The following is a 237,784-nucleotide window of genomic DNA, read 5'->3' as shown; positions in this document are numbered from 1 at the left end:
CATTCAGTCTTCAACTGGCTTTGGATAATTGCCTAAACCAAACAGACTCAGAATTGTGAATTAACCCTTTTCATCCTTGCTGCACAGCTAAAAAGAAATATTTACCACTGAGACGTTGGTTTTTGAATTAAATGTAATGAAAGGATGTCAAGATGCATATATCGTGAGGTTCAATTGGCTTCGAGGGCTATCCTGTGGATTATGTACAGGGTTTTCATTACAGCTGACCACTTGGAAGCTTTGGAGACTGCTTCTAACCACATATAACTCAAGGCAAAACAACTTTACTGTAAGATGACAGAGTCCTCATACTGGCTACAGAGTTGGAATACCTGATGAGTCAGTGGATTTATAAAAAGGAGTCACCACACCTTCAGCCTCTCTCTTCCTTTTTGGCTAGGAATTATGTCAGGACCGTTTTAAGTGTCTTCCAAAGCAGTGGGGGAAGCGGGTAGATAAAAAGAGGTAGCTTGCCCTCCTCCATTCTATATGCAGCTATGCATATATGGCATCTAAAGCACATGCCCAGGCTAGACAAGTCTCAACTTTGCTACAGTTCGTTTGTTCCTTCCTTTTGTTAAGTGAAGGAGCATCAAGATATATATAAAAAATACATAGCCAGTCAGGGAGGTCCCCTTGTGAGTTTCAGAGGTCCAAAGATCTCATTAGGTTGGATCTAAATTGCTAAAGGAGTCCCCAGCAACAGCTCCAGATCACTTAAAGAAGATGGCTACCCAAAGACTTGGAAATTGAGGGGATGTCCATCAATCAGGGAATGGCTGAACGAGTTGTGGTATATGAATGTAACGGAATACTATTGTGCTATAAGAAATGATGAGCAAGCAGACTTCAGAAAATCCTGGAAAGACTTATATGAACTGATGCTGAGTGAAGTGAGCAGAACCAGGAGAACATTGTACACAGTAACAGCCACATTCAGTGATGACTGACTTTGATAAACTAAATTCTTCTCAATAATGCAAGGATCTAAGACAACTCTAAAAGACTCATGATGGAAAATGCTATACACACACAGAGAAAGAACTTGTAGTCTGAATGCTGATAGAAGCATACTGTTTGCTCTCCTTTTGTTTTCCTGTTTTGCTTTATTACTCTTTTTCTCGTGGTTCCTCCCATGACCAATGCGAAAATGTGAAAATATGTTTAATATTAATGCGTAAATAGAGTTTATATTAGATTGTACTCTGTCTTGGGGAGGTGGGAGGGGAGGGAGGGAAGAAAATTTGAAACTCAAAAGCTTATGGAAGTGAATGTTGAAAACTAAAAATTAATTTTTAAAAAAACAAAGAAGAAGAAGATGGCCACCCACAAGAAGATTGGCCCAAGCCTGGCTGTTTTACAAACTGAAGTGTACCAGAAGTATTTAGACTGTGCAAAATTGAGATAGAATGTAAAATAACCAATTAGCAGTCCTGGAAATTGCTTTATATTCTGATGAGGTTCATTTTTGAAATTTATTTTTGTAAATATTTATAATCACCTCTTCTCACTATCTCCTCCAACCGAAATAAGAGATAGTGGGAATCAGCCAAGTCTGTGGTTAGGGAGGGCAAGATGGGTGATAAGATAAAGGGGCAAGGGACTTGAGAGAGATTGCACGCTCATCAAATTTTCAGATGATCCTAAGCTGGGGAAGAAAGATAAGAAAATGAAAAGTTATAATAAATATGTATAATTCAACAAAATATTCACAAATCCAAAAATGAATATCTCATTCTGCATTTTAAGTTCATTACCTCTCTGGCGGGAGGTGGATGACATTTTTCATCTTCCATTCTCTGAACTTGTGGTTCACCATTGCACTGATCAGAGTTCTAAGGTATTTCAAAGTTGTTTTTCTTTGTAATATTGTTGTTACTGTGCAAATTGTTCTCCTAGTGCCGCTCATTTTCCTCTGTTCAAAGAGGTCTTTCCAGTTTCTTATAAAACCATCCATTGCATCATTTCTTTTGACATGATAATATTCCATCACATTCAGAGACCATAACTTGTTTAGCCATTCCCCAATACATGGGCTTAGTTTATGGTTATTGACTAGTATGAAAAAAGCTTCCATAAATATTTTTCTTTTTCTTCTTTCTTGATCTCTTTGAAGTATAGGCCTAGTAGTGGTATTAGCTGGGTCAAAGGATATCTACATCCATGGTTTAGTAACTTTGGGGGCAGATTCCAAATTACTGTTTTCATTTCTTTCTAGACTGCATTCTCAATTTTCCAAACTTTATCTACCATGCCATAGAACTCTCTACACCCTGTCAGTTTATTTGCCTTTGAACTGCCTACAGTGGAAGTACCTTTCAACCCTCCATCCTTTTCCTCTGATTGGCTGCTTCCTTCCAGAACCTCCATTTTAAGGAGAACACTCAGCCTCTTCCTGTGATCACCTGCATCTTCTCAAAACCTCCATTTTAGAAGGATGCCCAGGCTAGTATGTTTTATTTTTCTCTAGGCTGCACACCCTGACTCTCCAAACTCTCTCTATCATGTCCTTGGATGGGTGGGTACTCCATTGTCCTTCCTCACCATCCCCTCTTCAACTTCCTTTTAGGTGCTGTCTTCTCCCATTAGAATATAATCTCCTTGAGGACAGGAGTCCTTTTTCTTTCTGCTTATATTTGTATTTCCAGCGATAAACAATGTGCCTGATACACAATAAGTGCTTAATAAATGTTTGTTGAATTGAGTTGACATGCTATCTAGAATGACTGGACCCATTTATAGCTCTGCCAACAACATAGGGTTTCTGTTTTCATGTAGCCTCTCCAGTATTTGCCATTTTCTTCTTTTGTCATCTTTGAAAATTTAATAGATGTGACACGGAATCTGTGAGTTTCTTTAATTTGGATTTCTCTAAGTATGAGTGATTTAGAACATTGTCACTTACCTGATAATAGCTTGAATGTTTTCCTTCAAAAAATGTCATTCATTTCCAGAGAGAGACCCAATGAACTCTGAGTGCAGACTGAAACATACTTTTTTCTTGCTTTCTATTGTGTATTTATTTTTTGCGAGATGGCTAATATGGAAATATGTTTTGTATGACTTCAAGTGTATAATTAATATCATATTACTTGACTTCTCAATGAGTAGGGGAGGGTTGGGAAAGAGGGGTAGAATTTGGATCTCAACATTTTTTAAATGGATGTTAAAAATAAGTTTTAAATTTTAAAAATTATTTCTGCTTTGCAGTGGTAAGAGACTCCTTTCTTTCTCTTTTTTTTTCATTTGGTTGCCCTCCCTGAACACTCTCCAGCAATGTCCTACTTAAATTGTGATATTCATAACATTTTGTCAGCTCTGGCAAGGCAGAGTAGGGAGAGATTATCATCTCTTTAGTCCTAGAAGCTATTCCTCTCAATGCAGCCCAAGAACACATGTTTTTGAAAGCTGTTGCATCACTCAGTTGACTCATATTGAGTTTGCATTGTAATCAAACCCCCAGATGTTTTTTTAGACAAACTTCTATGTAATCACGCCTTCCCTCTCCTGGAAATGTGAAGTTGAATTTTGGAACCCAAGTTTAAGACTTTAAGATTATTCTTATAGAATTATATCCTATTAGATCCAGTCCAGTGTTTTTGGATTCTGGATGTATTGTCCATTGTGTTAGCAAGTTTCCCCAGCTTAGGATCATCTGAAAATTTGATGAGCATGCAGTCTCTCTCAAGTCCCTTTCCCCTTTATCTTATCACCCATCTTGCCCTCCCTAACCACAGCCTTGACTGATTCCCACTATCTCTGCCTTTGCTCCTCCTTACGCGCTGCTGAATAAAACTGGAGAAAATCATGTAACTGTGAGACTGGGTCCACCAAGAGCTTATCTCAACTGGGCCCTTTTAACTATGAGGACAGTTAAAAGTGATAATTTAAAGAAATTAAATTTATGTCAAGAAGAATGTTAAGTCAGAGAAATAGGAGTATAGGTGGTATATTTTGCTTACTAACATGTCATTATAAGAAACAATTTTGCTCAGAAGAAAATGAAAACTCTAAAATGATAGAATATCAAGAGATAGAAAAACACAGGCCAATCCTTTTACACTTCCCTAATCAATTCACCATCCCCCTTACCATGCTGGCTTTCCCATTAGACTGTGAGCTCCCTGAGAACAAGAACTGTTTATGTTTTGCCTTTCTTTGTTTCCCTGTAGCACATTTTTAGCATAGTGCCTTGCACATATTGTAAGGACCTAACGAATGTTAGTTGACTAATTGATTGACCATATCCAAGTGGAACAGCAGGTATTTAAACAGGCTGCCACAATGAGATACTTTTGCCTCAACATGAGCAAGCACTGGCCCCTTTACAGTTACCACAACTAGAGCGATCCCTTCTGGGTAGTCTTAGAAGTCCCTTTAAAGGGGGCACTGCTTGATGAGATTCCTTACATTTTACTTCCAGTAAACAACCTTGGCCAAACTGATTGTCACATGATAGATGAAACCTATGTGTCTATTGTAGAAGGCCAAGAGAAAGTGAGAAACAGAAGATGATGGAGAAACAAATTGTAACAGGGGTTACTCCTGACAGGCGAGTTAGTGCGGGATGTTTCAGATAATCATAATCATACAAATACAAATCAGGTCATGTTTTTTGCTCATAGGCCCAGCAGGAACCAAAAATCAATTGCAAAGAGATAAATTGGAACAAAATAGTAAAGTAAATAACAAAATCTAGGAACAGAATTATTCAAAGTCTTCCCCTCCCGTTCCTCCTCTACCCCTCACTCCCTGCATCCTACCCCACCTCCACACACACAGCCTCCCACAGACTTCCTCACTGGTGAGAAAAAGGAAGCAATTCTCTACAAATGCATGCTCTATGAATTGGAAGGGTTGCACTGTATTTGGAACACCTCTCACAGGGTTGGCAACCAACTTTGGCTCAGTTCAGGCCCGTTCCATCTGTAGTTATTACTTGCTTCCTCCCCTAAACTGCCATCTGTTGAAGTGGTTAGTTGCTACTATCACTCCTGTTTCTTTCTCAGGATGGTATTACTGCTATTTTGTAAGACTGTCCCAGGCCAACATGTTTTGGGGGAGGCAGTGTGGTGCAAAGAGTCCTAAAATTAGAGTTATAGGACCTGCTTTCAAAGGCCTACATCTCCCACTTAATACTTATGTGATCTTAGCCAAGTTACTTAACCTACTTGGACCTCAGTTCCTCAACTCTCCTCAATATGAAGGGATTGGACCAGATGACCTTTAACAGTTATTCTAGTTCTAAATTTATGATTTTATTAACCTAATCAACACATTTTTCAGCTTTTTTGTTAGTTACCTCTATAATAAACCTGGACGTACGAAAGGGTCTCTCAGATAGTTGTTAAAATCTTACTACACCCCTCGGAGAAAGGCCCTCAATCTTCACTGTATCTGGGTGGAAAAATTCCTTTCACCCCTTCCCTATTGGCTATGTCTCCCTTTTCATCACCCATCCTGATAATAGATCTAATATCTCCTACTGAGTTTTTCTAACTCTGAGGAACAGTGTAAACATGACTTTTCATTTCTCTTTTTAAATGCACCTGTGCCCTAAAGGCCATGAAAATCACCTTGGAGTGTAGATAGGGCTCAAGGAGGCACTAAAGTATGATGGGAGTGGGAAGACCAAGGTAATAATCTTTACTCAGCATTTCTGCCTCCACAACAAAACATTCCTAGCCTACCAACAGGAATTTTCTTCTAAAATACCAATACATCAAAAATATCTTACTTTTGAAAAGAGAACACGGATACTTTACTGTGAAGGCAGAAATGCTGAGCAAAAGTTATCACTATATATTTCAGGTGAAGTGCAGACTGGAGAAATACCCTCGGTGTCACCATAGGGCAACATTTCCAGAATTAGAGAAAGATGTGTGTGTATAATATACATGCATACACCCACTATCAGAGTTTCATTTTCATTTTGTCTCATGATTTTTTTTGTTACACAGAGATTTTAGAAAAAAGAATTAGAACCATAGGCAAATACTGCAGTTGCACTAATGTGACTATCTTATTTTGAGGCTGCTAGAATGTAATTTCTTTTTTAAGGCTCAACAAGTTTAGACAAAATAAAATAACTGGTATTACTCCTAAATTTTCTGCAGATTAATCAAGATCTCCTCCACTAAAGATAGCCTTCTCAGATGTTCTCATTATGTCCCAGAGGACTACAGGGAAATATGTGATTAGACAGCTGTTTTTCTGAAAAACAGATATGAATATTTGTTCAATATAATTCAGCAGTATAATGTAGCCACCAAAAAATCACAATAAAAAAATAAACAGATAGATAGTGCAATCTTGGGCTGAATTAAGAGAAATATAGCTTCAGGAATAAGGAGGAGATAGTGTGTTGGTAATTTGTGCTGGTCAGATCTCCTCTGGAATATTATGTTCAGTTCTGGGCATCACAGTTTAAGAAGGACATTAATAAGCTGCAGATGTCCAGAGGAGAGTGACTAGGGTGGTGAAGGTCCTTGAGTCCATTTCATTTGAGGATAGGTTGAGGAAACCAGGGATATTTAGCCTAAAGGCTAAATTAAGAAAAGAAGACTCAGGGAGAAAAATGATAGTTGTCTTTAAGTATTTGGAGGGGTGAAAAAAATCTGTTAGTTTGGCCAGAGAGGGCAGGACCAGTAACGATGGGTTTAAGTTGCAAAGAAGCAAATTTAGATGATGGATTTTAGGAAAAATTTCCTAACAATTAGAGCTTTCCTGAGGTAGACTGAGCTGCCTCAGGAGGTCATAGGACAACCAGGATCACAGCTCTAGAACTAGAAGGAGTCTCAAAGTAGGCTCTCCCTCCTTCGAGGTCTTCGAGCAAAGCCTGGATGACCACTTGCTCAGTATGTTGGGGTGGGAATTCCTTTTGGCTATGCATTGGACTAGGTGGCTGCTGAGGTCCCTTCCACTTTTCAAATTTTGTGATTTTTAATTTTTTTTAAATTATTATTTAATATTTTTAGTTTTCAACATTGATTTTGTGATTTTTAAAGGATCCAGCCAGTAGCACATGAGCTTTCTCAGGTCCTGCCAAGTTAGAAAGCCTTTGTGTATAGGCCCAGGTATAGATGTTTTTCTGTCACCTCAGGTCAGGTAATTTTGGAGAGATTTATTTACAGGTATAAAACATGATGATGAAGTTTTAAATCATAACAAACCTTGAAGACAATCTGTTGAAGTGTAAAAGAGGTTGAGATCTGCATCAGTGGAAGGAGTGCTCACCTGAACAAAAGCACAGTACTGAAGTATAGTTGTGATGTTTAGGGCTTGAACTGTTAATAGAAGAACACTACAAAATACCACCTTCTGTCAAAAAGATAACAAGAATATCTAGCAAGAATAGTTATAACTAAAAAGGAATTCAAGCAAAGAGCATATTATTGTTAGATAATTATTAAACATTTGGAGTGTTGCAAATATGATTCTTTAAAAATACAGTAGCCAAAAAAGCAAATAAACTAACCATATCACTAGAGTGTTACAGAGTTTGACTTCAACTCAAAAGTTCTAGGTTTTTCTATTTACTAATCATGTGACTTCTGGCTAATCACAACCCCTTTGAGCTTCAGTTCCTTATCTCCAAGTAGCATATTCTATTCTCAAAATCTTTACCATTTATTATCAAAACACCTGAACCAAATTAATGTAGCTTGCCATTTTAAAAGGTTGTTTCGTTTGTTCCCTACTATACCTGAAGGACTATGACATGCCCTTTCCTCCCCCTACCCCATGATGCTCAAGTAATTAAATCCACGTTCCATCTGGGAGCAGGCACAGGATTGGGGAAAGGAGCACATATCTCATCCCTCCGCCTCCCTCATGAGTAGTGTAGAGACAGAATGAACTACTTACTGCATAGGAGAGTTGAAGTATGAGAATGAGACTGAAGCTATCTCTTCTTTTAACTGATACTGCTCTTTACTCCTCTGCACTAACACAGGGCAGGGGTAGAAGCAAGGGAAATACAGGATTTGCCACATCATACCAAAAGACCAAATCTTTTTAGACCCCAGTAGTAGTATACTGGAGATAGCTCATATAGCTTTCAAGAGCCAATTGTTGGTGGGGTGGAGCCAAGATGGTGGCTAGAAAGTAGGGGCTTGCCTAAATCTCCCCCAGGACCCTCCAAACACCTATAAAAATGGCTCTGAACAAATTCTAGAACTGCAGAACCCACAAAATAGCAGAGGGAAGAAGGGCTCCAGCCCAGGACAGCCTGGATGGTCGCTGTGTAAGGTCTATTGGCAGATCAGAGCAGGAGTATAGAGCCACCTTAGATTTGAGTCACTGTTCACTGTTTGGGTTGGTGGTTCTTGATGGAGGAGGAGAGCTGGTGTGGCAGAGCTTGCTGTGTAAAAATAGCTCTGAAAACAACAGCACAGCCCCTCAAGCTTGGGACAAAGTACTCTCTACTCTACAAGCAGTCATACCCCGACAAAAAGCTCAAGGGTCAAGTAGTTGGCTGGGAATATGAACAGGCAGCGAAAACAGACTCAGATTCAGAATCAGACTTTGGAATCTTTCTTTGGTGACAAAGAAGACCAAAACATACAGCCAGAAGAAGTCAACACAGTCAAAGAGCCTATATCAAAAGCCTCCAAGAAAAACATGAACTGGTCTCAGGCCATGGAAGAACTCAAAAAGGATTTTGAAAAGCAAGTTAGAGAAGTAGAGGAAAAATTGGGAAGAGAAATGAGAAGGATGCAAGAAAACCATGAAAAACAAGTCAATGACTTGCTAAAGGAGACCCCCCAAAATACTGAAGAAAATAACATTTTAAAAAATAGACTAACTCAAATGACAAAAGAGCTCCAAAAAGCCAGAGGAGAAGAATGCCTTGGAAGGCAGAATTAGCCAAATGGAAAAGGAGGTCCAAAAGACCACTCAAGAAAATACTACCTTAAAAATTAGACTGGAGCAAGTGGAAGCTAGTGACTTGATTAGAAATCAAGATATTATAAAACAAAACCAAAGGAATGAAAAAGTGGAAGACAATGTGAAATATCTCACTGGAAAAACCACTGACCTGGAAAATAGATCCAGGAGAGATAAATTTAAAATTATTGGACTACCTGAGAGCCATGAGCAAAAAAGAGCCTAGATATCATCTTTCAAGAAATTACCAAGAAGAACTGCCCTGATATTCTAGAGCCAGAGGGTAAAATAGAAATTGTAAGAATCCACGGATCACCTCCTGAAAAAGATGCCAAAAAGAAAACTCCTAGGAACATTGTTGCCAAATTCCAGAGTTCCCAGATCAAGGAGAAAATACTGCAAGCAGCCAGAAAGAAACAATTTGAGTATTGTGGAAACACAATCAGAATAACACAAGATCTAGCAGCTTCTACATTAAGGGATCAAAGGGCTTAGAATACGATATTCTGGAGGTCAATGGAGCTAGGATTAAAACCAAGAATCACTTACCTAACAAAACTGAGTATCATGCTCCAAGGCAAAATATGGATTTTCAATAAAATAGAGGACTTTCAAGCTTTCTCAATGAAAAGACCAGAGCTGAATAGAAAATTTGACTTTCAAACACAAGAATCATGAGAAGCATGAAAAGGTAAACAAGAAAGAGAAATCATAAGTGACTTACTAAAGAGTTGAACTGTTTTGTTTACATTCCTACATGGAAAGATGATGTGAGTAATTCATGAGACCTCAGTATTAGGGTAGCTGAAGGGAATACACACACACACACACATACACATTCATATATATATATATATATAGACACATGTAGACAGAGGGCACAGGGTGAGTTGAATATGAAGGGATGATAGCTAAAAAAATAAAATCAAATTAAGGGATGAGAAAGGAATATATTGAGAGAGGGAGAAAGGGAGAGATAGAATGGGGTAAATTATCTCACATAAAAGTGGCAAGAAAAAGCAGTTCTGTTGGAAGGGAAGAGGAGGCAGGTGAGGGGGAATAAGTGAATCTTGCTCTCATTGGATTTGAGTTGAGGAGGGAATAACATACATACTCAATTGGGTATTTTACCCCATGGGAAAGAAGGAGGAAGGGTATAAAAAAGGGAAGGCAGATAGGGGGAGGAGATAATCAAAAACAAACACTTTTGAAAAGAAACAGGTTCAAGGGAGAAAACTGGATAAAGGGGGATAGGATGGGAAGGAGCAAAATATAGTTAGTCTTTCACAACATGAGTATTGTGGAAGGGTTTTGCATAATGATACACATGTGGCCTATGTTGAATTGCTTGCCTTCTTAGGGAGGGTGGGTGGGGAGGGAAGAGGGGAGAGAATTTGGAATTCAAAGTTTTAAAAGCAGATGGTCAAAAAAAAGTTTTTATATGCAACTAGGAAATAAGACATACAGGCAATGGGGCATAGAAATCTATCTTGCCCTACAAGAAAGTAAGGGAAAATGGGATTGGGGGCAGTGGGGTTACAGATGGGAGGGCTGACTGGGGAGGGGGGCAATCAGAATATATGCCATCTTGGAGTAGGGGGAGGGTAGAAATGGCGAGAAAATTTGTAATTCAAACTCTTGTGGAAATCAATGCTGAAAACTCAAAATATTAAATAAATAAATCATAAAAAAGAGCCAATTGTTAAATTCTCAGTATGAGCATTTATATCTGAGAAACACTATGAACACTACAAATCAAGGTTGATTTATTGTTTTGTTGATTCTCGCCATCACTTAAAGTAATGGAGAAAATGTTAATAATGCCGATTAAATATAAAACTGTCTCAAGTCTACTTTTTGGGGGCAGGGGGCAGAGCTAGTTGTTAAACATTAACCAGCACATCTGGATCACTGCAAGTTTGGAAGCAGATAGAGAATTCATTTCCAAAATAACTAAATTCTGAGTCACACATGTGGTCATCTAGATGTAGAGAAGAAATGTCTGGGCATTCTCTTTACAAGCCACATTACAAAAGTAATTACAGAGGGCTATATGAAGGACCACTTCATCTAACCACACCCAGGCCAGCTGTGCAATTGACCTGGATAGGCCTGTGTGCTCAAACTTTGGCTTGACTCTATTGTGGTTTTGATTCTGTCCCCTTGTGACAACGATCCAGTCTTTTCCTCACCTCAACTCCTTAAAGGAGAGAGCAGGAGTCCTGAATTCACCTAGCCTGTCCATGGAGAAATCAGAAAAATAGGAGAAGTGTATCAGTACAAAGCCAACTGGGACAAAAGAGCCTTTCACAAGGAAGAGGGAAAGCATAAACCTAGCTATGGGTGTCTCCACATGGAGTCTCTGTGAAGCGGGAATACAGTGAGATTTGCTCTCCGTGTGACCACCATTTCTCAAAGGTAGGCATTGAAGACTTCCAGACCGAGTGGTCACAATAGATGAAAAGCAGTGTCAGTGGATGGTGGCATAGGACAAACAGTGATGGGGCCTGATACCTGGAAAAGAAGAAAAAGGGTAGAAGGCAAGAATGCTAGAAGAAGAGGATGGGTAGATGCCATACTCCCAAGAATATAAAACAAGAGTGCGAAAGGAAAAATGGAAAAATGAACTGACAATCTAATATAATGTCCTAAAGGATAAAGATCTGAAAACCACCAGTGGGGTGGGGGTGGGGAAGCAAGACAATAAAGTCTTGGGAAGGAGCATTTTCTTTAAAATTTTCTAGAAGCCCTCCAGGGCCAACTGTTAAATGTCACACACAGCACAGAAATAGCATAGAGCTCGTATATAAGAAAATCTAAACAATAAACACATTGTTCTAGTTTCTTCCACAGATACTATAATTTCTTGTTAGGGTCTTTAAACTATTCCTTCAATTTGAGAGCATCTGTTATTCTGCTTGAATAAACAAATGAATGGAAACATCATCCATCTTTCTCATCAAAAAGAATCCCAGTGGAATGGTAGAAGCACAATGGAGATATAATGAAGAAATAAAATATTGTAGGACTTGGAGTTATTGGGGGATAATCCTTTAGACTGTAGGGGTTTGTTTGTTTCATTTTTTAAAACAGAAGTAGGATTCTCTCCCTTTTAGGGAAAAAGGGGTGCTGCCAAGAGCAGAATTCCAACAAATGCTCAGGAATAAGAAATAGCCAGCTTTCATATTTATTTCTTGCTCAGATTGTCAAATACATAGTGTTCTTAAATCAACAAGTACTACCCAGAACTATCTTTCAAATTTTATTCATATTTTATGAGTATTATAATCCTTCTGCCACTGTCTTTCTCATATTATGAAGTGAGCTATTTTCATACATCCTGGTTCACTTCCTTTCTCCTCTAAATTCTGTAGATGGCTGCAAAGTTCAATGGAAAATACCAATGCTTTAGAATCAGAGAATATAGGTTCAAACACTGGCTTTATTATTTACTTCTGTGTTGCCCTAGGTAAGTCATTTAAGTCTTCTGAAACTCAGTTTTCTTAGTTAAAAAAGGTAGAGCCTGTAACACCAGGTGATTTCTAACTCTACATCCTATGATTTCTGGAGGAATATGCTGATGAGTCATGAATAGGTGCACATTAGCAAAGACATTCTTAGCTTTCAAGTACTGGCCTTTGTGCATCTTGGTACACACAGCATTTCTTAAGGTGATTCCATGAAGATTCTATCTCTTTTGATTTTATGTTAATATAGTATTGCAGTTGAGTAAGTAATTTCATCTGATATCATCCAAAATACATATTCCCAATTCAGAGTAAGTCACTGTTTCCCAACTCTTTCTATATGCACTCCTAAGAACTAGATTCCTTATTTTGTGTTCCCTCTTTATTGTGTAATAGTGGTAGCTTTAAATCCTTACCCATCTTATAATCCATCTTCCAAATATCCTCTCACTGTCAGCTCTGGTCATTTGGCATCTTGCTTTATTTTCTTATCAACAGTAATTAATATTTATGCCTTAAAATTTGTGTACTTTTGTGCTGTTACATGATTGGTTTAGTGTGGGGCAGGGCGGGGACAGGGAACCTATAGCCTCAGGGCCACATGTGGCCTTTGAGGTCCTTGGGTGTAGCCTTTTTACTGAGTCCAAGTTTTTTTTTCAATTTTTTTTTGGAGGGAGGAAGGCAAGGCAATTGGGGTTAAGTGACTTGCCCAAGGTCACACAGCTAGTTAGTGTGTCAAGTGTCTGAGGTCACATTTGAACTCAGGTCCTCCTGACTCCAGGGCCAGTGCTCTACTCACTGCACCACCTAGCTGCCCCCTGAGTCCAAGTTTTACAGAGCAAATCCTTTTACTAAAGGCATTTGTTCTGTGAACTTTGGATTCGGTCAAAGGGCTGCACTTGAGGACCTAGAGGGCCACGTGGGGCCTCAAGGCCACAGATTCCCCACCCCCAGTTTAGTCTAAAGGTAATAGGTTTGTGTTATGGAGATGGCAGGAGCCACTTAGCCCCCACCTGAGAGCTTACTATCTCTAGCTTTTGGAGTCAGCAAAACCCCTAGAGCAAGAGAAATAGCGATCCATATATCTGGTTACTGACTTCCAAAGAGCACTCCTTTTAAGAATAGTGTGGGGGCAGCTAGGTGGCACAGTGGATAGAGCGCTGGCCCTGGAGTCAGGAGGATCTAAGTTCAAATCTGGTCTCAGACTTTGTGACCCTAGGTAAGTCACTCAAGCCCAATTCCCTCCAGAAAAAAAAGTAATAGTGTAAGCTCTTTGGTTGAAGGGCCTGGGTAATCTTTCTTCTTTGTATACTCTCATGCCTAGCATAGTTCCTCGCACTTAATAGACAATTATTTCTTGAACTGAATTGATTCTCTCACATTTCTGCCCCTCCCATGAAATTGCTTAGCATTTGATTTTGGTCCTATTCCTAACTGCCCACTCAGGAGCTTCAGCCTAGCTACGGCCTTCGTATCATTTCTGTTTCTGTCTGATCATTTTTGACTATGCTTCTGGTTCTATCATAGTCCCCTCTTGGCACCCTAAGAAAACTAGTCAAGTGCTACAAGTTTGAATAGGCCCCACCCCTTTCACATACAGCTGCTGCTCTGGTTGGATATTAACCACTTCCCATCACTTATCATCCTGATAAGGATATTGACATCAGAGATCCATATAGGTCAGTCACCAGCTCAGCCCATTGTCAACCTTGTCACTTGCTTGTCCTGCAACTGTTCATTAGGACCATGCCCTGTATCAGCAAAGTCCCAGGACTGGGTCCTTCTCTTGATATTTCCTCTGTGCTGAAGTCCTTCTTATGTTAACCTGTGCCTATATTCTACTTCTTCTTTTGCCATTCTTTCCAGAGACTTAAGGAACCTTGGACCCCCAAACACACACCCAACAGCTGGATCCCTGTTATTTGCTGCCAGCTCCATCAATACAGATGGGTTGACTATATTTTTTCCTGAGGCCAAACGCTACATTACCTAGACACCGTGCCCCATGCAGCTATTGGGACACGACTCTTCCTCCAGAAGACTTTCCTTGATATTACAAATCTACTTGCTTGGACCTCTGCCTCTGGCTGAGCCACAGAACCCCCTAACATGTACTTTCATCTGAATGTCCACTACTAGACTCCATGGATATTGACCTCCTGGTTGTCTGGCTCTCTCCTGGTCATTACTGCAAAACTATGCTGACAGAACAGCTTCCTGTACCGGCTTCCTATTAGTGTCCATGGCTGAAAGTTTCCTGGATCAACTGCCCTGCTATGGCCTAGCCTATCACCACCCAAACTTGGGAAATGTTAATAACAGTAATCCCATGAATGGCCTACTCACTTGTACTCTATATACAGAAATATATCATAAAATAATAGTGCAGATAAGCTTAAATTGTATTCATCAAGAAACTCCTTATAATCAAGGTTAAAACAAAATAGCCTTCTTAGTATTAATAGTGTATATCCTTTCTAACCCCAAATTTCTAACAACTGTTTATAAATGAGGAACCAATTTGGTTCAATGAAAAGGGCGCTGGACGAGAACTGGGAGGGACTTAGGTAAGAATAAACACTTCCCACTGACATAACTTAGAGAAGTCACTAATTCTCTCCCAGCATCAACTTCTTCATTTGTGAAAATGAGAATAATAATATTTGCCAAACATCACAGGATTGTTGTGAACAAAGCACATTTGGATATTGTAAAGGGCTATTTAAACGAAAGTTGCTATTAGTGTTACTAAATTGTTTCTAATATTTCTTGTTAACTAATGTGTTCAGGCCCTACTTTTTATCAGGTAGGAAGTCAGGTGCAAGTTTATCCTCTGTTGTCCTTTTTTTTTTTTTAATGCAATTTATTTATTTAACATATTTGGTTTTCAGCATTGATTTTCACAACATTTTGAATTACAAATTTTCTCCCCATTTCTACCTTCCCCCCCACTCCAAGATGGCTTATATTCTGGTTGCCCTGTTCCCCAGTCAGCCCTCCCCTCTATCACCCCCTCCCCTCTCATCCCCTTTTCCCTTCCTTTCTTGTAGGGCAAGATAAATTTCTATGCCCCATTGCCTGTGTATCTTATTTTTTAGTTGCATACAAAAACTTTTTTTGTTTTTGAACATCTGATTTTAAAACTTTGAGTTCCAAATTCCCTTCCCTCTTCCCTTCCCACCCACCCTCCCTAAGAAGTTGAGCAATTTAACCTAGGCCACACATGTATCATTATGTATAACCCTTCCACAATACTCATGTTGTGAAAGGCTAACTACATTTTGCTCCTTCCCAACCCATCCCGCTTTATTGAATTTTCTCCCTTGACCCTGTTCCCCTTCCAAAGTATTTGTTTTGATTACCTCCACCCCCATGTGCCCTCCCCTCCATCATCCTCCCCCTTTTTATCTTCTTCCCTCTTCTTTCCTGTGGGGTAAGATACCCAACTGAGTATGTATGGTATTCCCCCTCAGGCCAAATCTGATGAGAGCAAGGTTCACTCATTCCCCCCTCACCTGCCCTCTCCCCTCCTCCCATAGAACTGCTTCCTCTTGCCACCTTTATGCGAGATAATCCACCTCATTCTATCTCTCCCTATCTCCCTCTCTCAGTATGTTACTCTCTCATCCCTTAATTTCATTTTATTTCTTTTAGCTATCTTCCCTTCATCCTCAACTCACCCTGTGTCTGCTCTCTCTCTTTTACATATATATATATATATATATATATATATATATATATATATATATATATATATATATATATATATATATATATAAACACATATATATATACACATACATACACACACATACATATACACATAGATATATACATACATACCCATTCACTTATATATATACATAAACATATATATATATATACATATATATATATATATATATGTATATATATATGCATATTCAACTACCCTAATACTGAGGTCTCAAGAATCATACTCATCATCTTTCCATGTAGGAATGTAAACAAAACAGTTCAACTTTAGTAAGTCCCTTGCAATTTCCGTTTCTTGATTACCTTTTCATGCTTCTCTTGATTCTTGTGTTTGAAAGTCAAATTTTCTATTCAGTTCTGGTCTTTTCACTGAGAAAGCTTGAAAGTCCTCTATTTTATTGAAACTCCATATTTTGCCTTGGAACATGATACTCAGTTTTGCTGGGTAGGTGATTCTAGGTTTTAATCCTAGCTCCATTGACCTCCGGAATATCGCATTCCAAGCCCTTCGATCACTTAATGTAGAAGCTGCTAGATCTTGGATTATTCTGATTGGGTTTCCACAATACTCAAATTGTTTCTTTCTGGCTGCTTGCAGTATTTTCTCCTTGATCTGGGAGCTCTGGAATTTGGCAACAATATTCCTAGGAGATTTCTTTTTGGGATCTATTTGAGGAGGTGATCGATGGATTCTTTCAATTTCTATTTTGCCCTGTGGCTCTAGAATATAAGGGCAGTTCTCCTTGATAATTTCCTGAAAGATGGTATCTAGGCTCTTTTTTTGATCATGGCTTTCAGGTAGTCCAATAATTTTTAAATTATCTCTCCTGGATCTATTTTCCAGGTCAGTGGTTTTTCCAAGGAGATATTGCACATTGTCTTCCATTTTTTCATTCCTTTGGTTCTGTTTTATAATATCCTGATTTCTCATAAAGTCACTAGCTTCCACTTGCTCCAATCTAATTTTTAAAGTAGTATTTTCTTCAGTGGTCTTTTGGACCTCCTTTTCCATTTGGCTAATTCTGCCTTTCAAGGCATTCTTCTCCTCATTGGCTTTTTGGAGCTCTTTTGCCATTTGAGTTAGTCTATTTTTTAAGGTGTTGTTTTCTTCAGTGTATTTTTCAGTATTTTTTTGGGTCTCCTTTAGCAAGTCATTGATTTGTTTTTCATGGTTTTCTCGCATCCTTCTCATTTCTCTTCCCAATTTTTCCTCTACTTCTCTAACTTGCTTTTCCAAATCCTTTTTGAGTTCTTCTATGGCCTGGGGCCAGTTCGTGTTTTTCTTGGAGGCTTTTGTTGTAGGCTCTATGACTTTGTTGTCTTCTTTAGGCTGTATGTTTTGGTCTTCTTTGTCACCAAAGAAAGAATCCAAAGTCTGAGACTGAATCTGGGCACGTTTTCGCTGCCTGGCCATATTCCCAACCAACTAACTTGACCCTTGAGTTTTTCAGTGGGGTATGACTGCTTGTAGACTAACGAGTTCTATGTTCTACGTTTGGGGGGGAGGTGCCAGCTCTGTCAGAGCCGCACTCCTCCTTCCCCAAGGACCCCCAGTCCAGACTGGGCTTAGATCTTCAGCAGGCTATTGCACTCCTGCTCTGATCCGCCACTTAATTCCTCCCACCAGGTGGGCCTGGAGCCAGAAGTAACAACAGCTGTAGCTGCCCCACCTCCGCTGCCCCCGGGGCTGGAAGCCGAACCGCAAACTCCTTCCACTCCCACAGCTTTTCCCACTAACCTTCTCAGCAGTCTTTGGTGTTTGTGGGTCGAGGGGTCTGGTAACTGCCGCAGCTCACATATTCAGGGCGCTAGGGCCCCCTCCGCCCGGTTTCTGGTCTGGATCGTCCACGCCACTCAGGCTGGGCTCTGCTCTACTCCGTTCCCAGCTCCCAGCTCCGTGTGGAATAGACCTCACCCAGAGACCATCCAGGCTGTCCTGGGCTGGAGCCCTGCTTCCCTCTGCTGTTCTGTGGGTTCTGCCGTTCTAGAATTGGTTCAGAGCCATTTTTATAGGTTTTTGGAGGGACTCGGGTATGGAGCTCACTCTAGTCTGTGCTTACCAGCCGCCATCTTGGCTCCGCCCCCCTCTGTTGTCCTTTAAGAAGTAAATGCTAATTACTGAGTCAGCCTTTCTTAGTCTTAAGGCCTCTAATAGATATTAAGATCAACTGAAGTTCTTTTTCTTCAAGGCACTTTCAGCTTAAACCTCTTCAGGAGCTCAAAAATATAAGTAAATTTTCTTTGTTCCTCTAAATCCACTACAATCACCATCCTTACAGCCCCTTGTTAGGTGAAAATAATATAATTCTCTGGTAATTTTTTCCCATTTCCCTGTTGCTTTTTAAAGGGTTTGGACTCTTTTACTTCCTAAATCAGTAAGCAAACATATGTTTTAAACAAACATAAACATCTTTATCGACAGTATCAATGTATTTTAGAAGAGAAAAAAATAGAAGACAATCTAGAGTTTATGAAATCTATACCCATATGGAAATAACCTAATTTTCCAGTGTATATTTTATATTTCCTTTAAGCATCTTTTCTTATTCAAGTTTCACTCTCAATGGGAAGTGATGAAAATATTGCAAAAAGAATTCATGGATGTGAATGTGTTATTGCTTAGACAGCTGTGATCAAATTCCCAACATCTGAGGTTTGCTTTTTACCATGAATCCAGTACAATATTAAATTGGACACAACAGCCAAGCTACAAATCATGCTTTTCAAAATTGTAGAAAAGGCAAGGAGCCTCTCATGTCAAAAGCACAAGCATGGAAATAAGTAATTTTGTTTTATTCTCCCTGCTAACTCCTTACACAAGCCAAACTTTTCAGTTTCTAAGCCTTGCCCTATATTAAGCTGGGATAACTACACCAGTCTGTCTAGAAGCATTTTAAGATATTGCTCATTAATTGTCACAGTGTCTTGTCACAAAATTTTACAAAGTGTGTCTTTAAAACCACCAGTTACTTGGGAAAAGAGCTATCCTGTTATGAATAAAAATGAAGTGTTTCAAGGAAACGGAAAATCAGTGACATAACTTTCAAGGTTATAAAACGGTACGATAGCAATCTAATTTTTAAAAAGTACATTTATCTTCAAAGTGGGTACAAACTAATATCCAGCTGATTAGATTAGGCTCTTTGGCACTGTAATTGCTGGATAATAGACATATTATATTTTACCTTAGTATTTTTTAAATAAATTTGTTCCTTCTCAACCACTGATTTTGTATTTCAAAAAGGTACTTGTTACATTATATCCAATTCTTCATGACCCCATTTGGGGTTTTCTTGTCAAAGACATTGGAGTGGTTTGCCATTTCCTTCTCCGGTTCATTTTACAGAGGAGGAAACTGAGGCAAACAGGGTTAAGCAACAAAGCCAGTGTGTGTCAGAGTCTGGATTTGAACTCAGAAAGATGAGTCTTCCAGATTCCAAGCCTTGTGCTTGACCCACTGCACCACCTAGCTGTCTCTCAGAGAGGTAGAGATAGAATCTCTGAATTCAAAGGGACTTCAGAGCCCGTCCATGTAAACATGGATATACGTAAGCATCCTTTCTGCAACATCCTTGATAAGTGGTCCATGTGTGTCCCCTGGAGTACCTGCAGTAATGAAGACACAACTTAGAAAGCCTATGGAGAGGCAGCAAGTTACAGTGGATAGAGCACTGAACTTAGAACCAGGAAAATCTGGGTTCAAATCATGCCTCTCACCCTTGATGGTCCTATATGACCAAAGGCAAGTCATTTATCCTCCTAAGCATCAGTTTCCTATCTGTAAAATAGAAATTAAAACTGTAGTAACAATTTTACATGGTTGTTGTAAAGCACAAAACTTTAAAGCACTGTATAAATAAATAATTATTTCCACCAAAAATGGTCCATTCCACTTTTGGGTAGCACTAACTACTAGGAAGTTTTTCCTTAGAGTTATCTGAAGTCTAGCTCTGCAACTTCTATCTATTCATTCTAGCTTTTTGCTCTGGGACTCAGAAAAACAAGACTGATATTGTTAAATAAATGTGTGGGTATACTTCATGGACCTCTTGAACCTTCTACTGCCTTCTGAACAAGGTGCAGAATGCCCTGAACTAGACAAGCTCCTAGAAAGGTGTGAATTCTCCCTTTTTCTGGGTCCTTGTTGTCCCACTGTTCTGCCCTTTTCAATCACTTTGAAAGCAAAGGTGTTGCAACCTCCATGAAAATCATTGAGTTAATACCACCTGAATGAAGTTCACACATTTGAGTTGATTCTTTAAAAGGAGACAGATAATAATTGACTAGACGCAGAAATATTTGGAGAAGAGAGAATGGCAGAGAAAGCAGAGCAATAGACATAGAACTAGAAATAGATAGGAAGAATGAGGGCATCATGCCTCATGTAGAGAGGCCTATATGTCCATGTGGTCCCTCAGGAAAAAAAGGAGTCAAGGCTTTAAGGAACAACCCGGAAAGTATCCTTTCACTAGGCTTGTGAGTCATATGGACTATGGGGGGTCCTGAGGTAGGTGGAACCACTAAAGGATAAGAAATAGACTAAAGTGTGATTTTTTTCTGTGTTTTCTGTTGGCTTAAATAAAACCTTTCTTATAGTTGATGCCTTGTTAGCTTTGCTACTTGCATTGGAGCGGAACACTTCTCATTCTTGACAGGGAATTAAACAGGAGCCAAATCCAAATTCTGAAATTCCTAGAGGAAATCCTGAGTGGGCCATAAGCCATAGAAATAATTATTGAGAAGTATTCAAGATAGAATCCAACGAATGGTGAGTCCAGAGCTGCAGTCCTAAGCCACAGGTTAAGAATAGAACATGTTTTCAAATGGGTTTTGAATCCCTAACCCCAGTCCAATCACTCTACAATTATCCTCCAGTTTGTCAATATCCTGCCCTAAAAGGTCTTACCAAGGACTGAACATAGCATTCCAGACCTGGTCTGAGCAGAACAAAATTGTGGAACTGTAATCTCCCTTTTTCTGGGCAATCTATTTATATTAATGCAACCTAAAGTTGCCTCATTGCTTTTGGCTCCCATTGTCAGTTTACATTGAGATTGTAATTTATTAAAACCCCTCACTCTTCCACAAGAAAAGTTTTAGCTTCAAATAAGGGAAATATTTATTAACATTTATTGTTTAGTAGACTAGTCATGACCCCATTTGGGGTTTTCTTGGCAAAGATACTGGAGCAGTATGCGATTTCCTTCTCCAGTTCATTTTATAAATGAGGAAACTGAGGCAAAGAGGGTTAAGTGACTTGCTTAATGTTACACAGCTAGTAAGTATCTGAGGTCAGATTTGAACTCATGAAGATGAGTTTTCCTGACTCCAGGCCTGGCACTCTATCCACTGCACTACCTCACTACTTTATATACCTTTAGAACTAGCTCTAAAGTGGAACTGTGGAACTGGTAACCTAGAGAGGTAGTGAGTTCCTTCTCACTGGAGATCTTTAAGCAAAGGCTACCTGTTGGGTTTGTGGTAGAGGGAATTATTTTTCAAATATAGAATGGGCACTGAGATCTCTTCCAACTAATCTAATGATTGTATAAATCTTGGCAATGTCAACAATAAACATTTGTTATATACCTACTATGAGCCAGATAGCATATGCTATAGCATTGGATGGGAGGGGATAAAGACTAATGTAAAACAGTCCTTGCCCAAAAGAAACTTAAATTCTATCAAGGAAAACATATACAACATACACATAACATACATACAACATAGATATAAATTCTATCAAGAAAAACATATGCAAAACTGTATGTATGTAAGTAAATATAAATATATATGCATATATATATATATATATATTAATTTTTGCAGCTGAAGGCATCATGAAAGGCTTGTAGGAGGTAGTGTTTGAGCTCACCTTTGAAGTGAGTTAGGTGTTCCAAGATGCAGAGGAGAAGAAGGAAGTGCAGGAGTAAAATCATGGAAACAAGAAAGGGAATGTTGTAGTATATGCAAAGAGCAGAGAGAAGAATAATTAGGGCACAGGGTACATGATGGGAAATAATATATGGTAAGCCTTGCAAAGGTAATCTGGAGTCAGATCACCAAAGGTGATCACCAAACACCAGAACACCAAACAGAAAAATTTGTGTTTTGTACCAGAGTCAATAGGGATCCACTGAAGGTTTTGAGGGGGGGAAGTGACAGGTCAGATCTAACCTTTAAAAATACCACTTTGGGAGGTGGAGCCAATCAAGATGGTAGAGTAAAGGCAGGGACTCACCTGAACTCTCCCCAAACCCCTCCAAATACCTTTAAAGAATGACTTTAAACAAATCTAGAGCAGCAGAACCCACAAAAAGACAAATGAAACAAATTTCCAGGCCAAGAAAACTTGGAAGGGCAGCATCAGTGGAGCGAAGTCCAGCACAGGCCAGTCCAGCAAACAAGGAGCAGGCCCTGAGAGTGACTGAATCAGCAGCAGCAGCAGCAGTGCTGGTGGCAGTGGCCATGGTGTGGCTGCTTCCAGAGCTTCCAGACAATAAGGAGGTTGAATAACTGATCAGAAGGAGATTACAGGGGTCATTTTGCTAGCACTGAGGCAGAACTCTGTTGCTTTGCTCATACTCCGATCTGAGTGGCAGTCCTGGGTGGCTATCCCAGGGTGAGAACAAGCACCAGCACAGCAGAGCTGGCAGCCACAGCAAAGGGGGAGCTGTCCTCACACTTCCAGGGCAGAAAAGGAGTGCTTGTGGTTGCTCAAAGACCAGAGCACAGGCCAGGAGAATAGTGAACAACTCTCCTTAGATCATACTACCTTGGAAGAACTGAAAACTTACAGGTCACTAGAAGTATCTCTGAAAATAGCTGCACAAAACCCCTAAGGCTTGGGCCAGTATGCCCTCCACCATGGAAGCAGAGCCCAACTTGTGCAAAGAGTTAAAAGTCAACCAATAGGCTGTGAAAATGAGCAAACAACAACAAACTCTGGCAACTGAAAATTACTATAGTGACAAGGAAGATCAAAACACACACTCAGAAGACAACAAAGTCAAAGCTCCTATATCCACAGCATCCAAGAAAAATATGAATTGGTCTCAGGCCATAGAAGAACTCAAAAAGGGTTTTGAAAATCAAGTAATAGAGGCAGAGGAAAAATTGTGAAAAGAAATGAGTGATGCAAGAAAATCATGAAAAATAGTTAACAGCTTGGTAAAGGAGACACACAAAAAATACTGAAGAAAATAACATCTTAAAAACTGACTAAATCAAATTGTAAAAGAAGTCTAAAAAGGCGATGAGGAGAAGAATGCCTTGAAAAGCTGAATTGGCCAAGTGGAAAAGAGGGTACAAAGGCTCACTGGAGAAAATAATTCCTTAAAAATTAGAATGGAGCAAGTAGAAGCTAATGACTTTATGAGAAATCAAGAAACAATAAAATAAAACCAAAAGAATGAAAAAATAGAAGACAATGTGAAATATCTCGTTGGAAAAACAACTGACCTGGAAAATAGATTCAGGAGAGATAATTTAAAATTATTGGATTTTCTGAAAGCCATGACAAAAAAGGAGCCTAGACATCATCTTTCAAGAAATTATCAAGGAAAACCACCCTGATATTCTAGAACCAGAGGGTAAAATAGAAATTGAAAGAATCTACCAATCACCTCCTGAGAGATCCCAACATGAAAATTCCCAGGAATATTATAGCCAAATTCCAGGTCAAAGAGAAAATATTCAAGCAGTCAGAAAGAAACAACTCAAGTATCATAGAGTCACAATCTGGTTAGCACAAGATTTAGCAGCTTCTACATTAAAGGATCAGAGGGCTTGAAATATATTTCAGAGAGCAAGGGAGCTAGGAACCAAGAATCACCTACCCAGCAAAACTGAGTGTAATCCTTCAAGGGAAAGAATAGACATTCAGTAAGACAGAGGACTTTCAAGGATTCTTTTGAAAATACCAGGGATGAATAGAAAATCTGACTTTCCAATAAAGACTCAAGAGAAGCATTAAGAGGTAAATAGGAAATGTAAATCATAAAGGACTTAATAAGGTTAAACACAGGTTTACAATCTTACTTTATTAAACATACATATATCATTCACTTAGTTCAAGGCAAAAAGTCGGCACCCTGAACTTCAGAGCAAATACAAATAGCAATTGCAAACAGAGACAATATAAACAGATCAACAGACAGGTTTCTATCTGACTATAGCATACATAGTTATCAGAGAGAGAGAAGCACTAAAATCTGGGTTTTCAAAGCCGGGGGCTCCTTAACAATGGCTACCCAGAGTCTTATCTGGTCAAATCACATGACACTTTTCCAGTGAGTGAGAGCCCTAAGCAAAATGCTAACCTCAAGGTACATATATGCTTCTTCAGGGTCAGAAGGTATCACAACCATGCGACTCAAACCCATACGACCTAAGCCTTCCTGTGACTTAAGCAGGTCATCAAAGACTCTCATTCAATCAAAGATTCTTGATTGCCTTAGTGCTGAGAAGCACTCCAAAACAAAAGACAACAAAAAAGTCCCACCCTGCTTACCATTACAAGTAGTCAGAAGCAAAACAAATTTAAGGAGGGACAGGGTGAAAGGAGAGAGAGAATAGAATAAATAGGAAGAAATACAGTTAGCAATAGTAACTGAAAAAAAATTTTGAAGCAAGTTTCTCTGATAAAGGCCTCATTTCTCAAACATATAGAGAACTAAGTCAAATTTACAAAAGTAAGAGCCATTACCCAATTGATAAATAATCAAAAGAGACGATCAATTTTCCAGTGAAGTCATCAATGCTATCTGGAGCCATATAAAAAATATTCCAACTCATTATTTATTGGAGAAATGCAAATTAAAACAATTTTTACCTCATACCTATAAGATACTACCTCATACTTATTAGATTGGCTAACAGAGCAGAAAAGGTAAATGACAAATATTGGAGGGGATGTAGGAAAAATGAGACTTTAATGCATTGTTGATGGAGTTGTGAATGGATTCAATCATTCTGTAGAACTATTTGGAACTATGCCCAAAGGGCTATAAAACCATGCATGCCCTTTGGCCCAGCAATACCACTACTACTTCTGTATCCCCAAAGAGATAAAAACCAAAAAGGAAAAGGATCTATACGTACAAAAACATTTATAGCAGCTCTTTTCTGGGGCTAAAGAATGAGAAGTTGAGGGGAAGACCTTCAATTGGGGAATGGCTGAGCAAGTTGTCGTATGTGATTATGGTGGAATAATACTATGGTTCTATAAGAAACGATGAGCAGGATGCTCTCAGAAAAAACCTGGAAAGACTTGCATGGGCTGATGCACAGTGAAATGTACTCTGTACAAAGTAATAGCAATATTATAAGATGATCAGCTGTGAATGACTTACTTATTCATAGCAATACAAAGATCCAAGACAACTCTGAAGGACTTATTATGAAAAATGCTGTCCATCCCCAGAGAAAGAACTGATGGTGTCTGAATACTGATTGAAGCATACTTTTTACCTTTTTTATTTTTCTTGAGGTTTTTTTTGTCTATATTTCTTTCAGAACATGACAGTTGTGGATATGTCTTGCATGACTACACATATATAACCTATATTGAATTTCTTACCTTCTCAAGGCAGAGAATTTGGAAATTAAAGTTTTAAAAATGAATGTTAAAAATTGTTTTTGTGTGTAACCAGGGAAAAATAAAATATAAATAAAAGCTAAAAAAAAATACCATTTTGGCAACTCTGTGCAAGATAGATTGTATTTGGGTTGGACAAGGGGTAGGGAGGCTAATTAGGAAGCTATTGAACAAATCCAAGTAAAAGATAATGAGCCTCTGAATTAGGGTAGCCATATGCACAGAGAAAAGGGGACAGAAGAAAGATGTTGGGAAGATAGAATTGACAATATCTGATGACTGATTGAATATGGTGGGGTGATGGAGAGGAAAGATTTGAGGATGATGCTGAGGTTGCAAGCATAGGTGACAGGAAGGACATCATTAGTGCCCATGACTGAAATAGGGAAACTCATTAGTCGATTTGGGATAAAGAGTAAAGGAGGAGCATGAGTTCTAATATATGCATCTAAAGTTTGAGATGGTTATGGGACATCCAGTTGCAAATACCCACGTTGTTAGTGATATAGACCTGAAGCCTCAGGAGAAAGATGAAAGCTGGATACATAAATTGGTAGTCATCTGCAGACCCATGATAATAAACCTATTAATTCTGATGTCAACAGGAAAGTGTAGATAGAGAGAATAGACAGCATATTTTGGTTCACCCACAGTTATTGGAAGTGGGCTGCATGAAAATCCAGCAGAGACAAATAAGGATCTGCTAGGCAAATAGGATCAGAACCAAGAGTGTTCAGTGTCACAAAAACCCAGAAAGGAGAGGGACAGGTGCTTCAAGAAGAAGGAGAACTGAAAAAAATGTCATGATTTTCAACAAAGAAGTCATCGGTAATTTAGATGAAAGCATTTTCAGTTAGGTGATTAGGTCAGAAGCCAGATTGCAAAGGATTAAGAAATTATTGAGAGTAGAAGTAGGAGTTACAAGTATAAATAGCTATTCCTAGAGGTTTGGCTGTGAAAGGGAGACATAAGATGATTACTGAAGAGGCAGTGGAATCAAGTGAAGGTGTTTTGAAGATAAGGAAAGCTGTTGCACCTCAGCTATCAGATTGACAAAGATGACAAAAAAGGAAAAGTGGCAATTACTGGAGGGGCTCTAGAAAATGAATATACTGTGGTGGAATTGGGAATTGGAAAGACATTATGGAAAACAACTTGGAACTCTGCTTCCAAAGTCTCTAAATTATGCATTTCTTCCGACTCAGTAATACCACTAAAGGCTTATAGCCCAAAGTGATGAAAAAACTAGGAAAAGGAGATATACAAAAATATCTATAGCAGCTCTTTTTGTTATAAGAAAGAATTAGAAATGAAGGTGTTCATTAACTGAAGAATGGCTGAAAAATCATAGTATGTAAATACAAATGAATATTACTGCAAAGCAAGAAATGACAAAGAGGTTGGTTTCTGAGAAACTTGGAAAGACTTGAATGAATTAATGCACTGCGAAGCAAGTAAAATCAGAATAACTTATATAATAACATTATAAAGGAAAACACCTTTGAAAGATTTAATTTAATAAACATGATAGTTGACTATGACTCCAGATGATTGATGATGAAATGAAGAATAAAAAATATTTTCAGACTTTGTGGTTGTTGTTTAGCCATTTTCAGTCGTGTCCTACTCTTTCTGACTCCTTTTTGGGTTTTCTTGGCAAAGACACTGGAATAGTTTGCTATTTCCTTCTCCAGCTCATTTTACAGATGAGAAAACTGAGGCAAACAGGGTTAAGTGATTTGCCCAGGATCACATACCTAGTGTCTGAGAATGCTTTAAATTCATTTCTCTTGACTCCAGGACCAATACTCTATCCACTTCACCACCTAACTACCCCTTTTCTGACGTTACCAATGTGAGAATTTTACTTTCTTGACTAGGTATATTTGTTACAAAGTTTTATTCTTTTATTTTTTTTAATAGGGGAGAGAAAGATTTGGAAAGGAGGAAGGTAAAAATTATTGGGTTAATAATAAGAGTGACTGATGCTTTTAAGAAAGAGAGAGAGAGAGACAGAGAGACAGAGAGACAGAGAGACAGACAGATAAAGAAAAAACATTTAAGTACTTACTACACTACTAGGTGCTAGAGTTAGAGAAAGGAAAACATCACTGTCCCTACTCTAATAATAGCTAGCATTTATGTTTAAGATTTTGAAAAGTAATTTTCAGGTATCTCATTTGATTCTCACGCAAGCCCTGAGAGGCAGGTGCTATTATTATCCCTACTTTTTTTTGCTTTTGCAGCTGAAGAAATTGAGGCTGATAGTTAAGTGACTTGCTCAGAGTCACATAGCTAGCATATGAGGCAGGATTATACACTCAAATCTTTCTAATTCCTGGTCCACTGCTGTACTCATTGCATCACCTAGCTGCCTAATAGCAGAAGACAATACATTGTGCAAGACTTGCGTGTGGTTTCTCCTTCCTTCTCAAAGAGGACCATGACATCAGGAAGATTGAGCCATGACTTTCAAGGGAACTGAATTTAAGTGAGGGAGAGCTGTGCAAAGTCACCAGCCTCACTTTCTATTCCCAGCGCAAGGCTAAACATAAAGGGCTGAGTTTACTGAGGTCAAGGTTGTTGTGGAGGAGGTAGTCCAAGGAGTGAGCTGAGTTGGGAGTCAAGAAAATATGACTAGGGTACATCATGAAATCATGATCCCAGACAAGAACTCACAAGTAAAGAGAACAGGCTTCAGGGCAGAGTCATCTTAAAGTGGACAAGTCTGCTTTCCCAGGAGATGGAGGTCTAGAGAGTGAGTTGAGCTGAGGGAAAGTGATATGTTGAAGTTATTACATATTTTAGAAGAAAATCTCCAGGTAGCCATCAGCTATTTCCCACCCTTAATCCCATTCCTGGAGTCTGATCTCTAGTCACCCCAGTCCCATCAAGATCCTCCTTAGACTCCTCAAGTCCCTCCCTAGACTCCTCCTCCCATCACCCCACGACCACCCCTAGATCCCTCCCACATTCTTTCTGTATATAGGTCTCATCTTGTCTCTGTGAAGGTGCTCAGATTCAATCTAGCTTGGCTTAGATTCAATCTGGCCTGCTGGCATTAGCTGCACAAATGCTCAGGTTCCCTAGGTCTACCCAATATGGAAAATCTTTAATAAACTTTGGTTTTCTTTGGCTGTTAGAAGGCTTGGGTGGAATTCATTAGGCAGGACCCAGTATGTTGGTATTTTGGGATCCCAAGCACCCCTAAAATCTCAACATATGGTTCCCTGACTTCAACATCAGCACCCTTAAACCTCAACAATAGCACTTATATTCTTAGAAAGCTGTCTAAAGCCAATTTAAGTCAACAATCTTATGTGCCCAGTTTGTGCCAGGCACTGTGCTAAGGGATAAAAGATAGAAAGGGAAAATATAGTTTTTGCTCTCAGGGAGCTCAGTTGAATGGGAAAACAATATGCAAGCAACCCTGTACAAGCAAGCTATATGCAGGGTAAGTTGGAGATGGTCTTAAAAGACAGGCACCAGAATTAAAGGGGATTGAGAAAGGCTTGTTAAGTAAGGTCAAATTTTTAGCTCAGACCTAAAGAAAGCCAGGGAAACCAGGAGATGGGAGATGAGGAATGAGAGAATTCCAGGCATGGTGTGCAGCTACTGAAAATGTAGAGGAGATGAAGTATCTTGGTCAAGGAGTGTCAAGCAGGTTAGTGTCACTATACTCTGGTACAGTGAAGGAAACAGGGAGAGGGCAGAGGGGAAGTAAAAGACTTTAAAAACCAAATAGGGAACTTAATATTTGATCCTGGAGGTAACAGAGAGTCACTGGGTTTGAATAAGGATGTGGTAGGGTCAGACCTCCACTTTATGGTGATCAATTTGATAGCTGGCAAGAAAGCAGACTTGAAGCAGGGAAACACAAACAGCAGGGTTATTGGAAAAGTCTCGTTCTGAGGTGATACAGGCCCGCACCAGGGACGGGGCAGTGCCAGGATACACAAAAGCAGGTGAATATGAGAGTTGTTACTAAGGTACAATCAGCAGGATTTGGATAGTTTGGAATGAGAGTTGAAAATGACATCTAGGTTGTGAGCCCGGGTGGCTGGGAGGATGGTGGTAACCTCTACAGTAATGAAAAAGCTAGGAAAAGGGGATGGTTTGGGGTGTTGGGGGATAATGAGTTCAGTTTTAGACATATTGTTTAGATGCCTACAGAACATCCAATTAAAGATGCCCAATAGGAAGTTGGAGAAGCAAGACTAAAGGTCTGAAAAGAGGCCTGAAGTACTCAAAGTTTAAGTGACTTGTCCACGTCACACAGCCAAAGTTTAAGATGTGATGAAGGCATGCTTCTGGATGTCTCAGTGATATGAGATTATGGCCTGGGAAGGTCAGGCTCATACACATTATTCTGTTGGGAGGGGCTAATAGCAACTCCTCACTTTCTCCCCCAAAATATCCAATCAGTTGTCAAGTCCTGTTGCAACATCTCATACTCTCTCCCTGTAGGACTTTCCTCTGATGCCGCCATTACCCTATCCAACCAACTTAGCTCCATAGTTATCTGTTGGTTACAGGTGGTACCTACATGTGGTATTTCTCTTTTACTTTAATTTCACTTCCTCTGATTTGGAGGTTTAGATAATATTCCAATTCTATAGTTTGCTTCTTTTAGTGAATTTCCTGTATTGCTGAATACATTTAATGTGCCTAGGCAAAATTTTACTTTTTTCTGAATTTTAAGATGTTTTATAATTTCTTCTTTTATAGCTTTAAAGTTTTAAGTTAGCTCAACACTGACTCATTCTGAGGAAGATCTTGTGAATTTTCTTTGAACTTTGTACTTTCCTAATTTTTTTTTCAACAAGCAATTTCCTCTTTAAGTACACTTTTATTTGTCATATTTTCTTTTCTTTCTACTTTCACAGATTGTATTTGAATCTTGCATTCTATTTTCTTAATTTTGTTAATTTCTTTGCATTTTGTTTTTAACCTTGCATGATTGTTACCACAATCCCAAATCTATGCTGTTATACTGCATACGAACATTACTTGTTATGTGATAGTGCCAGAGAAGCTGCTCTTACATAATTGCTTGTTGATATGCAAGTAGAATTACATTGTTATTATAGCCATTTTTTGACATCTTGCTGGTAATTTGGTGATAAATGATATATTTACTGTTACTGATGTTGTTATTGGAGTTTGACTAAATTATTTTAGTGAATTGCTCTTCAGTGGTCAGTAAAACATTGGCATTGTGGATTAATTTTGTGAAGATAGGAGTATTGGTGGCCTGAAATCAGGGAGACTCATCTTCCTGAGTTCAAATCTGGCCTCAGACACTTACTAGCTGCGTGACCCTAGCCAAGTCACTAAACCCTGTTTGCCTCAGTTTCCTCATCTGTAAAATGAGCTGAAGAAGCAAATGACAAACCACTCTAGGATTTCTGCCAAGAAAAGCCCAAATGGGGTCACGAAGAGTTGGATAGGACTGAGCAACAGCCCTAGTCCTCTGCTGCATCATATAGACATCATATAGTCTTAAATGACACACACTGGTAACCAATCTGGCCTGTAGAAAGATAGTCAATTTAACTTTCTGTGAAGCTGCCTGATGATCATCATGTCCAGTGCTTTCTAACACTCTCAACTAGTCATTTTTCTGGTTTAGAAGATACTGTCAAGTTCTTCATAGAATTTTACTACTTATTCTTCTCCTACAGAAGACGCTGGGTACACAAACTACAATTTCTCTTCGTGGTTGTCTGTTTGCTCATTACACGGGGCATAGTGTGAAATGTCTGTATATTCCCAAAGTCCTATGGCATGTTTCACTCGCTCAGAAACAGTCTTGGTCCTCAAGGAACTCATTTTTGATATGGTCAGGGGGTAGGAGGACAACAAAGATAAATTAAAAATAAATATACACACATATACACTAAATAAGAATAAATCTAATTTTTAGAGGCCCTGGCAACTGGGGAAGGGTGAGGGTAGGGAGGAGGAGGAGGCAGGGAGGTCAAGATAGGCCTCACTTAGGACACGGCATCTGATTTGAGCTCTGAAGGAAACCAGACATTTGACAAGGCAGAGATGAGAAGGGAGTGAATTCCTGGAAAGGAGGACAGCACTTGCTGCCTTTGGGAATATGATGAAGTCAGTTCTGCCAAGATATTAATCACCTCTCCAGAGACTTGTCAGCTCTCTTGGTGGCAGCTTCTTTATGGTTCTGCTTTCATTTCATTGCTGGAGGAACCAAACCAGATTTCTTTTGACATTCTCACCATAAATGAAAACCTAACACACAGAGGAATTGAAGATACAATTTCAGTCAATTTTGTATGCTTTTTTGTTTTTCTACTAGTAAAGGGGAGAAGAGAAGAAAAGAAAAAGAAAATACAGAAAAAAGAATCGTTCAAAGAACAATTCCTGTATTTTAATAAAGGAATGTCAGCTTTTGAAGATGTAGAAATTTAGTTTGATTCATTAATTTTAGGTGAAAGTTTTGGGTAAATGAAATGGCAATCCTGACTCCAGAGGAATGATGAAACATTTCCTCTCTTTATATTAGTAGTTATTAATGCAGAATGCTGAATCTTGTTACATACTTATTGCTTATTTTGTTAAACTATTTTTCTTTATTATGAAGAGTTAATGAGGGTAGGATTTACTGGGAAATGGCAGTAAAATATAAAAGTCATCAATAAAATACCTTTTAAAAAATAAAATGCATGTAATTCCCTCTAGGCATTAAAAAGAACTAACGCTAGAAAACAAGTCAAATTTTACATTCGTCATAGTTTTCAAAATGGATTAAAAACCACCTATTATCATTCTACTTAAAAGAAACATACTTAATACAAAAATATACATATGCTACAATGGAAATGGTCTAGAATGTATCAAGCAAATGAAAAGAGGTTTTTTTGTTCCTCCAGTGAAAGCTTGTGTGATCAACAAGAACTCTCAATTTAAATAAAGTCTTGTATTTTATTACGTGATATGTTTACAAATGTTTCCTAAAATAGACATCTACTGTTCTTCATTATGTCTGATGACATTTCTTTTTGACTTTATTATCCCAGAAAACATACTTTTTTCTATGGAGCTGAACATGGAACTCTGGGTTAATCCTGGAGTAAGTGGAATAGGACTTTATGAGCAGACAAATGGTGTTGTATGTCTAGCTTTAAATCAGTCAAGAAAATCAGCAGATCCCTTTGAGTCTGTCATGGTGCAAGCACACATAATTTTGCCCTAAGAATATACCAGATGAAGACAAAAGTTAAAATGAATAGTTCTAACCAGTTGCTTCCAAGGAGACCCTAGAGAATGGGATAAAGGTTATGAATTTAGGCAACAGACACTTATGAACTATAATATTCATTCTTTAATAGATTGACATCAGAAGTCATATTTTCAAAGCACTTAGTTTGGTATCTTAAATATTGTTCTCAAATTCAGTGTGATCGAATGAAATATTCATTGTCTCACTACCTTTTTATTATTACAGGGTAACAGTATTTCCATTAAAAACTGTACCAGGTTGCAGCATCAAACATATTTGTAGTATTCCAGGCAATGATGTAGTACTAAAAAGTGAGGTTTGCTTCATATAAGACCAATTTTAGAGCATGACATATCTAAACCACCCAAAATAATTACTAAAAACTACAAAAAGAAATTATATATTTGCATAAAAACTTAAGACAATAAAACAATTAACAGCATAGACAACAAAACCATAGCACATGTTCTCAAAACAATTTCTTCCCCAGCCTTTTTAAGTGAAGACAATATCCTGCAATACATATCATTAAAAACCAGTAATCAAGAAGATATTTATTTTTAAAAAACAGATACACTTTTGTGCCACACTTTCCATTTTTAAAGGGGTTGATCACATGCTTGAACTGACAAGACGTGCCAAAAGTCACACACTTGTATAGAAACAAAGTATTAGCCTGAGAAAATTTTTCCACTTCTATTAAAAAGTAAATTGTTACAGCCACCTAAAAGCAAAGGCTACATTCATACTTTCAGACCAAAAAATATAAAGGTGGATATTTACAATTATTAACTCACAATCATGACTTTTCAATAAGTGAATTATTTTTCTCCTGTTAAAATAAGAGATTGACAATTATAAAGTAAAAATAAGATATGTGCATATAAAAATAAAAGCCTTCACTTTGAAGGGCAAGTTTACCAATTTAGGTCAAGGAAAGGAAAGGAAAGATGGTCAGGTGACAGGATGATGTTAAGATGAAAACAATAAAAAACATAACTATTTCCATTTGCTCAAAATCAATGCCTATGTAATTCATATGTAGCCACCACTTATCCCAAGGCTTTCAAGAAATGAGATTTTTAAAAAAAAATGTATATGGAACATATTTAGTACAAACCCAACAGAATGAAGTGAACATAAAACACTAAGTAAAATTGTTTTCTATGCTTATCAGATTTTTACTATGAATTTAATAAAATCAAAAGAATTTAAGGAAGGAAGCCAGGCTTAGAAGCAAAATGCCAATATGAAGGCCTGACAACTTTTCTCCTGAGATAAATCTAATAAACAATTAAGCTCCCATAAACCTAATTATATAATTTTGGTTATGATAAATATTTCCTATTGCTCCTCACTTCTCAAGTTATAATTATTACAAAGGGCTGACCTTATCCAACAGCCAATTTCTGCTTCAAAAAAAAATTAATATCCTGAGTGAGGTGGATGTCCTTATTTTTTAAGCCAACCCTTATCAAGATGAATAGACCTTGTAAGATTTAGATTTGTTCTATCACATATAACTATTTCTGTATTGTATATTGCAGTATTGTTTCATAAACATGAATTATGTACTATATAGAAACTGGCCCCTACTTTTTTTAAGACTGTATTAGCCACATATTCAACTTGGATAAAAATAAAACATAAAAATGTGTTACCAAAGGAAGCATAGAACCACTCCTTACTTCTGACAATCTATTTGGGGTGGGCATGGGGTGGGAATAGGTACTCCAGGGATAAACACCATGAAAAATGCAATGCCCACAAACCCCCAAATTGGTACAAGAGCACATGTTAAAAAACAACAGAAAAGCAACTAAATTACCATGCTAATAATGTAAATTTGAGTAATGAAAAGAACCTAAACTTCACACTAAAAAAAAAGATTAGCTTGATTACTTCTATGTACATTTATACATACCGAATTAAAAATATTTGATATTTTAAAAATCCATGTAATCTCCTGTACAATGAATGCATATTTTAGCTAAAATTTATATTAAATTTTCTCAATGTAAATGGATTTTCTCAGGGGTTCAACTTCTCTTTGCTTAGTATTTTTTCAAATTACAGATATAACTTGCTAATTGCTCCTTACTTTTTATTTGGTGTCCAAATGGTTAAAAAATTTATACCCTCAAGTGAGATACCTCTTCTTGATATTTAAGAAAAAATCAGCCTTATGTATTACAATGATTTTTAGCTATAAGTGATATTAGGGCTCTTCAACAATGATTTGTTTCAAACATAAAATAAGCCATTTTAAGTCTGCCTTTCAAGTGGCAACTTGTGTTATTCAAGTTCATGCTGCCAGTATAGAAATGAGCAATGCCTAAGTCAAAAAAAGGTAAAAAGAACAAGGCAAGAAACAGTCTCAAATGAATAAAACAGAATTATAATCCATATTATCTTGGGAAAACTTTGTTACAATAAGTAATTTTAACAATCTTAAAAGGAAATTATCTGGGGAAACAACAAAAATTCAAGGCTGTGGTTCATTACTGAGCAAAGGTAAAACTCAAAGTCATCATTTTTTTTTAACTAATTAGGAATCAGAGATAGCTGGTACAGTAGAAAATAACCAAAATGAACAGTACGATTACTGAGGGTACATTTCACCAAGCCGTATCAGCTGGGAAGATCATCAAGGTGATTAAAAGGGACAATATTAGTCATTTACATATTTCTGTCTATTCAGTGTGGATGTAATTGGCATTACGCAATAGATATGTTCCTTAAAAGTCTGAAGTAAATCTAATTTTCTTAAATCAAATAACTGAAAATACATTAGTAAACTTGCTATTTAAAGGAGCCCTGAAATAAATAATTTTAAAGTGAATAACACTTTATTGTGTAAATAATCACCCTAATAAGTCTTTTCAAGGTGTTATTTTTGTGCATCTGGTCTTCTTATATTGTGAGCCACACATATTGTGCATCAGTACCATGTATTGCCTGTCGGTACTATCTACAATCACTGGTGGATCTAGGCAGTGTCTAGCTTAAATTAATGAGGTTTAAGCAGCTAATGGGAAGATCATATTGCCTGATACCTGTATAACACGTCTGAAATTTTATTACATGAAATAATTACAGTAAATTATAGCTTAAATTAATCTTGCCATACTTTAGCTCTGAAAATGATTAAAATCTGGTTTGTTCCCTAACATAGACAGTACCTTTTATTCTCGGCTCATCTCTATAATAAAAGTAACCAATGATGGTTAAAATTCCTAAAACTCAAATAAGGATTGTCTGAAGTCGAAATACTAATAAATATTAATAAGCCTAATCTTTCTCCTTCCAGGCTCTCAAGAAGCAAATATAATACCTTTCTATACTAAGTAGGGGAGAAAATACTCCATCTATTAAGGGAAAACTGAATTATCCCAGCCTAGTAGTAGTATCCCAGACATCTATGCCATCAGAAAAACAGGGTATCAGCCAAATCAATAATAAATACAATGAATAATGACGAAGAAATATCATTACCCCCACATGTAAAATATACTAAAACAGAAATCAATTAAATTAGCTTGAAAATATAATGAATATTCTTCTAAAGAACCTAATAAAATCTGAACTAAAACCATTCATTCTGGTTGCCACCTAGTGGACATTTTTTGATTACAAACTTCTATTTCAGAGATCTTTTCTACTACTGTTTATTTAAAGACCTGCAATCGGCAGTTTTTTGTGAGGGCTTAACTCTGAAAACTGAGAGAAAGAAATGTCTGTAGTATCCTTTGAGTCTCCCTCCTACGTGTCAGTTACATGGTTACTTAAATTTACCTAGTGGGCCTGCAATATAATAAGCTTATACTCTAGTCAAGGTGGAGGTGGATTTTTCCCCAAAAAGTAAATGTAAAAATTCAATGTAGTGTCCAAACTAAAATGATCTCTTTCACTATTAGTGAATATGTAAATAGAGAAACACTGCTTGTAAAAGCTGAGGAAAATGACAGCAGTAAATACTTCTCTCAAAAAACGGGTCAGAATTAAACATCCTTTAGATAGTAACACTAAAATACAATTAGTTACACAAAAGAAAACCAAAATACAGCAACACAGTATTCCAATTAAAGGACTCTGGAAATGCAGTGATACGACCATTTCCTATGACCCAAACGTTTTCATGGTTCACAGGACATGTTACAAAGATTGATCTTAAAACAATATAAAAATAATATGAAGTGGAAGGAAAAAAAATCCTCTTAGAGGATTTGAAAGGTGAGAATTCAAAATACAACTCTGTCTTCCTGCGTTCTTTCCCACCAAAGAGTGCTGTTTAAAGTTCCACAACTGTTATCTTCTTCCTCCTGTTCTTTTGTGAGTTCTACAAAAACCTGATGGGAGAAAAAAATCAAGTCCAATACATGTGGTGTTAAAGAAGATAAAAGAAATCTGTTAAATTACTAAAGTTTGGTTCTAAGTTTTGATTCCAAGTAGCAAAATGGATTTCCTGACACTAAAAATACAAAGAGTGAAATAGCAGCCTCTGTAAGTTAAGAGCAAAGAATGATTTTGTGCCATGGCTTTCTCAAATAATTTCACTGAACCCAACTGGCACACTCACATGGCACTGTCAGTCATCAATGGTACTAAATTAGATTAAAGAGAAAGTCAGTAAAGCAATATAACTAGAGAATAGTCACACATGATCTTTGAATCCACTGCTAGTAAGAACATTTGACATTTTTACACAATTTCTGTGTAAGTATGATACTGAAATTAGTCAGAAAAATGTGAGAGTCCCACAACCAACATCAGCCAGAGACCTAGAACCTCTAATACAGATGCTTTGACATAATAGTCTCACAGGAGTAAGTTGTCTCTGTAACATATTCATCATTCCCAAACCCTTCTGTACATCCATGACCTCAAGCAACTTGTAGCATGGGTCAGCATGCAAGATGCTGCCAGGCAGACACTGCATATTAGGAAACAAAGAGCAATGTGGGGAAAGCCATGCAGGAATGACAAACTCGTGAAGCTGCACTGCTTTACCACAAAGTGATCATACTTGGATGATTCCCTTTCCCTTAAGAAAATCAAACTGATTCTAATTCCACTTTGTAACTGATTCTATTCTGTATCACCTCCAATATGTTGGAAAATTGCCTGTGTTTGTCTCCGAGTTAAGTTCAAAAGCTCAGCTTTCCTGTCTGAGCTAAATTGTCCCACAAATCACCTTAATTCAAAGAAATATACTGTCTCTACACATCTTACTGCCCACGCACAATTAAGGGAGATCTATTACCTTACTAACAAGCCTTGCAAGATGCAGGTGGGTGTCAGGAAGTCTGTTATCTCTGCAATTCTGGCTGTCCTTCAAGAAAGTCTGGACTGTTACCATTGTGACTCTGACTAGTCATGCAGATGGACATTACCAATGAGCTTTCCACAGCAACAAGATGGAAGGAAAGGTTGTTGCTAGCCCTTCATTCCCAACTTCCATCTAATCAGATTGTTTTCCATCATCTATGAGACTTTGAAACCAATCATATTGTCTTGAGCTTCCTATTCCTTATTCTCTTATACTTCATGAAGGCCGGTAAGCCTGACTGACTAAGGAGATGAAAGATCTTTTTATTGGTAACAGCTAGGCTTTCCAATAAGTTGAATGTGCTCAGAACTTTGTGCCTCAGTTTACTTTAATTTCAATCACAACACCCCTCCTCCAAAAGTATGAAGGATGCAAGAGGAATTGGAATTGGCCAGTCTCAGAAATACTAGCCGAGAAATTTCTTTCTGCTTTGATCTGCCACCCATGGGCTATATGGATGCCATCTGTTACCTGCTCCACTGCTCAGCTGCCCCCTACTTCCTTACCAAGGTTAACACGAATAGCACTTACGTCTTTAAGAGGGGGCAGCTAGGTGGCGCAGTGAGTAGAGCACTGGCCCTGGAGTCAGGAGGACCTGAGTTCAAATCCAGCCTCAGACACTTGACACACTTACTAGCTGTGTGACCTTGGGCAAGTCACTTAACCCCAATTGCCCTGCCTTCCCCACTCCAAAAAAAAAAATAAAAACTTAAAAAAAGTCTTTAAGAGACAGATCTGTACAATCATCATTTGTGTATGTTCTACAATATTAAGATAAAATTATTTGACTTTACTATACCTGTTCCAGTGTTGCTTGAGAAAAGTTGTATTCCTCAATACTAAAAGTATGTTTAGCTATTAAAATGACATGAAAAGAATGGTTTACTCATCAACATTTTCAAACAATAGAAGAGGTATGTGTTTAACAGTATTAATTTTTTTGGTCAAAATTAGGTTAGTCAGAATCCATTGATATAAACTTTAATCAAGAGCATATCACACCATACCTTCTACTGTGGCTGAGACAAATGGCAGCTGTCTGGGCCAAAGCCATTTTTAACTGGCATGAAAGACTATCTCAAGCTCAGATTCTTTTGATCAATTCTTTCCATGAATTAAGGCAGAAAGATAAAATGATGAGTGGCTGAGCTAATGAAGCACACCTAGAACTAGCCTAGCAAGAAAAGTTAGCTAGGTCTTCAGAGAGGTACAGAATTACTGAGTGCTAACACTGAATCATCTAGTATAAACCAGTAAGTGCAAAAACACTTACACATGATTCTATTAGCAGTAGTTATTTGAATTCTGAGTTCCAAACAACAAAATCACAAATGGTCTTGTGGAATACACTTCATTTATAAAATTGGGGACTACCTTGTAGGTGCTTCGGAAATATTTCATACCTTCTTCCAGCTTAGAGAAAGACTGTGCAAGAGACTGTACATCTTCTTTAGGAATTTTAAAAGCCAAAATAGAAGAAAAACTGAAAAATATAATGAAGCATAAATTACAAAAATTATAAAGTGACAGTTTCTACATTATATCAACCAATAAAAATAATGAATTATCTATTCCTGTGTTCTGAAGGTAAAATCAAAATTATGATAAAAATGCTAATTTTAGCATATATGAATAAAATTTATTTTCAAAATACAAAGTTGCAATCTCATTGAAATAGGTATTCATTTTATTAGCACATATCAAAATCCCTCTTATGCGTGCTCATCCTCTGTAATACTCCAAAGATAATCTAATCAATATACTGGAGACTGTCCTCAAGGTCTTTTTACATTTCAAGAATACCAAAGGAGCATCCATTTGCTGTCTTTTGGCCACAGAATATTAACTTGCACACTTCCTTTTTTGGATCATACATTCCTCAATGATATCGCTAACACCACTTCTTGAAAGTATACTACCACTGGAAATACACTAGAACTTAACCTCACCCACCATGTAATTCATCTCTGCCCTTTGAGTTACTTCCAAATTTTCCTTGGAGACTGTGATATTCCAGATTTGCAATTATACAGAATCATCAAGAAAACACTTACATTGCAAGCATGAATCACTGAGTAGGGAACAGCTGGGGATCTTTAAAAACAATATGCAATTTTCCAAATACTATCCTCCTTCTATTATACCTATTCAAATTCTGGATCCAACTCATGGCTCATTTGCAGTGACTACCCCAAACATATGTGCTGACATATTAACTCAAAGCTATAATTTGGACAAGAGATATATTTATTCCACTTAGTTTTTCTCATATAGACTGTTAGGCTAATTTCATTAGAAAAATAGATTTTAATGCCAAAAAGAGGAGTTTATATTTGATCCTGGAGGTATGAGGAAGCTGCTGAAGTTTACTGAACAGAGGGGGAGACCTATGTTTCAGGAAATCACTTTGGCGGCTCAATGGAAGATGGGTAGGAGTAGGAAGATATTACTTTTTGTTTTCTAATTAATTTTTCAAGAGACTATCAATACAGATGTGGTTTTGTTCTTCTAACTGGCTAGATTGGGTCTCAGAAAGCAGGTCTCAAATGTTGCCAAAACTACACTGAATTCAAGCTTATACACCGATGGCATATTTTTTAAGAACTCATGGCCATAACACAATGAGGCTTCAAGGTAAGAATCTATCTTGACATATAAAATGTTCTGAACCACAATATTCCACTTTTAAAAAATGTTTTGATTGCACAAAAAGTCATTTTTCTTAAAGAACTTATAAATCAGAATACAAAAATTATCAAGTCAACAGCAGAACTAAAATCAGTTATACTATTAAGACTATACTATCATTTCTGATATTTTAATTAGGCATATACTCCCCAGTAAATGAAAAGTCTTAAATCTTCCTATAGGAATAGATTTTCTATAATTGTGATATTAAGAAATACTACTGAAGTTATTAATCTTTACCTTTCCTGACGAACTGCATTTGGAAAAATATGGTGAATTTGTCTTTGAAGCTGTTCCACTTCCAGATTTTCCATCCAGTCCTTTAATTTCATTTCCAAAAAGTAGCCTCTGCCAAATTTACTCTTTAGGTGTTGTACAGTACCAATACACCTGCAGAAGTTTTAGAAGAAAAAAAAAAAGGAACCCTAAGCCATGTAAACACAAAATTATACATTTTAATGGAAGGTATCATATTTAAATCCCAAAATACTATTTTCAAAATGTTACCCAATACCATGACTAAAAATTTATATTCACTGTATGCATCAATCAGTTCTAAGTGAGGTAACTACCCATATTTGGACCTAAATTATATCCTCAAATTGATTCATACTTAAGGACTGCCTCCTAAATTAAAGGAGAAAAAAAAATATAGACCAGCAGTATATTTATTACATGTCTTTGAAATTATATTTGAGATATTATGCTTACAGGCTCCTACCTTAACTGTCCAGATACCAAAATAGCCACTCGATCACAGACTGCCTCTGCCTCTTCCATATAATGTGTAGTCAAGATGGCTGCTCGCCTTTTATTTTTAAATGCAGCTCGAATTGCTCTCCTACAAGAAATCCAAAGGAAGGTTTTTGTAATATTTTATATTTCTATGTCTCACTATAGATACAATAGGTCTAAGCTGTTCAGTCTTAAGTTAAATATTTGACTTGCAACAATGTGTCAAATATTATTGTCACTATTTCATCCCATGTTATTTCAATTGTTTTATCTTATTTCTAGTTTTATTCCAAAGTTTTACAAAGAAGAAGAAACTGTTCGTGTTTTTTTAATTGTATTTAGGTTAAAATGGTAATTTCGTAGCAAGTTTTAAAATGACAAATATTAAAACTAAGTTAATGTGCTAGGTAGCACATTGGATAGAACACTGGACCAGGAAACAAGAAGATCTGAGTTCAAATCCAGCATTAGCCACATTAGTTGTGTGACCCTGTGCAAGTCATGTAACTTCTGTATTTCTTAGATTCTTTAGCGATAAAATGATGACAATAATAGCACCTCCCTCCCAGAACTTTTGTGAGGGTAAAATGAAATAATATTTGTAAAGTGCTTTGAAAATCTTCAAGTGCTACAAAATTGCTAGTTATTGTTATTATGCAAGATAAAAGAAATGCGAGATTATCTCTTCCACATGCCTCATTTCACATATGAAAGGAGGACAAGAGAGCTACTTAAAATTCCCAATTTCTTGAAAGACCACTACTTTTATACAAATTGAAGAACTAAGAAGTATTATATATATATGTAATGTATACGTGTAAATATGCATTATAAAAATGATAAATGCTTAGAAATAATGAACTTCAAAATGTTTTTGAATTATGTATCTTTTTTCTAATTATACATACAATAATTTTATGATACGTATAAAAATAAACCCATATTTTAAGAAAAATTATAAACAAGGCATATAACATTTTTTTTATTTTAGACTCAAGGGCCAGAACACAATGTGGAACAGAGAAAAGAAACAAAACATATCATAAACTTAAATATTGAAACTTAAATGCAAAGTAAGAAAGGAAAAAGCATGTTGTGTGCATAGTAGAATATAAGAGAGGATTCAAAATATATAACAATAAATTTTCATTTCAAGAAAGCCTGCATGAAAAATAATACACGTTGTATTGAAAACTGTCCATCTTTTCTTTGCTTCCTTGTGAGCTTTCTTTTGTTCTCTTCTGTGCACTTTTTTACTTTGTTCTTTTTTCCCTCCCCTAACCCCCCTGAAGGCTATAATTGAGTTTAGATATGTTTCTCTATAGCTATAGATACATACATACATACACATATACATATATACATACATACATACACACTTAAACTTTCCCAAACATACTGTACTCCTGATCTTTGTTTTTATGTTTATGCATAACTCTTGTTTCCTATCCCTCCTGCCTCCTCTACTTTACTTCTACCCACTACCTTGCTCTCCTATTGCTTGCCTAAAGGATACACCCCCCATCCTCCCATTCCCATCAATTTAAACTCCCTTCTATGCCCTCCCTTTTTATGGATTCCCTCATTTTCCCCTCTAAAGGTCCCTCCCTTGTCCTCTCTCACCCTCTCTATGCCCCTACCATTTTACTTCTTCTAAATTTAGAAGACTTTTATACTCTTCTAAATATGTATGTATTGGTCCCTCATTCCCGACGAAAGTATGTTACAAGAACTACCAGCCCTCCTCCCCCATCTAATTTCCCTGTATCCTTTCTTCCTCTTGCACCTCATTTGTATAAAATAATCACTTTTTTTGATTTAGTTTTCAGCATTGATTTTCACAAGAGTTTGAATTACAAATTTTCTCCCCATTTCCACCCTCCCTCCCACTCCAAGATGGTGTATATTCTCCTTACCCTGTTCCCCAGTCAGCCCTCCCCTCTGTTACCCCACTCCCCTCCCATCCCCTTTTTCCTTCCTTTCTTGTAGGGCAAGATAAATTTCTATGCCCCATTGCCTATCTTATTTTCTAGTTGCATACAAAAACTTTTTTCTGTTATTTTTGAACATCTGTTTTTAAAACTTTGAGTTCCAAATTCTCTCCCCTCTTCCCTTCCCACTCACCCTCCCTAAGAAGTCAAGCAATTCAACATAGGCCACATGTGTATCATTATGTATAACCCTTCCACAGTACTCATGTTGTGAAAGACTAACTATATTTTGCTCCTTCCTAACCTATCCCCCTTTATTGAATTTTCTACCTTGGCCCTTTCCCCTTTCGAAAGTGTTTGTTTTTGATTACCTCCACCCCCATCTGCCCTCCGTTCTATCATCCCCCCTTTTTTTTAATCTTCTTCCTCCTTTTTTCCTCTGGGGTAAGATACCCAAATGAGTATGTATGGTATTCCCTCCTCAGGTCAAATTTGATGAGAGCAAGATTCACTCATTCCCCCTCATCTGCCTTCTCTTCTCTTCCTACAGAACTGCTTTTTCTTGCCACTTTTATGTGAGATAATTTACCCCATTCTATCTCTCCCTATCTCCCTCTCTCAATATATTCCTCTCTCATCCCTTAATTAGATTTTATTTCTTTTAGATATCTTCCCTTTATCTTCAACTCACCCTGCGCCCTCGCTCTCTCTCTCTCTCTCTCTCTCTCTCCACATACATATATACATACATACACACTCACATATACATATATATACATAAACATATATATACATATATATATGTATATCTATATATTCATATTCCCTTCAGCTACCCTAATACTGAGCTCTCATGAATCATACGCATCATCTTTCCATGTAGGAATGTAAACAAAACAGTTCACCTTTAGTAAGTCCCTTGAGAATTCTTTTTCTTGTTCTTTTTCTTGATTACTTTTTCATGTTTCTCTTGATTCTTGTGTTTGAAAGTCAAATTTTCTATTCAGCTCTGGTCTTTTCACTGAGAAAGTTTGAAAGTTCTCTATTTTATTGAAAATCCATATTTTGCCTTGGAGCATGATACTCAGTTTTGCTGGGTAAGTGATTCTTGGTTTTAATCCTAGCTCCACTGACCTCCAGAATATCGTATTCCAAGCCCTTCGATCTCTTAATGCAGAAGCTGCTAGATCTTGTATTATTCTGATTGTGTTTCCACAATACTCAAATTGTTTCTTTCTGGCTGCTTGCAGTATTTTCTCCTTGATCTGGGAGCTCTGGAATTTGGCAACAATATTCCTAGGAGATTTCTTTTTGGGATCTATTTGAGGAGGTGATTGGTGGATTCTTTCAATTTCTATTTTGCCCTGGGGCTCTAGAATATCTAGAATATCTCCTTGATAATTTCTTGAAAGATGATATGTAGGCTCTTTTTTTGATCATGGCTTTCAGGTAGTCCAATAATTTTTAAATTATCTCTCCTGGATCTATTTTCCAGGTCAGTGGTTTTTCCAATGAGATATTTCACAATGTCTTCCATTTTTCATTCCTTTGGTTCTGTTTGATAATATCTTGATTTCTCATCAAGTCACAAGCTTCCACTTGCTCCAATCTAATTTTTAAGGTAATATTTTCTTCAGTGGTCTTTTGGACCTCCTTTTCCATTTGGCTAATTCTGCCTTTCAAGGCATTCTTCTCCTCATTGGCTTTTTTGGAGCTCTTTTGCCATTTGAGTTAGTCTATTTTTTAAGGTGTTGTTTTCTTCAGTGTATTTTTCAGCATTTTTTGGGTCTCCTTTAGCAAGTCATTGACTTGTTTTTCATGGTTTTCTCGCATCACTCTCATTTCTCTTCCCAATTTTTCCTCTACTTGTCTAACTTGATTTTCCAAATCCTTTTTGAGCTCTTCCATGGCCTGAGACCAGTTCATGTTTTTCTTGGAGGCTTTTGTTGTAGGCTCTTTGACTTTGTTGACTTCTTCTGGCTGTATGTTTTGGTCTTCTTTGTCACCAAAGTAAGATTCCAGAGTCCGAGACTGCTGCCTGGCCATATTCCCAGTCAACTAACTCGACCCTTGAGTTTTTCAGTGGGGTATGACTGCTTGTAGAGTTAAAAGAACTATGTCCCAAGCCTGGGGGGATGCGCCAGCTGTGCCACACCAGCACTCTTCCTTCCCCAAGAACCCCAACCGGACTGGACTTAGATCTTCAGCAGGCTCTTCACTCCTGCTCTGATCTGCCACTTAATTCCTCCCACCAGGTGGGCCTGAGGCTGGAAGCAACTGCAGCTGTAGTTCTGTAGCTGCCCCACCTCCTCTGCCCCCTGGGGCGGTGGCCTAACTGCAAACTCCTTCTTAAACTCTGTCCCCAGCAGCTTTTCCCACTAACCTTCTCTGTTGTCTTTGGTGTTTGTGGGTTGATTAGTCTGGTAACTGCTGCAGCTCACTGATTCAGGGCGCTAGGGTCCACTCTGCCCGGCTCCTGGTCTGGTTGTTCCATGCTGCCCACACTGGGCTTTGCTCTGCTCTGCTCTGCTCCGCTCCCAGCTCCATGCAGGATAGACCTCACCCAGAGACCATCCAGGCTGTCCTGGGCTGAAGCCCTGCTTCCTTCTGCTATTTTGTGGGTTCTGCACTTCTAGAATTGGTTCAGAGCCATTTTTTATAGGTTTTTAGAGGGGCTCGGCGGGAGTTCCTGCTTTCCAGCTGCCATCTTGGCTCCGCCCCCTGTCTGATCAATAATTACTCTTTTTATCTCTTCCTAAATGGTTTTACTTTTTAAATTCATATCATAGTCAGGTGGACCCTAATCTTTTTTAATGAGCTCGCCAATTATTAATAAGAATCTTAGACATACATTTGACATGGTATAAAAGGTAAAGACTGAACATTGTTGGGGGTAGAGCCAAGATGGTGGCTGGAAAGCAGGGACTTGTCTAAAGCTCTCCCCTAGTACCTCCCAAACACCTATAAAAAATGGCTCTGAACAAATTCTAGAACTGCAGAACCCACAAAATAGCAGAGGGAGCAGGGCTCCAGCCCAGGACAGCCTGGATGGTCGCTGTGTAAGGTCTATTGCACCGTGCTGGGAGTGGAGCAGAGCAGAGCACAGCCCAGCGTGGGCTGCGCCCAGACTAACCAGACCTGGAGCCAAGCAGAACAGGCCCTAGCACTCTGAATCAGTGAGCTGTGGCAGTTATCAGACTTCTCAACCCAGAAACACCAAAGACAACAGAGAAGGTTAGTGGGAAAAACCGTGGAGACAGAGTGAAAGGAGTTCAGGTTGGCCACCACCCTGGGGAGGCAGAGGTGGTGCAGCTCTGAAGCTGCTTACAGAGCTACAGCTGCAGTTGCTGCCAGCCCCAGGCCCACCTGCTGGGAGGAATTAAGTAGCAAATCAGAGCAGGAGTGCAGAGCCAGCTTAGATCTGAGCCCCTGTTTGGGTTGGTGGTTCTTGGGGGAGGAGGAGCACTGGTGTGGCAGAGCTTGCTGTGTAGAAACCTCTGAAAACAGCAGCACAGCCCCTCAAACTTAGGACAAAGTACTCTCTACTCTAAAGCAGTCATACCCCGACAAAAAGCTCAAGGGTCAAGTAGTTGGATGGGAACATGAAGAGGCAGCAAAAATGGACCCAGATTCAGAATCAGACTTTGGAAACATTTTGGTGACAAAGAAGACCAAAACATACAGCCAGAAGAAGTCAACAAAGTCAAAGACCCTATATCAAAAGCCTCCAAGAAAAACATGAACTGGTCTCAGGCCATGGAAGAGCTCAAAAAGGATTTGGAAAAGCAAGTTAGAGAAGTAGAAGAAAAATTGGGAAGAGAAATGAGAGTGATGCAAGAAAACCATGAAAAACAAGTCAATGACTTGCTAAAGGAGACCCAAAAAATATACTGAAGAAAATAACACTTTAAAAAATAGACTAACTCAAATGGCAAAAGAGCTCCAAAAAGCCAGAGTAGAAGAATGCCTTGGAAGGCAGAATTAGCCAAACGGAAAAGGAGGTCCAAAAGACCACTGAAGAAAATACTACCTTAAAAATTAGATTGGAGCAAGTGGAAGCTAGTGATTTGATGAGAAATCAAGATATTATCAAACAGAACCAAAGGAATGAAAAAGTGGAAGACTATGTGAAACATCTCATTGGAAAAACCACTGACCTGGAAAATAGATCCAGGAGAGATAATTTAAAAATTATTGGACCACCTGAAAGCCATGATCAAAAAAAGAGCCTACATATCATCTTTCAAGAAATTATCAAGGAGAACTGCCCTGATATTCTAGAGCCAGAGGGTAAAATAGAAATTGAAAGAATCCACTGATCACCTCCTGAAAAAGATCCCCAAAAGAAAACTCCTAGGAATATTGTTTCCAAATTCCAGAGCTCCCAGATCAAGGAGAAAATATGACTTTCAAAAACAAGAATGAAAAGGAGCATGAAAAGTTAAACAAGAAAGAGAAATCATAAGGGACTTACTAAAGTTGAAATGTTTTGTTTACATTCCTACATGGAAAGATGATGTGTATGATTCATGAGACCTCAGTATTAGGGTAGCTGAAAGGAATATACATATATATAGACAGAGGGCACAGGGTGAGTTGAATATGAAGGAATGATATCTAAACAAATAAAATCAAATTAAGGGATGAGAGAGAAACATGTTGAGAGACGGAGAAAGGGAGAGATAGAATGGGTTAAATTATCTCACATAAAAGTGGCAAGAAAAAGCAGTTCATTGGAAGGGAAGAGGGGGAAGGTGAGGGAGAATGAGTGAATCTTGCTCTCATCGGAATTGACCTGAGGAGGGAACATACACACTCAATTGGGTATGTTACCCCACAGGAAAGAAGGAGGAAGGAGATAAAAAAGGGGGGATGATAGAAGGAAGGGCCGATATGGGGAGGAGGTAATCAAAAGCAAACACTTTCGAAAAGGGACAGGGTCAAGGGAGAAAACTGAATACAGGGGGATAGGATAGGAAGGAGCAAAATATAGTTAGTCTTTCACAACATGAGTATTGTGGAAGGGTTTTGCATAATGATACACATGTGGCCTATGTTGAATTGCTTTCCTTCTTAGGGAGGGAGGGTGGGTGGGGAGGGAAGAGGGGAGAGAATTTGGAACTCAAAGTTTTAAAAGCAGATGTTCAAAAAAAAAAGTTTTTACATGGAACTAGGAAATAAGATATACAGGCAATGTGGCATAGAAATCCATCTTGCCCTACAAGAAAGTAAGGGAAATGGGGATGGGGGGAGGAGTGTGGTGACAGAAGGGAGGGCTGAGTGAGGAACTGGGCAATCAGAATATATGCCATCTTGGAGTTGGGGGGAGGGTAGAAATGGGGAGAAAATTTGTAATTCAAACTCTTGTGGAAATCAATTCTGAAAACTAAAAATATTAAATAAATAAATAATGATTAAAAAAGTAAAAGGTAAACAGTCGGTCCTTACGAATCCCTTATAGTCAGTCTTCGCTATGTACCTTATGTTTCTCTTGGTTCTTGTATGTTGAATCTTCTATTAAGTTCAGGATTTTTTTTAACGAAGCCTTGAAAGTCTGAGGGTTTGTCAATGTCTATTTTTTTTTCATTCAAGATAACACTTAACTTTGCAGGGTATATCTTCAGCCGGAGCCCCAGGTCTTTTGCTCTTTCACATACTGTGTTCCAAGACATGCGGTCCTGCAATGTCTCTGCTGCTGGGTCTTGCATAATTCTGATTGTGGCACCCGCATATTTCAATTGTTTTAATCTTGATGCTTTTAATATTTTATCCTTAAGCTGAGGGTTTTCTATGATATTCCTATGAGTGTTCCTCACAGGATCTCTTTGAAGTGGTGATCGATGGATTTTTTCTATTTCTACTTTCCTGCCTTATTCTAATGCTTCAGGGCAATTTTCTTTAATTATTTCTTGTATTATTGTATCAAGACTCTTTTTTTGATCAGAACTTTCAGTTAGCCTGATTATTTTTATATTTTCTCTTCTTGATCTATTCTCCAAATTTGTTGCTTTTCTTATAAGGTGTTTCACTTTCTCTTCTATTTTTCATTGTTCATATTTTGTTTAATTATTTCTTGATCTCTTATAATTTCACTGGTTTCACTTTGCCCAATTCTAATTTTCAAGGTGTCATTTTCCTCCTTAAGATTCTGGATCTCCTTTTCTAATTGGTTGACTTTCCTTTCAAACCTTATTTTTCTTGGATTTTTTTTTTTTTATAGTTTTTCCTCCATCTCTGTCATTTGATTTTTAAAGTCTTTTTGTAAGGTCTTCTATAAATTCTTTTTGGGCATGTAACCATTTGACGTTACTCTTTGGGGGTTTCTTTACTTCAACATCCTCCTCTGAAGATGAACCCTGGTCATCTCTATTCCTGTAATAGCTTTCTGTGGTTGGATTCTTTCTCCTTTGCCTGTGCATTTTTTGTGGTAATAGCTTGATTTTTGTAATCACCTCTAGCCTTGGGGTAGGGGAAATGGTGCTTCTTGCCCCAGATCTTCAGTTCTCACCTCTAGCCTAGAACCAAAGCCAAATCTCCAACCTTCTGTAAGTGCCCACAGCCAGGGGCTTTCTGCCCCACTGCTTCTGCACTTACCCGCCTGTGCTGGTTTCTTCTCGCCCCCACTGCTCTTTGCAGCACAGCTGCTTCTGGCGTTCCTCATCAGCAGAGTTTGCCTCAATCTTCCCAGGCTCAAACACCCAACTCCTTTCACTATCCCAGGGTGAAAAGTTCCTGTGGTTGAGGTCAAGACAGCCTCTCAAACCAACTAACCCCAGGACTTGCCGCTTGCTGTTTAAGTGGCTTGTCACTTGTTGTTAAAAGGGAAACAAGCCTGGAGGTGTTTATTCTTCCCAAAACTGCATCCTGGGATTTTTCTTCAAATCTCAAATTGTCCCAGGAAGACCCCAGTTGTGTCCCTATTCTTCTTTGTCTCCACCCACACTTTGTTCACCCTAAGGTGCTTTTTTAACTCTTGTGGGGGAAAATCTTGAGAGCTTGGAATTTTCTGAGCTACTCCACCATCTTCCCAGAATACTCTCCAACTTTTCAATTTAATAAACCAAAATTATGGTTTCAGCATCTTCTTCCTATGCCATCACAGAATATAAGAGCTGTGAAGAACTTAAAGGTCAACTAGTCTAACATCTTTATTTTGTGGATGTGTAAATTAGGTTCAAAGAGATGAAATGGCTACCCTTAGGAAACACAGCCAGTTAGCAGCCATGGCACTGGAATTCAGGTGTCCTATTTCCCCATCCACTACTCCTTCCAATTGAGACCTACCTACAATTCAAAGGTAAGACTACAACTCTCTTAAGTCAAATAATTTTGATACTCTAAACGCTTTGGTCAGAATATAATAAAATTTAACATTCTTTGTTTCTCTTGTGTCATGCATACTCACCACATATGCTGCTTGGCTTTAGGATCCATACCAGTAGATGGCTCATCTAACAAAGTAACCTGGGGAGTTCCAAGCATGCTTAGTGCAAAACACAACTAGAAACAAAGAAATCAAAATAACTAATTAAGTATGAGGTTCCATGACAACAACGCAAAGTACTATGAGAGCAATAAAACATACATATATTCATTTTCTAACAGAAGTACCTTTCGCTTTATTCCAGCAGGCAATTTCTTTGTAGTTTTCTGGAGATGTTCTTTTAAATCGAGTACACTTGTGATTCTGAAAACGGACAACATAAATATAGTATACCTTTTAGTATAAGTATCCATATAAAAGCTTCTCAGTTATATACATGCCAGTCATTTTAGGAAGGAAATAAACTTATAGCCATTATTCATAAGTAAAAACAAAACTATCTCAGTTTCTCATTCTGCTAAGAATATGGTTTCATAATTAAAATGATAATGATAATAATCTTTAAAATATAAACTTATAACAAGCAGAAGTATAGGATGTCTTTTTAAAAAGTTATTAACACTTTTTAATCATCTCCACAAATAAATTACTCAGTTATATAAGTATACAAATGAAAATACAGATTGCAAAGAAAATTGTTACCTTTTTATGACTTCTTTCACATCACTTCTATTCATTCCCTTCACAGCCCCATATATTTCAAAGTGCTCTTGCAATGTAATATCTGGCCAAAGTGGATTTGTTTGAGGACAATATCCTATGTACTTAATGGAATCATCATCTTTAGTAGCCAGTTCTGAGGAGTAATCTCCCAGAAGTACCTATTTAAATATAAATTCATCTTTACTAAATATTGGTGCATTAAGTACTATTAATTTAATTCATAAAGATAATTGTTTAACTGAATATTTGATCATGATCTGGGTCAAGAGCTAATCAGAATTATATTACTTTTGGCTTAATGCTATTACAAAAGGTAATATCTAAACCAAAGGTCAGCAATCATAACACACAAGATGATTCTAAACAGTCATAAGCAGAAGCTTCTTTTTGATCTTAGGACCTTCTCAACCTCCATAAACCTGCCTCACCTTTCCCCCACTGCAACCAAGTTAGGGGGTTCAACCCAAAGAACTTCATCTGAAGGCTCATTTCATTGTTTCTAGTCCCCCAATTCTCTGGCCCTTCTGTCCCCATCACTACAATCTATTTGGAAGGCTATACAAAGAAGATACCATAAGCAAAGGCCCCTTCACATTAATGTACTGACTGGGGCCAATTTATTCTAAAGGTTGTTTGCTATTGGTACTGAATACTGACCACTGTCAATAAATTTTTAACTCCAGCTTTACTAACCCCTGTGATTTAGAAGAGTCTTCTGACTAGACAAAAAATGCCTTTACCTTTCTTTACCTGCCAACTTTTTGCATATTCTTATAGAACAATATGTCTAAGTTCCACTTGTACCCACCTCAACCTTTACCGTCCCATTCCAAGCTTCCCTTCTAGAACTCTGTTTTCATTGTTTAAACAACAACAAACATCCTTCTACATCCTAAATCTCTTCCTCTTACATTTTTTTTTTTCAGAATTGAAGGTCCTTGAGAGCAAAGACTATTTTTTCTTTGTTTCTTCACACAGGGCCTTTGCGCATTTTAGGCATTCAGTAAATTTGTTTGTTAAACTGATTGCATTGATTTAATTTATAAATCTTCTGGCTCATGGAAATCTGGCTTTGTCCTGAAAATATCTCATCGCTTACCACTATCTCTAATATCCTCCTGTTTTTCTAAGTTGCAGTCAATAAAATCACACTAACATTTCTTAAGCACCTATTATGTACTAGGCCCTGTGCTAGTTGCTAGGGATACGAGGACAAAATGAAACAGACCCTGCCCTCAAAGATCTGACATTCCATCACAGTAAATAACATGTATACATAAGTACAGTATTCCTCTGGGGCTACCTCCCCAACTAGACACTCACAGGATAGAAATTCCATGGGGTAACTACTAGGCCAGGTTTAAGGTACTCTGTGGGTTTTTACTCCTAAAACTATAGTTCACAAGCCCTCATTGGTATACTTATATTTAATTGTTAGACAGTAGACACAAAAAAAACATAGAAGAAAAAGCAAAAAGAAATTTAGAGGGCAGAGACATGAAGAGCACTATTGGTATTATAATATTAAAACTGATACATATGATTCAGAGTCTCCTATGCAACCTTTTTTTCTTTCCTTCATATATGCAAATGTTAATAATTGTTGATAACCATCAAATTCTTAATAAAAACTGTTTAAAAAACAGAAACAACATAAGGGAGCAAATATTACTCAAGTAGTGGATACTCTGAAAGACAAAATGGAGCAAACAGAATACAACAAAATTCAATGATATGACAAGAAATATTAAAACAAAATGAAAACAATGAAAAGTTTAAAAATTTGAGTTATATTAGTAAAAAACTTATGACAACAGAATAAATGAGAAATAGTTTAAGACCCATCTAACTCCCCGAAAGTATGACCAAATAAGAAATCGGGATATTCTATTTCAAGAAATCATAAAAGAAAACGTCCCAAAACTATTAAAAGACAGTGAGAACAGATAAAAATCCACAAGTCAGCACCTAAACCCCAACTTTAACTTACCCTCAAATGCTACAGCCAAAATTCTGAGCTACCAGGAGAAAGAAAAAATACTGCATGCAACCAACAAAAAAGAGATCAAATACTAAGAAGTGACTACCAGATTACACACAAGATTATGTAACAACTATTTTAAAATAAAAGAGAGCCTAGAACATGATATCCTCACAAAAGGCAAAATAGTAATCCTGCAAAAATGAAGTATAATTGGTTAGTTTTTTTAATGGATATTTGATGGAACAGATTTTTTTTTCATGCATTTCATACTCAGTAAACCAGAGTTGGGTGGAATTTTTGAAACATAATCACAAGAGACAGGAAAACAATATATAAAATAGAGATGAAGGAGTAATGACAGGCAATCTCAAAAACTTCATTATTATGTGACTTGAGCAAAGGAAAGATGAATATACACACAGAGTTTAGTCAAGAAATACATCAAAATAAACAGTGAATAGGTGGAACACAAAAAGAGAAAAGGGAAGTTTAAGAGACAGGGTTGTGAAGGCAACAGTCACAAGCAAAACAAACTTCAACTACAGAGGCCTGATTATAAAGGTAGGCTTAAAAAGAAAGAAAAAAGGTAAGACCCAGTAAACTGAATCTGGATTGGTGAAGAAAAGGACAGCAGAAAAGTAGTATCAGACCACTCTAAACAGAGATGACTAGTGATGTTCTGATTCCATTTCTTTTCCCTTTTGTCTTTGTAAAAAGAAACTGGAGGGGAAAGCAAGATAATCTTATAATAAATTATGATCAAGGAAAAAACAGAAAAAATAAGCCTAACTGTAAATGTGAATGGAATAAACTCACACATAAAATAGGAGAGACAAATAAATAATGAGCAAGATTCACAGAATTAAAAGGAGGGGTGGGAGCACCACCTTTTATGCCTCAGGTGAATCCAGAAGCACAGAGGCAGCAATTATGATCTCAGAATAGGCAACAGTAAAAATAGATAACATTAAAAGATAGAAACAGGGAAATTGCCTTGCGAGTAAAGACACCATACATAACAAAACATTATCAATACTAAATCATCATCATCTTTTCCTCCTCCTCCCCCTCTTCTTCTGAAATTTCTTGAAATATAGATCTCCAAAAATAGGCTTGAAAAGAAGCCCATTGTGTTTTAAGTAGAGGTATTTGACTACCCTATAAACCTCTGGCTTTCATTAAATGGTCAATAATAGCCCCAGCCCAAGCCTCTGTGGCTCACAGATGGCTTAGAATGAGTGTAAATAGCAACTGTTTTGCCAGAAACTGAAAGTCTTTCCCCTCCCAGACCAATAACTTTGTGATGATAAATTGGGCCATCTTTTGTTACAATTCTCACCAAGCCCTTAAGTCACTTAATTGATGTGGCTTCAGACAGAGACCTGGGGAAGAGCTTAATTTAGAAAAACCAAGGTCACCCAATGCATCCTGGGCCACCTATCTTGACCTCTGTCTTGCCAGTGGACTCCATGACTGTGGGAGAGGGTGAGGCTGATGATTTTGCACAGCTCTGCTTCACTCAAATCCAATTCAAAGACATCAATCACCCTCATGATGTCATTGGTCCTCTTCCAGAACAAAGGACAAGCAACAACCATCCACTTGAATTGTCCAAAAAAGAAAAATCTCCAACTTATATTTGTAAAACATATCTCTAGCTAACAAAATAACTGGTTTTACTTAGATACTTGTTAACTTCCACATTTACTTTAAAACTATCTGTTTATATTGCTTGATGTTTCTACTAATTAAATTGAGTGACTTTTCCAAAGTTACACAGCTTGTCAGTGATAAAAAGCAAAGTCTATATATATCCCAAGTGTTTGCACATTATTACAAATCTTTCACTAAATCTTATGGACAAATTATCCATTTTCAATAATGATTTTAAAAAGAAAATTATGAATGAACTCAAATGTTTTTATTGATAAGAAAATAGACAGTGATTTGTCTATTGCTATTCTGTAAATGAATGCTAGAACAAAATCTGAAATTAATGAAAAGTCAACATCTTAACTTGTCAGTATGAAAATTACTTCAGTAAAAATTTAATTCATATCTATCCTATAATTAAAAACGCATACTATACCTGACCCGAAGTTGGTTCAATATCCCCAACCAGCATATTAATAAGAGTGCTTTTCCCCGCACCATTTGGTCCCAACAATCCTAATATCTCCCCTAAAAAAGAAAAATAAAAATTTCTCATACATGAAATTAAGTAAAAATTGGAAGCCATTTTTCTAGGAGACATAATTAATTTAATACCAACCTTTCTTCACACACAGAGAGACATATTTAGTTGCCACTTTCTTTCTTTTTCTTGTAAGGAGAAAATCTTTCTTCTCATCATATTCTTTATGCAAATTGCTAACCAAAATAGCTGGTTTCTAAAAGAAATATTATAATAAGAATGGGGTAAGAATCAGCTCTCTACCATAAAACATGACACTGACTGAATAAGCCCCATGTATATTCTGTTTTTATGGAATCATAGAATACCATACTCCCTAAGGAAATCATATAGGCAATGAAGAGATATCCTATGAGTGGTTAATAGGCTAGAGCACATTGCTAGAAATGAACTGACAAAAAGCAATGTACAGATAGCATCAAAAAGATGTATAACCAGAGAAGCATGAGACCTTACTATAGAGAAAGAATAAAAGCTAACAGATTGCTGTATTTAAACCTATGTAATCAATGCAGTATTTATCAAAAGTCTAAAGTATGCCAGCCATTGTACAAGGTGTTAGACATATGTGTATGTGTGTGTGTGTGTGTGTATATGTACGTATATATATATGTATGTATATATGTGTACATATATATATACACACACACACACACATATATATAATGAACAAAATAATACTTATTCACGAACAGTCTGCATTCTAACAGGAAAGACAACATAAGTATAAGACTTAAATTTTTTATATTTGTCCTTTTATTAAGGGGATTTGTTCCATGTGGTTTAGATTCAGTCAAAGGGCCACTACTTGAGGACCTAAAGGTCCACGATGTGGCCTCACACAGTACAAGTTAACATAGAGAATAAACACAGAGTAATGAACAAGCTGGTCTGAAAAAAGTTTCAGGAGACCAGGAAAAGTTTTGTGTAGAAGGTGGTCCTGAAGAAAGAGAAAGAATCTATAAGGCTGAGATGAGGAGGGAGTGGATTCTAGGGATGGGGAACAGCTAGTACAAAGGCACAGAAGATGGAATTGGAAGATTAAGAGCTGTTTGTTAGTAACAGATGGAAAGCTTGTCTGGCTATACTGCATAGTAACAGAGGGCAGCAATGTTTGAGGCTGGAAAGACAGGGAGGAGAAAGGTTGTGAAAGAATTTAAAAACTAAACAGGGTTTACATTTGATCCTGGAGGTAACTGGAACTCACTAGGTTTCCTCTTTAATTTGGAAACCATACTTAGTTTTATTTAAGAGAGATGATACTAGACTTAATGCTAGACAGAAACATAATAAATGAATATGAGGATATGGAAAGAATTTATTAAGTACCAAGCCAAGCTCCATGCTAGGTACTGGGAAGAAAAAACAGAAAAAGGTAGATAGTCCTCTTTCTCAAGAAGCTCATAATCTAATTGGGGGAAAGAACATGTCATAAAAAGTTCAGCTGTAGACTGGGAAAATCTTAAGGGTACAGCAGTGGAGTAGATGGCAATACTGAGCAAATGTCTGGAGTGTGCAGGGCGTAAAAGCAGGGCAAATAGTAAGGCCTGGACAAACTTGGAGGCAGGAGTAAGGCATGTCATGAGGCCTGTTGGTCCTCTATCTGACAAAAACAATAAAGTTGGTGATTCCCAACTCTCTAAGCCAGGTGAGCATTCAAGAAGTCATGATGGATTCTGAGCAGCCCGTGGCAAGGGGGAGGAAGAGGATAAAGGGAAGAAAAAAGCAAGGAGAAAAGGATGCTGTGGTGGTGGTGGGTTTTCCCACTACCTGGCCACCTAGATGGATTCTGTTAAACTGAAAAATGCCATTTTTTTATCTTATTCTTGACATTATGGTACTGGTGATGTGTTTTAAAGACAACACTTTTTGCATGATCTAATGCAGAGTAAAGTAAATAGAGTAAAGAATAAAGTTTACACAATGAGAACAGTATAAGGGGAAACAACTCAGACTCTGGAATTCTGATCAATGTAGTGGCCAATCCTGGCTCCAGGGCGCTGACGGTGAAGCATGCTTCCTACCTCTTGGCTGAGAGATGGACTAGAGGAGCAGAATGGGACACACGTTTTCAGACATGGCAAATGAGTTCATTTGTTTTGCCTGACTCTACTTATGTGTTACAAGGGAGACGTTCAGAGTGAGGGGCAGGAATGTAATGGATGACTGAATTTGGTTTCCTCAGAAATCATATGAAACGTGATTTGAAGCCATATGAGAGATAACACTGCCTGTAGAAGGTGGCCATCTGATAATAAGCATTTCTAGGAGTAGATGCCTTTTCTTTGTTCTGAGAAGGCCTTTTCCTGTATATCAAAAGAATTGCCAGGCCAGGTGTCACGAAGGATGAAGTCCGTTAACCCAGAAGGTGGTCTTAGATAATGGGACTTGTTTCCACGGATATCCCGGTTCGAATCTTCAAACTCACAGCTTTCGTCAATTCTCTTAGCAACTGAGAAAATTCCTTTCTCATGCTATCTCATGCAGACAAACTTGGAGGAAACTTAAAAAAGTGTTTAATTAACTAAAGTATAAAGAAAATGAAAACGAAAGGGGCGGGGAATTGAAATGTGAAAATGAGGGATATAATCAGGGGATGGGGTTTAGGTGTTCAGACAGCCTGTGAACTCTGAAATGCTGACCAATGAGATGTGGGGCAGGAAATTTGAATTAGTATGATTATAAAAGAGTTTTGTAATTGTCCTGAGGTATGCATGCACCTATGAAGTAACCCTTTTTCACAAAGGGTTAAAGGCCAAGTTGCCCATCAGAAATGATGCAAAATAAAAATATTTTTTTTCTAAATTCACTCATGACTAGGTGGAATGCTCGGTAAGATGATTATTTCTCACAGGAGTTAAGAAATAACACCAATAAAACATTGAAAAAGCCTACACAGAAAAGAAAAGAAGGAAGTTGATAAGGGGATGCAGACAAACAGAAGAATGTTGGTGCTAACCATGTTTAATATACATATACACATACGCACATATATCATGTATATATATTTAAAAAGCAAACTGTATATAAGTTCACAATTTCATCTTTTCTGTTTATATATTAAAATATATATTTTAAGCATTTAATTAAAAAAAATCCAATATTACTCAACTTCTGAGAAAGGGGGGAGAGAGAGGGGCGGGAAACACTTTTGCCCAAGGATATACAATACTCCAGTTGTGCTTACTATATATATGCTTCGGTTTATTTTATATATTTGTACTACATGAATTAGCCACAAGCATGAAATTGAGTAAAGATTTTGCAATAATCGATAAATTTTGATGGTACTTTGGAGCAGCTTGTTCTATAATTTCAGGATCAATAAAAAAAAAAGTTCTTCTTTAAAAGCCTCGGATATGTTGGCACACCCTTTTCGTACCTCAGTCAAAATACTGCTATCTCATAAATGTTTACTGATTTTAGCAATATAAGCTGTAAATGTTTTGTATAAAGCCCATAAACATAAATATATTTGGAAAAGTCATTGGTATTCACATCTTTTGAGAGCAGATATGTGATGCTTTCTGTTAAGAAAAGGGAGATCAAGGTCGTATCTGAGAAGAAGTGGGTAAAGTGCTCTGCTAATAACTCATGTGCCACTGTGAAGTGTTTGGGCTAATAATCAACTATCCTGTCCATCCCTGAAGACTTCCTGCTTTGGAGAAGACCTAGAGCTTTAGTCACCTTCCTCACTCACCACGAGGCCATTCTTCATATGAACAAAGTTGTTTTTCATTTTATCTCATTTGCATTTTTTGTAATGTCAGACTTCTTATGACCATGGAGAAAATCAGAAATTTTCCACGCATTACCTCATGAGTTCTCCTTTTTTCTTATTTTCTTGCTTCTCAAGTCTCTACATTAAAGTTTTTGGTTGGAGTTGAATTGGTTTTGTTCTTTGTCTCTTCGTATCATTAATTTTTTAATTTGATTTTTGCTTTCAATCACCAATTAAAGGAATCAAGAATTTCTGATAAACTTTTATTTTCCAGATTCTATTCTATCTCTTTTTCTACTGAATGAATCAGTGAAAAGGCATTTATTAAGTGGCTAAAATGTGCCAAGCACTGCACTAAGACCTTCAGATATACAGAGAAAAGACAGCCCCTGCTCTTAAGAAACTTCCACTCTAATAGGGGAGGAGTCATGTACGAAAGAATTCCAGCTGCAAGTCAGACAGAAAGGTTTAGTGGTCCTCAGGGTGCTGGCAATGCATCTTGTCTCAAGTAATTATCACTGATAAAATTCTCATCTCTTAATCTGACAGCGACAAAGACCTGCTGCTGAGAACTTTGTTTTCTTAGTCTTCAGTAGCTACTGAGGAGGAAGGGACTGAAATACCACAGGGAAAGCAGAGAGGCTGAATCTCTACAAGGGTTGCTCTCCTGGATGATGGCTATGGAGGCCAGCATGGTAACTAAATTGGTGTGTGTAAGGGGTGGGTGGGGGTGGGTTAAGCAGGGAAGAGTGTGAGGGAGTACTGCTCTTCCTGGTCTTTTGGTCTTACCTGCTTATTACTGATCTGGCATTTGGTCAATGTTGTTGTTGGTGGGGCAGGGACAGGCTGGAGGGCCCCTTTACATAAGTATTGTTCTTTCTGGTGATGGCTATGGGGGCTGGAGGTCGGAGAGCACTAAAATTCCCAGAACTCTCGAATTCTGGATTCTGGAGCCATTTCCACAGTGGTCCAAGGGAAGATGACTGTCAAGTGACAGCAATATTTTAACACTTTATTATATGTCCTTACAAAGGTCTGTTTCATAGGATCATAGATGTGGATAAGAAACCATGTAGTCCAATCTTTTAATTATATAAATGAGGAAACTTAGGACCAGAGAGTTTAAATGGCTGGCCTAAGGCCACTTAGGACCTGCCCAAAGTAAGAAGTATGAGAGGCGGTATTTGACATGAGATCCTCTGAAGTGCAAGAAATGTATCATTGGTGGCATGATACTCATTTATCAACTGCATCCCCCAAATGAGCAAAGATATTTTTGTTGAAATCTAACAAATTTTCATCTTTCCAAATATCAACCAGTTATTCTTAAACAAATCAGAAGATGTTGCATTTTTACAAAATTGTATATGAAATTACATTTAAATTTCTAACGTACATTATATGAGTTTTAAGAGATGATACACATATAGTTTTCAGAGAAAAAAAGGTTGGCTTTTTAAATGTTTTGCTTATTGTGATGGTTTCATATTATCACTAGGTACTAATCTCAAAAAAACAGCATAGTAGAAAAAGATTCTGGCTTGGGAGCTAAGAAGACCTGAGTTCAAGTCCCACCTCTGACACGTACTAACTGTACAATCCTGGCAAGTCACTAACTTCTCGATGCTCTAGGTCACTCTGTAAGTGTTCATGTTCCAGAAAAGGTACTGACTTGCATTGAAGAAAGGAGTTACCTAACCCAGGAATTCCCTTTTGTCAATAAAATCAAAGGTCTAGTCTAGTCTTTCTCCTTAATCTCGAGGCAAAGTATAGCTTGAGAGGGGAATGGAAAGGAGAAGAATAAGGGAACAAGCATTTATTAACCTCCTACCATGTGCCAGACACTAAGCACTCTAAACATATTATCCCATTTGATCTTCACAGCAGCCCTGGGAGCCAGATGTTATTATTATCCTCATTTTACAGTTGGAGCAGCTGAAGTGGACACATTTGTGAAGTGATATGTCCAGAGTCACAGAGTAAGTTGTCTGGGGTTACATTTGAACTCAAATCTTCCTGATTCCAAGCCTAGCAATCTATTCACAACCTACTTAGGGTGAGGTTAATTTTTCTGTTAACAATAGTGGATATAAATCTGCATCTTAAATAATTTTTTGACAATTTTGAACTTTTTTGGCCAATTTCTTGTTAGATCTGATCAGAATGTCATTTTTACTTCACAAACTCCTACCTCTTTGGCTGATAAAGAGCTTCCCACTAGAGGTAAAAGAAGGGCCAATTCTGCTATTTTCTTGTTGTTTATATGTATCTGCAATATTGATATCATCTTCAACCCATGGTTTCTTTGTAGGAATTTTTTAAAGCCATTTGTGTACTTTGAAAGGATAACCTTATTAAAACTAGATGATATAAACTGTAAGTCCACTTAACAAGGTATATGTAAGTTGTAATATTTTGAAATTCATTGAAACAAACAAATGATCACAGGTATCACTGTCAACTCCTTTGCATTGTGGAACACTCATATCTCCTTCACAATATTTTATATACTATACATCAGAGCTGTCAAACACATGGCCAAAGGTCCATAATACTCTCAAATGCAGCCCAAACCAAATTAAAATGTAACTGGGAAATATATGACAAAATAAAAATACAATAAAACATAGGTAATGCTAATTTGTGGTTTTCTAAATCACTATGCAGCGTTCAAGAATTCTTATATATGGTTTAATGGACCCTGTTTCTAAAAATAGCATTTGCTGCCCTTGTACTTCCCTGATGGTCAATCCATAAAAATCTTATTAAGCTATTATTTATCTGAAAAGTTTGGCCACCACAAATAGCTATTTTTATCATTATAACTATACTTCATATTTCTAGCACTTTGCAGTTTACAAAATACTTTAGTTGTAATAACTCTTTGACGTAAGCAGCATACGTACTAGTATACCTGCTTTACAGATGAGACAATTAAGGCTCAGAGAGTCAAGTTATTTGCCTGAATCACAAAGGATGTATGTAAGTAAATGAACTGGGACCTGAATGGTGGGTGTCTAATGTAACACACTGCTTAGTTTCCAACTACGGCATGGTGTAACCCCACTGTCCAATCTATATGTGCTTGGATAATGAAAACTTTTTTTTATGTATATGTTGTTTACCTACTCAAAATCTCCTCTCTTCTCTCCTCTCCTCTCCTCCCAACACAACCAGTAGAATATCCTTAGGCAGGAACTGTTAGATATTTGTGTGTGTGTGGTGTGTGTGTGTGGTGTGTGTGGTGTGTGTGGTGTGTGTGGTGTGTGTGGTGTGTGTGGTGTGTGTGGTGTGTATGTGTGTGTGTGTGTGTGTGTGTGTGTGTGTGTGTGTGTGTGTGTAATTCCCAGTGCCTAGTACAATGCTTGGCAGCTAATATGTGCTTAATAAATTTTGGTAATTATTATTCTAACTACACAAACTTAATATGGATTATTTCTAATGTCCTTGGAAATGAGCATTTCTCCAGCCAGTAAACTTAGAAGGACAAGGTTACCTCTTCACAGCATTGGCAAGTTATCATCTCTTTAACTTTTAGTCTTTCGGCTTTAACGTCATCATCTTCATCTTCATTGTTTGGCACTTCCAGAAACTTCCTATTTTTGAGTTTAGCTGTAAAGGTTCTACATGTATATAAAGGAACAATGTGAGATTTCAAGTCATTAATATATTAGGAAATTTATACTCCCAAGTTAAGTACCAGTAATTTCTCTTATAATTAGTTGATTCTTTAAACTTGAACTGACCTGAAAAATGGATCTTTTCTTACTGATCTGCCTCCATATTTCTTCTCAAAATATTGCAATAAGAAAATCCACAGCACACACTGTAAATAAGGCTAAAACAAACAAATTCTAAAAATTCATTATTAAACTGTTTAGCATTTTCATGTACTATGAAATAAAAATAAGTCTGGTTTCTTCTCAAGTCAAAGAACTATTCACACAACACTTTGGGAATCCCATACGATTAAAAAAATTGAAGTAATACTAATTCAAAAGGAACTAAGTAATTTACAATATGCAGTACTTCATATTTTCTCAGAATTGCTGAGAATGAAATTTTCCTGAGAAAATGTGAAGTACTTCTTGTTGTAAATTTCATGAGAAATGTTTATTTCATTGTATGTAACTGTGTATGCAATAATTATTCATATAAACAATTCAATTAACTGAAATAAAACTAAACAAGCCAAGTCTTCTTTTAGCCTGTAAGTAATCACAGGTTGTTGTCAAAAGGCATTAATGATAGTATTACCTAAAATGACGACATCGTGAATAAGCAAACAGCATCAAGACGCAAAATCATCTTTCTCAGGATTAATTAGCATTCTTGGGTTTCTTTTCTTGAGACCAAAAATTTAACAAAAAAGCTTTTTCTTAATGAAATATATGTGGGAAATTAAAGTATCACTATTCAGAAAGCTTGACCTCAATCTGGTAAGCAGATACTTAAGTAGTCTAACTATCAAACTGCCACATTTCATAGACACTCATTTATTTGGGAATGAAGGAATCAGATAATATTTTAAAAGATGCGGTTATAAGGCAAAAGTGTGCTAAAATAACATAAAACTGCAAAGAACTGAATGGATTCTTACCGATAAAACAGCTATTAAAAGCCTGTCCCATGGATTATAACTGCTTTCATTTTTTTGTACATTCTTCCATGAAATCTAACATAAAAATTAAATCATTAAATGTGTTCCACAGGAGAAAATCAAATTATGATCAAAATTAAATAATAAAAATAACTAATAATAATAATAAACATTCCTTTTCTAGCACCAAGTCAGTTCTTATGATTTCATTTATACACATATATGATTTCCTACTGTACTTCTGCAAAGCCTTTTTTAGAGTGATCTAAATTCATGCAGTGCTTCCCAAAACATTTTTGTCAATTAAAGACAGGGACAACACTAATTAGATGTAGAACTGCTAAGTGATTTGTATGTAGCTAATCAGTGGCCCCACCTGCTAAGACTGAATCTAATTCTAATCAAGTGACCCAGTTTTTTTGGTACTCATTCTTCAGATGGATTAATAAATTTCCCTCTTTTTTAAAAAAATTTTTTATTTATTTAAAATTATTTCAGTTTTAGTTTTCAATACTCATTTCCACAAGATTTTGAGTTCCAAAATTTTTCCCCATCTCTACCCTCCCCTCCACCCCAAGATGGCATGCATTCTGATTATCCCTTCCGCCAGGCTGCCCTCCCTTCTATCACACCTCTCCCCAACTCTTATCCCCTTCCCTTCTATCTTTCTGCAGGGCAAGATAGATTTCTACACCCCACTTCCTGTATACCTTATTTCCCAGGTGCATGTAAAAACAATTTTTAACATTTGTTTTTAAAACTTTGAGTTCCAATTTCTCTCCCTTCTTCCCTCCCCACCCACCCTCATTGAGAAGGCAAGCAATGCAATATAGGTTCTACATGTGTAGTTATGCAAAACACTTCCATAATATATGTTGTGAGACTAACAGTATTTCCTTCCATCCTATCCTGCCCCCTCATTTATTCTATTTTCTCCTTTGACCCTGTCCGTTTTCAAAAGCGTTTGCTTCTGACCACTCCCACCCCCAATCTGCCCTCCCTTCTATCATTCCCCAGCTTATCCCCTTCCTCCCTACTTTCCTGTAGAGTAAGATACCCAGTTGAGTGTGTATGTTATTTCCTCCGTAAGTCAAATCCAATGAGAGTAAGGTTCACTCATTCCCTTTCACCCTCTTCTTCCCTCCTACTATAAAAGCTTTTTCTTGCCTCTTTTATGTGAGATAATTTACCTCATTCTATCTCTCCCTTTCTCCTTCTCCCAATATATTCCTTTCTCACCTCTTAATTTTACTTTTTTTAAGATATCATCCCTTCATATTCAACTCACTCTGTCTGTCTTTCTGTCTCTCTCTCTCTCTCTCTCTCTCTCTCTCTCTCTCTATATATATATATATATATATATATATATATATGTATAAACAGTTCAACTTTAAAAAGTCCCTTATGATCTCTCTTTCCTAATTTCCCTCTTTTGTAAAACCCCCTTAGGCTTTATTTCCTCCCACTCTAATTTTGAATATTCTAACATTTAGACCTGATTTCATATTTTTAAAAAATCTTTAAAATGATGTTCCTTCCTCCTTGTGACAATATTTACTTACCTACAATATGCTAAGCATGACAGAACATAAAAAACATGCTCCTTCTCATTAAAGAGTTTCCATTTTAAAGGGGAACTTGTAAAAATATTGCCAGAGTTATTAACTGGCTATTTTACTAATGTCTAGCCAAAGAAGAGAAAGAACTCCCAATACTGATTAAAGAATCAAATTCCAAGATTTTTCTGGTTTTCATTATATATATATATATATATATGTATATACTAATAATAAACTCACCTTTATAAAACTGATCAGGCACCCTAAGAGTGGGTAGATTGGATTGATTATGCAGAGGGTATAATGAAGGACAGCTGTCACTGTGTAGTATCTCATAAAGAAAGTTATTTCAGTGACTGCAATGGAAACCAAGGCCATCTAAAAAATTGAGAAAATAAATAGAAATATCCTTAGACGTTTCAACTACACTCAATTAACTATACTTTCTTCCCATTCTTGATAAAATTGCTGATAAACAGATGTGACAAATGACACAAAAAGGGATGCTACCACAGCACATATTTTGCTCTTATGAAGATTTGAATGCATTAAATGACTTTTAGGACTAGAAACATGAGATAACTAAGAATTAACAGATTTTTGTAAAACAAAGTAAAATATATACTTACCACTGAGTAGATAAATGCCCAGAACTCTTTAGTATTTAAAACTTTTCTGACGGTGAAAGATGCAACATAGGTAAAAAGAATAACAGATGGTACATAACCAATAAGGCAAAAAACCTGAAGGAAAAAGAGAAGAGCAAGCTTTATGTAAAAAATATCAACAGCCAGAAAAATTTATGTGCCACAGAGAATGCCACAGTCATATTTTAAGAGAGCAAAAATATCTACATTTTACACTTACCAAGAAACAGGAACACAAACTTGATAATTTAAGATGAAATCTTGTCCCCTTTCTCCTCATCTATTATGGAGAGTACTAGGCTATCACGTTCTTTGCTGATCACTATCATTAGTGTACTTTTCCTTTACCCTGTGAAGTCTGTAGCTTCTCAATAGGACTCTTAAACTAAGAGACAATTTACTTCCACCTGAGGGAAAATCTAAACCAGTAATTTTATGCTTATGCTAGGTTAGTGCTTTGCAGTTGTCTGAGATTGTCATCACGGAGAGCAGGGACTTGGGGGCTAGTCTTTGCTGTGTAATCTCATTACTGTTGCGGAGAATTATGACTTCCTAAAATAAACCTATATTCAAATGAAATACAAAAGTATATTCCATAGATATATGTAAATGCATTTTCCATTAGCCTCATGACTAATACATTTTCACTAACTTAGATAACTGAGAGATAAGTGAATTTATCTGCTTACCATAGGATTATCGGATCTAGAGCTGGAAGACAGTTAAGAGGTCAACTAGTTCAACTCCCCTTATTTTACAGTTGAAGAAACTGAGGCCTGGATGGTAAGTAGCTGAGCCATGATTTTTTAACCAAGTCCAATGTGCTTTCTCCTACACCAGGGGTGGGGAACCTTCAGCAGTGAGGCCATATGTGGCCTTCTACGTCCTCCGGTATGGCCCTTTTGATTGAGTCCAAGTTTTGCTGGACAAATCTTTTTATTAAGGGCATTTGTTCTGTGAAGTTTGGATTCAGTCTAAGGGCTGCACTTGAGAACCTAGAAGGCCATATGTGGCCTCCAGGCTGCAGGTTCCCCACCCCTGTCCTACACCAAATGCACATAGATGCATTAATCAAAGTTAGCGGAAAACAAAGCACAAAGTCAGTAAGAAAAACAAAAAGTCTTTGGTAACCTCCAAAAGAAAATAAGACTTCCAATGCAAGTCTGTGATACTGAATAAGTCGTGCGACTACTTTCATTTCCTCCTCCATAATATAATATAATGTAAAATTTACTTTATCAGTACATTAATTGTTGATGTCAAATTCATCTTTAAAAAACTTGGAATTTTATTTGCAGTTTGGAGTAAATTACTTAAGTGTTCCTCCTGCTCCTCCATGAAAATCTAGCCTTAGGCAAAACTACCAAACAGTTCAAGTTTGTTTTTAATCCTCCTGCCTTCCTTTCATAAGTCCTTTTCTTTCAACATTCCTCTCATATAAGTCTTTTCACACCTGTGCATATCAGACAACTGTACCCTTTTGTTCTATTTCCTATATTATTTTTCCTTCCACTATAAAAAAATTCATATAGTAGTTGACATTTGTAGGGCCATTATCTTTTGGGCAGGACCTATGACTTCATTCTCCCAGTGAGGAAACCTATTCTCCCAATACAGGTTAGAAGTTACTCTGCTCGAGTTGTCTGGGACTAGAGAGATTAAATGACTTGCCCAGAGTCTCCCAGCCAATAAGTAAACCCAGGGCTTGAATGCTAGTCTTCTGGACTGTTAGGCCTCTGTCCACTATACTGTACTGCTTCTCATATAGTCGAGGTTTGAAAATAACTTTATATACATTAGCTCTCAACAGAGAGGCAGCATGGCAGGGTAGAGAGCCAGCCTTGGAGCCAGGGAGACCTACATTCAAGTCTCGCTTCTGACACAGACTAACTATGTGCCAGCAAAGTCACATAACTGGTCAGGGCTCTAGGAAATTCTCTAAGACTACAAAGCTGCAGGGAAAGTGCTGAATTGCAGTGGTAGAGGGAATTTCCTCATCTGAGAGTTCCCAAAACAATAAAATCACAGTCTAATCCTAACCCTGCCCCTCTAAAGTAGGCAATACAGATATTAGTTTCCATGAGCTACAAACAAGGACACAGGGAGCCAAGCCTATATGGCTAGTCAGAGCTGGAGCTGAATGTGAACCCAGCTCCCTCCTGACTCAAAGTCCAGCACTCTTTCCTCTAAACTTCAGTGTCTAATTTTTTCAAACATTAGTGTAAATTTAAATCATCTGAATACTTTGCATTTTAAACCTTATTTTATTATGAAATGATGGGCTTTGCAGCAGGTGTGACACATTTCAAAAAGCAGGAGAAGGGATACAGGAAACCACTCACCCCTATAATCATAAAGTGTAAGTTAACTACTATATGAAAAGGTGACCTTGTCCTTGATAATCATTTTGTAGTACTATAAAATATGACCATTTCTTAAATAGCGTACATTACTACCTAATTGTATATAGTGGTATGCTAGGCACTATGTAAGAAGAACTACATAGCCCTACCTCCCTCTTGCTTGCGCTCAAGAAATTTACAATGATGATGATTATTTCAACTCCTCAAAATCTCAATACCCCAATACTGGCTCTGCTAACTGATAATGGCCAGGATATTTTATAGATTTGGTTATTAAAAGAGAATAATTTTAAATCCTCCACTGAAGTCCACCTACTAGTGACCTTGTGCTTTCAAAGGAACATAATTTTAGTAAGATTTGCCAAGCTATGCTGCTCAGCCACAGATTGAGTACCTGCTGTCTGCAGGCCACCTTGGCTAAATGCAATTCATTTTTCTAGTAGAAGTTGGGGAAAAGAAGGAGGAAAAGAGAAAGTGAAGATTAAATGATCTATGCTGGTGAATAACATTTTAAAAAACTATAGAACTTTCCAAGTATTGTTTTGAATTATACGAATACAAACTGAAATATAAAAGACATTAACTTACCACAGAAAGGAACTTCAGAGCATAAAAATAAACTCCATAGTGAAATGCAAATAAGCTTCCTAGCATCAAAACAAGAACAACAAAAAATAAGGGAAAGTCAATTAGAGCTTGTCCAGTCCAATAGGCAGATGGAAAAAGACCTGAGATCTTCAGCTGGGTATAAGATTTGATCTATAAGAAAGGGGAGAAAAACCAAATAAATTATCCTGAATACAATTAAAATTATATATACATACATACATACACATATATAAAATGGTGAATTACTGAAGTAATCTAAACATGACATAAAAAATACAAAATCATTTGACTATCTACCTCTCCAACTCTATCTCCTCATATCCAAGCTAAGGAAAATTTCTACCATCACTACCAAAACCAAAAAATGTACAATTTACATTAAGCAACCAACTTGGCTTAATATTTCTCATCTTTAAGAATTTCAACAAGTCTCCAAGAACAGAAAGACTATTAAAATCACAGTATGCTAGGCCAAAATGAAATTGAAAATAGCAAATCGTCAGGTAATTTGAGGATAATCTACACAGAGAATGCATGTAAGACCGAACTAAGATCATCAGTTTTCTCAAACTCAAATTTTATGTTTTTAAACATAAAAATATATTTATATGTGCATATACATATATCTATATATACACATATACATGTGTGTGTGCACCTATACATATATGCATATGTGTGTATATAGATAGAAAGATAGACAGATGGACAGATGGACAGACAGAGATAGATAGATAGATAGATAGATAGATATAGATATATATCTGACATTTGTGTTTCTGTTCCAGGGAGGTTTTGAGAGAAGATAAACCCTGAACCAGTGAGAAACCAGCATGTTTTAGGAAAAAAAAGGTGAAGAGGAAAGTTCAGTAAGGAAAAATGAACAACTTTCCAACTCACAAAGTTAATATTTCACATGACCCTTCACTATTTTATGTGAAAATTACAAATTTCAAAATACTTATGTTCAAATGAAGGTATAAAAAGACATCATAAAGCCAAATAAAAAATAATTTGTAATTTTGCACAGTATCTGGCACAGCGTCTGGTGCTTAATGTTTACTGACTATCTGTACTTATTTCCAATGAATAATTTAATTTACTATATTGTTATTCATAAAAAGGCTTAAGAGGAACAGCGGGAGATTGAGAATTGTTGGGGGAGAGGGAGAATATCCCTATCTCTAATCTCTTACAACTATCCCAAACAATCTATTAGCCCCCAAGTCTAGCACCAGCTTGATTATTGCCACCAAAACTGCCACTACTAAAACAAAGGGAAAGTAAGAAAAGAAAATTGAAAAAAACAGTAATAGGCCAGGTATGATCTTGCAATGCTTTTAGTCTAGGAAAAGGGTGCTGAATATATTTAGCTCCCCTCCCCATGCTATAACTGATGCCAAACGTATCTCAACTCATCTCTTTTCCCTAACCATTTAATTAAGGGACAAAAACTCTGAGTCCTTAAATTCCCTGATTTTAGCAATTACTTAATTCAACTTATACAATTTATGAATGGAATGGCCCTTTATGTCAAATCTCATTCTTAATTCCATAATTAGCTCTGTACCTAAGCTGGAAGGCCCAAATAAGCTCAATCCACAACATTTATTAAGCACTTACTATGCACAGGCACTGTCCTAAACACTCAGGATAAAAAAGCAAAACACAAAGGAACTTCCTTACCAACTGAGGAGACCAAATATAAATAAATAGGTACATACATGATACATACAGAGAAGAAGGAAAGTGATATTAAGAGGAGAGGGCTCAAGTGACTAAGGGCATGGCAAAGTATTGCAGAAGGTGTCATTCAAGCTGAATCTTGAAAGAAGTTGGAGATGTCAAGAGGCACAGGTAGGGAGAGTTTTGTGGAAAGGAGTAAACGGTGAGAAAACTGAAAAGGTAGGAAGGGGCCAGGTGGTAAAGAGTCTTAAATACCAAAGGAAGGATTTATATTTGATCCTTGAAGTAGCAGAAAGCCATTGGTGTTTATTAAGAAGAGGTATGGAGATTAGGTGACATGATCAGAACTGCCTATTAGGAAAATCAGCTTGACAGAAGTGTGAGAAAAGACTGGAGTTGAGAGAGACATGAGGCAGGAAGACCATTAAGAAGGTTGTTGCATAAGACCTGAACTATGCTGACTAGGGTGGGGGGGTAGGGCGGGGTGAATGAGCAGAGGTGTTATAAAGGAAGAAATGATAAGATCTAGTAACCGGTTGGCTATGAAGTAATACTGAAGTTGAGAGTTGAGAGTTTAGAGTCAAGGGGGATGCTGAGGTTGTAAATTGTTGCCAGATTTAATAAGGGAGTACAAGAACAGTGGATTTCAAGAGAAAGTTAATGAATTTTGTTCAAAATGTCCAGCAAGCAGTAGATGTGGAATTACAGTTCAGAAGAGAGACCTGGGCATGTCAGACAGATCTGGGACTCATGATAGAAATGATAATTGAACTGATAAGATCATTGAGAGACAGTTCCGAGAAAAAAGAGAAAAGGGCCCCATGATACAGCTCTGGGATTGTGTTGGTAAGCAAAATGGGCTCTTAGCACTCAGTTGGCCTTTGTTTCCTTTGAGTAATTCAGTGTGCTTCATTGAGATTTACTAGGTGCTAAGCCCCAGGCCCAAACCCCTATTAGGTGTAAAACCTATGTGGGTGTGGATTGGTAACTAAGGTGGGGCCCAAGGTGGGGCTAACTAAGGGGAGGTGCTAACTCAAGAGCCAATCATAGCAGCCTAAGTTCTGGTCATTCAGATGATGTTTGATGACATCTGAAAACCTATAAGAAGAGGAGACAGAGCCATTTGCACAGGGCTCTCGCTGGTGGTGGTGCTGAGGTGGAGACTCCGGGCAGCTGTAGCTAGGAGCCCTCCAGCTTGTAACCTGGATGCTGAGACTTTGTTAAACTCTGGTAACTATGTATTAGGATTTGAATCAGACAAGGTCTGTCTGTCGATGTTTATAATTTATTTGCAATTTGTTCTGAAGTTTAGGGTGCTGGCTCTTTTCCCCTGAACTAAGTGAATGATATTTGTATGCTGAATTAAAGTAAGTTTGTCAACCCCTTAACCTTGCTTTCCTTATTAAAGCAGATCAAAAGAACCTGTGCTTTTGCAGCATGTTGGCAGCATGCTTGTTGTTGGCGTTGTGTTGGTCTTACACCCCCACAACAGCTGCTAGCTGGATTGTTGAAACAGGGATATACCCACAGTTAGGAGGCAGGATAAGCATGAAGATTTAACAAATGAAACTGAGATACACTGGTCAAGGGAGGTAGGAAGAGAACCAGGAAAAAGCAGTGTCAGGAAAACCTAGAGAAGCATGTATCCAAGAGCAGATAGTGATCAATGGTATCAAATGCTACAGAGTCGAAGAAGGATGAGACTGAGTAAAGGCCATTAGAGGCACAAGTGAACAGAAAGAAAGTAGTTTCAGTTGAAAGAGGAGATTGGAAGTCAGACTACAGTGGCTTTAGAAGAGACTGAGAACAGAGGAAGTGGAGGCTCCAAGCATAGGCAATTTTTTCAAAGAGCTTAGCAGCTAGGGAAGACGATAGGATAAAGTGAATGTTTTTTGAGGATGAGAGAGACATGGAGGTATTTGTAGGCATCAGGGAAAGAACTAGCAAACGGAGATACTGAAAAGTAGAGAGAAAAATGGACCTAGGTTAGAAAGGGTTTTTAAGGCCAAATAGAAGAGTTTGTATTATTCCTAGAAGAAACAAGGAGCTACTACCGAATTATCAAGTAAAGAAGTGATGTGGCCAGACTTGTGTTTTAGGAATATCACTGTGGAAGCTGTAAGGAATGTACATTGGTGAGGGGAATGACTTAAGACAGAGAAACCAGCTAGAAAGTTATAACAACAGTGCAGGCAAAAGATGATGAGAGCCAGAAAGATATGAGACTGTGGAGGGACAAGATTTGGCAACTGATTGGCTATGTGGGCCAAATCTAGGTAAATGGAAAGATGGTAGTGCCCTTGACAGAAATAAGAAAGTATGGAAGGAGGGGTGGAGGTGGATGTGAGTTTAAAGTGAAATTTAATGAGTTATTTTGGCAATGTTAACTTTAAGATCCTTAAAGGACACAGAGTTCTTTATGTCCAGTGAGCTACTGGAGATAAAGGACTAGAGCTCAGGCAAGAGATCAAGGCTCAATATGTAGCTAGTAGTCACCTGAATAGGGAAAATAATTTAATTCATGGGAGCTGATGAGGTTTCACGTAAAAAGAAAAGAGGAGGACCGTAGTGTATACCCACAGCTACGGGGCTAGATATAGATGATGATACAGCAAAGGATGCTGAGGAGTAGTAGTCATAGAGATAGGAGATGAATAAAAGAGAATAACTTCAGGAAAACTTTGGCAGGAGAAAGTATGCAGGAGAGGGTGATCAAGTGTTCAAATGGTGCAACACAATCCCTGAGGCTAAGGGAAAGGAGAGTGAGCAGCTACAGGAGAGGTTGTAACAGTTCTATATCAGTCAGAATAAAAGCTAGAGGAGAATGATACAAGAAAAACATGAGATGAGCACAAGTCAGGCCAAAACTGCTGAAAAAACAAAACCACAAGCAAACAAAATAATCTGCAAGTGCAGAACTACGAGCATTTCAATAAATACTGCCTTTGAATTTAATTTTTCATCTGGCTTTGGTCAAGATTCCTGTGTTGGTAAGCAAAATAGGCTCTTAGCACTTAGTTCAACCAAGTGCCCTTGGGTGTCCCTGGTGCCTCCTTGCCTGGGGGTGGGAGGGGGAAGGCCTAGTTTACACATGAATTTGAATGACATGTCTGGGATAGCAGAGGCCTCTTTGTGATGATTCTAGGTCACGTGGGTGTGACTCACCCCTGACCCTTTTTGAAAAAGATATAAAACCAGGGGTTGGATTTCTCTTCTTTGGAGCTCTTACCCACAGCAGTGGTGCCGCGCGTGACTCTGGGTCAGCCCTTGTTATGAGCTCCTGGGCTGAACCTAGATGTTGGTAACTATGAATCTGTATTTGGTCTGTCTGTCGATGTTGGTAATTTGTTTGTATTTGCTCCGAAGTTCAGGGTGCTGGCTTTTTCGCCTGAACTAAGTGAATGGTATTTGTATGCCGAATTAAAGTAAACTTGTCAACCCCTTAACATTGCTTTCCTTACTAAAGCAGATCAAAAGAACCTGTGCTTTTGCAGCATGCTGGTAGCGTTCCTGTTGTTGGGCTTGTATTGGTCTTTCACCCCCACAACAGCAGCTAGCCAGACTGTTGAAAAAATTCCAAGTCAAGCAAAATGAAGATTAAGAAAAGATCATAGGTCTTACAATTAACAGATCATTGGTAACTCCTTATCTGACTGATAAAGTCAGAAGCTAGATTTCAAGTTGGGAAATGAGTGAGAAGGAAAAATGGAGGGAGGCAACAAGTGAGACAGCTTATTCTAAGAGTTTGGTTGTGAAAGGAAAGAGAAGTATAGGATGATAATTTGAAAACAGTAGGGTCAAGTGAGAGTTTTTTTTTTTTAGGAATACTGCTAAGTTCAGTTTTGGACATGATGAATTTAAAGTATTAAGATTATATTTCCTATAGAAAATGCTGGGCTAAAGATTGGACAAATTTTTGGATAGAATAAGGATTTCCTTGGCACAGAAGTTATTTCTAAGAAAATGATGATAACAGCTCAAACCTATATTATATGGCACTTTAAGGTTTCAAAGCATGTGTCTCGTAACAACCCTCTAAGGCATATAGTTAAAGTATCATTATTATCTCTATTTTATAGATGAGGAAACTGGGGTTTTCAGAGTTGGAGGAGCTTGCCAAATAGCTAGTGAGTCTCTCAGGCTGGATTTCAGCACAAATCTCACTTTATATCTAGCATTGTTCCCACTGTCCTTTCCTGCCTCTCACACCAGACCCCAAGCCTAGGTCTGAGATTCAGATAACTACAAGGTTTGCAATAGGAAAAAATATACATGGATTGCCTGAGATATTCCCATTTACAAAAGCTTAATAATAAGCATCACAGATGGATAATACTCTCTGAAAGCCATAACTGCAAATAAATTACACTGTATGGTAACAGTATGGGGAACTAGGTCTAAGTGGAGAGTGCTTTGGTCAAGGGAATAAAGGAAAATTATGATCATGTAAGATATAATGGAGTAGAAGGCAAGGACAAAAGATTTTAGTAAAGTGGGGAAGGGACGAACATATGATAGAACCACATGTTACTGACTGATTACCATGTAAGAAGCACTAAGGTCATCATGATCTTGGAAATGTGCTTGAATGCGCTCAAGCATGATAGTTAATATTATATAAGAATAAGTAACATTAAAGATGAACAAAATTGAGTTGGCTTTGGGTAACTGGTATTAACCCTCCCACAATCAGTGAATCACAGAGAGTTGCAAATATAGCTGTATTAAATGTTTACAACATAAAGTCTTCAACTTGCTCCTTATCTCCATGGATAAAACTGGGGGAAAGTAGAAATGCCAGCTAAAAGAGATTCATTCTTTCAATAAACTTATACTCATTAACACCTACTATGTGAAACACAAAAGGCAACATGGCAGAGTGGAAAGAAAGCTGGTGTCAAAGCTAGGAAAGCCTGGGTTCAAATCTTGCCTCTGATATTTTCTAGATGGATGATCCTGGTTAAGTGACTTAAGCCCTTACTATTCGAGGAAACTCTCTAAGGTTAGAAGCTGCAGGAAAAGTGGCCATAATGCACTGGTAGAAGGAATTTCCACACCTATTAGTTCTCTATACCAATGAAATCACAGTTCCAATTCCTATCACTATGTGACAGGCACTGAGAGATACAAAAATTTTTATTACATAATACTTTAAAAGTCAAATTACTCCTGCAGCCACATATGCTGCCCCTCCTTGGAGGTCTTCAAACAGAAATTGGATGACCACATATCCAGTACGTTACAGTGAGGATTTCTTTCTTGTGTAGGTTAGACTACATGACAACTGAAATTCCTTCCAACTCTCAAATTCTATGATTATATGATTTATGTAAGAAGGTCATGGTATTATTGTTTCCAAATGAATGGTTTTCGAGAATCATTAGCACATGGCTTTGTACTTCTATTTTCATATTTTTTTCCAGATTGGATTTGTGATGCCATTGCTACAGGGAACTTCCTCAATCAATAGAGATAAGACACCTGCTCTCTGAAATTTACAGTCTGCTATATGGCACAGTGGATAGAGTGCATAGCCTGGTGTAAGCAAGACCTGAGTTTAAACATGGCCTCAGACATTAACTAGCTGACACAGGGCAAGTCACTTAACCTTTGTGTGCCTCAGTTTCCTCATCAATTAAAAAAGCACCTGTAAAAGCACTCCCATGGTTGTTGTGAGGATCAAATATGATAACTGTGAAGTGCTTAGCATAGTGCCTGGCATATAGTTATATAAATGATATAAATGTCATTATTACTAACATTGTTATTACACTGAAAACTGGCCTTGTGATTACGTAGAGCTAATGTCAAGCCCTGTCTCTGAAACATCATGGCTATGACCAAGCCCAGACAACTTTCTGTAACACAAATACATGACAAATTTAGCAAACAAATTTAGAATTTCCAAAAATTACATATATATTTTGGCTAATGCAACACATAGGTTCTTGAAAAGTTATGGATAAAACAATCTCTATTGAACATGTACTAAAGATTTGAGTATGAGCTCTGGCTCTCAAGCCCTAGTTTGGGCCCTGACTGGCTCAGAATGAATGTAAATAGCAACTGCTTCTGTTTCTCAGAAACCCTGAAGGTCTTTGTAGTAGTAATCAGGGGGGCCTTTTTGCTGTTCTGTTAAGTGCCTTTAATGATTCTGGCCTTTGTTTGAATGGGGCAGATAAAATGGGATCTTTTTGTCTTGAGGTGCTTCTCAGCACTAAAACAATGTAATGGTGATCATGACAGGACTTTTTATTGTCTTCTCCTTTGGAATGCTGAGGTAATTAAGTACATTTGATGAGTCTTGCCTTTCAAATGTAACAGCCAACAAAATGGGACTTTTCACTATTCTTTGTTTGAGTGCTTCTCAGCATTGAGGTAATCAAGCGCCCCAGGGCCCAGAGAGGGTATAGAAGATCTGAGATTGGTGTTGTCCCTTGGGGGTCACTCATGTAAAGAGTGTTGAGACTCTGGGCAAGTGGTTCTAACTGCCCCCGGCTTTGCTAACCCAGACTCATTGGTGTTCCCTTTTTGGTAACTAGGTATGTGATGTCTTGATTAGACAAAGCCTGTCTGTTGAATATTGTTATTTGATCTGTTGATATTTTCTGCTTGTAATTTCTATTTGTATTTGCTCTGAAGTTCAGGGTGCTGGCTTTTCCCCCTGAACTAAGCGAATGATGTACGTATGTTTGATTAAAGTGAGACTGTTAACCCCTTAAAGTTACTTTCCTTAGTAAAGAAGATCAAAGAACCTGTGCTGGCAGCTCTTACTGCCAGTCTTGCTGGGTCTTACAGCCCTATAGCACCTGCTAGCCAAACTGTTATTACAGTATTCCCTTCGAAGATCTTTTTTTTTTTTTTTTGATTAGGTAGAGGCAATTCTCTGACTCATTTCTTATTAAGCTTTAATCACTGAATGGGCATTGCCTCAGTCAAACTAAGACCTATTAAAGACCTTAGCTTGAAAAGGCCAAGGTCCCCCATTGCTTCCTGGGCCACCTCCAGTTGTCCTGATCTATATCTGGCCACTGGACCCAGATGGCTCTGGAGGAGAAAGTGAGCCTGGTGACTTTGCACAGCCCTCCCTCAGTCAATTCCAATTCATTTTCATGTCATGGCATCACCTCCCTGATGTTGCGGTCCTCTTCGAGAAACAGCAACTAAAGACTTGAATATTAAAAGAAAACTTACAGTACAAAATTTTTGGTCAAAGAAATTTTATGATGCAAAAGTTGTTCCCATATCTATTTTTATAAATTCGACTTCTGTATGTTGTACATAAGCAATATGAATACACAATTCATTTTTTAAAAAGTATTTACATTACCTTATGATTTTCTGCATTTTCCATGGCAAAGTGGGGTGGCATTGCAGTCACAATGATTCCAAGCAAAGCTGCTTGAAAATACAGCTCAATCCTAAAGACTATGTCAGTAATTTCCTAAAAAACAAAAAACAAAAAACTACAGTATTCAAAGTAACTTTAAACCATCCCAGTACTTCTTCTTTTAAAGTATTAAAAGGACTAATACATAAAAATATATACATTAATAATAGGATTTAGAAGAAAGAAAATTAGGAGGCTGATTAGGAAACCTAGACCCAAGTCAAAATTGATCCAATGATTGGCTATGTGACCTTGGGTAAATCACTTTGTTTCTATTTCAGTGAGTGTGGAATAGAGACAAGAAATTAAATCTGTTAAACCTACTTCACTCCATTATTGTGAAAGATAAAATATGCTTCACTTAGAGTGAGTTAACACGCACATTCTGAGAGGAGGACCACATGGCCATTGGGCCAGAGAGGTGGAGGGTGAGCAGCTGCAGGAAATGCTGAAATATAAAAGGCTAAACAAATATTGGAGGAAACAGATAATAATAATAGTATGGTATGAATACAAGCCAGGTGGAACCTAACAGAACAAATGAACAAGAAACCACAAAAGTGCAAGAATATAGGAATTCAGATATATGTAGCCCTTTAATTTAATGTTCCCTTTGTCTTTGGCCATAAAAAAAAATGTGAACTTTAGCTGTAAAAAAAGAAATTAAAATTCTGAAAAAATGCACTGATCTGAGGGGTGGAGTTAAGATGGTATAACAGACAAGGCACAATAGTTGAGCTCTTCCAAAAATTCCCCTCCAAGTAACTTTTTTTAAAATGTATTTATTTTTAGTTTTCAACATTCACTTCCATTAACTATTTTCTCCCACTCCCTCCCCTCCCCCCTCCCCAAGATGGCATGCAATCTGATATAGGCTCCACATACACATTCATACTAAACATATTTTCACATGAATCACGTTGTAAAGAAGAATTAGAATCAATGGAAGGAACCACAAGAAAGAAGAAACAAAACAACCAAAAAAAAAAAAAGAGAGAGAGAGAGCAAATAGTATGCTGCAATCTGCATTCAGACTCCATAATTCTTTCTCTAGATACAGACCAAATGATTTTAAAATAACACTTCAAATCAAATTCTGGAGTAATAGACCCAACAAAAGGTCCAGGTGAGTCATTCTTCCACCCAAAGACAATGTAGGAGGTCTCAAGGAGAGATCTTTGACTTGGGAATAGAAAATGACCCAGAGCCCACATGGATACAATGCCCAGTGGTAGCACTTGGTGATGGTGACAGCAGTAGCTTTGGAAGTAAGGGGTCAAGACAATTGGCCAGAAAGAGATGGGATCCTTGTCTACCACTAGGCATAGTTTGGCAATTCCACTGCCTATACCCACTTTCAGATCAGGCTTAAAGGCAGAGAAGACCACTTTCAGTCAGGAGGAAGCAAGGGCCCTGAGCAGCAATATCACTTCTGGTACCAAGGGATCACGAACCCTGAGGGGCAGTATCAATAGAAATCCACAGGGATCAGAGGCCTTTTCTAGATAAGAACCAGAGCACAGATCTGGAAAGCATAGACTGTACCTCTCCCTGGATCATATGATCTTGGAACCACCAAAAACTTCCAAAGCCTCCAAACTAGCTCTGAAAACAACAGTATAACAGTTCTCCGCCCCTCACCCTGGACCCACCTTTCAGGGAACAGAGACCAACTTTAACATAACAAAATCAAGAAACAGGCTAGAAAAAATGAGCAAAAAACAAAAAGAACCTGACCATTAAAAAGCTATTCCAGCGACAAGAAAAGATCAAGACAAATTCAGAAGAGGATGAGGATGTCAAAATGGCTATAAGAAAAATCTCAAAGAAAAAATTTGAGTTGGATATAAGACTAATAAGAATTCCTGGAATAGCTAAAAATGAATTTTAAAAATCAAGTAAGGGTGGTAAATGAAAAATTAGGGAAAGAAAAAATAAGCAAGAGAAAAAAATTATGAAAAGACAACTAAGAGCTTGGTAAAAGAAGTTTATACATATATATGTGTATATATATATATATATATATATATATATATATATATATATATATATATATATATATATACACACACACACACACATATACACACACATATATAAACAAAAAAAAACAACATCTTAAAAACAGGACTGACCTAATCATAAAAGAGGCACAAAAATTCACTGAAGAAAAGAACTCTTAAAAAGTAGAATTGGCTCAATGGTTAAAAAAAAAAAAAAAGGGACAAAAGGTCACTGAACAAAATAATTCCCTAACAATTAGAATTGAGTAAAATGGAAGCTAATGACTCCATGAGACATCAAGAAACAATAAAACAGGGGCACCTAGGTGGTGCAGTGAGTAGAGCATTGGCCCTGGAGTCAGGAGAACCTGAGTTCAAATCTGACCTTAGACACTTGACACATTTACCAGCTGTGTGACCTTGGGCAAGTCACTTAACCCCAATTGCCCTGCCTTCACACAACTGAAATACAGAGAATTAAAACAAGAGGCTGGAGCAAAATCTGTTATGCCTCAGCTGAAGTAAAAAAGGCAGGGGTAAAGATCATGATCTCAGACAAAGCAAAGCGGAAAAAAAAAACAAAAAACCTTAAGAGATAACCAGGGAAACTACATCTTGCTGAAAGGCACCAGACAGTAATATTAAACATATATGCATCAAATGGTACAGCAACCAAATTCTTAAAGGAAAAGTTAAAGGAGTTACAAGAAGAAACAGATAATAAAACTATACTGGTAGGGGACCTCAATTTTCTCCTCTGAGAGCTAGATACATCTAAACATAAAATAAACAAGAATGAAATCAAGGAGTTGAATAGAATTTTAGAAAAGTTAGATATGACAGACCTCTGGAGAAAATACAATTGGAATAGAAAGGAGCATACCTTTTCTTCAGCTGCACATGGCACCTTTACAAAAACTGACCATGTAGTAGGGCATAAAAACCTCACAAATGCAGAAAAGTAGAAATATTAACTGCATCCTTGTCACACCATAATACAATAAAAAATACATTCAATAAAGGGCTGTGGAAGCATAGATTAAAAATTAATCAGAAACTAAATAATCTAATCCTAAGGAATGAGTGGTTCATCAAAGAACAAATCACAGAAACAATAATTTCATTAAAGAGAATGAAAACAGTGGGACAACATACCAAAATTTGTGGGATGCAGCAAAAGCAGTATTTAGGGAAATATTTATATCTTTAAATACATACATCAATAAAAAGGAGAAAGAACAGATCAATGAATCAAGCATGCGACTAAAAAAACACACAAAACTAGAAGAATAAATGTTAAACCCCCAATTAAACACCAAAATGAAAATCCTGAAAATCAAAAGAGAGATTAATAAAACTGAAAGTAAAAAATCCACTGAACTAACAAATAAAACTAGGAGCTGCTTTTATGAAAAAAATCAATAACACAGATTAGTTAATTTGATTAAAAAAAGAAGAAAAAAAGCGAAGAGGGTGAATTTAGCATCAATGAAGATGAAATTAAAGCAATTATTAGGAGCTAATTTGCCTAATTATATACCAATAAATCTGACAATCTAAGTAAATATTTACAAAAATATAAATTTACCAGATTAAAATAAGAAATACGATACTAACCCTATCTTAGAAAAATAAATTGAATAAGTCATAAATGTAGGCTTTTAAGAAAACTATTACCAGAACCAGATAGATTTGCAAGTGAATTCTACCAATCATTTAAGGAACAATTAATTCAAATACTGTATAAACTATTTGAAAACATAGTTAAGGAGTCCTACCAAATTCCTTTGATGACACAAATATGGTTTTGAAGGAAGAGAAAAAACAGAGAAAGAAAGCCATAGCCCAATTTCCCTAATGAATATCAATGCAAAATTTTTAAATAAAATACTAGAAAGGAGATTACAGCAATACATCAGAAAGATCATATACAGGTGGGATTCATACTAGGAATACAGGACTGGTTCAACACAGGAGGGCTATCAGCATAATTAACCTTAATAATAATAAAAGTAACAAAAATCATATGATTATATCAATAGATGCAGAAAAAGCCTCTGATAAAATACAACACCCATTCCTATTTAAAACGCTAAAAAGCTTAGGAATCAATTCAGCCTTTCTGAAAATAATAAGAAGTATCTATCTAAAATCAAAAACCAAGAGCAAACATTATCTATAATGCCTTCCCAATAGATCAAGGGTAGTGAAACAAGAATGTCTATTGTCACCATTATTTTTTCAGTATGGTGTTAGAAATGCTAGCTATAGCAATAAGACCAAAAAATAAAAAGAACCTGAAGGAATAAAAACAGGCGACAAGGAAACAAAGCTATCACCCTTTGCAGATGACATAATGGTATACTTGGGAAATCCTGGAGAAGTGAGCAGTCATGAAAATAACTGACAGAATAACAAAAACATTTTAAGACAAACAACTCTGAAAGACTTACAAAATCTGATCATCGTAGTGATTACCCACAATTACAGTAAGACCAATCATGAAGCATGCTACTCACCTCCTAACAAAGAAGTGATAAACTCAAGATGAAGAATGAGACATATTTTTAGATACGGCTAATGCAGGAATTTGTTTTGCTTGACTATGCATATTTGTTACATGGGTTTTGTTTTTATTTTGGTTCCTTGTCCTCCATGCCCAATTTGGGAGGGGAGAAGTAAAAGTAGATTTTTATTAATTAAAACATTAGTTTAAAAATAAAGTCATTATTGCAAAAACATTTCAGAATTTCTTCAATTTTTCCAAGAGCTTTCCTGAATCCTTTGATATTAAAATAATTCTTTTTTGAAGAACATACTGACAATTAGATAGAAACTGACAATTAGGGAAGAGATGGACCAAAAGAAAATGACCAGCAAAGACATTACCATGATGTGTAGGAATTGACGGCAGTGTTAAGGAAGAAATGTTTAAATGGTGCCTAATTTTATAAATAGTCATACAACTATTTTAAGTATATGTATTTTTAATTATTTTTATTTTTTGATACATTTTTCTTCCTGCAACCTTGTAGAGAGGCAACATGACACAATGGAAAAAGATGGCCACAGAGTCAAAAACCTGAGTTCAAGTCCAGCCTCTGACACCTACCAGTTGTTTGACCTTGGACAAATCACTTAACCTCTCAGTGTTCCAAGGAAGTCTCTAAGATATACAAGACTTATTGATCTGCCAGGGTAGAAGGCTTTTTCCTCACCATAAATTCCATATATCAGTGAAAGAACAAAACCAAAAAACTGTAAAACAAAGTAGAACCTTATAATTGTGGGAACGTGGGACACTGACTATTCAGTTAACAGGAACCCCTGCACTAAGAGATATTAGAATGGAGAATCAAATCATTTTGTAGAGTATCTTTTCCAAATATTTTTCAGTCAATTCTGATGGCTTAAACACTTACAGTCTTTTTTTTTACTTATAGTCTTTACTACATGGACCTTACAATACTAGGATTCTAGATATAAAATATGACATTCACCTTCAAATAAACTTTTATGAAATTTCCTGTAATAATTATCATCAAAGATATTTAAGCTTATATGTGAAATTTCAGGAAGCAGCACAGTGTAGAAGGTAGAGAGGCTGGCCTTGGAGTCAGGAAAACCTGGGTTCAAGTGGTCTCTGATGCCTAGTGGTCAGAAAATATGGGCAAGTCACTTAAATGGTCAGTGCCCCAGGCAACCCTCTAAGACTTACAGACTACTTGCTGATAGATATGGGTGGAATGGGTTTCCACACCTAGAGTTTCCCACATTGATGAAATCACAGGTCCAGACCAAAAAAAAGGAGGTGGGGGGGAAGGACATCTTATTATCAGAGTAGCACTACTTTCTTTGATTCTATTGTCAACTTATATTGAGAATTATTTCTAAGACCAGAAGTTATAGAACGCCACCAGAGTAGGGCATCACTACACACACAAGCTGAGAGAGACATTTTGGTAAAACATTGTAAATTTACTGGTAACTGTAGACTAGGACTTTCAATCACTGTCACTGATATTAAACATATTTTTCCCTATTTTCTTCTACTTTGACATCCATTCTGTGATTTCTAATGTGGGTAACTAAGTCCATAATATTAGTTTGGAATCTGTAGTCAACTTACTTGAAAAAATGGTGTGTTCCAGATCTGGATATTTTCTGTCTCATTTAAATGATAAAGAATTGAGTTGCTAATAACATTCATCAATACTGGTAGAGAATAAATCATAGTACTATTGAAAACAGTTACAAACATGTAGTCCTACAACAAAAGAGAAAAATAATTACTAGAGTGCAACTGATTTAGTATTTTACTATGACTGATACTAGAGAATGAATCATAGTACTAATGAAAAGTTATAAACATGTCTTAAAACAAAAAAGAAAAATAACTGCTACGGTGCATTTGATTTTGCATTTTACTGTTACTGATACGCTACTTTGTAACTATTGTTATATTCCACATATCTTTCGACTCTCCAAATGTTTCTTAAGATAGTTTGATAGCTCCTGGCCTTGGTACTTACAATTTCCTGACTGACACTAAAAATAGTGTAACTTTGAAGAGGGAACCTTGAGCCATGAACTTGAAAGCTTGTCTAAGAGATCTATATATAGTTAGCAAACATAAAATGGAAACTGAAAGACAGTTGAAGCCCTTTACTGTGTCTAGTCTATTGGTCAAACTTTAACAAGAGATATACACAGCTTAATATTTGTACATTCTCAAAAGTAAAATTCAGTTTTTAACAACCACATTCAATTGGCTACTGACTAGTTTTAACATAATTCTGGTCTTTTATCACTCCATGGAAATATATTAATTTAGTTTTAGTTTTCAACATTCACTTCCACAAGATTTTGAGTTCCAAATTTTCTTCCCATCTCTTCGCTCCACCCACCCCAAGACGGCATGCATTCTGATTACCCCTTCCCCAAATCTGCCCTCCTTTCTGTCACCACCACCACCCCCTTCTCCTATATTCCATGGAAACATACATCAGATAAGCTGAGCTTTACCAACAAAAATTAATATGATACACATAGATACAGATACACATGCCACATACACATACGCGCACACACACACAAACACATTTTATCTACTTGTTTCTCTTACCTTCCCCGAATGCATTACATTTAAAGCTGCACTGTGAGGAGCAGCAGATACATAGTCACTGACATTTAACAAATCCACCAAGATGTTCTGACTCGTGAAGAAACTTAGGAGGTCATCAATATCAGTGTCTGGCATAAAGAAATAAGAAGCTGTCAATGAATTAATTACTTTAGATGAAAAAATAATTACACCACCACAATCAAAAATGACTTTTTTTTAAACAGAAAATTTCAACCATTTTATCTTTTCGTCATTCTACACACTCCCCTATGGTTTTAATGATCAGCTCCATCTATATAGAAGATTCAAATCTAATATGTTCACCCCTCAAATTTCCACTGTACTTTATTCCCAAAATTCCAAATATCTATTTATCATCTCCACCTTGCTGTTCAATTGTCACCTCAAAATTTAAGTCACCACTTTTTCCATGTTCAAAACTTAGCTTACCACCTTTTCCATGAAAACTTTTCCCTATTCTATCTTTCCCATTTCTCTCAATAATATTCCCAGTCACCCAGGTTCTTGACCTTGTTGTCACTTCTATCTCTTCCCCCTCCCTAAGCCCATAATTCTCTAACCTATATGTATTCTATAATTTCCTAAACCATAATTCTATCTAAATCTACATTCAGTTATTTACCAAGTCTGTTGATCTTAGGATCAGTGGATTATAAATTTAGAGCTATAAGGGATCTCAGAAGTTATCTAGTACAACCTTCCCTCTCCTTTCCCCCATTTTATTGACGAGGAAACTGAAGAGGAGAAGGGGTGACATGCCCAAAAGCACAGAGCAGGTAAGCGGCAAGATGAGATTTGAAACCAAGTCCTCTTTCCACAATATTGCCTCTCATACTATCAACACACTAGTTCAGATCTTCCTAACTTGAACTATTCTGTCTCTGGTCTCCTCACTCCAATTCATCCTTTATACTGCAGCCAAAATGATCTTCCTAATACACTTCTGACTATCACTTCCTTGCTCAAAAAAACTCTACTGGTTCTCCTGGCTTCCCATCACTTACTGGACACACACAGCCCAACAGTACTTTAGAATGGCATTCAAACCCTGCAGTCTGATTCAAACCTATCTTTCTGGCCTTATTTCATACTTCAAACACTCTATATTCCATACAAAATGAACCGCTTGCCATCCATCTCTCAGTCTCATCCGGCCTTTCCCTGCCTTTGTGTTTTCACTTACGTTATTCTCTTGGCTAAAATATACTCATCCTCCTCATGTCTATGTGGTTAAATTTTTTCTTCTTTCAAGACTACACACATGGTACCTTTTTTGTGAAACCTACTATGATTCCCTAGGTTCAATATTCCTCTTATAATCTGGAAGCTTTCCTTCATTCTTACCATATTCTAGCTTTTCTTATAATTATTTGTGTACATGCCTCATCCTCACTCTTAATACTGTTAGCTCCTAAACAGTAGTGACTAAGTTATTTTTCATCTCTGTATCCTGAAAACAGTGAACATAATAGGTAATACATAAATATTTGCTCAGCTGTATTAAGTAAGTTAAATTTCTTCTGCCAATTAGCATCAGAAGCATAATAATTTACTCACAAAATCTAGATTTTCTTAAAATTAAAATTCATATGAAGAAAGAAACATGTTTGATATGTGTAGTCTTCATCACCATAGATGATCTAAATATAAACGTGTTTTCCAAGTACCAGGGTTAAAGGGTTAAGGTCAATGCTCAAGCTATCAAATGACAATGGTGAAAAGTGCAACAGTTAGAAAGAAGGGAAGAAAACAGTTCCAAATTTTTTGGAGCTCTTCCTAGTACAGGATAATCTTTGACAATTACAGTATTAACTATGCCACTTGCTGGTCACCAGAAGCCAGACAGAAAAACTGCACTATTAAACATACTACAATAAAGTCTTGATAAATAATATCTGTTTGAAACTCTAATTTGTTCCATGTCACTCCTTTGCTTAAGAAATTTCCTACAGCCTCCAAAATAAAATTCTGACTCCTCTCTCTGACATTTAAAACCCTTCACAATCTAACAATTCCACCAACTCTTCACAATTCCAAGCAATCTTTCCAGATTACTGTCTCTCACACACTCTAGGAACTAACAAAATTGGTCTACTTGTGTTTCTGATACTCCTGCCTCTTTGCCTTTGTATGAGCTGTCACTCATACCTAGAATGCTCTCCCTTCTCATCTCTACCTCTTGAAATTTCTAGCTCCACTCAAGGTTGATCTCAAACTCAACCTTAATAACATAAGGCTTATCATGATTCCCCTGAGTACTAGTGCCTATTGCCCAAAATTATCTTTAAAAAAAAAAAAAATATATATATATATATATGTGTGTGTGTGTGTGTGTGTGTGTGTGTATTTAAATATACACACACACACACACACTCGATTGCACACATGTTGCCTCCCCTGACAGAATGCAAGGCCTTTCAAGGCACGCACAGTTTTCTTTTTGCCTTTATAGCACCAACACTTCACCTGGCACACAGTAGCTCACTTAGTAAAAGCTTTTTGAATTTAACCAACAATATCTTTACTAGGATAGTACCATTTTGGGAATGAAAAAGACGAATTGAGAAATGAAGAATTCTTACATATTATAATAAACTACATAGTCTACTCTCTGGTATCCATTTGAGCTATTAAATTTTGTGCATACCATTATCTACTCTGCTCTATTTTGTACTTTATAACTACAAATGGAATTTCTCTTCATTCTAATCTAGCTGGTGCTGACAATTAAGATTTTTTAAAACAAGTAAAAATGCTTCTTTTTAATAGAAATGAATAAACAAGTTTATTGTTATCAGTACTGTTATCAGTTCTGCTTTAGGAAGATCATGCACTTGACTGAGAGGTATTACTTAGCATTCCTCATGCATTCAATGGGAGAGAGGAAGCACAAATATAGGAAGCACACTGTTGGGCAATCAGACTTTTACGGAATTTTCATAATTTTTTAAATGAAGAATAGTAATACCTTAGTTCTATGAAGGCTCCAAAACTATAATGGTACTGAATCAAAAATTTATATAAGAAAGTTACCAAACAAATGGATAGACAGAGAAGTACATTTCTCTAACAGTGTAAAAAAAAATCTCTATGCACTGAGCAACAACCGGAATAGCTGAGAATAACTGAAGATCAGAAGACCCAAAGATTACACCAAACAAAATGTAATTCCTTTGTTTGCTAAAAATAGGAAAAGGGGGACAACTAGGTGGCCCAGTGAGTAGAGCACCAGCCCTGGAGTCAGGAGGACCTGAGTTCAAATCTGACCTCAGGCACTTGACACATGTACTAGCCTGTGTGACCTTGGGCAAGTCACTTAACCCCAACTGCCCTGCCAAAAAAAAACCCAAAAAAAAAATTAATAAAAAATAAAAAATAGGAAAAGGAATGCCTTCATTATTTGGTGGGAGGCAATGTTAATGTTTAAACAATGAAATGAATAATTTATGGTCTTCCCCACTAGGGAAAAAAAATTCCAAAAAACTGAAAATGATAACTGTCTTCTACCTTGTGTTTCACCCCTCTAGCCATCCAGGTTAAAAAAAAATTAAATAAACAAAAGAGAAAACTGGTAGAAGAAACAAGAAATTTTTAGAAGGAAAAAAACGTAGAAAAAAGAAGGAAACATCAAAATTAGCAGCAGAGTTAACCAGTCAGCACAGGCTTTGACAACAGAGAAAATATAAAAATAAATAATTTAAAAATACTTAGCCGCCTCTCAAGTCATTACTGTGGCACAGATGCATGTCAATTATGTTACAAGAGAAAGCAACAGCACACACTCCAATATACGTATTACAACCCAATCCAGTATTTAGACGTATCAATGATGGCCCTGAGTCGGTTAGAAAGCTTTAAACTATCTATATTCATTATATTCTGTTTTAAAAAATAAAGTACTTAACATATTGTATAAAAACTTCCATAAAGAGTTAACTCCAAAGATTTTATGCCTAAAGACTAAAATATCAATGAAAATTTGGGCTTTATTAAAAAATTAGATAATACAAGTATTACTGTATTGTGAAGGCAAATTTATTATAACTATAAGAATATATTGGAATATTACATAATTATAATCTTATTATCATAAATGTTATTGAAATATTAAATAATTATAAGTGTTTACATAAGATAAACTGTCATGTCTATATTTATATTACTCTTCATTAATAACAAGATTAACTTTGTTTTAAATTATTTAGATTTTATGTTCAGTTTGAAATTTCACCTCAGAATATTTCAAGAATCTACCTGAACCCCAAATCTTACCAGTTGAGTTTTGAAGAAGAAGGCTTGTTTTGTATTTGTGAGTTTTCTCTCCAGGTTTCAAAAAATATAAGTCTGGAGTAAGTTTGATGGGAGCAACAGTATTCTTAAAATAATGATGAACCAAAAACATGAAAACCTGAACAGCAAGAAATAGTAAAAGCAGGAACAACCTTTAAAAAAAAAAAGGCTTATTAATTTAAAAGTCTTGTAAGTCATGGCATTTTTTTCTAAGTTACTAAAAAATGTTTTAAACAAATTCTTATTCACATGATAGGTATGAAGTCTCTAAAAAGGAAACACATTGAGGCACTGGCAGAAAGACTAAAAAAAAGCATACAGTATTCAGTTCTGTGGAAAAATTAATTCTTACAATTTTAGCTCCAAGTATAAAAACTGAGTAACTGATACTGAAATTAAGCAATAGTAAAAAGGAGATTTCTGAGTCAAGTTAACGCTACACAGTCACATCACGTAAAACTAAACTGTTATATACACACATACACACATACTTTGGATTAGACAGTATATCACTCTTGATTTGAGAAATCCCAGACTGATTAGTAGAATCACTATGATGATTACAAATTTCTTCATGATGTGAAAGCAGAGAGAGGAGAGTCCTGGATTTGCCCTATCTTACTTAAACATGAGCTGCTTTTTCAGTATAAATTAGGCAAGTCATGTCCACTGCCCATTATTTAAGTTTTTCCTTGACACTCAGTCTCTTTTGTAAGAGATTTCAATGTCATGTTCTTGTCTTCAGCAGATTACCCCTCATCCTTGTGATGAACAAGGTTATAAGATAATCACAAACCCACACCTCAGAACTGTGTACTTAGTGACAATTTGGAGTTCAGCCTAACAGATCCTGCTTCCTCACATTTATTTCATATATTATGAGCTATTAACATATAAAATAGATATTTATATGTATGAGAAAAAACCTCCTAAGTACACCATCTGTACTTATCTCTAAACATTAAATTGAATTTCTACTATTAATTGTTTTTTATAAAGAAACCATAGAAATACAATTTGTATGAAGATTCTTAATAAATTTTATTTCATGAAGGCAATGTTTGTAAAGAGGACACCTTATAGACATTTGGTTGATGAACAGTGTAACACGAATACAATTATACAGTGGTTTATGGTTTAGAAAGTGTTTTCCTCATGACAGTCCTGTGAATTAGCAGCATCTTACTCATAAGGCAACTGAGGCTCAAGAGGTGAAGTGACTTATGCCCAGGTGAATAGCTATTAAGTGTCAGAGATGTAATATGAATCCATATCCCCTGACTCAAAGTATAGTCTTTTCCCACTATTCCACCTTGTTTTCTAACTAAGAGAATACATTGAGAATTCTGAGAACTACATTGGAGATCTGGCTCCAAACATACATGCTTGATGAAATCTCTCAACTTCTCTGCATTTCCACTACTCATCTATCAGACAGGAATAATAATAATTTCTTTATTTAACACACAGGATTGTTGTGAAGAAATAAGATAAAAAGTATGCAAACACTTTGAAAAAGGTGAAGGAGCTATACAAATACAAGTTATGACAATGAAGAAGATCATAGACTATTTAAGCACAGAATTTTGAGTTGAAGGTACCTTAGAGTGGGATCCCCTCATTTTACAGATGAGTGAAATGATCAAGATTACTAGTAGTCAATTAACTTAAGTAACTGTAAGCATAGCCGTATTTTTGTTCATCTCTGGTAATACGTACTAGTAGCTATCTTAGGCTTTCAAAATTATATGAATCATTTTCTACATTTAAAAAGTGTGAAGATAAGCTCAGTATATACCTCTTAGGAGAAAACTCAATTTAGGCAGAAGGGATGATTATACTTACACAGATCTCAGTGATCTACCTTCACGTTTCAAAGTAAGAAAATGAAGCTTTGTTATCATACACACTTGCTGCTTCCAAAGGGCCATGGTGCTCAATGTGGAAGTTTCGGTTTCAGAGAGTATTAGTAGACTCTGCTCCATTTCATCAAAAGATTTTGAATCTATTTCTTCCTCTGATTGCTGCTGGCTAAATATACTATAATCTATACATCAAAAAGAAAAATTTATTAATGTTAAATGGCATACTTCTCCCAAAAGTAAAAAGGTTCCTGTAATAGACACCTTAATGTGCACTGAGAACAATAAATTTACTTCCAATATCTATTTATCTTCAGCTGGCCCAAAACCAAGAACATTAATGTCAAATCTTTTAAACAATGAAGAATATGAAATTACGCAATGTTTAAAATACGTATTTCTAAAATGATTACGAGTGCTTCAGGTAAAAAGTAAAATCATCAAACTATCTTTTAACCATCTACAGATTAAACTGAACAACAAAGTGGAGAGGTTTTTAAACCAAAGACTAATATATTACCATTTTATTATGAAATACAACCTTAAAGTTTTAAGATATGAGTACATAATCACTCTTACCACTATCTTCTCACTAAATAAACAAAAGTCTCTAGAGGACACTTGAGTTATTTTCCCTCCAATAATTCTAATCATAGAAGAAAAGGCTTTACATATTATAAAGTCCAACTTCTCACCCCAGAAATTCATTTTATAGCATGCCTAGCAAATAAAAACACAGACTGAGCTTCAATACTACTAGAATATAAAAGTATCATTTAATATACTAAATAAAATTATGCCTTGTCAAGACTTTAAGGGCTTTATTAATGTTCTCTGCAGTGTTTTAGAGGTTTTTCACCTGTATAACCAGGCTGTCTTCTTTAACATTTCCCTACATTTTCTCACCTAGACAACCCAGACACTAACAGCAAATACAGAGAACACAGGAGTGAAATCCTAGGCATAAATGGACAGATGCCCCGGGCACAGTCTTCCTAAAGAAGCAGAGGTATAGGGAGTGGCTCAAGCAAACATCCTATATCCTCCACTATCTTATATCTATCAAACTATAAAATGGTAAAATCACATTTCTATCAACATCATGATATTCGTGTAGCACTACTATCACCTCACCTCCACTTCTCAGAATCCTTAACCTAACTTTTCTGATCCCCCCCGTTGTTAGTACTCTCTCCCTCCCACAATTACTTTGTATTTACTTATCTGTGCACATGCTGTATCCCTCCAGCAGAATGCCAGCTGAGGGCAGGTATTGTTTCATTTTGCCTTTGTATCCCCTGTGCTTAGCACAATACCTCGCACATAGTAGGTGCTTAATGTCTGTTAAACGGAATTGAATTTCTGGTTCTGTGTTGTCAGAGAAAGTAAGGTTTTTACCAGCTTGATCAATTTCTGCTTCAACTTCCAGCTTTAGGAACACATCTTCCAATGTTGTCATGGAAACTCCGTAAGAAATAACTCCCAAATTAGAATGGGTCTCTAGGTCAGAAAACAAGCCTAAAAGCAGAAATAAAAAAAATACTTGTTTACTTAAGTACACTAATGTCCCATTCTCTACAAATTTCTCTCAGGGGAAATACGATACAGCAGTGAGAACCTTAACCTGAGAATCTAAAAACTGCTCTAGGGTCTTCCAGTGACCACATGTGTGACCTTGGGCACATTTCTTAACCTCTCTGAATTCCAATTTTCTCATCTCTCAAACAAGAGAACTGGATTAAATGATCTTTAAGATCCTTTCTAAAACCAAAATTTGTTTATAAAGCAGCATGTAATCAAATACTTTGTGAAAGCAAAATAAATATGTAGGACATGTTATTTCTGCTAATGGAAAGCAGAGGGGGGAAATGGCCGATTAAAGCCCAGTCCTCAGAGAGGCACTCTTGAAAACATTAAGGGCTTTATTAATGTTTTCTCCACTGTTTTAGAAATTTTTCACCTGTATAACCAGGCTGTCTTCTTTAACATTTCCCTGCATTTTCTCACCTAGACAACCCAGACAGGAACAGCAAATATAGAGAACGCAGGAGTGAAATGCCTAGAACTCAAAACCTAAAGAGAATGGACAAAAGGCTGTTAATTGTAGTGCTAAGCAGCGCATTTTGAACCAAGGGAGTATAGTACATCTATTCATTAGGACACCAGGAAAGACACACAAATGGAGATTACTTGGACAGGCTACAACATGCTGGATAGGGATTGATCTGTTACTGATAAAGGAATTCCTCACTTCTCTCATAGGGCTTCAAGGTCAGGGGGCATAGCCATCACAAGAAAAGACACCAGAAAGATACCAGCAAGACCAGCCACAGAAAAAGCTAGAGGCTGCACAGAAGGTACCAAAGAGAAATTCCATGGTGGGTACTGCTGGAAAAACACTAAGACAGTAAGTCTTTTGATGACTTGCTTATTGAACCAGGGAGGATGCTAGAAGATGGATTTCTCACCCTTGACTACTGATGGTATGCTTCTAAAAGGTCATTTGGATTTGCCAGGAATAGCCAACACAAGACTGAGAAGTAGGAGTTTTTCAGCTCTTTACCAGAACAACGAATTTTCCATGAGTTTTATTACTGTATTTTTAAAATTCTGATTTCATTCAATAAATGTATTCTACTCTATGATACCAGTGTATTTTCCTTTCCATCATAAAAAGTTACCATGGAGATGAGAATAATTTGGGGAAACCGGAAGCATAAGTCAATTTTGATAAATTTATAAAATTTCATATAAGGGATCTTTACATTTTAAACTCTAGATCAATCCAAGAAAACAAAGGTACCCAAACGAGCACTGGGAGGTTGGGGCTTAGGGATCCTGGCAAGCACTCCTATCTTTGCACAGCATGAAAGAGGCTTAAGGCTATCAGCCTACCTCAGAACACCACACCTGGTACTGAGACTTTTACTGAGCAGCTATTCCAGACTGGAAAACTACCTATATCAGCATCAACAACTTCCTTTACATATATAACAACGGTCTATGATTTTTTTCCCCCATTCCTTGGGCATCTTCTCCTTGAACTATATTATGACAAGCCCTTAATGCTTTCGAGATAATGTAGCCAACTGTAGTCTCAAATTTCTTCTGTATGTACTTAGTCTGATGAATCATGTTCCTGAATTTTGTCTTCTTATGTGCCATTTCAATTTCTTTGTATAACATAACAGGCACTGTAATGTTATGGTCTAAATGCGGTGGCTCTTTTATTACTAAGGACTAAGAAATCTGTTACATTTTCCACCAATTTGTTGTTCTCTTGTCATGTTCATCTCTGAATGCTTAGGATAATGTGGCTCAGTTGGATCTGACACTAAGCTTTTTCCAGACTAGTTTTTACTTCTAGTCCTTTTCTCTTTGTTTTACAAGGCCTTTTAACTTATAATCTACCGAGCTGCTTTACAGTACCTTAGAAATGAATTGCCAGAACATACTAACCAGAATTAACGTCAACATTCATAAAATCTAGTTTTAGTCTGGTGGGTCTATGATGTAATTTCTTTTTGGTTCATTCCCCAACCAGGATTTCCCCTTGGAATATGAGAATTTGGCTTGCTTTTCTCCTTGGAAACATCAGATTGTGGTTTATATTGCATGTAGGTCTCAAAAAAGAAAAGCAGCTCTAATGCAAGCAATTAGTTCTAAAAGACATCAAATAAAGAAACTACTTTATATCACATGACATAAAACAGAAAAAAGGACTTGCATTCAAGATCATAAACAATTAAGACAACTCTCTTCTCTCCAGCAGGCTTCCATCTCTTCCAGGGATTGAGAGTTCTTTAGATCTATAGTATTTCAAATTTCTGACAAATATAGTGACATGAAAGTTAAAGTCAATTCCCTTCAGAATCATTTCAGGAAATATTTAAAAGGGCAACTGATCATCTAAAAATACAATAAAATCAAAGGGAAACACTAGTAAGCTCTTCCACCTAGTCTAGAAGTTTAAAAGAAGATGGGCTGTAAGCCTGTGGGGACTCTGATCAAGAGTACAAGCTGGGGGCCTGAAACCAATGTGATCTCCAGTAAAAAGATCCTGAAGCCAGGTCAGTCCCAAAATGTCAGAATCAGAGCAGCAAAGTCAGCTCCCTACAGGTGACTATGTAAGGAAATGTAAATGGAAGAGAGATGCTTAGGTTGTCCATGCCATGGCTCTCTAGGAGGCACACTCTCTGATATCCTGTTGTGGTAGCAGTGGGGAGTTGCCAACATACAGTCAATGATTTAGTTCAAGGAGATGGGGTTTGGGCCCCTAGGCTAAAGAGGCAGAAACCAGGGAATGAGGCAGAGAATGGGATCTGGTCCAAGTTCTGGGTCTATTCTCCCAATGCAGACTTGGGTGAAAGAAAAAGATGGGAAGGCATCCCGGAAGCCAGAAACTCTATCATGAATTGTTTCAAGCCACAAGCGGTAGCATCCAGATTGTAGAGAAGATACAACCAAGACCTGACACCCCATTCACGAGATGGTGGGAGGGGCAGAGTCTAGCCCTGTCCCAATCAAGGAAATGAGCCTGGAGATCTGAGTAAACTGAAAAAAACTAACAATACTGAGAAGTGGTAAATCCAAGAGAGTAATTCCATAATGTGTATAAGAAAAGAAATAGAAAAAAGAATGTCTAGGCCAAAATCCTCCCAAAGTAGATGAAAAGAATGAAGCAAGAGATAAAAGTTAAACTGGAGTTATAGGGTGGAGCCTTTTCTCTCCCTTCCCTCTTCAAGAAGAAAAGCACTTAGGGTTTCTAGGGAGTTGAACAACTGTACCCTCCAATGGGCCTCACCTACTGAAGAGAACTATACAATCCTCCAGACTTAATAGTGCTATCCTGGGGTTGCAATCTCCCATTGATGTGGAAAGAACCTAGGATCACTAGAGAGTCAACTTGATCCCTTTCCTCTTACCTGCACAGTCCAGATAACATACTGCACTGCTAAAGAGGGTTTTTGGCTCTTCACTGTGGTTCCATATCTTCCTCCAGCTTTTTCTCTATCTAGGAACTCCTCTACTGGTTCCAAGAGTCAGAATCCATGAACACTTTCAAAACCACTCCATCATTACCCCTCTCTTTAGCCCTGTGGCTGAAGTAAACACCCAGTAGATACCTCCCAGAAGCACAGGATTTTTCTACAGGGAATAAGAGTTTGTGTCTGTGTATGAAATACCTCTTCTAAAAGAATATCACACTCCTGTCTCTACTTTCTCTTTTAAAGATGCAATTTAGAGGACTGCATAGGTCCCTGGGAAGTAAGGCTCATCGGAGAGCTTGGTTGCTTAGCATATAACAATAAAATCCCAAATCCTTTCCTCTTTTAGGGGGTGGAGACCCACTTAGCCTAAAACCATTATATCTAGAAGGTGATGGTGCTTGGTGAAGTGATCCTTGAAGAAATTCACTGAAGGGGAGGGCTGCTTGACTCTTAGCTACTTCTTTGAGAAGTCAGTGTTCTGTCCAAAGTAGTATTATAAGACTAGAGCACTGGGGGATGTGCAAGGGTGACTCTCTAGCAAAGCCAAGTATCTGTAGGGAAGGGGAAAGGAAAGGAAAGGAAACCCAGGGTAGTTTTATATGTTAAAAGGAGTTTCTAGGAAGGAAGGCAACATTCAAGACGGAAGAGAAAGTTGTTTATACTGTTTAGGAGCTCAGGTGTGAGTTCCTTTAGTTGTTTTATTGTTTTGGCCTTTTTTCAAGTTAAAGTCTTCACTATATTTGATAGTTTGTAACCCTGTGTGGTAACTAAAGCTACTTTACCTTTTCTGTAAAGAAAAGGTCAAATTTCAACACTTCCAAAGGAAATTCAGAATGGAGGTATTAATCAAATGAGAGATGGTAGGCAATACAAGACTGGATCTAGTTCTATCTGGGCACTGTTTCCTCACTGTCAACCCAGTGTCACCCTTTGCTTCCATAACACTTTGCTTAGCAAGAACAAGTTGTTGGGATTGTTTGGACTCCTTGTTGTAGCAGCTGTTACATATCTGTTAAACTTTTGTAGGAAAGTTACAATCAGGGTGGTTTTTAAGTTTCCATTTTTTATCATTAACAGCACATTTAAATATGTCAGGTTGAAGCTGTTGCAGTTGTTTTGAAATGTCTTCTAATCATTATCCTTTCTTCTAATTTGCTGGTAATTCGGATCTTGATCTAACTACTGAACAGTCTGACTACAGTCGATACAGTACTTGTCAGCAAACAGTCATTTCTTGCATGTTAAGATGTTGTCAACACTATTGTTTCTGCTGCTGTTCAGTGCTCATCATATCTAGCACTTCCCAAATCTCTTCTAGACATATTTATGATATATAAACATTAGGCTTCTGAGTAGGCTATATAAACTCGTGGCCTCTTCTATATCCTCAAACCTGAGCCATATTTTCCAACAAACTTTTCTCTGTCTTATCCTACCCTATACTTTCCCATCAAAGTCACCAAGTGCAAAAATGTACACTGATTTGAATTAGAACATTTTTAAAAGTTCTTTATAGGTTTTCTCTTCATTCTCTACATTAGATATTGATACATAAGTTGCTATTATCTTCATGGTGAACCTCTTTGCTTATGGTTTATCATGAGCACTTCAATATAAGACGGCCAATATGTATCTCATGAAATTATATTTCTTAATGCCTTTGGGAAAGTGATGAAACCAAGTTGGTCAATTTGTGTATTTACATCCCTAAGGAGACAATCTTTCTATTTAATTACAACTTTTTATTTCATTTATTGTAAAAGTTATCAATACTGTTCTGATTCCATTCTTGAAATATTACATCCATTCACTAATCAATGGATGACCAAACGTTTAAAGTATCTACTGTTAAGTTATCGTATACAGATTACATAAAAATTATGTGATTCTTAGCTCCATCCCACCATTAACCTCTTTTCTGCCACTCTACCACTACTATAATAGAACCTAAAAAGGGCTGCAAGCGACCAAGTGCTATTTTTTATTTTATTTCATGCAATGCTATGGGGTAAAGAATACATTACCTAGTGGACACAACCTACTGGTGACTTGTCTCTTTATTACTCTGGTCCTCAGAAAACATTATGGAGTCTATTGCTGGGCTGCTACTAGAAGCATTTCTAGCATGGCAGAATCTCCCAGAACCTACCCTCAGTTGCCACAGCCTTTGAGAATTCAGGCATCTCTATGTCAGGATGATGTAGTAGAATAAGGCTTTGTGGAATATTTCCAAATAAATTCAAAAAACCAGTAAAATGTAATATTTATCTTCATAAAATATATGCAAATGGCTTAACTATAATAAAGAAAACTTCACTATCTTCTTCTTTATCATTACACTTGAGGTTTTAATCAATCATTAATATCACAACCCTGAAGCTGGAAGAAAATTTAAAAATCCATATCAAGCGCATTTCTCCCAAGTAGGGCTACAACCAAACTCAGAGCACCCTGTTTCCTTCGAATATTTTTCTTATCCTTTACAAGCTCTTCATTAAATTCAGTAAGACTCACTGAGAAGACAAAGGGGAAGGATATTATTCAGAAATGAAACTAATATAAAATAACATACAAGTAAAATGTTCTTAGAAAATGAAACACACCTCTCACCTCCTCTCCCCAAATACAGTTAATAAGACTTCTTTCATCCAGATGGGAAATAGCCACTCCCCGACAATCTTCCGCCATGATGTAAATTAGAAATGTTATCACTTTCACCTGTAAAACCCTGAGTCTCAGTGAGGTGACACACCCTGCTCTGATCTTGTAATATGTTGATATTATTTACTGGATATTTTAATTATTGTGAAAACAATGAATTCACAAATCCACTCTAAAGGAGTGAGGCCTGAGAAATTTATTCCATGGGCAGAGCCTCAAATTCAGGGTATAGAAGAAAAGAAGAAATGTAAGCAGGATTCTAGAATTCAGACCAGGAAGACACCTTAGAAAGTATATGTTGCTTCTTGCTCCTGTCAAAAGTAAAACAGAAGAAAGCAGCCTTCTCTTTAATTAGAAAAAAAAAATTATAGTATATTACTTGCCACAACTACTAAATAGCATGGAGGAAAGTAATTAGGGAGAAAACTTGTTTGTGTTAGTCCTGAATCTCAACTCAATATCAATAGATGGGACTAATCAGTCAGGAATTTGTAAAAATAAGTAAATACCTGAAAATTTGTCCATGTCTTTAAAAGGCAAGCTAAAGACAAGTTGCTGGTCATTCTGCTGTAATAAGTTAGCTCCAGGCACATGCTGTTTAACCAGTGATGAAAGAGATTCTGTGATGCAATGCTTGTCTATGTACATGCTGAAGAAAACCCAGAAATCATAATGATGTTTATTACAGAATAAACTAGGAAAACAGTTCATTTTAAACTATGATTGCTTTGAATTGACACAAACAATTCAGCTACATTGAGAGTGCCAAATGGGAAGCAAATGTTTAAAATAATACCTCAGTCGGTAGCCAATTCCCCATTTGCTTTTGAGAAACAAAGAAGAACCAACACATTTCAGCATTCCTTGTGATATCACAGCTTTCCTATCTGTAAAGAAATTTACAATTTAAGAAATTCCACTTTCAAAACAGCTATACTTTGGTACTGGTTATTTTGTTTTCATAATTACATATTCAAAAACCAATTTTAATTATTAAACTTTAACAGAGAAAATACTGATGAATAGATTAGTGACCTCCCAGATATAAATTAATTTCAGAGATTACAGAATTTAATTTCCACCTCCTAATCTATTAAAAAAAACTATTTGTGCTATTAAATCTGAACTACAAAAAAAAAAAAAGGTTGCTTGTGTAAAATAAAGGTTTCTCACCTTTTTTGTCATAGACCCCTTTGGCAGTCTTTTGAAGCCTACAGGACCTTTCTCAGAATATTTTGTTGTCTATATTAAACGCTAAATTTCAATTAGAGGTTAGTGAAAATAAAAATGTAATTTTTATCACACAAATTTAAGAACTTTGGCCTAGAGTAAATGCTCTCAGGTAATATTTTTAATCTTTAAGCTACCTTAGCCATTCCTCAAAATGCAACACCTCATGCTGATTTCCTTAGCACCCACAACCCACACCAACTTTTTCTTTAAGACAAATAAAATCTCACCAGCAAGAATATCAGCTTCATCCATAAAATGAGTACTAAGTACTATTACTCGATTACTTTTTCTGTATTTCAAGAGATTCCAAACAATATGACGTGAGCAAGGATCCATTCCAGCAGTTGGTTCATCTAGTAGTAATACCTGCATTAAAAGAAAATATTAAAAATTCATAGGAAAACATATATAGGGAGATTTAGAAATCTAGCACCCAGAATTCCTGAACACATCCAAAGGCTTCCTTTTGTAAAATGAAATTTTAAACCAGAAGTAGATTTTTAAAATTTTATTAGTTTTTCTACATGAAATTTTTAATTGCTAACAGAATAATTAACAGAAAATTGATTACTGATGTCTCCAATTTGGCTAGAAGAAATCATTTGGGATGCATGTATGAGTGTATCTTTAGTACTGAAATTTTTTAGAAACTAAATTCTGCACTCCTATTTGGCAATAAAATGTTTTGTAAACAAAGTGGAAATAAAGAGATAAATAAGGTGGAAAGGAGAACATAATACAAAAATTTCTGATCCACGTAAAAATCGATCAAAGTGTTTTACTACAGTACAACGCAAATCATGCCAAGACAATTATTCAATGAGCTTAAAACAGAGATATCCAAAAGGTCCCTATTTAAGTCTATCTGCAATTCAATACACATTTATTAGGCCCTTATTATGTATAAGGCCCTGTGCTAGGCAATGGGGATATCACATGCAAAAGGCTAAGTAAATTCATGATTACCTGAGGAGGGATGAGGCACTAACAACTAAGGGAATCAAGAAATGTGTCATATAGAAAATGCTAAAAAAAAAAAAAAAAAAAAAAAAGAAAGAAAAGAAAAAGAAAATGCTACCTAAACTGTAATTTAAAGGATACAAAGGATTCTAAGATGTAGAGGTAAGAAGGAAATGTATTCTAGACACATGGGACAGTTTACCCAAAGCAGGAGATGGACTATCAAGTTTGATAAACATCAAGTAAGTCTTGGAACAGAGAGTACATCAAGTGGAATACTGGGAAGCAAATCTGGAAAGACGGGATGGTCTGAGCTAGGGCTATATGAGGAAGGAGGAGAAATGGGAAAATGGGAGCCTGTGATCAAGAGAGAAATGTCATAGCTCTGATACATGGATAAGGACTAGGGTTATCTGTGAAATAAAGCTATTTCTGAGAAGACCTTCTGGGTATGCCTTCATCCCTGGCATATTGGGTGGCCTTCTACTCTAGGGGTGGATTATGATTTCAATCTAGTAGCCAGGAAACTCAATTACTACCTTATCCTTTACTCACCACAGACATCTCAGAACAGTAAGAGATCTCTTGGATTTCCTACTTATGTGTGACAATTCCTTCTCAGCTCCCACTGATAAATAATCATATTCCTCCCACATACTGTGGGTACCCCAACCCCCAAGGCTCTGTACTGGGCCCTCTTTCTTTTTTCAATACAATCTCCTAGTGATTTCATCAGCTATCATCTCCCATGGGTTTAATTATCATCTCTATGCAGGCAAATTCTGGTTCTATGTATCAAGACTGCAATTTCTCTTTTGAGTCCAGTCACTTTTGAGTTCCAAACAATATATCCCAAAGTGAACTCTTTCCCCTTTCCCAAAATGCACTGCTTCCGGCGAAGGAAATACCCTCCTTCTGATGCGGTTTGGGGTGGGAGGGCGGTTCAGGCACCCTTCAAGGACCTGAGAATTGGATAGGGTCATCTGGAATGAATTCATGGATTCAAGCATTCTTTAAGTCAAGGTAATAAAGGTTTATTGTTATGCTTTTCAGCAGGCAAGAGTACTTAGGGAACCTGTGATCTTAGAGGGGTACAGTTAAAAGTTTATATGGGATAAGCTATAGTAAAACATGTGCCAAATATGCTAACTAGGTGATTCAGGGAGGATTAGGGAGTGGTTAAGGAATGGTCAGTTCTTAAAGGAACATGCACTTTTTGTATCTACTGCTCAGGCATTTTACCCAGAGTTCACTGGGAAAAACCCAAAGGGGTGCTACAGGGAGTGTGATTTTTAGGCCTGCAACATCACTAAGTCAACTAGCCATCAGGGCTGACTGAGGAATGCCCAGTCTGTCACCCATCAATGTCTTGTTTCACAAGCTAGATGTAAAGAGTATACATATGTCTAAAGCCGAAGGAGGAGTCCAGAACGTATGTAACAAGGCTGGGAGTTAGTCTACATAATCCAGTGGAATTCTTACTGGTGCAGTTTGTTACTGTACCAGGGATTAAAATAAGTATTTGGCTGGGGCCCACTCTTGAGTAACTGCTAGACATAGTGTCCTTGGGCTGGGGAGAAACTGCCAGGGACAGTGTTTTGAGGCTACGGAAAAACGTGATCTTGGAATTGGGGTCCGAGCACAGGCACCCAAGCACCCCATCACTTCCAGGTTCCCAGGTTCCTAATCTTATCATTAACCTTGACTCCTCAACTCTCCCTCATCTCACATATCCAATTAGTTTTTAACTTTGTCATTTCTACCTCTACATCTCTCCAATCCAACCCCTTCTTTCCACTCACACAGCTAACACCTTAGTTCAGGCCCTTATTACCTCTCACCTAACTTATTGTAACAGCCTCCTAATGAGTCTCCATGTGTCAGATCTCTCACCATCCCATCTATCCTACATACTTGCTGTCAATATAATCTTCCTTAAGCATAGATCTATATACACGATAGACTGGAAATAATCAACAGGAAGGCACTAGAATCAAGAGGGATCAGTAAAAGTTTCCTGCAGAATGTGAGATTTTAACCAGAACTTGAAGGAAGGCAGTGTGTAGAAATGAGGAGGGAGAACATTTCAGACATGGGAGACAGCCAGTGAAAATGCTCAGTTAGAGGAGATGGAATGTCCTGTTCAAGGAACAACAAGGTGTCTAGTACCACTATGCTGGAAGAACATGCAGAAGGGAGGTGATAAAAGGTGTAAGAAGACAGGAAAGGTACTTCAATACTTTCACAGATCTGTGACCTCATTAATGTGGGCATTGCCTCGATTATGAAGTAAAAGGTAACGTAGAAATAATCATTTCTAAGAAATCAATGTGCAAATTTACCATTAGCCCAAACCAAAGTAAGCCTCATTATAGTATTTCCATTGTACCTATTCAGATTTATTGATTAGTGAATATTGATTAGTTTTAGTTTAAAAGGACAATAAGACAGGCAAAAATATTGTAAAGAGCAAGAAAAAATGTTTCTAATTGTATTCAGCTAAGAGGTTGGAGCCACCATACTGAGTAATCAAATCTCTTTGGGCTTTGAGCAAATTATAAGACACACAATTACGTAAACTGCTTAACACTAAGGTTTTTCCGTTTAAGGTTCAATCATTTTGGTTACATACTATAAATGTCTTCACAAAAGTCATTTCTCAGGGGGTTACTACATCTGGTAATCAAACAGCAAGTACAGGCTAAGCAACTTGGTAAAACTGGTTTGGCTTTCTCAACAGGCTGGGTATTGTTCAACAGAAACATTAAGTATCTCAAGCACCTCTATATCACTTTATTTTCCAATCTGCAGAATATGTTGTAGTTGCCCTATAGATAACAGTTTAGATACTTTAGTACTGTACAATATTTACCTTGGGATCTCCAAGAACAGCAATACCCAATGATAACTTTCGTTTCTGACCTCCACTTAATTTTTTTGCTTGGTTATCTTTGATGGCTTGCATATCCAAATCTAGTAAAACTTTCTGCACCTTCATAAGAAAAAGGGAGAAATTACTAAGAATAATATTGTGCCAAAAAATGATGAAATGGACTTTCAGAGGAAACAGGAAAGACCACAGTGAACTACTCATAAAAGTAAACAGAACTATCAGAAGAATTTATACAATGACAATAAACATTATAAAGAAAAAAATAACACTGATGAATTAAATGATAAACCACTTCTCCAGAAATCTAAAGATGAAACTTGCCCCTTACTTCCTGTTAGTGAGGTGAGTTTAAGATGCAGAGGGAGACATACATTTTGGGGCAAGGCCAATATTAGAATTTATTTTACTGGATTATTTATGTTCATGATGAAGGGTGTCTTTTTTTTCCTTTTGTTATTGCTGTTGTTCAGTGGAGAGAGAGGGTGGCCAATAAAAGGGATGGATTATTAATCCAGATAAAATAAGCTTATTTTTTTCCAAATATAGGTATGTACACATGTGTGTATATATATATATATATATATATATATATATATATATATACATACACATATATATTTACATGTACATATTTGTAGGTATATGTATAGCAGCAAAAACAATTTGCTTAATTGTAAATATTGTTTTTTAAATGCTTGCTTTTAAGGTATGAAGGTTTTGACATATATTTACCAAAAAAAAAAATTGAAAAAAAAAATTAACTATGCCCAGCACACTGCTGAAATAGCATCTTCCACATTATGAATAACACTTTTTGAATGTGGTAAGAACAAAAAATTGCAAAAGTTCATCTTAATGTTCTGTACCGTCTTTTTAGCTATTTTTTTAAACAAACATAAGCTTTTCAATTGACATGAGGCAGATTTGCCTTCAGGGTTTCAGACTTATTATCACATTTAGTAAATGTATGGCAAGTAAAGGTATGATTTTCTATTTGAACAGCATACCTCTTGTATTACACTGTTGGCTGGAATCCCTTTGATAGAGGCCAAAATTGACAAATTCTCTTCGACTGTCAGCACATCAAAATTTATATCTAACTGTGGGCAAATTCCAATCATTTTTCTTGCTTCAAACATTTCATCAATTTCTGAGACTCTATGTCCATAAATAGATGCGAGTCCTAAAAGCATAAGCATAAAAATTACTTTATATATAAAACCTTGACTCTTAATATGATAGACTATATTACTGATAGAACTATCATGTGATTAATGACACAAATCTATTTTTAAAATAGTACCCATTAGTTTCAATTTCTATCAGAAAATATCCTTTCATTTGTAAATTGAATTCTTTAATTATTCTAAACTGAGGAATAAGAATAAAATAAAACAATTAAAAATTAAGGCAACTTTTTACAGATGAAAATACCAGACAATAAAATGTGAATGCTTTACTTTTCAAATATAAAATATTGTACTGTTTTATGTAACTGATATATAGATATATATAAGGCACTTGAAGGTTTACAAAGCACTCCGTGTACTATAAATCATCTCATTTGAGCCTCAAAACAATGCCAATGAGACAAAGACTACATGCATTATTATTTTCATTTTACAGACTGAAGCTCAGAGAAGTTAAAGGACATGGCTCCAAAGCTAGTAAGTGGCAGGGGTGGGTTTGAATCCAAGCCCTCCTGACTATGAAGGTCCAACACCCTACCTACTAGACTATATTACCTCTCAGTTATTCCTTTAGTTTACAAGGAAAATTTAGAATCGCCATTTTATAGGCAACGTCTTTTCCTGCTTAGAAGCAGGGAAAGGTCAAAAGAATATTCTTCACATGTAAAACCTTAGTTCTTTTGGCCTATCCTCTTTATTAGCATCATACACCTTAGAGGCTTACAAATATTTCCTTAAATGTGTAATTTTCTGTGGGTTTCACTAATCTTGAACTAAAATTGATGATATGTCTTGAAAAATATTCTGAATAAAAATATATAAATCATATATAATGACTGACTGATAGCCATCTAATATATAAAATTTAATCAATATTATATCGATGTTTCATAAAGTTTAAGGAGGTCTTTAGTTTTCATTTTTAAGTGCTCTGATTAGCACTATCCAAACTACTCTGAATTGATACTGAATTTATAAAATTATGAAATGAGGCAGATGTGCACCAAGAAAGGCTATAATAGCAATGGGAAATGAGGGTGCAATTACACTGTAATAAGGCACAGAGAGTATGAGGGCAAACGGCACAGAAAGAATAGAGACAAGCAGCAAAAAGTAGACAATGTGGGGATGGGGGATAGGGTGGTGAAGGAAGGCAGGAAGTGTGGGGAGGAAGAGAAACACAGATAATCATTCACGTGACCCTGGATTAGGCCATGGAATTAGGTTACACAGTGGCATGGACCCAGATGGAGATGGAAGAGTACTTGGGTGGGACTGAGAGGGAAAAAGTTTGAGGTCTCATTTTTATAGGGCCTTTTAGTGGAATAGACTCTTATTTGTACTACCTTGGGGTTAGTTCATTAACATATTGAAATCATCTAAAACTTGTCAGTAAAGCTTTAGAGTTAACATATTCACATCAACTCAAAGTTATCAGAACTATTTGGTGTTCTGTGGGTCTTATGGAATATTTCTGAGATTTACATATAATAGGATCAAAAATCCCTGAGAGCAGGGCCTAGATGGCTTCCCCTGATTCAGCACATATTACCAGGCTGTGATATGATACAATTTTAAAATTATACTCCTTTGATCTTTAGGACAGTTTGTATGTGACTTCTAGGTTCCCCTTTCCCCTCTGAAATCTTACTTCCCAATACTGTTACTTTATACCAGCTATTTATAAACTTACTACACTGATTAGAAGACTAGGGGTGGGAGGGGGATGGGGAGAGGTTTGGGGAGATTAAAACATAATGAATTTTAACACACACATTCAATGTGTTCAAAAGGGGAAAATGTCATATCAAACCATTAACAATCTGGATAGTTTTTATAAGGTCAAATCAAATAAGAGCACACTAAACCAGTGGTCTTCCAAGCTGGGGGTTATTTCCCTGGGGATCTATGTTCTCAAGGGGGACTCATGGAATGCACTTGGAATTAAGAGGTATGAGATTAACCAAAGAGAGGCTGCAAAGCTAGTTAACATCCCACTCTTCCACAAACAGTGAATCATGGGGCTTTGTCTCAAAGACAACCACACCTACCCTTCATCCATTATAACCCAAATCACCCATTCTATCTCCTCCTTCTACTGTGCCACCTTCCAACTTTCCCCCTTCAGAGGCAAGTTATAACCTACAACAGTATCTGCAAAAGAGTCATTGAAAAAAATACTTATGCCTCTTTCCTCACCACTAGCATTACTCTGTTGGGAAAAGAAAAATTAATGATAGCAGTACACTATGAAAAAAGTTTGAAGACCACTAGCATAAATTGATACTTTTACAGAATAAAAGACATCAAAGTGAGAGAACCTTTTAAATTGCTCAAAAGACAGAAGACATAAACTCTTACCATCTGATGGTGGGCAGAGTCCACAAAGAATGTTCATTAATGTGCTTTTTCCTGTTCCACTATGGCCAAGTAATGCTGTAATCTGACCCTCATATATGTCAAAAGATAAATCTAATTAAAGAAAGAAGTAAAGGAGAAAGCCTTGAACATAGTGACAGTACAGATGATAAAATTAATAATGATTAACGAATTTACAACACAGCAACTTTTAGTTATTATGGCAAAGTAAAAAATAAATTTAAAATGTCACCATATTCTGAAACAAAAATAAATGACATTATTCTAAATGGGTAAGAACTACTATGAGAACTAAAGAGTAAATGAAACCTTAGCTTTACTTGCTATACTTCGAAATATAATGGTATGAAAACTACTAGGGGTATAGCATTTCTTCTGGATATGAGTTGGTATATCACACTACTGAAGTATGTTGTACTGCAGGAGAAGGGGGAAATGGAATTATAAGAAAAACAGCCCAATAAAAGAGTCAGGAGAATCTGAAATTCCTTCATTTAACCCTAAATTAAACCCAGAATCATAGCACATTATGTGATTTTACAGAAATTTTCTGTACGTGGCGACCCAAAGAATATCAGGGAGAGAAGGTCCAAAGCCTAAAAGTCCAATTCAAAAAATGGAAAATGAATATTGAGATTATTAAAACCACATGATTTGACACAATAATCAGTGTAACTGTGAATTAGTCTAACCACGCTGGATTTCATTTGGGAATTACAAAATAAAGATGATTAAACTGTTCATTCCCTTCAATCTAGTGATCCCATTACTGGGCACATAACCTAAGGAGGTCAAAAAAAGAAATAAAGGTCAAATATAGCCTTACATATTTATTATCCAATACATCTAAAGGAATACTTTGTTACGCCACCAAAGAACTTGAAACAAAGTGGGTACATATTGATTAGTGAGAGGCTTAAACTGTGGTGTATGAGTCCAACAATATTATTGTGCAACGAGAAATCACAATTATGAGGAACTCAAAGAAGCTTGAGGCAAGTGGAACAGTGGATAGAGCACTGGAGCTTCAGTTAGAAGACCTAAACTGAAATCCAGTTTGTCACATATTAGCTGTAAATCACTGGGCACATCAATTATCTCTGACTGCCTCAGTTTCCTCGACTGTAAAATGGAGTACTTACCTCCCAGAGTTGTTGTGAGGATCAAATGAGATATTTGGAAAGCTCTCTGTGAACCTTAAAGCACTATATAAGTACTATCATAATGATGATAATAATCTGATACAGAACTAAGCAGGACCAGAACAATATACACAATGACTACAGCACATAAATTAAAAGATCACTAAAATAAAGCCAATTCCTGAGCAATATAAAACCTAATAATGGTTTTAGCGAGCAGATAGTGGAACATATCTTATGCCCCTCAGAAGAGGCAGGAGATTACAAGGGCAGAATCTGATAGATAACATCTGACAGAGTCAATGGGTGTTGGTAACAAAGGAGGATTTAATTTGGGGAATGGGTAGAAGAGGAAGAAGAGTATTTTCAGAAATGATCATGATATAAAAACTAAAGGTATCAGTAAAAGTTTATTTTAAAAACATTCACAATAGTTTTGTACTCCTTTTCTTTAAAACTTTTTTCTTAAATTTAATATAAATTAAACTAGAAAATTACATACTTCTTAGTGCCTCCACAGTTTCATTTTTCTTTCTGAATGTTTTCTGAATGCCACTGATTCTGGAAGATATATTTTAGTAAAAAGAGAACTGAAATTAAGAAAACACAATAACATACTACCATTTTGCATCAAACATTGATGAATACCTTAACAAATTAATTTAATAAATGACCAAAAGTTGAGTTCTTTTTAAAAACTATACAGGAAAGACATTTTCTTCTCTTCCATCCTCAGAGCCTGAAGATGTTCTCTGTGAAACTCTAAAAGCGGCATACTTCTCATCAATAATGCATTGTTATTTTTAAAAATATATGAGCAACTAGTCATTCTGCTTCAGTTTCAACCATCTCAAGAAAAATTAAAAGACTTAATACTCAATTCAAATAGCTAATATCAGTTTTTAAAAACCCCACAGGGTCGGAATCAGACTATCTTAATCATATTTTCTTCTTCATAAAACTTTTTTTTCAGCAAGAACACCTCCATGTTTATGATTCAAAAAATTATTCATCACGACCAAAAGATAATAGTGTAAGTCAGAAGCCTGTACTATTGTATGTTCAGTTTTTTTGGGAGGGGTTTAGTTTAATATGTTTAATTTCAGTAACCTGAGGCTCAGAAGAGAAGGACAATAAAGAACTTAGCTGCATTCAATTAATTCAAGTTCAGACTCACATGAATTACTGAAAGAATGGAGATGTCACTGCTAAAGCACTGTTTATAATCTTTTTTTAAAAAATCACTATGAACAGAATAAGGAATATCTATATAAATTGTGTTATCTGAATATAATAGACTATAATTGTGCCATAGAGACGATGACTGAATAATTTAGGAACATGGGAAGGCTTAGATGAAGTTAGACAGACAACCAAAAAGCAGAACTAAGAAAATAATATACATAGTGACTACAACAATACAAGTTTAAAAAGCCATTAAAAGAGAAAAAATTCAATAATGCATGATTATAATGACCAACTTTGGCTCTAGAGATGAGTTGAGAAAATACAACTCCATCCAACCTCCTTCTTTGCAGGAGATGGAAGATATGGAATGTTGCTTATGTTATCAGACTAAGATTACCTGAACTCTTTTTTTCCCCTTTTTTTTATTATTTGTTACCATAGATGACTTACTAGTTAGGCGTGGGAAACCTGTGGCCTTGAGGCCACATGTGGCTCTGTAGATCCTCAAGTGTAGCCCTCTGACTGAATCCAAACTTCACAGAACAAATCCCCTTAATTAAGAGATTTCTTCTATAAAACTTGGACTCAGTCAGAAGGCCACATCCAAGGACCTAGAAAGGCATATGTGGCCTCAAGGCTGCAGGTTCCCCACCCCTAGGTAACGGAATGGCAAGGAAGAGGAATCTAACCAGAAATGAAAGCTATTTTAAAACAAAATAAAGTAGTAACATTAAAAAAAATCACGTAGAATCAGGGGTTCCATATAGCTAGAGATGGGAAAATATGGTCCAATTTTGAAATGAGAGAAGAAGAAAAACTACAGACTAGTGAACTTGATATTTTATTTCTGGAAAAATTCTAAAATATATTACTAAAGGCATGGTTTGGGAGTCCTTAGAATGGAAACAGTGAGAACCAAGAATACGGAAAAGCTTATTCGAGTTCCCAGTAACTCCCTGCTGATACATTTCACAAATTCAAGACACTCTAATACATGAAGTACTGAACACAAAAGTCCTGAGTGAATGTTAATCTTTAACTATACCCTTAGTATGCTTTTAGGGTCCAGAAACTGGTTTAGGAGAGTTAAGTCATAATTCAGGCCATGAACCAACTTAATGACGCTTTATTTCTTGTTTTGCCATAAAGCTCCTTATGAATTAATGACTACATGTCTATTATTTTTGTTTGTTCTGCTTTGGGGAAAGTGTTGGGGAAATTTACAGATAAATGTTTTTGTGAAGTTCATCCAATGTCACGAGAAGCATGTCCCTATCTCAACGAGAACAAACCCAAAGTCAGCCATAGGGTAAGCCAGACTTTCTTCTTGTTTATTTTTCTCTCTACTTCACCCACTCAACCAATTACAATTCTTGAAGATCCCAAAACACAGATCTGAGTGGGAGTAGAGCTAACAATACTCTGTCCATAATCACTACCTTAAACACTTAGGAAAGAAGAAAAATGATAAAATGCCACTGCTACACGTCTGAAATAAAAAGAAAGCTGGGAAGTAATTTTCAATGCTGCCCCTCCATGAGCTGATATAACACTGCAAGTAGGCACCAAAAAAGAGTGGAGGACCATCATGAGGTGAAAACCTGGAAACTTGCAGCATCCTTCCATTTCCAGTCATCCTGAGGTCTCAATTGGCTCAGTTTCAATAAATCTCCTTTGGATGCATAAGTACCTTATGTATGGGCTCTCTTTTCCTTAGCACAGATGTTGATTTCCCATTCATTTAGAGTCATCTGCTATGCAATACACGAAGTCAGTAAGTCTTTATAATAAACTTTTATTTATCATCTACTATGTGCCAGTCATTGTGCTAAGCTCTGGGGATGCAAAAAAAGGTAAAAGTTCCCTGCTCTCAAGCTCACAATCAAATGGGGGAGAGAACATATAAACACCATGTACAAACAAGCTACATACAGGATAAATTGGAAATAATCAACAAAGAGAAAGCACTAGAATTAAGAGGCACTGCAAAAGGCTTCCTATAGAAAGTGGGATTATGGCTAGGACTTGAAGAAAGCCATGGAAACTAAGAGGCAGAAATGAGGAGGGAGAGCATTCCAGGCATAGGAGACAGCCAGTAAAAATGTCCAAAGCTGAGAGAAAGAATGTCTTGTTCAAGGAACAGGTAGGAGACCAATACCACTGAATGGGGAGAAGAGGTGGGGAAGAGGAGCTATACGGTATTAAGAAAACAGGAGTGATAGGTGAGACTAAGTTATGAACGGTCATGAATGAAGGCTTCATATTTTATTCCAGAGATAAAAAAAGGGCTTCTAGAGTTTACTGAATAGGGTAGGTGACATGGTCAGATGTATGCTTTAGGAAAATCACTTCTGCAGTTCAGTGGAGGATGTACTAAAAGTGGGGAGAGACTTGTGGTAGGCAGACAATATAGTAGGCTACTGCAAAAGTTCAAGCATGAGGTGAAGAAGGCCTGTACTGGAGTGGTGACTATCAGAGGATAAAAGCGGGTATAACCAAGAAATGTTACAAAGGTGAAATTGACAGATCTTGGCAAAATATTGGGTATGGGGAGGTGAGATATGGTGAAGAGTTGAGGATGATATCTAGGTTGTGAGACTGGGATATTTATTGGTATGATGGTGGTACCCTCTACTGTAATATGGAAGTTTGGAAGGAGGGAAGTTTTGGGGAAAAAGATAGTAAGTTCTGTTCTGGACATGGCTGACAAACAGCTGAAGATTTGAGACTGGAGGTAAGCAGAGAGGTTAGGGATGGAAAAGTAGATATGAGAATCATTGGCAAAAAGATGATAATTGAATCCATGGATAAAAAAGAAAGTAAAATTAATAGAACTTGATTTCAACTTCCTTCTCCATGGACAGAGAAAATAAAACTTAATCCAAAGAGTCAATATGAGTTCATCACAATGCATAATATATGCTAGGATAACAGTTTCCCCTTGCCCCTCTTCTTTCTGTTGACATGACTACCAGACTAGTAGATTGGGACAATGTTAAAAATGTACTACTCTTGAATTTCAGCAAAGCCAGTTTGATTCAGTCAAATGCCATACTTTATCCTTATGGACAAGAGAGTGAATTATAAACTGGACTAATATAATAGTACAGATAAATGGGTCTGACTTCAAAGAGAAGTTAACAGACTAATTTCAATCTGAATGGAGGTATTTGGTGGAATTTCTAAGTGCAAGGCACTGGGGATACAAAGATAGATTCCCTTGCAATCTAATGAGAGGAAATGCAAGTAAACATAAATAACTGACAAAAGAGGGGATGAAATAGGAAGGGAGAGTTTACTTTCACTAGGCATTCCAGAGATAGAAGCTACAGAGTAGGGATGAATCAGGAAATTGTCATAAAGTAAGTGGCATCTGAACTGGGCCTTGAAGGAAAGGAGGGGGATGTCAACTAAGATGTAAAGTATCCAGTACAAGCATGGGAAGATAGCATGAGTAAAGGTTGATAGAAGGATTGGTTGAAGTGGAAACATGATAAGTGTCTTTAAGTAAAACCTGCCGCGTACAAGAGGAACTGGATCATTTTTACCTGTTCCTCAATAGCAGAAATAGAAACAAATAATTCAAGTCATTAAATCCAAGTGAACTCAGAAACTGCAGAGATTTCAGTTCATTCTAAGGAAATTTCCAAGCAATTTGAGTTGCCAAAAAATGGAATGGACTACTTCATTAGATAGCCTCCCATAAGAGGAGTTAGTCAAATAGATGCTAGATGACTCCTTATTAAGGATCTTTATTTTGTTATTGTTTAGTCATTTTCAGTCGCGTCAGACTCTTTGTGACCCCATGTGGGGTTTTCTTGGCAAAGATACCAGAGTGGTTTGTCATTTCCTTCTCCAGCTCATTTTACAGATGAGCAACTGAGGCAAGCAGGGTTAAGTGACTTGCCCAGGGTGACATAACTACTAAGTACCTGAGGCCACATTTGAACTCAGGAAGATGTAGTAGTTGGCCATCACTTCTTGACTTCAGACCTGACATTCTATCCACTGTGCCACATAGCTCTCCCAGGGTTATTTATAGGGGGATCCTACTCACATATAGTTTGGTCTAAGTAACCTCTTAGGTCCCTTAGGTCCTTTCCTAGTTTAAATTTTTATCTTACTCTGTTACCAAAGCCTAAATGGCTGTCATTCATTAGTCCTGGGGTGTATCTATTATTAAAATCCTACCAATGAAGTAAGAGCAGCTGGAGGTAGGAAAAAGGCCATGAGAAAGTATTTATTCTCAACAGAAAGGAGGCCCATTCTGAAAATGGTCTCCATAGAGCCAAGCTCTCCAGGTTGGAGGTGAAACAAGTTGAGGGGCTAAAGTTGGAAAGTATCTCCAGGGAGAGACCAAAAAGTAAATATGCCAATTTTACAATAAAAACAGTAGCAAATGTGTAAGTTGGCCATTACTTCAAACCAACCGGAACAGAAAAGACTGATCAAGGTTAAAGCATCCTAAAGGTATTCAAAATCTCCAATGAAAGGGGTAAGAAAACACCTCTTCCTACTTAGGATAGACTTTTTAAAGTCCAAAGGAAGAATATTTAAGAAATACAAATGTGGAAGGATATTTTTTATAAAAGAAGTCAGACCCAAATATGTGGCCAGACAATGAAGAAGGTTCTCACATGAGGAAATCACAGTAAGGTGGATTTCTCTGGCTAAATGGAGAACTACCTATGTAGTTCAGGCAAAAGCCAAGTTCATTCTGACAAGATTTAAAGGGCTGAGTCATACGGGAAAGAGTGAAAAATTAAAAGAAATAAGTCTAGTTCCCTGTAAGTATGTACAGAAGAGGACTGACTGAAAAAAAATGCAGTTGTGTAATTTCTCTTTTGAGAAATTGTTATTGTAAGCTCCCCTTTATGTTTTCCTGTCCTATTTAAGTACCTAAAAGGAAAGGAATATACTATCTCTAGGGAACTGGGGCAAAGAAAGATGTATGCCTTCTTCGATATACCAAGAAAAGCCAGCTAAAAAGGAATGATACTTGAAGTAGACAGGTCAGACAATATACTCACAGTATTACAGAGAAATTATTTTACAATAAAATCCTAACTTGAGACTCTGAACTTTCCATGGTCCTTAAAATTACATAGTTCACTTGAATTTCAGGGACGGAATAAGACTTTCTCTCCACTTCCTGTCCCCAGGGCCTTTTTTTTTTGGCTGACAATTTAAAGGCAAGTAAAATTTACAAGTGCAGTTGATTTGGTTTAAAAAAATGTTCAAAAATATGTTCACTAAGATTTTAATTTTATTAATATGTTCTCAAGTCCCATGATAAAATGTAGGACAATTTTAGATGTTATGTAGAGAAAAATAGGAATGAATGAAATCATAAAAGTAGTGTTTATTCTATTTGTTCTTTTCAGTTCTACAAAATGAAGTTTATCCTTACTTTCTGCTCATCTCTACCTACACAGCTTAGAAAAGCTATACTGAGTGAACCTGCAGGCCATTTCTTATGCTAAAATATCTGATTAGTTTTCTGTGATGTAAACCAAAGAAAAATGGATCAATGAAGAAAACTGACAAGCAAAAGTATTTTTTTGTTTAAAATGAATGGTCGAAATGCTAGAGATTTGAAAAAAACATTCAAGCTCACTAATAAATCAAAGAAATGTGATTTTTTTAAACTGTGAGGTTTTTACACATCAATAATTGCTTGTTGACTTGGCTAAAACAAATTAAGCCAATAAAACTCTGTAGTATCAAGGCTGTGGCAAAACAAGCACACTCATACATGTGATAAAAATGCAAACTGTTTTAATCTTTTTGGATCTGACAGTGTATACAAATGCAAGCAATTACAAAAATGATCTGTCCTTCAATACAGAAATCTGTTTTAGCTTTACTTTTACTATTAATATTTAATTTTACTACTAATATAAATGTTTATCCTTAAATATATAAAAAACTTGAATTATTCTACCTTTTTAATGTTCCAGTTCTGCAATATAAACAGTATCTTCACAAAATCACTGAATGTCAGAAGCAGAATGGAATTCATAGCCCATTTGGAACAGCCTGTACAGGATCATGAATTCCCTCTTCAACAAACACAAATGGTAAACTAGCCTTTGCTTAAAGATTTCCAGTGAGGTAGAACCCAATACCTCCTTGAAGCTGTCCATACAACTTTGGGTAGCTCTAATTATTGGCAAATTTTCCTTATATCACGCCTAAAGTTAACTCTTTTACATCTTCCACCAAATCTTTCCTGGCTTTACCTCATCACCTGGCAAGAATACATCAGCCTTGGTATTTAGACCTCATCAGTACTCTCTGAATGGGAGACAGAGAAACTCCTCTCAAAGCCTTCAGTAAAGGCAGCTCAGGCCAGCCATCTCTTCCTTTTCAACCTTTGCACTTCATCATCATGCACGGTATCTCATTAGATTCAGTCCAATATTCCATTCCTACAGACCCTTCTTGAATCCTGACTGTTATCGCTATTATTAGCCACCCTTCCCCATTTTGTATCATCTGGAAATCTGTCCCTTTATCCCAGTCATTGATAAAATGGTAAATATCACAGGGTCAAGCATAGATTCCCAGGACATTCAACTGAAGATTTACTTCCAGTAGACATCATATCACTGATGATTACTCTTTGGGTCTAGCTATTCAACCACTTCCAAATCTACATAGCTAAACTATCATCTAACTCCCATCATTCCATCTTGCATCACAGAATCCAAGATTATTACATATTTTGCTGAAATCTAGATGAGCTATCTATGGCATTTCACTGATATAACTCTGGAGAAAAAAAGTAAAGAAGGCCAGTCTGGCACGACCAGTCCTTGACAAAGTCATTAGTGATCACTCGTCTTTTCTCAATATCCATTAACCATCGTGTTATTAATACATCCTAGAATGTTGCCAGGGATTCTACATAAGTTCACTGGCCTGTATTTCTAAGACTATTCCTTTTCTTTTTTGTGAAAAATGGTGCAACTTTTTCTCTTCCCTGAGTATTGTAGTATCTCTCTCATTTTCCAAAAATGTTTCAGAAATTACTGACAATGGCCCAACAGTCACAACTTCAATCAATCAACAAGCACTTGTCAAGCTACTGTGCTAGTCACTGGGGTTATAAAAATAAAGAATGAGAAATGAGTCTTACTCTCAAAGAATTTATCTTGTAATGTATACATATAAGTATATACTAAATAAATACAAAATAAATACAAGGTAGTTAAGGAAGGAGGTACTAGCAGTTGGGAAGATAATGTAAGCCTTCATAATAAAAAGCGGTGTTTAAGGTGCATATTTAAGGAAGAGAGGGATTCTATGTGGCAGGTGAGGACGGCATTTTTCCAGGCATGTGAAATGGCCGGTACAAAGATAGGAAGCTGGGAGATGGGAGTGTCATGTGAGAGAAATAGAGAGATGACCACTATGGCTGAACCACTGAAAAGTGCCTAAAGGTGAATAATGTCCATTGAGGCTGGAAAGAGAGACTGGAGTGAGATTCATCCTCCACACAGCTGCCAAAGGGTTAAGATCTGACTATGTAACTTCCCTATTTAACCAATTTCAGTATCCTCCTATTGCCTCTACAATAAAACATAAGCTCTTTTGATTGGTGTTTTTAAAGCCCATCGCAATTAGAGCAGAGAAAAACCTGAAGCAGGGAGACCAATTAGGAAACCAATGTAATATTCTAGGCAAGTATAATGAGGTTCTGACCTACTGTGATAGCTGTGTGAGTAAAGAGAAGGAGTTAGATATGAAAGATGTGCTGGTAGAAATGAAGAGATCTGACAACAAACTGAATATACAAGGTGAGGAAGAATAAGAAGATAAGGATATATAAAAATTTATGAACTTGAAAGACTGAAAGAATGGTGATGCCTTTCACAGAAATAGGCAAGTCTGGAAGAGGGTAGAGTTGAGGAAAAAATAATGTGTTCTGTTTTAGATACTCTGAGTTGAATATGTCTCAGAGATATCCAGTTTAAACTATCTAACAGGAAGCTAATGACATGAAACTTAAATTCAGGGGAGAGACTAGGCTTAGTGATTTCAACTTATCAAGGGCAGATCAGTGCTGCTTAACTATCTCTTTATTCATCTTGGACTTCAGCTCCCTACCAGTTAGTTTTGTCCTGTCCTTTACAAGCCAAAAATGAATTTTCTTGGCAGAAAAAAAACAAGTAAAATAAGACTAAATCAGCTCTGCCTTCTCTCTGTCATCAGTTAACATTATCCCATCTACCCAGAGCAGTAATTGTATCCCATTTTCGATCCTTCTCTTATCTATCCCCAACGTAAATTTTAAAATATCTTTTGTCTTTCCTAACTTTCCTCGCCAATATCAACTCATTCTCTCTTGCAGCACTTCTGATTTCTGCCTAAATCATAAATAAGTGCTAATCATTCATACCTGATGGCTTCTTTTCCTACAAATTCTGAAGAAACAGGTTCAATAATCTCATTAAAACCAGGATTTCCATTAACATTGCCCTCAGACAGCTCTTTGTATCTTTTGCTCTTTGACCAATATGAGGGCTTCATAAAATATAAAGATGGTCTTCGTAGTCCAAATTCACCTGAAAAGAAAGAAAACCTTATTTTTCTAAAAACATATTACAATTACTGTTAGCTAGTGTCTGAATCACAAATAATGGCTACCATGTGAAACTTAGAAACTAAATCCATAAATGGAATTCTAAAATTCAAAGTAAAGATAAAATATTTCTTCACTGGAATTCCAAGATTCTCTTTTCTTTTTTTTTTTTTTGATTCATCTTTTTTTTTAATTTAAATTTATTTATTTGACATATTTAGTTTTCAGCATTGATTTTCACAATAGTTTGAATTACAAATTTTCTCCCCATTTCTACCCTCCCCCCCCCTCCAAGATGGTGTATATTCCGGTTGCCCTGTTCCCCAGTCAGCCCTCCCCTCTATCACCCCCCTCCCCTCTCATCTCCTTTTCCCTTCCTTTCTTGTAGGGCAAGATAAATTTCTACGCCCCATTGCCTGTGTATCTTATTTTTTAATTGCATGCAAAAACTTTTTTTTGTTTGTTTTTGAACATCTCATTTTAAAACTTTGAGTTCCAAATTCTCTCCCCTCTTCCCTTCCCACCCACCCTCCCTAAGAAGTCGAGCAATTCAACCTAGGACACATGTGTATCATTATGTATAACCCTTCCATAATACTCATGTTGTGAAAGACTAACTACATTTTGCTCCTTCCCAACCCATCCCGCTTTATTGAATTTTCTCCCTTGACCCTGTCCCCTTTCCAAAGTGTTTGTTTTTGATTACCTTCACCCCCATCTGCCCTCCCCTCCATCATCCCCCCCTTTTATTTTTTTTTTCTTCCTCCCTCTTCTTTCCTGTGGGGTAAGATACACAATTGAGTATGTATGGTATTCCCTCCTCAGGCCAAATCTGATGAGCGCAAGGTTCACTCATTCCCCCTCACCTGCCCTCTCCCCTCCTCCCACAGAACTGCTTCCTCTTGCCACCTTTATGTGAGATAATCCACCCCATTCTATCTCTCCCTATCTCCCTCTCTCAGTATGATGCTCTCTCATCCCTTAATTTCATTTTATTTCTTTTAGATATCTTCCCTTCATCTTCAACTCACCCTGTCACACATATATATACACATAGATATATACATACATACACATTCACTTATATATATACATAAACATATATATATATATATATATATATATATATATGCATATTCCCTTCAGCTACCCTAATACTGAGGTCTCATGAATCATCCATGGCCTCTTTCCATGTAGGAATGTAAACAAAAGAGTTCGACTTTAGTAAGTCCCTTGCAATTTCTGTTACTTGATTACCTTTTCATGCTTCTCTTGATTCTTATGTTTAAAGTCAAATTTTCTATTCAGTTCTGGTCTTTTCACTGAGAAAGCTTGAAAGTCCTCTATTTTATTGAAAATCCATATTTTGCCTTGGAGCATGATACTCAGTTTTGCTGGGTAGGTGATTCGAGGTTTTAATCCTAGCTCCATTGACCTCCGGAATATTGCATTCCAAGCCCTTCGATCTCTTAATGTAGAAGCTGCCAGATCCTGGGTTATTCTGATTGGGTTTCCACAATACTCAAATTGTTTCTTTCTGGCTGCCTGCAATATTTTCTCCTTGATCTGGGAGCTCTGGAATTTGGCGACAATATTCCTAGGAGATTTCTTTTTTGGATCTATTTGAGGAGGCGATCGATGGATTCTTTCAATTTCTATTTTGCCCCGTGGCTCTAGAATATCAGGGCAGTTCTCCTTCATAATTTCTTGAAAGATGATATCTAGGCTCTTTTTTTGATCGTGGCTTTCAGGTAGTCCAATTATTTTTAAATTATCTCTCCTGGATCTATTTTCCAGGTCAGTGGTTTTTCCAAGGAGATATTTCACATTGTCTTCCATTTTTTCATTCCTTTGGTTCTGTTTTATAATATCCTGGTTTCTCATAAAGTCACTAGCTTCCACTCGCTCCAATCTAATTTTTAAAGTAGTATTTTCTTGAGTGGTCTTTTGGACCTCCTTTTCCATTTGGCTAATTCTGCCTTTCAAGGCATTCTTCTCCTCATTGGCTTTTTGGAGCTCTTTTGCCATTTGAGTTAATCTGTTTTTTAAGGTGCTGTTTTCTTCAGTGTATTTTTCAGTATTTTTTTGGGTCTCCTTTAGCAAGTCATTGACCTGTTTTTCATGGTTTTCTCGCATCCTTCTCATTTCTCTTCCCAATTTTTCCTCTACTTCTCTAACTTGCTTTTCCAAATCCTTTTTGAGCTCTTCCATGGCCTGGGACCAGTTCATGTTTTTCTTGGAGGTTTCTGTTGTAGGCTCTTTGACTTTATTAATTTCTTCTGTCTGTATGTTTTGGTCTTCTTTGTCAGCAAAGAAAGAATGCAGAGTCTGAGACTGAATCTCGGTGCGTTTTCGCTGCCTGGCCATAATCCCAGCCAACTAACTTGACCTTTGAGTTTTTCAGTGGGGTATGACTGCTTGTAGACTACAGAGTTCTATGTTCCATGTTTGGGGGGGAGGTGCCAGCTCTGCCGCACCAGCACTGCTCCTTCCCCAAGGACCCCCAACCCGAACTGGGCTCAGATCTTCAGCAGGCTGTGCACCCCTGCTCTGATCCGCCACTTAATTCCTCCCACCAGGTGGGCCTGGAGCCGGAAGCAGCAGCAACCCTAGCTGCCCCACCTCCACTGCCCCCGGGGCTGGAAGCCGAACCATGAACTCCTTCCACTCCCGCAGCTTTTCCCACTAACCTTCTCAGCAGTCTTTGGTGTTTGTGGGTTGAGAAGTCTCGTTACTGCCGCAGCTCACTGAATCAGGGCGCTAGGGCCCCCTCCGCCCGACTTCTGGTCTGGATGGTCCAAGTCGCTCAGGCTGGGCTCTGCTCCACTCCGTTCCCAGCTCCCAGCTCCGTGCAGGATAGACCTCACCCAGAGACCATCCAGGCTGTCCTGGGCTGGAGCCCTGCTTCCCTCTGCTGTTCTGTGGGTTCTGCCGTTCTAGAATTGGTTCAGAGCCATTTTTTATAGGTTTTTGGAGGGGCTCGGCAGGGAGCTCAGGCTGGTCCCTGCTTTCCAGCCACCATCTTGGCTCTGCCCCTCTTGATTCCTTCTCTCTTCTTTTTAATCTAACTTACATGTAACACGCACACTTGTTTTAATTGCTAGAAAAGTTCATTTAAAACTTTATATTTAAAAGCCCAAACTATCCTAACTTTGAAATAATCTATTTGAAGTGACTAATGCATAAAAATAAATTTTTTTTTATAAATTTCTTTATTTATTTTTAGTTTACCACGCACGGTTCTACATAGTTTTGAGTTCCAGTTTTTCTCCCCTCCTTCCCCCCTCCCTCCCCAAGACGGCATGAAGTCTCATATAACTGTCATGTATAACTTCGCATTGAATTAATTTATGCACTAGTCAAGTCGTGGAGAAGAATTTGGACCAATGGAATTAATCATGAGAAAGAAGAAACAGAACCAAAAAAAAAAAAACCCCCAAAAACCAAAAACAAAAGAGAAACAGAAAAGGCAAGCATGTAGTGTGCCTCAGTCTGTATTCAAACTTCGCAGTTCTTTGTCTCGATGAAGATAGCATTCTCCATCATGAGTCCCCTGGAGTTGTCCTTGCCCCTTAGGTTGCTGAGAAAAGCGCAGTTTGTCAGGGTTGGTCCTCACGGAATCCATATATCTGTGGCTGTGCACAACGTTCTCCTCGCTCTGCTCCGCTCACTCAGCATTATGTCGTGTAGGTTTTTCCAGGTTGTTATGAAGTCTGCATCATCCCCATTTCTTATGGCACAATAGTATTCCATTACCTTCATGTACCACAGTTTGTTCAGCCATTCCCCAATTGATGGGCATCCCTTTGATTTCCAATTCTACCACAAAGAGAGCCGCTATAAATATTCTTGTACATATGGGTCCTTTTCCCGCTTGCGTGATTTCTTTGGGATACAACCCTAGAAGTGGTATTGCTGGGTCAAAGGGTATGAACATTTCTATAGCCCTTTGGGCATAGTTCCAAACCGCCCTCCAAAATGGCTGGATTTAAATCAAATTATTAGAATGATTATTCTAATTTTGTTCTAAAAGGGGGGTCTTGTCTAAAAAAGATTTGCTTTAAAAACACACACATACATATACATATATTTTCATATATAATATATATGCATATATGCACATATATGCATATATATATATATATATATACACATATAAATCCCTATTTTTTTCTAAAGATGACCTCATGACATACCTGGAATGACTTGATCAAGATAAACAGCCAAGAGGATGTAAAAAACACTGTTGAGTGCCAACATGATAATGGCGATGATAAGAGGATATGGACCTTCTATCAAGTTGGAAAACAAAGCACCTTCATCTAAATCTTCCAGATACATGACCTGAAAAAAATGGAATTAAATTTTAAGACTATTATATTAAAACAAATGCATAGCAACAGATTACAAAGTAAATATTAGCTATCACTGTTAATTAAACTTACTAAGATTATTCTTCATGGCCAAAGTTAGAGGTAAGTCAAATGTAACAATGAAGTTACAAAGAAAACAATAAAGACAGGAGTAGCCAGGGTCACTCTATAAAAAGATTGCAACTATCACACCTTTATTCCTAACCTGAAAATAAGAATATTCTGTTAACAGAATGTAGCAGTTATGGCTGATATCTGACATATAACAAGTGGAGACAGAAGATTATAGAGCCAGAGCTACTGTGAAAATTTTTGCAAATGAGAAAATGAGACCCAGAGAGATTAAATGACTTGTCCAACATCACACAAGTAATAACTGGAAGAACCAGGATTTGAAGCCAAGTCCTTTAAACTCAGAGTCAGTAATTTTTCAATTCCACTTTTTATCATTAGGGTCTAGGACAGAGTAGGTAAATAAGTATCTGTTGATATCTTTTGCTAACTTTTATATATCCAGACTAAACGAATAATATTTACCAGAAATATAATTAATATCCCTTTGTCACCAAATCAAAACCAAACATGAATTAAACATTTTGAACTCCATTAAAAATTATGTGTGTGTGTGTGTATATATATATATATATATATATAATATTGACATTTTTAAACACCCATATTTATAGCACTCCTGAGTTCAATAATAACAGCATTTATATAATGCTTTTAGGTTTAGAAAGTGCTACACAAACATTATCTCACTGCTGTCATCACAAAAACCCTGGGAGGTTAAGTGCTATTATACTTATTTTACAGATATGGACAATGAGGAAGAATAAGGTTAAATGGCTAGCCCAGGGTCACACAGCTGGAACGTGTTAGAGGCTAGATTTGAACTCAGGTCTTCTAGACTCTAGGACCAGAACTCTGTGCACTGTACCACCTACTTGCTTTATTTAGCTGGAATAAATATATTAAATGTCCTATGTACCACATATACATAGAGTCAAACGAAATTGTTGCAAGACAGGTACACAATCATAGAGACATTAAAACGAGCTGAATAGCAAGAATCATAAAATGTCTGAATTGAAAGGTCACCTACTTCAACTCTAACAGAAATTAAGAAAAAGTTCTTTAGCAAGGTAGTATCTCGCTGTTTCCTGACATTTATTTCATAGCACTTAGCACAATGCCTGGCACATAGTAGGTACTTAATAAACATTACTGACTACTGACCAACCACTCTACTTTTTCAATTGCACTTAATAACTACACTTCGTTATTGGGTGTCTTTACCTACTTATTGGACATTTGGTAAATCTCAAATTTGATAAAATATAACATTCTCCACAAAGTACTTAAACTGTTGTTTATCCTTCATCTTCAAAGAGGACCAATTACATCACAATTGATATCCTGACTTGAAGTAAACTGGATTTAAGTGAGGCAGAGTTGCCTCCCTTTCTCTTCCTAAGTAATCTAAGTCCAGTGGCAACAGTCCAGGATGCAGTGGATGATCTCGGTGCCTTTAATGCCTGACCAAATTCTAAGTGCTGCATGGAGCCTGCTTTAGCCACCTTCATGGCTACTGGAACAAGTTATTTGGGGAAAGCTTTCATACGCTTTGGGGTACACATCCACCTAATTCACTGGGTTTGAGGCCTGTCAGTTATCCTCAACCTGGCTTAGCCCACCTGCTGTGTGTGGCAACTCTGCATGCTATACCTTCTTGGAGCCATAGGTGAGAGTTGGGTGAGAGGTGGACATCAAAGGTAGATGAGCAACCCTGAAAACGTCTCAGCAAGTCCTCACAACAGAAGTGCTAGTCCTCCCTCAACTCTCCATACACAGTAAAACAAATTTACTGGAAAAAAAGAGGCTGTTTGCTGAAATCTTCTTTTTCACCTCTCCTCCTTATCTCACACCATGTGAGATAAGTGGCTTCTACCACTATCTCTTCTTTGACCTCTGTTTCACTGCCAAAGCCAAACTGCATGCAAAAACGATTCCATTCCATTCTGTCTCCTCCAGCAGAATGCCCACTCTTGCATTCACTGTTTCACTGACCTCTCCCTGGTGACTGGCTGCTTCTGAACTGCCTATAAAAAGGTCCACATTGCCTAATCATCAAAAAGTCCTCACTTGATCCATTCAATCCCCACCCATCATCCTACATACTGCTTAGAAAGGATATATTCTATATCCTACTAATCTCTTTGGGAAAGCCATCTACAATAGATGCATCCACTTCTCCTTATTCTCTTAATTCTCTCTCTGTCTCTCTCTCTGTCTCTCTCTCTCTCTCTGTGCTTCTGGCCTTATCATTAAACCAAAGCTTCCCTTTCCAAATTACCAAACAGAATGGTTGTTTCCTCAATTCTCATCCTTTCTGACCTCTCTGCAACCTTCTAACAACAATTTGGCTACCAGCTGCTGTAGGGGTGTGAGACCCAACAAGACCAGCAACAAGAGCTGCCAGCACAGGTTCTTTGATCTGCTTTACTAAGGAAAGCAACGTTAAGGAGTTAACAACCTCACTTTAATCACACATACATATCTCATTTACTTAGTTCAGGGGAAAAAGTCAGCACCCTGGACTTCAGAGCAAATACAAACAAATTACAAACATACATTATATAAACAGAGCAAATAAACACCAATCAACAGACAGGCCTCTTATCTGTCTGACAAAATCACAATAGTAACCAGAGAAGAAGGGTCTGGGTTAGCAAAGCCAGGGCAAGGGGAACTGGGTTAGTTACAATGGCTTGCCCAGAGTCTCAACACTCCTTCTGTGAGTGAGCCCCAAAGGCAAAATGCCAACCTCTGAGTTTATATACCCTATTCAGGGTCAAAAGGTGCCACAACATGCAACTCAAACCCATGTAAACTAGGCTTTCCCTTGAGGTAAGCAGATCATCAAAGACTCCTGATTTAATCAAAGAAACAAAGGCCAGACTCATCAAGGGCACTTGATTAAATAAGTGCTCCAAAAGAGAAAACAATAAAAAAGTCACACCTCAATTACTGATACAAACCTTTGACCCTGTCTATCATTCTCTTCTCCTTGACACTAACTTCTATGTTTTTGTGACACTAATCCCTCCTGGCTCTCCACTTTTTCTGTCTCCTTTGCTGGGTCTTCATTCAGATCACTCCCACTAATGGTACATGTCCCACAGGGCTCTGTCCTGGGTCTTGTTCTCTTCTCCCTCTATACTATTTCACAAGGTAATCTTATCTGCTCCCGTGGATTGAATTATCTCTATGACAATGATTCTCAAAACTATTAATCCAGTTTTAACTCCTCTGCTGACCTCCAGTCTCACATCTTCAGATGCCTATCAGATATCACAAACTAGATGCCTGGTAGACATCTTAAACTCAATATGTCTAAAACAAAATCATCTTTTCCCCCAAACCTTTCCAAACTTGTCTTTTTCTGTCGAGAGCACCACCATCCTACCAGTCCCCCAAGCTCACAACATAGATGTCATCATCATCTTCTCACTATCTCACTCCCCATATCTAAACCATTGCCAAGGCTTCTCAATTTCACCTTTGCAATCTCTCTTGAATACATCCCCTTCTCTCTTCTATGGTTGAGGCCCTCATCTCTTCAAGCCTGAACTACTGAAATAGCCTGCTGGTTGGTCTACCTGTCACAAGTCTCTCTGTACTCCAAAACATCCTCCATTAAACTGCAAAAATGATTTCCATAAAGCACAGGTCTGCCCACGTCACTACACCCACCCCCACTCAATAAACTCCAGGGGTTCCCTACTACCTCCAGAATCAAATTTAAAATCTGCTGTCAAGAGAAGCCTATCATAAACTAAGCCCCTTATCTTTTCACTGTTCTTATGACTTACACTGTCTTCTCCCCTTTTTTGTGAACCAGGGACACTGGCCTCCTTCATGTTCCTTAAACAAGGCAATCTAACTCCAGGTATTTTCAATGGCTATCTCCCATGCCTGGAATGCTCTCCCTCCTCATCTTTGCCGCCTACCTTCCTTTAAGTCCTAGCTAAAACTCAATTTCTACAAGAAGCCTTTTCTAAATCCTCTTAATTCTAGAACATTCCCTCTCTTGATTATTTCCTATTTGTCTTGCATATACTTTTCTGTACACAGTTGTTTGCATTTTGACTCCCCCATTAGTGCACATCACGAAGGCAGGGGTGTCAAGAACATTGTAGGCAAGTTGTACCAGATTATTATAAAGCAGCAATCATTAAAACCACTTGGTTCTGGCTAAGAAATAGAATGGTGGATCACTGGAATAGGTTAGCTACACAAGATGCAGTAGTCAATGACTATAGTAATCTGTTTGATAAACCCAAAAGACTCCAGCTTCTGGGATAAGAAGTCACTATTTGACAAAAACTGCTGGGAAAACTGGAAAACAGTATGGCACAAACTCAGCATAGATCAACATCTTATACTCAATACCAAGATAAGGTCAAAAAGGGTACATGATTTAGACATAAAGGGTGAAACCACAAGCAATTTAGGAGAGCAAGGAATAGTTTACCTGTCAGATCTATGGAGAAGGGAAGAATGTATGAACCAACAAGAGACAGAGAACATTATGAAATGCAAAATGGATGATTTTGATTACAGCAAATTAAAAAGGTTTTGCATAAACAAAGCCAATGCAACCAAAATTAGAAAGGAAGCAGAAAGCTAGGAAACAATTTTATAGGCAGTATCTCTGATAAAGGCCTTATTTCTAAAATATATAGAGAACTGAGTCAAACCTATAAGAATACAACTCATTCCCCAACTGATGAATGGTCAAAGGATATGAACAGGCAGTTTTCAGACAGAGAAATTAAAGCTATCTATAAGCATATAAAAATGTTCTAAATCACTATTCATTAGAAAAATGGAAATTAAAACAACTCTGAGGTACTATGGAGTCAGAATGCAGATTAAAGCATACTAGTTTCTCTTTTTTTTTCTCGTGCCTTTTCACTTTTATTCAGATTCTTTTTTCACCGCATAACTAATATGATCATACATGCATAGACTATGTCAGATTGCATGCCATCTTGGGGAGGAGGGGAAAATTTAGAACACAAAATCTTATAAAAGCAAATACTAAAAATTAAAATTAACTAAAAATTAAGTAAAAGATAAAAACAAAATAAAAACAAAATTTAAAAAACAACAACATCGAAGGCACTTGATAACTGTTTCCTGAATGACTGTAAAAATTCCTTCCATTATAAAAGCAAAGGATACTAAATTTTTCTGTTCATACATAAATGTGTATATATAGCATTTAATATATCAGTAATCTATATTGTACGTTGCTAAGAGATCCTCCCTTGACCCTGCCTACTCACGGAGCTTCATGGAACATCTCAATGTGATACATTTATATGATGCAGACAAACTTATGAATTTTTTTTCTCCTTTAGAAGAAGCAGCCTTTGACTGAAGAAGAATGGAATGGGTTATTTGGAATAATAAGGAGGCCATCTGTGTTAGTCTAAGAAAAGTAGTACAATTAATTCCTATACTTAAAACCTGCGCACAAATAAAGGCCTTAGTGATAAGCACCTTTAAATATCTGAATGCTACAAAAGCTATTTTTTAGAAAGAATTATCAATCTAAAAAATTCTGAACTGATTTCTACTTGAGACACTGAAATTTATTAAGGAAAAAAAAAATCAAACTTCCCTGGACAACTTATATAACATGGGTCATCCCTATCATTGATCCATCACTCAAAAGAGCTTTTCTTAATGCTAAAGAAAACAAAATTATTAATAAAATATTTAGTGTTTATTAATACTAGCATGCTCATTTTAACTTTAAATAGGCCAAGTTCATGAAAGAGTTGCCTTTTTTGTCCTGTGTTTTATACTTCGTATAGTACAATGGATGCCCCTTTTTATAATTAATTAACTTACTGTATAGATAAAATATAAAAGTAGAAATTAGAAAATCTAGGTTGTAATACCACAGAGCACTTTGTAGCTGTGTTACTTTGGACAAGTCATTCAAACTCTGCAAGTCTCAGTTTTCTCATCTGCAGAGCAAAGATAATCTTTCCTACTTACCAAACACAGCCTACTCACACTTAATCTTGTCTGTCAAATAAATGAATGAGTGTTGTGAGGAAACAGAAAATAAAGTTTCAATAAAAGTGGCACATTATTTTATGACCATTTTGTGGAATTTTTGTAAGCCGATTTGTAGAATTTTGGAAGAGAATTAGAGGAGAGAAGTAGATGGAATGAGTGCAGACAAGTTGAGAAAGGGAGAAGAGATATAGAATGGAGTAGCTGGAAGGGATGGCAGGGCCTTGTAAAGATTCTGAATTTGGGGTTTTTTTTGGTTTGTCTTTAAAGGATAGGGTAGATTTAGGCATTTCTTCAGGAAAAGGGAAAGAATCATTAGACAGGGAAATACTGAAGAATAAAGTGAGATAAAGGCTGGAGTACTGATTCTTTGGTCAGGACAACAACCCTTTCTTTTAACATTTCTCTTTATAAAAATATAACCCAATTTAATACAATCTGATATTTTAAAAAACTATATTCCTGAAAACTTTTTAATTACAATATCTAAAATAAAATCTCAAAAAAAAATCCTAAAGTCACCAGTACAGCAATGATCATGCTGTCCTTTGAAAAAGAAAATGGCATTCCTGACAGCTATAAGAGCATGTGCTCTTGATTTTTTTTTCAGTAATGATTATATTATGTAAAGAGGATAAAAAGGAACCTTCTCTCTTGTTTTTTTATTTATATCTCCAACACTTAGCACAGTGCCTTGCACACAGTAAACTCTTAAATAAATGCTTCATTCAGTCATTCAAATAGTAAGGTAGAATTTAACTAAGTTATGCAAGAACAATAAGAATATAAATTAAGTCACAAATGAAACGTATCTTCATTACTCTACATCACTACTTTTTCATATTCAAAAACTTAGCATTTGCAATATATCCAAACTTTTCTAATGTCACATAAAACTTCACTTGAGATATGAGAAAAGAGGATTCAATTAAAGTACAGTTATCACTTTACTCACCTGTGCAATACCAATTAAAAATGTACACTGACAGAAGGGGCTCAAGAGCCACACTAAAGACTTAGGGAAATCCTCCAGCAGAATAATCAAAAGGCCCACAAATCCAAATGCCACCGTAGCTAAAAATTCAACTATTCCCACATGTTTTGATTTTTTAAAAAGGGGTGTAAGCATCAAGGCAAAGAAAACCTAAAAAAAAAAAAACCTTACAGTTAATAAATTAATTATAAATATAAAATTATTATCTAAAATAAAATCAACATTAGGTACTGGTGTAAGAAATTTAATTTTCACAGACCACTATATATACAAATTCTAAGAAACTTAGACTCAAAATGCCCAAATATTAAAAGATGCATAAAAGATATCTGCAAGTGTATCCACCTTTTAGTCATATGTATAACCATATATGTATCAGGGGACCTATAACTATTGACTAAGTATTTACCTTGCAAGAAATTTTGACAAACACTAAAGAACTGCTGTCAAGCTTACATGTTACATATAAATAATGACCAGATTCACAGACTGATATATTTTCCATACCAAGAATACCTTCAAGTCAGTATTTAATGGAAATAAAAATACATATATAGTTAATCGGGGAAAGAGGGAAGAGTCTGGAACTGTTATTTCATTAATGTAGGAAACACAGTATGGAAATTTTCTGCACCAATGCAAATGGGCAATTAGAAGCTAGATGACTTGCTAAATGTAATACAGCTAGCATATGTCAGAAGTAGGACTTGAAATGAGTCCAAAATAATTCCAAAACTAGTCCTTTCAACTAATCCACATTCCCGCTTTGTAAATTAAGTTGCATGTATTTACATGTAATTAATAAAATTAATGTAAAATCGTGTATATTATGTGTCATCCATAGAGCTAAGGAGAAGCACATGATAGGCATGATTAGACAACAAGAGAACGTCAATGAGGAATTATGCAAAATAAATACTGTAAAGGCTATCATCGAAAAAAAAGTCTGACCACAAAAAAGAGACAGGACATTCACACAGTAAGATCAGAAGGATAATCAACGTATGGCCTATGTGCTCCATATGATGTCAGGTCTAGAGGAAGGGCCCCAGCATACTGAATGGACCACTTGCAAAAGATGGGGACAGGAGTTACCCCAGGTGAGAAATGTTAAGATCTGCACCTTTGAGGAAATGATCAATAAAATCGCAGATTCATCAAATTATCAAATGTATGGTTATATAAAGACATCAAAAATTACATCCTAGTGTACAAACCCATATCTTGTGAAACACAACTCAATTTTATAATGAAGGTAATAGTTTGTCCTTTCCAAGGCCATAAAGCCACAATGATGGTGCATGCTCTATACTTTTTAATGGTAACTTGATAACATCTTAACTAAAGACAAAGGGAACTACAAACCAACCAAATAAAAGTCCTTCTAATAATGCTCAAATATTTGAGGAACCGTTCTTTATCTGCAGTTCTGAAGTTAAATACTTACTGAAGATAATCCATACAGGAAAAAAAGAAGAAATATCACAAAACAGCTACTTTGAGGAAATAATGAAGAGGCTGTTGCAATGACTGCCATGAGAAGGGACATAATAAAAATCAAACTTGTATACAATAGAACCCAAGAAAGCCTAAAAAGAAAACACAAATACATTTAGATCCAAAGTATGCAGACCTGGAATTATAAGAATACCAATAATAATAATATGGAATTATAAGAATACCAAACTGTTTTAGGTTCTTATTTATTTTCAAAAGATATTTAGTCAATTTACTCAGCTATCTGTGAAAACTAACACTAATGTATTAAAATTTAAATATGTCATAAACAAGATATAGTTGTGAAGTTAAAATTTAAAATTTTGTTATATATGAAGATAAAATTATTTTCTTTCCAATGGTTAAATACAACTACAAACTTTGCAAATCTTAAAAGCACTATACAAATGCTAGTTAATTGTATTTTTTAAAGTGACAACAACTCATGGTATGTAAAAAGGAATACTGTAAAGAGCCACATAAAACAGAACTGCAATTGAATTGTCATAAAATACAAAACAGCAAAGTCAATGTGACACTTTTCTCTAGGATATGTGCTAAAAGTCAAAGTTGTAAACTTAAAGACCGTGTAGAAAACCTCTATCATCAAAGTTTTTATGTAACATCTATTGTATATTTAATCAAAATCATTGTATTTATTTACCAGAGTTTTATAAAACCCACAGTTCAGTGGAAGAGATGAATTATTTAGGTTTTTTTTTTAATTTCTATTCTGTCAATTTACTCAAGGATGATTTTGGGATGTATCTGAGAATTTTAGATCTAGTCAGGGGAACTCAGACTAGATTACTTAGTCTAATACTATGATTTTTCAACTGAAGGAAAAAAGGCGACAAGATTAAGTGACTTGTCTGAACTTATAACTGTTATGGGAAGTTTTGAAAACAACAAAAAATAACAAACAGAAATAGTAATAAAGGTCATTTCCAAAACTCCAGTGGAGCTAAAAACTTTTTTAAAATTCCCCAAAGATAATGAATAAGACAGAAAAGAGAGCATATGAGTACTTGTGCCAGATACTCCTTTTATAAAACAAGAATATAAAGTTAGTTCTGTGCAAATGAATAGATTTATAAACTGTGGTTTAGTGACAATTCACTAATTCTTCCATGCAAAATGCCTATTAGATAATAGAAAATCAGGTTCAACATAATTCATCATTATCTGAAATTACCATGTCCGTGTTACGAATTATATATGACAATGTTCCTTTAAATTAAGTATACAAGTCTTTTTTTTTAAATCATTGTGAAGATACTGACCTACCAAAATTAAACAAAAGCCTCACTTAATTGAATTTGCAACTACAGATCAGATAAGAATTGAAATTCATTGTGTGCTTCCTTGTAGTATTTACATTCATTAAATTTTAATTTCTCAACATTACTCTACCTGGGAAGAAAAGGCCATATTCTATATACTCAAAACTATTCAGATTTGTAAAGTATATAAACCATGGTATTTGAGAAACCAATCAACTAATTACTTTCTAGCTTCCCAAGAATTAAATCTGTAATCTAAAACTCTTTAACAGATTAGAAAGTACACAATGAAAATAAACCTTGCATTATCAGCCAAACTAACTATATAAAATGTGTGAACTGGTCTAAACTTCCATGATGGCAAACTAAATAAATACTAAGACCAAAATTATATTAATAGAAAAAATCAGCATTTGAATTGCATTTAGAAATTATCGAGCACCAACTGTAGACAGTGGAGTAGTACAGTGTGTATACTATATACACACAGTCAAAAAGAACATTTGTCATCTTTGTTTATGTTTTACTTATCTTTAAACAACAGTTGTACCCAACAAGCAACTCCATTAAAGTAATGTAGGAAAAGTCAGAGAGTATGTGTGCATGCAAGCACACATGCCCAGGAGAGCCAATAAAGCAAATCGCCCAGCAGAGATGCTATATGATATCAAAGACTGGCAGGGACATTACAAGATACCAAATTGCCTCAGCTACATTTATTCCTAATGTCTACATACTAGCAGACAGGGTTGTATTATTCCCTGTGTAGTAAAGAACTGAACTTGGAGTCCTGAGTATCTGGGTTCAAATCCTACTTCTGACACTTGTAGGTATTTGATAATAGGCATCATTTAGCCTCCCTGTAAGTCTAAGCTGCCCCTCAACTGTGAAATGAGGCGGTTGCACTGAATTGCTTCATCAAGTCCTTTCCAACACTAATATGCTCATATACTCCTAAGAGATGAGGACATTTACCATTTTAAAATTTAAAGTTAGTATACACTGTTGTGATCAAAGTCATTCTCATTCCCATTATCTATAATCTACTGCTCTCTTTCACAATGTAATATCTGAATCATTCAAAATTTGGGGGAAAAAGTCAAGAGATTAGCAAATTCATCTTCAACAACATGTTACCTTGCCAGAAATATAAATGGAATAAATGTATTTTTTTGTTAATGACACAACAACAACAGCCTGAATCTGATCTGATATTATCAAGTTAATCTCTAACACTGAAGCATGTAAAAGGAAAATTAAACAAATCAGTAAATTTAAAATTAGTAATAATTTATAGATGCTTTACAGTACAAAATAAAAACTTTCAAAAACATACCAAAAAGCAGTATCATGAAGCCCCATTATCTTTAAAAATTCTTTCAGCTTTTTCTCTTTTTCTGCCACAATGTGAATTGCCAAAAAATATCCAAAGGGTGAAAAAGCTATAACTAGGTAAATTAAAATTACTCCTCGAGGAAAGCTATCTATTTCTATAACAGCAGTTTCTCCCATGACAACTGCTTTAGTAGACTCCAACTCTTCCCAGGCTGAATAATTGGTCTTCAACTACAAAAGAAAATAAAAGCACCTTTTAATCAATTTGGTTTCTAATAGCTGCCCCCAGGAAAAATAAAGAATGACTGTAAAATAATTAGCCAATTAAAAACTTTAACAAACTCCAACAGACCACACAACTGAATTAAATAAAATTAATAAACCTGACATCATTCTACCAAGTGGAAAAAGATTTCCTTAATCTATCATACCAAGAATCAGCCTTACTCTGAAATATAAAATTAGAAAAGGATTATAAATGTTGCTGAAATAAATTTTCACAAGAATGTTATTTGTCTGTAAGTTATAAAAAGACCCTTTTAAAGAAAATTTAATACACTAAAATACAGACATACAACTATAAAATCTTTGTGGAACTGATTCTGATTTTTTTGTCTTTTTTTAACTGACAAAATCTATTTTCTCCCCCTCTCATCCTCCTAATAGAAAAAGGAAAAAGACAAAACCTTGTAGGAAATATGAATAATCAAGCAAAACTACCTCCCTCTTTGGCAATGTCCAAAACTATATACCTTTCAATCTGCGACCTGAGTCCATAACCCTTCCAGAGGAGGTAGGCAGCAAGCTTCATTATCATTCCTCCAGAATGCATTGATTAGAATTCTTAAGTCTTTCAAACTTATTTGTCTTTACAATGTTATTGTTACTACATAAATTATTCTCGTGGTTCTGCTTCCTTCATTCTATGTCAGTTGATACAAGCCTTCTCAGGGTTCTCTGAAAACATCTCTTGTTTTTTTCTTGGAGCACAACAGTCTTCCATTACACTCATAAATCATTATTTGTTCATCTCTTCCCAAACTGATGGGTAGCCTCTTAGTTTCCAGTTCTTTACAACTACAAAAAAATATTTTTGTACATATAGGTCCTTCTCCACTTTGTTTTCTCTCTTTGGGATCTAGACTTAGTAGTAGTATCACTGAGTCAAGGGGTATGCAGAGTTTAATAGCTTTGGAGGAATAGTTCTAAATTACTTTCCAGGAGAACTGAACCAACTGATCATATTCATGTGCCACAGCCCCTCCAATACTTGTAATTTTCATTTTTTGTCCACTTTCTCAATGTGATGGTTGGGAGGTGAAACTCCAGAGTTATTTTAATCTGTATTTCTTTAATTATTAGTGACTTAGAGCATTTTTATATGGCTATCGAAAGCTGCGATTTTGTCTGAAAATTGCATTTTCATATTATTTGACCATTTAGCAGTTATGGAATGGCTCTTATTCTTATAAATTTGACGTAATTCCCTGCTTCCTGCTTCCCTTCTAATTTTCACTGCATTTAAGGTTGTGACAAAAACTTTCTAATTTTCTGTAATCAAAATTGTCCACATTACCTTCCATGATCCTTTTTATCCTCTAGTCATAAACTCTGTCCCTAGCCACTGATTTGCTCCTCAAAATCATTTTATGATGTCACTCTTTATGTCAAAGTTATGTTCCCATTGAAGTTTATCTCAGTATATGATGTGAGATATTGTTCTTATCATTTAACATTCCCAACAGTCTATACTTAATTTCTGCCAGAATGCTGCTGAACTGAATCTAAGAAATTCAAATTGCAAAAAGATTCTTCAATTTTTATGTTTCCATGAAGCATTCTTTTAAATAAAATCCTTGCTATACTTAATATACACATAGATATTTAAACTTGATTATATTAATAACAGTCATGATACAAGTAAAGTACAACTAAAACTACTGTCATTTAGTATCTCACATCAAGTTTAAAGCCTTACTATAAGGAAAGTAGTCAGGATCTGGTTGTCCATCTCAAAATAAAGCTTACTTGTAGCATGATTAAAATTACTCTACAAGACATTTGAAATGATGGTAGAAAACATGAATAAAGTAAAATGAAATGTAAGCAGTAATATGGAACACAGGTAAAATACTCTTATTTAACACAATGTGAGTTCTGACTAGAATAAACTCAGTCTAGCCTATGTCTCCAGATTAAAGTTTTCTCAATGTTCGACATTCCAATACTATGTGTATATAAGTGAATTTGTGTAGAAATACACATGTACATGAATACAGGGATGGATTCTTGACACAATACATACATACTACTCTAAACAGTTATATTAATTATTTAACCTAAGAAAAAATGTTTAAGGTAAATAATCAAAAAATGATTTTTAAAATATTATCTATGGAAAACACATTATAGCTCAAAATGGACTGCTAAATCACGTAACTATAGCAATTTAAGTCTTCATATTTTAGATCTTTATATGTGTTATATTGTAAAGCTTAACTTTTTACTTTTCTAAAATCCAAAACAGTAGAAACTTAATATGATTTTTTATAAGTCAAGCTATCTGCTTTGCAAAGAATAAGACAATTTATAAAACATTCTTTTCTGTGACTCCTTTTTCATATTTACCTGTATAATGGCAGCATCAATGGAGGTCTGTAAAGCTATGAACCCTGAGTGCCAGTACAGAGCAGCGTCACATGACTTTGAACAACCAGCTATAAAGAGAACAAAAGGCAGTATACAATTTTGTAAAATGATACAAGCACTCCTCTCTAAAGAACAAAAATAGGAATGATACATATGTTAATGGCACACCTCATTATGTGTGAATACTCATACTACCACTGGAAATCACAATTCAACTGCACTGACTTTCATCAGTCTTCAATAAAGGATTTAGCTAATTAACATCTGTGGAAATGAGTGCAAGACTCACTCAGGCTGCCCCTCCCTCTATTATCCCTTGGCTCTTGCTACAGGCCTAGCTTACCTTCTTCTCTAGTCACTTGGCTCCTTGACAATGCTCATTTATTTCAGTTCTTGTACGCAACTCATGTTTGGTAATATAAAACAGTCTACTTACACACAATCATGATTAAGAAACAATATATTTAACCAATTTCTATTAGCCATAGAAAACAAACTCTTGTTGTTCTAAAATATACTGTATACTTTTTGTCATGGTAAATATCTACATGCAATAGGACATTAAAAGTCATATCAATCAGCACAAACAGAAGTAAAACTGGTAATGAAGAATTATGTAAAACAATGTAATTTTCTTTAATCAATTAAACTTGCCACAATCAATTATTTATCAGCTTTGAAGTTCCTACAAACAAAAGCACAGGCCTAATGCAGGACAAGGGAAAACACACACACACACACACACACACACACACACACACACATATTAATATGACTTTCAAGTAAGAGCCACAAAATTAGTATCTATCAAAGTACATACTACATATTAGGGACTAAAATTTTTAATGATGATGGCAGTTACTAGGCAACAAACTTCTTGAGGACAAGGCCCATATGTTATTTAAACTTTGTATCTCAGCACCCTAGCACAATGCTATGATGACACATAAGTGCTGTAACATATTAATTTAAATAACTTTCTATAGATGCACAACTGAAAGTCAAAGTTTCTTATTCAAAATAAGAAAATAACAATTTGTTTCTTGGAATAAAAAGCCTTTAATAATTTTAACTGTAACACTATGGGATTAGTATCACAAAAATACTTGTATTAATTAGAGAGGGAAAAAAATGAGAAAGTCTGAGAAAGTAATGAATAGTTAAAACACTTAAATGTCAAAGAAGGACAAGGTTATAACATAATGCATATATCCATTTGCTTCATGTGTTTATATTCTGTCATATCTTCTCCTATACAAAGCCTCTGGTTATCTCCCTAGTTCCTCTCTCTGATTCTTATCTCCCTAGTTCTTAGTGCCTACTTCCTCAAATTATATTTGATTTATGTATCTGTACGCGTCACAGTTCTCAACCCCTCCATCCCCAACTAAGCTCCTTGAAGTATTATTCCCAGAGCCTAGAACAGTGTCTTGCACTGAATAGGTACTGAACTATTTATTGAACTGAACTTAAATTTCTGCTTTTGGCAATGTTTCTCTCAGCAATTAAACCTGGCTGATGCAATATATCATGAGATCATATATTTAGGGATTTAAGGGACTTAGGTCATCCAGACCAACATCCTCATTTTACAGTGGAGGAAACTTAAGATCCAAAGGAGAGATAGCAGAGCTAGGATTTTAACTGGCAAAGAAGACCAGGAAGGGATTGTATATAGGAATATGCCACAAATGTCTCCATGCCATAATATCTGTTAATATTTTAATAAGTATTAACATATAACATATAATATGGCTTACTTATTAATTTCAAACACGGATTAAAATCATAACAAAATTACTTGATACAACTCTCAAAAACTTGACTAGGGATGCTTACCTCTGGAATTCATATAGATAGAAGATATTGGGATCATATCAGGAAAAAAACGCAGTTCATAGGACATGAAGTCTTTGAAAACCACACCCACAAAATTGGTAGGCTTAGAAAGACTGGATTCTTGCAATTCTTTCTCATTTGCATACTTTTCAGTAATTAAGACTGTAAAAATATTATAAATATAGTTATTACTCACAAAGTAGAATGTCTGAGGAAAACACAGAAGTCCAATATTTACACATTTTAAGATTTATAAAACTTTTTCTGTTTTCAGGCTCCTTGAAATTTATTATGGAACTGCTAAAACTGCTAACAGAATTCTATGAACAACATAGTATTTTAATAGATTTTGAGATTTCTATAGTGCTTTTCCTCCAAAGGTACAAAAATGTCTAATAATAAATATTTCCAATGATTAATCTAATTTCTCTTTTAAGGACAATGCTTTTTAATTCTTAACTAGAAGGTAGAGGAGGGCTATTCATAATTTAAATGATATTTTTTCCACTTTGGTTTCATATTTTATTATTTAATATTTTAGTTTTCAACACTGATTTCCACAAGATTTTGAGTTACAAATTTTCTCCCCCTTTCTACCCTCCCCCCCACTCCAAGATGGCATATATTCTGACTGCCCCATTCCTCAGTCAGCCCTCCCTTCTGTCACTCCACTCCCCCACCCCATCCCTTTTCCTCTTACTTTTTTATAGGGTAGGATAGATTATTATGTCCCATTCCCTATATATCTTATTTCCTAGTTGCATGCAAAAACAACTTTTTTTTTGAGCATCTGCTTTTAAAACTTTGAGCTCCAAATTCTCTCCCCTCTTCCCTTCCCACCCACCCTCCGTAAGAAAGCAAGCAATTCAACATAGGTCACACATGTATCATTATGCAAAACACTTCCACAATAATCATGCTGTGAAAAACTATTTTTCCCTCCATCCTATCCTGTCCCCCTTTATTCAGTTTTCTCCCTTGACCCTGTCCCTTTTCGAAAGTGTTTGGGTTTGATTACCTCCTCCCCCTATCTGCCCTCCCTTCTATTGTCCCCCATTTTTTATCCCCTTCCTCCTACTTTCCTGTGGGGTAAGATACCCAATTGAGTGTGTATGTTATTCCCTCTTCAAGTCAAATCCAATGAGAGCAAGATTCACTGATATTGTATCTTAAATTAAACATGAAAAGACTACAGAAAATGATATAATCATAAGAATGAAAGGCCATGAAATTCACCCATCTCAAAGCAGGCCTATCCCTCAACAAATGAAGATTCTATACAGTTGCCAATAGACAAGTTCCTACAGCATTCTTGATTATATCAACATAACAACTGTAGGAAAATTCTTTGTAACTGAAATTCCTAATGTTGACATTTAAATCCAATTATTTCTTGATCTGTCAGAGAAAAATTATCTTCTCTTCATTCAGGCTTCTCTTTTCCAATTCCAAGCTTTAAGATCTATCTTCATAGATCTATTTTCAAACATATAATCTTCTTTTCTGAATTTTCTATAAATCATTCACATGTCTCTAAATTAGATACAACTTTTAAAAATGTCTAAATAATGTTGAAAATAATAAGGAAAATAATTCATATTAAAAGTACATATAAATTGTTATATATAAAATTATTATTACTTTAAAATTATCATCAAAAGAGTAAATGTTCTATTTCTATGCACACATATGCTAGTTTGATGCTTGTATTTCTGTGAAAACACTGTAGAATTTAAGTACAAATATAATTAGTCATTCTTCTTATATTCATAGAAGTTATTGTGACTTCATTTTTTGTATTTTTTTTAGTTGTTCCAGAATCAGAGATTTAGAACTGAAAGAGACCTAAGAGGTCTTTTAGTCTAAGACCCCCATTTTACAAATGAGGTGAATGAGGTACAGAGAGGTGATGTGACTTGCTCGAGGTAATGACAGAAGGATCAAAGCTCAGATCACACGACTTAAATTCCATTGCTCTCTTGCACTATACCATACAATCTTTTCTCATTTTTTGAGCTCATCATGATTCTGTCTAATTATGTTGTTCCAATCTACCACCCCTCCCAGTCTAGTATTCACACACATTTAGGCTTCTTATAAACATATTTAATATTACTAGGATCAGGAAAAAAACTTACAGAAAAATTACTTCTTCTTTCTAATTATCAATTTTATTGTAGTTTTTCACCTCCAAAAAAAAGCCCAGCTTCTACTTTTATTTATTAATTCAATTTTTTTTTACTTGTACACTTTCTAGTTTGTTTGTTTTTTTAGTTAAGTGATCTTTTCACTGATCTGTTTCTAAGTGTTTAATAATGTAAATTTTCCCCTTAGGACTGTTCTTGCTGCAACTTAAAAATTCTGGTATGATGTCTTACTGTTGTCATTATGTTTAATGAAATTATCTATTATTTCCATGATTTATTCTTTGATCTCCCAATTTTTTGAGATGAAATTATTGAGTCTCCAGCTGATTCTTAATACTTTTATCAGCAGCTCTTTATTTAATATAACTTTATTGTGTCATGGTAAATAAGTGATATGATTAACATTTCTGCTTTTCTGCATTTGTTAGGTTTTTAATGTCCTAATGCATGATCAATTTTTATAAAAATACCTTGCACAGCTAATATATATACATATATGTTCATATATATTCCTTTCTATTCTCATTCAATAACAACTAGCCAGAATTATATCATATCTAACGTTCAAAAAAATCCTCTTCAGATCTTTAACTTCTTTTTTGTTTATTTTTTGGTTAGATTTATCTACAACTGAAAGGGATACAATGAGGTACCTTGTTATTATAGTTTTACTCTCAATTTATCTTCTCTTTCTCTAGTACTTCTCTTTTTAAATTCATTTAACTTTTCCTTTAAGTATTTAAAATCAATGACATTTGGTGCATATATGTTAAAGTACTGAAATTAATTCATTGTCTACGGCACTCAACATCATGCTTAGGATTTGTTTTGTTTATAAATAATATACAGGAATACACTCTCCCTCTTATACCCTACCTTCCTCTCCCCTATTCCTGTTTCTTTCTATATCCTAGATGAGTTGAATATATTCCTATATCAAACTTTCTTTGTTCCCTCTTCTGACCAGTTTAGATGAAAGGAAAGTTCAAAAGACCCTTGCTCCCCTCATTCTTTCCAATTGGCCATGATAACTTCCTGAGTAAAAACCTTCAATAAGTTGTGTAATCATAAAGCATGATATACATACTGGTCTGCTATACCCATCATTCAATAAAACAATAAGCCAACCTCTGGCCAAAACTCAGTAACAACCAAAGACCTATATGTGGCATTTCAGGTTCTCCAAAACTGTAATGCTTATATCATTTCTGTGCTCTCAAACTGAGAGTAGAGTTGCTTTATGTTCTGAGCTCCAGCTACAACTACCATTTTGTGCTGATATTTGCCCTATGTATTGACAGTGACTACTTACTAATGTTGGAAATATTTTTATCACTTTATATACTAAGGCATCAAATATAGTTATCATTTTATGAATGTGCTTATTCTGTAAGTGGTATCAAATATAATCAGAGAAAATGTTAATTAAAATAATGTAAATATTCTCTCTACTGCTAAATATGTCAGCCAGCTATAATGTCAGTTTTGTTGAAATACCCAGTAAAAGCCAATAAAACAAATTATGCCATAATTATTATAAAGCCATAAATATCATTAAAGAAAAATACATATCAAATAAAGACTTAAGTTTACTTGATCAGCATATAAATAATCTAAGAAACTACCAAATGAATCTGGAAAAATACATATATATAGGCTCACAATACCATCAGGAAGATAATGAGAAGACACTATATTCATGATGTTTCTTGTAACGTTAGTCACTGGAGCATATGCAATAATGAATTCAGACAGGACAGATTTATCCAAGGGGTCAAGTTCTGTATCGGGTACTTCTGCATACTTCTTATTTGGATGCATCATGCTTATTAATATTAACCAAAATAAAAAAAATAGTGGAAAAATAATTTCCTGCAATTAAAAAGAAACAATGTGATTAAAACAGTTAACAATGAAAGGGAAAGAAAAATGACTACTGTGGAATCAGAAATTTTTGGGTTGGTTACCCAAAGCATCTTCCTAAACATACTATATGGTCCTTCCTTTGCCTTCAATGAAGGTGATGCATGAACTAACCATTACTGTATTTAAATATATTTAATGAACCAGTAATAAATATATCTATGAAGAAATTTTGTATTCAAACTAACCACAGGCATATATAAATGTGATATAGTGTGTGTATATAAAATTTATATAACTTGCAATCTTAGAGTACATCATAATCAATCAGTAAGTTAACAAGCATTTATTAAACAACCATTGTATGTCTGGCACTGCGCTTGGTGCTGAGGATACAAAGAAAAAAATCAAACAACCTTTGTCTTAAAGAGTTTATATTCTATTGGGGATGACCAAAGATATACGTAAGTATATAAAGAACACATACACAATAAATACAAGGTAATGTCTAAAGGTTGGGGTTGGTGAGAGACTATTGAGTTTGAAATGTCCAATAGGCCCTTTGTGAAGAAAGACAAGTTCTGGACACAGTCTAAGGCTGGATATATACATAGAAGATTACATGCAGAAATCATTCAACCCAATGGAACTGGTCAAGTCAAAAAGAAAAAAATTATGTAAAGTGAAGAGACCTAAAGGAGAGAAATGAAAGATATACACAATTAGAGGAGGATGAAGATTCAGTGAAGGAAACTGAGAAAGAGCAGTTTGGCAAGATGAAAAATGAAGAGACAGTAGTGTCATGAAAATCCAGGAAGTTAAGAGTATAGAGGAAAAAAGACTGACCGACAGTATCGAATGCTACAGAAAGGACTAGAGGGATGAAGATTGAGCAAATGCCATTGGACATGGCAATTAACACATCCTTGGTAACTTTGGAGAGAGCAAAAAAGGTTTGAAAAAGACACTGAGAACCACAAAAGAGAATCAATTAGAAAGGAATAAAAGCATTGCCTTGTGCAGTGAAGGCCCAGATAACAAACACTTATATGGGACTAAGTCATCATGGCTGCCCTTTCTTCCAGCACTATTCTACCACACATGAGGAGAAAAGGAGGAAAATGGTGGGAATAATCCAGGGTGAGAGTGTGGCAAGGCATGACTGGCAATAGGCCAAAAGGGCAAGGAATTTCAGAGGAGAGGACAATGAAATGTTAAATTGTAAGTGAAGCTAGCAAAGCAGTGATGGTGTAGGAGAGTACCAAGGGACAGAAGGACTGGAGGTAGTGGCAAAGTATTATTGAATATATTTAGGAGAAGTGAGCTTATGCTTAAAAAAGTTAGCAAGCCATAGCACTATACTTGTCAGTGAAGAAAAATAATGGTGTTTTCTGATAGCAGCACAGCTGCCATGATCACAAAGACTGTCACTGAAATGGAAAACAAATGGGACAAGCAGGGCTTTGACGCTTGAAGCTACAGCTACAGGTGAAAAAGTGGACAATTCCGTGAACAATTAAAATTAAAAAGGAAAAAGAAGATTATAATACTGCTTCTATGAACTATGGGAAAAGTGGACTAAATTATCTTCCCCAGATGAATCCCAAAGACTGCCTTCAGCAAGTTTCCTGAGGCTGATAGCTTCCAGCTAGCCTTCTTACCTCCCTTGCCTTAATATCCTTTACCACCACGCCCCCCATGTACTCCCCTGACATGTTTGTGCAACACATAAACTCTTCCCTCCTCAGAAATGGCCCTACTTCAAGAGATATTGACTCCATCTTCTACTGTATTGGTCATATTGCTGTAAATGATCTCTTGAGAACTGCAAGCCAGCTGCAGCACCTAATGTCCTTCAGCACCGCCTTTTCACCTCTTATCGGTATAAAAAGACTGAGATGCTGATGATGGAGGATTCTACAATACTGGAAAAGTTCTCCTCCCTATGTGGCCCAATGGAAAAGTTTCTTTTATTTAGTATAAACTCAGACAATAATTCCCATATCCACCTCCCGTAACAAGTATACATTCTTCTCCAACAAGCATACTATTCTTTTTGTGTAACTACCTGCATTTATAAATAGCCATATTTCTTTTCTTTGTTTCACACAATGTTATTTTGAATATTTAGTTTATGTTACCCTAAAATATGTATAATGTTTTTAATTATTAAAGATTATTATTAGCAAATTAATTATATCATTGCTTGTATCTTGTCTAGTAAACATGGAGTATACGAGTATACTCTACCACACTCGCTATATATTTTAAGGCTCATTTAAAGGACCAAACAAAAATAACCAATAGAGAATTGAAACCTAAGAGGAGAAAACATTCTTGATAATATCAAGTTACCAAGCAGAAATTAACTATATCCCAAGATACAGAAAGAACTGGTAGATGTGACTGCTGAGCCACTGGTACTAGCTTTTTAAAGATAGTGGAGAAGGAATGGGGTAAAGCAAAGATTACTGAAAGGCAAATGTTACAATTTTTTTAAACTGAAGGAAATTAAATATGCAAACTATTTTGCAGTGAACAGCCCATTTCTAGAAAATTTTGAAATGTACTATTAAAAGGATGGTTAGTGACCATTAAAAGAAAAGGATGCAGCAGTGACTTAAAAATCAATTCAATAAATATTTATTTATTTATTGCCCTAAAGGAGCTCACATTCTATTGGGGGATACAATAGGAATGCAGATAAATAAATATAAACTATACAAGTTCAAAAGGAAGAGAGCACTAATAACTAGGTGAAGCAAGGTAAGGCTCAGGGAGGGGACTTCATTAGTAGATAGCACCACAGTGATTCTTTAAAGGAAGCTAGGGATATAAAAGGCAGTGGTGAAGAGGAAGTATACTACAGAAATAGAAGATCACCTGTGCAAAAGCATGGATGTGGGAGACAATGCTATGTACTATAAATAGCTAGTAGATCAGTTGGCCTAGAATGGAAAGTAAGGGGTATAAAATAAAATTGAAGAGGGAAGTGAAAATCGTACTATGGAGGTTTTAAATGACAAGGTGAGTATTCTATATTTTCTCTTAAAAGCAATAAGGAAACACTGATGATTTTTTAATTGGAGTGACATGATTATATCTGTTTCAGGAACTTCAATTTAGCATCTGGGTGGAGGAGTTAGCTAGAATTAATTTATCTCTCTTTGATCTTCTCACCTTTAACTCTCCTCCACATGGTTTAATTTCCATCAACATGGCCCACTCAGAGTTCTTCAAACAGGCCAGTCCACCTCTGATCTTTGAGCCTCTGCAATGACTGTCCCACACCTGGAATGCTCTAACCTCTATCTCTGTCTCTTGGTTTTCTTGACTTCCTTCAAAACTCAACTCAAATCTCACCTCCTCCAGGAGGCCTTTTCTAGTCCCGCTAGCTGCCAACATCTTCCCCTCTCAGACTGCCTTCCATTTACTCTAATCTTTATGTACCCAATTGTTTACATGCTGTTTTCCCCCATCAGAATGTGTCATCAGCAGCACTCTCACCCTAGAAGTGCCTCTCTCCCTCCTCTGACTGGTGAATTCCTGACTGAAACTTAAGAAAACTTAGATAAAAATTATATTTTGCTATTTATAAAACCAAGAAAGTATCATTCAACTTACCTGAACACTACTTTTTTTAGTCCTACATTTAATTAGATAATTCTTGAGTAGAAGAGTTCGAGTTTGTCTCCACACTCCCACCTCTCTAATAGCTGTAGCCATGTTGTCTAGATCAACCTAGGAATAAAAAATTTAGAAATTATATAAATACACACAAATTTATATAGCACATAATCACTACTGATTAGAGAAATATAAACTAAAATACCTCTAAGGTACTATCTCACACTTATCAGAAATGACAAATGCTGGAGTGGATGAGGGAAAAATAACTATACTAATGAACTGCTGGTGGAGTAGTGAACTGGTTCAACCATTTTGGAGAATAATTTTGAACTATGCCCAAAGGGCTATAAAACTGTGCATACCTCTGATCCAGCAATACCACTACTAGGTCTATACCTCAAAGAGATCAAAGAAAAAAGAAAAGTACCTATATGTATAAAAATATTTATAGAAGCTCTTTTTGTGGTGGTAAAGAATAGAAATTGAGGGGATGCACATTAACTGGGGAATGGCCGAACAAGCGGTGACATATGATTGTGATGGAGTACTACTGTGCTATAAGAAATGATTGCGGGGAGTGTCAAAAAAAAACATAGCAAGACCTATATGACCTGATGCAAAATGAAGTGAGAAGAACCAGAAGATCATTGTGCACAGTAACAGCAACGTTGTAATGATGATGAACTGGGAAAGACTTGGAGGTTCTGATCAATACAATGATCTAAGACAATTCCAAAGGACTCATGATGAAAAAAAATGTTATCCACCTCCAGAGAGAAAATTGATGAACTCTGAGTGCAAAATGAAGTATGAGTTTTCTCACTTTATTTTTCTGTTTTTGAAATATGGCTAATATGGAAACACCTTTTGCATAATTTCACATGTATAATTTAAATTATATTGCTTGCCTTCCAGGTGGGTGAGGCGGGGGTAGGATGGAAAGAATTTGGAACTCAAAATTTAAAAAGAGAAGAAGGTTAAAAATAAATAACAAATTGGGTTTATTTTTTTTAAAGTGTGTTCCTCAGTGTAATGACAATTTTAGATTTGAAGATCTTTCTCATCCATTAATAGGTCATGTGACCTGCTTACATCACAGGAAGCCTAAGTCACATGTAGTGAGAGGAGCTTCCTGACAGGAAAAGGAAAGTGTGTCACAGGAAATGCTGAGAGAGCAGTTAGAACTGAGGGAGAGAGCAGATGTGGTAGCTGTGTTGTGAGTGTGTGTATCAGTGGCAAGGTCCCAGCAGTGGGGCGGAAGGCTAAAGCGATGGCGAGGCTCCATGCTATAATATTGTGTTTTAAGTTCCTTGCTGTTATGACAAAGTGGGCTCACTGGTTTTGAGAGTTGGTTGTTTCTTGGATGGGTTGGACTTATTGGTTATGGGATTTGGTCCTTTGGTGTCTGAATAAATGTTTTACTTCTACCTTCTATATGGAAAGTCAGATTTTGTGATACAGAGCCACATAGGCATTTTGACAATTATCATCTATATTGTGATTACTGCCCTGCTAATACTCAGAGATGGGTATTAATAACTTAAGTCACATTTCTGTAGAAGGCCTCAGCTAGGCACAAACTGTTCAACATATCACAGAATAAAACTTACCCAAATCAATGCTTCTAGCATAGTACTTTGTATCCAATAGGTACTCAGTAATATACTGAATGAATGAACACATAGTTATATAAATATTTCTATTTAAAAGTACAACACAGATTCTGCTTTCTGACTTACTATTTTCTTTTTTGATGAGACAATCAGGGTTAAATGACTTGCCCAGGATCACACAGCCAGTATGTGTCAAATGTCTGAGGCTTAATTTGAACTCAAGTCCACCTGACTCCAAGGCCAGTGCTCTGTCCACTGTACCACCTAGCTACCCTTCTGACTTACTATTAGAATGATTTTAAATTGTGCTTATTAGCTGCCTTAAACAGTCACTGAAGGACTCTGGGGTTCATTTTCCTCATATGTAAAATGATGAATTAACCAGATGAACTTCAAGGTCCCCTCCAATTCTAAATCTATATTATGAATTCTTTTATGAATGAATGTCTTTTTCTGGTCAATGACATCTTCATAGTGGAATCACAAAGTCAAAAGATTTTCATATAAAATGTGAGTTCCAGCAGTCAGTCAATAAACATTTATTATGTACCTACTATGCACCAGGTACTGTGCTGGGCACAGTGTTCTATCATTTTTTCATTTCTTAAAAAAACTCTAGTTTTGTTTCTTCCTTTAAAATGTATCACTGAGAGTGACAGTACCAGCAAGATCCCAGAACAGGTGAAGTCAGAAAACTTCCTATATCCTAAAAGAAAAGAATTATTTGCCAGAAGTAGGGCGCTCGCATTTGATTCTTCAAGTTAAGAGTCTAAAAGCTATAAGGTTAAAGAAAACCCTAAAAATTACAGAATTTAATTATGCAGAACTTTCTCATTCAGTACCATACTCCACATGCCCACAAAGAGCAAAAACAAGCAAACTCACAGAATATTCCTGTGAGACCCAGTCTTGACCCCTATGGTTTTACAGACTATTCCTGATTCACACCCATCCTTCCAAACCCACAAGAAAGCAACAGACACCGATGCTGCCAGATCATGTGGAGGAAAAGAGAAAAAGGCAACATGCCTGTGGGTAGCAGCAATTAGAACCACAAGCTAGAGAGGAGCAGCTTGTTCCTGATGGAAAGAAGAATTGGGAAAGCCAACCTAGGTGAGTACCACTCCTCCCCCTTGGGGGTTGTTCAGAGCAGGGAGCAGCAGAGGCATCCCTGAAGCCCAGCCCTGGAAGTTCATTTAACAGTAAAGAGGGAGAAGACAAAGAGTGCATAGAGGGGAAAAAAGGAAAAAAAAGTTAAAATGGCAAAAAGATAAAGAGAAAAACCTCAATAGAAACCCAGGAAACAAAGATATGGACCATGATAGGAGAACAAGGAGAAGGAATAAGAAAAAGGAAAAAAGAGGAAGGAAAAGAAGAGGAGGAGAAGAAGGTTGAAAAGAAGAAAGAGGAAGGAGAAAAAGGAGGAGGAAGAATTAATAAGAACTAAAAGAAAAATCAAAACAGATTAAGAAAATATAATATGAACAAAAAGGAAGCAACAGAAAAAAGAAGGAATCCTATGGACACCTTAGGGATCATAGGACAAAAACAAACTATAGAAGACTTCTGGATCACATGAGCAGAAAGATGAATGATTATACATTTTTTTCTGATCCTTATGACCTCTCAAACCTCTCCAAAACAGAAATTATATGCCAAAGATAAAGCAACCTCCATTGCCTCCATGGTTAGAATAGCCAAAATAAAAAGGAAAGTGTTCTTTTAAAAAAACAACAAAAAAATGAACTGACACAGCCTGCACTTACTCAGCATCTCTCCCCAACCTCCTCTCAGGCTACATGCAGCAACCAACAAACAGATGTGGAACAAAACCAAATCCCAAACTCCATTCCCCCTTCTTCTTTCCAGTGCTGTAGAGGCCCTGGCTCCAAGCTGCAGAACTTTGCTTGTGCCACAAAAACTAACCAGTAACAGCCAGCAAGGCAGCAGCCCTTCAAGAGCAAAATCCTGCTAAGGGCCACACAACAGACAGCAGCACCATGGCAGACAACCCTATATAGCACAAGTGTTACAAAGTGCTGAAAAGTCAATGCCCAGCAAGAGAACTGAGGAACAGAGGGAATAAGACAGGACACTGTTGGGGGGAGGGCGGGGGGAGGGTGGGGTGCAGCACTCCACCAACCCTGAGGGGAAAGAGTTGAGCATTCAGCTGGGGCTAGTTCTATTTACCCCAAAATCAGCTGGGTCAGAGACCATGAATTGCCTTGTGTGGGAGGAAGTTGAGATATTCCCCAAGGCAACCACCACCAGAGGGGAAAGTCAGAAAGTGAGCAATAGGGGAAAAAGGGGGGGAGGGTGGAGACTGAAATTACCAAAGATTCTAGGAAGAAGAAAACTAAAATATCTTGCACATATAAGCAGATACATCAACAGGGAAAACATTAACCAGAAAAAGAAATATGGCCTCCAGATCTACTAAAAAAAAATTCAAGCATCTATGAATAAATAATACTGTAAAACAAAGGAGAATGATTCAACACTTAATAAGACAGAGGATCCTGTGGAATATGAGGAGAACATTGAACCACCACAACTTAGTGTTCCTGGTGGTTCAAAATAGAAATGAGAATAATGAGAGCACAATTTTTGATCTGAAAAACAAAAATAATGGACAGAATAGAAAAACTGTAACCTGTGACAGCCAGTATCACTAAAGAAACAAAAATGAGAACAAGAGATTTATAATGCAAGTATACAGAAGTGAAGGACAATCTAGAAGAGAACTAAAAAAGCAACTTAAAATATGGTTGCAAAGCAAACAAAACATACAGATCTTAAAGACAGGATTGCTTAGAAACAACTTAAGGATCATAAATTTCCCAGAGGAACACAACAGGAGAAAAAACCTTAACACTATAATGCAAGAAATAATAGAAAATAACTGCCCAGAACTTCTGAACATAGAAAATGAAATACCAATTGAAAGAAGATCACCTTCAGAAAAAAATCCAAAGCTGCAAATCCCAAGACACAGAGTGGTTAAATTTAACAGTTCAATTCAGAAACGAGTTCTGCAATTGATCAGGAGAAAGACTTTCAAATACAAAGGGAAGAGAAATGTTTATTTGCAAGACTATTCTGACCAACCAAAAATGCAGAATGGAGTGGAATAAATTTAAAAAAGCAATGGAACTCAGGATGTAACCCAAGGTAACCTACCCTGCGAATCTAAGCTTAACCATAAAAGAAAAAGGACAGGCATTCAATAATAAAGAAGTGTTTGACATAGTCCTAGAAAGAAAATCAGAACAGAAGAGACTGTTTGCTTCTCAAACCCCCAAACAATGGAAATGGAGTAATAGTGACAGAGACCGATAGGAGGCTTCATCCGAAATGTACACAAGGAGACAGCAGTAAAGGCAGAAGTCAGGTTGAGACAGCAAAAAGGTGAGCCTGGGGCAGTATGGACAGAATCTGGAGTTGCCCTATCTTCATGAATCAATGTTTTTTGTGGGACTACAACATGAAAGGAAAAGGGGAGAGGCACAGGGGCAAAAGGAGGAATGTGTGATGTGCCCAGGGCAAATTAAGGGTTAGCTATGGGGAGGTGACCTCTGTGGTCTCAGTAAGTGAAGAACCTGCAGAGTAGTAGGTGAAAAGGAGTAGAGAAGAACTCAAGGAGGGGGATAAGGAGGAGGACTCCTTGCTTTGATGCCAGGAAGGGGTTTCACTGAGGAATACTCAGTGAGTGAGTAGTGAGTGAAGAGTAATAGTCTTTGAAGGGTGATGGGGATCTTGTGCTAGATGTGACAGTGTAGGGAATGTGGTGCTGGAACTCTTGAGGGTAACTGGCATCTAAAAAAACAGGAGGAGATGGATCTAGGAGGAGATTCTGAGGTAAATGGGGGAAAACAGATAACTGGAAGGGTAGAGATCAGTAGTGGGCTACATAACCAGGGAAGTAGGGCAAAGACCCTACCCTACCACAGGACAGTGTATTCTCTGACACCTGCAATAACTGTCATTGTTCTGGGAGTGAAGCACAATAGAAAAGCAGAATCCCAGGATGAGCTGTACAAGGTAGTGACAGAAACTGCCCATAGGGGAGAGCCTAGAATGGATACCTTGAAAGTTAGGGTTGCATGAGGAATACAGAGAATAAAGAAACGCTAGAAAATATAGGGATTGTGAATGAGAGAATAATGGTCCAGAGTAGACAGAGGATGGATGATGAAAAGAGTAAGATTTTGGGAAAATGCACAAAAACTTAAATTAAAAAAAAAACTTCTAGTTGGAAGGGAAGAAAAGAAAAGAGAACCTAAAACTGAAAGGAAAAAAGGGGGAGGGGGGGAAGAATTATATAACTAGATAAAAGCAGGAGAAAAAAGTAACTAATAAGCAAAACACCAAAAAGAAACCAGTAACAAATATGGGGAGGGGATTGGGGTAAAGGAAGGAGACCCAGTGGGAAAAGGATCACCTTGGAAAAGATTAAGGTCAATTAACTAAAGAAAAATCTTGGCCTTTCCGTCTCCGGGAGCCGCAGCGAGTGCAGCCCCCACCATGTCGGCCCACCTGCAGGGGATGGTCCTTCGGAACTGCTCCAGCTTCCTCATCACGGGCAACAAGCAGAAGTACAGCGCGGAGCCCAACAATCTCAAGGCCAGAAACTCGTTCCGCTACAACAGTCTGATCCACCGGAAGACGGTGGGCATCGAGCAGGCCACCGATGGCAAGGGCATCCTGGTGGTGCTGAAGCAGAGGGCCAGTCGGAGGACGCCTGCCACTTCCTACGTGAGGACCACAATCAACAAAAATGCCCCAGTCACACTCAACAGCATCCGGCACATCATCCACAACAATAAATACCGCAAAGATCTCCACATGGAGGCTCTAGGCCAGGCCAGAGCCATCCTTCGAAGTCAGAAGCCAGAGGTGGTAAATAAGACGCAAACCACCCACCCAAGCGCAGCTAAGGTGCCAGGCCTGCCTTTGACTAATAAAGTCAGACTGCCCAAAAAAAAAAAATCTTGAAAAAAATGTTAGAAAGAGATGGAGGAAAATATATACCTAATTTTCGTAACTTTAAATGTGAATAAACAACCTAATGCAATGAAAAAGAGTGACAGCTTGAGAAAACAAAAACCTATAATCTGCTGCTTATAAGAAACACATTTAAAAAACAAAGGCATAAATAAAACTGAAAGGATGAAAAAATATTTACTATACATCAAGTGAATCCAAAAATCAATAAACAAAAAAGGATACATAAGTACACTGCATTATACCAAAAGGAACCACAGACAACAAATATCATTAATAAACAAATATGTTCCAAATGCTTTAAGATCTAAATTCATGAAGGAAACAATTCTCTGAGCCACAAAAAGGCAAAGAATACAACACAATCATGACAGGAGACTTCAAAATCCCTTTCTCAATTTTGGACAGGTCTAACAGAAAGATAAAACAAATGGGAAAATGTGAAACAAAAAATTGCTGGAGAAACTCTCCAGGACCAAACAGATTTACAACTGAATCCTATCAAACATTCAAAGAACGATTAACTGTTGTTCTACACCATCTGTGTGCAACAATAAGAAAAGAAAGTATCCTTCCAATCACTTTCTATAATGTGAATTTGGACTTGATATCTAAAGAAGCAAGAGAGAAAAATAGGAAAAGAAAATAGAAAAAGAAAACTATAGGCCAAAATCCCTAATGAACATTGACACAAAAGTCTTAAATAGAATAGGAGCAAGTAGGATACAACAACATTTTAGAAAGATTATACACTAAGATTAGATGGGGTTTATTGCAGGAATACAGAGTTGGTTCAATATAAAGAAGGCTATAAAGATAAGAAAACATGTTAAAAATATAAATAATTCTTAAAAACATATGATATCAGTAGACTTTGAAAAGCCTTAACAAAATCCAATACCCCATTTCTATTACTCTAAAAATCGTAAGAACAAACTAATCTTTACTCAATAGAATGATGGCTAATTCTAAAAACAAACATTATATATATATGGGAGAAAAGGCCTTTGTAATAAGATCAGGAGTAAAGCAAGGATGCCTATTATCACTACTGATTAACATAGCCCTAGAAATGCTACTTAGAGCAATGAAGTAAGAAAAAAATTGAGAAGAAGCATAAACAAAGAGGCAACAAAATCACTGTTTCCTACAGACGATATAATGGTGTACTAATGGAATCCTAGGATATCAATTAAAAAATTAATGGAAAAAAAATCAGCAAAGCTGGAGTATATAAAATAAATCTATATAAATCATCAGCATTCCTGTACTTTACCAAAGAAACCACACAGTAAGATCTAGAATGAGAAATTCCATTCAAAATAATTACATAAGCTATAAAATATCTGGGAGTATATATACCAAGATTCACCAAGGAATTGTTTGATTCTAAATATAAACTGTTCTCTGCAGAAATAATGGCAGACCTAAATAACTAAAGAAAAAGTAATTGCTCATGGGCAGGCCAAGTCAATAATTTAGAAATTATAATGCTACCCAAATTAATTGACTTATTCAATGCTATATCAAACTCTAAAAAGTACATTTTATAGAGTTAGAAGAAATAATAACAAAATTCATGTAGAAGAACAAAGTACTAATCACTAAAATGATTTGATCCTGTCTAAAAAAAGAGAGAGAGGCTCATGGGTGGAATGGATTACATAAACAACATACAGAAGCAAACAGAATATAGTAGCTGATAAACCCAAATACCAGAGTTACTGGAGAAAGGACTCATCATTTGACAAAAGTTGCCAGGAAAAATGGGCACAGCCTGACAGAAATTACGTTCCTACTAATGCCTCACATCATATACCACAATAAGTTTCAAATAGATATATGACTTAGATCTAAAAGGTTATACTATAAATAATAAATAAGTACGAGAAGCAAGAAAAAAATCACCTACAAGATCTATGGATAGGGAAAAAGGTTCCCAAATAAACAAACAATAGAAAGGATCATACAAGATAAACAATTCATATCATAAAACAAGTTTTTTACATAAATCTAACAGTAAAAAAATTGGAAAGGAAACAGTTAACTGAGAGGACAAAATCTTTGCAGCTAATACCTCTGATAAAGGTCTCTTATGCAGTATATTTAAATATATCTACACATGCATTGTATATATTATACATATATATATATATATATGGAACTGATTCAAATTTATACCACTAAGAGACATTCTCCAATAGATAAATGGTCCATGGATACAAAGAGGCAGTTTTCAAAAGAAGCAATCCAAGCTATCAATGTTCAAATTTAAAAAAAAAAAAAAGATGCTCTCATAGAATTCATTGAAGAACTCAAAAAAGACTTTAAAAATCAAATAAGAGAGATTAAGGAATTTCTTTTAAAAAGAACAATCTAAAAAAACCAAGATTATGAAAAAAAATCAACCAACTGGAAAAGGAGATTCAGAATCTTAAGGAAGAAAATGAGTCCCTGAAAATTAGAACTGGGCAAGGGAAAGCCAGCAAAGTTACAAGAGACCAAGAAATAATAAAACAAAATATAAAGAATGAAAAAACAGAAGAGAAGGTGAAACATAAGAAAAACAACTGATCTGGAAGACAGATCAAGAAAAGAAAACATAAGAATAATTGAACTATCTGAAAGCTACAATCAAAAAAAGAATCTTGATACAATAATATAAGAAATAATTAAAGATAATTATCCTTGGATAGAACAAGAGGAAAAAGTAGAAATAGAAAAATTTCACCGATAACCACCTGAAAAAGATCCTTGATGGAAAACCTACAGGACTACTATAACCAAATTCTGAAACCTCCAGATTAAGGAGAAAATATTACAAACAGCAAAAAAGAAAAACAATTCAAGCATGGCAGAGCCAAAATTAGAATTACACAAGACCTAGCAGCAGCTACATTAAAAGACTGCAGGTCTTGGAACACTATATAACAAAGAGCAAAAGAACTGGGATTGCAGCTGAAAATATCATACCCAGCAAAGTATGATATTGAACAAAAAAAAATGGACATTCAATGAACTGACAGACTTTCAGGATTTTATTGCAAAAAGACCAGAACTTGATAGAAAATTTGACATACAAGATCCAAGAGAAATACAAGATCAACATCAAAAACTAATTACAAGGAACTCAACAAGGTCAAATTTTTACTTTTTACAAGTGGAAATGTAAACCATATGTCTAAGATTGTCATCAGTAATTGGGCAGATCAAAAGAAAGAGTGGGGTAGAGCTGAGTATGACGTGATTCTAAAAAGAAAAATGATGTAGGAAAAAGTAAAAAAAAAGAGTAATTATCTCATACAAAATGAGGTGGGATAGGAAGAACTGATACAGAAGAATGAGATGGGGGAGGAAGGTGATGATTCTGGAACTCTACTCTCATCCAGAATGGATTAAAGAGGGAATAACCACACACACACACACACACACACACACACACACACACACACACACAGAGAATGGGACTGAGAAAACACACACACACACAGAATGGGACTGGGAAAACACACACACACACAGAGTGGGACTGAGAAAACACACACACACACACACACACACACACACAGAAGGGGACTGAGAAAACACACACACACACACACAGAATGGGACTGAGAAAACACACACACACACACACACACACAGAATGGGACTGAGAAAACAGACACACACACACACAGAATGGGACTGAGAAAACACACACACACACACAGAGAATGGGACTGAGAAAACACACACACACATACACACACACACACACACACACACACACACACACACACCCCTCCACTTTTGGCAATTAAGAGACCTTTGGTAACTTTTGAGAGTGGTTTCACTACTGAATGATGATGACAGAAGCCATATTGTCGGGTGAGAAATGAATATGACAGCAGCAAGTGGAAGCAGCTACTATAATAATAATAGCTAGCTTTTATACAGTACTTTAAGGTTTGCAAAGCACTTGCTAGTTATCTCATCTGATCCTCCCAACAACCCTGTGAAAGGGCTGTCATCATCATTTCCTTTTTACAGATAAGGAAACACACAAAGGTTAAGTGACTTGCCCATAGTCACAGAGCTAGCAAGTATCTGACGCAGGATTCAAATTCAGGTCTTCCTGATTCCAAGTCAAGCAACCCATGCATTGCTCCACCAAGCCCTATCTAAAAAAGTGAAGACAACTTTTTCAAGGAGTTTGGCTTGTAAAGTGAGAAGATATATAAAATGATAGCTTGCAAGAATGGTAAGGTATAGTAGAATAAGAGACACTTAGGCACATATAGTCAGTAGGGAAGTTAGGAAGGGACTGAAGAGTGGGGGTGGGGAGTGATGAATAAGGATTCAATCTACTTGAGAAGACTGGAGAGAAAAGGGATCAAGTGTACATGTAGAGGGGTTGGCCTTGACAAGACAAAGGACCAAAGGTCTCTGTCAGGGTCTGAGGAAAAGGAAAAGAGTGGTAGATAATATCAAGGATTTTTGAAATGAAGCAAATGAGAGAAGAGGAAGCACAAATCCAATGGCTTTCATTTTTTCAGTAAAGAGGCAAGTGTCTCAGTTGAAAGAGAAGAGGGAGGGAGGGAGAAGATGGAGTGAAGGACTTAAGGAGGAAAGATAGGCTGAGCTAGATTATTCCCTTGGCACTTTAGGTTCAATAGTGATCCAAAACAATACACTCATAAGTCATTCAACAGTTAACAAGCAATGATTTCTTCAGTCATATCAAGGAAAAGGATATCAACAAGGATAGACATTGACAAACCCTTGAGCTAACTGAGTTGATCAAAATCCCCATCACAATTCAGCAACCTAATATCTGAGAGTCCCTCCAGCATCTTTCACTTGCTTTGTGTTCAGATAATGAGGAAGTTTCCCTCAGTCAAACAAGATTAAAGAAATGTCTCAATGCCTCTTAAAGAAAAAGTAACTAAGCTACACTAGGGAGGGATATTGCTTCTACTAAGTAAGAGAACATTTGGAATAGCTTCTGTAGAGATCAAGAGATGGTATCTAAGAGGGAGAATTAAAATGCCTTGTTACAATGAGAGCCAAGTTAACCTTGAATAATATGAATCTGTAATGTATTAAAGTCAGCAAGATTATGGAACTTCTCTCCTTCTAAGTTCAAGGGATTTGTAATTAAGAGGTGACAGTAATCACATGTTGAGATTTATCGAGACAAAAGTGGTGACAGCACAACAAAACACGGGATTCAAGAAGAGAGAATGGCAGAGAACTGAAATGACAAGCTACTGGGTTGGGGTTAGGGAGAGAAAAAAATGAAGTCAGAGAAGAATTACCTAAGAAACTACTGACAGGTAGATGCAAAAGTCTTGAGAAAGGCAAAGAACAGCTAAATGAGAGGTGAAACATAGGGAAAAGTGGAAAAATAGACTAATGTTAAGGAAATATCAGTTTCAAAATTCTTATTTTCAAACTGTTATTAAATGAATTTACATACCGAATATCATTAACAAATGACGACAAATCCAGAACTAAAATGGATGTCAGAGGTTATCAAATCCAAACCTTTTATAGACAAAAATTTAGACAAAATATTAAAAACTGATTTGGGGGAATAAAAGATCTAGAATCTCAAGGGAAACATATATTCTTAAAAAGTCATTACCTAATGGATGTAGCCAAAAGATATAAACAAATAGTTCTTATTAACACCCATGAGGCATTATTCCAAATCTCTAAAAAGAAAAATAAAAAGCAAAAGAATTGTGAGGTTTCACTTCATACCCAGGAAATAGACAGTGATGAGAAAAGTCAATGTTAGAAAGGCTACATTAAGATGGGTACCCTTCTAGCTAAGATGGCTACCCAAAGGGAGGCAGACAGCCTCAATCCCAAATACTTATTCCATCAAAACCCCCTACATAGACTCCGTCCACCAAGAACTACACAAAAGTCAATGTGAAGTCCATGGGAATAAGAAAAGACACCTCCCAAAAAGCTAGTGCCAGACCAGACCAAAAAATGGACCCTCTGAGAAGACTCAGGGGTTCTAGGACACCATAGAGAAGCTTTAAGATCCAATGTTCTGGAGTGGTGATCCTGGGGGAGGAGGAGCACTGGCCATGGCTTATGGTAGCAGTGGAGAGGAAATCCTCCTCATAGTTCCAAGTCAGAAAAGAGTGCTTCTGGTCACTCGCAGACCAGAGAACAAACCAGGAGAGGAGTAAACACCTCTCCTTTGATCATACCACCTTGGAAGAAATCAAAATGTATAGATCCCTAGACAGCTGCACAAAACCCCTGAAGCTTGGACAGTATACCCTCCACAATGGAATCAGAGTCCTACTTTAGGAAAAAAAAATTAAATAGTGAAGTTATTGGCTGGGAAAAAATGACCAAACAATGGGAAGAAAATCAGAGTACCAGAATCTAACACTGGTGACAAAGAAGATCAAAAATGATTACCAGAAGAAGAAAACAAAGTCAAAACTCCTACACCCAAAGTCTCCAAGAAAAATATGATTTGGTCACAGGCCATGGAAGAGCTCAAAAAGAATTTTGAAAATCAATTAAGAGAAGCAGAGGGAAAATTGGGAAGAGAAATAAGAGTGATACAAGAAAATCATGAAAAATGAGTCAACAGCTTGTTAAAAGAGACCCCAAAAATACTGAAGAAAATAAAACCTTAAAAAATAGACTAACCCAAATGGCAAAAGAGGTCCAAGAAGTCAATGAGGAGAAAAACGCCTTAAAAAGCAGAACTGACCAACTGGAAAAGGAGGTCCAAAAGCTCACTAAAGAAAATAATTCTTCCTTAAAAATTAGGATGGAGCAAATGGAAGCTAATGACTCTGTGAGAAATAAAGAAAATATAAAACAAAGCCAAAAGAACAAAATAAATAGAAGACAATGTGAAATACCTTACTGGAAAAACAAATGACCTGGAAAATAGATCCAGGAGAAAAACTTTTAAAAATTATTTAACTACCTGAAAGTCATGATCAAAAAAAGAGTCTGGACATCATTTTTCAAGAAATTATCAAGGGAAACTGCCCTGATGTTCTGGAGCTAGAGGGTAAAATATAAGCTGAGGGAATCCACCACTTAGCTCCTGAAAGACAGCCCAGAAGGAAAGCTCCTAGGAATATTATAGCCAAATTCCAGAGTTCCCAGGTCAAGGAGAAAATACTGCAAGCTGCCAGAAAGAAACAATTTGAGTATTGTGGAAACACAATCAGGATAACACAAGATTTAGCAACTTCTACATTAAGGGATCAGAGGGCTTAGAATATGATATTCCAGAGGTCAAAGGAACTAGGATTAAAACCAAGAATCACCTACCCAGCAAAAATGAGTGTAATCTTTCAGGAGGAAAAATGTATATTCAATGAAATAGAGGACTTTTAAGCAGTCTTGATGAAAAGACCAGAACTAAATAGAAAATCTGACTCTCAAATACAAGACTCAAGAGAAGCATGAAAAGGTAAACAGGAAAGAGAAATTATAAGGGACTTACTAAAGTTGAACTGTTTACATTCCTACATGGAAAAATGATATTTGTAACTCATCAGACCTTTCTCAGCATTAGGGTAGTTGGAGGGAATATGTCTATGTATAAATAGATATAGATATATAGATACAGACAGAGGGCACAGGGAGAGTTGAATATGAAGGTATAATATCTAAAAAAATAAAATCAAATTAAGGGATGAGACAGGAATATATTGAGAGAGGGAGATAGGGAGAGATAGAATGGGGTAAATTATCTCACATAAAAGTGGCAAGAAAAAGCAGTTCTGTAGGAAGGGAAGAGGGGGCAGGTGAGGGGGAATGAGTGAATCTTGCTCTCCTGAGGAGAGAATAGCATACACAATCAATTGGGTATCTTATCCCACAGGAAAGAAGGAGGAAGGAGATTAACAAAAAGGGGATGATAGAAGGGAGGGCAGATAGGGGGAGGAGGTAATCAAAAGCAAACACTATCAAAAAGGGACAGGGTCAAGGGACAAAACTGAATAAAGGGGGACAGGATAGGAGGGAGCAAAATATAGTTAGTCTTTCACAACATGAGTATTGTGGAAGGGTTTTGCATAATGATACACATGTGGCCTATGTTGAATAGCTTGCCTTCTTAGGGAGGGTGGGTGGGGAGGGAGAAGGGGAGAGAATTTGGAATTCAAAGTTTTAAAAGCAGATGTTCAAAAAAAAAATAAGTTATGTTACAGGAAATGGGGAGAGGGAGAGAGGGGGGGGGAGAGAGAGGGGAGGGAGAGAGAGGGGGGGAGAGGGGGGGGGAGAGAGAGCACACAAGCTATTATGGCTGCTAATGGCCATCGTGATAGTTAAGAGCTGAACAGACTGACTTAGCTGTACTGTGAATTTGTTTTTGGGAAGACCCCAGCAGGGGGTCAGAGAGGTTTGGGGATGGCAAGGCTCCAGGCTGTGATATTATGTATTCAACGTTTTCCTGCTCTGATGGATTGGATAAACGGCTTATGGGATATGGTTCTCTGGCATCTGAACAAACAGTTTACTTATTCTACCTTCTATGTGGAGAGTCTCGTATACTTTGCAATACAGAACCACACAGGAATTCTGACAATTATCATCTACCCTGTTATTATTGTCTTACTGATACAGTATGCTAATTAGGTGATGAACATACAGTTTCTGTACCTTAGGCACAGGCATCATTCATTACTGGCTAGCCTGGGGTGGGAGGCTTCTAAGGGGTCTGTATATCTGTACATCTACATCTGTAACAAGATAGCCTTGGGAGTTGACATGTATAGATTGACCTCTGGTTTGTACACAGTAACTGTGGGAATCAGTACATGATAGTTCTCCTGGTTCAAGATAGTCCTGTTCATAAAAGGGAAATCCTACAGAGGTCAGCTTGTTCTTGAAACAGTGAGAGATAGTTTGCCTCACTGGGTCCACTCATGAGTTATTGCTAGAGTCTTTGGGCTGGGGAGAGATATGGTCCTAGGGCTGGAGTCCAAGCATCCCATCAATTCCACAACAATTATAAGTAGAGACTCAGGGAGGGAGGGGGACCACAGGGAGGAGAGAAGATTTTCCTCAAGGACTACCTGAATACCTGGAAGATATAAAATGAGAGAGAAAAATTAACTCTGGAGAAAAGAAATAGAAGACAATAAATAACCTAAGATAGTGGTAAACTTTATAAAGTAACAGACTCTCTGAAAGTTAGAATAAACCACACAGAAATTAAGGGCAGTCAGGTGGCCCAATAGATATAGATTGCTGGTCCTGGAGTCAAGAAGACTCATCTTCCTAAGTTCAAATCTGATCGCAGACACTTAGTAGCTATGTGAACCTTGGCAAGTCACTTTACCCTGTTTGTCTCAGTTTCACCCTCTGTAAAAATACCTGGAGAAGGAAATGGCAAACCACTCCAGTATCTTTGCCAAGAAAACTCCAAATGGGGTCACAAAGGGTGGGACACAACTGAACAACAAAACAGAAATTAACAACTCCATGAGAAACAAAAAAGAATTCCATTGGGGGCAAAGCCAATATGGCAGCAGGCAGTTGCTTAAGCTCCCCCCACCCAGGTCCCTCCAAACACCTATAAAAATGGCTCTGAACAAATTCTAGTGCTGCAGAACCCATGAAATAGCAGAGGGAAGCAGGGCTCCAGCCCAGGACAGCCTGGATGGTCTCTGGGAAGGGTCTGTCACATGGAGCTGGGAGTGGAACAGAGCACAGCCCAGTGTGGGCTGCGCCCAGACCAACCAGACCAGGAGCTGGGCGGAACAGGCGGTAGGACCCTGAATCAGTGAGCTGTGTCAGTTGCCAGACTTCTCAACACCAAAGACAACAGAGAAGGTTAGTAGGAAAAGCTTCTGGGACAGAGTGAAAGGAGTTCCAGGTTGGCCACAACACAACCCTCAGGGGCAGTGGAGGTGGTACAGCTCTAAAGCTGCTTATAGAGCTACAGCTGCAGTTGCATCTGGCCCCAGGCCCACCTGGTGGGAGGAATTAAGTGGCAGATGAGAGCAAGAGTGCAGAGCAGTCTGGGTTGGCAGTTCTTGGGGGAGGAGGAGTGCTCGTGTGGCTGAGCTTGCTGTGTAGAAGTATCTGTGAAAACAGCAGCACAGCCCCTCAAGCTTGGGACAAAGTACTCTCTACTCTACAAGCAGTCATACCCTGACAAAAAGCTTAAGGGTCAAGCAGTTGGCTGGGAACATGAACAGGCAGCGAAAATGGTCTCAGATTCAGACTCAGACTTTGGAATCTTCCCTGGTGACAAAGAAGACCAAAACATACAGCCAGAACAAGTCAACAAAGTCAAAAAGCCTACAACAAAAGCCTCCAAGAAAAACATGAATTGATCTCAGGCCATGGAAGAGCTCAAAAACAATTTGGAAAAGCAAGTAAGAGAAGTAGAGGAAAAATTGAGAAGAGAAATGAAAGTGATGTGAGAAAAACCTGAAAAACAAGTCAATGACTTGCTAAAGAAGACCCAAAAAAATATTGAAGGAAACAACACCTTAAAAAATAGACTAACTCAAATGGCAAAAGAGCTCCAAAAAGCCAATGAGGAGAAGAATGATTTAAAAGGCAGAATTAGCCAAATAGTAAAGGAGGTCCAAAAGACCACTGAAGAAAATACGACTTAAAAATTAGACTGGAGCAAGTGGAAGCTAGTGACTTTATGAGAAATCAAGATATTATAAAACAGAATCAAAGGAATGAAAAAATGGAAGACAATGTGAAATATCTCATTGGAAAAATCACTGACACGGAAAACAGATCCAGGAGAGATAATTTAAAAATTATTGGACCATCTGAAAGCCATGATCAAAAAAAAAGACCTAGATATCATCTTTCAAGAAATTATCAAGGAAAACTGCCCTGATAGTCTAGAGCCAGAGGGTAAAATAGAAATTGAAAGAATCCACCAATCACCTCCTGAAAAAGATCCCAAAAAGAAAACTCCTAGGAATATTGTCACCAAATTCCAGAGCTGCCAGATCAAGGAGAAAATACTGCAAGCTGCCAGAAAGAAACAATTTGAGTATTGTGTAAACACAATCAGGATAACACAAGATCTAGCAGCTTCTACATCAAGGGAATCAAAGGGCTTGGAATATGATATTCCGGAGGTCAATGGAGCTAGGATTAAAACCAAGAATCACCTACCCAGCAAAACTGAGTATAATGCTCCAAGGCAAAATATGAACTTTCAATAAAATGGAGGATTTTCAAACTTTCTCAGTGAAAAGACCAGAGCTGAATAGAAAATATGACTTTCAAACACAAGAATCAAGAGAAGCATGAAAAGGTAAACAAGAAAGAGAAATCATAAGGGACTCACTAAAGTTGAACTGTTTTGTTTACATTCCTACATGGAAAGATGATGTGAGAAATTCATGAGACGTCAGTATTAAGGTAGCTGAAGGGAATACACACATTTATATAGACAGAGGGCACAGGGACAGTTGAATATGAAAGGATGATATCTAAAAAAATAAAATCAAATTAAGGGATGAGACAGGAATATATTGAGAGAGGAAGAAAGGGAGAGATAGAATGGGGTAAATTATCTCACATAAAAGTGGCAAGAAAAAGCAGTTCATTGGAAGGGAAGAGAGGACAGATGAGGGGGAGTGAGTGACTCGCTCTCTCATTGGATTTGACTTGAGGAGGCAATAACATACACACTCAATTGGGTATCTTATCCCATAGGAAAGAAGGAGGAAGAAGATAAAAAAGGGAGGGCTGATAGGGGGAGGAGGTAATCAAAAGCAAACCCTTTCAAAAAGGGACAGGGTCAAGGGAGAGAATTGAATAAAGGGGGACAGGATATGAGGGAGCAAAATATAGTTAGTCTTTCACACATGAGTATTGTAGAAGGGTTTTGCATAATGATACACATGTGACCTATGTTGAATTGCTTCTCTTCTTAGGGAGGGTGGGTGCGGAGGGAAGATGGGAGAGAAAATTCTCAAACTCAAACTCTCAAACTCAAAGTTTTAAAAGCAGATGTTCAAAAAAAAAGTTGTTTTGCATGCAACTGGGAAATAAGATACACAGGCAATGGGGCATAGAAATCTATCTTGCCCTACAAGAAAGTAAGGGAAAAGGGGATGGGGGGAGTGGGGTGACAGAAGGGAGGGCTGACTGGGGAACAGGGCAATCAGAATATATGCCATCTTGGAATGGGGGGGAAGGTAGAAATGAGGAGAAAATTTGTAATTCAAAATCTTGTGGAAATCAAGGCTGAATACTAAAAATCTTGAATAAATAATAAAATATTAAAGAATCCTATTAATAATTAAAAGATTGAATAAAAAAGAATAAAATGTAAAGTATCTACTGTCAAAACCTGACCTGGAATACAAGTGAAAGAGAGATAACTTAAAAATTATCAGATGCCCAGAAAACCAGGATCACATACAAAAAAAAGTCTTGAGCACTATATTTTTAATAAATGTAAACTGACAAGATCTATTAGAAACATAAGACAAAATGCAAATGCAAGAATCCACTAGTAACCTCCTAAAAGAAACCCCAAGAAGAACTCTGAAGGGTTAAAGCCAAATTCCTAAGCCTCCAAGCTGAAGAAAATATACTTCAAGAAGCCAGAAGGCAGGAATTCAAATAATGGAGTACAGTCAAGAGCACAGAAGATATAACATCTTCCACTATAAACGTGAGAGGACCTTGGAATACAATATTTCAAAAGGCAAAATATAGGATAAACAACCAAGAATAACTTGGTTACCCTGCAGAGCTGAATATAATGCTACTGGGGGAAAAGGGTGTTTCAAAGAAGACTTTCAAGCACTTAAGATGAAAGGATCAGATCTGAGTAGAAACTGTAAAATATAAACACAAGACTCCAGAGAAATTTTTTCCAACTTTTTCCTTTTAATAATAATATTTTATTCTTTCCCCAATCACATGTTAAAACATTTTTAAAATTGTTTTTTAAGTTTTGATTTCTAAATTCTATCCCTCCCTGCCCTTTCCCCTTCCAGAGGCAGTAAGCAAACAGATATTGGTTATACATGTACAATCATGTAAAACATTTCCATATTAGTAATTGTGTACAAGAAGACTCGAAATACAACACCCATTCCTAGTAAAAACTCCAAAGCAATTTAGAAAGGTAAATTTATTCCAGTAACTAAGGAGCCATGTGATTGGTGAAATGCTAATGGGGAGAACAAACAAGTGACCCTTTGAACACCACATGTTCAAAGAGTCAAATAACACAGGGCAGTAGAGATGAACTGGTTCTGTACTCATGGTTTTAGAAGGAGAAAGAAGAGAGAAAGTTAAAGGAATATCTTAGTGTAGAAAAGAGACAGAAGTGGTGGAATTTAATATTTCTTATACTGGGAGTGAAAAAGAACAGTTTACAAACACTGAGAAAGGAGTTAGGGAAAAAGACATCAAATAAATCTCATTCTTACCAGACCCAGATAAAAGAGAGCTGAAAACTCACCCACACACACATACATGTTTGGTATAAAAATACATCTACCTCAACAAAGAAACAAGCAGGGATAAGAAGAGGGAGGATAATTTCAGGAAGGAAACAGGCACAAGCTAATAAACTTCAACTTTTTTAAAGAAAAAAAAAGGAAAAGAAAGGAACCAATGAAGGGACCTGGATGAAGGAAAGAGAGGAGAGTGGAACAGAAGCAGATGTTCAATTATAAGGTTCAGTTATATAGTTTTGATCACATATCATATCCCTCCTCTTTCATCACCTTCCTGGGTGTGAGGTGCTAAGAAAGAAAACAAAAAAGAAAAATTACTGTCAGCAAATTTTCTCTGATAAAAGATTTAAATATATACGAACAAGAGCCATTCCCTAATATATATACTCAAGGGCTATAATAAACATGAAGTTCTCAAAGAACAAAATTCAAGCTATCAACAACCATATAAATATATTCCAAATTACTAATGAGAAAAATGCAAATTAAAACAATTGTAAGGTTCCATACCTTGGGCCCATCAGATTGGGACATGAGATCCAAAAGCAAATGAAAATAGTTAACATAATGTTCAATAAACCTAAGGACAAAAACTACTAGGGTAAAGACTCACTATTTCTTAAAAACTTGATAAACTGGAAAACAGTTTAGACCAGGGGTGGGGAACTGGAGTACTAGAAGCCACATGAGGTCCTCTAGGTCCTTGAGTGCAGCCCTTTGACCATCCAAACTTCATAGAACAAATCCCCTTAATAAAAGGATTTGTTCTGTAAAACTTGTATTCAGTCAAAAGGCCCCACCCAAGGAGGCCACATGTGGCCTGTAGGCTGCAGTTTCCCTACCCCTGGTTTAAACAAACACCTATCATATACCAAGATGTACTTCAAAGGGATATATCACTTAGACATGAAGGTCATATCATAAACAAATTAGAGGTGCAAAGAAGAAATTACATTTCACAGCTATAAATAGGGAAGAGTTCTCAGTCCAACAAGAGAAAGAGGAGCACAAAAATAAAACAGACAATTTTGCTTAAAGGAATTGGCATTCACACTAACAAAAAAATCAATGTAGTTAGAAGGGAACTGGTTAATTTGGAAAAATCTCAGCAACAACGTTTCCTGATAAAGGTCTGGTATCAAAGAAATACAGGAAAATGATTCAAACATATAATTATGAGAATTATTATACAATAGATAAATGTTCAAAGAATATGAGCAGAGTCCTCAAATCATTAAGTACTTATTTATTAAGTAGGTACTATGTGCCAGTCGCTGTACAAAACGCTGGGGATACAAAGAAAGGAAGAAACAAATCATCGACAACCATATGAAAAAATTCTCCGTTCACTAAAAATAGAGAAATACAAATTAAACAACTCTGAGGTTCCACTTCACATCCGTCAGATTGGCAAGCATGACCAAAAAAAGAAAATAACCAATCGGCAGTGCTATGGGAGGGCAGACACACTAATGCACTGTTTGGTGTAGTTATAAATTGGTTGAGCCATTCTGGAAAACTAGGCATACTAGGCTGGACCTCCAAAACTTTAAAGAAAGAGGGAAAAGGACTTGTGTACAAAAATTTGTACAGAAACACTCTTTGTTGTAACAAAGAACCAAGAATTAAGAGACTGTCCATCAACTGGGGAATGAGCAAACAAATTATGGTATATAAATGTAATGGGATACTATCATGCCATAAGAAATGACAAAAAATGGATTCTTTGAAACCTACCAAGATTCTTTGAAACCTACCAAGAACTATATGAACTGATGCAGAATAAAGTAAGCAGAAGAAAAATTTTCACAATGACTACAACATTATAAAGAAAGATTTAAGAACTATCTCATCAGTCAGCCAACAAACATTAAGATCCTACTGATGGAATCCTAATAAAGCTGCCCTCCAGTCCCAATATTCTAAATTCCTTATGGGCCTCACTAAACAGCAGGCATGTCCTGATTAGACTACACTGTCTGGTTTTAACCACATCAAAGGCCCCCCAGATCCAATATCCCAGTGATGCCTCACTAGAACAGCAGGCATGTCCATGTGATGGAATCCTAGCCACTGTTCCAGCCATTGCCCCAGCTACCTACTGCCCCCAGACTCAATATTCCAACTTCCTCATATTTCTCACAGAAACAGCACTTGTCCATGAACTCATATTCTTCATAGAAACAGCAGGTGGGTCCATGCACACAACCACATCCACTTAGTCTTTAAGACAGGACCATAATAGCCAGCCAATCAGAAAGCAGCACCACCAGGATGCCCAAGCAGGATGTGGACCCCAAAATAATAGAAGGAACTTTTCCTAAGTGGGCACCTGCACATAATAACAAAAGTTGTCCTTTAGGTGAACTTATGATGTAAAGAGGCTTATTCATATATACATACCCCTCCAATGAGCTTTTCTGTATGCATTATGGGTAATCACATGTGCAGTTCCACCAAGGCTGGGATCCCTCTCCTATTGCCTAATCCTTTTAAAAACCCCTCCTATATTTTAATATTCATATATTCTATAATGATATAATTGCATCTTTTGCCCTATAAAAATCTCTGTCTTGCTTTCACTAAGCAGCTGGTTCCTTCTTGGAACTCAGCCCACTTCCTGAGAGGCATAATTCCCAATAAGTGCCTTTGCTTGGACTAGAGATGGTCTGAATCTGTGAGTTCTTTCGAGATGACCCCATGGAACCGCAACATTACTATGTTCCTGGCACTATGCTAAGCAATGGAGGTAAAAAGAAAGGCAAAAAACAGACCCACTCTAAAGGAGCTCAGAGTCTAATGGTGGAGACAAAAGGCAAAAAACAACACACAAATATGGTACATGCAGGATAAACTGAAGATAACCTCAGAGGGAAGGCACTGACATTAAGGAGGACTAGGAGAGGCTTCTTGCAGAAGGTGGGACTTTAGCTGAGAGTTGAAATAAGCCAGGAAAGTCAGAAGGTAGAGACAGAGATGAAGAGTTCCAGGAGTGGGAGACATCCAATGGAAATTCTCAGTCAGGAGGTGAAGTATCACATGTGAAAAACAACAATAAGGCAAATGCCACTGGATCAAAAAATATGTGGGAGTAGCACATACTTTACACACAGTGTAAAAAGAGTGGAAATGTAGGAAGAGATGATCAGTCACAACTCCAGAAGACCAGTGACGAAACATGCTTCTCCGTCTCTTGTCAGAAAGTAACATATTAGTGATATGGAATGAGACATACACAACCAAGCTCAGACAATTTGTGGCTTTTTTTGTTTGATAATATTTATTAATTACAAGGAAGGCCTTTTTTCTCAAAGAGGGATGGGGAGGAATTGTGGGGGATGAGGGAGGCTAGTGACAGCGATGCCAAAAGAAGGAAAAAAAAGAATTTTAATAAAACATTTTTAGAATATGCACAACAGAACAGAAGGAAGTTCAGAGGGTGACAAGCAGAGTGGCTTTGGAATCAATGCACTGAATTTGCTGCATGTAATAGAGATTTGTATTTCATATATAATCTATTTTTTCTATTCTTTATATATGGAAATGTTCATGTTTGTTGATGCTTGTCAAGTTCATAATAATAAAAAAATTTTTTAAAACACTAGATGGAGAAAAATTTGTATTTGATCCTGGTGGCAATAGGAAACCACTGGAGTTTTACTCAATCGGCTAATAAAAGGATCAGTGGTTTTTCTACACTTTTGAAAAATCATTTTAGCAGCTGTGTGGAACAGGGAGAGAGACTCCAAGCAAGGATAACAATTAAATATCAATAGGCCAGGAGAGATGATGAGAGACTAAACTGGCGAGGTGGCCATGCAAGTAGAGAGATGCTGAGGAGGTAGAAATGACAAGATTTGGGAACTGATAGGGTGTTGTTTCGGTTACTGAAAAATACATGCTATTTATCATAAATTCTATGATAGAATTACTGATGCTGAAAAACTTCTAGTGAGAAAGACTATAACTTGCTGTCTCCTGGCATTTTTTGAGGCCCTGTTCTTTCCTGGTTCTCTTCGTACATGTCCAGCAACCCCTTTTCAGGATCTTTTGCTGGGTTACTATCCATAAAACACCACCTAACTACAGGTACTTCCCAAGGCTCTATCCCAGCCTCTCTTCTACTGTTTCTATATTCTTTTGATCTGTTACTCAGTGACAATACTGGCTCCTATGGTTTTAATTATTACCTTAATGCAGGTGACACCCAAATCTTTATGTCCAGCCCTAGGTAATCTTCTGAGCTCCAGTCAGATATCTTCAGTTATCTATTATATATTTCAAAGTGGATTCTCATAGGCATCTAAACATAACACATCCAAAGCTGAATTCATTGTTTCCCCCCTCAAAATCACTCTTCTGAAATTCTTTATTTTTGTTGAGGGTACCACTAACCTTCTAAACGTGTGCCCCAACAAAATATCTCAGATTTATACCATTCTGTTTCCTTAAACAGTCAAAGCAGTAGTTTCTTCCTTGATTTCCATCCATCTTCCACACAGCTGCCAAAATGATTTTCCTAAAGTTCAGGACCAAACATGTCATTCCCCTATTCAATAAACACCAACTGCACTCTATTGCCTGGAGGATCAAACTTAAACTCCTCTGTTTGGCATTTAAGGTCCTTCACAATCTGGCTCCAATCTATCTTTCCAACCTTATTATACAAGACTCTCTTTTACCCCCTCTACGTTGAGGCCAAATAGGTCTTTTCGTTGTTCATCACACAAGACTCTCTACCTCCCACCTCCACACTGGCTGTCCCCCACACCTGGAATGTGCTTCATCATTCTCACTTCTGACTCTCAGAAAGTGTTTTTCCTCCAAAACTCTACTTAGGTACCACTTTCCACATGAAGCGTTTTCTGATTCCAGCTACTCGTGACCTTCCCTTAAAAAATTTACTTTGTACTTATCCTGTATATTACGTACAGGGCTACAGACTTGTTGTCTCAAAAAAAAAAAAAAAGCAGCAGCAGCAGCTCCCTGAGGGCAAGGACAGCTTCTTGTTTGTTTTGGTTTTGTATCCCTACCCTCTATTGGTGCCTAACACAAAACAGGCATTTAATAAATGCTTGCTAATTGACTGTTTCCTATCTTATCAGTATTTGATTTATCTTCTAAAACTTTCCACTAATAAATAAGCACTCTCTGTTGCTAGAAATTAAGACCATTTTCTACTCTTGTGCTCTTATAGTTTATTTCTGATTTCATTTCATTATTCCTTCCCTTCTAAACTCATACAGAAAAATTTTTCCTCCTTCCACGCCAATTGTTTGTGAAACAGTTGAGGCTACAAAAAACAAAAAATTGGATTTTTCCAATTATTTTTAATTTAATATTTTCAGGATTTTCTTCCCCTAATGCAATTTTCCAATGCCTCATAGTGGTATAGTCGTCAATGTGGGATCTTAGAGATGATGCTGGCAGAAAATGTGCCAGCACAAGGACAGGTCAGTATATTTTACCAGAAAACATGCTGGTCTTAGGTTCAGAAGACCTAGTTCAAGTCCAGAAAAACACTTACTACCTGGGTAACCTGAGACAAGCCACATTGCCCCTCCTATAAAAAAAAAAAGGCATAATTGATATTACCTACCTCTTAGGACTGATGTTGAGGAAATTTGAGCTGTTTCACAAAACCAAAAAGGCTTAAACTAGAGAACCTAGTGATTGACTATGTCTGTCAGCTAAGGATTAGCCTCACTTAATTTGGGGAAGCTCATTATCAGAAAATTAGTGAGGGATAATATATACTTCACTGAAGCAATTCATGAAACCACAAGGCATTGATCTAGGAGTTATAATGTCCATCAGAGGAATCAGCGTCCACACCAATGCAAAGATCCTTAAGGTAAGTACCATTAAGGCCTTATAATTGGAAACCACTTTCAACCAAACAAGAGTGTAACAAAGGATCTAAAATTAATATGTATGGTGCAACAGCATTTCATAATAGACAGAACTGGTCTCAAGCAGGAAATCCTGTGTTCAAATTCTGCCTCTGACACATATATACAAGTAATCCTGCACACTTCACTTCTCAGTGTCCCAGACAACTTTCTAAAGCTATAGACTGCAGAAACGCTGCTTATCTCAAAGGCAGAGGAAAATTTCTCGCTAGGAGCTCCCTGTATTAATAAAATCATAGGTATAGTTAAAACCTTAAAAATGTAATTTTTAAAAATGAGTGCACATACAATTTAATAGGCATTTATCAAATATAAGCTCCTTCAGAGCACAGACTTTTTAAAATTTTTGTCTTTGTATCACACCAGTGTCTAGCATAGTAACTGGCATGGTAATCAATTAATAAGTGCTTGCTGATTAACTGAAATGCTAGGCATTTCAATTCAATTCTTCAAAGAAAGAATTTTTAAATGGACCCTGTAGCTCATGTGAACATGAAATAAGAGAAACTACCAGACCTGAAGTCACCAAGGTCTTGGCTTTGAATCATGACTATAACACGCAGGCAAGTCATTTAACCTCTCTGAGCCACAATTCTTTAAACATACCTGTAATATCAACCTCACAAGACTTTTATGGAGCTCAAAAGAAATAAAGGTGTATACAGAGCCATTTGCAAATGAAGAAAAACGTCAACTATTTTCCAATACAAATAAACAAATGATGATCAATTACATAGCCTTTGATTTCTTACAACTCATAGCTGAGTCAATCACAATTAACATAAAGTGTATTTCAAAAACATATAGTGTTTACTAATCAGACTTGATAAGAGACACCTCAGGTAACAGTGCCCAACAGGCTCTCCTTGTTTGCATGCAATTATACAAAGTATTCCTTTCCAGAAAAACAAGTAAATCTACAGCCTCACCTATAAATGTGAAGAGCACAGATTCAGTCAATGATGCTATGGTTTAACTGTTAAACAGAAACACTCAAACCAAAGTTTCCTATTCTTTCTTAGCCATTATTGTAATTCTTTTTTTTCCCCTCAGGAGAACTAAATAGCTGTAATGCATAGCTCATTTTATACAAAAAAAAAAGGTGCTCCTAAAATTTGTGCATAAATCAAATTTATTTTAATTTAATCTATTATTTTAATCTAGTCATTTTAGGTAGCAGGAACACTTGTTATTTAAAATAATCCTATATGGAATCATTTAGCAAAGCTATCAGTCCTGAAGAATGAGGCATTATTACACAATACCTCGTATACATATAAACACAGATTCAATCCAATTGAAATAATTTACTTGTTAAAAGGTCACAAGTTTTTAACACTTAGTTTGTGCTTAAAGTATACCTAAGTGATACAAACTATACCCAATATTACTCAGTAAAGGTCCCACTGATTTCCCAATAGGTTTTCTATCTTGATTACATAAGTAAACATTTTTAAAATGAAAACTTTCCAAAAAATAATGTTACTCTATGTTGTCGCTCCAATACATCCTATCTAAAAAGTGGCCACATTTTAGAACTACTGGGTAAAAATAAAGATGAAGAATCCGAAACGAAACCACCAGTATAAATAGGACCCAAACAGCTAGTTTGTCTGGCTTTATATTTGACTAGGGCTTTTCCATGTGTTTTGGGACCCACTTTTTTTTTTTCCTATAATGATTTCCACTGTATCTATACATTTTCAAATCCTGTAGCCCAAACACCTTTTCAGAAGCACCTTACCAGTAATTATTACATCACTGAGTATTGGCTGTTCCAAAAATGATGAATGTGGCACTTAGTTGATTTTCAGAGTTCTTGTTCCTTCTAACAAGGACTGGAGAATGAGAATATACGCAGCACAGGGTCACAGTCCCTTCTGCCTGCTTAGTTTCCTTACAGGGCAGGGGTTCTTAATCTTTCTCGTCCCGGATCTTTTTGGCAGTCGGGTTAAATAGCCCATGGACCTCTTCTACGATGAATGTTTTCAAAGGCGTAAAATAAAGTGCATGGAATTACAAGGCAAAGTCAAGAAGCATTTCTGGACAAATACTACGTGTCGGGCACCGTGCTGGGTGCTGGAAACCTCAAAGGTTGGTGAAAATGAATGTTTTGGGGTTTTTTTAAAACATATTCTCAAGACACTAGCTGGGTGACCCTGGGCAAGTCATTTAACCCTGCTTGCCTCTCTTTTCTCTAAGGATCTTTATCAGGAAAACACCAAAAGGGGTCCCGAAAAGTCGGACACGACTGAAAAAAGACCGAAGTGAGGGGGAACTCACCGACCCCGGGTGAAGAACTCCCGCTAGAAGCCAACTACCGGGTCGCAAAAGCGGTGCGAGCAGCCTCTTCTCCCCTCCACGTCCTCCACCTCCCTACTCCAAGGAGACTCGCCGGCACCAGCCTCCCTCCCTCCCAAGACAGCGGCTCACAAGTCAACAACCCTGCTGCTTGGGGCTGGAGGAGCGCAAAGGAGAAGAAATCAACAAGATGACACAACCCCGCCGGAAGGCCGGCTCCTAACCGAGGCTGGCCTCCGCCGCCTCAGCCCGATCCTCCTGCCCCTCTCCCCGGGATGCTTTTCCACTCCACCCCCCGCCCCCCGCCTTCCTGGGGAGGACGTTTCTGCTCCATCCCCCTCTCACCCGTCCCTCGGCCTCCCACTCCCCCCTCGCCCCCGCCCTCGCCTCTCGCCTCACCCAGCAGCCTCGGTCTGCCGGTCGGACCGACAGACGCGGGGGCTGCCCCGCTCCCGGCTCTTCTCTCTGCCTGCTCACTTCAGGCCCTCGAGCGTCACTCCCGCACTGGGGGGCGCCCGATTGCGGAGGAAGTGCGACAGACCTCTCTCTTTTTTTTTTTTTTCCTTTTTCCCTTGGCGGGGAGGGCGGGGAGCGGGGAGGGAGGAGGGGGGAAAAGGGGGAAACGGGGAACGCAAGGCGCGGCGGCGGCGTAGGCAGCGGCAGCCGCGGCAGCGTCGAAAGCAACTGCTGCGGTGGGGGCTGCCCACCTGCTCCTCCGGCCTCCGGGACGCGGGGCGGGGAGGGAGGGAGGGGGCGGAGCCAGGAGGGAGCGCGAGCCCCGCCCCGCCCCTCCGGGAGCGGAGCGCTCCCAAAGATTTCCCCTAGGGCAGAGTGGGGATGCGGCAAACGTCTCCTGGCAACCCGGGGACTTTTGACCTTGCACAGTGCGGTGGCAAAGCTGCCAGTCGCTTCTGAACTGTGCTGCTCCTCCCGCCTCCTCAACCACCCCACGCTCGTTAAACACTTCCCCAGCTTTCTCCCTAGGAACTGCTCCCGCAGAGCTCTCTTACCACCACTACTTACTGACTGCCCGATTCTGCACCCTCATGCCCCCTTCAGTGAGCAGCTATTGGGCTTTTACCTGCCTGCAGCCCGTTCTCATTTCTCTTCGTTCCCTGGCTGTTCAGCCGTCATCATCGCTACCATCATCATCATCATCATCATCATCACATTCCCCTTAATCACCCCCCCCCATACTCACACCTACATCTTTCTTCCAGCATTTTGCAGGCTCGGGGCTTGGCACATAGTTGTTGGTCTTTCGTTTTCGAAGAGGACCGATGACATTAAGGGTTGATGTAGGGCTTAATAAACGCTCATGGACTGACTCTCACTACAGCCTGAGCCAACCTATTCCTCTCATCCCTGCCCTTTTTTCTCAATTCTTCCTCTCTCACCACCTAACTGTTTCTTCCTGTCAGGGACCCACTGATTTCAAAATTGAGGTGTTATTTAATGCCTAGAGTGGCTTTATTGATGTCTAAAAATGTAGTACTTCCTAAATTTTCAAAGCTCTCTCTCTCTCTCCCTCTCTCTCTCTTTCTGTCTCTCTCTGTCTCTCTCTCTGACTCTCTCTCTCTCTCTCTCTCTCTCTCTCTCTCTCTCTCTCTCTCTCTCTCTGTTTTGAGACCTTGCTCTCTGTACCAATTGTTTTGAAAGCCCTCCTTGCTGCCTCAATTGTTTTGTGACAGTACTCTGACATAAGGGAGTCTCTCCTGGAGGGAAGTACGGTTTTGACCCTTGCTTTCTACAACTGGGCTTAGAAGGCTGTAGTCTCGCAGTATAGTTGCAGCTATCAAAAGCTTAAGTCCTCCTCTCCATACCCAGTTTATATCTAAGGAAAAGTTCATGGGCCAGCCAGAGAAAACAGCCCCTTAACGACTTTGAGTGCTGAGAATCACATGTAAAACAACAGGAGTCAGTTCAGTGCAAAGCTTTATTGAAAGCAATGGGGAAGAGGGGAACAGGAGAGAGGAAAAGAGGAATAATATACACCTCAGACGTACATCCTAACATAGAGCACAACTCGTGTAAGGGTAGCACTGAATTGGGGAACACAGAGACATAGATCCATTCAGCAGGAAGGGGATGCTCCAGTAGAAAGGTATTCTGAAGGGGAGGGTTTACCCCAAAGTACCCTTCTGAGAGTTCTTATACCCTTAGCCAGTAGGAGTATATATTCAAAGAGTTATTTATTCTGATTTTGGTTGGCTGATTTGCACATGAGGAATCAGGGTGAAATGTTATCTTGGGTATCAGGAACAAACAACAAGCTTGTGATAGACACAGCTGTATCAACCTTCAAAAAATGTTACTGTCAATATTTTCCAATGAATATGTTCTATAAACTTACTGTGTCCCTTAAGGGAAAACTGTCGTGATGAATTCAAAATCATCAGGCCTAATGTTTTCCATGAATAAATTCCATAAGCTACAACTTCCCTTAAGGGGAGACTGTCATGGTGGTCTCAAGACCACCAGGCTCAATCTTATAACACTCTCTCTAACAAATATGACAGTGACAACATCATTTTTTTGCTAAAATTACTTAGCTATAGTTTGTTTTCGTTTAATATCACCCAAGCTTTGCTAAACTTAAGAATGTGATTCCAAATTGGGAACAAAAATGTGGGAACAAGAGAATTCCAATATTTCAGATTTTTGTACACCTGCATGGGAAAAGACCCTTATGTTGGAAAAGAATGAAGGCAAAAGGAAAAGGGGATGTCAGAAATGAGATGGATAGGTGGCTTAAAGGAAACAACAGACATAAACCTGTACAAACTTTGAGAGATAGTAGAGGATAGATAGAGGAGGATAGTGTGCATAGGGTCACAACCCTGATTGTCTATGGACCATGAGTTCTTAGCCCTGGGAATATATTTTCTTTTCCTGACTGGTGAGAAGTCTGTGGGGGAAAATTATTTTCCTTCGGCTTATAAAGGGTTAAGAATAATTTTATTGCATAAGTTTTCTTATGTTTTGTTGGTAATGTTCAATTAAGTGCACCAAGGAGAAAGGAGGAAGTAGAATCAATATTCGTTATAGATCAGATCACTAAGAAACATGGAACCGCAGAATTGGAAGGTTGCCTCATGAGAGGCAGTGTGGTACGGTGAAAATTGTGCTAGACAAGGAGTCAGAAAATTTGGCTCTGCCACTTACTACTTGTGCTGTCTTGGACAAGTCGCATAACTTCCCTGAGCACTAGCTCCTCATTTACAAAATAAAGGAAGGTGAGGTTGTTTTGTAACTGCATTTAAGGTTTTCTTGGAATAGTTTTCCATTTTCTTCTCCAGCTCATTTTACAGATGAGCAAACTGAGGCAAATCAGGTTAGGTGACTTGTCCAGGGTCACACAACTAGTAAGTGTCTGAGGCTGGATTTGAACTTAAGGTCTTCCACCTCCAGGTCTGGCACTCTATCTACAAAGCCACTTGGAGGACAGAACAAAGATAAATTTGAGCCTAAGGGCACTAGCTTCTCAACCAAGAGTGTTTAGGTTCTTTGTTTTAAAGAACTTGGCCTGGGGCAAAGGTGGGGAACTTGGAGGTGGCCCTATAGGTCCTTAAATGCTGCCCTTTGATTAAATCCAAACCAGATGTTCTGTGAAGTTTGGATTCAGTCAAAGGGCTGCACTTGAGGACCCAAAGGGCCACGAGTGGCCTCAAGGCTGCAGGTTCCCCACCTCTGCCCTGGAGTAAAGAAGTTGGAATTGAAGATGAGAGACTTTATAATCCAGATTTCTAAAGGAGCAAAACTGGTCACTTGGTAAGAGATTATGAAAAAACGTCTGGGAGAAGGTCTTTCCCCATTTCCACCGAAGTGTGGCTGGGAAGATGCTTCTGTAAAAGACCTGTTTAAAAAAAACAACCAGCCACTTCTGGTTTCAATCAAGGCAGTTGAGTCAATAGGAGCAGAATAGCCCAATTCTCACACATACACACAAGAAAAGCTAAAACAAAAGAGTGAAGGGGGAAGGAGAGAGGTGCTAGGGCAGGACTTGAAAACTGGAGTGTTCTATCCGGGAAGCCCCAGGGTCGTTAAGCACCCTGGGAGTTCAAGGTCCAGATAGACATGGGGACGAGAACTTGAAAAGGAGAAGTGTAAGCACTTCGTACTCAGCTGACACCAGTGGAAGGGGTTGCCAATGGTGGAAACCTAGATAATATATATTGGCACCAAATAGGGGTTATCATCCCATTCAAGTGTAAAGGTGTAGTCTAAGCCTGGCTCTTGTAAAAAGTCCCAATTAAGAAAATGGATCCAGGTACATCTAAAGACACAAGCCTTGAAGAAGAGAATAAATAAATCCAGACCCACTATGGGCAGGTACGTCTGGCTTGCCCACAAAGTCTATTAGAATTCTAGGGAGAGATGAAGCAAGAAATTTTAAAGGATATTATAAATGAAATGAAATCTCTACGGGAAAGCATTGAAAGCAGAATAAATGTACCCAAGGAACAGACTTCCTAAAAATTACAATGGAACAAACATATCAGTAAGAACTACAACCTGCAGGTGATTTAGAACTTACCCTAGTCGAACAGTCAGAATTTGATGAGAAGTAGTTTTGAGAACTTGAGGACTACTGGAAGGAGAAAACTCTTGAGGCTCAGATACATGACAATTTTCTACATTTAGAGAGGAACAGGATCAAGAACAAGTAAGAAGACATAGAAGGATTAACCATGGTCAAGGAGGATCAAGGATAATAACAGAGTAGGACCTGAAGAAGGAGACTCAAGAAGATAATGAAGGTATAGTCAGTTCTATTATAGCACTTGTTTTGAAAACACAAATTTTTTTCAGTATAATTGATATATTAGGGAACAATTTGAGTATGACATGAATTTTGCATTTACTTGTGCAAAATCTTATCCCTGAGAAACAAGTATACAGAAAACCGAACCATTTCATAATAACTCACAAACTACAACCCTTCTGACTCCCACTTCCACAAGCATACTTCAGAAGGTCTTTTTCAAGCTAAAGTTCTATATTTGTTTTATATCTTCAGAAAATGGTGCCTGCTTGTATACCCTCCCTCCTGTTTCCCATCTTCTGTCACAGGCATCTTGGAGTTGACATTCAGCAAGGCTGATTAACCTTTCATTTTGCCAGCAAAGCTCTGGGAGAATCAGGGTAAAGGTTGAAAAGCAGTCCAAGGTCCCCATACTTTTTCTATTTATTGTAGTATTTATATATTCCTTAACCATTTAACATGTATAAAAATGTGCTGCCATTTTTATTAGGCTCCTATCGTTTTAAAAATATATATATATGTATATATATAATACACACACATATGTATGTGTATATATATATATGTATATCATTGAGAAGTTTTTCAGTATTATGGCCCTAATCCAATTTCCCCATAAACCTTGTGGTTTTTGTTTCTTGATTTCATACAGCATAGTAATTTTTAGGAGTTTATATATCTCTTTATAGCAAAACCCATTGTACTTGGGAAGACATGGTGAGGTAAATAAAAGCTAAGCAGAAAAATTGAAGGATGAAGCAAATTGAGTGGTTTGATGAGTGGGGCAAATTTGTGCAACAGTTTAGTGCGAATCAGAAGGAGAGATGGGGCATGGCTGTGGAATCATTAGGACTAAAGAAAGGCAGTTCAGTGGTGTCAAGTTATTAGTTATTAAAGGATGATAATTGGATGTAAATTGTTGAATTATGTTGTGCTTAGGGTTGAGGCATAGTAAACATCCACAGTTTTTTTAAAAAGCAAAGTTACAACTTCAACCTGTATGGAGAAGAAAGGAAATTGTTCAATTATTTGCAGCAAATGTGCAATATTTATACTTCTGCCACAGCCAAGTTACTGTTATTTGTGTTCTGATTCATCTTCCTCCTGGAATACCAGATAAAAGGACTTGAAGAACTCCTCTCCACACTCCAAGGAAGTAGAATCAAGGCTTCAATGAGGGCGTGAGGGTTCTTTCTTAATAAGTGGATGCTGTTAGGAGGGAGAAGCTGCTTCTTCTCTAAAGGATAATGTAGTGGAACCACAGAAGCAATCATTCAACATTTATTAAGCGCCTACTATGTGTCAAGCACCATACTAAGCTCCGGGGATACAAAAAGAGGCAAAAGACAGTCCCTGCCCTTAAGCAGCTCATAATCTAATGATTAGTAATATCCCACAATCAGGCTGAGGAACTTTATATCAAAAAGTATAGAGAAGGGAGAAGACTATGTATATTCCTCAAATTAGATTCATTAGGCAAAGGTGCTTTACTTGGTGTTCATGCATTTCTAAAAAAATTTTGATAACTATTTCAATTAAATTTATTTGGAATCCTATGTATTTTATGTATCTAAAATATTATTTTGAGAGGAGTCTATAGTTTTCATCTGACTGCTAAAGGGGTCCATGACCAAGAAATAAAAAATAAACATTAAGAACTCTGCCATAGAGAATAGCTAGAGTATGAAGGAAGATTAGATGGTAAGTTCCTTGAGGGTACAGATTATCTTTGCCCTTTCTTGTATCCCCAGCTCTTAGCACATTGTCTGGCATATAGTAGACACTTAATAGAAATTTATTGATTGATTGAATATCACTTAGGATGATCAGACGTTCACAGGAGAGAAAATAAAAGAAAGGAGTCAGTAATAAAACCATTGCTCTCAAATGTTAATATACAAATGCCCAAACTTTAGGAAACAAGCAAAGGAAACTAGAGGTTATAACGGAAGGTGGCAAATTTGGTCTATCCATGACTAGATTATAGAATGTCGGACATGGAGTTAGGAAAATTTGAGTACACATCTGGCCTTAGATGCTTATTAGCTGTATGATTGCATTGCTAATACAATGTGACATGGCTGAATTTACTTCCAGTTCAGATGGCACTTACAATAATATATGCTTACACAACAAATAAGGATGATAGAATAAAGATTATATTTTATTGCTTATAAGTATAGATGACAGTTTATATATATAACATATGTTTTATATATATGTATATATATATATATATACACAATATGTTTATACACACACACACACACACACACACACACACGTCACCAAATTGGGGAAGCACTTACAGCTGGGAAGTCCCATTTCACCTACCCAGAGTCCTGACTGGAAGGTCCATGACAATGAGACAACCCCTTGGGTGAGACTTCTGTTGGCTAAAAATGGGAGCCTCCTGTTTTTATAGGGAACTTAGAGAGAGAAGTCTAGGTATAGTTTTACTTTGAAGTAAAACATGTCTGGCCAGGAACCTATCATTGAACACATCTGGAGCATAGCAATGTTTTAAAATAAGTTGTTTTTCTTTTTCTAGCCATGTTACAAGCCATGGCTAGCAGAGGTCATTTAGCAGGTACATGTCCTGATGTGGCCTATAGCTTTTCAATATGGAGGACTTATTTTATTTCCTATACATTTGGCTCCTAGGTCCAAGAAATTGATCGTATAGGCCATGTGTACTTCAGGGGACATGGAATGATACATTTTCTTTAAACAAACATACACATGACAATTAAATACTGTTAATAATATAAAGAAGATGATTAACAATAATATAGGATAAAATGTCCAATTGAAATACTTTTGAATGATATTGGATTTGAAGTGCATTAATCATACCAGTGATGATTAGTATCAGAAGTCACTATATGACTAATATCAAGGAGCGTATTAGAAGTGATTGTAGTTTGCATCTTATGTTCATTTAAAGCTTTTTTGATTATTCCACAAAAATTCTTTAGTTTTTTGTGATTGAATAAGGATATCATACAAGGGTTGAAGAGAAATGGTGAATGGAGCCAGAGATATGGTAGGCAGAGGAAGAGCAAATGAAACATCATCTTCCAGTGGAGGGACAAAATAGAAATCATCACCCTCCCATTTTAAATATTCAAGAATATTCAATGCCTCTGAGGCAACCTGCAAAAGGGGCAGTAAGCCTTACAGGATGTAAGTTAGCTGAGTTAACAGTTGTTAAGCACACACATTGAGATTCTATTTCATACAATATACAATAATTATGCATAGGAAACAAAGTCCAATCATACATATTTAGTGAGTGGCCCAACAAGCAAGGCTCCATTTGCTTGGTGACGTGCCCACATACTAAACCATTGGAAGTATCAACACAATTGTCTAATAGATAAGTAGAATTTTTCTTATCAATATATTTTCCCTGTATATGTGGCAGAGCAAAATAATTTCCCAATATCATAGGTTTTACATGAAAACCACACATAATAGAAGAGTGATTAACATAATAATGTTCTAAGGTCCTGGCCTACTATTCATGAGTACATTTCAAATATGGAGAGTCTGTGACCATCGAGTTCTTGGGTATCCAGGCTGTGAAGGTGGTGTGCCATACAAGTTCTTTTCCAGTTATAAGAGATGTTTGTGCATGTTATTTCTGCATAACATAGTACGTGATCTTTAAAGAACATTTAGTCCAGTCAATCAATTTAGAAATATTAGCATCTATCTGTAAGTTGGCTAGTATGTTAGTATCGAACAATTCTAAGAAGGAGTCCTGGTAGTTGAGAGTTCATTGGTGAGGGGCAGCACTGGTGGGCAGCCATTGTGCATTCACAGTCAAAGCTTGTGCTACGTCTTTTCCTGCACTCTTTAGTCTCGATGATAAAGTCTCTAAGTCATGGAATTAATTACTCCTAACCCCACACCAGCACCTCCTATCAGGGTATCATACCAAGCTTGCTTTCTCTGGCAGCATGGTGAAGATTTAGCGAATGTGATGTTAAAATGTAACATGTCAGAGCATACTTGTTTTAGATGATAAAATACATGACAATAGAAGAATGATTTAAAAATATAAGTAATAGTAAGGTTGGACAAAATATCTAATTAAAATACTTTGGAATGATACATAAAGGCTGAAGAGAGACATGATCCTAGGGCCAGAGTCTGAGCACAAATGCCCCCTTAATTCCCCTCTCAAACAAATGGGACCCAAAATCTTTTGGGGTAAGGGATAAAGCTCTTACCTTCTGAAACTGCTTCCTGCTGAGCCAGGATGTAGGGCTGTCCCTGCCTCTTGGGGTCCTGTTCAAGTGGCTGGTTCTTTAGGCAGCATTTAGAACTTGGCCAACACCAAGTCCAGTGGGTGGTGGATCTTTGACTCAGACAAAGGTTGGTACACAGATTGAGTGATCATCTGGAAGTGGGTGGTCCAGTGTCTAGGAGAGACAAATCTGGCAAGGAGGTTAAGCAAACAAGGGCCAAAAAAGAGTAGGAGTAAAATGACCAGAGGAGGGTAAATATGGGTTGGTATCCTTCTGATAGTGGCATCTCAAATTTGACTGAACAATTAACTTTCAAACAAGCTATATAATTTTCCTTTCCTCTTAAAATACAGTCAAACTTCCTCACCATAGTTAAACCATCTGAAACCGGTACAAAGGTACCCAAAGCAACTGTCCAGAGACAGGAGGGACTTGGATGTCCCCCATTTGTCCCCAAACCTTCTTATCTGCCTTCCATATTTTCAAACAGGCCTTTATTTATCTTTCCAAATCTTTCAAACCCATTACTCAGACTATTGAATGTTCCTTTACATCTCAACCATAATGCAAAATAGCTCATAAGTTGTTACTCTTCACTAACATAACTGTACTGCTTTAAACAAAACAAAAGAGGTTCCTGACTTTAACCTCACAACTGAATAGATACACATCCTTGTTTCACAAGTTTGTCTACCCTTCTCTAATTGTAGTCACTGGAAGAAAGAGACACTTCTGGAATTGAATCTTATACACATGGTAAGTTCAAACACTAACTGTTGCTTAGGATATGGAATGACTACAAATTCAGATCAAAACAACAAGATCTCACATATTTATGTTGTGCTTATATGTTTTCCTGACCACTTCCTCTGGTTATAGAAATTTCCTATGAAAGGAAAAAGCAGAGACACATGACATACCAAACACGGCAGAATAAAACATCCTTAGCTCCGTTTAAATTTTGATAAAAGTTTTCCAACCAATGATGCAGTATCCCGCTTCATAGCCAGATTCAGGAACAGCCAGGTGGGAAACATTTCTTTTCAAAGGAACACAATGGGGAAACTGAGCCACTTAGATTGAGGCTAAGAATTGTCCTCATGGCTTTTTCCCAGATGCAGACCTCCACCTGCAACAGTATAGAATCGCATCCCCTTTGAGTAGCTTGTGGCATTTCTCTTAGATGGTGGATCAGTTTACGGCCAAATACAAATATTTCTACTCTCATAGAGTTGTAATAAGCAATAAAAATTTACCAAAACTCGCATACATAAGAGTTTTCACTTAACATCTTTCCTTCTCAAATTTACATTTGTTTTGGTATAAAGGCCAATCATTCGAAGTCATTTCTTTCTTTCTTTCTTTTTTTTGGGGCAGGCACAATTTTTATTACTGCAAAACACAAATCACTAACTATAAAAGGAAACACTTGATATAATTGTTTCTTTTCAGTGATTTGGAATATGTGGATACACACTATATCTAAGATACACCTAAAATGAAATTTTTGGAAATATAATAGGATATCATTTCCAGCTCTCAGGGGAGATATGAAGGGGTGGGGGTGGGGGTGGGAGAAGCTTCCTAAACTATTCTTATAGCAGAGGGTATGATACATAGATTGCACTAGATTGAATCTATTTCCAATTGTTTTCCCAAATGTTATAAAGCTCTCCCCTTCCTATTTGAAATGTTTATTTCTGAACAGAGTTCTGAGGAGATGCCAAGTCTTTAGGCACATGTTCCATAGGAATATCAACCAGCAAGCCTCTGGATATGTGTTCTGACTGTGAAGTAATGACAAAATACAGAGTATTATTACAGAGGCAGAAAATGTTCACATTAATACTTCTTCCATTATGAAACAACATAGATGATACAATTTCACTGCCATAGGAAACTGGCCTGCTGTTAATATGGAGCTAAGAAAACCCTAAATTTTCTTGAAAATATGAAACAAAGTGAACTGTGAACATTCTTTCTTGAGAGGAGGATTAAGAGACATTGATCAAGAGAGAGTTAAAAGTGAAATCATTTCTATATTATACATAAGTTTGCAAATCCTCAACAAGTCAAGTTCATTGTTTAGGAGCTCCATAACCCAGACAAGCTCTTTTCTCCAGGCTGATGACCTTGCCCACAAAGATGGTTTCCAAGGACCTAGGCAAGTTTACAAAAGAGGGGGAGTCAACAAGGACCCCAGAGAAGGGGCTGCCTGTCCACCCCGTGATATTTTCCTTCTGATCAGATAGATAAGAGGAGAACCAGAAACCAGAAACTGTATACTTTCTGAAACTAAAACAAAAATTTGCCAAGTTGAAACAATACTATGAACTTAAAACAAACCCATTACAGATTAGGTGACTTCAATTCTGTTGAATGCATTTCCAAATTACCTCACACAGAAAAATGCATTTTGACTTATCTTAAACATCAAATTAGGAGAGACATAATACACTTAAAATGAAACCAGAATGGATTCGATTAACTTTTGGTTGTGTCCCTGTATACAAAAACTTTTCTCTTTAGATGAAACAGGAAATGGTTAAGTACCAGTCAACCTGCCTCTCTTTGATCTGAGGGGAAAAGGTTCCCCCTTTCTTTCATGTCTATCCCGATACATTCAAAACTTGGCCAGAGTTGGAATGTAGAGAGAGAACTTTTATCAACAATTTTCCAAAAGTTTCCAAAGCATTTACCCTCAAACCCTCTGTTCAGTGTTTGTGTAAATAGATTATGCTTTTCTTTCTATGTACTTATCCCTCTGGTGGACTTTGATTAAAGTCCTTTAAAACTACATGTATCTTGTTTCTTTCTAATTCTGATCTGACACTTCTTTTACCCTCTTCTACTTGCCTTCATCAATCATATATTGTAAATAATAAAGTATTTTTCTCTCTCTTTCTCTCTCCCATCCACCCACTCCTCTGAAGCTGCTGCAAATCAGGGAGAGAAGGAGAGGGGGAGAGAAAGAGAAAGAGGCATTCCAATAAAAGTCCTTAGATACTACTCTTGCTGGCTGGCTGTGTTGCCTTCTAGGGGTGATGGGAACCCCAAAATTCACGGGCAAAAGGGGCAGGTCCTGCCTTGAAAGAATTTGATTCAAGTCTTCTTTCAGTCATAGACAAGGTTTATTGTTTCTCCGATAGAAGCGGGTGGGACTTTTAAGAACCAGCACTATTTGTGATGCTTGTACTGACAAGCAGGCCAGATTGCTAAGGAATCTGAGCCATTGGCTAGACTCTTAAGGAATCCGAGTACTTTAATGGAAGCAAGATGGACCTTTTATGCAGAAAGACTGTGGGAAGGTCTGGATGTCATTTAGGAGTGGCCAAGTAGTCTGGGGTGACTGGGAGGTAACAGAGAAGGGGTCTAGATGGGATTAAGAAGTGGTGTTCTAGGGTGGGGGCAGGTACAGACAATGAAGGCCATGATAAAAAGACAGTTGAAATGATTATTAACTAGGAAGGGCCTGGTGCCCCAGACCTTTCTCAGGCCCAGGGACCTGGGCCTCTTGGAAAAGTCTAGGGCCTTTTAGGGGTTCATCATTAGTACCCTACCAGCTGCATTTTAAATCTTACTGGATGTCAGATTACACACAGACACTCACGTGTACCACATAGAGACAAAAACACAGAACAGATCCAGACAGGGTGATACAGATAATGATGGGGAGGATCTAAAAGCTCAGAGAGGCTTGTCAGAAATCCCCTTTTCAAGAGGAACTGACTGCAGACAGTCTATATTGTATGTTAAGTAGACAAATTCATGTGAGGGACTCCAGAAACCAGAAAGGGCAAGCATAGTAAAGAATGTTCAATGGAAAGTAAAACTAAAGTGACTTCTGTCATTGGAGTATGCAGGGGTAGGGAACCTGTGGCCTTGAGGCCACATGTATCCCTCTAGGTCTTCAAGTGAGGCCCTCTCTCTAAATCCAAATTCAAAGGGCCACACTTGAAAACCTAGAGGGCCATGTGTGGCCTTGAGGCCGAAGATTCCCCTACCCCTGGAAGAGTAAATAGATAAAGAGTTGGGGCAATAGATCACAAGCCTAGCTCAAAGGCGTGATATAGTAGTGACAGGTCAGTCAAATAAGTCAATAAATATTTATTAAGCACCTGTTATATGCAAGATACATAAATGCTAGGGATGCAAAGAATAGTAAAAGACAGTCCTAGTCTCAAGCAGTGCATAATCCAATGAAGGAGACAACATGAATATAATTATATAAAGATAAACTATTTATAGGATAGTTGAGAAATAGTCAACAGAAGGAAGGGACTAGAATTAAGAGAGATCAGGAAAGGCTTCTCATAGAAGGTGAGATTTAGTTGGGATTTGAAGGAAGCCAGGGAAAGGGAGGGATGAGTAGGGAGAGCATTCTATGAATGGTAGACAACCAGAGAAAATGCCTGCATTGTATTGTTTGAAGAAAATCAGAGACCAGTGTCACTATATTGAAGAGTATGTGGAGAGAAGGAGTACAAGTTATAAGAATGCTGGAAAGGTAGAGGTGGGAAGGAACGGGTTATAAAAAGCTTTAAATGCCAAAGAGAGGATGTTATATTTGATCCTGAAGGTAATAGGAAGACCCTGGAGTTTATTGAGTGGGTCAAGGGGGGTGGAATACAAGGAGTGTGTGTGTGGATGTGTGTGTGTGTGTGTGTGTGAGAGAGAGAGAGAGAGAGAGAGAGAGAGAGAGAGAGAGAGAGAGAGAGAGAGAGAGACACGGACAGACCTGGATTTTAGGAAAACCACTTTGACAGCTGAGTTGAAGACTGAGGTGGGAGACACTTGTGTCAGGGTGATGAGGGTCCACACCAGGGTGGTGGCTATGTCAGAGGAGAAAAGGGATGAATATACAAGATGTTACAAAGATAAAAGGCCTTAGCAACAGATTAGTGATAGTAATAGTGATAGCAACAGGGAGGGGTGTTAAGGGAGGAGAGTAAAGAGTAGAGAGTGGCACCTAGGTAGTGGGGGATTGGGAGGGTAGTGGTGCCCCCATCAGTAACAGGAAAATTTGAAAGGGGGGAAGGTTTGAGAGAAAAGATAATTTTTGCTTTGGACAGGTTGAGTTTAAGATGTCTACTGGGTATCTAGTTCAAGATGTATAATAGGCAGCTATAGATGTGAGACTGGAAGTCGGCAGAGAGGTTAAGGCTGAATGAGTAGATTTGCAAATCATCAGCAGAGAGATGATAATTGAATCCATGGGACCTAATAAGATCACCAAGAGAAGAGGTCCCAGAACAGAAGCTTGAGGGACATCCAAAAGTTAGTGGGTGTGACCTGGATGAAGATTCAACAAAAATGACTTAAGAAGAATTGGTCAGATAGCTAAGAGAAGCATCGAGAAAGCCTAGAGAAAGGGAATATCAAAGAGAAGAAGGTGACTGACAATCTCAAATGCTACAGAGAGGTCAAGAAGGAATAAAGCCATTAGATTTGGAACTTTACTTTGCCAGGTATCTGCCGCATCTTCTTCTGCTTAAATCAAGGCAGGTAATAACGTCTTGACTTACCTTCAACAGATTGAGGAACCAATAAGAGGAAGTTCTGTTCTGGATTTGATTCTTATTAACAGGGAGAAACTGGTAGCTAGGACAGAGATTATGGGAACTTGTGTGAACAGCATAGACCCTCCTAGAATTTGTGAATGAGGAGAGGAAAGCTGAGCATATCCTGACGTGTGCCCTACATTTTGTTAAAGTAGATTTCAAAAGGTTGCCAGCAACTGCATGCTGGTAAATGATTAACAATCAGCTCTCCAGGAAGAGAAAAAAATGTATGCATGACAAACATTTAAGTTTAATTTGCAATTTTAACAATTTTTCCAACACTTTCTTAAATCTATACGAAGATAATATGTAACTCATAGCTCAAATATCCATTTGCATAAGACTCTCCTGATTGGAGATTGATTATTCAATGCTCTATGCTTTTGTGAGGGGCAGAGTTGGTGAAAGGTGAAAAGAAGAGAGATTCTCATCATCTGGCTCCCTTAATTTGCTTATGATATCACCCTTTATATCTAAATTATGTACCCATTTGAAGCTTGCTTTGGCATATGATATGAGATGTTGGTCTATGCCTAGTTTCTGCCACACTATTTTTCAGTTTTCCCAGGCATTTTGGTCAAATAGTGAATTTTTGCCCCAGTAGTTGGGATCTTTGGGTTTATCAAGGACTAGGTCAGGGGTGGGGAACCTGTGACCTCAAAGGCCACATGTGGCCCTCTAGGTCCTCAAGTGAGGCCTTTTGACAGAGTCCAAATTTTACAGAACAAATCCTTCTATTAAGGGGACTTATTCTGTGAAATTTAGATTCTGTAAAGGGCCACACTTGAGGACCTAGAGGGATACATGTGGCCTTTGAGGTCACAGGTTTCCCACCCCTGCACTAGGTCGTTGTGCTCATCTGCTTCTCTATATTATGTACCTAATCTATTCCATTGATCAACTACTGTACTTTTTATTCAGTACCAAATTGTTTTGATAATTTACCACTTTGTAGTACAGTTTGAGATCTGGTACTGTGAGGCCCCTTCCTTCACATTTTTTTTTCATTGATTGCGTTGTCATTCTTCAACTTTTGTTCTTCCAGATGAATTTTGCTCTTATTTTTTTTCCTAGCTCTATAAAGTAATACTTTGGTAGTTTGATTGGTATGGTACTAACCATATAAATTAACTTAGGCAGTATTGTCATTTTTTTCTATTGGCTTGGCCTATCCATGAGCAATTAATATTTCTTCATTTATCTAGATATGTCTTTATTTGTGTGTAAAGTGTTTTATAATTGGGTTCATATGTTCCTGTGTGTGTCTTGGCAGGTAAACTTCCCAATATTTTATATTGTCTACAGTTACTTTAGATGGAATGTCTCTTTCTATCTCTTCTTGGTGGATTTTGCTGGTAATATGTAGAAATGCTGATGACTGATGCAGGTTTAGTTTGTACCTTGCAATTTTGCTAAAGTTGTTAATTGTTTCAATTAGTTTTTTAGTTGACTCTAGGATTCTCTTTTATTTCCTTGCGGCCTATGCTTGTTCCTTCAATTTCTTTTCTTGTCTCATTGCTGTACCTAACATTTCTAGTACAATACAGAATAATGATGGTGATAATGGACATCCTTCATTTCCCCTCCTCACCATCCTCTTATTAGAAAGGCTTCTACTTTATCCCCATTATAAATAATGCTTGCTCTTAGTTTTAGGTAGATACTAATCATTTTAAGAAAACCTCTATTTATTCCTATGCCTTCTAGTGTTTTTAATAGAATGGGCATTGTATTTCATCAAAAAAACTTTTTTTGCATCTATTGATATAATCATAAGACTTTTGTTATTTTGTTATTAATATGTTTAATTATGCTTATAGTTTTCCTAATATTGAACCAGCCTTGTATTCCTAGCATAAATCCAGCCTGGTCACCATGTATGATCTTTGTGATATATTGCGATAATCCCCTTACTAGTGTTTTATGCAACATTTTTGCATTAATATTCATTAGTGAAATTGGTCTATAGTTTTCTTTCTCTGTTTTGAATTTCTCTGGGTTAGGTATTAAAACCACATTTATGCACTGAAGGAATTTAGTAGGACCCCTTCTTTACATATTTTTTTCAGCTTATTGAGTATTGGAATTAATTGTTCTTTAAATGTTTGATAGAAATCACTCGTAAATCCATCTGTCCCAGGGATTTTTCTCTTAGAGAGTTTAATTTCTTTTTCTAAGATAGAGTTATTTAAAGAATTCTATATCCTCTTCTACTTATCGAGGCAATTTATATTTTTGTAAATTTTCATCCAGTTCATTTAGATGGTCAGTTTTACTGGCATATAGTTGGGCAAAATAACCCCTAATAATTGCTTTAATTTCATCATTAGTTGTGCATTCACCCTTTCCTTTTCGATACTGATAATTTTATTGTCTTCTTTTTTTAAAATCAAATTAGTCAATGGTTTATCTATGTTATTGTTTTCCCACCATAAAACCAGCACCCAGTTTTATTTAGTTCATTCTATTGTATTTTTTTTTAACTTTCAATTTTATTCATCTCTCCTTTGGTTTTCAGGATTTCTATTTTGGTATTTGGTGATTTTTAATTTGTTCTTTTCCTAGTTGTTTTTTTTTTTTGAGGTGCATGTGCAATTCACTGATCTGCTCTATCTCTCTTCTATAGATGTAAGTATGGAGAGATATAAGGATTTCCCCTAAGTAGTACTTTGGCTGCATCCCACAAACTTTCGTATGTTGTCTCATTATTGTCATTATCTTTAATGTAATTGATTGTTTCTACGATTTGTTCTTTGACCCACTCATTCCTTAGGATTAAATTACTTACTTTTCAATTAATTTTTAATCTATGTTTCAAAATTTATTGAATGCTTATTGCATTATAGTCCCAAAAGGGTGTATTTAATATTTCTGCTTTTCTTCATTTGTTTATGAGGTTTTTATGCCCTAATACATGGTCAGGTTTTTTTTTTGTGAAGATGTCATGGACAGTTGAGAAATAGACATACTACTTTCTATTCCCATTCAATATTATCCGTAGGTCTATCATATCTAAATTTTCTAATATTCTATTCGTCTCTAACTTTTTTCTTGTTTATTATATAGTTAGGTGTATTTAGGTCCAAGAAAGGCAAGTTTAGGTCCCCAACTAGTATAGTTTTACTGTCTATTTCTTCCTATAACTCACTTAATTTCTCCTTCAAGAATTAGGTTGCTGTACCATTTGATACATATATGCTCAGCATTGATATTAATTCATCATCTATGGTACCTTTTTGCAAAACGTAGTTAAAATTAAAATATTATGTTTTAAAATTAGGACTATTTTTGCTTTTGTTTTGTCTGAGATCATAATTGCCACCGCCTTTCTTTTTTACTTCAGCTGAAACATAATAGATTCTGCTCCAGCCCCTTCGCCCACCTCTTATTAACTCTGTGTACCTTTTTGTTTTAAGAGTGTCTCTCGTAAACAACACATTGGATCCTAGTTTCTAATCCATTCTGCTATAATCTTACAATTTAGGGGTGAATTCATCCCATTCACATTCATAGTCCTTTGCTTTTTTACTCTGTCTCTGCTTCAAGAACCTGGTTTTTTTTCTGACTATTGCCTCCCCTAATCTTCCCTTCCTCTTATTCTCCTTCTCATCCCATATATTCTCATATGTATATTTTCCTTCGTTTCTGTTTGCAATCTGCTTGGATAAATAGGTTTATTTGCTATTTGAAGAACTGACATTTGTGGGAAGAAGTTGATATATAACTTGGGGAACCTTCTTTCCCATTAAGGGACACCAACCAGTAGTACAATGTGAACCTAAAAATTATTGCCCCCTAGACTAAGGGAGCAGATAGTTATAATTCTAGCCCAGTACTCTAGCTGAGGAAAGCAGAATGGCAGCTTCTGACCTGACATTCTCCTTCCTCTCCTGGCAGGAATCAAAGATTCCCTTGGAAAATGGTAGGGGACAGACTCTAGAGCTATCTATTCAGTCCTCACTGAAAGCTACATCTAGACAGATTCATGTAGACCCCCTGACGTAGGCACAGAAACAAACACATTCTGGCCCATTTCTCTGAAGTGAGAAAAAAGTGTGTGTGTGTGTGTGTGTGTGTGTGTGTGTGTGTGTGTGTGATATTTCTCCTCCCAGTCCAGTTCCTGGCCTCTGCACTGTGGGTGAACCATATATGATCTTCACAGCAGGAAGAGTGCACAGGAAAAGAGAGAGACTGAGTGTTTAAAGATATGACCAATCAAAGGAGACTACTCATGCTCACGCAGTAGAGAATTCAAAAAGAAAAGTAGAGTGCCTCTATGTTAGGCAATTTGGGTATGCCCCAAATGACTCATTACAAATAAATCAAGCTCATTTTTATGCCAACCTCCAAGGTGTAAGTGCTCACACTTGGGAATGCTAAATCTCAGAAGGAGCTGAAGTTTCACGGGGAGATGAGGACAAAAACAAAAGGCTTCTTCTTTCCTTCCTCCCTTCCTCCCTTCTTCCTTTCTCCCTTCTTCCCTCCTTCCCTTCCTCCATTCCTTCCTTCCTTCCTTTTTTCCTTCTTTCCTTTTTTCCTCACTCTCTCCTTTCCTTCCTCATTTCTTTACCCCCTTTCTTCTTCCTCCCTTCCTCCCTCCCTCCCTCCCATCCTTCCTTCCTTCCTTCCTTCCTTCCTTCCTTCCTTCCTTCCTTCCTACCTTTCTTGGGAGACAAAACAGGAGTAAAGAAGGGATCAGCTTGAAGAGGATGGGATAATGATTACTGACAACAAAGAGAAGACCCAACAATTCGTTTCTTACTTTGTTTTCTCTGCCAAGGAAAATGACCTTAGTACTCAAAGATGCAGAACAAAAATAGCTAATGGGAAGTTGATACCCAAGATGAGTGAGGAGATAGTAATATAACACTTAGTTGGTTTAATGAATTCAAGTTACCTGGCTGAGATGAGCTACATTCTCTCATACTAAACAACAGGCCGGCGAGAAATTGAGTGACTGTAATACTTGAAGAATTGTGGAAGATCAGAGAGGTAACAAAAGACTAGAGAAGGGCAAATGTCTTAATTTTAAAAAGAGGTGTGGGGGTGGGGAGAGAAGAGAACAGATTTTGCAAACTATAGGCCTGTGAACCTGACTTTTATTTCTGGGGAAAGTTCTAAATAATTATTAAAGAGATGCTTAGTGAACTTCCATAAAGGGAAGTGGTGACTATAAAAAAAATCTTATCAAGGCTTCAACAACAATAAGTCACACAATCTCATTTCCTTTTCTTGTAGGATTATTAAACCAATCTAGTAGATGAAGGGAATGTTGTGGATATAGTTTACCTAGTTTTTAGCAAAGTGTTTGATGAAATCTCATACTATTCTCATGTAGAAGATGGAGAAATGAAGACATCTAAATTAGTAAGTAATCTAAATTAGTAAGTAACTATTTTCATGTAGAAGATGGAGACATGAAGACATCTAAATTAGTAAGTAATACAGATAGATGGATATGAGACTGATTAAATGACCAAACTCAAAGAATAGTTATTAATGGCTTGATATCAATGTGGCAGAAAGTTTCCAGTGGAATACCACAAGGACTTGTTCTTGGCCCTAATGTTTTTATCAATCATTGAATTTCTGACCCTGAAGGGATGAGTCAACTAGGACTTATGACCAATAGCCATCCATTACTGGGGCCTACATTCCTCTGAAGCACTGAATGAGAAGCCAGAAACAAAAGGGCAATTATCAGTTGTAGATAGCAGAATATAACATACAAACAGGAGCCAGAGGCAGGAGATGTGGAACAAATCTATAAATATAGGTGAATAGGATCTAAAGAGGGAAAACCTGGTGCAACGTGAAATGAGAATGCTAGAAAAAAAGGAATGTCTAGTATTGAGTTCACGTAAAGATGTTCACTTCTCATTTGCTCACTCACCCTAGGGTCTAAACCACATCATTTGGGACTAATCCCGGGGTGTTGTGAACTTAAAATAAGAATACAGATATAAAGCAATTTGCAAACCATTATCATTACTGCTATTAGCCTCTATGCACCAGGCCCCTAATGTAATGATAACTTCATTTCTTAAGCCTCCTATTGCACTCCTGCTGAGCTCAAGCAATGTTTACAGAGCAGTACAAGGGTGTGCTGGCAAGTTTAACAACTTTAAAAAAATGTATATACACACATTTTAAAGTTTAATCTCCATTATTAGTATTTCTTAAATCTATACAAACAACAAAACAACAAATCAATCCCTGATTTGTTGCCAATTTCTGAGGTATAAATGCTCACTCTGAATCATCTGCTCTCAAAAGCCAGTTAGAGCTGCTTCTGGCATCTAGGTTACAGAGCCCAGACCCGGAGTCAGACAGAATTGAGTTCAAATCCAGCCTCAGACACTTACTAGCTGTGTGACCTTGGCAAGTCACTTAACCCTGTTTGCCTCAGTTTCATTATATGCAAGATAAGCTGGAGAAAGAAATGGCAAACTACTCCAGTATCTTTGCCAAACCCCGAATGGGGTCATGAAGAATGAAACAGGACTGAAATGACTAAACAATATAGTGACAGTAGATCACTGGGCCAATCCTATCACCTCCAATCCCCATTAGAATGAGGCTAACAGAGACCACATTTTGTTCATCATAGCTTCAACTATGTTATATCTCCCTATCCCTGCGAATATTTATCTAAATGGGGAGCCTGTGTTTGTGTGATCTACAGACATTGTAGTAGCTGGAATTCCTACTAGTAGAGTTTCTTTTGTAATTAGGGTATCTCCAATGTAACCAGTATCCATGCCAGAGTATCCACAGCAGATACTTATGTCTGTTTTGGACTATTATCTCCTCCAGGGACTAGGGAGGCAGGAAGGGTAGTGGGTCTTTTTGGTTAGTGCCGTGTTTTATTTTGTCACTCAACATCTCCTCTAGACCTCAGAGAGAGTATCTCAAAGGGATTGAGAAACTACCAAAATAGAGGAAAAAGGTATCATTTTATGAGTTATGTATAAGTCTTTCCTGCCCCTTTGAAACACCCTTCCTCCTTTTTATTTTTTGCCCTTCTAGGCCATGGGTGAGGTAAGGGGAGACAAGGTAAAGAGAAATGATGCAAGAAGGAATGAGATGTTTGTCATCAGGCAGGTAGAAAGCAGAGGATTAAAGGGGAGGAAGGGTTATACCTCTGTGTAGATAGTAGCTGAAACCCATGCCTCCCTTTTCTATGACCAGTACTGACAAGGGAGAATTAAAGGCAGATTGGTCGTGGCAGCAGCTTCCACTGCTCAAAGCTCTAATATGTGACAGACCATCAGAGTCAGCAGGAGGACCATTTTTGTGGAACGGACAGACTAAAAAGTGGAGCAGGGGACCAGATTGAGAGGTGCTCTTGAGTACTGGAGACTCTCAGAAGACATGAAGCACTGAGGAAAGGTTGGGACAGGGTAGGGAGACCAACCTCTCTACGTGCTGCCCTTGCCTTGTGCTTACCCTCTGAGGTCCTCAACTCATGCTCTGGATACACATACACAAATTTCCTTCCCTCTTTCCATCTTTCCATGATATGAAGAAGCAGGTGATGTGTCACTTTCCCCTAAGCTGTTAAGAAAAGTGAGAAAGCAACTGGGGGGAGACAATTGACCTCAAGGCTGCACGTAAGTTTAGCACTCAGTTTTTTACAGTTTTAACTTATTATGTTCAATAAACCATGTCATCACATAGGGTTCTATTGCTTTTGTCATATAAATACAGAAAACAATTGGACAAAGGGGTATGCTAGTAAATGTTTATCAACCAGCTCTCCAGAAACAAATGAACATACAACACAGTTTTAAGTTTAATTTATTAACATTTTCTTCATTCCTTTCTTAAGTCTAGGCAATCAACGAAACAATAAATCAAACCCTGATTTGTAGTGTTTGCTGATTTGGGAGGTGTTAATATTTACACTGATAATTGGAGGGTTGGAGCTTACTCTAGCACACCCCTTTTAGAAACAAAGAGGGGGTGGAGCAAACAAGTTAGTCTCCAATAAGTCAGAGGCATATTTAATATTACTCCAATACTAAGCAATATTGAATCTGGATCAGTGAGAGTTTCCTTCTTATCCAAGCCATCTGAAGGCTGATTCAGGCACCCTAGAGAGGATATTCTGTAAAGGTTTATAGAGAGTGTTCCTCAGTTTTTAATTCATTGATAGACTGGTTTTCTTTAGGCTTATAGAAAGAAGGGTATGCGCCAAGTGTGGATGACAAAGCTAATGCAATACCTCCTGTCAACTGGAATATCTGCCTATTATACATCCAGCCTTCAGCAAATTTGTCACACCAAAATGCAAATATGTTTTGTTACTCAAGAGGAATGTTGCATTAACCCATGGGAATTGATTATCACCCTAACAAATTCTTCTATCAGATTAGTCAGTAATGGGGAATAGCCCATGTAAATTCTTTTTTTAAACTTATTTGTTGTTTTCAACATTCATTTCCACATGATTTTGAGTTACAAAATTTCTCCCCATCTCCACCCTCCCCTCCACCCCAAGATGTCATGTATTCTGATCCCTCCTTGCCTCAATCTGCCCTCCCTTCTATCACCCCACTCCATCCCCCATCCCCTTTCTCCTTACTTTCTTGCAGGGCATGATAGATTTCTATACCCCATTGCCTGTATATCTGATTTCCCAGTTGCGTGTAAAAACAATTTTTTAACATTTGTTTTTAGAACTTTGAGTTCCAAATTCTCTCCCTTCTTTCCTCCCTACCCATCTTCCTTGAGAAAGCAAGCAATTCAATATAGGTTATACATGTATAATTATGCAAAATACTTCCATAATAGTCATGTTGTGAAAGACTAACTATATTTCCCTCCATCCAATCCTGTCCCCCTTTATTCAGTTTTCTCCTTTGACCCTCTCCCTTTTCAAAAGTGTTTGCTTTTGACTACCTCCTCCCCCCCAATCTGCCCTCCCTTCTATCATCCATCCCCCTCCCCACCCTCTTCCTCCATACTTTCCTGTAGGGTAAGATACCCAATTGAGTGTATATGTTATTCCCTCCCTAAGCCAAGTCTGATGAGAGCAAGATTCACTGATCCCCCCTCACCTGCCCCCTCTTCCCTTCCATTATAACAGCTTTTTCCTGCCACTTTTATGTAGCACATGTAAATTCTGATGGGGAAGGGTGATCAGGAAAGATTTAGAACATTAAGTCCTGCCAATGAGAGTAGGCCTGGGTGGGATCCTTCAGTGGATTTCCTGGTAGCTGGAGTTAGGAAGACAGAGCTAAAAAGAATGGAAAGCATGTTAAAACAAAGACATAATTAAACATCAAGACAAACTTCACTTATCTCAAAATTTTGCCTGAAGTTAGCTCTTTGCAATCTGAGGTTTCTTAGCTGCTTTTCACCTTAGAGAAATATAGCAAATGAGCAAGTACATTGGGAGAGATTGTTAAGCAGGAAAATTTCCCAAATGTGCAATAGAAATTTATGTCTGGCCTGAAGTTACTGAGACCTTTAGTCTTGCTTCTGCCACCTGTCAGTATTTAGTTTATTTGCTCATTAGTTCTGCAAACATTAAATCCTTCTGTTGCAGGTAAGCTCCTCAGAAACCATCCCTCTGCTACTGATTTTTACTGTGCTTTTCTGAACCTCTTTTTTTATGGTTAATGCTTCTAGTCTGATTCTATTGAGGAAGGAGTGGTAACAGAGAGACCTAAAGTGGCAAATACTATCACCCTAGAACAGGTATCTCCGATACAATAGGGGAACATAACAATCAGTCAGTCAATAAACATTATTAAGTACCTACTATGTGCCAAGCACAATGTTAAGCACTGGGGATACAAAAAGAAGCAAAAGGCAGTCCCTGCCCCCAAGGAGCTCACAATCTAACGAGGGAGACAACAAGCAAACAACTATGTACAAACAAGCAATATGCAGGGTAAATGGGAAATGATCAACAGAGGAAAGGCACTAGAATTAAGAGGGGCTGAGAAAAGCTTCCTATAGGAGGTGGAATTTTAGTTGGGACTTGAAAGAAGCCAGGGAAACCAGGAAGCAGAAATAGGGGGAGAGAGCATTTCAGGCTTAGCAGACAGCCAGAGAAAATGCCTGGAGCCAAGAAATAGATCATCTTGTTTCTGGAACAGCAAGGATAGTGTCACTGAATTGAAGAGTATGTCTTGTTAGAAGATGGGAAGAGTAGCGGAGGGGAGATAGATTATGAAGAATTCTGAATACCAAATGGCTTTGAAATTCTGTGTAGGAAACTGAAGATCTTGGAAACACATATATTGTGTTCATATCTTCTTCCATTTGACTCTTGTGAATTATGAAGGGGAAGAAAATAGTGGGTTATATGGATGAGGTGGGTTTCATTTTCCTGACAATGGCCTAAGATATCATGGCAGGTTTCTGTCAAAGAATAGAGTCCCTCTCCCTCATGATAATTTGGAAAAATTTATTTGGCAAGATTCTCAGGTCTAATTAAAAATGCTTTAATAAACTGAATTTGGAAGATTGGAAGAAACACACACACACACATACACACAGCTTTGAAAATAGAAAAAAAAGGACAAACTATTTCATGAAAAGAGGCAGTTATTAAAGATCTTTCCCAGTAATTTTAATTTGAAAGTAACAGGGAAGCTGGTTGAGAACAATACTTGTGACAATCCTTGTCATCTCAGATTATGATAAAACAATTGAGGACAGTAACAAATGAAAATCACTTAAAGTTCAAACACCAGAAGTAAATAAAATGTCATTATTATCATTGGGACTCAGTAAGCAGTGATTAATTAATGGAATATAGTAATAGAAGGACACATACAAAAGAAACAGATCTAATAAAGGGGGAATAAGATTTTTGCTGTGTAAAGGAAAATAGCTCTATGTAAATATGTGAATATAAAAGTGCAGGTATATGTTTCCTAGATTTTAGGAAAGCTACAACCAAAAAGTTAAGGGAGTGGGGAAAGATAGATATGAACCATGGCTAGAGATTCTTTTTTAAATATACTTTATTGCTTTTCACATTGTTATCACTTTCCAATTCCCCCTCTCTGACCCCATACAATTTAACTTCCTAGTGTAGACAGCAGGTGGTGCCAAAGAGCTAATCAGGCATAGCTGTCAGTCAACTTTGCTACTCTATGCCTTTGTAAGGTTAGCACTTCTGGACTCACTCCTCCCTGAGGCAGGACTTTCTGGATGGTCACTTCCCTTTGCTAGGGAGCCTGATTCCTTTTCAGTGTTCTGGGCAGTTACTGTTACCCATGGTAAGTGAAAATTAAATGTCTTTGCTCCCTTCTCCTGCTGTCCTTACCAGTTCTCAAGCTAGACTAGAGATAGTCATACCCCCAAGTTATGCCCATTTGAGTTTCCAGAATTCAGCTTCAGGACGAGTTTCATTTAAATACTCCAGCTCTAGGTTACTAGGCCTCTCTTCACATTTACAAAGATTCTGGATTTCTGTCTCTGTCTCTCCTGTGCTGTCTGTCTTGCACAATGTGTGTGTTAGTTGGGGTGGGGCTGGAAAGGGAGGAATGGTGCATTGCATCAGATTGGCCACCAGGAGGGAGTAGAGGTGAGAAATACTCCCTTAGACAGCAACAGAGTTTCTCTCCTCCCCCATGCTTTCACCTGCATGCCTTCATGACTCAAGGAGGATTTGCTCTTGGATCTCAGTGTCAAGACCCAGGCAAGGAGTTGTCTCTTGACAGGAGACCTGAGTTCAAATTGAGCCTCAAACACTTTCTGGCAGTGTGAACCCCTAAATAAGTCATTTAACCTTTGCTTCCTCTTCTTCATCTCATAAAATGGTAGCTACCTCCCAGGTTATTGTGAGGATTAAATAAAATAATATTTGTAAAGTGCTTTGCAAACCTTAAAGTATTACAAAAAATGCACACTATTATTATTATTAACCACATGCAATACACCGGAGCATCCTGGAGTTTGGGGGTCCAAAGATAGACCCAAAGAAAGAAAAAAAAATAAGGGCATGGATAGATTGAGACAAAAACTAACCCACTGTAGATGAGTAGGTGGAGGTAGTTTGAGCCACAGCACTGAGTTATGAAGCCTCTCTATTTCTGTACCAGTGATTGTGTCTACTGTGATGGGATTTGGTGTTGCTGTAGCATAAATACGTTAAGTTGGGGGCCTAGGGACACATAACATGTCCCCCCATTAAAATGAATGATAATTATGTTTTTGAATTATGAGAATTGACCCTTGGAGGTTTTTGTTTTTGTTTTTTCCCAGAACAAATTACCCTCATGAGGCAGGTGAAGATGGTATATTAATCTCCTCATGCCTGGACGACTTCAGTAGCCTCCTGATTGGTCTCCCTGTTTAGTCCTCCACTATATGTAGTCAAATTCATCTTCCTTAAGCACAGATCTAAGACAACTGGGTGGTGAAGTGGATAGAGTGCCCTGGAGTCAGGAGGACTCATCTTTCTGAGTTCAAGTCTGGCTTTTGACACTTACTAGCTGTGTGACCCTGGGCAAGTCATTTAACACTATTTACCTCAGTTTTCTCATCTGTAAAAATGAGCTGGAGAAGGAAATGGCAAAGTACTTCAGTATCTCTGCCAAGGAAAACCCCAAATGGCATCATGAAGAGGTGGACATGACTGAAATCAGCTACTCAATAAAATCCTGTGGCTCACTATCACCTTCAGGATCAAATATAAAATTCTCTCTTTAGCTTTTAAAGTCCTTCATAACTTGGCTCCTTCCAGCCATTCCATTCTTCTTACACCTTACTGCCTCCAGGTACTCTGCAATCCGGTAGTACTGGCTTTCTTACTCTTCCTCCAGCACAACACTCTATCTTCACCTTCAAGATTTTACACTGGCTAGCCATTCCCGGAATGTTCTACCTCTTTACCTCCATTCCTTAGCTTCCCTGACTTCCTTGAAATCTCAGCTAAAGTCCTACCTTCTCCAAGAAGTCTTTCTCAGTCTCGTTTGATCTTACTGCCTTCCCTGTGAGATTACCCCTGTATATAGCTTGTTTGTACATAGTTGTTTGTCTGTCAAACTCCGCATTAAACTGAGCTCCTTGAGAGCAGGGATTGTCTTTTTACCTTTCTTTGTATTCCTAGAGTTAAGCACGGTTTCTAGCACATAGTAGGTACTTAATAAATACTTGTTAATTGATTGAATTCATATGCTAGATTTGTAACAGGTCAATATATCCTCTACTCTGTCCCATTGTTATAAATTAGCTACAAGCCTACAGATCAGCTTCTGATGATCAAAACTTTCATCTTCCAATATTAAGTAATGCAATCTTTCTCCTTTATATATAGGTCATAAATATAAATAAAACACGTAGTGCTTAGCATTTCTATTCTTCATCAGCTTTGTCATTTTTCTCTAGTTTAAGAAACAAAGTAAATTATTGAACGAAGTTTAACCCCTCCCAAACCCAGAGGGAAACATGAAATTTTTTTCATTTTAAAAAATGTAATTTATTTATTTATTTTTAGTTTTCAACATTCACTTCCATAAGATTTTGAATTTTAAATTTTCTCCCCCACCCTCTCTTCCCCCCTCCCCAAGACAGCATGTAATCTGATATAGGCTCTACTTATACATTCATATTAAACATATTTTCACATTAGTCATGATGTAAAGAAGAATTAGAACTAATGAGAGGAACCACGAGAAAGAAGCAACAAAACAAAACAACAAAAGGAAAGGAGAGAAAATAGTATTCTTCCATCTGCATTTAGACTCCAAAGTTCTTTCTCTGGATGTGGATGGCATTTTCTAACATGAGTCTTTTGGAATTATCTTAGACCCTTGCAGTGCTGAGAAGAACTAAGTCTATCAAAGTCAGTCATCCCACAATGTGGCTGTTACTGTGTACAATATTCTCCTGGTTTTGCTCATTTTACTCAATGTCAGTTCATACAAGTCTTTCCAGGTTTTTCTGAAGTCTGTATTCATATACCACAACTTGTTTAGCCATTCCCCAATTGATGGACATCCCCTCAATTTCCAATTCTTTGCCACCACAAAAAGAGCTGCTATAAATATTTTTGTACATGTGGGTCCTTTTCCTGTTTTTATTGTCTCTTTGGGATAGAGACCTAGAAGTGTCAAAAAGATCAAAAGACATGTACAATTTTATAGCCCTTTGGGCATAGTTCCAAATTGCTCTCCAGAATGGTTGGATCACTTCACAATTCTACCAACAATGCATTAGTGTTCCAATTTTCTCACATCTTCTCCACTATTTATTGCTTTTCTGTTTTGTCATATTAGCCAATTTGATAGGTGTGATGTGGTATCTCAGAGACGTTTTGATTTTCATTTCTTTAATCAATAGTGATTTAGAGCATTTTTTTCATATGACTATAGATAGCTTTGATTTATTTCTCTGAAAACTGCCTGTTTATATCCTTTAACAATTTATCAATTGGGGAAATGACTTGTATTCTTATAAATTCTCTATATATTTGAGAAATGAGGCCTTTATCAGAGACACTGCCTATAAAAATTGTTGCCCAGCTTTCTGCTTCTCTTCTAATCTTGGTTGCATTGGCTCTGTTTGTGTAAAAACTTTTCAATTTAATGTAATCAAAATCATTCATTTTGCATTTCATAATGTTCTCTACCTCTTGTTTGGTAATAAATTCTTCCCTTCTCCTTAGGTCTGACAGAAAAACTCTTCCTTGCTCTCCTAGTTTGCTTGTAGTACCAGTCTTTATATCTAAATCATGTAGCCATTTTGACTTTATCTTGGTATTAGGTATAAGATATTGGTCTATGCCCAGTTTCTGCCATACTATTTTCCAGTTTTCTCTGCAGTTTTTGTTAAATAGTGAGTTCTATCCCAGAAACTGGAGTCTGGATTTATCAAATAGTGATTACTATAGTCATTGACTATGGCGTCTTGCATTCTTAACCTATTCCACTGATCCACCACTTTACTTCTTAGCCAGTACTGAGTAGTTTTGATGATTGCAGCTTTATAATACAATTTAAGATCTGGTACAGGTAGACCACCTCCCCTTGCATTCCTTTTCATTAATTTCTTTGATATTCTGTACTTTTTGTACTTCCAGATGAATTTTTATTATTGTTTTTTCTAGCTCTATGAAATAATTTTTGGTAGTTTGATTGGTATGGTGCTGAATAAGCAATTTAATTTAGGTAGAATTGTCATTTTTATTATACTAGCTCTGCCTACCCATGAGCAACTGATGTTTTTCCAATTATTTAGATCTGACTTTATTTGTGTGAAAAGTGTTTTGTAATTGTGTTCATATAGTTCCTGGGTTTGTTTTGGCAGGTAGACTTCCAAATATTTTATAATGTCTCTTTCTGCCTCTTGCTGCTGGGCTTTGTTAGTAATATATAGAAATGCCAATGATTTATGTGGGCTTATTTTATATCCTGCAACTTTGCTAAATTTGTTTATTATTTCAAGTAGTTTTTTTTACTTGATTCTCTAGGATTCTCTAAGTATACTATCATATAATCTGCAGAGTGATAGCTTTGTTTCTTCTTTGCCTATCCTGATTCCTTCAATTTCTTTTTCTTGTCTTACTAAAGCTAACATTTCTAGTACAATATTGAATAACACTAGTGTTAATGGACATCCTTTGTTTCATACCCCACCCCAATCTTCTTGAGAATGGGAAGCATGGAATTTTAACATAAGGATATGACTCACAATACATCAGACCCTCTACTGAAAGAGTGAAAGAGGGATGAAAGGGAAGGCAGGTCAAGAAAGGTCACTTCTCTCTATCTCTATTCCCAACCAGATCCACAGTTTAGGGTCCACCCTACACATAGTTCTACTGTCACCATCTTCACTGTCCTATCTCTAGAATCCCAGCTGTGAACTCCCATCTGCTTACCTATTTTCTTCTCCTCCTTGCTTGTGTCTCCCATATTTCTTGCTTGTCTTGGTTTTGATTTCCTTGGCCCCTAGTCACAAGCCCCTTTCAAAGGTGTGAAAGAACAACCCAGTGAGTTTTGCCCTCAAGTCATGTCTGAAAAGCACTCCACTGGAAGTTTTTAACTTGGGGTCCAGGAACTTTAAAAAATCTTTTCTTTTTTCTAAAAAAAATAACTATTTAAACATAGTTGGTTTCCCTTGAAGTACTATGTATTTTATTTTATATATTTAAAAATATTATTCTGATAAGGGTCCCAGAGGTTTACCCAGATTGCTAAACATGTCCATGACATCAAAAAAGTTAATCCATGATAAAAGCCCTGGACTCAAGGCCTTTTAAGTGATTATCCTGGGTCCAACTTTTGGATTATACTCCAAAAGGTTAGCTACATTAACAAAGACACGTGAATTGTGCAAAACAAACAAAAGAATTTATTGTGTCTGACATCCATATAACTCATTCCACACCTGAGGTCCACTAACTCTCTTTTAGAAGAAGGAGATATGCTTCACCATCAGTCCTCTGAAGTTAAAGCTTCTCATTGTATTGATTAGAGTTCTGAGTTCTTCCAATATTGTTTTTCCTTTATACTATTTCAGACATTGTGTAACTTGTTCTCTTCTGCTTAATTTGCTCTGTCTCAATAGATATGTCTTGACAAGTTGTGCTAAATCCTTCACACTCATCTTCCTTAAAGACCAATAGTATTCCTTTATATTCATATACCACAGTTTGTTCATCCATTCCTCAACTGATTGGGATGTACTTTTATTTCAGTTTTTTTGCTACCACAAAAAGTCTGTTTACAAAAAATTTTGTTATGGATGGCACCTTTCCCTTCCGTCTTTGACCTATTTGTGGTATGTATGATCAATAGTGTTACCACTAGGTCAAAGGATATGCCCAGTTTCCTTCTTCTTTAATAGTCTCAAATTATTTTCCAAAATGCTTAGACTAATTCACAGCTCTTCCAACAATGCATTAGTTTGTCTATCTTCCCATGGCCCCCTGGAGACTCTTAAAATGAGAAAATTCGGATAAAGATAAATTGTTGTTGAGGGAGTATATTAAAGAGAGCTTAGAAGGATCATGCTTTTCTCATACAGAACTGGTTTTTGAAAAATTGCAAGAAGTAGTATAGCTTATGGGCTTTAGCTATCCAAAACCTACAGGAAATCTAATCATACTAAAAGTACCACATTTGGCAAATTGTAACTTGCCTTGCTCACTATTTCCTCTCTTAAGTAGCAAAAGAAAGAGTAAGGAAAACAGCTATTCTGGACTTAATTATGACCAGTGGAACACAGAGAAATTAATGACACATACATATGTAATAGATAGACATATGTATATATATATATATAGAGAGAAATTTAGATAACCTGTGTGAAAGTTACATATATAGTTATATAGATTATATATATAATTTATATATATATAGACAACCCATGTGAACATTTGAGAGACAGAATACCTAGATATATACATACATACATATATGTGTATTTACATACATATATATATATATAAAGAGAGAGAGAGAGAGAGAAGAATCAAACTTTTGGTATAAATTGCAGTCTTTCCTCTTTAAAGGGTAGCGATCAGGGAATTAGCTTGAATCTAAGAATGAAATTGTTTTCCCAGACTAGCAATATTTACAAGGATGTATCAATATAACAATAAGGCATATAGATAAAATAACCTCTGCGAGACCAGAGCCTGCTCATTGCCCCTTCTTTGGTTCTCCTCCAGGTAAGAATCCATTTCTCCCTTGGAGAGAGGTATGTGAGATTCTAGACATATCTATTTATGACTCTTTGCAAGTTGCATTTAGAGAACCAACCCATGTGAACATATAAATCTATCTGTTTATCTATCTGTCTATCTATCTATCTATCTATCTAGAGGTACATACATACACAAATATTTAACCTCTATGGGAAACACATATCTTACGAATAGAAAAAATTATTTACGCAGTAAAGGACATAAAATGAACTTGCATTTGAACCCATAGAGAATCGAGTGACTTCTCCAGTGCACTTTTCTCCAGAAACCTGTACAATTTTTGTCTTAAAATGTTGCTCTGTGTAGAACCCTGACAAGAGCTGAGGATCAGGGTTTCTTCCTCTATGTCAGTGTTACCCTACAAGGTCTGTCCTACAATGATCTTAATCTTTCAACCTAAGTAACCCTCCTCAAGTTAACTGCTTTTTCTTCTGTTCCCAGAGGTCCTCTTATGACTGTTAACACATCTCTGTTCCAGCAGATGGTGTTATTTTCTAACCAGAGGACAAGCTCTATAGGGAGGTTCAGAGTCCCACAGTGTTATACTTATTTCATGTGTCTAGAACCATATTTGTCTCTGACCTTTTGATACTTCTTAAAAAAATTATTCCTAAGTCTCATAGTCCTACTCTTTATACAAATTCTACTTTATACAAATTCCAAAGGAAACATTGGCAACCCCTCTTACTCAATGCAACAGAATTTGGATTTACTGTTTGGTTCACAAAACCAGGAGAGCTGATCAGAACATGGAGACTCATGCACTCTACAGGAATTCAGGACCTGGGAGCCTGTGGCTAGGAGATAAGGATTAGGATTCTGGGCAGAATTAGCATGTTCATTCTTCCCCCGAGGCACTGGAACGTGGACTGAGGCAAAAACAGAAGTTTCTGATGCCGATGTTTCCCACCGCTGGCAGGGATCCCTCAAACGCCTTCTCATTGCATCTCACCCATCTTAAGGCAGGGTAGATGGACTTGGCTCCAGCAGGGATCACTGTCACTATTCCACCTTGGCATTTCTCCAATTCTGAGCACGGAATTTCTCTGCCACAGCTGTGTCTGTCACACTCCTTCTCTCACTCTCTCTTGAATTCTCTAGCAGCCCAGCTTGGCCTCTCCCTCCTATTCCCTGTACCTAGTTACAGAGGGAAATAGGGGTAGAAGAAAGGCCATTACAAGAAGAATTCTGGTGATATCCTAAGCAATAAGTACAGCTTCAGAAAATCAGGTTCATACTTTATGTTGCCTAATTGGGGGGGAGGGGAAGGGAGTATTAAAAAAATTGAACTTGCCATCTACTAGGAACAGTGACCTGAGCTCAGAAACATCCCATCCCTCTTCCTTTGCTCTGTACTGCAGGGGCAAACAGGAATCTCCACTGTGGATTCAGAGCTAGGGCTCAGTTGCCACTCTTAGATCAAGACACAATAATGTCTAACGCAGGCAGAAATTTGACTGAGAATCACATCCCTTTTATATGCTTTTGGCAAAATCCAAAACTCTAGCTTTGTGTTTTAAATTTTTTATACATTGGAAGCTGTGCATACACATATGCACACACATGCATGTGAATATATGCAGTGCATGTGTACATATACATATTTATACACGTGTGTATATGCATATATAATCTATATAATTATCTGTATCTCTCAGGATATTGGAAATTGATGTCTACTAGTGCACTTAAATTTCTCAATATCTGTCTACTCAAATCCCAGGCTCTGTAATTGTGTCCCACTCCCATTCTGAGGGAAAGAGAGAGCTGAAACTTTATAAGAAGTGAAAAGTAAGCAAGGGGAGCATATAAGGACTTCAGGCAGTGCCAAGCTGGGGAGCTTCAGTGACACTAAGACAAGTAAGAAGGAGGGTGTGTGAAACCAAGATGGAGTGAGGAGGTGACAGCTGCCCACCCAGCCTTGAGACAGCCTCTATGTCCAAGCAGCTTCAGCAGTCATAGGAGCAGAAGCTTAGACTTTGATGCGGGTGCTGTGTGATCTGGGCTGACTATAAGCCAGCAAGAGTGATTGTTGTTCTGTGGGACTGTGGGAACGGAATCCAGTGTCCACAATCCATCTTCTGCTTCTTCCCCCTACCCTCTTATTCTAACTCTAAATAATAACTTCTAAAATCTAAATAGTAGATGAATCTGTTTTTAACCAGTCTCTGTTCACCTACTGTCTGTCTTCTGTTTTACAACTTTCTTTAAAGAAACCAATTTTCTCCAAGAAACCAATTATTATATATTATAATTATAGTATTAACTGTAATGGTTTATGTGTGTCTATGTATTCTTGTACAAATAGTTGTCCCATCATAAACCGCTGGGAAAAATATAGCATGAGGGCTCAGAGTTAAGGCTAAAAAGATATTTTGTTGATTCATATTTTATAACTTCTCAAATGCAGAGACAGACCAAGTAAATATGAAGTAAAAGAAACTCAGGTATAACTGAGCCTTATCACAAAGACCGCTAGGTGGCACCACAGAGCACAGAGTGCGGGGCTGGAGTGTGGAAGATCTGAATTCCAATGTGACCTAAGACACTTAATAGCTGTGTGACCCTTAGCAAGTCACTTAATCTGTTTGCCTTAGTTTCCTCAATTTGTAAAATGCTTTGCATAGTACTTGGCACGGAATGGGCATGCTTATTTACTTCCTTCATAGTCCCACTGGTAAGTGGGAAAGGTGAGGGTTAGATCTGCTGAAGCCAATGGCTTCATGTCTGTGGCACTGACTAAAGAGAAAGCCACACCAGACAGGAGGAGTTGGAAACAATCTGGTTCTCTTGATCAACAACCCTTTACACCTATACCCTACACACTAGGAGAAGTACACACCATTAGAAGTTATATGCACATGAATAAAAACATGTTTCATGCTTATATTCTATGTGTTCTTAGGAGGGAAGAAAATAAATTATTGCACATAGCTTTACTGTCATCAGCAACAGCTTCATTAACGATAATTATATTACTGTGAATTGGTATTTATATATTACCATAGATCCTTATGCAAAAGTAGAGCTGGGGAAAAAGCTACTGTATACACAAAATATTCATAGCAGTACTTACTATAAAAGACTGGAATAGGAATCAGAAAGCTTTACAAGGCTAGATAGTAAATATTTTAGGCTTTATGGGTCAAAAGGCAAAATTGAGGATATTATGTAGGTTCTTACACAATAGGAGAAATTTTCACAACAAATTTCCACAATTTTTTATTGATGAAATTAAAAATATAATGAAACAAATCGAGTCCAAATTTTTGTAATATGGGTCTACTAATAAGAAAAATGGAATTACTTTTTGAGGGGGGGGATATTTTTCTTAATTGGACTTCAAAGTGAATATTCCCTATTATCAAAATTGATTGTAAATGTCCATCTATATGCTGGTCTATAATGAGATTTCACATATGCCATATTTGAAAAAGTCTTTTTGCACAGATAGGGGCTGTCAAATGCTGATATCATTTTACAAGCATATCACTTAAGTTGAGCCAAAAGGCTAATGGTCTTAAACATTTTCTCTGCACATATTTCCTCAGCTGTTGCAATCAAACATGATTTAATTAAATCACCATCAGCAAATGTCTTTCCTTGCTGGACTAACAAATGAACCGCATCAAAAAAAAATTCATCGCAGCCTCATTTTAATTTTTTTTTTTTACTTTTCTAAAGAAATTTTACTGTGATGAGATATTCCACTTTAAATTTTCAAATTTTTCTTATCTTTGCTTTCCTTTGACTTGGGAATACCATGATGAGTGCTTAGTCAGGTAATGTTGATGTATATTGCATTCTTTTAGCACAGCACAGTGTTACTACATAACGAACACAATGCTTTGCCATCCAATTTGGCAACAAAATAAACCACACTCCACTGTGCCTTAAAATGAAGCATCCAAAGTCCACTTTCCTCATCTTGTTGTGACATGATGGGTTATGCACTAGTAATAAAAAAATAAAATAATAAAATATCTTGGTATGCATGGAACTGATGATGCTCTCGTTATAACTGTGTCACTGTGATATGTGGCACCTCAAGCAGCGGTGCAAAGTGATAATAGTGCCACTTATTATCTCTGTCACAACCACTCACTTAGTTGTAGTGAGAAAGCAGCCCTAGACAATATGTCAACAAAAGGGAGTGGCTGTATTCCAATAAAACTTTATTTACAGATGCTGAAATCAGAATTTCATATAGTTTTAATATGTCATAAAATATTGTTTTTCTTTTGGTTTTTTTCAACCACTTAAAATGTAAAAAACATTCTTAGTTCAAGGGCTGTACGAAAACTGACCCCTGGACTAGAATAAAACTATGTGGCAAATGATTAGTTAATGACTGAATAAACTGTGTCATATAAATATAATGTGATGTTACTATGACATCAAAAATCATTAACATGAAGAATTCAGAGAAACAAAGGGAAGATTCCTATGGACCAATGAAAAGCAAAGAAGCAGAACCAGGAGAATTTTATAGTTATGTATATGTGTGTGTGTGAATAATTACATTAGCAACAATCTGTCCCAGAAGGCAGCTAAATTCAGATTTAACACAATAAACAATCTTAATCCTTGAAATATGTGCTATAACATGCTTCCTACATCTCAGGAGAGAGACAGAAGATGACAGGTTTGGAGTACTGCATATATGAACAGACAGGTCAGTTTTGCTTACCTTCCTTTTACTATAAGGGAGGATTTTATGGTGTTGGGAAAATATATTGTCAAATAACTGAAACAAAAAAGGGTATTAATGAAATATACGCAATAAAACTTAAAGCCATGAAATTGTTATAACTTTTCCATCACCACTGCTGTGAACGAACAGATGTAAACATAAAGCAAATATGTGAACTAGTTAGCAGTGAAAGGTGGAGTCCCATCTACTTTCCCATTCAAATAAGCATAAAATAATTTTAGGACAAAAAATCTGAACATGTAAGACTGTTTAAAAAGTATCTATTGAAAATGTCTGGATATTAGTTTCTTACTAACAAGCATTACTTCAACTAAATACTAAAACATTTTTTTTTAAAGCTAGAAGCACATTTTTGTGTCCAACTAGAGCAGAAAAGTGAAGCAGATGAATTCTTAGCTAATTCTCTGACAAAGCAAAAAAAATGTCTATTTTGTTTCAAACACTCTAATTCATTGTTGTTCAGTTGTTTCAGTCATGTCTGACTCTTCATGAGCCCATTTGGAATTTTCTTGGTAAAAATACTGGAGTGGTTTTCCATTTCCTTCTCCAGCTTATTTTACAGATGAGGAAACTAAGGTAAAGGATGTTAAGTGACTTGTCCAGGGTCAGACAGCTAGTCTTTTTAGTCTGAGGCCAGATTTGAACTGCCCGGCACTCTATCCACTGCACCAACTAACTGCCCCCATTTAATCCATAGCATATGTACACAATCAAAAGAACCCAAACTGTTGTATCTACATTTCTAAATAACTAAAGCAAATTGGGTGTCCCATTTAAAATGTGTAGAAGTTGGTTTTTGTTTAATATATAACTTAGAAAACAAGTTAAAGCTTAAAATTCTTAAGTAATAAATTTCTTCATGTGTAGATAGAATTTTTCTGCCTGCTACCCATACATCACTTGAATCAAATTATCATCCCAATTTGTCAACTCATGAAGTACATTTTTTTCTATTTCTGCCAGATAAGACAAACTTAGATACAACAAAATTGTTATAAAAGTAGCATTATTGTTCCAATTAAAAGCTATATGAACAAAACTTTTCTGACCTAAGGACATTTTTGGACCAGTTTTTTTGAACACAAAGTGACTTTTGAAAATAGGTCCTTTATATGGGCAATTCATTCTTGTAGTCCTTGTCTATACTCGTGTCTAGTGTAGGTGAAATGAACTTGCCCTGTTTCTTATTCTAGATTATCAGCTTTGCAAGGAGGTGAGGTACTGCCCCTGAAATCCGGGAATATTAAGAGAGCCCATTGGCACCAAGAACTTAATGAATTCAACCAAGTTCTGCCCCTGAAGGGCTTAAATGGGAAAAATGACTTGAAAATGTCAGCAGCCAAAAGAGACTAAATTCACCATCTGTCTGCCACCAAATCCTAAGGTATTCTAGGCCTTACCATCTGTCCTGCTGCTACGTCCTTCAGACCCTTGGGCACAATGATAAACCCTTTGGATTTTCGAGCCTTTTCATCTATCCTGCATCTGAACTCTCTTATACATGTTGTTTTCTTCAATTAGAGGCGACAAGGGACTATCTAGTTTTTTTTTAATTTGAATCTCCTGTGATTGGCACATAGTAATTGCTTAATAAGTTTATTCATGCATTCATTCCATCTCGACATATATTGTGTGCTGGGGAAAACAGTTGGGAAAGTTGGGAAAACAGAGCATGTAACTAAATGGAGCTTTAACACAGTAAAGCTATCATACAAAATTATGGGTCACGTGAATTACAGAAATTCTGTTTTTTGAGTTGTGATTTATTGTTGGCAATAAAATAATTTGTGTGTGTGTGTGTGTGTGTGTGTGTGTGTGTGTGCATGCACACGCGCATGTGTGTAAAGGCCCATTCCATTCTTGAATACAAACTGTTTAGAAAGTGAAATTCAGAGCTCCTCTAATAGTATATTAATGAGTCCATTGATGAAAATGTACATTAGACCAAGTATTTGGGGAAAAAGAAAATTTGAATTCTGTGAAAAGACTGTAAATTGTTCATACCTGTAGACTCAGTGACCCTATGGGTCAAAGATATATATACACGTATATGTGTGTGTATAGTGTGTGTATATGTATATGTAGATACATATATATATATATGCATTTGCATATATGCACACACATACATTTTCATAGCAGCACAAGGTGGTAGCAAAAAACTGGAAACAAAGATCGGCAATTAGAGAATTGTTCACCGAAATGTGGTATATTAATATAGTGGGAAATTATGCCGTAAGGAATAATGAATATGAGGAATTCAGAGAAACATGAGAGGACTTGTTTGAACTGATGTGGAGTAAAGTAAGCATAACTAGGAGAAAGAATATACACAGAGAATATAGTAATAGAGATGAAAACATGGAACATATATCCCAACCGTAATACTAACTTTAATCCTCCTTTCCTTAGAGGTAAAAGGTGGCAAAAAAGTTGAAAACAAAAGAGACAGAGTGCTGCAAAAACTGTTAGATTCAGTATCTTTGTCAGTTGGTTTTTTCTTAAACATTTATCATTGTTACAGTGAACACTTCAGTGGAAAATGAATATGATAAAAATTATAGTAATAACAGTAGCTACCATTTATATAGTCCATACTATATGATAGGCAGTGTGCTAAGTAATTTAGAACTATTATCACATTTGATCTTCATAGAAACCCTGAGAGGTAGGTGCTATTGTTATCTCTACTTACAGATGAGGAAACTGAGGCAAATAAGAGTTATAGGCTTACCCAGGGTCACCTAACTAGTAAGTGTCTGAGTTGGACTTTGAACTCAAATCTTCCTCACTCCAGGCCTAGCATTCTATCTCCTACACCACCTAGCTGTCCCACATCATGCAAAATTTTAAGGAGAGAGATGAATGCTAGAAAGATGACAGAATGAGAGGAAACAAAGGGACATCTGTCTCCCCTGGTCCTTGCCCAAGTTAATACAGGGGCTTCCCAAGGCTAAAATTTTAGCTCAGCAATAACAGGAAGAGGAAAAGTTAAAGAACTGTCACAGGGTAATTAGTTTTTAATTTTTTTACATAACCTGTATTTCCCAATATAGGTTTTCCTTATACCCTCCCAAAGAATCATTCCCTATAGCAAAGAATAAAAAAAAAGTTCAGTAAAACTAATCAACACATAAGTGAAGTCTGACACTATATGCAGTATTATAGATTCATAGTTCCCTACTTCTGCAAAGAAGGGAGGGACATCGATTCCCATATCTCTTCTTTGGGGCTAAGCTTGATCATTATAATTTCAAGGCTTTCAGTTTCTTTGTTGTTGTTTTGGAACTGGGCTATGAATCTAATTATGAATCTATATTAGCTATGAACCTAATTCCTTTCCCTTTCCCCTCCCCAGAGACTGAACTTGGAGGTGGAGGTTGGGAGAATTATGCCTCCCACATGTTGAGGGAGTACATTTGTAATTTTTTTTATATTTTGAAGTAAATATTCCTTTGTAAAAGGTCCAATGTTACACGAGGAAGAGAGGTTTCTTCCCCATCTCAAGTAATATAATCAAAAAAGGTCTAGAATGTAATCACAAAATGTAAAGCAGATGTTAAAATTTTTCCTATAATTCCATAATAATGTAATCACATATGATGAGGGTTTAATGCTAATAAGATGCGTTTATGCTATGCAATTCCTTTATGAGGTGTGAAACTTCTTTAATTGGGTCAAGAAGGGAACAGCTATTGACTAAACAAAGAAGTTAACCACTCCTTTAGGAGCTTTAAATAACAATCAGTTTCAGCAGTTTGCCGGTTCTGGAGTTGTGGAGTCCAGACTCAGGGGCATTTTTTTCAAGAAAGAATCTTTCATCATATTAGAAGGCAACAAGAGAAGAGAAGGAAATTTATCTCTTTCCTGCTGGGTTCTTCATTTCCCAAGGATTAGTTTTCCCTAAAAGAGAATAGAGCTATCCCCAGGAACTCTTTGACCCCTGCCTCCCTTGACAACTTTCTCATTCATGTAAGGGCATGAATAGTTCCACCCATGTGGACTCATGACCCCTCCAACTTGGCGGATATTTGAAGACCACACGAATCACCATAATCATCATATCATTGCTGATGATACCTGTTTAGATATGGAGAAAAGGGGTGGTCATATCCATAGCAACTAAATTCCATTTTATTCTTCTTGCTTATCTTTGCCTTGAAAGGGCAAAATAAATTTCCTTTAGTTAACTACTCAATGAGTGTCTTATTTCATCCCCAAGTCAAACTTGTACTAACAGAGGGCTGGAATTAGGCCAAGCCCAACCCCCTCTATTTGGACATTGTCACTGGACTGGTAGAAAACAATACCTCTAGGCAGAAGTAGAGACGTATACCTGAGGACAAACACAATACAGAAAGATAATAATCCAAGGAAGGAAGCTACTTCAAGTAGCATGACTCCTTGCAACAAAGAATAATGCTATGGACTCAAGAAAGCAGCAGATCCCAAAATGGAAAGACTAAGAAAGAAAGTCCATGTACTAACAAGATATGTGAGTTACCCTTTGCCACACATGAATCCTATACAAGTGCCTCACTACTACTCTACTCTAAATGTGAGCACACTCTCTCCTTGTGTACATTTATGGGAAAAGCCCAGGCTTTTGTACCAGTTGTTCTTACTATACAATCTTAGGAAATGCCTTTGCTAAAAGCTAATTAAGTCTACTGGTTCATTGATAATAGGAAATCTGTCATTGAAGACTCTCAAGCTATAATAGGAATAGCTACTGAAAGGAAGTTTCCCAAAGTGGGCAATATTGCCTCCTGGGAGGCACTGGAATTATCCAGGGCAGAAGTAGTAGCCTTGGGTGCAGTTGGGGGATGTTTAATAAAAATAAGGGTTAACCCAATAATTTTTTTTTGACGAGGAGGCAATAGGCCAAATAAGTTTGGGAACCTCTGCAAAGTAACAACTACTCTCTGGGGACCCTACTCTCAAATGAGAGTGAAATTTGGAGGATTATCCCAGGAGGGGTTTTACATGTTTATTATTCTCTTGATTCTGCTTAATTCACTTTGTATTAGTTTATGTGGGCCTTCGTATACTTCTCTGAATTCTTCATACTTCAACATTTGCACTAGTACAGTAATATCCCATTATATCCATGTCCCACCATTAATTTAGTCATTTCTCAATCAATCTACTTTATTTCCTCTTAGCTACTACAAGAAGTACTACTATAAATATTTTGTTGTATGTGAGACTCTTCTTTTTTTATCATTTATCTTTGGGGGCATATGACTTGCAGTAGAATATATGGGTAAAAGGGAATGGAGATTTTAATCACTTTCTTAGTATAACTATAAATTGCTTCCAGAATGGTTGGACCAATTCATAGCACCATCCACAATGTTTTAGTAGGCTTATTATTTCATAATCTTTCTAACACTGCCTTTCTATTTCTTGTCATCTTTGCCAATTTGCTTGGTATGAAGTAAAATCTCGAATTGTTTTCATTTATATTTTTCTTATTAGTTGTGATTTTGGAGCAATCTCTCATGTGGTTATTATTATTTACAATTTTTCTTTTGAGAGCTATTTTTGTCTCATAACCTTTGACCACCTATCCATTGGGGAAATGGATTTTTTGTCATATATTTGGGTAAGTTCTCTGTATATCTTGGATATGTAACCATTATGAGAGATAGTTAACATGAAAATTTCCCCCCATTCAATCACTTCCCTTCTTATTCAATTTCTATTGATAATCAAAGATATCTGAGGCGATGGTTCCCCTTCTACTCCCCAATCAACTGCTTCTCTTTTTATCCTAGTGTAATGGCAAGTAAAGTGGGACTTTTTGTCATCTTTCGTTTTGGGGTGCTTCTCAGCACTAAGGCAATCAAGTACCTTTGATTGAGTATCGCCTTTGTTTATAGGAAGGCCTACACCCTTTTGCTAGTTAGGTCACAACAGGTGTGAAACCCTTGAGAGGTGTGAAGTGCTCTGACCCTGAAGAAGTGTATATATACTCTGAGGTTAGCATTTTGTTTGGGGCTCACTCATCGGAAGAGTGTTGGTGTGGAGACTCTGCATAGCCATTAAGAAGCCCCCCAACTTTGAAAACCCAGATGTTGGTGTCTCTCTCTCTCTGGTAGCTATGTAAGTATAGCTTTGGTCAGACAGCTAGAAGCCTGTCTGCTGATTTGTGTTTTCTGTTTGTAATTTCTGTTTGTATTTGCTCTGAAGTTCAGGGTGCTGACTTTTTCCTCTGAACTAAGTGAATGATATATGTATGTTTGATTAAAGTGAGACTGTAAACCCCTTAAAGTTGCTTTCCTTAGAAAAGCAGATCAAAGAACCTGTGCTAGTAGCCCTCCTGTGTGCTGGTGTTCTTGGCCTTACACAGCCATAGTAGCTGCGAGCAGCATTGTTGTTATACCTAGTTGCATTAATAAGGTAATTCTTAAAGAAAAAAATTCCTGAGGACAAACTCACTAGACCATCACTCTTGGCACTACTGACCCTGCCTTCCCCTAGCTTCCACAGTCCTTGGCTAGTCAAAAGTAGCCCTGCAACCTTCATTGATAGGTCAAATTTAGGCATTTGATTTTCAAAGGTAACCCACTGCAACCTGAGGCACATGAATCGGACAAACAGCCCTGGTACTCAAAAATAAGGAAAATGAATAGCTATGGTGGAGGGTGGAATGCAACAGTCATGAACGCAAAGAAAGGAGACACCAGAAATGTAGCTATGATTAGGTCACAAGATGACTACAGGACCACACAGGTCCACAGAAAGGTTGAGAAGAAACCTAATTACAAAAGTTTCTAGGATCATTTCCTCATAAATATCCTAAAAAACCCTTCTCCAACCCCTTTTTGACTAGCCCTTAGGGGTCAGCCTAAGAACTGAAGAAAATCAGTCATTTTTAATTTTTTTTTCTTTTGATAATTAATTTGCTTTTAGTTTTCAACATTCACTTCCATAAGATTTTGAGTTCCAAATTTTCTCCCCTCCCCCTCACCATAAGACAGGATGCATTCTGATTACCCCTTCCGCCAATCTGCCCTCCTTTCTGTCACAGCCCTGACCCCCTTATCTTATCCCTTTCTCCTGTATTTTCCTGTAGGGCAAGATAGATTTCTATACCCCATTGCCTATACATCTTATTTCCCAGTTGGATGTAAAAACAATTTTTAACATCTGTTTTTAAAACTTTGATTTCCATATGCTCTCCCTTCCTCCCTCCCCACCCACCCTCATTGAGAAGGGAAGTAATTCAATATAGGCTTGTAATGGCAAGCAGGGTGGAACTTTTTCTGTTTTATTCTTTTGGAGTGTTTCTCAGCACTGAGGCAATCAAGTGCCTTTGAGTCTTGCCTTTGTTTCAATCAAGAGTCTTTGATGACCTGCTTAAGTCACAAGAAAGCCTAAGTCACATGAATTTGAGTCACATGGTTGTGATGCCCTCTGACCCTGAAGAAGTGTATATGTACTCTGAGGTTAGCATTCTACTTGGGGGCTTACTCATTGGAAGAGCATTCCTGTGATTTCACCAGATGAGACTCTGAGTAGCCATTAAGAAGCCCCTGGCTTTGAAAACTCAGATGTTGGTGCTTCTCTCTCTCTGGTAACTATGTATGTATTGCTATGGTCAGACAGTTAGAAACCTGTCTGTTGATTTATGTTATTTTCTCTGTTTGTAATTTCTGTTTGTATTTGCTCTGAAGTTCAGGGAGCTGTTTTTTTCCCCTAAACTAAATGAACAATACATGTATGTTTAATTAAATTAAGATTTTTGCTTTCCTTAGAAAGGCAGATTGAAGAATCTGTGCTAGCAGTCCTCCTGTGTGCTGGTATTATTAGTCTTACATCCGTACAGCAGCTTCTAGCAATGTTGTTGTTACAAGGTTATACATGTGTAGTCAAGCAAAACACTTCCATAACAGTCATGTTTGGAAATACTTCCATAACAGTCATGTTTTCTTCCATCCTATCCTGCTTCCCATTTATTCTATTCTCTCCATTGATCCTGTCCTTCCTCAAAAGGGTTTGCTTCTGATTAACACCTCCTTCCATTTTCCCTTTCTTCTATCACCCCCCCCCCCCAACCCCTTCTCCCCTACTTTCCTGTAGGGTAAGATAGATTTTCATACTCAGTTGAGTGTGTCTGTTATTCTCTCCTTAAGCCAAATCCAGTGAGAGTAAAGTTCATTCATTCTCACCTTCCCCTTCTTGCCCTCCATTGTAAAAGCTTTTTTGGCCTCTTTTATGTGAGATAATTTACCCCATTCTACCTCTCCCTTTCTCCTTCTCCCAGTACATTCCTCTCTCACCCCTTAATTTTATTTTTTTTAGATATCATACCTTCATATTCAACATACACATACATATAGATACATACATACATACACACATACCTATATTCCTCCCAACTACTCTAATACTGAGAAAGGTCTCATGACCTTTCCATGATCTTTCCATGTAGGAATGTAAACCATTCAACTTTAAGAAGTCTCTTATGATTTCTCTTTCGTGTTTTCCTTTTCATGCTTCTCTTGATTCTTGTATTTGAAAGTCAGATTTTCTATTAAGCTCTGGTATTTTCATCAAGATGCTTGAAAGTCCTCTATTGCATTGAATGTCCATTTCCCCTCCTGAAGATTTATACTCAGTTTTGCTGGGTAGGTGATTCTTGGTTTTAATCCTAGCTCCTTTGACCTCTGGAATATCATATCCCAAGCCCTTCAATCCCTTAATGTAGAAGCTGCTAAATCTTGTGTTATCCTGATATATCCTGAATAGTTACTTTCTGGCTGCTTGCAATATTTTCTCCTTGACCTGGGAACTCTGGAATTTGGCCACAATATTCCTAGGAATTTTCCTTTTGAGACCTCTTTCAGGAGGTGTAGTGTTAATGTGATTAAAGATTTTCCCTGCCCACCCAATAGGGCATTTATTTACTCCCTTTACTTACTAGGTGGGAGGCCCCAGGCTCACACCCTTTTGCCATTTAGGTCAGAAGATGTGTGAAACCCTCAGGGACCTAAGTAGAGATGCTAAGACCAAAGCCAATTGTATGTGCACAGAGTTCTAGCCAATTAAGTGTGCATGAATTCAGCCAATCAGAGATCTGAGTTCTAGCCAATCAGATGCAGGCTAAAACCGCATATAAAGAGAGCCCAGAACTGAGAGCAGCAGAATTGAGAAGCAGAATTGAGAAGCAGACATCAAGAAGACATGGAGTCAGCCAGTGTCGAGAGAGATTGCAGAGCAGAGAGTGCTTATATCAAAGAGCTGAGAGTCTACAGCATCAAGGGATTGGAGAACTGAGAATCCAGGGGACTGCAAGGACTTTGAGAACTGCAAGGGCTTTCACAACTTCGGGAGAGGATGCAGGCAAGCAGACAGCTAAGATTTGTGAGTGACTGATTGTTTATGGGAAGGCCTTAGCAGGGGGGAAGGTTACAAGATGACTTGGTTCCTTGCTATAATACTGTGTTATAATTTCCTTTTTGTTATGTTGAGGTGGGCTTACTGGTTTTGGAATGTAATTACTGCTATATTGAATTGGGGTTATTGGTCTTGGGATTGGATCTTCTGGTGTCTAAATAAATGTTATACTTCCTCTGTTTTCTACCTAGAGAGGTTTTCATACTTTGTGATTCTGAACCATACAGGCATGTTCACGGTCATCTTCGAGGTCATGAATCTTGCCATACTGATACAGGAGGTGATTGGTGGGTTCTTTCAGTATCTATTTTCCCCTCTGGTTCTAGGACATCAGGGAAGTTTTCCTTGATAATTTCTTGAAACATGATATCTAGGCTCTTTTGTTGATCATGGCTTTCAGATAGTCCAATAATTTTTAAGTTCTCTCTCCTGGATCTATTTTCCAGTTCAATTGTTTTTCCAATGAGATATTTCACATTATTTTCTATTTTTTCATTATTTTGGTTTTGTTTTACAATTTCTTGATTTTTCATAAAGTCATTAGCTTCCATTTGCTCCATTCTAATTTTTAAGGAATTATTTTCTTCAGTGGTCTTTTGGACCTCCTTTTCCATTTGGCTAATTCTGCTTTTTAAGGTTTTTTTCTCCTCATTGACTTTTTGGGCCTCTTTTGCCATTTGTGTTAGTCTATTTTTTAAGGTGTTATTTTCTTCAGCAATTTTTGTGTCTCCTTTAGCAAGTCATTGACTTGTTTTTCATGATTTTCTTGCATCACTCTCATTTATCTTCCCAATTTTCCCTCTATTTCTCTTACTTGATTTTCTAAATCCTTTTTAAACTCTTCCATGGCCTGTGACAAATTCATATTTTTCTTCATAGCTTTGGATGTAGGAGCTTTGATTTTGTTGTTTTATTCTGGTTGTATATTTTGATCTTCTTTGTTACCAAAGTTAGATTCTATAGTCTGAATTTTTCCTACTGTTTGGTCACTTTCCCAGCCAATTACTTGACTTTTTGGCTCTTTGTTCAGGTAGGTTTCTGCTTCCATCATGGAGGATGTATTGTCCCAAACTTCAGGGGTTTTGTTCAGCTGTTCTCAGAGATATTTCTAGGGACCTGTAAATTTTCAGTTCTTCCAAGGTGGTATGATCAAAGGAGAGGTGTTTACTACTCTTCTGGCCTGTGCTCTGGTCTATGAGTGACCACAAGCACTCTTTCCTGCCTTGGAACTGTGAAGAGGATTCCCTCTCCACTGCTACCACAAGTTCCACCATGCCAGCATTCCTACTCACTCCACTACTGTCGCCCTAGACTCTGACCCAGATCGAAGTTCAGGCAAAGCAAGAGAATCCTGACTCAGTGCCAGCAAGGGATCCCTGCAATCCCTCTCTGAGCAGCCACTTGATCCTGCCACTGTCTGTGGGCCAAGATCTCTGGAAGCAGCTACTGCCACTGCTGTTGCTGCCCTGGGGCTGGGGCCTGGCCAGACTGTGCTCTCTCTCACCCAGGTCCGACAGACCTTTCTTACTGACCTTCTAAGTTGTCTTTGGCATTTGTGGGTTGAGAAGTCTGGAAACTATCACAACTGCCAGTTATTCAATGCCCTAAGGCTTCTCCAGGTTTGCTGGGGCCCTGTCTGTGCCAGCCTGTGCTGGACTGCACTCTTCTCTTAAACTGGTGCAACAAATGTTTCCTGTCAACCTTTCAGGTGGTCTTGGACTGGAAATTTGTCTCACTCTGTCATTTTGTAGTCTCTGCTGCTCTAGAATTTGTTTGGAGTCATTTTTACAGATATTTGGAGGGGTTTGGGGGAGAGCTCAAGCAAGTCTCTGCTTTTACTCTGCCATCTTGGCTCCGCCCTGAAAATCAGTCTTGATGAGGATGTTGGAACTAGAAAAGATGGATAATAAGCAAATCTACCTTGGCAAGGTCCTTTTGTAGCAAGCTCCCAACTGGTCACCCTTAGAGACACAGACTTCCTGTAACCTTGTGGGACTTAGAGTATAGAGAAGAGGTAGCAAGACTAGGGGAAGTATACAATCTCACTGGGAAGAGAAAGGAATAGTTGTAAGAAGTATGTTTACATCAAGGACACATTAAAAAATCAATAGAGTAGTATACTAAAAAAAAGTATAAAGTGTAATAAACATGAGAAATAGAAGTTCTTAATGCACCAAAAGAAAATTTGTCAAATATCCCTGAGAAAAATAAAGGTATTATAATAATTTCTGAAAGGTACTTTCAGCATTTCCCCTTCAATGACAACCAAGCAACTCCAGAGTAATACAGAAGAACAATCAGATTATTAATGAAAAATTAAAATAGAGACAGAAATTAGGGCTGTTAAGGAATGTTTCCATTCTAATGGAATTAGAAAATTTAGAACAAAATATAGAGATATTCTCCATAAATTTAGAATCTGTGAAAGTGAAAGTGACAAACTCGAAATGAAAAGTTGTATATGGTGGGAGCAAGAATGTGGGACCATGACCTTGATTTTTATGGTTTATGTTAACAGCAAAAAAAAGTTCTATCCCATGAGAAAATTTGCATGTGACCCTTGCCCATCCTTGGCCTTCTTTGCCTTCATTGTTCTCTTTCTACATAATATGTGGCCTGGCCTAGGGGTGGTGCGGAGATCTACACTGTCCTGACACCAGGCCTTGTGAGTAAGCTCCCTCCAATAAAATCTATTTACTTATATGCTGGTGTAGACTGCCCCTCTTTCTTTGGTATCTCGGTATTATGTTGGAGGTGGGAGGTACCTCAGGATAGTCTGCCACCTTACAATTGACATAATCAGGGCAAAACAGATCTGCCACCTTGTAATTGGCATAGCTGGCAAGATACTGAAGGCATAGCATTGGGGAGAGGAGCCTTTCTGTAGGTAGACTCTATGTGGTTGCCCACTTCTCTGGGAGGAAGGATGGCCAGGATGCTAGATTTCTGATGTAAGTACAGGTATGTCTGGAAAGTGCTAATCAGCTTGTACCTTGACAGGCTTGGAGCATACCAGGTTGGCTGTTTATATCACGTGATGGAAGATGTAGCTTAGGTAAAATGAGACTTTCAGTGCTGTTAACAGAGACTTTGAAATGGTAATTGCTCTTATTGTCAGGACAAAGAACAGAATAACCTTGAGGTAAAAAATGAGGTGACTAGGAATGCTTTTGGGGAAGATAAAGGAAAAGAAAACAGGAAGAGTTTCTCTCTCTCTCTCTCTCTCTCTCTCTCTCCCCCTCACTCCCTCCCTTTCTTCCTCCCTCCCTTCTTCTCTCCCTTTCTGACTGAGTCAGAGGTCATGTAAGAGAAAGAGAAAGTAAAACTCAGTAAAGATTATTTGGGATATGATTGGTAAAGGAAATGTTGGATCAGAATACGCAAGAAACAAGACAGGTGCAATTTTGAAGGGTAATAATTCCTTAGACCGTGTGTGTGTGTGTGTGTGTGTGTGTGTGTGTGTGTGTGTGAGTGAGAGATAACATTGTCTAATGTCTAATAAGGATTGAACTGGGAATAGAAACTTGCTTATGAATTTTGCTTATTATCAGGCAGGGAGGAATAAATATTCAAAAGGCTGTTAACTAAAAGATTCACTAGTAAAGAGATATTGGGATTACTGTCTCACAGCTATTGGTCTTTTGTGTGTTTTTCTGTCTTTCAGAATCTATGCATCTACGATTGTGTGTATAGGGCTTAGAAGGCTGGCAAATCTTTCTCTCTGTGTCTTCTTAGATAACTTTTTCCTGGTAAAAGAGTGTGAATCACCCTGGGAAGATCTATAAGCTTTCAAAAAAATTCTTCCTTTACCTTTACTTTCCTGAACTATGGCCATATTCAGGGAGTATAGGGGGAAAAACAGATAAGAAGTAAGGAAATCTTCTCCCTTTATAATATTTTTTTTTTATAACTTCGCATTGAATTAATTTATGCTCTAGTCAAGTCGTGGAGAAGAATTTTGACCAATGGAATGAATCATGAGAAAGAAGAAACAGAACCAAAAAAACAAAACAAAACAAAAAAAAAAACCCCAAAACCAAAAACAAAAGAGAAGCAGAAAAGGCGAGCATGTAGTGTGCCTCAGTCTGTATTCAAACTTCGCAGTTCTTTGTCTCGATGAAGATAGCATTCTCCATCATGAGTCCCCTGGAGTTGTCCTTGCCCCTTAGGTTGCTGAGAAAAGCGCAGTTTGTCAGGGTTGGTCCTCACGGAATCCATATATCTGTGGCTGTGCACAACGTTCTCCTCGCTCTGCTCCGCTCACTCAGCATTATGTCGTGTAGGTTTTTCCAGGTTGTTATGAAGTCTGCATCATCCCCATTTCTTATGGCACAATAGTATTCCATCACCTTCATATACCACAGCTTGTTCAGCCATTCCCCAATTGATGGGCATCCCTTTGCTTTCCAATTCTTGGCTACCACAAAGAGAGCTGCTATAAATATTCTTGTACATATGGGTCCTTTTCCTGCTTGCGTGATTTCTTTGGGATACAACCCTAGAAGTGGTATTACTGGGTCAAAGGGTATGAACATTTCTATAGCCCTTTGGGCATAGTTCCACACCGCCCTCCAAAATGGCTGGATCAGCTCTTTATAATATTTTTACATTGTAAACTAATTAGAAGCTGAGTTTTGAACTAAAGTATATGTCCTTTACTATAAATTCCTAAATTGTGGTTTGAATATTTTTATAAATGCTGAAATATTCTAGCAAATTTGAGGTTAACATTCTAACTAAGAGCATATTCTACTCCCTCTCCCCACCACAAATGTGATTTATTTTTTTTATAGTTAAAAGGTGAAGGTCATCTCATTGATTATGGTGATTGGGGTGGTGTCATTGAAGTTTCAAAGTGAAGGAAAAAAATTAAAACTGGCACTTATAGACTGCCTGTCTATTATTAATTCTTTCCTGGTTCACAAAAAAAGAGAGAGAAAAGGTTGGTGTACATCAGGAAACAATCAAAAAGTAATTGAGTTTGATTGGAACATTTAGTTGGATACTTAGGGAATCTTACTAACTAAAGTAAGTACTGATCAATTTAAAAATAATTTTAAAATTTGCATATGTTTTCAGATTACAAATTTTGCTGTAAATTATATGAAGCTCCTAACCATTTCTGTAGTGGATTATGTTCAATTTGAATTTTAAGAACTGTCTTATTTCCTCCCTACAAAAAAGAACTTATTTGAGGGAGCAGGAAGAGCAAGTCCCCAAGCATTCTTGAGGAATCCCTAAATATAACTTGAAAAAATCCTGCTAGTTAAGTTCAAGACTAAGTGATGAAATTCAGTAGGGACTGAAAAATTAATGGGAGAAAAGGGGAAAATTGGTAATTACTATGTGGGAAAAGGTATAAGAAAATACCTTATAAAACATCCTTGTTTGTAAACTTACAAGGACCTCCTTAAGGCCATTCTGTTTAGGCAAGGTCATATATCTTTTCACCCCCTGGAAAAGAGCTTGTTAGGATTGTGAAATTTCTAAACAATAAATTGGGTAACTGAGAATTTACAAGTTAATTGACAAGCTAATACAGAAGCAATTTCTAATGATTTGATTTTTACACCAGGATGAGTTTAAACTCAAGAAGAAGAAGGAAAAACAAATGAAGAATGCCAAATAGAATCTTTAGTGCGCCTATGTGTATGTGAATCCTTATAAACTTTTATCGATTATTGAAACACTATGAGAGTGATAACAATTGGTCCGGTCCTAAACTGTGAAGTAAAATCTCTTGGGATTGTAATCTGATATTATTCTAAGTTTTGAATTTAGGTATGATTGTCTGAAGTCAGTAATACACCATTTCAGAGAAATGCTACAAGTGGCTCAGGGGGAGTGTGATTCTAAACTGTTAGAGTTGTGGATGTTTGTAATCTGGGAATAGAACAAATAGATGACTTTGGCGTGGCTAAAGGTAAGATCCTGTTGACTCAGTTTTCCCATTGTGTTACTTCCTTTTGAACATGAATGTTTCCCACCTGATTAATCCTGGCTTAGCTGTGAGGTAGAACTTTTGCTGCATATTGGGCTACTCCCTATGATTATTACCTGAAATCAAACAGAACTAAGGATTATTTACCCTGGTATACATGTATTGAGTCATTCTGTGTCCTTAGGCTTAGGCCTGGAGGATCAGTTTTGGTGCTGTTATAATCATCTTCCTTTTTTTTTTTCTGAAGCATTAGTTATTATTATTAAGGGATTCACACTTCTAGTAAGGATTAGAGTGCATGATTTCTAAGGTCCTTTTCATCTCTGAGAGTCTAGGGTTCTTTGATGGAATTATTTTTTTTCCTTTTTTTGAATTTTATTTTATTTATTTAATATATTTAGTTTTCAACACTGATTTCACAAGAGTTTGAATTACAAATTTTCTTCCCATTTCTACCCTCCCACCCACTCCAAGATGGCGTATATATCTGCCTTTCCTTCTATCGTCCTCCCTTTTTTATCTTCTTCCTCCTTCTTTGCTGTGGGCTAAGATACCCAACTGAGTGTGTATGGTATTCCCTCTTCAGGTCAATTCCAATGAGAGCAAGATTCCCTCATTCCCCCTCACCTGCCCCCTCTTCCCTTCCTACAAAACTGCTTTTTCTTGCCACTTTTATGTGAGATAATTTACTCCATTCTATCTCTCCCTTTCTCCCTCTCTCAATATATTCCTCTCTCATCCCTTAATTTGATTTTATTTTTTTAGATATCATCCCTTCATATTCCACTCACCCTGTGCCCTCTGTATGTGTATATATGTATAATATATATTGTATATAATATATATATACACCTACATATATATATACATACATACATACACACACATACACACACACATACATACACACACACACACACACACACACACACATATATATATATATATGTATATATATATGCATATTCCTTTCAACTACTCTAATACTGAGGTCTCATGAAGCATACACATCATTTTTCCATGTAGGAATGTAAGCAAAACAGTTCAACTTTAATAAGTCCCTTGTGATTTCTCTTTCTTGTTTGCCTTTTCATGCTTCTCTTGATTTTTATGTTTGAAAGTCAAATTTTCTTTTCAGCTCTGGTCTTTTCACTGAGAAAGCTTGAAAGTCCTCTATTTTATTGAAAATCCATATTTTGCCTTGGAGCATGATACTCAGTTTTGCTGGGTAGGTGAGTCTTGGTTTTAATCCTAGCTCCATTGACCTCTGGAATATCATATTCCAAGCCCTTCGATCCCTTAAAGTAGAAGCTGCTAGATCTTGTGTTATCCTGATCTCATTTTCCCACAATCCTCGAGTTATTTCTTTGTGACTGCTTGCAATATTTTTTCCTTGACCTGGGAACTCTGGAATTTGGTGACAATATTCCTAGGAATTTTCTTTTTGGGATCTTTTTCAAGAGGTGATTGGTGGATACTTCCAATTTCTATTTTACCCTCTGATTCTAGAACAGCAGGGCAATTTTCCTTGATAATTTCTTGAAAGATGATGTCTAGTCTCTTTTTTTGATCATGGCTTTCAAGTAGTTCAATAATTTTAAAATTATTTCTCCTGGAACTATTCTCCAGGTCAGTGGTTTTTCCAGTGAGATATTTCACATTGTCTTCCATTTTTTCATTCCTTTGGTTCTGTTTTATAATATCTTGATTTCTCATAAAGTCACTAGCTTTCACTTGCTCCAATCTAATTTTTAAGGTGGTATTTTCTTCAGTGGTCTTTTGGACCACCTTTTCCATTTGGCCAATTCTTCTTTTTAAGGCATTCTTCTCCTCGTTGGCTTTTTGGAGCTCTTTTGTCATTTGGGTTAGTCTATATTTTTTTTTACAGAAACATCATTTATTTGTATAAAATTAACAAAAGCCAGCTGGGCTGCATGTTACTTATTTTCCTGAATGGACATCTGGGCAACAGCCTTCTGTGCTTCATCTGCAGCATCAGTGGAGGCTGGTGGATACCATCTGATGATACATTCAACCAGTTCTTTTGCTCTAATTCTACAATGGTTGCTTCTGAAAACTTGCACCTCTTCTTTTTTGGGCTTTTCACCATCTTTGCCTTAATTGAATAGATCCATTTTAATCTGAGCTCCTGAAAGGGTCTCCATGGATCAATCCTTGATCCTTTCATCCCTATGAGGGCCCCCATGAACCAAGGCATGACCAGGAACTGCAGAGGGCCTTTTTCTTGGGGCTTGGGTCTCAGTCTCTGAGGACAGGTCTGGTTATAGTCTTCTCGAACAAGCTGGTTACTCATGGTGTCCTCAGGATGCAGGTGAAGCAGGCCAAGAGTGGAGAAAAAAGACTCTAATCTATTTTTAAGGTGTTATTTTCTTCAGTATTTTGTGGGGTCTCCTTTAGCAAGTCATTGACTTGTTTTTCATAATTTCCTTGCATCACTCTCATTTCTTGTCCCAATTTTTCCTCTACTTCTCTTACTTGCTTTTCCAAATCCTTTTTGAGCTCTTCCATGGCTGGAGACCAATTCATATTTTTCTTGGAGAGTTTTGATGTGGGCTCTTTGACTTTGTTGACTTCTTCTGGCTGTATGTTTTGATCTTCTTTATCACCAAAAAAAGATTCTATAGTCTGAGTCTGAGTCTGCATCTTTTTACACTGCCTGCTCATGTTCCCAGGGTATGACTGCTTTTAAAGTAGAGAGTACTTTGGACTTTGTACTGCTTTATGGACTTTGTACTGCTGTTTTCAGAGCTACTTCTACTCCTTAGTCACCACAAGCTCTGCCACACCAGCACTCCTCCTCCCCCAAGAACTGCCAACCAGGACTGTGACCCAGATCCAAGCAGAGCAAAGCAAGGGAACCCTGCCTCTGCCCCATCCAAGCAACCCCTGCACTCCCGCTCTGATCTGATTCCTCCCACTATGTGGCCCTGGGGCCCAAAGCAGCCTCTGCTGGAGCTCTGGAAGCAGCTGCAGGTACTTCCTGCTGCTGCCACAGTGCCACTTCCACCACCCCCCAGGGCTGGGCCCAGACCGCACACTTCTCTCACCCAGATCCAGCAGTTTTCCCACTAACCTGCTGTGTTGTCTTTGGCACTGGTGGGTTGAGAAGTCTGGTAACTGCCAGGGAAGATCTTTAATCACATTAACACTACAGTAAATCATCATATCATCTATAAAAAGTAATTATTTTCTTTCTTCTTGGCCTGTGCTTATTCTCTTGATTTCTCTTTCCTGTTATATTGTATAGCTAGCTAGCATTTCTAGGCCAATGTTAACTTGAAGAAGTAATAATAACCATGCTTGCTTTTCTCTTGATATTATTAGGGAAGCCTCTAAACTTCCTCCATTATATATAATGTTTACTCTTGGTTTTAGGAAGATATTAATTATATTAATTATCCCTATGATTTCATGTTTTGTGTTATTTATTTTATATACATATATGTATTTACACAATTTATTTGTGTTTATAGTTTTCCTTATATTTGTTGTTGTTTAATCGGTTCAGTCATGTCCAAATTGTTGTGACCCTATTTGGGGTTTTCTTGGCAAAGATACTGGGGTAGTTTGCTATTTCCTTCTCCAGCTCATTTTACAGATGGGAAAAGTGAGGCAGACAGGGTTAAATGACTAGATCATGGAGGTTTCAGATCACTGCAGAAACAAGTCTGCAAATCTTCAAACATGCATATACTCACGGTCACAGAAGAAAAATATATTTATGACACAATTGGGTAATTATTTGTTGCTTAAGAAGACATTAAAGAATTTTTAGAACAAACCCTTAAACTATTATATGGACCCCAAGGGGTTTGTAAATCACTAAATGGAAGCTACTACTCTAATTGCTTCAATACAAGTATGAAACTTTGGGGGCAGCAAATGCAACAAAACAATGAAATGAAAAAAGGAGATGTAGGGAATAGGCATTTATTAAGTGCTGTTGTGGTTGAAATTAAGGTAAACTGAAGCACAAAGCTCCAAGTGCAATCGATTTATTACTAACATGTGAATTTACCAATAAACAAGATCCTAGGTTACTCAGAAAAGGTGAGACAACCAGGAGAGGCAAGCTAGCCTTTCTATAGCTTTTCTGGGAAGCAGTGAACAAAGAGCAGGACTTCATAGGTGGGACTTCACAGGCAGGAAAGGATTTATAATTTGTTACAATGAGTAAAGAAAACAATATGATTGGTAGCATCATAGACGTGAAGGGCAACATGATTAGCTGGAAATCAGGAAGGTAATAACCCCTTCTTGAAGTTAAGAAATGCTGATTGATTTATGGAGCCCATCTGCATCCTGTAGGGCTTGTTAGTGGAACAGAGATAACAAACTTCCTGGCACCCACCTGTATCTTGCAAGACTTGCTAGTGAGATAACAGATCTCCCTTAATTTTGCATGGGCAGTAAGATGTGTAGAGATAATATGAATTAAGGTCATTTATGGGACAATTTAGCTCAGAGAGGAAGACTGAACTTCTGAACCTATGAACATCTTGACTCAGAGACAAATAAAGGGACTTACATAGTTACACAAAATAAAGAATAAAATCAACTACAAATAGAATTAATTACAAGAATAGAATCTATTAAGAAACTGAATTAATTTGATTTTCTCAATTTCCCCTTTGATTAATGTGAGACATGTCTCCCATGGATCTCTTATCTACAAGCAATTCTACAAATCTACAAAAATCTACAAGGTTTTTAACACAGTTATGATCAGTAGTGTGCACTAACATAAGCTTTTCTGGGGCTAGTTTGGAACAAGCTTAAACACAGCAACTAGGACAAAGTCTAAAAAGAAAATGGAGGGCAATAAGGGCCCATTTAGCAAGGGTGGCTATTAGGCCAATGACCCGCAGCCAAGTGAACCAAGAAGAAAAGTTCCACCAGGGGTCACCTGCAAAGGGTAGATACGTCCATACTATAATTTGTTGAATTTTTGTGAAGGTTGGTTACAATTTCATTTGATTTATTGATATGAGAACAGCAGGACTGATTGATCATGACACAGACAGTGAGATCTAGGAACATGTGGTATTGTAGGTCCATTTGGGACAAAGAATATACTTCAGTTTGTAAGGACATGATGAATGCACTTGTGGCCTGGGCTAATTTTTCTTTTTCAAGGGAGAGATTCCTAGCTGCTTTTTCTAATAAGGAGACTCCCACATAAGGAATGAGAGACCACAAAAACTTGATACCATCCTTGTTAGTTTTTATAGGGTTCTTAATTGCACCTTCATCCTTAGTGGATAGGATCTCTTTCTTTTTGGTGTTTGTGCCACTATGCCCCCAAGTTTCTAGAAGAGTTCTTTGCCACTAGCACAGCAGTATGATTGAAGGCAAGGATGGAGAAGCCTAATAGGCAATTCCACAGCTACCATACTGATTTGGGGGAAGAGATGAGTAAGTACTGTCATTACGAATGAAAAACTGTCCTGGGGTCACCAGACCCTGTGAAACTTCAGAAGGGGAAAGTTTAACCCCACCAAGGCACTGTCATTTTAAACCCATCTAGAGCCATTGTACATAAGGTTGGTCAGGGAAACGTATCAGGGTCCATTGTTACTAATACCGTCGAGGAGATAGGCTTTGGCACAGATAAACTGATCCCCTTTGGTTACGTTAGGGAAGGGGTTACTATAAGCACAGTTTCTTGTCCTCCCTAAATCTAGAGTAGTGTTAGGACCTTGTTTCGTGGTCACACAAAAATGGAAGCTTGTGAGAGGTGTAACAACTCTGGGTGAGATGGTCCTAGTTTTGACAGTATCAAAAGACCCATTGAATTTAAAAGTGACTTGGTTATTCAGGAGCTGATGAGTATAATAGCTTTAGTTTCTGATTAGTCTGACATTTCTCTGTTAAGGTCATTAAGACTGCAAGTGGTTAAAGTAAAAGGCATAAAAGCCCCAGTGAAAGGTGGAGGGCTATGCTGTGGATCAGCTCTGGGCTGTGGGAAGTTTCCATTTTCAGTAACAGGAAAGATCTCCCAAGGATCAGGGTCACTTTGGTGGATGTGATGACAAACCCAACATCCATGAAGTCCAATTGTTCTGGGGCAGTGCAAAGTTTGGATTACCTCTCCATGGAAGCTGTTAATAGCCTTAATACTTTTCTACTTCTCCTCAGGGGAGTGGACTGGGGAGGAAAAAGCAACAAGCAGAAGGAAAGAAAGTAAACAAAATAAAAACATGACATGATATGGGTGGGGGCAGGATTCATGTGGGAGCAATATATGCAAGAATAATTTTCCTGGATATTGATTGCTATTAGCAACACCTGGAAGAGTCCTTCCCATGCTGGTTGAGTCCCATTATGAAGTGCATCATGAACTACCTTCAGTCTGTTTTGTGGCTCCTGTATACAGAAAGCAAGAGAAGCATCTCCTCCTAGGAAGGCTGTCTACACTGGGGAAAAGGTTTTGTTTGGATAGGAGGATGCCCAAAAGCGTTTCAAAAGAAGATATGTGTAATTCCCCCCTTGGTCTGTTGTGCAGATAGAATAAAGTCAGAGGAAGGCCACTTTAGATTTGTCTCAGTACACAACTTGCCAACCATGCCTTTATTTCTTTAAATTAATTTATTTATTCTTAATTTTCAACATTTACTTTTTTCTTTTAATTATGTTCATTTTTGTTTTTCTTTGTTTGAGATCATGATTACTGCTCTTGCCTTTTTAATTTTTATCATTTTTATTTAATATTTTAGTTTTCAACACTGATTTCCACAAGATTTTGAATTATAAATTTTCTCCCCATTTCTACCCTCCCCCCATTCCAAGATGGCATATATTCTGATTGCCTCGTTTCCCAGTCAGCCCTCCCTTTGGTCACCCCACTCCCCCGCCATCCCCTTTTCCCTTACTTTCTTGTAGGGCAGGATAGATTTCTATCCCCCATTCCCTATATATCTTGTTTCCCAGTTGCATGCAAAAACAACTCTTTTTTGAATATCTGCTTTTAAAAATTTGAGTTCCAAATTCTCTCCCCTCTTCCCTTCCCATCCACCCTCCCTAGGAAGGCAAGCAATTCAACATAGGTCACACATGTATCATTATGTAAAACACTTCCGCAATACTCATGTTGTGAAAGACTAACTATATTTTGCTCCCTCCTATTCCGTCTCCCTTTATTCAATTTTCTCCCTTGACCCTGTCCCTTTTCAAAAGTGTTTGCTTTTGATTACCTCCTCCCCCTATCTGCCCTCCCTTCTATAATCCCCCATTTTTATCCCCTTCCTCTTACTTTCCTGTGGAGTAAGATACTCAGTTGATTGTGTATCTTATTCCCTCCTCAAATGAAATCCAGTGAGAGTATGATTCACTAATTCCCCCTTACCTGCCCCTTTTTCCCTTCCAACAGAACTGCTTTTTCTTGCCACTTTTATGTGAGATAATTTACCCCATTCTATCTTTCCCTTTCTCCCTCTCTCAATATATTCCTCTTCAACTCACCCTGTGCCCTCTGTTTCTCTCTCTCTCTCTCTCTGTCTGTCTCTCTCTCTGTCTGTCTGTCTCTCTTTGTATATGTATGTATATATATATATATATATATATATATATATATATATATATATATATATGTATATTCCCTTCAACTACCCTAATACTGAGAAAGGTCTCGTGAATTACACACATCATCTTTCCATGTAGGAATGTAAACAAAACAGTTCAACTTTAGTAAGTCCCTTATGATTTCTCTTTCTTGTTTACCTTTTCATGTTTCTCTTGATTCTTGTGTTTGAAAGTCATATTTTCTATTCAGCTCTGGCCTTTTCATTGAGAAAGCTTGAAAGTCCTCTATTTTATTGAAAATTTATATTTTGCCTTGGAGCATTATACTCAGTTTTGCTGGGTAGGTGATTCTTGGTTTTAATCCTAGCTCCTTTGACCTCCAGAATATCGTATTCCAAGCCCTTTGATCCCTTAGTGTAGAAGCTGCTACATCTTGTGTTATCCTGATTGTGTTTCCACAATACTCAAATTGTTTCTTTCTGGCTCAAGCATGATTTTCTCCTTGACCTGGAAATTCTGGAATTTGGTGACAATATTCCTAGGAGTTTTCTTTTTGGGATCTATTTGAGGAGGTGATCAGTGGATTCTTTCAATTTCTATTTTACCCTCTGGCTCTAGAATATCAGGGCAATTTTCCTTGATAATTTCTTGAAAGATGATATCTAGGCTCTTTTTTTGATCATGGCTTTCAGGTAGTCCAATATTTTTTGAATTATCTCTCCTGGGTCTATTTTCCAAGTTAGTGGTTTTTCTGACGAGATATTTCATATTGTCTTCCATTTTTTCATTCCTTTGGTTCTGTTTTATAATATCTTGATTTCTCATCAAGTCACTAGCTTCCACTTGCTCCAATCTAATTTTTAAGGTAGTATTTTCTTCAGTGGTCTTTTGGACCTCCTTTTCCATTTGGCTAATTCTGCCTTTCAAGGCATTCTTCTCCTCATGGGCTTTTTGGAGCTCTTTTGACATTTGGGTTAGTCTATTCTTTAAGATGTTATTTTCTTCAGTATCTTTTTGGATCTCCTTTAGCAAGTCATTGATTTGTTTTTCATGGTTTTCTTGCATCACTTTCATTTCTCTTCCCAATTTTTACTCTACTTCTCTTACTTGCTTTTCCAAATCCTTTTTGAGCTCTTCCATGGCCTGAGCTCAATTCATATTTTACTTGGAGGCTTTTGATGTAGGTTCTTTGATTTTGTTGACTTCTTCTGGCTGTATGTTTTGATCTTCTTTGTCACCAAAAAGGAATCTAGAGTTTGAGTTTGAGTGTGAGTTCATTTGGCTGACTGTTCATGTTCCCAGCCAACTATTTGACCCTTGAACTTTTTGTCAGGGTATGACTGCTTGTAGAGTAGAGAGTACTTTGTCCCAAGCTTTAGGGTCCAAGCGCTGCTGTTTTCAGAGCTACTTCTACTTCACCATCACCACAGGCTCTGTCAGAGCAGTGCTCCTCCTTCCCCAAGAAATGCCAACCAGGATAGCAATCCAGATCCAAGCAGGGCACAGCAAGAGAAACTGCCTCTTTGCCTACAAAGCACTCCTTGCACTCCCATTCTGATACGCTGCTAGATTCCTCCCACTGTGTGAGCCAGGGACTCTGGAAGCAGCCTCAGGAGCTTCCTGCTGCTGCCACTGCCACCACTGCCCCACCTCTGCCACCCCCAGGGATGGGGCTGGACCACTCTAAACTCGATCCTGCAGCTTCCCACTAACTTGCTCTTTGGCGTCTGTGGGTTGGGAAGTCTGGTAACTGCCACAACTCAATGATTCATGGCCCTAAGTCCTGTTCAGGCCAGCTGACTCCTGGTCTGGTCTGTCCTGGCGCAGCCCACACTGGGCTGCACTCCACCCCCAGCACCATGTGATAGACCCTTCTCAGGGACCATCCAGGCTCTCCTGGCCTGGAGACCTGTTTCCCTCTGCTCTTTTGTGGGTTCTGCAGTGCTAGAATTTGTTCAGAGCCATTTTTACAGGTATTTGGAGGGATTTGGGGGAGAGCTTACGCAAGTCCCTGCTTTCCAGCCACCATCTTGGCTCCATCCCTGCAACATTCACTTTTATAAGATTGTGAGTTCTAAATTTTTCTCCCTTTTTTTCCTCCCACTTCACCAAGATGGCATGCAATCTGATATAGACTATACATGTACACTTCATATTAAACGTATTTCCACATTAGTCATGCTGTGAAAGAAGAATCAGAACAAAAGGGAAAAACCAAGAGAAAGAAAAAAAAAGTGAAAATAGTCTGCTTTGATCTGCATTCAGACTCCATAGTTATTTGTCTGGATGTGGATGGCATTTTCCATCATAAGTCCCATGGCTTTATTTTTAAGCTCTTTATTCAACACTGAACTTGGTCTGAATTCTGAGAGTGGTAAGTTGTGTGAAATTTCATAAACACTCCTAGACAAGAGCAAACTTGGAACAGGACAAAGTCGGTAAAGTGGGTGCCTTTCTCAGAATCATCATGTGCTGGTGGGCTGAAACAGGGAGCAACTTCCCTCAGGAGTGTCTTAGCAACAAAAGTGAATGGGGCTCTATAGACAGGAAAGGCCTCCACCCCCTGGGTAAGTTGATCAGCAATAACAAGGCAGACTTTATAGTAACCAGTTTTAGGCATATAGATCAAATCAATCTGCAAATGTTCAAACAGTGTGTGGGGGTGCCCAACATCGGCGGTAGCGTGAAAGACACGCTGGTTATATGCCTGGCAAATAAGGAAAAATGCATATAGACTGGCATCTATGGGAGTGATACCCTAGGCAACCCAAATCCTTCTAACTGAATCCACAATTCATTGAATACCAAAGGGATCCCCCTTCTGAACAGACAGACATATGTGGCAAAAGAAACTCAGAGGAGTTGTTTGCTCTCTCCAGTCACCCAGCAACTTGTTTTGCCTTAAACTATAGTTTCTACTTTCCAGTTTTAGGGTCATCATAGGAAAGAGAGACTTTATCATCAGAAAAAAGAGAGAAACTAAAAACATACATAGGGAC

The 237,784-nt window shown here is 37.3% G+C and overlaps 2 protein-coding genes across 2 annotated transcripts; one reads left to right on the top strand and one right to left on the bottom strand.

Moving 5' to 3' along the window:
* Window positions 1–33,020: 33,020 nt before the first annotated feature.
* Window positions 33,021–152,832, bottom strand: ABCA5 (ATP binding cassette subfamily A member 5). The gene is made up of 39 exons (XM_036755886.1): window positions 152,802–152,832; window positions 146,647–146,763; window positions 142,827–143,031; window positions 139,013–139,174; window positions 137,153–137,241; window positions 134,526–134,755; window positions 131,857–131,998; window positions 130,371–130,559; window positions 123,143–123,290; window positions 118,764–118,929; window positions 109,674–109,732; window positions 108,012–108,122; window positions 105,468–105,643; window positions 104,440–104,559; window positions 100,835–100,973; window positions 100,171–100,261; window positions 99,884–100,023; window positions 93,121–93,240; window positions 91,706–91,907; window positions 89,843–90,012; window positions 85,550–85,677; window positions 84,554–84,691; window positions 78,362–78,475; window positions 69,325–69,495; window positions 66,356–66,469; window positions 65,967–66,104; window positions 64,168–64,242; window positions 63,314–63,405; window positions 63,064–63,190; window positions 55,925–56,042; window positions 55,742–55,833; window positions 51,648–51,826; window positions 51,233–51,308; window positions 51,027–51,121; window positions 41,677–41,796; window positions 41,196–41,345; window positions 39,671–39,750; window positions 39,067–39,122; window positions 33,021–37,287 (listed from the first exon to the last, which is right to left on the bottom strand). The coding sequence occupies exons 2-39, from the start codon at window positions 146,746–146,748 to the stop codon at window positions 37,180–37,182; spliced, it is 4,932 nt and encodes a 1,643-aa protein (XP_036611781.1). The 5' UTR covers window positions 146,749–146,763; window positions 152,802–152,832; the 3' UTR covers window positions 33,021–37,179.
* On the top strand, window positions 152,790–153,260 carry LOC118847007 (60S ribosomal protein L28-like). Its single transcript, XM_036755654.1, has one exon. It carries the CDS (start codon window positions 152,790–152,792, stop codon window positions 153,258–153,260), a length of 471 nt encoding a protein of 156 aa, XP_036611549.1.
* Window positions 153,261–237,784: the final 84,524 nt, after the last annotated feature.

Source organism: Trichosurus vulpecula, chromosome 4 (genome assembly GCF_011100635.1).
Source record: "Trichosurus vulpecula isolate mTriVul1 chromosome 4, mTriVul1.pri, whole genome shotgun sequence".
In the NCBI taxonomy this organism is placed as follows: domain Eukaryota; kingdom Metazoa; phylum Chordata; class Mammalia; order Diprotodontia; family Phalangeridae; genus Trichosurus; species Trichosurus vulpecula.
This window is presented reverse-complemented; position numbering and strand designations above follow the sequence as displayed.

Coding starts and splice junctions, on each gene's coding strand:
- LOC118847007 (XM_036755654.1), top strand. CDS start 152,790: ATGTCGGCCCACCTGCAGGGGATGGTCCTTCGGAACTGCTCCAGCTTC.
- ABCA5 (XM_036755886.1), bottom strand. CDS start 146,748: ATGGCTACAGCTATTAGAGAGGTGGGAGTGTGGAGACAAACTCGAACT. Junction 143,032..146,646: donor CTAAAAAAAGTAGTGTTCAG/GTAAGTTGAATG, acceptor TTTTAATTGCAG/GAAATTATTTTTCCACTATT. Junction 105,644..108,011: donor ACTCTGCCCACCATCAGATG/GTAAGAGTTTAT, acceptor TTATGCTTTTAG/GACTCGCATCTATTTATGGA.